This window comes from Rhipicephalus sanguineus, chromosome 6 (assembly GCF_013339695.2).
Source record: "Rhipicephalus sanguineus isolate Rsan-2018 chromosome 6, BIME_Rsan_1.4, whole genome shotgun sequence".
NCBI classification, from domain to species: Eukaryota; Metazoa; Arthropoda; class Arachnida; order Ixodida; family Ixodidae; genus Rhipicephalus; species Rhipicephalus sanguineus.
Genome location: NC_051181.1, coordinates 141,238,166 through 141,526,523, shown reverse-complemented (window position 1 = coordinate 141,526,523; position 288,358 = coordinate 141,238,166). Strand labels below are relative to the sequence as shown.

The 288,358-nt window shown below is 45.5% G+C and overlaps 8 protein-coding genes across 13 annotated transcripts; 5 read left to right on the top strand and 3 right to left on the bottom strand.

Annotated features, from left to right (window-relative positions):
• Nucleotides 1-54,420: 54,420 nt before the first annotated feature.
• On the top strand, nucleotides 54,421-108,213 carry LOC119396581 (protein shisa-9). The gene is made up of 7 exons (XM_037663856.2): nucleotides 54,421-54,722; nucleotides 80,208-80,258; nucleotides 93,218-93,386; nucleotides 96,390-96,514; nucleotides 101,410-101,673; nucleotides 102,552-102,666; nucleotides 106,900-108,213. The coding sequence occupies exons 2-7, from the start codon at nucleotides 80,222-80,224 to the stop codon at nucleotides 107,042-107,044; spliced, it is 855 nt and encodes a 284-aa protein (XP_037519784.1). The 5' UTR covers nucleotides 54,421-54,722; nucleotides 80,208-80,221; the 3' UTR covers nucleotides 107,045-108,213.
• Nucleotides 108,214-108,311: 98 nt separating this feature from the next.
• Nucleotides 108,312-144,586, bottom strand: LOC119396580 (uncharacterized). Its single transcript, XM_049417148.1, is given in 16 exon segments — nucleotides 108,312-111,784; nucleotides 112,402-112,488; nucleotides 115,017-115,539; nucleotides 119,627-119,956; nucleotides 122,958-123,369; nucleotides 129,438-129,711; nucleotides 130,472-130,621; nucleotides 132,292-132,400; nucleotides 133,026-133,161; nucleotides 134,855-134,918; nucleotides 137,318-137,482; nucleotides 138,358-138,452; nucleotides 139,684-139,829; nucleotides 139,831-139,863; nucleotides 143,382-143,463; nucleotides 143,999-144,586. Coding segments are annotated over 16 exon segments (2,808 nt in total). The 5' UTR covers nucleotides 144,144-144,586; the 3' UTR covers nucleotides 108,312-111,727.
• A 418-nt stretch (nucleotides 144,587-145,004) lies between these two features.
• Nucleotides 145,005-173,201, top strand: LOC119396579 (ataxin-7-like protein 1). Of its 2 annotated transcripts, none has more exons than XM_037663854.2 (13): nucleotides 145,005-145,160; nucleotides 145,418-145,486; nucleotides 146,298-146,402; nucleotides 147,709-147,936; nucleotides 148,243-148,638; nucleotides 150,281-150,363; nucleotides 151,424-151,688; nucleotides 152,376-152,529; nucleotides 153,690-153,834; nucleotides 155,026-155,150; nucleotides 161,042-161,921; nucleotides 166,662-166,824; nucleotides 168,211-173,201. In XM_037663854.2, exons 1-13 carry the CDS (start codon nucleotides 145,076-145,078, stop codon nucleotides 168,471-168,473), a joined length of 2,961 nt encoding a protein of 986 aa, XP_037519782.1. In that variant the 5' UTR covers nucleotides 145,005-145,075; the 3' UTR covers nucleotides 168,474-173,201. The 2 variants fall into 2 exon arrangements, with proteins under 2 accessions (XP_037519782.1, XP_037519781.1); XM_037663853.2 differs by having other exon boundaries at nucleotides 145,415-145,486.
• Nucleotides 173,202-178,270: 5,069 nt separating this feature from the next.
• On the bottom strand, nucleotides 178,271-217,919 carry LOC119396578 (regulator of nonsense transcripts 2). 3 transcript variants are annotated; one of them, XM_037663851.2, is made up of 39 exons: nucleotides 217,399-217,919; nucleotides 217,050-217,218; nucleotides 216,843-216,952; nucleotides 216,405-216,437; nucleotides 216,251-216,335; nucleotides 215,347-215,423; nucleotides 215,207-215,287; nucleotides 214,773-214,802; nucleotides 214,236-214,355; nucleotides 213,839-213,886; nucleotides 211,378-211,590; nucleotides 210,696-210,920; nucleotides 209,392-209,431; nucleotides 209,239-209,303; nucleotides 209,067-209,153; nucleotides 208,813-208,897; nucleotides 207,901-208,026; nucleotides 207,174-207,286; nucleotides 206,581-206,666; nucleotides 206,044-206,152; nucleotides 204,261-204,318; nucleotides 204,107-204,162; nucleotides 202,350-202,466; nucleotides 202,102-202,203; nucleotides 201,696-201,779; nucleotides 199,462-199,605; nucleotides 197,297-197,356; nucleotides 196,023-196,161; nucleotides 195,372-195,523; nucleotides 194,237-194,420; nucleotides 193,367-193,456; nucleotides 192,504-192,613; nucleotides 191,539-191,706; nucleotides 190,449-190,533; nucleotides 189,370-189,455; nucleotides 188,773-188,835; nucleotides 186,362-186,440; nucleotides 184,461-184,572; nucleotides 178,271-178,519 (listed from the first exon to the last, which is right to left on the bottom strand). In XM_037663851.2, the coding sequence occupies exons 1-39, from the start codon at nucleotides 217,399-217,401 to the stop codon at nucleotides 178,510-178,512; spliced, it is 3,804 nt and encodes a 1,267-aa protein (XP_037519779.1). In that variant the 5' UTR covers nucleotides 217,402-217,919; the 3' UTR covers nucleotides 178,271-178,509. The 3 variants fall into 3 exon arrangements, with proteins under 3 accessions (XP_037519779.1, XP_049273103.1, XP_049273104.1); XM_049417146.1 differs by having other exon boundaries at nucleotides 217,558-217,919; XM_049417147.1 differs by having other exon boundaries at nucleotides 195,372-195,508; nucleotides 217,558-217,919.
• A 200-nt stretch (nucleotides 217,920-218,119) lies between these two features.
• Nucleotides 218,120-237,930, top strand: LOC119396576 (protein MCM10 homolog). Of its 2 annotated transcripts, none has more exons than XM_037663847.2 (17): nucleotides 218,120-218,242; nucleotides 218,323-218,853; nucleotides 218,921-219,008; nucleotides 219,925-220,087; nucleotides 222,059-222,220; nucleotides 222,531-222,661; nucleotides 223,683-223,763; nucleotides 225,297-225,386; nucleotides 226,918-227,103; nucleotides 227,850-227,929; nucleotides 228,860-229,071; nucleotides 229,950-230,082; nucleotides 230,584-230,717; nucleotides 231,643-231,756; nucleotides 232,606-232,754; nucleotides 235,563-235,605; nucleotides 237,460-237,930. In XM_037663847.2, the coding sequence occupies exons 1-17, from the start codon at nucleotides 218,236-218,238 to the stop codon at nucleotides 237,532-237,534; spliced, it is 2,379 nt and encodes a 792-aa protein (XP_037519775.1). In that variant the 5' UTR covers nucleotides 218,120-218,235; the 3' UTR covers nucleotides 237,535-237,930. The 2 variants fall into 2 exon arrangements, with proteins under 2 accessions (XP_037519775.1, XP_037519774.1); XM_037663846.2 differs by having other exon boundaries at nucleotides 228,857-229,071.
• Nucleotides 237,931-246,601: 8,671 nt separating this feature from the next.
• On the top strand, nucleotides 246,602-252,530 carry LOC119396575 (uncharacterized). The gene is made up of 4 exons (XM_037663844.2): nucleotides 246,602-246,766; nucleotides 249,944-250,069; nucleotides 251,490-251,592; nucleotides 252,299-252,530. The coding sequence occupies exons 1-4, from the start codon at nucleotides 246,661-246,663 to the stop codon at nucleotides 252,528-252,530; spliced, it is 567 nt and encodes a 188-aa protein (XP_037519772.2). The 5' UTR covers nucleotides 246,602-246,660.
• A 1,634-nt stretch (nucleotides 252,531-254,164) lies between these two features.
• Nucleotides 254,165-256,124, bottom strand: LOC125758883 (uncharacterized). Its single transcript, XM_049416611.1, has one exon. The coding sequence runs from the start codon at nucleotides 255,743-255,745 to the stop codon at nucleotides 254,165-254,167; it is 1,581 nt and encodes a 526-aa protein (XP_049272568.1). The 5' UTR covers nucleotides 255,746-256,124.
• An 11,596-nt stretch (nucleotides 256,125-267,720) lies between these two features.
• On the top strand, nucleotides 267,721-285,556 carry LOC119396574 (protein shisa-5). 2 transcript variants are annotated; one of them, XM_037663843.2, is made up of 4 exons: nucleotides 267,721-267,939; nucleotides 270,180-270,327; nucleotides 276,941-277,074; nucleotides 280,293-285,556. In XM_037663843.2, the coding sequence occupies exons 1-4, from the start codon at nucleotides 267,879-267,881 to the stop codon at nucleotides 280,580-280,582; spliced, it is 633 nt and encodes a 210-aa protein (XP_037519771.1). In that variant the 5' UTR covers nucleotides 267,721-267,878; the 3' UTR covers nucleotides 280,583-285,556. The 2 variants fall into 2 exon arrangements, with proteins under 2 accessions (XP_037519771.1, XP_037519770.1); XM_037663842.2 differs by having other exon boundaries at nucleotides 280,290-285,556.
• The last annotated feature ends 2,802 nt before the right edge of the window (nucleotides 285,557-288,358 follow it).

The following is a 288,358-nucleotide window of genomic DNA, read 5'->3' as shown; positions in this document are numbered from 1 at the left end:
GTTTTATTTTATTTTTCAACTCGTTGCACGCTCCACTAAAAAAGGTTTTGAACATTACAGGCGCAGAGGATGGAAGTTGACATGTTTTTGACAAAGCAGTGCCATTTGTTATATTGAGGGATCCAGATCATAAAATGCGAACGCGTGTAGCGAAATTTGAGCAAGGAAAAGGCAACGGTAAGGGAGGAAATTCTGTGTCATTTTTTTTATCTTTAATTGAAACACGCGTGTCACTTTACGTTACATGCAGCACTATTAGAAAAAGTGACCGTTTTACTTTCGTGCCCGAAATTATTCGTGAATTGAGGTCATCAGTTCGCGTAGGCGTTCACGAGAAGCTGTTACGCTAGATTTGTACGTTGCATAAGATCTGTACCAATTTTGATGCCGAACGTATTATAAGCAACGGCAGCTAGCCAAAATGAAAACAAAAGGGGAAATAAAACGCTCATGAATGAATAGCTCACCTGAAGTAAGCAACGTAGTGCGGTGTTTGTCCAGCCCGTCAACCATGCGGGTAAATGATATTTTAGAAGTCTGCCAGGACAAAGGACGAAGAACAAAAGACAGGTGAATAGGCACGTCAATCAAACGATCCTATATAAGACGCAATGGCGTATCCCCCTTTGGCCCCTTGTATATGCTTTAAAGGAGTCACGAACCAGTTTTCCAAGTAATTACCGAATTACCCTAGTATTGGAGTTCACTGCCTCGCGAATCGATTGCCGCAAAAGTTTCTCGAATCTGTCAAGAACGAGCAGAGTTAAAAGTGTTTGTCTATCTCGTCTCTCGTCCCGACGAGCGCGCTGGGAGCTACACAGGGAGGGACGGCACGGGGTATAGTGGTTACGTCAGTAGGCGTCGTGACCTTGAGAGTTCGTGATGAAACGCGATCGCTCTCTCCCGTTGCGATTCCTGCGCGCGAGTGTGGCTCACTGTGTGAATGTTAGCGGACTATATAGAGAGCAGCACCGGCACTCGTGGCGGTACCCCATGGCAAGAAGCACACCTGATCCAAACGCCGCTCTTAATTTACGTCGGCTATTGGCCTTTGGCATGCTATCCGCTGTTCGACGTCAAGCAGCGGCCGCCGGCAGCTCCGAAGCGAGTGAGCACAGGCCTCTGTATGAAAATAGGGCGCCTGATAAAATGGCAACTTCGCGCTCCGCTTCTTAACTTTCCTTGCCGCGCACGACTGCAAGATTTGGCTGAGATGCTCAAAGCTGTGGCTGCTGGCCGCAGGATGCGTTTTTTCACCAAGCCAGAAGGGTGGTTGATGACCTATTTAAGGGTATACTGCCTTTGCTCCTTATGAAATATGACGCAGTATAAAAACTCGGACGCACGCACAATTGTACGAAAGTGGCCTAATAAATGGTCCTGCCGTCAACGTTCTGGAAAGGTGACATCGGTTTGAACTACACTGTCGTGTCATAAGTGCAGACTAAAACCAACCATGAAGTTTATTTCGAATAGCACGAGTGTGCGAGAGAAATCGGCGCCCTTCTTCGCAAGGACGTCGCTAGAATTTTTCATTAAGAGAAAATTTCAACCAATCCCGATGCCAGACATGTCATTAGTAAAGCCAACTGGTTAATGGCAAAAGCGTTAGCGAAAAAAAATAACCTTTCTTGTTCGGTCCCGAAAACGCTGCATGAAGCTGCCATGGACACCATCTTCGTGCAGCGTCATGAATATGGGCACCATCTCTATTATAGCCCCAAGAAAACTGGTATTCACGAAGGTATTTCACGTTAGATTAGTTGGTGATTATATGAGATATCAGTAAAATCAGATATCAAATTGATATTGCAGAATTACGTTCCAGAACTGCGATATGATTATAAGGCACACCGAAGAGTTCGGGAATCCAGATCAATTTTGACTGCTTGAGGTTCTGCTATCGTGCAAATTTACATGGATGCCGGTAAAAAACTTGCGATGTTAATACAGAGAAAAAGAATAATGTTAGTGACGTAAAAGTAATATACAAAAGAGAGGGATGTAAATCAGAGAGCAAATAATAATAATAATAATAATAATAATAATATCTGGGGTCTTACGTCCCAAAACCACGATACGCTGCAGAGGAGGGCTCCGGAAATTTCGACCATCTGTTTTCCTTAAGGTGCACTGACATCGCACAGTACACGGGCCTCTAGCATTTCGCCTCCATCGAAATGCGACCGCCGCGGCCGGGATAGAACCCGCGACCTTCGGGCCAGCAGCCGTGCACCATAACCACTGCTCCAAAGCGGCGAACAGAGAGCAACTGGGGATAGCAGATATTGCAGTTGAAAAAGGAGAGAACTCCACGCAGAATCTCTTTTGCGATTATTTTTGTTGTCGCTGTCGTTGGTCGTCGTTATTCTTGTTCTTGTTGCTTAGGTAAGACATTACTGCCTTTTATAGTTCCCGCGAGGCACTCGCGCATTGCGATTCGCTATTTTGTGCTCACGTTGACAACGTCCGAGATGAGGAACTTCAAGATGGTCTTCCTGTAGCCGTGCACAAAAATGCCCAGCAGGTCGACGCCGGTATTGATGCGGTAGTCACAGGTAATGACGAACACGCCACCGACGCTGAAAAGAGAAAAAAATTCCAAGATAATACTTGCATAGAATTGAACCTCGCGCATCCCCCCCCCCGCTCCATGCGAAAAAGGAAGCAAACGCTCGCCATTATTGAGGAGGGGGAAAAATGCGTGTACTTTTCCCGCTCGACTGTTCGTGATTCATGATTCGTTTTTTTTTTCTCTAAGGCGGTCCAAGACAAAAAACGGGGTCCCGTATGCATTCTCCTAAGACGACTTGAAGGCGAAAGCCATCTTTTCCTTCTTATTCGATGCAGTAGATCTGGAGATTTGTACCTGGCGGAGCAGATCTCAAGCACGAGCTTCTTTCTACATGGCTTCTGAGATCGGCTTCAGCAATGCGTGGGACACCAGAGGCACACGAACGCCGACGTGCGAGTGCAACTACCAGAGGCCTAAGTCAATGATTATGTTCGCTTCCCGAGTATTTTCTCGTCCTTGTATCCCTTCTTCTGTTGTCTTTTCTCCCTGGTTTAACGTATTTTTTCACTCGCAAGGGATTTAACCTAACCAGAAGAGCAACAAGTTTACAAGCCGTGTCGTACATCACGCATCCGCAGATGATCAGCGCCGACGCCGTGTACGTGTGGAAGAGGAGTCGGTAGTTGATGGTCACGTCCTGGCACGTTGAAGCGCCGCAGATGCCGACAGAGCGAAGCCCGAGTATCGAGACCGACACGACTGCCGTGATATTGGTTAGTACCAGGATCACCTGGAACAGCTGGTAGATGTACGGCTGTTGGACGCGAACCTGCGACCAGCAACCAACAGCACTGAACACTTGCCGTTGACACTGTGCGCACGTGACGTCATGACGAATGTTACACAGCGTCATGGCCTTCAGGAACTTCGGCTAGACAATGAATGAATGAATGAATGAATGAATGAATGAATGAATGAATGAATGAATGAATGAATGAATGAATGAATGAATTTAAGCATGGTAGAGGACACTTTGTGCTTTTGTGCGGCAGATGACAGCACAACGAAGTTAATTAAAGGGGCTAGTTGGGTGTGTTGGTGCCATAGGCGTGTGCACAGGTTGGGGGGCGGGTGTCGTCGTTCTTCCTATTCATCTAAAGGGGGCGCCAGTTCTGCCCTATACCTTTGCTCAGTCAAGCCATTTTTTTTGATATGCTAATGGCGACCAAGGACTCTGATGTTGCATTGAAATAACTGTTTCCTTCCTACCTTTACACCGGAAAGCCGGGGACCAATGGCAGGCCTTTGCTAGAAGTACGTCATCGCTTCATTTTCATTTTTGCATTGATTGCGGAGCTTGTTTCCTTTCGGACTCGACCAATGGGTGAAATGAGGCGAGGTGAGGAGGCAGCGGTCAAACTTGACCTCCCCTCCCCCCCTTAATGAAGAACCATGCGCATGCCTATGGTTGGCACATAATTGCGAAAAAACTGCAGCGCAAAAAACAAAAAAAAAAGTACATGGACGTATCAGGAAGACGCTCTTAAGCGCTCGTCCTTGTCGGCTTGTTCCGTTCGTGTGTGACTTTTCCATGCAGCAGCATTTCGCAACAATGTTCCCGAAGGCACTGACTGGATGCTAATTGGCGGGATATGACATTTACGGAAACGAATTGGGATCGTGTATCACAAAGCTCGTAATTTGTTACTTTCCAGTGCGCTTAAATCGTGAAATATCCTTATTTACTGTACTATAAGCTACATTGTACCATTGCGCACTTCTACCCGTGTTTGCAACATCAATTTAAATGGGCGCCGTTAGCGAGAAAGTGGCGGGGAAAAAAATCGAACTCGCAGGGTCCCTGAAGAGGTGAATCCTGTTGTGAACTACGATACTTCTCTATGACAGAGCTGAGAGAAGGCGACAGATAAATGTTTCCTGGAATTAAGTATTCTGTTCCCACGCATGTACAGAGGCTATTTAAAAACCTGCAGTAACCTGGGACCTAATTCCGAAAGCTTTCCGTTAGTAAGTGTTCCATACGATTGTCCGGCCGCCTTCGCTAGTGATATGCCCAGCGTCAAAATTAATAATAATGTAGCGAAGCGTTGGAAGCCTGTAATGGGTCCTACCACCGCATTCGCCAACGGTACTTTTGGCGAGGGATGTACCGCTACGTGCAGAAGTTCGTTCGCTCCTGCATCGATTGTCAGCGCCGCAAAACTTCAACGCACCTGTCGCCGGCAGGTCTGCAACCTCTACCTTGCCCTGACCGGCCGTTTGGGTGCGTTGGCATCGATTTGTATGGACCACTTCCTCTAACGTCGGCTGGTAACCGCTGGGCCATCGTCGCTGTTGACCACCTTACGCGATACACCGAAACTGCCGCCCTTCCAGCGGCTACAGCGCGCGATGTTCCCTCCTTCCTGCTGCACCGATTCATGCTGCGCCACGGTCCACCCCAGGAGCTGCTCAGTGATCGAGGTCGTGTCTTCTTGTCCGAAGTCGTCGAAGCCATTCTCAAAGAGTGCAACGTTGTTCACCGGAAAACTACTGCTTACCACCCGCAGACGAATGGCCTCACCGAACGCTTTAACCGCACGCTCGGCGACATGCTCTCGATGTACGTCGCCGCCGATCACACAAATTGGGATGCCATTCTGCCGTTTGTCACCTACGCCTATAATACCGCCCCGCAGAGCACTACTGGTTTCTCGCCCTTTTTCTTATTGTACGGCAGGCACCCGTCGCACACAATCGACACAATCCTTCCATACAAGCCGGCCCCGTCTGAGTGTGCGCCTGTTTCTGCCACAGCAAGACTTGCTGAGGAGTGTCGGGAGCTTGCCAAGACATTTACTACGAATGACCAAGAGCGGCAGAAGAGCATTCGCGGTGACACCACCACTTCTGCGCCCACGTTCCTCCCTGGAGCACTCGTATGGCTCTCGGTCCCTACCACTGCACCTGGCCTCTCTTCAAAACTACTGCCGAAATACGACGGCCCCTACCGTGTCGTCGAACGCACGTCCCCGGTCAACTACGTGATCGAACCCCTTGAACCATCTTCGGACATGAGCCGTCGAGGGCGCGACATTGTCAACGTGGAGCGCCTGAAACCCTACCATGACCCGCTCATAGTGACAAGCAGTTAGGTCGCCAGGCGGCTCCCTTTTCGTACCCGGGGTAATTGTAGCGAAGCGTTGGAAGCCTGTAATGGGTCGCCCTCTCGAGCGCTTACTAGTGGGTCGTCCTCTTCCGCTCTTCTGGGACAGCACGCTCCTCGCGCTCAGAGTCGGCACCCCGCCTTGACTGTCGCAGTCGTTTATCGTCGCCGAGTGCCCGCTAATAAACGTCTTTATAATAATAATTTTTGGTATTTGTGCCAAAACCACGATATGATTATGATGCACAGCGCCAAGATTGATTGAAAATTCCTTTTACGAAAGATTCGAGCGGGAGAAGGGTTTCAAAATTCGGGCCCTAATATTTTTATTTAACGGGGTCGTACTTAAATCGGCGTCAGCGCGAGCTTATCTCACCTGATTGATCAGGTTTTTGAATGTAGGCTGTGTTCGTTGTTCCAAGAAGTCGTAGAAGAAATCTGTCAAGGGAAAATAAATATAAGATTGAATTTTTCAGAGCTCTCTCTCGGATTTTCGACACGAAGCATTCACTTAATAGAGCGCATTTTGAAATATGGGTGTGAACTTGTTTCTGAACAGACAGCTTTTGTTGCACTTGAGGTAAACGAATCAGCGTCAATGCTTACAGAACACCAGTCATACGTAGCTTTACCTTAGAGCGTTGGTAATATATGAAACCATAAGAACGCAGTATTCCTTCTACTGCCGATAGAAATTAATTGTAAATGCTTTAAAAAATACTCGCCACTTCAACTCCTTTTAATCTCGCAAAGTAACGACATAACTGATATCAGTGTGATGTTATATATTAGCGTTATACGTAAGTTTATATCGGATTCAAGTATGTTAGCCACCCCACATGACTAATCATGATTAAGTAAATGCAACAATAACATCGCGTTTGGTTTTAAGAAGCTCACGTTTCTGACTTATCGAATGTTACGCACACAGATTGAAGCATGTAACTGTTCACTTGAGAACATATAAGCGGAAAGCACGAGGAACGGAAGACAAATGGTAGCAGACGTGCTCTTTAGTCAGACCTATATTCGAAAATTTTTAACGGTGATTAACGATAAATGCGATCGAACTGCGGTATCATTGCGGTTAATTAATTATTTACGTCTTTTTACCTTTAATTAGCTTAATATCTAACATTGGCAAACAACATTCGACATTAACCCGAATTATTTAACAGTAGCAAACAGTTCTGGTAGTGTGCAACGTAGCCAGTTGCGCTGGCAGTATGTGGGTGATCACGGTAAACTGCACACAATGCCATACCATAATGTCCCATTCGAAGCTAAGGCATTAAATGCGGGCGCGGGGTGCTAGATGCACGCAACTTAAATACGTCGGCAACTTGTTCGAAGCTATCATATATATATCGGCCGTTGTTAACATACCCGGCCTAACGGGCTCCTTGGCCATGAGGTAGATGATGTAGCGGGCGATGTAGATCCACGGCCCAATCAGTTCCACCGTGGTGTTCGTGATGGACTGCAGCCGGCCGGCAGCCTCACGCTTGAAGTCGATGGACTGAGCTTCGCATCTCGTCACAGCGAATATCAAGCAGCACAGCGCGCACGCTGTCAACACCAGCCTGCGCGTGACGTCATTCATGTAAGCACTTATAAGCATCAAAGTCTGTAGAGGCCTATGAAGCCCGGCACCAGAGCAACGCCGGAGTGAAAACAATACAAAATCAGTTTCGCCGCAAGGGCGAAGCAATGAATGCGATAGAAACAGATTGGATCTCATACGAAGTAACACTAGCAGCTAACTCTTTTGGATCAGATCTCGCGTAACTCTATAGAGAACGCTGGGGTAAGCGAATACGGCTGCTCCAGGAGGCGAAGCGGCTTTCGTACTGTCTGTCATCTCAACGCGAAATACGCGGTGAGAGCACAGTACGTATAAGGGTATACGAGCCGTCTACTGATGTCTGTGGATATATTCGCGACCGCGCCCTTATGATCAAAGGGTGAAGCAATGAATGCGATAGCAACAGCCTCCCCCCCCCCTTGCCCCACCGGCGCCCCTGCATGCTCTTTCGCCCGAAAAAAGACGGGCGGGGCGTTGCCTCCCTGCTTGAGGAGCCATCGACTGCAGGCCTCGCACGCAGGCCGATGTTATCGCATGCGCCCTCCGTGCGACGGAGATGGCCGGCTCGTTTCAACTCCGCTTCAGCCGCATTCAACCCCAGCGCTGGCGCGCTTTTACTCGCGCGTAGAACACACCATGATCGGGGAAATGTTACCGATTTGGGCCTTATACGGAACAAGACCGCAATGGCGACGCTGATGGCGACGGCAAAAATCCGCCGAGAGTGTCCATTTAATTTCTATAGCAATAAAAATGAAACCCACCTGCCGATCTTCTCCATTCGCCTCGCCTAAAAAGCTGAATCCGTGCGGGCAAAAGAACAAGACAGGCTTATCCGTCGTGGATTCCTGGCACGAACCACACTCATCGGAAGATACAGTCACGATCGACCGAACGCTCCGAGATTATCGCGAAGGTTTCACGTGGTCGCGCGGGTCTTGTGACCTCACGCGCCGAGCATGATGATGACCTTAGAATTAGCGGCGCATACCCGTTTAAGAGTGCAATCATTTGGAACCAGTCACGTAGCATTACGAGTAGAATAAGAAGGAAAATTTTTAAAAATGTATAAAACTAAGGGACGAGCATTTGTTCGTTTGAACGCCAACCTATCAAGCAGTCCACGATGCGCTGAGCGCCTTATTCGTTTAATAGCAGGAAGTTAACTGATGAGAACCAGAGACTTGGACATTTTGTAGACACATGTGAGTTGTCATTTTGCCCCTAGAGAAACGAGATGGAAGGTGAGGCAATAATAAAAAGCCTAATGACTACTTAAAAAATAAAATAGCATAAAACAAGAAAAACATTCTTGAAGTAACATTTAAGAAATGTGTTAAGCTCTTGTATCATCACTCTAAATTGATCGGATAAGGTATTCAATAGAGCTATCTGGTCTGATTGTGCAATTTATCCTTTACATATTTCTTTTCTTTTATTTTTATCATTACGTATACTTCAAAGTAGTATCAAAATGATTACTGCAGATATCCAATTCTAGGTCAGTTCCCCAGACTGGGTAACAGCCATATTGAAGGGACATCATCATCGTTGAGGGGGGTAACAGTACATAGAACCGAGACGGTGCGTAAACACCTGCGACTGATAGGTTGAGAATAACATACACCGCCATTAAAGACTGACATTGCACAGGAATGTACTACTCTGTTCTCATCACACCCTGAATAATTGCTCTGAGTATCATGTTTACTAGCCTTAGAACCGTTACCAGATATACGGTATGCGTACAACAGCACGCCTGGACGCGCACACATGCACTCAAATGGAACTTCCGCTCCTGACTCAATTGAAAAACTTTAGGTTCAGTACAGTTTGAAACTACCGCCATCAGAGCGTGTAATTACACCAGGCGGTAATTTCGGAACGCATCTACGCTCCGCGCTACTAAACTCTTTCGTACGCTGGCTTCGCCATATCTCCTGTTTCGCTCACCAAAATCCTACAGGCATACATGTACAGCGACACACAGCGGTGACGACATTCCACGTGATCTCTGGCACAAGGACTTGCCGTTGTTCCTTAATGTCTGCCATGCCCGCAACCCAATCCCCCAAAACTCGTCCCCGAAACAGTTTACCCGCCGTCTAGACAGCTAGCGGCAAGATGCACCGTCGCGTCGAGCGACCGGTAGCTTCGCGATCTCGCCGTTAGGGAGAGCGCGTCGCGCACTACGCGGCAGCCAGCTCTCTGAACTCCCGCGCTGTACGTACGTACGAGGGTTCATTCGCCGCGGGGCGACCGCGAAAACTGCACTTGACGTAGGAGGAAGAAAATGGGGGGGGGGGGGGGGGCAGGCCGTATTTAACTGCGTATCAGGCCCACCCATCGACGGCGCCGGCGCACTTCAAGGGGGCACAAGTTACGGCTGCCTAAGCGAGAAAGAAGCTCAAGAGGAGGAGAAAGAACGCTGGCAATGCCAGCGCACAAGAGGGCCGGTCTGTCTTTGTAAGGTGCCGCCAAGGTATATGTAAACTGGTAGCGTAACTTCCGTAGAAGCCCACGTGTCAAGCCGGTGGCTAGTTGTTGCAACAGTCGCCATCTATGTGAGGAGGGGACAAACAGAATTAAAAAAAAGAAAAAGGTGACGTCACAACCGGAAGCGGAAATGACGTCACGTTTTAACGCGATGGGCGCGAAATCATGAAATTTTTTTACAGGGCGCCGCTTCTTACTTTTTTTTATAGCTGCATGTTCTTTTTCTTATCACTATGACGGCTCCATAATGGAAGCCTGCAAGATAACGGGAAGACGAATAAGACAGATTTGATAAATAAGGTGTATTTTATTGGCGAAATATTGCAGTTGAACAGGATATTACCCCAAAATATATAACACAGAAATCAGAAGTAGCATAACAATTCAACGTGCACACTGTGATGGTGTAATGTGGGCCCTGGATCCGAAATAATTCAACCGGCAGTCAGGTGATTCTGTACACACAACACAGACTTTAACACAACCGATAACTCTGACGATTCGCACACAACACACTACAGCATTCCTTATTTACATCCTAAACGTCCTACGCGCTTGCACACAAACTGTCCTACTTGCCGTTATGAACTGTTGCCGCTGCGGCGAGGTCGGTCGTCACCGGTACTCCTTGGGCAGTCAACAGTCACGCTGCCTTGACCGTGGCGAGGTGGTAGTGGTGGTGATGATGGCACTGCAGGCCGGTAGATCACCAGGCCACTGCAGCGCAGGTTAGCTGCCCGTCGCCAACATGAGCCGCGGCCACTTCGTGACACCACTCGGGCCCCAGGACCTCAGGCCAGGAACAGACTAGGCTTCGGGTCTCCGTGTCAGCACCGGGCACACAGCGGGAAACAGGCTCACCAGGTCCGCAAGGCTGCCGGACGCCTGGTTAAGCGATGTCGCGACCCGAACCGCCGACCAGCGGCTGCCGTTCCAACCGTGTCGCGCTCCAACTCCTCGAGCCGCACGCCCCGCTCGCGCTTCCTTTTCGTCGTCTTCCCCTTCAACGCGTACCGCAGAGCAGAACTGTCGTTCCCTCTTCGCCCCGTCACGGGCCACACAATCCACATCATCACACACACAAACCTTGCGCACGTGTTGCTCTTGCATCCGTAGACAGCGCAGCGTTTCTTCGCGTAGCGTGGCGGACTCATCGTCCCGAAGGGCGACAACACGCCGGCCGTGCGCTGGCAAAACACAGTCACTGGAACGGTTCCCGATGGCTGCGATGGGCTATATTACCTTCTGCCAAGTACCACGACTACAAAACAACGCTTATGCGAGGAAATCATCTACGGACGACAGGCACAAACCTACAGCGCAAAAACGAGCGAGCCCTTTGCATCTGAAAATGCGCAAAACCGTTGGCCCATGTTACCAGACTGCCTGCATGTGCCCGCTGTTTCTGAAAATAAACGAAAAAAATTGGCCACTCAACCACATACCCAAGACTAAAGTTTGATTAAAGTAATCTACTAATTTAATTCGTGACAAATAATATTAAAACTTATGAAAATAAACGCTTAATTAATTTTTTGTTTTCATTATTTGTCCCCCCCTCACATAGTAGCGCTTTAATCGTCACGCGGGTGTTGATGTTTGTCGCAATAGGTTTCCGACCACTTTTCGTTCCGACTTTCGCGACCTATTTAGATTGACCTTGGTGCCGCCCTGGATAGCGCGGCCCTAAACGCTCCGTTGCCATGGCTCGGAAGCCAGTCGCTCTGCCTTTTGCGCACGAGGCTGCGCGTTCGAACCGCCGGACAAGGCAGTCGAATTATCATAGTGTAAGGGAGGATTGGTTGCAATTTAGAGAGAGAGAAAGAACAGCAGATACAATAGAAAGCGTGAGGAATGTAGCGCGGTGGAACGGGCCGCACGGTATATAAGGAGCAACAGACAGTCAGAATTGAGCCGGAGCCTTGCAAAGCGGCGCGACATTCTTAAGGGCCGGATTTTTTGCCAGGATTGTGGTCCTCAGAGGATGTTATCATCTATCCGTCTATCCCGCAGAACGAGCCAATTCAGAGCTAACTTCCTGCTGGCTTATGAGAAAGAAAAAGAACAGTGAAAAGTGACGGGTTCGTGTGTGTGTTCGTGTATATATGCGAAAACACATGCGAAATTTAAAATCTTCGGGGATGGGGGGGGGGGGGGGTTGAAAGATTTGAAGCCCTCGCCCCCCTTTCCCTCCATGGCTACGCTAATGCTGTGCCCTGCGATGACTATTGAGATTGATATTTCAAGATGGTTTCTGCTGATGTCTTTGGTAAAAGCGAACTGGTGCAATTTCGAGCGATCGTCTCTGTACATTATAGCCAGCTCGGTCACACAGAATGTGCTGGAAAGTCTATTCGAGACCGAAAAAAAAAAGGAGTTAAAAGTATATGTATCCATAGCCTGAACCGAACAAAAATATTTGTAATAATGCAGATACTACAGTTGTTTCAGCTCTCGCCATCACGCACGCATGTTCCAAGTAGGTCAGCCTTCTACATCATCGCAGTAAAGCTTTCCTGAATTAAGCTCCTCCGCTTCTCAAACCTAGACCATATACTTAACTCTGACTGCGTCGTTTAGTTTTCTTTTAACCTTATTGTATTGTTACTTTTTTTTCAATTCAAGGAACCCATGTGACCAGGCTTGGCGATCCATGGGTAAAGCCCGCATGCAAATGCGAGAGATGAGCGGTGGAGCTCCGGGTTAAAATGGAAGTTTAAACCTAGAAAATGGCCGCTTTGCCGGAGAAGGCCATAATTCACGAGCCCCTGCTACGGCACACACATGGCACCAGATATTACATCCTCCTGTGTTGCCGCACAGCTGCTGAAGAACGTGTCATTTTTTTCAGTTAGCCTCCACGAACAGGCTTGCCTGCCTGCCTGGCAGTTCTCGGGAGTCATATATATACGTTGGCACCGAGGTAAAAAATTTAAAGGGAGGTATTATTAAAAATGAAAGTTTATTTATAAATTCAAGCCACTCTCCTCATCAAAATGCGAATACCTGGCAAGCAGAGGCGTTCTTGATGGAATAATAATGACGTTGCTTTCAGGACAAACAGGAATGGATAGCCTAAGAATTTATTTTTTTTTCTTATTTATAAATGTCACATCTGCATCCTTCTACAGGGAATTAAACGGAAAGAAAGATACAGTGCAAAGTAAACAATGAAGAAAAAAAGGAAAATCATATTTTTTCGCTGTTCATACCCTTCTATGTATATTGCGCTGTGCCTCTTAAGAATAAATTCACCGGCCCAGAAACAAGCTAGAGCTATAAGAAATGAACAGACCATTATAATTTTCTTTCAGGACCGTGGCGCAATAGCACGCATGGCTCAATACAGACATTACATTATTCCATGTCTCGAGAGCAAGCTTTATATTTCAGCCTTCAGGGCAGGCAAGCGTTAATGTCCATTGTAAGAAAGAACTCTTAAGAATTATGACGCTGGATTTTAGTTAGTTTACAGACAGACAGACAGACAGACAGACAGACAGACAGACAGACAGACAGACAGACAGACAGACAGACAGACAGACAGACAGACAGACAGACAGACAGACAGACAGATAGATAGATAGATAGATAGATAGATAGATAGATAGATAGATAGATAGATAGATAGATAGATAGATAGATAGATAGATAGATAGATAGATAGATAGATAGATAGATAGATAGATAGATAGATAGATAGATAGATAGATAGATAGATAGATAGATAGATTTCAGTATCGTGCATCTAGCTCCTGGGACTTTGTCTCGCGAGCCAATTGAGACACAAGGATGACCGTCTCAGCTGCGCAACGTTATTTCCGGGTAAGAATCAAAACACAGCTGACTCTTCAACCGGAACCGTGGTCAGGAAATGTCAGCGTGCACATGTAATTCTGCAGCAGGACCACCTCAATGAGCGAAAGCGACACCTGCCACCACTCGTTCCTCCAGTCTCTAAATTAAAGTTTGCCGTCTTATATGCCGTCGCGTTGAACGCTGAGGATGCTCATAAAAATAAGCAACAACAACGTCTTTCTGTTCTTATTCGCAGGGGGGGCAGCAACGAAGCGATCTATTTTTAAGAACTTGTTCCGCGTTCGCGCGGTACAAGCTGCAAGCATAGTCGGGTTGCTCGGTGCCGAAATATCACGCCAACCCGACGCGTCACGCGCATACACACACGCTCGCGTTGTGCGTACAGACGCGCGCATGCCTGCGCTCCCCAGACAACCACGCGAAAGCATCTGCTTCTTTCTACTGGAAGAGGGAACGGGAGGGGGGAAGAGGGGAGTGTCACGTTTATTTTTTGCTCGCGAACCACGAAGAACGAACACATCGATTCCCGCGTGTTTCTTGGGGTCGGCATCCGCAGTGGTAGAAGACCCAATACGCATCGCTCCGAGGCTCGCCGCAAGCAAAAAGAAAAGTCGCACGAAGTTCGAGCTGCTATTACACTTAGCTCTATGCCATGCCATAGTATATATAGGCGGTCTAGGGCTTTTGTTCCACTGAAATGGGAATGGCGACGCGCCGGAACGGAAAACTGTCACCGCTCCCGGCGATGGAAGCGCTCCGTCGTCGTTTTTCCGCAGTCGCGCGCGTGTGTCAACAGTGGGCGAGAAAGAATCGAACGCTCTTCGTTCGGCGTTAGCTTTGGACACACACAAAGAGTGGGAAGAGAAAGCTCCACCCAAAGTGAAAGACAGCGCTGAAGAAACGCCTCCGGCTGGCCTCAATCTGCGCTCGCATTTGTTCTGGCACGGCGAGGCGAAAACTTGCGCTGTCGGCCGCGTCGTCATTCCTACTTGTCTCGTCTTGCGGCGGCTTGTGGTGGCTTTCCTTTTGGCTTGCGATAGTCTTATTCCCTGTGTCGTCTGCTTTGCTACTTCTGTCTTCTTTAGAGTCTTACAGTGGTGCGCCTGCCGATCCGCAAACTTGCGAACTGCGGTGTCTTGTCGTCGCCGTCATATACCATCTTGGTAGCTCCGTCGGAGCCTGATATATATAGTTTGACAAGCTCTGAGCGCTTCTGTTTCGCTGATCAGCAAGCGCCCGTTTACCGATGCAGTCACCATGTGCACGTGCCTCTTTGTTCTACGCATTATTTGGGCGCACAAGTCGTTATGTGAAACGCCGAGCGCTCCTCTTATGTGCCTCAGCAGGTTCGGTTTAAGCGCACTTCGCGTAAACGTTGCCGCCTGCGCTACAGTCATCGTCCTCTTGACGAGCGTAAAAAAAGTCGAAACGAGTTAGTGACAGCGAATTGTGAACTTTGTGATCAGCCGCGTCCTTCGTATTTGGCAAATTAGCGTTCTGAAAAATCCCGAAATGTGGAGGAAAGGCCATGAAAGAGGAGATTGTAATCAGCCCGTTTGTGAAACAAAGCTACGGGGAAATCCGTACGGTTTTACTAGAAAGCAAATGTTCTTCGTTGAATAAAGATTCGTAGGGGTGCGCACGAGGGGGCAAGGGGAGGGGGCACAAAGTCTGCCCCATACTTTTACGGAGTCAGACCTCTCCAGTCATTGTTTAAGAGAAGGGCTATGGACATGCAGGTTTTTAACTCTATTGGCGGCCGAATGCCTCTGATGTTGCATTCCTGGAACTGCATGTTTACTTCCTATATTTACTGCCGGAAGGCCAAGGGCCAAAGGCAGCCCATTGTGAGAGACACATCACCGCTCCATTTTCATTTTTTCATGCAATGTGAAGCGTGTTGTCTTTTGGATTTGACCATCGGGGAGGGGACGGAGGAGGGGGGGGGGGCACGCCTATGTAAAGCTTCACCCTAGTCCGGTATGGTCCACCCCACCCTGAACAACAGGCGATTTATTTTCTTTCTTTGTTGGACAATGTCGACGCGTACCAGCTATAGTGATGCCTAAAGTTGGGTAAATGATTCCGGTACTCGCTAATGCTGGCTAGATGATGGCAACTGTTTGCTACTTCTAGCTAATGTCGGCAAACGCTCTCTGTCCGCTATTTATAACAGCAAGATTATCATTATTCATTCTTACTCCAATGTGTGAGTTGTCCACATTTTCTTTCTTTCTTTTTTTCTTTTTGTCCCTATTGATCGTATCTCTTTCTGAAACCTTTTATTTAGCGCTGTGTGCGTCCCCTTCTGTGTGTCCTGTGGTTTTTCACGTTCTTCCTTGAAACGTTTCTTTTCACCTTTCCCAGTTATTCCAGCACAAAGCAGTCATCCGGCGATTTCATTGGCTAATCTCGCTGTATTTCCTTCTTTTCCTCATCCTCCTCCCCCGAGCACGATACAAACACACTCCATTTTGTTCACTCAGAGCACAGTATAAGGTTGAGGACAATGATCACAATATGGCGCCGGTGCTTGAGCACAATACGGTGCCGGTGCAGCTCTATTGTCCAAGGCACGTGCCGCAGCTGAAGCCATGATAAAGAAGCGCTTACATTTCAGAGCTGACGCTACAGCACACTATAAACGCGTGGGATGCGAGAGCGTATCAGGTGATCGTAGGTCATCCGGTTCATTCCGCACAAGACACAATGTCAACCTCGCAAAGAGTATTTTGTTACGATTCTGACAAGTGAAATGTGCCTCTGCAGGGCGCGGTGAGCCGTATCATTCGTGCATAGTACGAACTACCGTTGAAGAGCATTGAGGAGAAAAAAAGGAGTTACATCTCATAAGCAATACAGAGTAACGAACTATTGAGCAAAAAGAAACAACTACAGGACACTAGAGAGCCATAGACGCAGCGTCGGAACTACATCAGGCGTGCGGATACCCGTGTAATAAAATGAGCTCAGTTTTGCAAAAATGGACAAGAAACGATATGTATGTTTACGCACATGCACAAGGTTCACCATTATGGAGGGGAGCACTGCGACGCGCACCCCCCGCCATTCCGGACGCCCTCCCACTGATGACCTTACAATCACAAAGCAGTGCAAAGACAATCTGGGGTTGGGGGCGCAGCCCCCCCCCCCCCCCCCCCAATGTATGCACGTCTATGTTTACGCACACTCTTAAAAAAGGGGCATGTTTGCAATAATCTTCCCCTGGCTTCCTTGCGGCTCCTGTCTCGAAAACTGTCCCCTCGCTACTTTCCCATCAGACATGCTACGCCACTGTTATGGCGTGTTCATGACCTGGAAGTAGCGGGGGGCGTGCGGTAGACGACGATTATCGCGTGCGTACCTGTGTATGCGTGTGTAACTGCAGTTTGCACACAGTCAGGTACCATCAAAACAGATTGATTGATTGATTGATTGATTGATTGATTGATTGATTGATTGATTGATTGATTGATTGATTGATTGATTGATTGATTGATTGATTGATTGATTGATTGATCTAGGTGGGCAAAGAGACGCGAGAGACACCTGCAAAGGCAGTTTTCACGTAGTACTTCCTTATCATATAGTGGTCTTGATTACAATGATTGCTGTGTCGGCATTAATTAATAGTCATCAGCAATAAATGGCCGGTCATCGGCCATTCTTTCGTGAAAAGTCAGTGCACTACAATACAGGTAGGCTACACTTTCTCCCTCTCTTTCACACACACACACACACACACACGCACGCACACGCACACACACACACACACACACACACACGCGCACGCACGCACGCACGCACGCACACACGCACGCACAGAGAGCGAAAGTGTCAAGCGACTTCGCTCTTCTGGGTACATAACTTCGCCACTCGTCACAAACAAACAAGAAACGCATTGTTTGCGCGGGATGCAGTGCATTCCCGAACCAGCACCAAACCATACAACACGCACGGTGACTGCAAACGCGACGCAGCAAGCTCCGAGTCAAGAAACCGAGGCAAAAACAGCAACAGCGCGCATGTCGTCCGTTAATTTCCACCGATCCACAGTTTTCGCGCGTACTGTAAACCGCTGTCTTCGGTAAACCACACAGACGCTGGTGCAGGCTTCCCGCGTATAAGCAACACAAAGCGCACTTTTTTCCAATCTCCCCGCTTCTACCATTCTCTTTTCTTCAAACGCCACGCTACTCGCGTATACCGCGTATCCAAAGACGATTGCAAACGTCGCGACGTACTACACAGCGCGGCGCGTAAACACAGAAAAAAATTCCAGCGTCACGGCCCGAGAGCACTGCTTGGTCGTCTTCCGTCTACGGCATGCGTCGAGAAGAATTCGCCGAGGCGCATTCTCGTCCGCGGAGAGAAGCACCGCTTGTTGTTCGCTACCTGTCTTCACCGCACAAGTCGCTGCGCGCGCCATTGCTGGCTATGTTTTCTCTTTGTCTCGTCGTTGGGCGGCGGCAACGCAAAGGCACGCGACCGATGTATAATTGCTTCTGGAAGGAGGACCGACGCAAGCCCAAACTTGGTAGTTAGTCACGGTGACAGCGCATCTGTCCGTCTACTAAGGTTCTTTCTTTCTTTCTTTCTTTCTTTCTTTCTTTCTTTCTTTCTTTCTTTCTTTCTTTCTTTCTTTCTTTCTTTCTTTCTTTCTTTCTTTCTTTCTTTCTTTCTTTCTTTCTTTCTTTCTTTCTGCTCAGATGTTCCGAGAGAGTTGAGCGTGTTTTTGACCGTGGGTGGTATGTCGAGCGCGAAGAATGTCGAGAGCTCTCGATGCGTGCGCGGTGAGCTTTGTGCAAGAGCGGCACGATAGCGTGTACACCCACATTCCGGTGTCATTTCGCATTCTTTTCCGTTCGAAGAAAAAGTCGTAGCTCTTTTGAAGCGAGCGTCGCACCGTTATAGATGTACGCACGGTGTTCGTGGTGACGGTTACAAAACTCTCAACAATGTGACGCTCGGAATTCAACGCATGTCACTTTCTGTGTCCCTAATGTCGACTACGTTTTTTATTATTATTATTATTGTCAAGTATGCTATAGATCATAACCCCTTCCACCGTCAGGACACCACGAAGTGTTCAGTCTGTCACAACACTTGCGTTTCGAATGAAACATCTCGTGGAACGTTTCCCTAAAAGAACTTGTTGTTGGGCTAGTTGGTAGATCATTTTCAAAAGTTAATTAGAGCGCAACCACACGACACATTCACACACCCACACACCCACAACCCAGGATTCTCAGGATTCTCTGAGACAAAGATTCTGGGCAGAAGCACAAGAAAAACTGCACGTGAAGTGTTAGAGGCATTTTACATATAAAAAGACAAGGACCGCTGTGTAAGCACCCCGTCGCTATCTCTGTTTCCCAGTGAATTTCACTTCATCAGTTCTAGACTATAAGATGGAAGGAGCAGGAAGGAAATTTATGTCTTGATTGTGTGTGTGCTGGCCTTATCTGATGTTAATGCGCTCATGTGCCACATGTATATATTCAAGCCCGTGCGATCAATAAATCAGTTGGAAGTGAGCGCTGTGCGTGGTTGATGTCTAGGTTGTGGGTGTGTGGGTGTGTGAATGTGTCGTGTGGTTGCGCTCTAATTAACTTTTGAGAACGTTTCCCTTTTTACGACGAAGCTGTATAGGGTGTTTCAGCTAAAAAGCACCAAGTCTTAAAAAATTAAGCATAGGCGCTAGGCGTCTCCAATTAGCGCAATATTGTTCTGAGCCATATAGAGCACGTCAGAATATTTTTTCCAATCCGCCAAGCTTGGCAATTAACAAAGAATGCTTAATGAACTTTTTAAATAGTAACTCTACAGAAAAGTTTTCCATACAAAAGTTGTAGCGCTTGTTCAGAAACATCGAATTTTTCAATCTGTGTTAAGATAACTCCCCTGCCTAAATTTTTTCCGGCCTTTCTTTCAAGCGCGCGAATTTTTAAAAAATACCACGTGACTGCCGCCAACGCGCGGCGCTTTTAGTGCCCTCAAATGTAAGTTGAACGAATTATCAAAGGCTGCTTCGCGCACGAAGATCGATGGAACAGGCTATCGGTGACTGCGATGGACGTTAAGCGACAAAATGAAGATAACGTTTCAACAACAACAAAAAAATTTCTTCAACGACAAAGCGGTAGCCATGCAAATGCTGCATAAGACCGTAGGCAGCATTTGATGCAGCGTAGGCATTTTTTCTTTTCTTTTCGCACCAATGAAGAAACACATTGGAAGGGGCGAGGGCACGGAGCAACAATTCTTGAGGAGGCGAAACTGCGCTCGCTCGGGCGTCCTAATAAAGTCACGAAATCGGGCACAGCGCTCACGCGCCCTCTGTCGAGAGAGTCCGCTAGCGGAGAAGGAAAAATGCGTGCCTCTGACCGCGCTCTCCGACGAAGCTCGTCGGTTCAAGGCCATTCGTCGCCGATTCGACGTTCGCGCTTCCCGCCCGAATGGATGTGTTTTTGTGCGTCCTCGCCGGCTCCATATTTTAACGCGACAGCGTTAAAGAGCCCGTTTCGCAGAAATACCGGTGTCAGTGTCCGTGGGACTATCAATTGAGAAGGCGATGCGCACGGGGCCCGATTACGCTATCGCGTTCTACTCTTAAAGGCGAAGCTCAAACGCACTCCAAGTTTTTTCGGTAAATTAACGAGAAAAATGGCGTCACATACAGGAAAATTACCAGCGTGATATTTTTTGTACAACGTGAAATCTATAATTTTTGATAACGTGAACTCAATGAGTTAGGTATAATTTATTTCAACGAATGATGGGACTCACCCTATATGCCATCAATTCAGATTTAGGTTGTTGCGGCGGCCGCATTTAGGTGGGGGCGAAATGCTAAAGGCCCGTGTGCTTACATTTAGGTGCACGTTACAAAACCCCAGGTGGTTGTAATTTCACATTGTCTTTTTTTTTTTTAGAACAGCAGACAAGTATCTGGGACAGCGCGCGGAAAGATTGAAGGCACGGCATCTCGTAACAACACTGGCCGTTTCGGTTTGTCAAGGAGAACTTCGCCACCAAGTTAGCCATAATAGCGCCGCCTGTCTATGTCACTGTCCGAGAAGTGCTTCTCGCAAACGTAGCCACGAGGCGTCAGCTGTCGGTCTTTTCTTGGTATGGCGCGAGCCCACGCTTCCATGCTCACTGGGGCACTAGGAACTTCGATGGTAATTACCTTCTCCTTGCAGGACGCGTACCCACTGCTGCAGTTCAGCACGACACATTTCCGCCCCATCCTGAAGAAGCACCGGTCGAAATCTGCAAAGCACTCTCCTCGGTCGCGGCGTGAAAAGCGCGCGCAAACATCGAGGAGTCGGCGCCGCCGGCGCAACGCGCGGAAGCCACTGAGAGCGCTAAAGAGAAAGAAACCAGCAAATCGCGAAGGGAACTTTCCGTCCCAAGGCCACCCACGCATGCGCGCGCACAACATGCGAGCGAGGAGCGAGGGGCGCGTGCATGCGGCGGCAGACGTCGTCTGCTCAGGGGCCACTACTAGCAGTTCGTTTCAAGCGCTGTACGGCCTATAATTCTGGCAGTATCGATTAGGAACTGCAGCTAAAATATCTGTCATATATACCGATTGATGTTACAGACAGAAATCTTAGAAATTTTACAATGTACGAGGCGCTATCACGATTTTTATGCGTCGCGTCCATAGAAGAGCATGTAAAAGATGGCAACAGGCCGAAAGCGTCATCTGTCGTGCTTCGGCGTAACCGCATTCCGCCGTGACGCTATCGCGCCGCCCTCGCGCGCTGCCGCGGCCGAGAGATTCTCCTCCTCAAATACTTCTTTCTCCGTGGGCGAGGGTGACAGCGTGATGAAGGATCGAGATAAAAGATGCACTCACATGTGACGGCTGCTCTTTCGTAGATCTTTTTTTTTTTTTAGATGGTACGCCTCTATCATAATTTAGCGTCCATAGCAGTCACCGGTAGCCTGCTCAATCGAACTTCGTGCGCGGAGCAGCCTTTGATAATTCGTTCAACTTACATTTGAGGGCACTAAATGCGCCGCGCTTTTGGCGGCAGTCACGTGGTATTTTTTAAAAATTCGCGCGCTTGAAAGAAATACCGGAAAAAATTTAGGCAGGGGAGTTATCATAACACAGATTGAAAAATTCGATGTTTCTGAACAAGCGCTACAACTTTTGTATGGAAAACTTTTCTGTAGAGTTACTATTTAAAAAGTTCATTAAGCATTCTTTGTTAATTGCCAAGCTTGGCGGATTGGAAAAAATATTCTGACGTGCTCTATATGGCTCAGAACAATATTGCGCTAATTGGAGACGCGTAGCGCCTATGCCTATTTTTTAATACTTGGTGCTTTTTAGCTGAAACACCCTGTATGTCCATGTTCTGGTGCATCACGTCCGCGGATAAACCGGCGCATAGAGCAACAATTTCCGGCATACCTCGCCGCCGCCGATGCCTCTTTCACAATTGTCGCGATACTCGGCGACATCCATTCCCACCAATCGTTGTGCCCCTTTGACTCGTGACGTAGCGATCACGCAGCATCTGGCTTCGCTGGCTTCTGTCTTCATAGTGAAAGGGCTCTGGATTTTCTTTTCGTGTTGAGTAATGTGTGAGAACAACGTCTATGAAAGTGTAAGTACTCGCGCCGGGATACAGCCCCATATCGAAGGTGAGAGCAGTACTCGCGTGTTGTTGAAAGTTTCCGAAAAAAAAAAAAAAATGAGAACGTCTTCGCATGACTTTCAATCGCGCGCCTTGCGTTTTCATCTTCGTTTACTCGCTGTTGTGGGCGTTGACAATAATGTGGTATTTATGCTGTAGCGCGCTAGTACGTGCCACAATAATCCGACCAGGAGAAGACGGCGACGACGCGCCAAGCCCGAGATGGCTGCACCTGCTCTCGTTCGCGCCTTCCTAAATGGCTTCTGTCGAAACATATAATTTGTGCTCTCACAGCATCGACGTCTGTCTGCCTGTGCCCACAACATAGATACAATAATGAGACGTTTAATGAACATTTCACTCTAAGAAAACTTCATTTGCTCTCTTATGACTATGTTTAAGGCAGGTCTGCATTCAAGTTGAATCCCGCGCGCGCGCCTTTCGGCGGTGTTACAGCGCCATATCGCTTGTAGCTGATGTAGACGGCTAACACACGTATGCATACCCAAGATGGTAAACGGGAGAGCAGACACAAAACTAACAGATAATTAGTGCACAGCACGCGTAATACGGAGGTTGTAGGTTCGCCCCCATCTGCGCGTAGGTTGTTATTTTATTATTATCTACTTTCTTTTACTGTAATCTCATAATTACTAACCTTTAGTTACGAACTACAAAAAAACGCCCCCTGCCTCCCATGCTTTTATTGGGTTCATTATCGGTTTGCTTCATGCGGATGTAACAATCGCTACGTAAAACATTCTTCTCTTGAGTACACGAAACGTTCAAGCAACCCTTATGCACCGTCTGCGGCCCAGCTCGACATACACAGCTTCGTGTTCATCCCGTAGACAACTTTGATGAGACACCTTGTAACGTCCTCAAGGAAACATCACTGTTACCCTTAACGATATTTCGATGAACCGCTAGTATACAGTGCCTTCAAACGGTGCGCCCACACTCATGTGCACGCACAAGTGCAGGACGACGTAGGCACACGCGAATGAAAGCGCCCTCGGTCGGGGGACAAGGGAAGATCATTCAGCTTCAGTAAAACGTGGAAGGAACGCTTTACAAAGTGAATATAATTACCGCTGACGAGGGGCTCTGACCGGACGACAATGAGCGCCCGTGTTAACAACGACGTCATTATGCGGAAGCAGCAGGCAGCTATATAAACGGCCTGCCCATATACACCACCCGATAACAACAGCACACGCGCAAAATAACGAATCCAGAAAGACTCCATGGCCGCGAAGGCAAAAGTAAGATGCTCGGTTGCTTGCGGCCGAACGACGCGAGCATTGCCTTAATGGACGTAATGAGTTCAATGAACCATCGACGCGGTTCATTCTCTGCTTGTTCCGCGTTGCCGAGCGTCGCTTCTTGTTGCATAATGAACATCATGCACCACGTGAACCCTGTCGGCTTCTGTGTAGCCTTGTTCGGGCGCGCGTGTAATGTTCGTTATCACGCGATCGCTCACTCCTGTATTTCACGCCTTGTACTCTAGAGGCCTGCGATCCCTATCTTCCGCACGGATCGTTTCAGTGGATTAGGATGCGCTGCGGGAAAACTTGCGTCGCTACTGCGCTAAATTGGGAAGGAGACGGAAATATCCGTCAATGTCGAGAACGGATGAGCGTGGTGTACACACAAGGAACCGGAGGTCTGTTGGGTGATTGAGACTGACACTGAGGGTTGGGGTATAATTCGGCTCTACCCCTCCGCTTCGCATGAAGGGACCATATGCCTAAATATATAGAGTCTGGATGAGAGAGGCGGCGTCCTAGAGAAACGCTACATGCTCGGGAGCGTGTTTATTAAACGCTTCAACTATATAGGGTGTCCAGCTAACGTTAGCCGACGTGTCGTTTGTTTTATCTTTTTATTCTTTTGAACTAACTGATGTTCGAACGTACTACTGTTGGTTAATCTGGAAAGATGACCAACACGGCAAATATATATCTAATAACCATACCATGTACGAGTTTGTAACTCGTCTTGTTTGTTAGCTTGATTAACTTATGCTAATTTTATGTACAGCCTGTGACTTCTGGGCCTGAGTTGCTTTTGCGCCAAAAAACCCGACTTAACTAACTAATGTAGAAGAAAGAAGCCCCATCCTGTCTTTAAACATCAGCGTCATGCAAACGTGAGTTGTCGCTCGGCGCTGCCCGACAGAGAAAACGGCCAGCAGCACTCTGAAGACGTGGGAAGTGTTTAATTTATGCACAAGATACCTTTCGACGCTCCTAGAAAGCAAAAAATCGCCCAGCAGAGCTTTGAAAATGCGGAAAATTTTGTTGCTGTTGTTGTTCTTCGCTAAGAAATGTAGTTCATGCATACCCACGAGATGGATTGGCCACACTGTAGTTAAGAAAGGAAAATGAATGGAAAATATTTAAATGAAACAGTACTAACAATTATTGAACATCAAGAAAAGCAAGGATGAAACCTGATGTAAACGGATCGTATATAGTGAATTCTCATCAACAGAAACAGAAAAGAATAAGAGATTTGAATTGATACAATAATGTTCTGGCCCAATTTTTTTTAATCTGTTCTGGTAATGTTGAGCTTGAACTGAGAGCCTATAGCCCTGTTCACCAGCTATATCTGGTCCTCGGGAATTGGGCTTGTGAGCTGTACCTTCCACTGGTCCTCTGTTGGTGACTGCATTGGTGAGTAGTGTTGTTGGTGATTGGACTGAGGTGGCCGCCCAACGACGGCCGTAAACGGCCTGGTCAAGGAAATAGAGTTTAATTGTATGCACTGCGGGTTAGTTGTGCTTAGAAATTTGGACCCTATGTGCTCAATGTTAGACAGCTCTAGGAGCTAAGCAGTAGCCGGCGCGTTATTTATGCGCCAACATCTCCTTACATCATATCAATAAAAAAAAATTCTTCCTCTCTTTTGGCTATGGTGGTGGTGTTGATGATTAATATTACGTAGCAGTGGCCAGCCCACTTACAACGAGTACACACAATCAGTGTCCTGACCTAGCTTTCGGCGGCAGCGACACTCGACTCCAAAAAGAACGTCCCGCACGCAAGTCATCTACCCCACCCTTATCGTACCCCTACAAAGAAGAAGCGGTGCGGAAGCTGGAAGCCATGTCTGCTGCGTGCTATAGCTTTTACTTCCGAAAACGCGCCGGCGTGCACACCGCGTCGTGTCCCCCACCGGCAGCTGTCCCTGTCCTTCGTGGGTCCCGGGTCGGCTCCGGGAGAGTCTTAAACCTCCCTGAGAAAGTAAAAGACGCGCGGGGCTTTCATTTCCTCGTAGTCGTAGCGAGCACGCGTGCGGGAGACGTTGTGGAGGCCGCAGAGAGCAGCGACGGCGAAGCGCGGCGGCCCGACGCTTCCTGGAATTGGACACGCCGGCGGCATTCGCGAGCTCTCTTCATGGAGGCGCTAAATACCGTCGCCGTTTTCACGGCTATCAGCGGGAAGTCACTCCGTTTCATCTTACTCACTGTCTGAGGATGCGAAGGAGCGGGAGTGGAAGGCGTGCGCGTCTGCGCAGAAGCGGCACGGCCCTTTGTATCTTTGCCGCTACCTTCTTTGTTAGGCCCGACGGCAAGAACAAAACAAAAAGACTCACAGGGTCCCTTTGTGAATTCGCCTAAGAAGACTCGAAGGCGAAAGCCATCTGTTTCTTCTCATTCGATGCATTGATCGTCCTCCGCCCCCCCCCCCCCCTCCGAAAGCTTTCTGAACCTAACGTGGTTTCGCACTGCCTCCAGGATTGGAGCACTTGAAGCTTTCTGCATCTCACCTGGTTTTGCATTGCCTCCGTGATCGGCCCACCTTTGACCAAACGACGATGTCTTATGATGACGTCATAGAGACGTCACACACTTTGGTGACCTGTGACGTCATGACGACGTCATATGGGGATATCATCACTTGTTTTTTTTTTTATCACTCGTGCTGACGCTGCCGGCGATGCTCAATTTTAATTCGCGCTTGATGAAGCATCTAAGGCTCTCACTTTAAAATTATTGTCGGCCATTTTACTGTGAGGGTGTATGACCAGCGAAGCTCTTTAGCGCACGACACACATGTGACACGGCGTAGGCCAGTTTGGTATCGAGGACTAGGTCGTGAACGTGCCCATCAACGTTCAAAGCGCAGTGCGGAGCCTACCGCAACACATCGACGACACCACCATCAATATGCACATTAAGCGACTTCTACTCGTCAAGCGCGTCAAGTGACGGTCGCACTTGGTTATGGCGTTCTCTAAACTGTTGTGAAGGGAGTCCATGAAAAGGCGCCGGCCAAGAAACGATTGACGCAAGCAAATAAATATGCCATAAACTGCGTTTGTTAACTTGCCTATACACTCTTTCGTTTCTTTCTTTGTCTAAATAACTATTTGATTGATTGATTGATTGATTGATTGATTGATTGATTGATTGATTGATTGATTGATTGATTGATTGATTGATTGATTGATTGATTGATTGATTGATTGATTGATTGATTGATTGATTGATTGATTGATTGATTGCACCAAATGTCTTCGGCGCCGGCACGACTAAGGCAGTAACAGATTTTTCTCATTTTTCACGTCAGCGCGAAACCCTGTAAAGAAGCTTCAATGTACAACACACTGCAAGAGGCGCATATATGTATAGATCTGTACGAAGTTCCATTATACGCAGGGGATATGCCACCGTGAAGTTCATACGAAACCGTGGCGCACACGAGGGCGATGATGAAGACAGAACTGTGACTACCCCTTAAGGCCACTCATCTATATTCATATCAGCCACTATATATATATGTAGACACAGATGGATGAATGATACGAGCTCGTGAATCTCGGCATACACTCGAAATGCTAGAGTTATGCTATACCCCAAGTGAATGTATGCCCTCGAGCGGCCGTGGTATGCCAATGCTAAAAAAAAACGAAAAAAAAAACTGTATATGATGGATTCAGGTGTATTGTGCAATATGCTCGCGCAACCAGTATCGCCTGCATTTTCACGTGTTATCTGCTTCTAGTAGGAAGAGAAATCGTTCATATCAGAACCTTAAAGCTCGTTTAGTTGGTTAGTTTTTTTTTTTTTTTTTGTGGATATGAGTTTTGAAAGGAGAGTACCGTCGTCGTAAAGGCACCCGTCAATCGCAAAATTTGAAAAAACAATGATGAAAAATAAGGAAAGAAATACAGAAAACAACACATCTGAGAACATCAGGCGAGGCAAGCTTTATATAAAAAACCCATACGCGCAAAAAAAAAAGAAAAAAGAACGCTAGAAAGAACAAAATATTTAAGTCTAAGAAACATTACTGTGCTAGAAAAGAAGAGAGAAAAAAAGAAAATATGTGTGGAAGAGGAAATTTGTAGGAAGCGCCGGACATGCCTCTTCCATTTACGAGATGCGCTCCACAGCGCGCCCCGAAGTATGGACCGACAAAAAAGACTGGCACCCCGTTCACGCACGGGGCAATATACAGACTCGTCGCGGCGTGCCTCCCCGATAAAAAACAAACTCTGCGAAGTGCGCACGCCACGTGAGTGTTAAAGAAATGTCGCGCACTGCGTCGGATCGAAAGAAGGATAAACAATAAAGCGATAACGAAACAGATTACAAAAAAAACAACAAACGCAAAAAAAGAACACATAAAGGAGAGAGCGAGAAAAGAAGGGATTGAAAGTAGAAGCGTACCATGGACGGAAGCGAATTTCGTCTAGCCCACGTCGGTAAACAACGCCAAATGGATCTTTCCTCGAACTATGTCCGTAGGAGGGAAGCAGGTAGATGTAAAAAAAATTTTAAAAAGTAGATAGACATAAAAGTTACGCCGTTTCGAAAGCGAACAAAGTACCCGATACTTGGAGTGGCGTTTCGTGTATACAGAATTTTGGGAGCTCCCCGAAAACCAGCGAGGCGTGGAAAAATAAACAGCGGCGAAACAATAGAGCGTCAGGTGATTCGTGTAGAAGATGAAACGAGCTGGAAAGAGAGCTCAGAAATACGCGGAATTGAAGGATACCGGCAAAAAATTACAATGTGGAAGAGAGAGTTCTAAATTTATGTTAAAGAACAACAAACACGAGGTTCGTGAGAGGATCGGGAAAAGTTGAAGTGTTGTCGTCAATGCGGACGAATATATTTTTTTCGGCTATGATATGTAATGAAGCGTGTAAACATAACCGGTTGCTGGAGGGGGCATAGGGGGTGGCAAGTTGGGAGAATCTCACGTTCTAAAATCCGGAGCTTAGCCTCTTATAGCCCGCATTTCCTGTTGCCTAAAGAAAGAATAACAATATCTGGGGTTTTACGTCCCAAAACCACGATATGATTATGAGAGACGCCGTAGTGGAGGGCTCCGGAAATTTCGACCATATGGTGTTCTTTAACGTGCACTGACATCGCACAGTACACGGGCCCCTACAGCATCTCGCCTCCGTCGAAATGCGACCGCCGCGGCCGGAATCGAACCTGCGACCTTCGGGTCAGAAGCCGAGCGCCATAACCAATGCTCTGTCGCCCAAAGAAAGATATTCGAATTGCAATTCTGAATACTTGCACGCGCACGAAAAATATCCAAAATCACTCCAGAACCATTTCATCAACCCACTTAAAGGACCCCTGACACCGAATTTGGAAACTCGAGATGCTTGTGTTGTTTGATAGTCCTGCATGCGGGGGCACTTCTGACCGATTATGAGTGACGAGCGTTGCCTTTAAGATATTTTAATTTGGTTTTAAAGTAAGCCTGAGTGCTCATCTGAATTTTGAACTCCTATCAACATAACCACTAGTATGACGTAGACGTAGGCCCCTTGTGACGTTGCAGAGGTAAAGCAAGTGTTCTCGACGTCACAGACAGAAATATGCGCGGTGCATGCACTGTGGTATATTTCGAAGCATGTTTGCTTTCCCACCTTCTCCTTCTTCGGTACGTGTCGGCAGGCAGCGTGAGCTCTCCGTGTGTGTGTTCTCCAACTGGCAGTTCAACAAGCACGTGTGCCCCGAGGCGCGACCGCCGCGGCGCGGCGCTAGTTTCTTATCCTCTTTCGGCGCGCGTTTTGAACCTACACTAAAAATGACCACAATTAACGCTGCTAGGATTATTTAGACATCACGTTGGAGGATTTACGGTGTCATTCCGTGATTACAAGACATAGACCTACTTATTACAACATAAATGTCACAAACAAGAAATCGGCTGTCAGGGGCCCTTTAAGATTTGTAGACTAGGTAAATGAAAAAACCTATAACTGGCACTGGCGTAGCCAGGGGAGGGGGGGGGGGGGGCATGGACGATTCAAACCGCCCCCCCCCCCCTTCTCGGAATTCTTTTAAATGTCGCATGCGCATAGTATATACAGTAATATACCACTTGAACGTACGCCAGTTAAACGAACTGCTCAGTCGTACGAACTTTTTTGAAATCGCCTACCAAAGTGCCATTGGACCGTATGCTAACGCGTTTCAGTTTAAAGAAATTAGTGCAGAGCGCATTTCAGTTGAACGAACATATTTCGTTACACCATCCAATGTGTCTCACATTATAGTGTGCAGAAACTGTCTGAAAGACTGGGTACAGACAGCGCTATGCGTTTTGAGGACTATGTCACCTGTGACTCTCGCGTTGAGACATGCGCCACTCTGTCTACACAAGAGATTGTAGCGAGCGTCCTAACTGAGGAAGAAGAAGAGGAGGAGAAAGAAGTAACCTTCATCATCATCATCACCAAAAATTTCAACTAAAGAAGCCATGAAAAAGTGAAGTCTTTCACTGCCCAGCAGAGTATTGTGCCGGAGAAGGTCTATGAGAGCTTGGACACAGGGAATCAGTTCAGGACCACTGCAGTCATAAGTGCACAAGTGCAGCAAAACATTACTACATTTGTTCAAAACATGCTAAATAAGCAGAAATTCCCATTCACATAAGCAGCATTACAAATAACAGAATTCAAATTTTATTTCGACAGCTGATGTTTTCTTTAGCTCCTGATAACAAGTTGAAACATAGCCATCTCTGAAGCGTTTAGCGCAAATTTATCAAGACGGGACAAGACGAAGGCATAAGACATACACAGACGCTAAACACCTCAGATATGTTGTACCACTACCAACAAGGCCAGAAGTCAGCCCATAGCTATTTCATTTAAGCGAACTTTCACTTTAATGAACTTTTTGCTGGGGTCCCTTGATGTTCGTTCAAGTGAAGTTTAATTTTGCACGCACACATACAAACGTACGCACTAAACCCCGCTCTGCTATAGCCCCCCCTTTGCACGGGCGAGGGAAGGTATTTCGAGGTAAGGATGCGTCCAAGGTGGTAACGTGATAAGACAGAACACTTGAAAACACCAGTGAAAGTTTCGCTTAAATCGATTTGCAGTGCGTCGTGGGTATTGCATTTTCGTTTTATTCTTATTGAAGTGGCTCTAAACGAGGCGAGACGCACTGCAAAATTTGCAGTAAAATAAATAAAAATGCTTCGCTTTAAAAAGTTCATTACGAGAGAACAAGCATGCGCCAGTATCTCCTGAAATAAGTCCTGCGCTAATGCCGTTCTTGTGTAGGCCCTGGCGTAGTTCTAAATCCCGCGCTAAGTCTTGGGCTACATAAACTGAGAACCCAGCGATTCCCTTGGCAATCGCGCGCTTGCCGAGGCGGTGACGCCCTCTCTTGTGCGTCGCCGGTATAAGCCGGGTGTTTCAGAAGCGTTTTTCGCGATTTTTGATAAATTATTGCGATTAATTTCTGGTTATTTCTGCAGTTCATATTATTTTAGGCCCTGTTAGTTAATTTTTCACTTGTTTTGAGCATTGTTAGCCTTGTTTTAGGCCTGTATTGACCACTGTTTGACCATGCCACATGAGACCGTCGATGGACGACAAGCCGAGCCCCTAAAGTGCTACGCACTTAGAAGCAATGCGTATCCGAAAACGCTAGAGTACGCTGTATATACCTTCCGGCGCGGCTGTCTCTCTGAGCGGTTTCGTGACGTGCGTGTTCTTGATGTTACCTCGCGAGCTTGCGCAGACCACTCGAGAAACCCGAGTACACGTGTCAGAGACGCAGGTGTACGTAGCGTCAACACGGGAAAGTGTATCGCCTATCCCGGCTGTGCGGGGCCGTGTTTGAGGACAAACAATTGAAGCCCACGTTATACCGAGATCCGTTTGCCCAGCGCCAGATATCCATCGAGATCGTCTTTCGTTTCGTTTCACTTATAGGCTGAGGTAAAACAAAGAACGACGTCCGATGGAGATTCCGTTTTCTCTTACTGGAGCTCGTTTCTTCTCGCCCACTCGTTCTGTCTGAAAGGGCACTCAAAATGTGTCTTTTTTCTTCTCGGTTTCGAACATAGGCGTGTGCAGCTTTCTCCATTTGGGGGGGTCCAAGGTCTACCGCAATGCCCCCCCCCCCCCCTACCCGTCTTTGGTGTCCGAAAGCCTTGCATTTGTATCCCGGCTTTTCGGGGGTGAAGGTGGGCAGTAAACAGTACTGTGAATGCAACATCAAGAGTCGTCGGCCGCCATTATCGTAAAAAAGAAGAAAGAAAAGGTAGGGCAGCTCCGCAATAGTGGTGTGAAAACTGAGATGGCAGCGGAGCTGATAGCGTTTCCCTCCCTCTCACCCTCACCTCCCTATTTCTTACTCTCTCTCTATTTATGCCGCTTTCTCGGTCTTTATATCTTTCTTTCTCTATCTTCCTTTTCTTTCTCTCTATCTCTGTATTTCTCGCTTCCTTTTTCTATATCTTTCTTTCTTTGATTCTCTCTCTTTCTCTCCATCTCTTTCTTTCAGCCTTTCGTTCTCTGTGTTTCTCTCTTTCTCTTTCTTTGGTATGTTTTACTCTCTCCTCTCCCTCCTTCTCACCCTCACATCTGTCCTCCTCTATCGCAGTTCCTCTTCCCACCCTCTTGCTATACTGTGCTGTACAAGGCTATGCTGAGTTCTGCTAGCGTGCCTGGATAGCCGAACGGTTAAGACGCTCGCCTTCGAATGGTGTGTACGCGGGTTCGAATCTCGCCTCGCGAAGAAATATTTTCCCCCTAGAATTTCTCTTTTTCTCTATCACAATTTCTCTTTCATGCTGTCTTTCTTTCTCTCTCTATCTGTACTCTTCGTCTCGCCTATCAGAGTTATTGCATCACGCGCCGGAGAAATAGGTGCTTGGGTTTTGGGAGCGAAGCAGAAGATGAAGACGATGAAGAAGAGGACGAAGAGAGCGCGCGCCGGTACATGGTGATGTTTTTCTGTTGACACCGCACAAACTACGGTGAGCTACGACAGCTTCGATGTCAATATGTGTTGCCATAACCCTGCACATTAAAAAATGACGTGAGACGTCAGACTGAGTAAAGGTGTGGGGAAGAATTGGTGCTATTTATATTATTAGGAGGGGCGGCTGCCCCCCCCCCCTTCCCCCTGTGCCACACCTATGGTTGCGAATATCTTAAATTGCTCGGAATATCTTAAATATCTTAATATCTTAAATTGCTGAAATATGATGAAGAGGAGCAATAATGTCAACTGCGAACAGCTCATCAAGCTTTTGTCCCTTAAAAAATCACGAAGAGCGCTCACTGCGCGTGTTTGATTGTCAGGGTATGGCCACGGTCCGAGCACTTTGCGAGTGGTCGTCTATGGAGGCTGTTCAACCGATCCCTCAGTTGAACGTGCTGTTATGCGTATTGCCGGCATTCTTTAATGACGTGCTCCAACGGCGCGTCGAGATTATCGCAGTGGTCCCTGAGTGGGGACGTTCTTCTCTTGACGCTCGTGTAGTGCACATATTGAATGCTCGTTGGAGAAACTGACAAGGAGGAGGGAAAGAAAAAAGAGGCTGGGAGGGCAACCACACACGCGCTCGGTCTGCTACCCTACTCTGCGCGAAAGGGATGAAGAGTTCAAGAAGGTGGAACGGTCAGTATTAATTCAGTGTTTCCTGCCCTGGAGCGCCTTTTAAAAGATTATAGGCTGCTCTCTGTGCAAATGCTGCTGGAGCACCGTCCCCATAGCTCGTCAACCCACAAGGCAGTTAAAGCACTTTTGTGCTTTTTAAGGACTACGGGCCTCTGTGAACGCCGTTGATTATTGTATAGTTTCATATTTAGTGCCACATACGCGTCAGCGCATTTATTGATCCTTTCCTTCCTTCCTATCTCTCTATCACAGCTTTCCACTCCCCTTTTCCATTACCCCAGCGTACAAGGTAGCCAACCAGACATGTGTCTGGTTAACCTCCCTGCCCTCTCCAATTTGTTTTCTTTCTTCCTTCCTTCTTTTGGTGCGGCACAAGAAGTGAGGTGTGTATGCGGCATCTATTCGTAGACGATGCAGGAGTTCGGCGAACGTTCGATCGATCTTTTGATTCGGTGTAAATCGTAGAAACGGATCTACTTGCCTCATTTGAAAGCTCTTTCTCGTATTGGCCACCGTTCCTCAGCCACGTTCGGGAACGGGGTACAGTTTGCACACTTCGTGGGCGGTGTGGATGCGTGGGACGTGCCGTTATATAGCTGGCGACGGGAAAACGCAATCGACGTGCCGGCGTGCGCCTTCTGCGGTATTGTAATGACTACCTTGTCGCTGAGTCACCTGACACAGTAAGCGCCGTTGCTATGGCGTCACGCCGCTTAGCACGAGGTCGCGGGTTCGACCCCAGTCAGAATGGAAATACGCTAGAGATGAGAATACATTGCATGGTCGTTGGATAGACTCAGAAGGAGAAAGAAGGGGGAGGGAAGAAAAAATGCAGGGAGGCCATACGCGCGCTCGGTTTGCTACCCTACTCTATTCGAAAGGGATTAAATGTTTATTAACCTCGCACGGTCAATATTAATCCAGAGGTCACTGCCATGGCGCGCCTTTAAAAAGATCATAGTTTTCGCAGGTAAGACACCCGAAACTTAATTTAATTCCTTCTTGTTTTGTCAGGCGTGCATCGTTTTTTTTGTATCCCTGGCATCGTTACGCGCACTACGCTTTTGCTTACAACGCTAAAAAATTGCACACATCCGGTGTCCAATAAATCATGAGGCAGGGTTTTTCTAATTAATCTTATTTCCATACCGCCGTTTTTGCAGCCGCCAATATCTCCCGCCATCATTAATATTTGTCCCTTTCTACTGCAACTGCTGCTGTTGCTGCTTAATTAATGCAAATTTTATTATTCTGTCAGTACGAGCGCTGCGGCATGACATCTCATTAATGCAAAACACATCAAATATGCGATCTAGAGCTGTGAGGGCCTTGACGCGTGCCTAAGACTTCGGCTTTTATGCCTAGGTAATCTTTTCAGCGGCGTCGAAAGTGTTTTGGATCTGAAAATAAAGTATGGCGCTTAGTTACGCTTTTCTCGTCTTCTATTCCAATGTAGTTGCGCTGAGCAAAAGGCATGAAGGACTAAGGACAACAATACATGGCTGATCCCTCTGTCATAGGAATCGGTATAACACGAAAGCGCAACGTGTCTTCACAGACGTAGTTGAGCGTTTGTTGTGCATTCTTTCGCCCCAAGCACGAAGGAGTGAATGCTACAGCTACATATTGTAATGTCACGCGAAGAACGGCAAGCAGCTCGAAACTTTCAACGCGCTCCTCAAGCAGAAAGGACGCACGAACGAACATACACAGGATGAGCGCGCACTAACTGTCACAGTTGTAATTTATTTCTACGTGAGCAGCGCGCTCCTTTCGCAAAAGCGGTCGCTGCAGTGAGCGAAGTGACCTTCGTGCTCTCAAGGCAAACTTACGGTGAGAGCGCAAGACGTACAAACTACCGCGATCACGAGATAAGCGTGCGCATGAGCGACCACGTCCTGTAGAGGCGCGCGCTCCTTCGCGCCATCTCGCTAGTGATAACGAAAACGCGCTGATGTACCACCGATCTCTGAATACCACCACCGGCAAATGGGGTATATAAATAGCTCGCCATTAACATGGCAAGGAACGTGCCGTCTGTGGCCGAGTCGTTTCGCGCAGCGCACTGCAGGGCGAGGGGTCGTAAGTTCGACTCACGGTGACGGAAGCTTTTCTTCTAGTTTTTTTTTCTTTGCCATCTGTTAGTCTTTACATTTTGCAACGTCATATCCGTGACGGAAATACGTCAGTGGAGCCTTGGTGGACCCCGGCATAAAACACTTTCGTGTTAAAAAGAACAGGACAAGATATCCTTAATCCTTCGCGGACTTTTTCTCAGCGCGACTATATTATAATGTCCTATTACCTACCTCAAGTTGAAGATTTCCTGCTCGTTTTCTAGGGCGTCACGCGTGAGTTGCACTTAAAGCAGCGTAACCCCGTTGAAATAGCGCAGCTCCGCAATACTTAAACTGCATAGCGCGAGACGCGCGCGAACTCTGCGACCGGGAAACGTAATGAAAGTTCAGCTTACTCAGCCCACAATACGCTTACAAGTGACTCACACCCAAACAGTGCAGACTCGGCAAAGCGAATCGAAGCTCAGCTTACAGAGTCAGCGAGGAAAGCGGTAACGCGAAGCTTTTTTCGCGGTTTCACGTTACCCGCTTAAAAGAAAAGCCGTACAAATCCAAAGAGGAAAACTAGGGGAAAAAAAAGGGGGGGGAAAGAAAGGTCACATATAGAAAATAAAGTACCATAAACGCGAATCTAGGTAAGGACATCTTCGGGAGGGAAGTGCTTAGGAAAGACGACACCCCCTACAGGAAGTACAAGGCCCTACGGGTCTCCTGCGCGATGGCGTGCCTTGCGGCCGTCACAGCGGCACGCAGAAACCAATACACGAGGTCCTTCAAGAAGGGGGGCAAGAGGGGAGCTAGAGGGGAAGTAAGGCGAGCCCCTTCCCCCCTTCTTATCCCCCGCCTTCCCACTGCACGCTCGGTTGAGTGAAAATGAAGACGCGGGAAAGAAGAACGGCCTCCCGTCACATCCGTCTCTCCATCCCCCTCGTTTTTCCAGCTAGCTCTTCAGTTCCCTTCTTTACCTATTCATTTATTCTCCAGCCAGCGGCGCTAACGGGTTCGCCTGTCGCCATCCTTCCTCAGCCCGTGCTTCAGCTGGCTTCTTTCTATTCTCCATGGCCACCGGTAATTTTGCGCGCGACTCGGTCCATACAAGCCGGAGTACGCCGACCGACGTACCGGCGGGCTTCTCCTGTATACTTCGGTGCTTCGGGGTGAAAGAGGACCGCGCAACCACGCCTCTCGCGAAAGACGGCCCGGGCCGTCGCGTGAAATATTCACTCTGCTGCTGCTATAGGCGGTCTCCGGGCCCGCTGCGGTGTTTTAGCCGCGGCACGCCACTGGAGCTGAAGCAGGTCTCCGCGAGACCTCGTCCTAGATACTGAACGTGAAGTAGTGTAAAATATATATAGGAGCGTGAAACGATAGACGTGTAGCGCTAAGTAGTTTGATGATTTAGCTGTTCTCGTTGAGCAGCGTGAGTGCGGGAGCGCATTGACATTGCCTTCAGGCTTCAAAACAAGGTTAAGCTGTAAGTAAAGTGTCACACGTCAGGCGTAGGTTGATGGGCTACTAAAAACTTGATGATGGCTAGTTGGTTAATATTTAAAACTGGGGACGGAACAGCGCGCCTAGAACAAGGACACTAAGGAACAAACACCACAGGACAAGTGATTGTGCTGCGGTATTTGTGTGGTAATATGGCAGATCATATGCGACTATTTCCTGGCGCACGCTCGTACGAATAACCTCGGCGTAATCATTTCCCGTATTTACAGAAACCCCTTACGCTTGAACTGTTCTCAAAATAAAACTTCAGCCAATATTGATGCCGGATATATCATTACTGAAAGCTATCTACAAATGGCAATGTGTACTTTACAAAATAAGTATTTGTGAATTCAGCCCAATGCTTTTTTTTTGTGTATAAAGGCCCTGTCATTCTCGCAGACCTGGTATGTTTTGAATGTCAAATGTTGGTAAACGTTTCGTGCAATAAATAATCTGTGCTGCGACCACTGTGTATACCACGAACCGTTTTCCTGTCAGATCAAGCACTGTGTTTGCGGCTCGCCAAAGCTTATCACGTCTTGCAATAAAACAAATTTTATCCCTTTGTATTTCTTCCTTGTAGAACGAGGGCATTTTGGTCAGACATTGTCTGTCTCGTTCTCCGCAGGATAAAACCATGTCCAGCAGGAGCTTACGAGCCTTACAAACAAGTCCAGCATCGCGTATGCAGTGTCCATGAAACGTTTCAAAGCCGCTGCTAGATTGAAACGTCTTGCCGTCGCTTCTGCCACAGTGAAACGCAAGTGACTAGCGTGAGTCGCTAGTGCCTTCGGTATCTTCTGCTTCATAACATTACGCGCCTACTTCACAAGAGGTTCTACTGCCGTGGTGGCTTAGGTGTAGCGCTGAAAATTATGAGAACGAGAAGTCAATTCCAGAACATGACTATGTCATTTTGATAAGGGCGGAGTCCCGAAATGCCCTAATACATTGAGATTTAGATGCAAGTTAAATAACCCCCAATGCCCAAAATCATCTCGGAGTGCTCCCACTACGACTTCCATATTGCTGCATCGTGATGTTTCTGTTTCGTAAAAGCTGAGATTTTACGTTAACTAAACTTATTTGTTTCTAAGACCAGTCTGCAATGTTTTTAGTGAACGCGGCCGGTTCAATGGCTAGACGTGTCATGTGGTCCCTGGTCACGTGTTAACAAATATCTTCATGCGCTGAACCTCCTTGAAAGGGAAAACATTGGTCATTCGTGATTTTCGGCATATTGATTACCGAGAGCGCCCTGGCAACGACAGAACACTTACAAAACTGGTCTCTGAAAATGAAGGCACCATGCAGCACATCGCAAGCACTATATGCTAAAGGACAAAGCTGAACAGGCCAACCCAAACAGGACAAAAGCGCGAAGCAGAAACACACAAGGCTTGCAAAACGATGTATCTGTGTCACTCTTGTTCTAGCTGCGTCAGTTACGGGCTATAAGGTCTTGAGTAAGTCGTAACAAGAACCCCTGGCTGTAACCAGAGGCAAGAACTGCGCTATTTGGGCGACTATTTGGTCCCATGGGGTGGCGAAACGGGTAAAGAAACGAAATGTTCGCAGTGAGTCAGTCGGTCGCTTCTGATTGGGCGCGGTTGAGAGTCATTGAGCGCGGCCGACGGCATCACAGAAAGGATGACATGCCGCGGCGAACTTCCGAGCGTAGAACTTCTGTTCTTGTATACTGTACCGCCGCCATTAGCTTCCTGACAACGACGGAAGCGGAACGAATGCGGATTCGGACAACCACCATTCGCGTGTAGTTCTGTGCTCTTTTCCTGCCATGTCATTACGTACCGGCGTGGGGACCGCGTCCGCGAACGGGAAGTCAACGGTGCCAATTACGCAATTGATTCTCACCCCTCTCCCTCCACCATGTTGCCAGCCGACCCTTCATCCCCGCCCTCTGTCTCTGTTCATTACATTGCCCCTTGCGATTACTAAGAGAGCACACAGGCGGGAAATTGGATCAACCATTTCATTTCTGTTCGATGTTTTCCTCTTTTTTTTGCATCGCGACAGTTTCTATGCACGGAAGTCGGGGTTAATAGATTTCCTTCTTGCTCTTCTTATGTCATCCCATCGTCCACGCTAATGCCGGAAATGAGTTCTTGCCAAAGGACATGCGTACATCCAGGCCGGAAGGCAAGGCGCCCGCAACGAGACGGTCGCAAGAATATGAATCGACGTGCGCCTCTAATCTTGCACGTCGGAGAATAAGGTGCGTGAAGAACCGAACGCCACCGGCGGCGGCGCACATTTTGCCGTGGATGACGACATAGGAGCAAAATAATCATCTTGATAACTTGCTACTTATATTGAAGGCAACGAATGCATTGCTCAAATTCTTGAGGGCAGTAATTGCACCGGCGGTTATAGACAAACAGCAATATTGTGACTGAGAGTAGTGCGACTTTGTGTGTGTGCGCCCCCTCACCCTCTTTCTCTCTACCTCTAACTCCTCTATCCCCTTCCCCAGTTTAGCTAGACTGGTTAACATCCCTGCCTTTCCTCCCTCTCCTGTTCCTTCCTTGCTGCTTGTAGGTTTGCTGCACATACTGCGAGAAGAATCAGATAGTGTTCGCACTTGACTGTTTCACCTCTATCCTCTTTGCTTAGGTACAGACGACCGAGGCGCGAAATACATTTCTTGAAAAAGGTAGAAGCAGAAGAGCAGAAGGCAGACAACAAACGGCTAGAGAGCTGCTAAAAGCATTCTATATCAAAAAGAAAGGTTCTGATTGTGTCAGTGACACTTCAATATCTTTATATTCGACAGAAATGCGCTTCCTAGGTACTATGTTGGCTTGACCATGACGCTGTACGTCTGATGTTCACTGTTTACGCATGCGCGGAAATGTTTTCTTTTTACTGTGCCTTTCATAGTCTGTCATTAAACAGTTGGTAGTTGGCGCTTCTCTGTCTTCGCTTCTGCTTCTCCCCTTTTCAAGAAATGTATTTCGCGCCTCGGTCGTCTGTACCTAAGCAATGTATGCACCAACTAGCCCAGAAACAATACCTATTGGCCTATCCTCTTTCTCGCGATCTGCATTTCGCGCTAGAAATAAGTACGTATACGGCAGACTTACCAGCATTAAAACAAACGGCATATAAGTGTTAAGTGTTTTCTCTGCTCGCGAACGCAAATAATTAAGCATTTAACCGAAGCGCAGTTGTGTTGAAATACCCGGGCACGGTCCCCCATGCAAAAATAGTCGTTTTTCAACTCAGTAAAAGCATGGTTGCACGGTGAAACCACAGCTCCTGTCCCTGTATGAAACTGCGTGCGCAGTTTCGTGACCAGAAAAGCATTGAAAGAATCTGGTGAAACGTTTCGCCTAAGCCTCGTAACCCGAAATCCGTGCCCACGTGCAACTCGTACAACAACAGCAGTGTAACGATCAGCTAAAGTACCTAACTGCTATACTGAGTCTATTGATTTAACTCATCTTGTCGCTTCCTTGATTACCTTTCTGGCCAGCGCCTTCATTTATATTAATATTTTTTTGCTTATTTGCTCGTTTATCGATCTTTGTTCAGAGGGGGTATTCTATTTACCATGAGCATGCACTGGTCGATGAGATTACACTATAGAAGCCGCGCAGAATGGCTGCATTTTAAGCGCTCATATCTGCAGCTTGGCGATAACAAGAGCTCCGCGCACGCGTGGCTTCCTGCAGACGTTTCGTGGCGATGTTACTGCTAATATGAAAATGTGTAACCTGTCAGTGGCCTCGGGCATAAACCCGTCCACAAGCCGTACCATATCCGTTCAAAAAGCGCCGTTAGAGGCGCCCGTAAAAAGCTTGTTCTTCAGAACAGCCTTTCCTGTTTTAAACGGCCCTCCCTCAACTCATTTTTGCAAGAACCCCGAGAGAAGGCTCGATGTTTCGTTGAACGGCACGGAAATATTCCAATAGAAACCGCCAAAGAACGAAAAAGAAAAACGAATGAATATACAAAAAGAAAGAAACAGGGTCTGCAGGCTGATGGTGTTTCGGAAGTCCTCGGTTCCAACGTGCGGCGTACTGTTAAATTAAAGGAAACGCGCGCGCTCTTTGGGCCGAGAAGCGCGGGAATCCGTTGAGAAGATTGAAAAGCGCGCGAATATGACCGAGGCCCCGACACGTCCCGTATGCTCGCCGCCGTACGTCGCGAAAATATCCCCAAAATAGCCTCGCTACGTCGTTGCACCGCCGGAGAGAAGAAGGATGTTGGAAGATGGTGCAGGGGGAGCAAGGGGAAGAGGGGAGGGGGGGGTTCCTCTCGTGTGGGACTGTGCGAGGGGGTGGCGGTGGGGGGTGACGTCGGGCTGAGGTTTGTGGAGGTGGCAAGAACTTCAGGGCGACCCCCGAACGAAAGAGAAGTGGGAAGAGAAGAGGGACGACGCCAAACAGCCTTAGCACGTCCTCTGTTGGTCGCCGCCATTGCGGCAGCAACAGCCGGAGGATGGTTTGAACCCCGCGAACTGCATCAGCGTGCGTCGGGGTGTCGACTCCACCTAGCATTCACTCTTGCAGGCGTGGGTGGGGTCCTCTCAACTCTACCTCCTTTTACTGTCCTTCTCTCTGTCATTTTTCCCTTCCTCCTTTCTTTCGTGCTCATTCTTTCATTTTTCATCGCTCTTTCTGTCGCGGTGCGTATGTGTTCAGCTGGAGGTAAAAGCGTGCGGGAAATTTTCGGAGGCGCCGAGATGACTGACGAGGCCGGAAGTCGTTGTTTAATCAGGCGTCGCACGACCGGCGTGTGTCGCCTATAACGACCTCGAAAAAAAGTGAGAACTCCCCGACTCAAATTATGTACTTTTGTATTCCTCTATAGAAAGCCGCTTTTCGTTTTTTGCGAGTAGCCATGTAAGATCGTAAAGCGACTTAGCGAGAGAGTTTACGATGCCGACGGTTTCCCGTCGGACTCGTACATAGTGCTAGCGAGGTGAGACATCTGCGACATTAGTATCGGAGTTATCAGGCCAGCGTTGTCAGACGCGTGGTAGCAGCCGGGGTGATGATATTTGTTCCCTCAGGCGCGCACACACAAAAAAATGGGGGGGGGGGGGCAGACAATTTGGGCGGGGGGGGGTCCCTTAATCATCTAAAGGGGGCCCCACACCTTTACTTAGTCGCACCTTTCAAGTCATTTTCTAATGCGCAGGACAATGGACGCATGTTGTTTCTTTTGCAATAATGGCGTTCAAAAACCTTTGATGTTGGATTAAAAGAACTGTTCACTTCGCACTACAGTACTTCCACATTTACATCCGGAAAGCCGGGGACCAATGGTAGGCCTTCGTGCGAAGCCTGTCATCGCTTCGTTTTCATTTTTGCATCCATTGCGGAGCTCGTTTTCTTTCGTACTCGACCAACTGAAGAGGGGGAGAAGGGAGGGGCTGCGGTGGACCTTGATATGACCCCCCTTTAATAAAGAACCCTGCGCACGCCTGTGTTTGTCCCCAGCAGGGGTTGGCTTGCGTTACTGCGTCGCGCCAACGTACACATCGAATACCGTCAACGACATTCAAGCACAAATTAAAGCCTGTTATTGCAGCATGTGCTTCGCCTTGCATGAAAAACCGACAACTTTCTTTTTGTTGGTAACAAACATACAAATCGAGAGACAATAAAGTCAAACAAAGCACAGGGGAAGACGACTGTTACGTCCAAACAAAACATTGAAAAAATCCGGTTAAGATAAAAATAGCGTAGACGAACAGATAACTCCACGAAAGCGGGGACCGAACCTACGCGTTCTCAGCAATAAGTGTTCGAGGTTTTACAAAACGTATTGAGATGAGCTTGCTTGCGACTTGCGCAAGCCCGTGTTCCTGTTGAATAAAAATATACGAAAGCGGGCGCAGATGAGAAAGAAGGCACCCGGATGTATAATGACAATTTTCCATGCTTAAGAGAGACAGAGAGCTCTTGAATGAATCCTGGGTGAAGCATGTGATGGAATGGCACGCTTCTCGAAATGAGTACGATGAAAAATTATACGACATATGCACTATGCGCGTCACAAATACACAATGTAGACAAAAAACACACACCAACAAGCAACAAATGAAGGCTTCATGAACCTCAAGAGCAGAATATTTAACGATAAATTTCCGTAGATTTAATCCCACGTCGCAGTTGAAGCAAATAAGAAAATTAACGCTCTTGCAACGAAGCGCTGTCGCTCCCGTGGCTCGAAATCGAGTGCCCCAATGAATTGGCAGCACACTAAGGACGAAACCTCCAGAGATTGACCAATCACTTTAAGTGATGCACGTAGCACTACATCGAGTGGCCAACAGACTTGCTCACGAGAAAAATACTCAGTGTGTCGCGTTACAACCAACACCAAAGAAAGGCGTTATTGCACATCCTGTAAAAGAGTGGTTTTACGCATTCGAATATACGAAGACGTCACGTTCCCCGACGAGCTCGTAGTAATTAGGAAGCGAGTTTTACGACCGCTGATGATCAACGAATGAGATGGCACAATTGCCAACTATGTAATTCACGCCCCCCCCCCCCCCGATTGCCGCAACACCACCAACTGCTCAAACCACGTGCTACAGCGTTCGCATCGAAACTACGCGCACGACGTAAGCCTGCGGGCAAGCTAGGCGGGTGAGAAATGAGAAACAAGAGCTCGAGTGAAAATGTTAGGTCTGCGGCCTCGAGGCCTAAGTCGGTGTCGTTCGCATGCACACACAAGCCGAATGACGAATGATTCGAGATCCTCGCAACGACTCGAATGTCGCGTCGCCCGCTTGGCGCGCATCCGTTCCAAGCCCGCGGCGTGCATGCGACGCGGCACAGCGCGAAGCTCTTGTAACACCGACGTCGTCGCTACGCCACGTTCCTCGCAAGGGGCTGCGTGTCACGTGACAAGACGAAAGGCAGCGTACAGCTGTGTCGCACGGCACATTTGCAGGCAACTTGTATAGAGAGGCGCGACGGGAGTCCCATTCGTTGCAATATATGAATCGCACGCCGCGGTCAGATTTCCTTGTTCCGTTTTTCTTATTCTTCCGTGTCGAGCGGTCGTGACTGAAGGGCCTCGTTTTCAGGAATGGCTGGGTTCGTCTCTTTCTTCTTCTTCTCACGATGCACTACGGCGCTGATTGTTATTATTATTACAGCGCAGCTCTTAGGCGCCCGTTCCTTCGTTGAGCGGCGTCGCCGTTGGCGTCGGCGGCGCAACCGATAAAGCGAACGAGGACGAAAGAGAGCGAACGCTGAGTCTCTCGATATTGCGAGCCACTGGCCTCTAACCTCGTTTTCTTCCTCCCTCACGCGCGCTGGCCCCTCGGACGGACCTCGTGCGCATGCAGGGCTGGCACGTGCACTGCGACTGGTAGCTTGTCGTAACGGGGCTGTCGGCGTTTCGCTTGGTTCGCGACGCCTGCTCTGCACAGAGTTGTGTGCGTAGCACTCGAGCGCTGGCAGTTGCTCTGCCAATATGTAACGAATGTTACATTGCTACAGCGCGGATATCCAGAACTTCAAACACAGTTGACGTTGTCCCAACACGAAGCTGCGCCCATAATTCGCGTTAGGCAGTATCGTAATCATCGGTGATTTATTATTATTATTATTATTATTATTATTATTATTATTATTATTATTATTATTATTATTATTATTATTATTATTATTATTATTATTATTATTATTATTATTATTATTATTATTATTATTATATTTGCATACACAAGGACACAGAGGAAAGGAAGATAGCAGGAAGGAAATAGGAAAGAAGATAGGAGCGCTAACAAAACGCTACAATCCACACGCATGGCGGCGGGTATCTTTTCTATCAATGGTAGAAAATATTTTGGGATCCCGACCGTGCGTGCAGAACACTGTCGACAACGAAGTGCCCTGAAAATGCTCCGAATATAGTCGGTCCTAAAAGAGCTTCCCAAGCAGTCTGAAACGTTTTCGAGATCACACGCCATATTCTTATGGTAGGCACAAACCGCAAATTCCTACAAGTGGCTAAAGCCTTAATTTGATGAAAAAAATCTTGAACATGGAGTGTCACTACATTTTCCATCTTAGCCTTGGTCCAAGCTTCCGTCTTCCCCTGAACTTGTGCCTTGCTTGGAAACTTTATTTTACATATATAAAGCATATACCGTATTATGTAATCCTTTGCAATGCATTGTTCATAAAAAAAGCTTTCGCTTGTCTGTGCCCGACCGTACTCCTCGGAAATCTCTTGATAGTAAAAGGATGGCAGAGTGGTGCTTGCTCTGAGAATGTTTACTTAGTTATGTTCCTGTAGCGGGCTAAATCAGCAGCGGTAATATTTTTTGGGGAAAAAAATCACTGTTATCGAAAATTATGTTTCTTCTTAGTCTCTGCTTCATTGAGGTTGCCGATGCTTGTGCACATTTAAAAGTAAATCATCATGATATAACATGTGCCTCACTGAGATCTAAATCTATTATATATTAATCTTATCTAGATTAATAAAGCGTGCCTCCGTGAATACCAATCATTGTTTCCTTTCAGTGCAATTTTTTTGTCGTCTGTTATTTCGAGTCAAACGACAACGATCGCCGGACGACAAGTTTAAGTATTCCAATCTCGCGTCTGCCCCCATCTTTCCACACCTCATTAGATCCGGCACACGTCCCACAAATTCGTCCGACGATGCTCTTTCTTAAGGGGGCCCGAAACGCCATCTTTACGCACGAGTAAACACAACTCCTCCGCCAACATCTTTATCTTATATAACGCGCGAACTCGAGAATAAACAGGAGCCTTCCCCGATTGAAATCTATAAGCTCACCCTTCTCTGTTTGTTTCCCGTTCACTCGTTTGCTTTCTTCTTCTTGCATTCTATTTACACTCCAGGCACTGTTAGATAATCTCGAGGTTCATTTTCTTGTTTCTACAGCCTCATCTTCTCCATCTCTTTCCATCAGCTGACAGCTCAGGCAGCGTCATCTACTGCGTCCCGGGAACGCTTTCCCGCCTCCCTTCTTTGTCTACAGTTCTTCTCTCAATCCTCCTCTCCTGAGCAGCAGTCTGCCGAGCCGGCTGCTTATCGGAGCGTGAGCGATAGTTTGGACAGTGAACTGAGACGTGAACTAATCAAATCGTTGCTGGGGCGCGCTCCGTCGACTGCGTCGCGACCGCGCCTTTGCCTCGCCTGTCTCGCTCTGCGGCTTGCTTCTGTTACTTATCCTTCTGTTGCTGCTGCTATGCGTAACTCTCCGCCTTTCGCTCCCCCTGGCGGGCCTCCGTTGCAGCATTCACCCTCACCCCAACACACCAGACTGTCCCTATACGCGGTCTCAGCCGTTTCAGTGGTGTCGTTTCTTTGATGTCCTTTAGAGGGGCGGCGGTGTGTGCGGGGATTCTTGCTTACCCTTGAAGACCGAGCCTTCAGACGTCGCGTCGATCAGTTCCTCGCTCGGCGACACCGTTTTTCGACTCCCGCCGAAAACGGGACTCGACTGACTGTCCCGCACTCGCGTTTACGAACGAGACTTTCTTTCTTTCTTTCTTTCTTTCTTTCTTTCTTTCTTTCTTTCTTTCTTTCTTTCTTTCTTTCTTTCTTTCTTTCTTTCTTTCTTTCTTTCTTTCTTTCTTTCTTTCTTTCTTTCTTTCTTTCTTTCTTCGCGTCATCGAGTCTGTCTGCGGAAACGGCACGCCACTTTCTCAGTCAGAGAAAGGTTTATTTCCGTGGCGAGCCGATGGAAGAAGAAGGAGAGAACAAAAAAAAAAAAGAAAGAATATGTCATCGTGCTCGGGGATTGAGCGACGAAGTTTGAATGTGGGGCATCGTTGGCAAACCGAGGGAAAAGTCAGAAAAGAGTGAAACCCTGCGTTTCTTGAAGGCGGAAGTTTATATTGTTTTCTTTATTATTTATTAAACCACTGTCGCTGATCCGTACGACGCGGAGAAAAAACGTCACTGATTAGAAAGAAAGAACGTCAGCCATTCCGTCGATCAGCGTTCACTATAAATAGCGCAGTGTGCGTACCATGCATTTATAGGGCGTCTAAAAGAGCTAGGCCTGCCTTTTTTATGCAACGATGACAGCGTAAAAAATGTGGTTACAGGCTGTCCGTCGGTTTAAGTTTAGTGCATGAACGACACGCGTTTGCAATCTCACACGGTTGGGGAAGCTTTTTCAGGATTGAATGCATAGCTGACATTTCTAAAAAAGTGATGACAAAAGAATGTGGGACCCTTCTTTGCTGTTGATCTACGCGTTTTGCCTGTTTATTTGTTGCTACTCGCGTCAAAGTTGTCTTCTGAATGGCATAGCATCAGAAAACGCTAAAATTGAAGATGCATTAATAATTAGCGTTTTGACCGTGCAAAGGCTATGTTACATATCTGATCTTAAAAATGAAGCACCATTTCATTTTTGCCATCTTGATCATAATGCTACCGTGAATCTTTAGAAATCGAAAGTTTTGTATCTATGTTTGTTTATTCTTCTCGCGCTTACTAGTTTGGAACTCGTATCGCGTGACCTATGATACATAGCAATGCTCAATCAACTCATCCGGAAAACACAGGCCTCGATTTCGATTTATAACAAGCTGTCACTAATAGAAGCGAAATGCAACTTTTTGGAGCGAAAGCTCTACTACGCCCATGTGTCCCAAGGTCATTCATCGCGTCGCAATGGCCTTGAGCAGCCGGAGCACTAGTGTGGCAGGCGTGACGCCACGCCACGCCACGGGACCTTCTGCGGAGAGGCGCCGCAGCAGCGCTCGCTCGGAGCCTCGCCGCTGCGTTACCACGTGACCAGGCTAATCAAACTCTGTGTGCGCAGTCTTCGCAAAACCAAGCCAAAGATACATTTCCCTCGTGATAACTAGATTTACAAAAATTAAACCTCAGCCAATTTTTTTCTCAAAATTTTAAAAATTATGCCACAGTGCTTATCACTTTAATGGAGATTGCGTTCATGTTTAATTTTCTCGGGCATGTACTGGCTTTCGATTAGCCGGCTAATGGCAAAAACTTACGATAAAAACTCGCAGAAATGGAGCGCTTACACGAGCGTCCGTCTACATAGCGTTTGCCGTATAGGAAGACAAAACACTGTGTATCTTCGAAGTGATTAAGAGCTTTTGACTGAATAAAGCACAACAAAAGTGCTCAGTAGAGATATGAGACCGAGCAGACAAAAAAAAATAGAAAGGAACAAACGTCACCGGTATCCGGAAGCCGAGAGAAAAATGTACCGATAAATGTAAAAGAAATAGTGGAGAAGTAATCGCATATACTGAAAAGCTCGCTCGCGAGCTGAGCATCCGAGCAGCCGTTATCAGCACGTCTCTCCAACGTACTTTTTTCTTTTCCTTATCTTTTCTTTCTGTTCTACGTTTTCTTTCTTCCTCTCTCCTTCGGTCTCGCTTTGGTGCCGACATGCCGCGGCAAGCGCGGGACACACAGAAGCCGTTAATGACGCTGAACCCGGCACATCTGCAGAGATGGACCGCAGTAAAAAAGACCCGGGAGCCCATAACGTCGTCACGGGGCCCAGACGCCGGAGCAGCGCGAGCTTCTCGGGGCGCGGCTGGCGAAAAAACGACTCGCTTGGGATCGAAAGACGAACGAGGGAACCCGTTGGAAAAAAATATATATATATCCTTTCCTAACACTCACCGTCCTCGACTTGCACTTGTAAGACGCCCATCTAGAGGAAAGAATTACGCACAACTATAGAGCTGGTCTCACGATAGTTTTACTGCTCTCTCGTACCAAGATATACGGTCCAAGGGACCACTTTATAGTGAACCAGAGTGTACCTGTGTAGGGCTAGGTTTCTTTTGCCTCGTTCAAAGTTTCATTGCAAGTAGATTCGCTCTAGTCGCTAATGCAGACAACACGGTTTCCTTGAACACGGCACGATATTTTCTTTTTGTTTAGGTATGAAGAACATGGGGAGGCAGGCAAAGTTAGATCAGGCTACCCCATCATCATGACCTTAATGCTGACGAAGCACACAAGAACAGGAAAAACAAAAAGAATAAAAAAGAGAAACGAGATAACCAGAAGCACTATGTAGACATGCGATCTCTGGCTTATAAAGAATACCTCCAAGGACAGAGTGCAATACATGCAGCGTGGTCACACAGACTACCGAGGTTAGCGTACAGAAAGTTTCTCATGCACTTACATCTAACATGACTATAATATATGTTCATTAACAACACGATATGACGAATAGGAACAATAATGTCAATTATAAACAGCTCGTTAAACTTGTTTATGCTAATCAGCCTGCCAACCAACATATATACATACCAAATGAGCGCAAAACTACTATAGCTGTTGCGACATAGTCTGCGCACGTTAGTGTACGCAAACTACAGTATACAGTGCAGTTTCTATGGGCTTTTAGTCGACGCATGGACGGTAGATAGAGAGTATAAAGACTACTAGACGGGCAATCTTTTGGTGCCCCGTGAATTTGCAGTATCGCCATTTGATATTATAATTTCGCGTCATCGACAACGCCCACTGCAAAGATCGTTTCGTGTCCTGTTATAAGACCGTGACAGGTTTTTCCGTAAAAAAAAGAAAAGAAAAGAAAACGTGACGCACGGCGGCCTTCTGTGTACAGCATGGACTTCACGAAACTCCGACACCTGCTCCTGTTAGCAATATACTGGCAGGAACAAGCATCCTTACCATGCCGGCCTCATGAGCTAAGCTACCAATTTAGCGCCCAAGCGCAAGGATATCGGGTTTTATGTCCTTCGGCGACACAGAACGCAGAGAAGGGGGCATTGCAGCATCTGGAAGGCTTTCGTATAAAAGATCGTCGTTGCCGGGCCTTTTCTCTCGGAAAATATCTCACAGGCGGCGCACACCCAAACTGCAACGACTAGGCCCCAAATATGTTCGCGCTCTTGCGTTTCTCTCGAACACATAAAACGTACACAAGGCGTGTCGCGTGTTCAGAAAGGTCCGGGGGTGTGGCGCCGGCTCTCTTCGAATGGATCCTCTTCGTCTCTCTCTCTCTCTCTCTCTGATTCGTGCGGCTCGTTTCACCCAAGGTCGGGGGTCAAAACGCGAGTCACAAAACTGAAGTCGTCCAGGCGCCGCAGGGCCTCCGGACGGCATCCCCCGTCGGACGGAGCGGAGACTCCTGGACGTGTTCTGAGGCAGTCGCGTTCCGCCTTCTCGGGTCGTCGACTGTGGGCACCGCGTATCGTGTTGCTCGCTACTCGAAGCTTCCTACGTAAGTCATATTGGAATGAGGCCGCAGTTCCTCCCCTCCCCCACCCCCCTTTTCTCCTTCACCCATCTCCTTGCAACAATATTTCACGTCGTTGCAGCCAGCAGTTAAGCAAGCAAGCATGCGGTGAAGCATGCTATCAGGAATACTGTTTAACGCGAGGGACATGAAGCGATTTGATTAGGCTAGTCCAATAGAGCTTGTTATTTACACCTGGCATCGGCGAAACGATGAGCGTAGGTATCGTGGTAAACAACGCGAGATAGTAACCCCCGCCCCCTCCTCAATTTTGCGTTCAAAAAGTGTCTGGGGCTAAACGTTGTGCAGTACGCAAACCTTCACAAAAGAAGGTTATGGATACATAATTAATTACTTACTACATAATTATTTGATTGATTGATTGATTAATTAAATAATTAATAATTGATTGATTGATTGATTGATTGATTGATTCATTGATTGATTGATTGATTGATTGATTGATTGATTGATTGATTGATTGATTGATTGATTGATTGATTGATTGATTGATTGATTCTTTCACCTGCGCGTTTAGAAACAGTATGGAACAACCAATGGGAATCAAAGTAAAGTGAATTGAAGCTATGAATCAAGGTGAAGTTGAAATGAAGCAGGTGAAGTAAGGTGCGAGTGTGCTAGTTGAGTGATGTAGAAACCCCCCTTCGCGTGAAATGCGTACTGTTATGAATAGACTGTTAGAATAGATTCATTCACTCATTCGTTCATTCATTCATTTACTTATTCATTAATTCATTACTTCATTGCTTCTTATTACCTTAAAGATCCCTTGCGAGATAAGCGGTGATTATGCAAAAGGTAATAAAGAATCAATACAAATTTTACGAAAAGTTTACGAGTCGTAGTATTATAACTAAGTTCTCTCAAATCATAACTTTGATAGCTACCTGCCGCGTAAGTCCGATATCAAAGCATCCTTCTCGCCCCAATCTTATCCCTCCACGTGCGTTTCCTTAAGAAAATTTACCCGCCAGTAGGAACAACACCAAAATCGGGGTTATTTCACACACTGAACAGATCACACGAACAGGATTTCGCTAACTAGAAATTTTCTTTACGCGTAAGGTATTCAGAAACACGTTGGAATGGTAAAATAGTGATCGTTCCATTTATTCGGTGAAACTTATTAAAAAAAAGTGTATTTATATGCAATTCTCACTTTCAGCCGGCGACTGTTCTGTGGAATTAAATAGACGGAGCCAACGGAGCCTTAAACTTATCTCTGTTTCATATCCACAGAGCGGCGGGCGAGTTGGAAGAAAACTAGGATAGAGCCTTCAAACTCATCCAAATTGGGAAAACTCGGAGCGGATTACGTGAAATAAGCCGGTGTAAGCTCTGCTACGGCGAGCACTCACTAAATTCCGATACCATCCGTGACCAATAATATTAAAAAATAACAAACGTAAGCTAGGGATGGGATACTGTTATAATTCATATTCTTTTACAGCCGAGATCGTTTCTTTATCTATTTCGTCAGCAGTTGGTTCGAAGAAAAAACACCAACACTACTCCGTGTACCCGGTGTTTCTTATTTGCCCCTCGCATGTCTGCTCTGTAAACGAGATTATATTTCCCAAGAGTTGAAGTACCGCAGCCTCACGCGCATAATTCGGATTAAGAGCGATAAAGAAGATATCTCGTTATTCAAAGTTTTCGCTTCCAACGCTTCGACGTCCGAAGGCGCGCTTTTTTGGATCATTAATATCAGAACCTCGCAGACAAGATTCTGCGCGAAATATAAAATAAACACTAAGCCAATTATATTTCTTTTTTTTTTTAATTTTAAAGTAATCCGCTCGATTCGTCGAAGCTATAGGCACTCGTACATCTGTTCTTGCCTGCCTAATACTCGCGCGAATCTAGTGTTAGAATCGAGTTTGATTTTATTAAACGTCACTGCTATAATTCCTTGAAATCTGCTGCTGAACTTTTCAGAATATCGTCGATGGTGCGCTATGGGAACAGCTAAATTATAATGCTATCTGCAAATTAGCTCCTAATTAATTTTCTTGTATTAATGATCCACATCAGCTTCATTAACTCCCTATTCGATCCACCGACCATGCGCTGCAAAATGTTAAAATCGTGTTCCGCACGTGCGCTCCCAAGAGGTAAGAAGGCAACGAAGCTTTCGAACTATTAATAGTGTGTTGTGGCATTATTTGAATTCCAACCAAGACAAACAGAAAAAGTCATTGCCCATATATATCATCGCAGGGAACTGACCATACCATGAAGGTGAAATTTACAACACGATCCATTTTGAAAGGAAACACGTCAACTTAACATTTGGCTACAGATTTAAACTGAAATGTGGCTTACAAAATACCTTTAATGCATAGATGTGGCTAAAGCGTCATCAGTCAATTCAATTCAATCTATTGTTGTTCCGGTTCTGTCCACGTTCGCACTGCGCTGTAATCTTGTACATAATATCAGCAACGAGTTGTACCTTCTGTATTTTCTTTGTCATTCGCAGATTATTTTTCCATTGCGATAGCAATTATACGGACACTCGAGGGGCATTTTTGCCGTCGCCGTGATGTCCCGTATAAAGTACAAATCGATAACACCGCCCCGCGTGTCGTAGGTTCTATGTGCGAGTGAAAGCTTGAGAAAGCTATGTGAGGGCGCGGCTCAAGCAGAGATCAAACGCGTCGGGCTTATCCGTCGGGCGAAGGAGCATGAGGAGGTGATCCTTCGCCCCGTTGAGTGAAGGAGCACCCTTTCGGGAGGAATTTTCCGGTAAGGGATCTGCTTCGCTCGGGAAGCAACTACGAACTTTGATCAAGCGGGCACGGACGCGCACGCTATCTCGACAGGGATTAATGGACGGCTCCTACCCTTGTACGTGATTTGCAGCCCTCACCGCTCACTTAGCGTTGAAGTGAAAGACAGCGCGAAAACCGCTTCGCTCCCTGGAGCAGCCGTTCTCCCTTAGGCCAGTGTACTCTAGAGTTACGGATGATCGGATCCTAAAGGTGTTAGCTGCTAGCCTTACCTCGGTTAACATTTGAACTTGATGCTGTCGCATTCATTGGTTGGTTGGTTTGTTGTTCCTTAGTAACCTGGCGCAACCCACCGCGAGGGATCGGCTATGAAACGGGCGGTTGGTTGGTTGGTTCCTAGAGGAATGGCTAGAGGAATTCCTCTCTGTTCTACCTTTCAGTCTGATGGTCGGCCGTTTGCGCTGTCCAAATATTTCTGCTGTATGCCCTATTCGCACGCCGACCTTTCACTGCCATTTCATTGTTACGAAACTTTATAACTTTAAGCTTATGTCAGGATCGAAGTACGCACTCCCTTGTATAAATGCCTGTCCGATATGTACGATTTATCTCTGACCACGTGGTTTTCAGTGTTGTGTGTTCCTGTCTTGGCATTTCGTTTACGTCAAACTGTTAGTCAATGTTTTTTTTTTTTTTTTTAGTACGCACTGAAATCAAGATGCCCGAGAGTGTTTACGTTTCTCCCCAAGAGGATAGCGTGGCTGCCGCAAACAGGACTCGAACTCAGGACCTCCGTTCTCAGCAGTAAACTCCATATTCATTGAACCAGCATGTCGTGTCTCCTAACTTTTTTTAAAAGCGAGGCTGTCTTTAAAGAGAAGCGACCCTGTGCCGTCGTCGTCGTCATAGTAGTAGTAGCAGTAGTAGTAGTGGTGGTGGTGGTGGTGGTAGTAGTAGTAGTAGTAGTAGTAGTAGTAGTAGTAGTAGTAGTAGTAGTAGTAGTAGTAGTAGTAGTAGTAGTAGTAGTAGTTAGTAGTAGTTAGTAGTAGTAGTAGTAGTAGTAGTAGTAGTATAATCTGTGGGGTTTAGCGTGCCATACCACGATATCATTTTGATGCACACCGTAGCGGAGGCTCCGGAAATTTAGACCATCTGTTGTTCTTTAACGTGCTCTAACATCGCACGTAGTACAGTACTATAGTAGGCGTCACGCAGGTCACGTGAACAGAGGGGGGAGTGAAGAATGAAATAAATAAAATAAATTATAATAATAATGATGCTAAATAATGATGATGCTCGAGATGGCGATGACGCTGATGCACGTGATCTCGAGCGCTTACGGCTTCTCTGTCAGACTGTTTTCACGGAATGAAGCTGGCTGAATTTTTTCTTTCTTTTTTTTACGCCCCCATCGCTCACGTCCGGTGAAGCAACATACACGAACGAATGAATGCCCGCCGGTGGCAGGTCTCCCGAGCAACAGAACAACCGAAAGTCTTTTTGGACACACGCGCGCCTCCGGCGCGCCGCGCCCGTTTCCTCCGATGTTCTTCTCTCTACATTTTTTTACCCTTTCCTCCTCTTCCTTACCCTCCTTCTCTGCATCAACGCATGAGCCAGAGTCGAATGAGAGAGGAGAAAGCTCCTCTCCCCTTTCTCTCCATCGTACCCCGGCTCCGCAGCCACGGTCTCGCTCGAAGAGCAGTCGGCCCCGGGCGGGACGCCGGAGCGGAAGCCCGACCCCGCGCTTCTCCCAAGCTCGTCGCCTCGCTCTCGACTCCGTACGCATGCCGTAAAAACACACGGTGCGCGATGTCGCGTCACTCCCCTAGAGCTAAAGGTTAGATGCGCGTCAAGTTGTGGACATGGAATAACGACACGAAGAAAATGTTCCGCGACTCCGAATCGTCTCCGGTGTTGTGAATGGATGCCACTGGCGGTGCGACTACCGAAGACGACGACAAGCCCTGTGGCCCTTGAAGAAGAAAGCAACTGCACTCCGCTTAGGTAGGAAGCGTGCCTTCTTCATCTGCTCGTGGGCTATGGAGTAGAACCGTGCTACTTGATCATTATATAATGCAGAAGTTCAGTGAAAGCTTGAAGCCATGAAGAATCCTGAAACACGGGGTGTCGCTAGAGCCAACGTTTCGACAAGAGGTCTTTCCTTCAAGGCAGCAACTTCAACATTACATAATGTATATACATGATTTCAAGTGATTATATGGTTAGCAAAAATAGTCATAGATGGTTAGTGCTCATGTTTATACGTTATATAATGATATCGTGCAGCACCACTCAAATATGTAGGAAACATACATATTACAACGTAAGTATTATATTATTACAATGTTACAGCCTGTGTTATACCATATCTCTTACATTTTGCTGTTGTATAATACCTGGAGGTTTTGAATTTTTGTTTGTTTTCGTGTTCTTTCTAAAAAAAATATTGTCTAATCTCCCTCACTTAATACTCCTACGTGAAGCTTGTGAGATATTTGTAAATAAAATAAACAAAGGGTGAGAGGGGGGGGGGGGGAATGAAGGAAATGCAGGGAGCTACTGTTCAGCTCAGTAAGTAGCACTGACAACTTGGTGAGTTAGTATGAATTCATAATTAAGAAACGGTGTCACTAAATAAGTCAGGATCACTGAGGAACACTCGAAACATAAGCGCCGAACTCTCAAATGAAATTTTGTTCGCATGCGCGAACACAAATATACACCCACACGTGGCTACGCAGAGGACAACAAAGAACATCGGAAGACCCTATTTAAATACAATACTTCTTTGCGCGATAGACGGGAAGCTGAATTTGTATATGCCAAGACATCTGCCCTACGCGTGGGCAGCGGAATTGGGGAGTGAAAAATGAAAAGAATGCCATCTCGGGTATGCGCGAAGATCTTAGCCCTAGGGTGCACTTAGGCGAACCCGGCAAGCTTGACGTCAGCTGAGAAAAAATTAAGAATATCTAAATGAATGAAAACAAACATACAAGTGACGGATAACAAACAAAAACTGCCTAAAGATTAGCCAGAAGAACAATTTCTAGCGATTGAAGATGTGATCGATACACTAGTGCACTGATTACTGTTGATTCACCTAAGTGTCTCAATACACGCAGATCGGACCTTCGGACTGCGCGATAATTTTTAAATGGTTAGACAGCATGTAGAGCGTAATGTATTTGCGATAAACGCCGACGAGCTAGGCAGATATGTAGATAACAACTTTTAATGATAACACCAAAGACATTAGTCTGGTTTATCACCTTGATCGCCACTCCACGTATCGGGTTATCACTATGATATATACAATGATCGCATATACACACAAATAATACGTTCAGTCACACACACACACACACACACACACACACACACACACACACACACACACACACACACACACACACACACACACACACACACACACACACACACACACACACACACACACACACACACACACACACACACACACACACACACACACACAATGTTTCGTTCAGCGCCTGTACGAAAGCGCTGTTGGTGTTTTTTAATGGCCGAGCTAGGTGCTTACTAAGAATGGCGCTGATGAAGATTAAAAAAAAAAGGAAGGACAAAAGGGTAAAGGTTAGTCAGAGGCATACGTTAATAAACGGTTGTGCTTGTGTTACCTGTTCATTAATCAATTCCTGTTGATCCCCCTCAGTGAAGTATAGTGTAGTTACTTCGAAGCAAGCGCTTGCTCTTAACGTTACCCGTTCTGTTTACTAGGGCATGCTTATATTAGTGCTTAAGCAAAGCTGATTTTATGGCGGTGAGGTGTTACCATTTTCGTTTGCCGCGAAAGGACTCCAAGATATCACAAAGATGAAAAGCTGCGAAAGTCAAGCTCCAGGAAATATATATCGTAAAAGAAACCCACTCCGCATTATCGTTGACTTGAGCGCAAAAACAGTCGAACATAGGGCGAGCACCTGTTTTCTTGAAAGAGAGAGTCGGAAAAAAATAAAGGAAAGACAGGGTAGCTAACTAATGAAGATCTCCGGTGTGCTAACGTGTACTTTGGGAAGGGGAAAGGGTGTAAAAGAATGAAAGAGAAGAAGAGGGTGACAACATTACAAAGTCATGACAATATAGCCCCATCCATGTACGACACACCAACATTGTCTGTGCACTGTCACAATATGTCCTTCACTCCGGTTTCTAAAAGAAACCGCAACAACGCCCACAGAGCGGCTCGCTTTGAAGATCGGGTAGGCCAGTGCACTAGCATTTTGTATTTTGTGAGAGGGCTGTTGGTCTTGCTGTCCAGCAGCACCCGAGAGGGCTGCTCTTTCGGAGTTATAAAGCGAGTGCACTCGCAGAGAAGGTGCGCGATTGTTTCGCTGCACCCACGAGTTCACATAACGGTCTATTAGCCATTCCAATAATGAATGAATAAGCATTTGAGAAGGCCACGCCAAGCCGTAGAGGGCCCAGCAGGGTGGAGTCACGTCGTAATAGGTTGTACGGGATACGTATAGTTGGAGGTCAGGGTTATGCATGTGTTACGCATGTCATTCCCCAGACTATGTTGGCAAGTCAACTTATCCGTTAAAAGCCCGCCTTTTAAATGATACTGGAGGAAGTTTCATCTTCACCTAGCCTTAACCTGAACAAAAGCGGACATAGCCGCTCTGGGGCTGAATTCTATAGACACGCAATCTCTCCACGAAGACACCGTCCATTTAGACTGTCGCACGGTAAGCTGCGGCAATACAATAAATGGTTTCGACAGAAGTTAAATATTATAGAAAGATTCGTAGACGGTAACCTCCTATTACTTTACATGAACACCAGTGGTCTAACAAAAGATGTCCCTGTAGCCTACGTTTCAACGAAGAGGAAGACCAGCGAGTATTTATTTCGTCCAATTGACGACACTATAGCGCCGTCGTTTGTTAGAGCACGTGCTGCTCATGCTCCAATTTCGCGCAGTTCTATGTTCTGAGATAAAACCTGCGTTGGGTACACGTAATCATACGCCTTTTTATTTTTTCCCGCGAAAGGACCAGAAACGTTCACGTTGGGTGCACGTAGGGCAACGCTCTTTCTCTTTTTCTTTTCAAGCGAAAGGGTGAGGAACGTACAGCAATTGAAAGATTACCGCGTTATCGCAGTGGTGATATGCGTGTATCCCACAGCTGTATCCCACACTGCATTGTATCCCACAGTGCAGTGTATCCCACATGCAGTGTATCCCACACTGCATTAGCTTTCCAAGAATATAAAAACTTCCAGACCAAACGTAAATTAAGCAGTAGCAGCCTGCTCGCTTGCGTTGATTGGTATAGTAAAGAGCTAGTTCATTCAGCGCGGAAATCACATCGGATGGACGTGTAATGACAAGCACATAGTGCTGACTTCAACATGTGGTTTGTTAGCACACGATGTAACTATATTGCGAAGTTAGGATGCAGAAAATTCGAAAGCAAATTTACAAGTCTGTTTTGTGTGCGTGTGCGTGTGTGTGCGCGGGCGCGCGTGTGTGTGCATGTGTGTCGTGTGCGTGTGTGTGTTTGGGGGGGGGGGCGGAATTTAAACTTAAGTGCAGTTAACTGTCCCCACTGATCAGATGTGTGTGCGTGCTTGTGTGTGTTGGCATAAATGCTTGATCACACAGCGAAACAAAACAGCCCTGCATGTAACCCAAGCGTAACCTTATGACCTTTTTTTATCGCAGTTAATCATCGAAAACGTCAATCGCTCTCTTATAGAGGCGGCCAAGCTTATTTCCTCCAAGTAGTGCTCGGAATTTGGCCGCCTCGACCAAGACTAATCCTCCATATCGCGCATCCATCCATGGTTTTATTTTTCTTCTTTATATATTATCATTATTTCGCTAAAAGCATTAGGTGGTAGTGATTCGGCAAGTCGACGTAATGTAAGGTCACGCTGCTCACCTTCACCTTTGGCCTATTTGTAAAGCCAGCCTTCCCGCTTAACATCCTGCCAACCTGATGGCGACGTAATTGATTTTCTAATCAGTGCGTACATCGTGCACGTTTCATGGTGATGAAAACTATCGACGCGGCTACCGTAACCAAACCACGCGTTAAGCAGCCATATCAGCATGCACAGCGCAGCCAAACCAGCACGCACAGTTTGTGCTCGCCTGTTCGTTTGAATTATAAATCGATGCCGTCATTAGGAGAGCAAATAGGCAATGCGGACTTGATAATATCGGCAAAATAGGTGCCCTATAAAGCTTTACGCAAGTAAGAAAACCGCTGTTTAAATACAGCACTCGGGCTGTAACATCACTCACTCCTAATGATGTTTGGCCAGCTCATTTCGAACAGAGGGCACGTCGGGCAGTGTTTGCCTTCCAACGCAAAAAACCAAAACAAAAAATACAGTCGAACGTCGCTGATCGTGGATCACCGAAACGAATGTGATAAGAGTCTGCTGAGACTAATGGAAGCTCGCGAACATAAATGGAGACCAGAAGCCGAGTTTCTTGCCGGGTTTTTTTTTTTTTTTTTTGCAAGAAATATGTCATTCTGTACACGTGATCATTAGGCTACCGGTTAACCGCCCGAGTTCCATGATATATGCTATCCGCGCGTTCGTCCTTCTTTCCTAGTGTACTGGTATTTCAGCGCAGCTTCTACTGCGCTTCTTTCTGCGCATATTTGTAGCTCGTACCCTCTTCCCAACTGATCGCATTAATGTATTAAGAAGGCCAGTTGGTATTACGTAATGAAAACCTGAATACTTTGACCCACAAGGAGCTAGTCAAGACGCGAAAAACGCCTAAATAAAGTACTCCGCGAAGCGTCATTTTCGTACTTTGCCTGCGTAATCGCCACATAGCGGAACTCAAGTCTTGAAGGACGAGTTTTTTCGGACGAAATATATCCACTCTTATGTCGCGAAATATTGGATAGTGCACTTGGAATTCAGCGCGTCCCGCGTCTTGCAAGCGGTAAGATAACGACAGATAACGAAAACGGGTGTTGGCCGGTATCTTCGACAATTGTCGAAGATAGTGTCCTTCGAAATCCTTATTACATGAAATCGTGTAATACTAAGCAGACGGACCAAGATACAGTAAGCTGAGCAGTACCGAAACAAATAAGCTAATCCAAATAACGTGGTTAAACTCTAGTAATACGCTCACTTTTAGAAATTGCCCGAAGTGAGAATGCTATTAATTATAGAGGTCCGTGTGCTTTACGATGTCAGAGCACGCTAAAAACACCAGATGGTCGAAACTGCCGGAGCCCTCCGCTAAGGTGTGCCTGATAATGATTCGTGGTTTTGACACTTAAAACCCCACAAATTATTGAGATTGACGGATCGCAATGTAAATCGCATGACAAGTAATGAAATTAGTACACAACGGCTCCTAATTTCAAAGTACTAGCAATTACAATAGTGGCAAAACAAAATACGGCCGGATTTGTACGCGCTGAGGCGTCCGCGCATTCCATATCGTAGGGGATACGTGAGAACATAGAAGGTCATAGTCAGAAACAAACACGAGCAGCGAGTGATGCTCTGGTTGTCTTTCCCTCGCTAGTGTAAGCATGGTGTTCGACGCTCCTCTTGAATATTCATGACCCATCCTGAGATAAAAAGAAGTCGTCCCAGAAACGGTGCCCCCTTCTCTTTGTAGTCCGGAGGGACGGGGGGGGGGTATAAAAGAGTGGGCGAAGGGGGCTTCCTTTGTCGTTGACGGCTCGCTTGTTATTCGATGCAAGGGGCCGCGCTAGACCTCGCACGCTCGCGAGGCCTCGTCAACAGATCGATGCACAGCGCCGCCGGGCCACTCCATCAAGAACCGAGACCAGCCAACCCTATACGCACGGGCTCGCAAGTCCGGTGTCGTCGAGCCGCCGTCGCGTGGCGTACGCTTCACCCAAAACCTCCGGGAGGGCTCCACTACAGGATCCCGCTTATTCCCGTGCAATTCTGTGAACTATAGAGCCAAGTAGGGACCACTGCTGGGCCTAATTCGCGCACGGCGCATTGGGTTCGATCAAAGGCCCCAAGGTCTTTGAGAACTCTTGTTCGGTTTTGAGGGCCTGCTTGGTTTGTAGGTCCTCTCGAATAAAGAATGATCTTAAAGAAGAGAGGAATGGGTGCATGCAAAGTCGCACGGCCCCTTATGGGTTTGCCTAAGACGACTCGAATGGGAATAACATCTTTTTTTTCTCACGCGATAGTATTGCTCTCGCCCCCCCGCCCCCTCATACCCCGCCCCAAGTTTGTATTGATCCCCTCAATGTATCCGTACCTATAGTGCCGACTAGAGCTAGAAGAACGGTGAATGACATGTCTTGGCTATGACACAACTGCGGTCACAGTAACGACAAAGGAAAGGGTGGCAGAGGCACAGTACCAACGGCAGCGCAGCTCTTATACGCCACCATGGACATGAGTGATTGCTTGCTGGGCAAGTTGGTTCATTTCAACACATGTAACAACGCGCGCAAAAGTGAAAGGGACGACGATAGAGAAAGCGTGAAGACAGCTCTTTACGATCGGTCTCTGTCGTCGTCCTTCACATATTTGCCCGCTGTTACACGTGTTGACATGGACATGAATGCATTCGAAATGTACGTGCGAGCACTCACTCACTCACTCACTCACTCACTCACTCACTCACTCACTCACTCACTCACTCACTCACTCACTCACTCACTCACTCACTCACTCACTCCGTTGTAACTTGTAATAAATAATTACGCCTATACGGGTGACGCGAGCACAAAATTATGAACTACGTCATAAAATGTCGAAGCAGTACTGCGAGTTGGCCAAGTTGGAATTGGATCTAGACAACATTTGCGCTAGAGCACAGGCACAAAGAAGAACAACGCAAGCACGAGCGCTTTCTAACAAGTGGTTGTTAGAAAGCACTCCAGTAAACAATAAAACTAGCTGTAAATCACTCGTCCTTGTGTTGCTCTTTTTTGTAGCGTTAGCTACACTTGCCTAGTCAGAGCAGGTTTCGCGGGGGTCATCATGAGCTGTGCTGCGCATGCGCGCGCGACTCGCCGCTGCTGCTCTGCGCATTCGAGAGGGGTGACGTCGTAGCCATGGCGGCGCGCAGCTATTAGATGCGAAGTGTCTTAAGGCGGAGCTCAATCCGGTGGTGGTGTGTGGCGTGACCACCCTTACTGTGCATGCGCATACCCTCTCCACACACCTCCTCTCCACTCCCCTCACCATTCCCCCCTGTCATCTACCCTCTCCCGTTTCCCCTCTCCCCTCCCCCTTTCCACTCTTCCTCTGAAACGCGGGCTAGGCATGCCGAAATTCTCTCCTGCGCAACGCCGCGATGAGCTCGAGCGCATGCGCGTCCCCTCCCCTTCTCTCTCCTCTCCTACGCTGCCCCGTCTCGCCCGCCTGTCGACCGCGTTCCCCGCTCGCCCTGTGAGAATTAACGGCCAGGCTAGATGGAAGATACGACGCGCGTAGCGTCGCTCTTCGCGTTCCACGACGCGAGCTCGGTAGCATGCCCAACGAACGCCAACGGAACGCGATCGTGCAAGTGCTCCGGCTTCGCATCTACTCATGGTCCCCTTTAGCGGGAGATGGTGTATTCGCCTTCGTTGTGCAGTCGCCGTCTGACTGTGCGCTGGTGCCGCTTGATAGCGCCTCTGACTGGCGTTTGCAGGTGGGTAACGCCATGGAGAAGGAGAGCGCAAATGCTGCTCAACGGCGCAGAAGAGCCGAGAAGCTTATGTCATCGGATCCCGAAGTAGTTGCCTGGCAATTGGCGCTTCAGCGTAAGAAGAATGAACAGAGGAACGCTAAACGTGCTGCGGAAATCTGGAACCTTTGCTAACGCTACGTATATCCTGGCATAGCTGAGCTAAGCCACTGCAAATTTTTGTCCCTGTGTTTTAGCGCAAATAGCGTCAAGACGTAAACTTCTATTAACTCTACAAGAATTCGCGCAAGTAATATTTCGGGCAAACGAATTACTGTCTGACCACAACAGTGGTGCCCGGAGGTGTAAATCCTTTCTTATGTTGCCTCATAAACGGAGAGAAAGAGCGAGACAGTTACTTCGAAGGGTGGCGGCTTGGGCTAGTTGGTGCGTCATGACAACTGTTATAGAGCGAAATCAGGACAAAGACAAAAGGTACAAAATGTTACAGCGCTCGTCTTCGTGTACCTTTTGTCTTTGTCCTGATTTCGTGCTATAACAATTGTCGAGACAGTCACATATCGAAATGATGGCTTGAGGTTGTGGGGATTGAGGCTTGCCGTCGCCATTGCGCGGGTTTTTCGCCTATTTCTGACATCCTCATGTCCGATCATGTCGCTCCCCTCCTCCGCCGTCCTACGGCGCTGGGCGAGCGGGGGTGACGTTAACCCCCTCACCCCGGCGCCGGATCGCGACGGTGGCGCCACGTTCGAGTCTCGCGTGCTCGCGTCTCGCGAGACGTTGCGCGCGGCGGGGGAGTCAGACTCTCTCTGGACCTCGTAGGGTAAGCACGCATTTTCTTTCCTGTCCGTCGGCTCCTTTGTTTGGGCTCGCTCGGACGGAGTTCGCCAACGGTGCCTTGCGCCTGCGGCGAGCGCTTACTTTACGTTGTCCTTTCCGAACGCTAGGCGGAAGAGCGGTGCGGTGCATTCGCGCGTGGTCTTACTACGCCGAAACCGTATCTATCGAAGCCAACGCGAGCGGAGTTTGCCCTTGCTCGAGCGATCGGGCCCTGTTTTGGTCGCTGATCGTGAGAGCTCGCAGCATAGTCGCGAGGGAACGTTTCTCTCAGCGGCGTGTCCCCGTGAGCCCTTTTGCCCGCGGAGACGTGCTCGCGGCACCCTTTGTGTTGTACTTTCGCCCGTGGCGTGGTTAAGCCTGTTTTGCTTCTCCCGCCGCCTTTGGGAGCGGGCGTTGTACTGCGTTGTGTGGTGTTGCCGCAGGCAATAAAGTGTTGCGGATTTCGGGAGCAGTACTGTGTACTTGCCGCGCTACGCTCGGCGCCTTGTTTGCGCTCGAACGTACGTGTGCAGCGGCGCGCTAGTTCACGCGAGGCGACGGCAGACGCGGCCCTGTGGCTCGCTAAGTCCGAACCCACGCTAGTGGCCGTACTCCTGTGAGGTACGTGCACACTACAAGGTATGTTTGAGGAAATTGGTAACTGGAGGAAAAATTGGGCTAAGCTAGTCTCACTACAAGAAAGCTTAGCGTGTGAAGTTCAAAGCGTCTATTCGATGTTAACATGTGGCCGCACATGCCATCCATACCATCCGCGAGCCATGCTACCTTGACCAATGCCTCTACAATATCAGTTCAATGTCTCTCCGGCCGAGGCAGAGGCAAAGTAGAACATTCGCGTGGACGCATTGTTGGGCACAATTCGTGAAAAAACAACACACATAAGAACAAGTGCTTCTTTCGCGGTTGCATTAAATTCAATGGGCAAAACTAAAATAACGGTATCATAATGTTAGCTATCCTTATTAGACACACGCAAAATGAATGCGTATGGCTGATCACTGCGTGCGACTAACAACATTCGCGAGAAACCAGTGCCTTATCGTTGTCACCGATTAATCTGCGTACAAGGTAGTAATAACAATAAGTGTCGGGGTTTTACGTCCCAAAACCACGATATGATTATGAAGGACGCCGTATAGTGGAGGGCTCCGGAAATTTCGGCCATCTGGCTGGGGTTCTTTAACGTACACCTAAATATAAGCACACGGGCCTCTGGCATTTCACCTCCATCGAAATGCGGCCACCACGGCCGGGATTTGATCCCGCGACCTTCGGGCCTACGATCGAAGCAAGAAATACTCTCTAAGGAAGAAAAAAATAGTTCTTTGACTTTTCTTTGCCACACATATGACTCACATATATAACTTTCTTTCAAGAGGCACGTTAACTCTCATGGTTTGACTGATGCAGTCTTTGCAGGTTTGAGTGATGCAGTTTTCGATTCTGTTACGTTAACTCTCTTCGTAAGAGACGTGGGACGCACGTATCTCCAAAAGGGTTGACGTGTATCTTGAAAGAGTTATATAGGGTAGAGTATATGGCTAAAAAAAAATCAAATAACCCTTTTCTCTTTTCTTTTTTTTTACCTTTTGCGCAAGTGTGACCGTTCGAAAACGCTTTCTCTGGCTCTAAAAACTACGGAATTCTTTCAGTAGGTTTCTTCGGTGTGTTGGATTATGTCTGACGGTAAATGTATTCACCAAAGAGAAAAAAAAAACGGCGAGAGAAAAACAAAAGGAAGGGCTGAGACTAGAATTCGCGCCTTCACGAGAGAGATATCCTACAGCACACTTTCGGGAAGCCTTGAACACTCAGAGGATTTCGAAGTCAGTAGTGTTGTTGCCTCGAATGCGAGGTCTGACGCGCGACCCCTTTAGAAGACCATCAAAGGGGTTCCACTGTCGGCCGCTTCCTGCCCGTCTCAGTTATTGATCGAAACCACTTTTCGCTACACAGTCATTCATCTTCCCGGGATTGTCGCTTCCAGGCGTTCCTCTTTCCTTTTTTTCTTGATAAGTTGCGATCTTCTTCTCTTGCGTTGCGTCTGCGACTTTCGGTTGTTTGGTTTTTTTCTAGACTGTTTTGTTTTGTTATGGACCGTATACATCCAAGTATGCGCATCTCGTTTCTAGCGTTCTTAGCGTCTTCGACGTCACGCCGCAACGCTCGCGATCATCCTTCATCGCCAGTCAGTTAGCGCGGCTCGTGTTAATGGAGCCGCACGTCGTCGGCACCGTTAACCGATTCGTTGGGAGTTAACGGCTCGCGTGAAATCCAGGAAAAGGCTTATAAGTTTACACGGCAAAAACATAAACAGAAACAAAGCCATAGTTCGTTCAATACTGCAACCTAGATGTAGTTAATGAGAAGCCAGAGAGTTCGGCGTAAGTGGTATTAAGATTAAGCGGCATGGAGCTAAAGTTTTCACATTAGGGTGATAAGACTAATACGCAGCGAACAGAGCACTAGTCGGCGATAAAGGAAAGAAAAGTAACGAAAAACTCGGCATTTCTTCTGTAGTCTTCGTTTTTTTTTTTTCGCGAAATGCGAGCGTTCAAGCGTTTTGCGTGGTGGTGGTGGTGGTGGTGGTGGTGGTGGTGGTGGTGGTGGTGGTGGTGGTGGTGGTGATGTTGCAGCAGGCGGGGTTAGCCTGGCCTGCATGGCCGGCAATTGTTCCGCCTGAGCATCTCCTGGATTGTAGGGGTATGTCACCAAGTGTTGAACAGCCCAGTGTCTCGCAGGTAGACCAACAAAATTTGTTGCACGCTTCTCCTCGTTGCCGCTGGTCCTTCAGGAAAAATGACGTGTCTTGCAACGATTAGAGGAATTTGTATTACCAATCCGTAGGGATCAGGGTAGTTCGAATCGTAATATCTTTTTCTTAATATAATCGAAAAGTAACATTCGTGGAAAACAATACCTTCGAGTATGGATGGATTCCACGTTCTGAACAAAGCGAAATATAGAGTTGTGGTGGAGTTGGTACAGCTTTTAAAAAAAGTAATAAGAAAAGAAGAAAAAAGCTCGCGTCACCTGATGGATGGAATGCACCTGATTCACAACGTCACCTAATGGTTCTGACATCTGGATGCCAGATAAATGGAGGAGAGTGTAAAAGAGAGAACTCGAACGTAACAGTATATTGTGCATCGTGATTACAGTAATTAAACAAAACAACACGTCGTGATTACATGCCTAGTAGATCGCCTACTCATAAATAACGTGGTACCTGATAGTACTATATTAATAATATACACGTAATGTGTAACTTATCCTCTAGCTGTAGATACGTCGCAGAGCAAGTAACCCGGCGATTGCCTACATAAAAGGCGTGGCGCGAACAGAGTGAACTTATAGCGTGACAGAAAACGGTCTGTGTAAGCAAACACATGTCTGGTGCTAGACGAAGCACGAAAATAGAAAAAAAAAGAACAAAAAAACACGTGACAGGTGATGTTGCTCATTGACTCGCAGGAAAGTGGAAGAGAGAGTGAAAGAGGAGAGGGGAAAGAGGAAGAGAGTTAGGTTAGAAAGAGTTTTCGTTGCGAAGATGCGGGGGAAACAAGGTGATGCAGCGGCTGTCGCAAATGCTGTACATCGCCTTGGGCCTCAGCGTCGCCAGCACAGATTTCATGATGCAGACGCCCCCCAGAAAATTCGCATGAACGGCAGGAAGGACGTTGCAAGCGTTGTTTCATTTGCATTCAAGCGGAGCGGATCTCCCTCTTCCCGAGGCGTCGCAGTGCTAAAGAAGAATAACAACGCCAGAGGAAATGGCGCGCTGAGTGGGCGCTTCAGTTTAAAGCTCGGTGCAGGAGAGACGGCGGGGGTTAGCAGGAGGGGGCCACTTTGTTATTATTTATTTTTACGTCCGGGGCGGCGGAGTCGCGGCTATAATAATCCCTGCTTCCTCGGGGTCTCGCAGGAAGCCGGGAAACGTGTCGCAGCCTTTCCATACGTCGGCTAGCCAAGCATCGATCCAACGAAAGGAAATGACGCGAAAAAAAAAATTGTACCTGCAGCGTCAGCGGCTCGTGGCTCTTATATGTAGGAGTCCGCAACTTTTTTAATCGGGATCAGCGAAAACGCTGATCCCGCCGAACGATGACTTTCCTTCTCTGGGAACAACAAAAGATGTCGCCTCCACTTTCTTTTTAAATGCGTCAGCATTACACCCGCCGCGTTGATCTTGTGGTTATGGTGCTTGACTGCGGACCTGAAGGTAGCGGGATTGAATCTCGCCCGTGGCGGTCGCATTTCGATGGAGGCAAAATGCTAGAGGCCCGTGTGCTTCGATTCAGGTGCATGTTAAGGAACCTCATGTGGTTCCTTAACCGGCCACTCGGCGTGTCTCATAGCCGTATCGTGGTTGTGGGGCGTAAAACACTAACAATTATTATTAATGCGTCAGCATTACACGCGCAAACGAAATTTTTGTATTGTCTTGCTATTGTCTTTGCTATTTGTTTCAGTCACTGCTCCTGAGCTTATGTATGGGTGGCTGGATCTTAGTCAGACAGATTTTAAGGGGCACTAAGAGAAACAATGAATCGGTTTAGATCGATAAATTGTGCTCTGAGAACTCTAATGTCGTTAATTTCGCCATCATAGGTTTATTAATAGAGGAGAAAATCAAGTTCAAAGTTTCATTTTTAAATTTCGCGCGGAAATCTCCCCGCCTGACGTCACGGATTTCAAAGTGTATTTATCGTATTTTGGCGCCATTGGCTCAACAAAATTAAGCCAAACTTGGTATGTTAAGTCGATGGCCCCCTCAGAGGGCAATGTATTTCATTTTTACTGATTAGGAACTACGTAGTCCCTAGTAGGCGCCGTCAAAACATGTGACCTCACGGTGAATGGTGCGGAAACTTCAAGGTGGCGTCGCCACCCAAATTTTGTTTTTGCTCGTTTTCTCGCTTACTAAGCGTCTTCTCGCAGCAAGCATGATGTTCTTGGTATCGTGAAAGAGCACTTTACTAATATGAGCAAAATCGTTTTGCTCTTTAGTGTCCCTTTAACCTACGTTTTGATCCTTTGAACCTACACAGTGTATTTCTAAAAAAAAACTCAATAAAAAAAACGGTGACGTCTGTCGGTTAAATTGTGTCGCCTTAGAGAGGGGAGGAGAGAGGACGAAGAAGTGTGTGGCACCACAACTATAGTGCATAGAATATACTGACACTATAGGCACTATAGTGCCTATTATTCTATATTCTAGCCACTATATCACAACCGAAGAGATGCAAGAAAGAAGGGAGATGAGGTGAGATGGTGCGTGACGTCACACCTAACAATCCAATGGGAATATAGGCGGAACATCGCGCTTTGGTGCTACTGGCAGCTGGCAGACCGTCAGGGGAGAAGAGGACATTTTATTAGGTATTATTTTTGTAGTTGTCGCTTTCATGAACAGTGCGTTGCCCGCTTAGAATGCTTACAAATGTTCCAAGTTTTACCTATTTTTGTCCAAGTATTCGTCAATTTTTTTCTTCACTTTCCTATCTTCCCTTCTCCTATCTTCCTTTCCCTCCTCCCGAAAGAGTAGGCAGGCGTTGTGCCCCTCTCGCTGGCAGTTGCCAGCTTGCTCTCTCCCTCTTTTCTCTCTGTCCTGTGTCTATATGTATGCAAATCAAATAATAATAATAATAATAACCTTCGGGGGCATCAACACTTTGTAATAGCGACAGGAACGTTGGCGACGCCATGCAGGATTTTATTATAGGATCCAAGTATCGTTTCCTTTTCTTTCAACCAAAGTGCTATATCGTTCCAATGTCTTTGTCTTAATAACTTCATTTATGTAACCTGCCTGTCCATCTCGTCTTCATACTTTCAAATTTTGTTCGGTTTCCATGGAATTTGTTCTTTCTTGACTCAGATTGAGAGAGAGAGAGAGAGAGAGATAAATAAACGTTTACTTGCGAAACAGTGTTCCGAGCGATGCTCGGTATCACCCTAAGGTGGGAGGGCTCCCTAGTACAGGAACCCTATGGCTTCGACTGCCCTCTTGGCCCTAATGACAAGTTGTCGCTGGTCTTCCAGGTCCTCGAGGGCGAGCTTTGCCTCTTACGTTTCGGTTAGGTGGTCGTCGTTCGTGTTTGGTGCTTGATTGACGTCCGTCTCCGGTTGCATATCGCGGTTTACATGACACGGGTATTCCAGGATTTTTATTAATTTAGCGTAGCGCCTACTATGATCTATTTACGTGCACTCGCATGTAAAAACCCATCTCTTTTCTTCCTTATTGATATATAAATGTACATGTCTGCATGTCTCAAACATAACTAGCTGCCGTTATATGGCTCCCAGAAAAGGTTCCCTGTGGGATCCATATGCCGTAACTGTACTTACAAATGTACGCGCAGATTATGCCAACAGCGCCATCTCGCACTACAGGAGGAACACAATGCGGCTAAACATACACCTGAACGCTGGCGGGACTACAGAGGCCTATAGCATTCCACCACACGAATTCATAAAAGAAACTTCATTCATTCATTCATTCATTCATTCATTCATTCATTCATTCATTCATTCATTCATTCATTCATTCATTCATTCATTCATTCTGTCTTTCTTTTAAGCGAAGCTTCTTTGAGTTACAGGTTTCGGTGGCTGCGTCGGCATATTTCACGAAAAACGCACCGCCGGTGAGTGCACAGAAAGCAGGCCCTCGAAAGTGCGTCGGTCACATGCGAACTTGTATGCGCCATTTTCCAATAACTGACGCTCTTTCGATCGTAGACTTGTCGGCGATTAGCCGTTCCTGATAAGGCAATCTAATCTTTCATCGAGGTTAACTACAGGTGACTTGTCATTCCACGTTGCCACGTTTCGTCGTTGCATTGTTTCACGCACGACCGGCGTTGTTGCCTGTTGCAACCATGCGTCGGCAGGGGGCTTTCAAACTATCCTACAATTCCTACTGCCAGTACCGTTGCAAAATGCTCACTACGACATAATTCTTCCTTTTCAGAGTTCGCAAGGTATTCACTAAGCATCCAAAGAAAACATACGCACCTGTGCAGCTTCACACGTTGTTGATGCTGTTGCCGGTAATGATAATTATGCCTGTGTGCTTTGTAACTGTGTAACTGATGGATCTTTAAACCAACCACTCGTTGCTAAATTCACAGGTTTTGACGTCTGGTGCAATTCTACGTTTTTGCCAAGCAATATTACATGCGTTAAAGACGATCCTCGCATTACATAACATTCACATAGTGTTTCTTTTGTTTTTTCGAAGCAGTTTCGAGCACGGGCGTGGTTGTTTGGTGAAACAGCTGCTTGCCACGCAGAAGTCCTGGGTTCGATCCCCACTTAAACCGAAGATTTTTTTATTTCTTTGTTGGCATCTATCTCGAATTTTCGCCCACGCACAACGCTCACTTTTTCGCTCACAACCAATGACACCGACACCGGAAATTCCATGAAAGGAGCTCTTTAACGCTATCGCGTTAGAAATACTAGGTCACGCAGGCACACGCCAAGCTTCCCTTGTCCCCATTTTCCCGATAGGGGAAGGACTCCTAATTTTCTTTCTTCCTTCCTTCCTTTCTTCCTTCCTTCCTTTCTTACGGCTATACTATAGTTATATCCTTCCGCAGGGCATAGCTTCCTGCGCAGGGTACCCGCATTATAAATTCCACTCGCGCGGTTCGACCAAGGTCCTCCCCGCCAACACCCACACGCTGGCCGCAATCACGCAGAGCACCCAGCGCGCGCGTTCGGTTCTGGGAAAGAACTCGCGTTCGTGCTTCGAATGCTACACCGTTGCCATCGACCGTGCGGTTGGCCGCGGCGGCGGCTTCCCCTTCGCGCTTATAAGGGCGTCGGGGCCACTTTGGACTCCCGAGTGGCAACGCATCGGCTAAAACGTTATACCGTACACTCACTATGCGCCGAAGGCGCGGGCGATAGAACGGACGATGCAAAAGAAGGCGGCAACATTTCGATTGGACCAGCGACTCCTTCTCTCTGATTGGATTTGCTCAACTCGCCTCGTTTGGCGCCAAAAAGCTGCCCCCCCCCCCTCCTTCCGCCATTCCCTTTGCCATGGTCTTGCTTGCGTGCACCCTGTGCCATCAATGGTGAGATTGTTGACATCATTTCCATTCGAGTGAGCCTAAATAGCACTACAGCCCCCTTCCCCCGACCTTACATTGCACCTCGGAGCGTTTGCCGTCCTAGCTCTTGTTAAAGGAGAAAGCCATAGATGCCTCATATAAATCGAAAATTGACCATCGGCGGCGTCATCACGAGTGATGCACAAAAGTCATCATCATATATCGTCATCATGACATCACATAGTCAAGCCCGTAGACAGGCGGGGACGGCTAGACGCCCCCCCCCCCCCCCGAAATTTTGGTGGAGTAGGTGTTCTACCAAAAAATAAATAATAAAAACAGGCGTTTTTCTCAAATGGACAATGTTTTCAGCAAGTGCCCCCCCCCCCCCCCCCTCGAAAAACATTCCTGGCTACAGGCCTGCACATAGTACCCAAAGCTGTGACGTCATCGCATGACAAGATCGCTTGGTCAAAGGTGGACCGATCTCGGAGGCAGTGCAAAACCACGTTAGTTGCAGAGAGTTGTCGGAGGAGACGGGGAGGAGCAATACATCGACTGAGCAATATATATATATATATATATATATATATATATATATATATATATATATATATGTATACATATATATATATATATATATATATATATATATATATATATATATATATATATATATATGCGATACGATACAAGATACTCAGGCAAGAAGTATTGGAGATACAGATACAAGATACTACCGCAATAATTGTATCCGATACGATACTTGCCAATTGTATCTTAAGATACTTCGATACATTCGCAAATTTGTTATTATAGACCCCCATGACGTAGTAGCGACCGCCTATACATGAAAAGGTTTGCTTGAAAATGTCTTTAATGTGACCAATTTGGTTTCGTTTTAATGAAATGTCTGTTAGTATCTCAAAAGCTTTGTCCTTCTTGCTCAAAGTGCATCAGTTTACTTCTGACAGAACTTATTGGGGTTTGTTTTGGCTGCTTAACAGGACAGCTCTTCATTGACAGCGGCTCTTGCTTATCATTTTTGTAATTGATGGGGACACGCTGCTCAGCTTGCCGACCAGCTAGCGGGTCGGCATCTAATCACAAGAACTTCAATAAGAAGCCTTCGTACGATGGCGCAAATACCGGTGTAGAGTTTTACCTTGTCTATTAAACACCGTTTACGCAATACGGAATCACCGCGGTGTACAGCAGCAACGACGCTGGTAGCGACATTTTTTGTGACGCATTGTGTATACTGAAAGCTTATAAAACTGCAGGGAATTTTCATATTCTACTTACCTGCTGGCGTAAAGCGTTCGTTATCAATATACTCACTAACGTGCAATCTTTTAACAATTTTTCTTCAACGACAGAACATGTGCACCCCAGAAATGCCTAATACCTATTGTATTGTCACACAGCGGTGACGATGAAGAAGGCGGCAGTCACTCTGTTAGAGACGTGACTGCGCACTGGGCAAGCCTGTGCCCAGAAAACTAACTCATGGCAATAAAAGTCGTGGGCCTTCGGGATTCTGATCATCGGCGGAAAGCGTGGTCTTTTATACATCAGCGATCGAACCTTCCAGCGTTACCGCTGGTGCTTCCGTAAGCTCACCAATGAACTAGAGTGCTCGTGCCCTGCGCATAATTTTAATAATAATTGTTGCGGTTTTGCATCACAAAACCACGATATGATTATGGTGTACGCCGTAGTGGAGGGCTCCGGAAATTTTTACCACCTGGGGTTCTTTAACGTGCACCTAAACCTAAGTACATCGGCCTCTAGCATTTTGCCTCCATCAAAATACGGCCGCCGCGGCTAGGATTCGCGCGTAATCTTAACGGAACAATCTCAAACAATCGCGAAGATTTCGAAACATCGCGGCGCGGCTTGAGCCGAGCGCTGCTAATATTTCTTTTGTGGTTTAAACTCGATCATACCAAAATAAAGAAATAAGAGTGCGTGGCAGTGTACTTGCACAAGTCGTCGCTGGACACCGCTGCTATTCACGCTATTGCCACCTACAGCTCCGATTACCTGGCAATTAGTAATAGTAAAACAAAATTTAGAGAGGCCTCAAAAAGAAAAACAAATACACGTAAATAAAATAGAACAGCCGTTCTGTATCAAACATTCATCGTGAATAAGTATTGAAACACGATACAGGCGGCACCCCTAATAGCTATGACAATTAAGCATGAAGTATCGTCAACTTCCTTCTTAATGTAAGACAATAAAAAGGCTTCGTGCCTTTGCAAAATTCACTGAAACGGCTCGTTGGGAGGCTCACGAGAAACGGATCATTTAGTATAGCAATTTTTCTCAAATCCCCTTCCTAACAACTTTAAGATGGGTCCTAATATTTCGATTATTATAGTGCAAACTTAATTTCGCCGTTTTAATAAGCAGCAAGCAGGTACTGTATACTCAGTGCGCGCCCACATAATTACATATTTATTTTCAAGATTGCCTTGGCAGACAGTAAAGTCAAGTGAAATATAAATGTGTAAAGAGTAGCAGAAATAAAGCAGACAGTTCAAAGTAAGAATAAAGCAGAGAGCTTATTTTGGCAGCACGTTACAAGAAACATTTTGCTGTGACCAGACCGAAAAAAAAAACAGTTCAGAGCCCTAGGTAATGTACGGGATGCAAGCGAAGGACAACTAAGAAAGCACTTGTGCTAACAATCAAATCATTATTTCAAAAAATCTTTCAGGAAAGATAGCAGGAAGATAATAATAATAATTGTTAGGGTTTAACTTTCCAAAACCACGATGCGATTATGAGGGACGCCGTTATGGAGGGCTCCGGAAATTCCGGCCACCTGGGGTTCTTTAACGTGCACCTAAATCGAAGTACATGGGCCTCACGTATTTTCGCCTCAATCGAAAGTGCGACCGCCGTGGCCGGGACTCGATCGAGAGCAGGAAGAAAAAGTTGTGGTGCACGAAGGTATCTTCTGCTAGGTAAACGCTTCATCTATTAGATCTAGCATCGGTACTAGTGGTGCTATAGTTATAGGATCCTATTTGCACATAAGTCAATCGCATGTAAGTCTAACTTACATCCACAAAACCCTTCAAATCGCTGATGTGTAAAAACCACGAGACGCAAAGCAACCCTATGCTTCAGATTTCGTAACGAAGAACCACGCAGGACAGCGGCATCAGAATATGCGCGATAGTCACCGCATGCGCTGTGGTACGCGGCGCTGTACAGTGGATCAGGGTGTCATGACACTGGCACAGGTAAAAAGAAAAAAACAATCGAGAAAAATTCGAGGGCGTGAGCTAGGCATAGACATTCGCGCGCTTGTTCTGTGGAGACTACGCGAGCGCTGTCATGTTACTCTGCTCAACCAAAACGGACGCGCACGCCTCATCGCCTGCCCTCACTGGTGGACTCTGCCAGAAACATAGAATTATGTCACTGCCCTTGGTTTTATTCAGGCGGTTTAGTTGCACCAGTACCAACTTGAGAAGCGCAATTGAGCCAGCGATTATTGTTTCGTACGGTGGTGTTCCTATAGGAGTATCTTGTATCTTAAGATACACGATACATTATTGAATGTATCGGAAATACAGATACAGATACTCATCTTGCGAGACGTATCGCGATACAGACACAAGATACCTATTGTGCATCTAAGATAGTATCTAAGATACATGTATCTTCGATACTGCCCAGCACTGATACACATATATAGTAAAGATCGCGCCCTTGACCAAACTTCGTTGACAAGCCACGGATGACACGCCATCGTAACCTAGCGACAATGGCCCAGCGCTGCTAATCACGAGGGTGCGGGTTCGATTCCAATTTTCCATTTAGGCGGTGGAGAAATGGAAGAATGCCCGAGTACTTAAATTTACGGTGTATATCCTTGCAATTTTTTTTATTAATATGAAAGGCCCAGAACACGGCAGTTTCTAATATGGGTGACAAGCAACGTGATCAGCGATAGAACGATCAACGTCACACCGGCTTTCTGAACACATGATCGCATAGACAAGGCTGATAGCGCGTGTGCATCTCCAAGCAAACGGCGTAGCAGACGGCACTCGCGCATGTGTGTGTTCTCTGTGCTTGCGCATCATGTACGAAATCTCGTTACTTCTCGCCTATATTAGACGCTAACATATCCAGGACCCAACGCTCGCGCGATATTGTTAAAACATTGCAAGGGGATGCAGGGCAGACCCTGTAGGTTAAAGGACTTTAGGCATATGGTTTATCACTGTAAAACATATAGGGAAATCTGGCGCCACCGTCTATGCACATCAGCGTTCTGTCCTGTGTTCCCTTCATTGCCCCGTGTCGCGCTGCTGTAGTCTTATAACGTGCAATACTTGTGGATTCAAAGGCGACATCATTTTTCTTAGTACAACGGCTGCTTTGAGCAACTGCTCGTGATAACCACGTCATGTCGCTGCAAATCTGGCCGCTAAAGGTGGCGTTGTCTCTGATGTAAGTGTTCCTAGTCAAAATTACGCCGATATGACGCAAACCGTAGACGCTGGAAACTAAAGTGCGTGCATTGCTTAGCCCTAAGTTTTCGCGTTTCAATCCGTGGGCTCTGTACCAATCAGCTCTGATGAACACGCTGTTGACCTCTATGCAAGTTTCCCAACGGACGTTGTGCCGTCATGGGAGTGACGGTAGAGCGTGGGAGGCATGTGTTGGCTGGCGTTGCGCGTGGTTTGGCTTAAAGCGCAGATACAGCTGCGCAAATTAAAAGGAAACTTTCACAAACAGATGTAATTCATCCGTACTGCATTTTACAACAAAAGTTTACTCACCTGCACTTTGCAGTGCGTAATGCGGAAGCGAAAAGAAGAAAGAGACGACAAACCGTCGAAGAATGAACGCTAACCTCGAAGAAGAGCGAGGCATTGGGATAGTTGGTGCGACACTTCACAGATGAAGAGCGAAGAATCATCGATAATTAAGTACACCGACGGACGTAACAGCTACTGAGACGAAACACGCTCAACTTGCAATTCAATTTTATTTAGGTGCTAAGAATCCCTTAGACGTCTACTGCGCATGCGCAAGAACCAGCAAGCTCCTGATCAAAATGCGCAAAACAAAAATAAAGAAACATAACTGAACGAAAGAGATTGACCATGACAACAGTACTTTGTTTATAACCTATAATTTTAGCTTATAATAATTAGCCTATAATTTAACTGACAAATGCGGCACAATTAAGACTATTTCACTGCTTATAAGTGTGTGCGACAGTGCACACTTGTAAGTAGTAAATAAAGTATTTACAAGTATGTGTGCCTCAAACACTTCGAAATTAAGACACTGAGGACTCAAAGTATATTAACACTTTGTAAGCACAAGAAATTTGCGGCCACAGACCAAATGAAGGCTAAAAAAGAACACACTGAGACAGACGCGTTGGTCCCACTAAAAGAAACTGTGTGGCTCTCTAAATGTCTGTGAGTATTCTTTAACCTTGACTACTTTGTTCATACGATATAAGGAGATGACCCACAAATAAGGTGCCGGCTACTCATTAAATCTTGAAGGGATCGAGCATACAACATACAGGGTTTACATTCAAGAAAGGCGGGGGGAGGGCTGCGGCGAAACTCGGTACCATCTCCCCCCCCCCCCCTTCCAAATAGAAAACCGTGCGCAGCACGCCTATGACCAAATGCCTCACACTAACACCAGGGACTTCTTGTTCCCGGTTCTTTTCCACATCAGTGGGTCAGTGACCGCAACCACTTCACCATCACGTCACATTATATGAACTTTCACTAAACTGTCTTGACTAATAACCAATCACACCGCTTTCCGTCGTTCGCCGCACGACCGGCGCGGCGTTTTTTTAACGCCGATAAACCTCACTTAATAATTCTGTCAACGGCTGTTTACCGGTGCGTGTCGCGAATCTCGGAGGGTGCTTCCCCACTCTCGCACACGCAACGTACAAGTCCTGCGAAACGCGTGCTTTCTGCGCTAAGAGAGTGTCTTGAACGTGAACGAAAACAGAGAGAGATGATTTAAAGCCCGCGGAGCGTGAACTGTCTGAGGCGGCAGCAAAAACGAGCCGCCGCAGCACTTCGCGGGAACACATGTTCCGCACATGTCATGTTTTTTAAAAAGTGACTGAAGACGTAACAGCTTGCGCGGAAGGCTCTTCACGGTCAGCTGCGCGCCGTCGTGGCTTAACTTGGCTTCGACTTCGTGTTCTTCGTTCCCACAGCCTCGGCAAGGAACAAGGACCAGTGCGGCCGTGTTCCTCTAGAAGCGCGTACTATTTATATATTGTAACTTTTCTTGTCTTGCTCTCAAGAAAAAATCCCCGTCGCTGTCTCTCGGCGCGAGAAGATGAAGAAGTCGAGAAAGAAAAAAGAAAAAAAGGTCTCTTTAGTTTCTCATCACCTGAAGAAAAAATAAAAGAACCGCTACGCCGAGGAAGCTGTCACGAAAGGTGCCGTTATATTCCGAAAGAAGAGACGCAACATCGCTTTAATCGAGCCGTCCGTGACAGCTGTCAGGGTTTATAAAGATGAGAATTTGTTACGACGTTGAAATTGCTGCCACAAGCAGGAGTATGTTCGAGCATGTGGCTTTCAGTGGCGGCTGCACGGAGCGATTCGAGACGCTACACCTGGAAATACGGTGCCCACTAAGGCGCTAGTCATACGTACCATTCTAAAAACTACAGTATTCTGCGCGAAAAAGCAATATGCGCAACTTATTTTTCTGTTTAGTTAAGCGAAGAAGTTTAATTAACTGCTTAGTTCAGCATACTGTCTCAGATTAAAGTTCGGCCCACATATTCGGCGGCGCACTGTTACCCGACAGCGGAAGCCCTTCATTAATGCGATACGCAGTCTTGTGATCACAAGACGTTGCTATCACTTCCCTTCGGTGGGACCAGTATGCTAAATATAATATAGAGAAGTGGGCCACTGTACAAGTTAGCAGTTTTGTAGAGTAGCGCAATAAAACGTAGCACGAGGGAAGAGGTAGCGTTTGTGCGGGTGCTTGCCCTTCTCCCGTGCTGCATATTTCTGCAATACAGCTTCAAATACTAAACGTAGCAAGCGTAAGAGGACAACCATAAGGCAGAGCAATCGGGTAATAAATCAGGTGAAACAAATTAGCTCCCTCAGATCAAAACTGCGGCATAATCAAAGTGATAAAGCAGTGCGTGAAAGCGAAGAAAGAAGGAAGCTGAAGTAAACGAAAACACTGAATCGCAGACTCTGAGGCGTAAAAAAGAAAACTCTTTATCTCGTGATTGTCTTGGTGGGTAATCGAGATACGGGTCCGTGTTTTCAAATCTCGCGAAATGCACGAGGCTGGTCCCACGGATACTGGCCGCCCACACACGAGCTCCTCTCCGTGTGGCCTGGCGCGTGTCATTCTAATGGAAAAATCGATCTCCGGTGCCAGGCAGCTCAGGCCAGTGCAACGAGCTGAGGCCCGGGCGCTCGCTGCGCCTTCGCTGTCTTCTCTTAATCTCGGCCGGTGCCCGCCCTAATTAAACTTCAGCGCCTTCTCTCCCTTCAACTTCTTACACACCCTCATCCTTCACTCTACGTTCATTTCCAGCGGGATGGCAAGCCGACTTCGTCTCTACAGAGTTTACAGTGGAAAGACCGAAAACGAAGAAACGTATGGAGACTAACCAACCTAGTTTCATGCACAGGGCATGTCAAGCACATATCGCAGTGTTAGTTAGTTAGTTAGTTAGTTAGTTAGTTAGTTAGTTAGTTAGTTAGTTAGTTAGTTAGTTAGTTAGTTAGTTAGTTAGTTAGTTAGTTAGTTAGTTAGTTAGTTAGTTAGTTAGTTAGTTAGTTAGTTAGTTAGTTAGTTAGTTAGTTAGTTAGTTAGTTAGTTAGTTAGTTAGTTAGTTAGTTAGTTAGTTAGTTGTATGCACGCGCAGCACAAGCACGCACGCAAAGATAGGTCTCCCACTGCTTTAATGAAAGCCTCCTCGAAACAGGCTTTTCCGCATAAACACAATCATTGCAACAAAGCAATCTTCGATGAGCACAAGGGTTCTTAGGTGGGCTAGTGGTTCTGTGTGTTCACTGTCCCGTTTTGGCACTGTTCTGCCATAATCTTCGAGGAGCATTTCTTTCCTTTTATTCGGATGTTCCAAAGGTGTACACGACACAGCCTTCCTGTCAGTTTCGTCGCACATGAGAGCAATATACAAAATATCGTCTTTAAAGTTCCACGCTTGAGTTAATGTGATGAATTTCACGCAAGGCAAGCATGTCCTTGAAATTAATTATTCGTTTCCAAGACACATCGCTCGAGTCGCAAGAATTAACGGCAGCATAAGCCATTAACTGCGAGCTGAATTTGATTGGATGGGCGCCGGCTTTATTTTCTCCGCGTCTTGGGCCAAAGAATCACGGGTAGCGTGTTTACTTGTTCAGTAAAACTTTCTGCTGGGCGGGTTGGTTCATACTTGCAATAGAAAATGGTTGTGCGCAAGCTAGACAAGGACGAAGAAGACGCGCTCTTCCGCGTCTCTGACAAGGACTAGACTAGACTAGACGAGGACGAAGAAGACGCGCTCGTCTGCGTCTCCGACAAGGACTTGAGACTAAAAAAGGACGAAAAAGACGCGCTCGTCCGCGTCTCCGACAAGGACGAAGAATACTAGACGAGGTCTAGACTAGACTAGACAAGGACGAACAAACTAGACAAGGACGAAGAAGACGCGCTCGACCATGCCATCCTTGTCCTTGTCTAGTTTGCGCGCGACTATTTTCTATTGCAAGTGTTTACTTGCATGCTCGTTTTTCATTTGTTGCTTTGTTTTTGCCTATTTTATGGGAAAGCGCAGAAACGTATAAGGAGAAGCGTGTTATTAGTCTTACAGGAACCCGTAAAACCGCTTGCACTGAGAATAAATGTATTCTGCTCTTTCAGGTGCGGTCGGAGCAATGGAGGTTCCCGTACTTTCTGAAAAAGGACACAAAGGTGAGTTCATCATCTGCCGCCAAGCATTTGTGGATAAACGCGGTCTCACTCGCTTCTATTCCTCGAGCAAGAATATGTTTCGACACAAATTCTCGCGCGCACGCTTGCGGATTGAGTTGCGTTCAGTAAAGTTAAAAAGGTAATGAAATGCGCCGTTGTTAATCGAACTGTTAATAAACACTAAAGCTAAAGACATCGCAACGCTACGGTTGTCGTTATGTTTTCGCAAATTGAGAGCCAGCGGTTTGAACTGCACCTCCAAGCTGTCAAAACGTTACCCAATGCGCACAAACACTGCAACAGAGATATCCAAGGTATGCACTTTATTGAGAAAAACTTCTCGAAATCTTCGATCACTGCTCAGCTTGAGACAAACTAAAGGTTTCTGCTAGCTGTTAAACACGGACAGAGACAAATGTTCACGAATATGCGGAGAGGTCTGTATTAGGCAGGTTTATCTAGTCTGCTGCTTCAGTGCGGGGATAAGAAAAGATTGAATAAGAAGACAATGAGTGCAAAAAGATGTCAACAAGTGCGAAGACATATAACATCAGATAAAACATCAAACACGAAACTGGGACGCATCGAAAGAAATATGAAACGCGAGAAAAAATGCCCGGACCAAAAACATGGAGTGTTGCTGTGTTACGAAAACGTATGTCAGGGCAAGTAAGCAAATAACTAATTGTGTTCACGTGACTTAATCAAGCCATAAGAAACAGCCTGCTAAACATGCTATTCCACAGCCTAGTTGTTTACAATGATGTGGTTGCAAGTAGCATTTACAATACCACGTAACACCTACGCGGTTTACGTGTTTTGTGCACCCTGAAGAACAGAGAGAGCAATGGTGGTCTAAGGCTTTACTGTGCTACGTACGTTACTTTATAGTGTCTACGTTATGACTCTTTGAAAATAGCGCAGCTACTGCCTTGAACAGCCAAGCACCCGAACAAAACAAACGCCTTCGTGATTGAGTTTTATTAGTCTTAGTTCTTTTTTCTAATTAAGCGGCCCCGATACACTTAACATTGCGACAAAGCCAGCGCTTCTCGAAATATCAAGGTTGTTCCGCAAGAAGTCACGTACAGTGTCGACGTCCTGAATGGTATCAGCGGAGGGCCTGCAGACGAAAGCTAGTAAAACCTGATCAGACCAGATTGAACCGTGCCTAACGCGATACAAGTATAGCTAAAGGTTACCAAATCCAGAGGACGGTTTGGCAACACGCAACAGGCTTCTCGCATGATCCCACACGCCCAGCTTTCCAAATTACCGCGAACAAGATTCTTCCATTGTTACGCAGTCCCACGATTACCTAACCAACGGGCATACGTTACAGTCATCGGCACCAGAACTTTGTTGCAACACGCTGCTCAAGTGAGCCAGTGTAGTACATTAAGGAGAACGAAATGCGTTCAACGTGAACGCATGTACCGTACACTTGGTTATAGTCAAACGACAACTGACCATTGGCTTTGTTTCGAGGAACGAAGCTTCTCTTTCTGGAGCTGCACTTCGTCGAATGGAGCTACGCACACAAGAAGACTTTTACAGCCGCTCCAGGAGACATGAATATACTACAGGCACTACTTCACGATATTCCGCTGTAACCAGCAGTGCGAAACGGACCTATACTTGCACTCTATCGTGAGCTGCATTACTGAGTAAAAGATTCCAGGCGGCGTGTTATACACAGCACACGCGTTCCAGCCGCAATCCCCGGGTTCAAAGGCGAACAAGTTTAGTGGCTGTAACCCGCACTCGGAATGGAATGGATAGATAAGAAGTGGGCGAGGAGGCGAGAGGGTCTTTCTATCGCGAGCGGCGGTGGCCGCGCGGCGTCGTTCAAATATTCACGAAGGCGAGCGCACCGCCCCCACCATCTCGGAGCTGGCGCGGCGTATACTTCTCTTTGCGCCGCTCTTCTGGCCGGCGCTTGGGAAGACCGTACACAGAGCATACATAGGAGAGAGCCCGGGTGGACCATCGATCGCGCTCCATCGGACACCCCTCGCTCTTCTCCCGTGGCGCTCATGAATAACTCCTGGGCCTCAGCTCCCGCTGCTCTAGACCAGGCAGGCACACACGCGCACGCACACACACTGTGATTAAACCCTCCCTACCTTCGCTTCGGCAACTCGCTATTCGATGCGCTGGTGGCTCTTTTGTGTCACGCTCGTGTGCCGACGCATTTCGCATGGCGCGAAAGGAAAACGTTTCTTCCGACGCAGCCAGCTCGCGGGAAGGTTTAAATTATTTATGGATCGTTCAACCGGTAGGGAAGACTCCGTCGAGAGCGCACACGTGTAGGAAAGAAAGAAGCCTCGGAGAGAAAAAAGTGAAAGGAAAGAATCTGTCTGATCTGAAAGGAGTGGAGCGCGAGTGTGGCTGCAGGCGAGTGTTCGTCTCGTGGGAAAGCTCCCTTCCTTGGGGGAACAGTTCAATTTGTAGCGAATGCGTCGGTAGCGAATGCTTTCGCTGTGTTTACAAACGATGTTTTCTACGTTGTTGATATAAAAGTGACAGGTTCGTTTCGCGCTGTATTGATGGCGGTGTTCCCTGAATACGACGTGACAAAGCAGGCGCGTGAACTTCAGCGTAAATAGGTGGTTTCCAATCCGTTGTCGTCCTTCGCGACGATAACGACCATCAATCTTTTATGACGATATGACAGTGATAGTAAAGACTATACTGTTGTAACACTCCCATACTGGAAATGTGAACCGACAACGAAAAGTTTCTGACGATGCTTCCTAAGCGAATCGCTCATTAGTACTGCGCAGTGTGTGCATATATTCGGTAATACTGTGCAGTGTGCGCGATAAAAGACAATTACTGAGACAGGTACACAAACACGTACGTGAGTGTGAGTCTGTGTACCTCTGTGTGTCGAGCACCCAGCCCTGTCTTTTAACGCAATGCATAGTACATCACATTGTGGTTATACACATTGTGATATTATTCACATTATGATACGCACTCGCGGTGCGCCTGTAGACCTGTGTTAATTCTAAAAAGACAGGGCGTGCAAACACGGACACAAGAAAGAAGTCAGGACACCACAAACGCCGGGGTCTTGTGTCCGTGTTTGCACGCCCTGTCTTTTTAGAATGAATACTTACCAACTAGCTCAGCTCTCTGTTATTCTAAGACCTGTGTTAGTTGTAAACAGGATTTGTTCCACTGTTTCCAGCTGGTTATGGTACAGCAATACGCTCAGGGCGAAACATCTCAATAGACTACCGGCGAATACCTCACGCCGGGAGTAAAGCGTACCTGTTCAAAAATGCGCCGCAGTCGGCGATCAAACCGACATCCGCGAGTGCCGGGTTTAGAAAGCTTTTAGAACGACGTTCTCTTGCTCGTGGACAATGCGCGGAAGGCTGATACAGCACTTCGCGTCAGCCCGTGGGACTGATGTGGCACCCCAAAGAAATGCGTCACTCCTCGCAAATGGCGCGCGTAATGCCAGCATACAAATACATATAGCGCGTCATGAAGAATTCATGATTTCAATGGTATAGCACGCCACTTCAAAAGCAGCTCCTGCGGCGACTCCCGTACTCCTCTCGGACGAAAATGCGCCGGCCACTGCTTTCGCCAGAATTGCTACAAAAAGCGCTCACCCCTTTTGTTGAGTGCATCAGCGAGTCACCAGCATCTCTGCACCGTGCGAGCGCAGCAGTGAACGAATTGCGAGCGGATAGCGCAGGCCGTGTATGTACTTTCAAAACATTGTTGCTTCTTCTATCTTTAACTCAAGCTTCGTCGCGCGACTCCTGAGCAGTGCTTCTGAATGTTTGTAGTTTCTTTCGCTGTCCGACTTTTATTTATCTTTTTTTTTCTGCATTCTTTAGAGAAACTGACTTAGCTGCATTGCGAAAAAACGACGTATCATTTGCCGTGTAATGGAGAAAGAAACTGTATCAGAATCAAGGGACCGCTTCGTCTTTTTGTCAACTTAGGACTGCATGCACTACCATAACAGTATCAGTTTATTAAATGCGAAGCATTTCTTAGCGAACCTCTGGCACTTTGAGCGTTTCTATCTACGTATCTATCTATCTATCTATCTATCTATCTATCTATCTATCTAGCCGCCTACGTCTGGGTGCTCTCATGATCGCCTCCTTAAGTTGGTGTAGACCAAAATTTGCATGGGAGGGTAAGAGGATTTGACGAATATGATTGCCGGGTCATGACATGAATAACGATAAAATCCTGTAGCGTACGTCGTCAAACCCTTTCCACTAGACACGTGTGGCACATACCCGTTTACCACGGGCCGCGGTGTACGGGTATGCGCCACAGGTGATTGACAGTTTACACCTACCCAGGAACGGCGAGAACAGACGTTGGTAACTTAAATGCTAGAGTGTTAAGGAAAACCAACATCGGCAGCGCTGACTCAGCGAATGGAAATAATAAAAATTAGGATCCCAGCAGGAATCGAACCCAAGCATTTTGCGTGGCAATCAGGTATTCTACCACTGAGCCACGCCAGGTCTATAAACTGGCTTAGAAAAACAGCCTACGCAGGCGTACTATCGGTGCAACGTCAAATGCGGTTGTGGTGCTGGCTATGTAATTTTACAAGACAGCAATAAACACTACATGATACTCCTACGATGTGTACTCCTACGATACAGGCGTCATATCAGATGAACGTCTGTAGTTCCAGTGTTGGCTCCTCTTTTATAGCAGTCTAATAAACATTACATTTGTATTCCTATGATTCAGGAAGCTATATTGGAGCATTGCTCGACCCCGGAGGAATACATTAACGAATGTTACATATGATATCCACATCACAGCACTGTAAAGTGCACTTCGTCCACCAGAACGACTCAGTGTCCTCTTCATTTTTTACGAGGCTGGGCGATGGCCTTATGCTGACCGAGGATGATGCCATATTAATTGACAGCCGCTTTGTAGACTAGGCTACGTAGGCCACATACGCCCAGGTAGTCTACGAATACGACAAACACCGTCCACTGAAGTTGGTCTACGTAGCACTATCCATGCCTACCTGCCTCGACGGCCTATACCTCACCAACACGAAGGGTGGCTTCAGGTTCGGACATGTCGCCGGCTCTGTCGACAGATAATTTGTCGACGAAATGACCGAGGCATCCACGAATTCCAACAGCTCTACTATACCACATACTTCACTACACATGGACCCCTCGTCACCACGATCACGACCGGATCCTATAACAAGTCATGACCAGCTGCTGGTGCTCACTGATCACGGTGATGATGCCCTTGTTCAAGAACTGTCAAGAACTTCTTGCACACATGCACACGGGTTCGTGAAACGTGAGTGCGTTTTCGGGACACGTGTAAGCACTACATATCAGCTTACCGCTACTGATTTTGGTAATACCCACGTTGCCATTGGCTGCGTTACCCAACCGTAAACAACTGGTTATATAACACATATGCGGCTCTTCAACATATATATGTGTGCGTGTAAAATATATACAAATCTTTAGCGTCATTTTGTAACGTGTCGCTCAGTAAAAAAAGTTACGCCACAGTCACCTACCCGCCACATGCTTTGCATAACATCGACTTCCACGGTACGTGGGATCTGCCAATTTTTTATTTATTTATTTATTTATTTATTTATTTATTTATTTATTTGTTTATTTATTTCTACATACTGCAGCCCTCATGGGCTATCGCAGGAGTGGGTGGGAATGGAGAACACTGAACAGCAGAGAAATTATGAATATACATAAGCAAAATGAAATAAATGTTCTTACTATTCAATAGTTCCTTAGAATAAATTTAAAGGAAGAGAACGAGCAGATCCAGGCAATGAATTCCAGTTTCGATTACACAAGAAAAAAAACTGTACTTAAAAGTGTTTGTACATGCAAAATAAGGCGCAATGTCTAGGTGATGGTGGCTTCTAGTGTTAGATGGTAAAGCAGGAGTTAGGTAATGATCTGAACAGAGCCGACTAGAGCAGTTATTTATGCAGCGCAAGGACTTCAGGGATTCGGTTCATCGGCGATCTGAGAGCGGTTGTAAGCCTATAGAGTTGAAAGTGCTGTGGAGGGTGAAAAACCTTCGAAAGGCATACGGTTCCGGCAGAACAACATTCACGAGCTGGGATCCATCGAAGTGTCTCCTCTTGTAGCTTTTGATTCCTCAGTCACCACATTTAGAAGATGCGTGCTTCAAACTTTGTATTTGGTGACGTTAGTTTAAACGACACTAAGATTACCTAAGGGACTTCATGGGCAGCGATTCATGCTGTGACGGGTATCATTCCTAATTATGCTGACAAAACCTGAAGAGAAACTAGTGCAAGCGCGGATGCCTTACGAGGTCGGGTATGCTATAGCATTGCTTGTTCATTATAGTTTCTGCGCACTGACGTGCGGACTCACAGACCTCCACATTTTCCTACCTCCCAGCCATACACGGCGTCGCTGTAATAAATATATATCCCGGAAGTGCAAGAAACGTCAATAGCCTCGTTGTTACTTAGACGCCGTGCCGCAGTTATAGTTTGTTTTGCCCGTCTGTCTTCCATGTTGTCTTAAGCCTATCTCTCGCGAAACACGCGCCTCAACCTCCGTTCCCACCACATATCTTCCGAACTCCAAATTTACCGCTTTCTTCGGTCACCCATCTCGCTTCAAAAGGGTACGTATAAAGCTACGAAAGAAAAGACGAAAACCAAAAAGAAAAGCTAAACAAAGGGAGACGTCCGTGCGCAACAACAACACGACGTGTCACATCCTATAAGAAGCATGCCTCTTTTGAAGCTCTCTCGCGCGAAGTCGAGCCTCGAGTCACAACCCATGCAGCTCGCCAGTTGCAGGCGCTATAACTTGTCCGGCTCGAGCCATTTCGCGGACCAACGACAACCAGGCGGAAGTATATCGGATTATATATAAAAAAGAAACGTGTTTGCACTAAGTGGAAGCGTATATCGTGCTATAAACAGGCGCGCGCGTGCTTTCGTTGTGAGCTAAGCTTTCAGCCATCGCGATTCTCGTCGATGCAGCGCCCCCTATACCGGAGGCTATTCCAAGCTTTCTAAAGTGCTTCTTCCTCAAAGTCAGAATCCCCACTACCACCCTCTCCAGGGTTGTTTCCAAACTGTCGCACTCGCGTCGCCCGAAGCGCAGAGTGTATAAGCGGGCGCGGTCGTCTGTAAATAAGGAGTTTTTTTTTTTTTTTTTTCGCTATCCAAGCGGACCGACGTTGCCTGGGCGCGCGGGGCTGTCCAAATATTTGCGCAAGTCTCAGCAGCGCCGCGGTTTCTCGGCCGCGATCTCGGCCCTCCTACCAAGACGTGGCTTCGTCCTCGGGTCTCGGGTATCTCCTGTATCGGTGTCTCAAAGATTGCGCGGGAGCGGCCGTTACGAATCTGCCTTGATGGCCGCAAAGTGGCGGACGTCCGAGAATACAGAAGCGCGCGTACTGGGGAATGGTCCGGAATACAGGTGTATGTTTCCCGAATGCTCGGGTAAAAGGGTGCGTGGGGGGGGGGGGGGGTGCACGGCAAGTTCGGGAGGTTGGTATTGTTATTAGAAGTTGACTTGACCTGGAGGGGGCCTCCGGCTCCCCTAGATCTCAGTTCCCCAGGACTCAAAGTTCTTGTCATGTCATGCTGTTGGGCTAGTTGGTAATGTGTAATCTTGAAAATTATGTCATTTTGAAGTTAATATTAGTTTGTGGGGTGTAGTCGTGAGTACTTGTGTGTGTGAACGTGCGTGTGAATGAGGGAACACCAAGTTGCGCCGGATTTTCAAGATGACAGGTTGGCAAAGAAGCATGACTTCAAATGAGTAGCGCGTAAAATTCGGATGCAAAAGAAAGAGACGTTATTGAAGTTCAGCGCTTGTTCTGCGTATATACGTCTCTTTCTTTTGCCTGTTTTTTTATGCGCCACTTATTTGAAGTTAAGCCGTACTAATTGTGCATTGAGTGTGAGGAACACAACATATAAATCTGTCATTGTTGTGATTCAATATCGTAAGTTTGTTTGTGCAAGGCTGATTACAGCATCATATTACATGTCTAGAACAAAATGCAGCCTCTAATTGGGGCTGCTAAAGTATGCAGGCGGGAAGTGGGGGGGGGGGGGGGGGGGCGATCGCCCCTCGGACGTTTTTCTAACACTGAAAATGAATGTACGAAAAAAAAAACATGCCACTACGCCATCAAACGCACGGATAATCCTTAAAAGTTCGTCCAATCGTTCAGAACTCCGACTGGTGAAAGAGGACGCCCGCTTATACAGGTCAGATAACGTTTCGTTTCCCACCTTTCGTTTCCCGAAGTGAGTACGCAGACGAAATTATAAGGTTACAAAGCTGTTTCTTCTTTTCTTAGAAGAATACTTCCAGAACTTCTACAGAGTTCTGGCAGAGTTCTTTTAGAGGGGTGACTGTCAGAACTGTTACACAGTTATATACGGCAGTTGTTCCTCCGCCGAGAACTCATCGGGAGTCATTTATGGCACGCATCGAAAGTTGCCCGGCAAGTTCGTCCTCCGAGAAAGAGCCGTCACAGTCCGGCATTGTGGCAACGTTTCTTTCTCACGTATATACAGTATATCGATAGCGGGTGCGCTGAATGGATATTTCGGACCCTCTTCATCGCCAACACGCCCGGCACCAGCCTTTCTTTCATTCGCACACTCCCCCAGGGAAGCGCACCACAAAGTGACCCGCGCACTTCGCGCAATACTGCCGAGAGAAAGTTTCTCAGAACAAACGGTGCCCCGTTTCGTAACTTCTCCTCTTCCCTTTCTCTTTCTTCAGCGCCCTACGTGGCATCACCGTGAAACTAAAGCTGCGCCAGTCTTATTGCGTATGAACCGAATCACCATGGTTTATTTTATTGTGTGTGTTTGTTTGTTTTTCTTTCATCTGTTTATTTAGCGAGACGAAGCGACCGGGCAACCCATTTGAGGGGACAAGGGAGTGGCGACGTCGAATCCAAGCGCCGCACGGCGAAGAGCCATAAGAGAAGGGCCATAAGGACTCATCACCTCCAGATGTCGCCACACGCCCACCCACCAACACACGCACACACTCTGTCGTGCAGACAAACACACACATGAACACTCCACGCAAGCCTTTACTCCGTTCCTTTCTTCCGGGGGGTACACAATGCAGAGATATAAAAGAGGTAGAGAGAGAGAGAGAGAGCAGTAATGACGGAGTGGAAACGAAATTACCGCGCGAGGGAAACGCCAACAGCTGCCAAGCCTTCGCGGCGGCGTAGCCTGAGATGCTTCAACGTAACTCCAGTAGACAGCCTAGAGAGAGGGGGCGGAGAAAGAGAGAGAGAGAGAAGGCGAGGAAGATAGAAATAAAGTCGGGGTTTCTAGAGCCCCGACGGGAGCCCATAAGCGAAGAAGTAGTAAACTCGACGAAAAGAGGGCTCGCGAAAACGCCCTGCTGGACTGCCTGCCGCTCCCCGGCAGTGGCGACAGCCCCAGAAGAGGCTTCGTTTCGAGCGAAGAAAGCATCTATAGGTCGCGCGGGAGGGACAGGGACGAAAGTATGGCCACGGGAGGTAAAAGAAACAAAAGGAATGAAGGGATCGAGGGAGTCCCTGGAAGCTTCGGCGCGCACGAACACACTGACAAGAGCAACGGAAAGCCTCAGGACAGGATAATAACGACGTTAAGGATCCTTCCGCCGGCCACCACACACTGGGAGAAAAACGAAAGACAACGGGCACACAAAACTGACAACGCGCAGCTGGCGCGCGCCCTCTGGTTGGCGGATAAGGGAGAGGCCTGCTCGCGTCTGAAACAAGGAAAGAAACAAATAGGAGAGGGTTGCATTACGAGCTTGGAACAGACATCAAGGTGCGACCGGATTGGCTGCGAGTGTAACGGAGGACGCGGGAGGGCGCCCAGGAATGCGACTGATGCATCTTTATTCGTGGCCTAGGCGATATGGAAAGCCTTCTGCACTGTACCTTCGGTTCTGGTAAATGCGTGCAGTGTTCGCGAAAGTCGGAGTTGTGGGTAGTTGATGTATTAGAGAGGCCCGTTCCACAAAGCCGCAGGTGCACAGCAGCAAAGTAGACTAACAGCTAGAATGCACTGAAGCGAGATTCGCGTGTTGCAGTCTAGTCGTAGTAGCAATATGTTACGCGGTCATAAGGCCTGGAATAGACCAATTCACGTGTAAAGCTAAGAGCCCTTCCCGTATAATGATATACTTAGCTATTTGTACAATGTGTTTAGAAATCTTATCATTTTGACAGCCTCCCTACACATTTTTACTTTCGCCTTGTGTTGAGTTGAGTTCAGACTAACGACAGTATTCTAAAAGCTTGTATACAGTCATTGCTTTTGATTTAACTCTTAGCCGTAGAAGCTGTGGCACGGGTTCATTAACTTAACTATATGACAAGCAGTAATTACGCATATCAACAGAAAAACGAAACAATACAATCGTAGAATTTCAAACATTCGTTAATGGGCACGTCATATCATTTCACAAGCGCGACTATACTAGAAAATTCAAAAATCAAGATTGTTCTTAGTTTCTACATTAGCGCATACACAATGTCACATATTAGCTCAACAAATTCGAGCTATCTTCAGTCGTACATTTTTCTGGCAAAGCAGATGTAATGAAATATTACTTGCCGCTCTAGCGCTATCCGGTCTCGCGGCGTATGTATGAGGATGGGTAGTGGTTCACTGCTCGTATAATTATCCGACGTACCAGATTACCTATGAGCTGTCGTTGCTTTGCTGTCATTGTTGATCTTACGGTTGTTGAGAGAAAAATAATCACAGGGTAAGTCTATAATCGTGACGGTGGTTGCGCCCCCCCCCCCCCCCATTTTTTTGCGTAAAAGCAACAAAAAGTTGGAGGCGACTCCAATCCTTCACTTAGGTGTCTGTAGTGGCATTCGCACCTCGGTGTTCGTGTCCTCTGTTGTATTCCTTGCGTAAACTTTACGTCGCACTGCAGAAGCGGATCTCAAAGGTCACGTGGAAACAAGCACGTGGTTGAGATCTGCTCCGCCAGGTGCCGCAACGATCTCAGTAACTCTAAGCTGCTCAAAAGAAAGCTGTCTGCTAGCTCTTTCAACGAACTCATTCAGTTAATTTTCATTATTCATTAATTATCCTGACAGTTAAATGCCCCTTATCTTAAGTAAACGCATGATCCGATGGCATATGTATCTAATAAACTCTTCATTTGAACCAAACCATACAGGGTGTTTCAGATAAAAAGCACCAAGTAATAAAAAATTAAGCACAGGTGCTACGCGTCTCCAATTAGCGCAGTATTGTTCTGAGCCATATAGAGCACGTCAGAATATATTTTTTTTTTCAATCCGCAAAGCTCGCCAATTAACATAGATTGCTCAGTGAACTTTTCAAACAGTTACTCCAGAAAAAAGTCTTCAATATAAAGGTTCTAGCGCTTGTTCAGAAACATCGAAATTTTCAATATGTGGTAAGAAAGATAACTACTCGCTTAATTCTTTTCCGGCCTTTATTTTTAAAGCGCGCGATTTTTTTTTTTTAAGTAGCACGTGACTGCCGCATAACGTGCAGCACAGTTAGTGCCCTCAAATGTAAGTTGAACGAATTATCAAAGGCTGCTTCGCGCACGGAATCGACTGAACAGGCTATAGGCGACTGCGATGGACGTTAAGGGACAAAAGGAGCATACCGTTTCAACAGCATAAAAAAATTCTTCAAGGAAAAAGCGGCAGGCACGGAGCAAATGCCACATGAGACCGTAGGGAACATTTGATGCAGCGTAGGCATTTTTTTTGTTTTCTTTTCGCACCAATGAGGAAACACATTAGAAGGGGCGAGGGTGACAGCGTGATGAAGGACCGAGATAAAAGATTCGCTCACACGTAGCGGCGGCTCTTTCGTGGATTTTTTTTTTTTTTTTGACGGTACGCTTTTACCATATCATTTAGCGTCCATCGCAGTCACTGATAGCCTGCTCGATCGACCTTCGTGTGCGGAGCAGCCTTTGATAATTTGTTCAACTTGCGTTTGAGGGCACTAAAAGCGCCGCGCGTTAGGCGGCAGTCACGTGGTATTTTTTTTTAACTTCGCGCGCTTTAAAGAAAGGCCGAAAAAAATTAAGCAGGGGAGTTAGCTTACCACAGATTGCAAAATTCGATGTTTCTGAACAAGGGCACGTGCCCGGTGTGCGACCCCTGGCTACACCACTGCGAGCTACCTACCCAGCATGACAGAAGATGAGACTGATCATGGTCCGATACCTGTAGGAACAGATAGAAGTGCATGGTGAAGAAGCTTTCCTCAGAAGGTGGCACACATGACTTCTCGTGGGGCGGAAGGGAAATAATAAATTCCCTAGCTGCCTTTTAAAAAGCATCTGGCATATGAGGGGGGGGGGGATCAGGAGTTAAGTAGTATTTGAGCCAGCCTGATGCGGCGGCACGCGTGTTCACCGCATGTTTGAGTACAAATGTAGCAATACTTGCCAAATGATATTTGTGTATCCGTGCAAACCTAGTCTGTCTTTTTTTTATATCAGTGATCCGTCACTTGTGATAGTGTCTGAGTGTCATAAGTTAGATAATGCCGGTGCCTTACTGTCTGAACTTGCTAGAGCGATTCTTTCTTGTCCGTGCAGTTGTACTCACCTGAACTGTTGTTACCAGTATCCAGTACACATTCCTGCATGTGCGCGGTTTGAGAAACCTTGCGTCTAACTTTTGTATAAGCTATACTCGCGCAAGGTATGCGCCTGTAGCGTTTGCTTGTGTTGGTTGAATTAATTTTACTTTGTGGTCGCCTGGACCGTTGCTACCGGTTCCCAATAAGTTTCCCTGCGTTGATTGATCATCTAAAACGTTTCTTATCTTTCCTGTGCCTTGCACTTGTAGAGGGCAGCTTATACCGCTACGAACTCCGGTAATCGCTGCTTGTGAATGACGGTTGCCCTCCTTTGTGTGCGCAGTGCTGAGCGCCGAGTACTGCTACGGCTACACGGACAAGTTCGGCAAGTGGAACAACGGTTTCCAGTGCCCGGCGCAGAGCAGCGGCGAGCCCGTCTACTGCTGCGGAACATCCACGGAGCCGTACTGCTGCCGCAAGAAGGAGGATGAGCCACCGGCACCGGCTCACGAGTACGTGCGCCGCAGTGCTGCGTTTTTCGGCTTCATATAAAAGCAAACGCACAGCCTGTTTCACATGCGAGCGACTGAGCGGCGGGGCCCGCGGCGATTGAGCGGCGACAGGACGCTCGGATGCGGCTTCGTTTCACATGCACCGCTTTTGCGCGGCGCGCGCCTCTGCGATGCGCAGTGATGGTTGTGGAAAGCGCCCGTTACCCGCGGGTTTCCTTTCTCCGAGTTCGCTTGTTTTGGTGCACTTGGGTTGCGAGTTTCACCAGCCTTCTACTTCGGTGCTCGATTTTCACGCGTCTAAACCTTGAATGACGAAAATGTGCAGTGTATCAGTGCAATTAAACTTCAGTAGTCACGTTTATTTCTGTTCCAGCTTTCTTTTTTTTACCACGCAAGTCTTCTTGCACGCCCATACACTTGGCCATGGAAAAGCAAAAGAAAGAATTGGTTTTTGTGGTTTTAAGCTTTCACAGTGCTTTCGGTGGCTTTTGCTCTCGAATGCCGCAAGGCGTTGGTGCGCCGTCTGGGCCGGCAACCATTGCAAACCCACAATGTCGTCGTCTGGGGGGCTCGCATTTGTCGTCTTCGGGGTACGTGACCATTGAAAAAAAAAATAAGAAAACAGTAAACGATTCGAACGTGCTGGGCCAGAGTAGTAAAAAAAAAAAACTCAAACATGTCCTGCGACCAACAAGTGCGCAGTGCCGTAGGGTCCCCCTGTACGGACCTGTGTTGGTGCCACGATTCGATAAAGATACAAAAGAACAAAATGACACGTGCAAACGATTTGTCTGCTTTGATGGAAGCGCAGTAAAGAACAAAAGGAAAAGAACGGCGTTTCTACACTGCCAGCTCGTTACAGCGAATGTCGTCTGCTAGGAAACCAAGTTCCTCCTGGAGCACGCGCCCGCTCCTCGACTCCGCCCCTGCAATCACGTGCTCCTCACGTCACTGCTCTCCCATTGGGTGACCTTGGGCAGACGCTCTGCCGCGAGCGAATTTTTCCAACTCCCGCGATCTCGATCGCTGGCGTTACGAGCGTCCACTGGTCGCTCTTAAAATCTGTTTTTGGGCTCCCGCGACGGCAGCCGCTCCGCTCTTGGAGCAAAATCGCTCGCATGTGAAACAGGCTTAAAGCGAACGCCAAGTCAAACTTTTTACAAGTGGAGAGGTAGGTTATTGTGCTACTTCGAGAGCGTCTAAAGCAGTGGCTCAAACACGCAGCCCGCACTACAGGGGGTGAGCAAGGTGGGAGGGGGTGCGCTGCAACGAACCTCTTCTCCCCCCCAATAGGGAGTCCAGCGCACGCCTATGTGTCAGGCCCGCCCACGCCAGGCTTTGTTTGCCCGCATTTCCCCGATAGGGAGGAGCGTTCGTGGATTTTTTAAAATAGTTAATATATGTCTCACCTGATTGGCTATACGATACACTGGTGTAGGGGCAAACGCGAAAGAAAAAAGAAAGTGATTACAAATGATCCTCCCGCACGACCCTCCTCCACCACTTATAGCGTTCACCGCGTAATCACTAAGTCACCGCTTTGCGGCGCTGCTTACATACTACTTCCTGCATTACCACGTCATCTCTGTTCAGGCTTCCTTGAATCATCAAAGACAGACAGTTGCGCTCGCGGCAGCATGCGTTCTGAGACCGGATTTACTTGGGGCATCTCGGAGCCGCAGCAAAACTGTCGCGATGGCTAGAGTCAACGCCTCCTTTATAGAGGAGGCGCTGCTAGAGTATACCGCGAACTCGGTGGCAGAATATCTCACTGCGCGTCCCCTCTCTGAACAGCGGGCGCCACCGTCAGAAGGTCCTTGACAAGAATTCCTACAGGGAGATGAAACAATGGAGAAATGTAAATGTACTTGACCGAAGATACTATTTCGCCCCACCCACCGCACTCCTATCTAGGGGGTGTGACAAACATAGGCGCGAGGTACAGAGGGGGAGCGTGACCCCACTTTGGCGCCTCACACCCCCCCCCCCCCCCATTATCTACAGCAGGCGCCAAGTGAACCCCATATCTTTGCTCAGTTGGACCTGTCCCGTCATTTTCTCATCTGCAAGGTTACGGCCATGCATATTTTCAGCGATAACGGCAGCCGAGAAACCCTCATGCTGCATTCCGAGAATGGTTTACGTCCCACCTTGATATGTACTAATGGGCTAGTTGGTGAGCCATGATATTTTATGAAGCAGTGCACAAAGGGACAAAGTCACGCACACATAAAATGACACAAACACAAGCGCTGTTCATTTGTGTCTGCGACATTTTATGTGTGCGTGATTTTGACCTTTTGTGCGCTTCTTCATAAAAGTCCCACCTTGCTTTGGTTTTCAAACGCGTTGCCATTAGCTAACATGAACCAACTAGCCTACCAGAACGTTTTAAGCGTGGTGTCACATACACCGTATTGTTGTCCTTTCCACAGTGTCCAGTGTAACAGGAGTATAGTGAACTATATATAGTTGGGCGCGCATCTAGTTCACTGTTTATTGGCGACAGGCTGATCGAGATAACGCGCTCAGCTTATGCTGGCTGTACGACGTTATGGTGGTCTCGATGACGTGAACGCATACTCCTTACAGGATCGATAGTCTTCGAAGGATAGTGGCTCGGGCTCGTTGGTACTGTATGATCTTTAGCGTTTAGGAAACACGGCACTCTTGCCTTTTTCGTGTTATCTCGCTATTACCGTTAAAGAAGAGAGTCTTTGTTCTGCACAGGCATACTTTCAAACCTTGCGCCTACACTTTGTTCGCTTGGTCGCCAGCGCGAGCTCACTAACTTTACGTGTGCACTTGCAATATTTCTTAACGATGTTTACGATATTTCTTACCATTCTTGTGATAGCAAACCGCTGATAATCACTTTTTTATTATTATTCAGCTTTCATTTTGAGTTTCTACTTTCCCTCCCTAATGCTCCGCCTTGATATCATGATGTCCCAAAGATCCTAAAAGCGCATCAAGCGAGTATACTCTCTCTCTCACTCGCAGCCAGACACTTCTTCTTGGTGTGGCCCTGGGTACGCTGCTGGTGGTGGCGTTACTAGCCCTGGGCGCCTGCCTGCTATGTCGCCGCCGGATGGCGCACAAGAACAGGCACCAGACCATCAACGGAGGTATGTCTACGGTGACATTTTACCAACTATACTCGGGGACAACTTTCTGTGGCAATGAAGGGAAAGCTACGGGGCGGAGAGTCTGCACATGTACTGCTACGCGAAGTAGTCCGGTTTTGCGCGCGTCTCGTAACGCCGTGGAAAGTGATGGCGAGCGTTGAATTTCGACGCAAACGCTGCTTAGCGTCTAAGGTGCGGGTAAAAGGCGACTTTTTCACGCACGCAAAAACGCAATGTGACAACGTATAAATTAAAAGAAATACAAATATCTCGCTTGTGTGCGCTGCGTTCCGTCTCAAAAATCTACATGTAGAAAATGGAGTTTTTTATGTATCTCACGCAGAAAATACGGATGCAATTGTGGGACTACATCCACTAGCGGTAGGATACGTGCATTGTGGCTCTGTAGCTTTCCCTTCATTGCCACAGAAAGTTGTCCCCGAGTATAGTGGGCGTTACGCCACCGATTCTCTTTAGGTCAACCGCCTGAGCAGTCAACTTTTGTGGCTGTACAGCCGCCTTATTCAATCCATCATATCGACGCGTACTTTCCATCATACATAGGAACGCTTTTACTGGCTGCGCATGCGTCTGTCGGTAAATACCCTAAGCAGGTGTCACGGGAAATTTCGGTTTCTGGGAGTTGGGAAGCGTCCAGCGGACGTTTTACCGCCACATTTTTTTTTTAGTTTGGATTATTGTTAGAGAAGGCGTCGCTGTGCGGAAATAAGGTGACCTTCGCTGCCAACGTACGTACTCGTCCTTCTGCCTCGACTAACGTCCACAAGATCCTTCCTTGCTTTCTCCTCCATTCTGTAGTCAAGAGATGGCATCACGTTTACGTCACGATCCTCGCCTTTGTATCTTTTTTTTGCGATAGCAAATATATAGAAATTCTAGTCAAGTGATTGCCGTCGCTGTCGGCGCCGCCGTGATGTTCCGCAGAAAATCCAAATTGATAACATCGCCCCGCACGTCGTATGTCCTATGTGCGAGTCAAAGCGTGCGAGTGCAGCCGTCGATCGCTGCCCGAGCATAGAGAAAACGTCCTCCCCCCCCCCTGTTTTTTATCGTTCGAAAGCCACATGGAGGTAGGAGTCGGAGATGGGGCTGCGCGCCTTTGGAAGAATATGCGCACCTTGACTAACAGGAATTGGTCGTCCGTGGGCGCGCTTATCTCTGGAGGGGATAGCTCATAGCTTTGCACGTGTTGTGCTCGCGTCTCAACGTTTGCGTTCCAGCCATCGACAGCACGAAGGTCACTTCGCTCGCTGCAGCGGCCGCGTTTCCAAAAAGAATGAGCTACCACCATTTATTCGTATAGCATTCCAATTTGCTGCTGTCGCATGCATTGCTTCACCCTCGCCGCAAAACTGTGACTTTTCTTCCTTTCTTTTCTTACTACGCGGTGCACATGTGACGGTTTCGCGTGCGGTCCAGAGCTCGCAGAATAAGTCACCGGCAGCGGAGTTCAAGGTCGTTAATTTACGATAGCCTTCTTTCCAGTAACCTTTTTTTTTTCGGCTGGAAACAAATTAAACACGGGCTCAAAACGCGCGCAATAAAAAAAAAAAACGAAAATTACGAGCTACAGCGCAGCGTTAATTATCCTCCTAACAATAAGTGACCATCTATGTGCCACGTTAAGCTCTCATGCAAGCCTTAAGTGTGTTACAGTCTCACTTATGCAACAGCAAAAAAGTAAAGATAACGAAAATATCGTAACACTAGCCTAAGATGGTGGCTCTAGCCCGCTTTAGAGAGACAAAACCGAAGTAGGAGCAGCTATTCCATATTCCGGGTTTGTTGCCGATTTTAATCCTCCGTATTTGGTCTTGTTTTGTTCTTATTGACGCGGCTCAAGAATCCCGCAGGCTTCTAAGCTGATATTCTGCACCGAATACATCAAAGCCCTCCAACTCGAAGCCGCCCTTCAAGCATTCAAGAGGCCCACCGCCATCAATCGCTAGAGCACTATTTTCGTAACACACACACACACACACACACACACACACACACACACACACACACACACACACACACACACACACACACACACACACAATAGCGCGTTCTCGTGAGCCATGCGGTCCTTGATTACCATAGGCGTAGCCAGAAATTGTTTTCAAAAGGCGGGGGTGTGAGGGGGAACCCCCCATCCGACCCCCGGCTACGCCAATGTTGACTACTTTTAGCCTAGCAATGACGCTGTACTGATACGTACATAATCACAAACTTCTTTGTTTTTATAATGATAGCTTCAAAAAAGACTCGAGCGCGGTTCATTTCGAACGGACGGCTCTTGCCGCAGTCTCAAGGGCAATTTGAGACCTCAGATCCACATCAAAGTGTTATTAAGGTTGTCAAGCCGACGAGGTCCGTGTGCTTTTATTTGAAGTATAGAAACCGCTTTTGACGTAAAAATTTAATAAGGCACGCTCATCCAGGAACACCATTTCCCTTTTTCTTCATTTGAGTATTTTGCTCTTCCATCCTAGTGACCGTGCTTTTCGAGCTATCATTACAACACCATTCACCCCACCCACCCCTCTCTCTCGATGTCTTCACCGCACATTCACTAGCACTGCCGTGAAGTATCCCTGCCGCGCACCGGTCTGAGTGCCTTCAGGAGAGCAGATAATGAGATACGATTGATTTCACAACGCACGCCGATGGTCATAACGAGATCGTCGAGTGCGCTCGAGTTTTCACGAACTTCAATACATGAAGCCTTACTGAGACGAAGGACAAAAAAAAAAATGGAATCCAGCGAAGCTGTGACTATGGTGGGTCTGAGTGAATACTGCTATAGTGAATTTGTATATTACGGTTATTGGCTATAATGAGCGAATAGAGAGAGACGCACTCAAAGATTCAGGTGTTTCTCGCGCACATGACGCATATTAGGCAGTTTTAGTTGGGCGTCCGTAACAGCTCTGAGGAAGAAGGCTGCCATTGGAAATGGCTGGCAGCCTGCGTCCGCATAGCTGCTGCGAACGCCCAACTGTCTAATATCTCATCAACGGTGGTCAACAGCGGTCTCAAAAAAAAAAAAAAACGAAATCCTGTGTAGTGAAGAGCATTGTCCAGTGCTGCAGCCACATCGCCAGCACTGCGCGAAGCACGAGTTTGAGCTGCCTAGCCTGTTGTTGCTGCAACGCTGCCTGCGCCTGTCCAGTTCTTGCTGCTACTACTGACTGTTCGGACGCAACCACCACTGTCAGCCCAGTGTTTGCATTATACCTGTAATACATAAGAAACAATGTTGTTTCTAAAGTACAAAAATGGCATGACGTTCATTTCTTGCTCGAGTGGTCTTGTCTTTGAGGCAAAATTGTTCACGTGGCTCTGCCGTGTCGGCGAAATCGTAGACATTTAATGTTTACTTGTACGCCACCTCCATTTCTTCCGACGCAGAAACGCTGGATTGGTAGAATTAATCGGTCCGCCGAAAATTGTTGTTCTATGCGTTGTTTGTCCGCGGACGCGATTCGCCAGAACTTAGCCATATACAGCGTCGCTGTGAAGGTCCCCCGAACGATTACGTCACGGACCCCTTACTTATCTTCAGCGAGGTCGTTGGCATGGTGAAGAGCCCAGTATAAAGAGACAGTAAAGAGAAAAAATTATTTCCCATGTATTAGCAAGTCATATGCATTAGTGAGCGCAAGTATATATTAGTAAGTCATGTATTAGTATGCCGCATGTATCAGCACAATGTACAAAAAAAGAACGACGCGTGGCGACAACACCTCCTGGTTCCCGCACTAGCTCGCCGTGTCGTCGTGGACAGCGATGGCTACTGCTAAGACATAGTTATTTTTTTTATTATTAAAAATGGAACTACATTGTGTCCTAAAGGAGCCGCGCAGACACACAACGTGACAAGTCGAGGCTTCGACGGCAGCCCGTCTGGTCGGGAAGTAACATGATAGAATAAAAGCAGGACACCGACCATGAAATAAAAGGCGGAAAAAGACGTTTCGGCTCCCCTCACAGGAGCCTTGTTCACAATGAAAGCGAGGACGAGTTTATTTCATGGTCAGTGTCCTGCTTTTATTCTATCACAACGTGACAAGTTTCGAGAACATCTGCTCAACCAACGTTGCACAAGTTCGAAAGGATATATTTTATTTGCAGAGACATCCATGACGTCATACTGACGTGTATTGTCGTGGTCACGGCGCGAAATTAAAAAAAAAAAGGCGAAGCCTTTACTATACCTTTTTTTTATTGAAATGCTAAACTTAAATAGCTTCCAATTGATTTATCACTCTGATTTAATATTTACACTTAATGTCCATTTAAAGTGCACCTTAATCCCAATGGACAACTGATGTAGCGTACTTAACGTTCATAGTGTTCTAAACGATTTAGAACGTTTTAGCAATGCGAATAAAAAAACTGCAATCTTCCCTTTTTCTGGTATCTGCAAAGTTGAACAGCACGAAAGACGCGGACACAAGAAAACAAGCACGCAAAGGGCCAGCGTTGGTCCTTTGTGTGGGCGTGATTTCTTGTGTCCCCGTCTTTCATGCAGTTGAACTTTGTGGATATGTCGCACCAATTTGCCCAAACCAAAGCACTCCTCCCCTTTGTGGTGTTTGTTAATTAATCCTTACCTCATGTCCTGTGGCCAAAAATAACCGCCGATTGACATCGCCTGCTCAAAGACTCTTTTTCGTTTCTTTTTTTTTCTCACCCTCGCTACTTCAAAAGAACGTTCAACTTGAAATACGCAACTTTATTTAGGCTATCGCGAGGTTCGTGACTCTTAGCTTGGTTAGGGATCAATACTCCACAGGATACTTCCACTGTAATGCATCGCTAATTAGCCCAAACGACTACGCTTTTGCTTGCATAAATGGGTTGCAAATTTCATCTGATTGTTTCAGGCCCCATCTACAGGATGCACTGCGGCAGCTCCAGCGCGAACACCTATTCCTTTTCGGGTCATGACAGTGGCGCAACAACCCCTGGCACCGCGCCTTCGGGCGGCGTCGCTGGAGGTGTTGGTGGCCCCGTTGCCCCGGGCAACTGCCATCAGCACGCGGCGTCCGATCGTGGTGCCATCTCGGAGCCGTTCAGCGAAATGGAGCCGCCTCCACCGCCTCCGCGCGATATCTCGAGCTTCAGCGGACTCCTCACACCGTGTCCCGGTAAGTGCAAGGCTTATTAACGCCAAAGCCTTAGATGTATCATGAAACGCGAGAAGTAACCGTCGGCGGCGTAGCGTCAACACGAACAGTCCAAAATGAATCACGTGGTCACAGATGACGTTATAATGACGTCATTTGTGATCCACTATGACGTCAAATAGCATGCCGTCACATGATGACGCCATCACATGATGTCATCACCTGGTAAAAGGCGGGAAACTTATGCATTATGTTTTGACTACGTTTGCACATGGTGGGGAGTGGGGGTTGGCAAAGGGGGGCAGGCCAAAATGTTGCGGAGCTATGTCGCTTCCCCCGCCCCCTTCATTCCCCTGGCGCCGCCACTGGCCTCGACCTATCTGAATACAAATTCTTGTTTTAGTTTAGCTTAAAGATAACGGAACCTCTAACCAAAATTTATTTTAATATTTCCGGAGTTTCAAAACCTTACCGGCTTCTTCAGTGGTGACAAGGCCTCTGCTCGCATTAGGCATTCTCGCCACTGAAGAAGCAGCTGGTCAACAGGGGCGGCGCCTGTGGGGGGTACGGGGGAAGGGGGGGGGGCTGGCGCCCCCCCCCGGACATTTCCGCCTGCCACCCCTTTGCCCCCCGAAGAGCAAACATAGCCAAACACAATGCATATATTCCCAGCCTCCCTGCCCCCCTGAAGGAACTCACTTGTCGTGGGTGCCCCCCCCCCCCCAGTAAAAAAATCCTGGCGCCGCCCCTGCTGGTCAAGCTTAGAAACGTAGGAAATATAAAAATAAATATTTTTTCATTGGAGCTTCGATTCCCTTTAGACTCGCTTGTTCCCAGCTAGGTATATATCTACCGAATGTTTACCGTTGATTCTTATTAATTTTTTTTTCTCACTGTAGCAGGTGGACTTCACTACAATGGCCCGATGCCGCACATGGAGCCACCGCCTCCGTACCAAGTGGAAAGCCCACATTCGACGCTGCTCGTGCGGACCATACCCAGCGACGCATCAAAGTAAGCACGCTGACTTAAAATCTTTTTTAAGCGAAGCTCTTGTAACTTACAGATTTCGGCGGCGGCGGCGTACCTAAAGTCCCTGAAACTTCGTAAAGTAGCGACATACGTGCATGAAAGCGCGCCTCCTCTCTTTTCTCCCTCCTCTGCCCTCTCCGAGGCTGACGCCGCGTCGGCATTGACCAACTGCAGTCACGTGGGACCGCTCGGAGCGTTCGTTTGTTTACAGTCGCTCGCGACTGCCATCTTCGCTCTCGAAGCGCGGGTTCGCTGGTTCTCAGCGCATGTGTTTCATGGATACGCGCTTTCCATTCCGCGTGCGTTGTGCTCCGAGATACCTTGCACACAAGACCGACGTCACGGTTGGTTGCCATGGGCTTCTGCTGCGCTTTCGGATGCCGAAACAAATCAAGTGAAGGCAAAAAGCTGTTTATGATACCGTCCGGGAAGCGCAACGAGTTGCGAAGGAAGGCTTGGTTACACCGAATCGGAAGATAGAACTTTCGGACGACGTTTTCGACGCGACTATGCGATGTAAGTTGCTATCCTCTCACTATAAGTACTCGTCGAGGTTCGCGCAAATTGCTGCGTGCTATAACGCCGCAGACACGTCTCAGTTATTTGGGCAGTACGTCGCTTTTCCTCACACGTTTTATTGCTGCTTCTGCGGGGTCTGTACTAAGTGTTTTGTTTTTTTTTTTCGAAAATGTGATTGCGAAACTTCAGAGATTCGGCCCAGTTCTTTTGAAGAAACACAGTTACCGTGTGAAAGCTCACATTAGGTGTGGTACTCTCTGTTTTTGTTGCGTGCTCGTTTTTTTTTTTTTTTTTTTTTTCCCCGAAGCAAATAGCTTTCTCTGGCTCTTTGACGCCGACAGATCCGCCGGTGGACTTTCGATAGAAGGTGGGTAGGCAAAGCGTGCGTGTCCAACCGAGTCGTAGGGTGCATTCATCGTTTAGGAACCTCACGTACACGTGTTATTTAGCGCGAAGGTTTACGTGCGTTTCGTGTGGAGGTTTATATCCGCGAGTGGCTTTCCGCCGCGGTGGAGCAGAGGTTGCGGTGCTCGGCTACTGACCCGAAGGTCGCGGTCGACCTCGGCGGTCACATTTCGACAGAGGCGAATAGCTTGAGGCCAGTGTGCCGTGCGATGTCAATGCTCGTTAAAGAACATCAGATGGTCAAAATTTCCAGAGCCCTCCACTACGGCGTCTCTCATAATCATAACCTGGTAGTGGGACGTAAAACCCCAAATGATATTAATATCCGCGAGTGGAGCTCTCGCGAAGGAAACGTTTACGGTGGCAGGCTAGTTTATTCGTTCGCTTGCTCGTTCATTGAGCAGCGAGTATAGTTCGTATGTCAAGTACGTCTACGAGGCACACTTGCACACTATGGTTGGTGCGTCTAATCTCTTAACGAATCAACCAACGCTGTCTAAATGTATCGACTGGAAATGATGTACGCCTTCTGGCGCATTCTTCTTTCAATAAAGCTCCGAGCTGCTGCTTGCACTGACAGTCATTTTCTAAATAAATAATAGTCGCCACTCTTAATACAGCCAACACCCATTGCCCATGTGTTTCTTCCACTCTAAAAACTGTCCGCACCTTTTGTGAAGTCTTCTTGCCCCTGACCAATAACCGTCCTCTGGCTAGTTTGCGCTTCCTTTCTTGAAAACTCGGCGCTCGGCACTTTCCTATCAAGGATGCTTTTTTATTAACATGCACGTCATTCGTGACCTGAAAGTACGGCGCGCCCGGCGATAATGCAAGGAAAGGCACGCGAGATTGATAGTTATTGTTTCGGGACAGAATTACGCCCCATAGCACGCCCTTTTTGTGAGGTTGCTAAACAGTTAACAGAAAATAGCGAGCGCAGAGATTTGGTGAAAAAGAAAAAAACGAGTGAGCCAGATGCTGGATATTGTTTTGTAGGAAAGAGACGCCTCAAATACGCCCTTTTGTATTGCAGTGTGCAGTGCTACATGATACAGGCACGTATAGCGGCGTTAACTATATTTACCCAACCGATACTTCGGAACGGCTACCTCTAGTGCGTACTGGCAGCCTCAGTGCGTCATTGGTATGCGCGGCGAATTCGCCTCGCGAGGACGACGTGTATAGGTTTCAGAAGGCTTCATGTAGAGCGGGACGTTAACGTTCTACATCACACATGTCCTTTACAAACGTGTCCTAACATCTCCTAAACGACATAAAATTAAAAAAAAAAAAGGATACAAAGATCTAGACGGCTAGTGCGAATGCTTAAAGCGCGCCGCCTGGCAAGCGCGCGCTCCCTTTGCGAAGCGTCGTCTGCTACGCAAGAGCAAGGTAGGTGGCGCCATGCTCGAAAAGAGAGTGCGAAGGAGAGGAGAACGAGGAGGAACGCGAGCGGAGGAGGAAAGTGTCGCTACTTTACGAAGTTTCAGGGACTTTAGGCGTACCCGAAAAACCCGGCGCCGGCGAGCGCGCAGAAATGCGGCCCTCGAAGGTGCGCTGCAGCGTCACATGCGTATTTTTATGCGCAGCTTGCCAATAATTGAAGCTCTCCAGATCGTTGACTTGTCGGCGATAAGCCGTTTCTGATACGGCAATCTGATCATTTATCGAGCTCACCAGTCATTTCACGTTGACACGTTTAATTGTTGCCTGTGTATGAACGCATGACCGTCGTTGTTGAATGTAGCAACTGAAGTGTAGCGCTGCTAAGCACCTGGACGAAGGTGGAAACAGTTAGGAGGGAGCATTGCGCAATGTTAAAGAAAGAAAGAAAGAAAGAAAGAAGGAAAGAAAGAAAGAAAGAAAGAAAGAAAGAAAGAAAGAAAGAAAGAAAAGTAATACGTCAGGTACGCACACGCGAAGTTTCGTTTGCCCCCATTTTCCCGATTAAGCAAAAGATCCCGAATATTTTTAAGTGAAGAAGGCAGACTACCTAAAAAGCGATTTCTGCAGAAAATGTCAGATTAGTGTATTATTTTTTAAGTCATTGATAATACCAAAGCTCCATTGCACACTTACTTAGCTAAGCTCAGTTGCTGTCGAATTTCGAATAATAAGTTAGATAGCCTTAACTCAAGAAATCGGCGCAAATAAGCAAAACGCAGGTGAATAAAAATAATAAAAAAAGACAGGAACAAGCTATGCGTAGCGCATCACAGTAATTTTTTTTTTGCTTTATGAGTAATTTATTTCGCACTCTTTTCTAGAAAAATGCGCTTTTCATTAAAGTACCACGTCATTAATTAGTAATTAAATATACAACATGAGTCAGGCTATGTACCAGCGCAGGCGCCTGACCGCCCAATAATTAAAAAAAAGGATAATTAACATGGAACGGAAGAATTTCAAAGTGATGAAGAAGAAAGACAACGTAGTGGTAAGCAAAGGGGTGAGAAGGAATTACATTAGAGAAGCATTTAGCAGAGAGGAATCAAAACCGAAAGGTGGCATGCCGTGAGAAGCTGAGTGTGGTCGCCATAATACATTTTTTACTAATAGATAAAATGAAGGTGAAAGTCTTTTTTTGTTGTTGAAATTGGCTCCGAAACCTAAGCACCTCAAGGAATATCAGTGTGACGTCACCAATTTCAACACACAATTTTTTCATATTCTAGACACACTAGCTTAATAAAATTTCCTGAAACCAGCCATGTTATGTCTCTGGCTCCCTTAGAACGCAGTGGTTTCTTTTTGCATTTTTTACCTGTAAACAGCTATGTAATCCCTAGCAGACGCTGCCGAAACCTATGACATCACGGTCAGTTGGTGCAGGAACCTCAAGGCACCGTCGCCACCGTATTTTCTATGCGCGCATTGTATGTATTGCCAAGCATTTTTTCGAGACATAGCGGTGCTTTTGGTAATGGGAAAGGGTAAGTTACTAATACGAATCAATTCGTTTTTATCTTAAGCTGTCCATTAAACGGCTGAATCATTTTGCACCCTCCCCCGTGGTTTTTGCAGCGAAACTGTCTCAGTCTACCCTCTGCCATCTTCGTAGTAGCCGTCACGCAGGCCACGTGACCAGAGGGGGAGTGAGTAAATAAATAAATAAAACGAAATCATGATGATCGAAGTGGTGATGATGATACTTTGCTTATTATAAAACGAAATTATGATGACGATGGCTTTTTTGTACGAAAAGTCATCATCATTAGAGCTTAGCTGGCCGAAGGTCTTCACAACGTAAAAACTGGCTGATTTTTGTTTTGTTTTTTTCCTTTTTCGCAGCTGCAGCCAACAGAGTTTTGGCACGTTGCGCCTGTCGCAGCAAAGGCCGGCACGCCGGTTCCAGCCGTTGCCACGGACGCAGCAGATGCAGCAGCAGCAAGGAGCAGACTACCACGATCCCGCATACTGGTGCACCAAGTTCTGACTCTAACGCGGACTAGAACTTGGTGCGGACCAAAAAGCCGAGAATCGTGGACACCCCCGTCACGCTACGGCGGCAGCAGTTAAAAACCTGCGGCCAGACTATGACGCGGAAGACGGCTGCAAGCTTTGGAAGTGCAAGGCGAATGCAGCACCACATGCCGGGAAATTCCAGAAGCTCGTCAGAGTAGCCACAAATGAGGCTACAACCTGCTTGGGGTAGCCACTCCTGGGGTGCTATCCTGGACGCTGTCAAATTCCACCATATTGTCAAATTTCGTAATGGCGGCAATTTAAGCCATAGCAGCTCTCTGGGCCAATCAGAGTTGACCAACGGCGGGACCTGACAATATGGCGAAATTCGACAATGTCCAGAATAGCACCCCTGGGTCGCGCTGATGGAAAGTGAACACGACCAACGTACCGCCTAGGTGTTATTTCATTCGTTTTTCAGCTGGCTCTGACCAACGACGGAACAATTGGTGCGTCATCTGTTACGTGGACAAACGAAGGAACGTGCCGCGCTGCGCGAGTCGAAAGACTCAGTTTTGACGACGATGACGTCATCTCACGAAGCGGAATGAACTGTGTGCCACTGCCACTTACTTCTGGAGACCTGGGGACGAGAGCCACGCACAGATATAACTGTTACACAAGTGTTTGTAAAGTTTGTTCTAAATGACAGCTTCATTATGCGTTATACCAAGTTGCCAAAAAAAATTTTAATTTTAAATATTTCGCGTTACCCTCGAGGCATGCCAGTGCGCACAAGTTATGAAGTGAGCTTTCTGGCGAGACCGAAACAGCTCATGCTTTGAAGGCTCGCAATAGTTATGATCGTTTTATACAGTGAATTCTCATATGCAGCATATTAGAGAGAAATAATAGACAATATGTTACATTAAAGAGTGTCTGTGTCAATGGACCTTGTTGCCATTTGAAAAGAATGCATCCTAATTACTATAGCAACTGCAAAAAATTTTAAAAAACGAAAGGCGAATAACTGCACAAAATTATTACTTGTGCACATTTACTGAAAATGCAAGACTTGACCATCTAAATGGACTATTCATCATGAGATGATAACGTGCAATGATACAGCTGTTAATCCTGCAAAACAAAGTGTCACCAACATACAGGTTAGCTTTACATGAGCAACAATGCTGTACATTCTGGCAAAGCACAATGATGTGAACTTACAAGGTACTATTCTCAAAAATTTATTAGTGGGTAAACACTCGATTAAACATACTGTTACATTGAAAAATGCACTTAAATAATGATGAGGTTTCTCTAATATGGCCACGTTACAAGACTTCCATAAAACTTCAATACATGACATTTTGATCAACTGGATATGCTACAAAAGCAAACAATAATAAGAGACCACCAGATATCAAATTATGCTTTAAGTAAGCCACTCAGTATTTTATTTTTTGAAAGCAGCACCTATAATAATGTTATGTAAAGCGAATAGCAAATGAATATAAGAGAAGGCTTCAAACATGTGGAATTTTCTTACTTGTGTTTCATTTATAATTAACAGATGCTAAATGTTATCATTAAAGCAATCAAATCATGTAAATCCCACTAACAGACTGTTATGAGCTTCATTTGCACTCGCTCACTATAAGCTGAAGATACGGGGACCATGACATTTGACATTGACTCAATGATGGTTCATCACAGCCAATTCGTTTTTTACCAAAAAGATTTTAATACTTAAGTGACAAGTTATACTCTTTGAAAATGAAACAAAAGGTCAGACCTCATAATGATGCTCACTAGTCCCACATAATGAGCATAGCACAAATCCTGCTTTGATAACTACAGAAAAAAATCACACATACACAGAACACTCTAAGCACAAGGCACGGAGATTCTTCTAATTATGTGAGTGATATATTTGGTTTCAACATTTTTTTTAAATATGCACATTCACCTCATTTCTTCATGATTAAAAGACTTATGTGACTATGAAAATTTCACCTGCCGTTGTATCTTCTTGTACACCTGCTCACGCAGTCATTTTCTGTAAAGACTTTAAGTAAAGGTGGGCATCATGACAATGGATCTTATCCACTTGTGTGTCTCACGCCATGGAGTACCCATTACGTTAATTCTGCAATACTCCTACTACATGTACACTTATAGCAGACACCACTGACCTTTACAGTGGATCAACTTGAATTTTCAAGCATGCACCAGGATTCACAAACGCAAACTTTCTAGAACAAAGCAGAATGCTGTTAGGAATCTTGGTGAAAACTGTCAAGCACAGTCAGCAGAAGTGACTGTATGCACACTAGGCTGTAACTTCTGGCTGAATCTATCCTTTGCAGAGAAGAAGGAGATATCAATTTGTTAGACACTAGCTGAACTTAAGTTACCAAAGCATGGGCACATTACGAGTTAGCAAATGAACAGCCTTCTCTATGGCAAAGAAAAAATACTTGTGCTCCAGATCAAACAGTGCTCTTTTCAATTATCTAACACTCTCATTGAATTCTCTGGGTTTCGCATGCCGAAACTTCGATATTATCACGAGGCATACTGCAGAGTAAGAGTCTCAACTCTCCTCGGCATGCGGGCCGCAGTCACGAAATTTAGTCTCCCGCATGGGCCGAGAAAGTGAAGAAGGTTGGAGTGGGGGTGGGGGGAAAGAGTCTGAACAAAGTTCCAGCTAATCTTGCCATTTGAAAGAAGGCCTTTCACATATGTCATATGTGGGTCATTTCTGTAGGGGATTAGATGTCAGGCTTCAAGAAACATATCGAAACTGACCTCCAAAACGACTGAAATCTTGACGCCGATTCTGAACTATAGTTTTTATCCCACGGTTATATTTTAATACATGCTGACCGCATGGGGTGCCTCACGAGAAACATGCTCGAGACTGGTCACGGCTGTGTAGCTCATGAATATTCTTACTAAGATAAAGAAAATACGGGACGAGGTCAGTTGTCACTAGCAAGAGGTCTAAGGACTGCATGTGGCCCGCAGGTCAAGGGTTTGAGACCCCTGCTGTAGATGGAACATCACAATTAATTTTGAACATTTGGGGTTCCCTAACAAGCACTTATGTCTAAGTACAGTTGTGAGCAATATGAAAGGGAACAATGAAGTTACCTTCAAGAGTCTATTGTTATAAACACCGTTGCCAAGTGCTAAAATGGTCACAACTCGAAATTTTCAAGTGGAAAGGTCTCTTTTGCAAATCAATACACAGAATCGCATCTGCACATCACGATTAACCATTTCTGAAACACGAACTCGGTGATCCCTTTCATATTGCTCATGACTGTACATCGGTGTTTTAGCATTTTACCCTGGTCAAAATGCGGCCACCATGGCAAGAAAACAAAACCCACACCCTCGTGCTTAGCAGCACAACACTAAGCCACAACGGTGGTCACACAGACATTGTCAGCAGGCAGCACAAGTGTCACCAAAAACATACTTAGAAACATGTAATGCTTATTTAGGTAGGAATCTTCACAGGCTGACAGACATTAGTCCATGCTTTTTATTTACAGAATGTTGGCATTCCCAAGCTACCGTATTCCATGCCACAGACCTATTAAACACATCCCACAGAGGTCCACATAAATGTTTATGGTAAGGCGAGGTAGGCATATAAAGCACATACACAAACTGACCAAGACGGACGGCACGCATTCTTTGTCAAAATGTACCGGGAGCAAAATTAATAGTCATGTCAAGCACTGGTCCTGTACTTGACATGACATAACTATTAATTTGCTATTAACTATTACTGACAATCAGGCCATCTCTGTCCTGTGCGAAGTAATACACACAGAACTATAAATCCTGCAGTTAAATGAAAGACTAGTAAGGTAATTATAAGGAGTATATGGTTGCCTTTGGCATAAAAAAAAATATGTTCAGACACAAAGCAATTAGATGTATCACTTCAAGTTATGAAAAACTGTGGTACACAATGTTTTAGGGATGAGAACAAGACATTTTGTGATGGAAGAACACTATTATATATTAGTACGTCACTTCATACTATACAGACCACGAAACTTTAAGCTAAGGATTCACGCTTGCAATCAATGTAAAACCGTGATGTTGAAAGTATACCTGCTGTAGAGATGCATATGTACATGCAGGTAAATGTTTCATGTAAAGAAAAAAACTTTACACGTGAGTAAAGGTCAGTAAATACACAACTTGCACAACAACTAAAAGGTGATAAACAATGACAGCCCCAAGAACACTGAAGTTATACAAAGAGGCCATCTTAGCTAAAACGAGAGTGAAGTAACAACAGACATGTAATGTAACAAGCGTTACATGAAGAGCCATTTTGAAAACACAATGGTACTTCTTGAAAGGTAGTTTTTTACATGATGACAGTAAAGGGATGTTCTTCGACATCAACAACATGGTGACTACATTTCGCTTAGGGTTAATGGGGCAGTCCTATGAGAAAAGTAGTATACTATGTCAGGTAAGGTTAAGGCAGTGGTACCCATTTATGTTAAAAGCACTCTAACATCTACACACACTCACAGAGCAACATTGAAAGTTTGTGCTGGGCTGCAATGCATGCTTGCACCCATGAAAAACAAGACAAAACAAAAAGCATGCTGCTACAATGAATGCACACCTACGACGACACTACTACGAAGATGAAGGCTGGCGAGTGTCCCGAGACCAATCACTGATTCACTTTTACCAAGTGGCTCTCCATCTCCCGTTGCTTGATAAGCAGTCCCTGGAAATGAGAGTAAATAGTGAAGTAGTTAGTATCTCAGACTCACAGTAAACAAAACAGAGTAATTTATCAATATCAGTTCATTCGAATGCAAAGTGTAATCTTAGTTCATTCTAAGTCACATATGCTGAACAATAATGGAACAATGCCGGGGGAAGCGGGTCCCCCCCCACCTGGCTGTGTTCAAGGAGCCACATTCAACAGCCTTCTTCGTGGCACTTAACATTTAGACACAGCAGTTTCTGGTGGCACTGCTTAGTCTACTTGTCCTACAGTTTGTAAATAATGTCTTCAGTAATACAGCCTGCCACTAAACTGCCTGAACGCCAACTGCATTAAGATTAAACGAATGTTGATAGTCACTGTAAGAAAACTTGACGTGTATGCCCTAAACATAAGGAACTAGAGTAAAAGCAGTAGTAAAGTGAGGCAAAATATTTTGCTTTTTGCTCTCGCAAGAAACGTTTAGTAATGCACCGAGTACGAGATACTTTATATTCTCCTTGCTTCTGGTTCAGATCTACTTCCCGGAACGTAAGAATTGGAAAAGGAAACAGTATCAGAATGCAAAATCTCTCCTTCTAGCATAGCTAATGAGAGATCATTACAAAGCTTACCTGTCTGAGTGTAAATAACTGCTGCAAGATCTTGTCCTGCCGGCGGGTCGGGCAGCTGGTCACCAATTCGGGATGAACTAATGGATCCTGTATGGTTGAGGATTGTTAAAGTATGGATTTAAGTTATTATGCATCTTTTGCAGGTATAGCACAGAAGCAAAATGAAAGAAACAGTGGATTACAGACGGCACTGAGTCTACTCTGCATCTGTGGCGCCTTCTTTTTTTTCTAGAAGAGCCAAATCCAGAAATTGAAACTGGGCTAAATTTCATGGGAACGTAAAGCATGCCTAAGTGTCTTTTACATTTAAAACGTTTGTAATCAAGATGGGGAAATTTCTGATTGTAATGCAGACTCAAAAAAGCAGTTTCTAATCGAAAATGAGCCAAATCCTATGTATGAATCAAACTGGGCCAGATTCATTAAACCAGCGCTGCTTCAACAGTCGTGACCAAAACAGCAAACATGGTCGCATCCAATCTGTTTCATTTGTGCTTTGTTATCGTGCTTTCACTCCACAACTGCTTTTTCTTGGGCGAGTTGGTACTTACTGAAGGATGTGATACTACAGGGCAAAACTCGAATGAGAAGAGTCAGATGCCAACTTTCCTACTCCTGTCTGTCTGTCGGTGTTTCTTTTCGAGTTTTGCGCTACAGTTGCGTATCTTTCTTTCACTCTAAGGTGGTATATTTGAAATGTAAAACAACACAGAGTAGGTTATTGGGCACCGATTTATTCCTTGAAGGAAAAGAAGTGATCCTAAACGGCGTGGTATAAAACCAGCTAAGAAGCTGAGAAGAAGAAGAAGATGAAGAGCTTAAGCATTTTTTGGAGGCCTTCAATAGATGCCAGGAACAAGAAAATGCTGCCGACAGTCCAGGGCAAAGCGTCTGTTTCCAGGAAGGACCACTTGTTGTTCAAGACTGGTCATCGCCATTACGCCCACGAAACAAAGGGCGGCGCTGACAAATACACAATTTGGTGTTAATTTTGTTGCAAAATATTGCTATATCATTAATTCGCTGCCATTTACACTACTTTGCATAGCCAAGTCAAGCCCAAAAGAAATGTTTCAATTCAGAAGAGCCAAATCCAATATTTACTCCTGCATACCGCCAATAGTGGGCTGTACAGATTTTAGCCGCAATATAGGTTTGAGGTCTTTTGGTGAAAGGAGCGCACTGGCAAAAAATTGTTGGAGCAGGCCTGACCACATTGTCAATATCAAACAACTGCGTTTTTCTCAGTTTCACTTGAAGTAGACGTGGCTCTTTTAGAAAAAAAAACGCCACATCTTCTCTGTGCATCGTCCTGCTAATTGGTATCACAATTAGCAGGACGTTGAATTATCGTCCTGCTAATAACACAGCCTATGATGCTGTTGAAATGGAAGAGAGTGTTGCTTCGCAAGTCTAGACTTGCTATGCAAACAGTGCACTGCTGAGGCAAACTGTTCAAAATTGTGACACTGACACATCCAGCCTCAGAGATATTCTAGCTCGCACGATTTTAAAAGAATGCTTTGAAAGGTATTGGAAGAACTTTTTCTGTGTATCATTACACAGCTAAATTGCCAATTGATGAAGTAACCGTTCACAATGTTGAGTAAACTTCACAGGCTCAGAACAGCATGCCCCCGATCAACTGCTTTAATAATCTATATTAGGAGCACGAATAAACAATGAATAAGAGCATGTGATGCCTCTCAAGCACAGAGATATGAAGCTGGAAAGTAGTATGTTTTTTTTCCAAGGATTAAATGCAAAGTTGCTTCCTGTTGGACTACATAATCTGACATACTAGACTTTCCACCTAATTCCACCTTTTGAAAACGTTTCCCAGAAATCCTAACTGTTAGCATGAAAAAGAATACTTCTAGAAGCTCATGGTAACTAGCAGTGCTTTTAATGCTTTTACTTTCACGAGTAGCATCAGTGATTTGAGAAATACTGGTTCTGAAACTTTAAGCAAATGTTAATGTAGTCCACAGCGTATTCACACCGTACACCATGAATGTTGCAGAAATTTGAAGTTGCGTAATCAGTTGTGTCCACTCATAAAGAAACAGAGGAAAACACAAAGGGCAAACGAGAAGGTGTCAAGATGGTTGACAAATAGATAAAATTGTGAGCCCTTTTGGTCATCTCATTCTCTCTATTTGAGCCTTACGTTCTTTGGCGTCCTTTGCAAACCGTGACTAACTAAAATTAAAGCCAAATAATCTGATTTAACTAGCGTGCAACTCATAACCCCCAACAACAACTCTCAGGGTAATGGCAACCAATTTTGAAGGCCAGGCTTTTCCTGCACTAAAGGCAGCTCAAATGCCTGGCGACGTGGTAGCAACAATTTTTAAATGCCACTTATTATATTAAATTGATAACTGAAACTTCGCAACATATTCGCAATCTAAAGTCAACTCGAATATTTTGTCATTCACACAAAGTTAACTACACCGCTCAAGTTATTTTTCCCCTGTAAAGGATGCACCACCACACATCAACTTGCACTGCGGTGAAGCCAATTTTGTGTGTTGCGGTCCATTTCAGCAATTCTTTTAAAACCTCCTTGGATTTAGCCATACACTATGTATGGCTGTCATGAAGAGCCTCACCTGAGAAGAAGAGCGCTGTGCTCGCCGGTCTGGCGACGGCGACTGGTTGCGCCGAGCCCCGGTGACGCTCACCGACCTCTGCCGCTCCACGATTCCCTGGAGCTGGAAATCCCGGGCAGGAGTGTTTCCCACTCTGCTGCGGTTCGGCGTCGTACTCAGTTTCGGTGACCGTGTTTCCCCAAATGGCTGCTGCGGCACGTACACCTCTTGTCTCCGCCAGCGCTTCCTCGAGGCTGGAGGGGTCTCCGCAACTTTTCCTGGGGTGGCCGAACCTTTACCGGGGGTGACCGAAACTTCCGAGGAAACGTTCGACGAGTTTGAGACGTTGGTTTTCTCGGAGCGGTGCGGCGACGGCAGCAGAATCTTATCGCGGTGTGCTGGGATGGGAGGACTGTGGGCCGGACGATGCGAGACACTGTCACGGATTGTGCTGTCTTCCTCTTCACTCTGAGTGGTATTCTGCAAGGCTTCTTCTTCGAAATGAAGAGGCACCTGACCTGCAACTCTGACTGGAGCTCTGCCTCTGGTGGAGGAAGTCAACAAAGACACGAATGCATCATTAACCGCAGCAGAGGATAAAATAATACGGCACACTGCTACCCCCCAAGACGATAATAAATAAATCTCCAAGCGTAAGTGTTGGCTTGTCTGTACCAGTGCTATCACCCCCACAAAAAGTAAAATTTTTATTATCATATCCAAGGATAAAAGAGCTTGGAGCAAGACTTCGATTTGGGCGAGTTGGTACCTGCTTAGTTGGGGAAACACAGTGCAAAAATCCAGTGCTAACGTTGCTCTTGTGCAGTGATTGGTGCAGTTCTAAATCCTGCGCTGAATGCAGCTCCACTATTGTGAAACCTGAGGAAGTGCGTAGCAAGGGCAACCCAGTGATTCCTGGTGTCTATGAATGATCTCTTGCAGGAGTTCATAACACCAGCGCCGAAGAAGCATCAGTGGAAGGAGCATTCGGGCACTTGGCGAGCGGTGGCGCCCTCTCTTGCGCAGCGCGGGTGTCAGCTGTGTGTTTCTGAAACGTTTTTAGCGATTTTAAGTTAATTGTTACAATTAGGTCTTGGCTATTTCTGTTAATTGTATTATTTTAGACCTTGTTCACCTATTTTAACCCGGTTTTGAGCATTGCTAGCCTTGTTTTATGCCTGTATTGACCACTTGATTTTGAACGTGATCATGCCACGTGAGATCTACGGAGGGACGACAAGCCGGGCCCCTCAAGTGCTACACACTTAAAGGACGAGGACAACACAGTGCCGTGTTTCCTTCGTCCCCGTGTTTTCTTCGCCCGTGTCTTTTTGCACTGTGTTTCTCCGACCAAAAGAGCTTGTTACTGTCTATTCAAGAACATATATACCAGAACTTTACATATGTATTTCAGAGATCTTTGTTTAAGCTAAAGAAAATAAAAACAGTTTAGTTCTTATTTTATTTTTTTTTTTCAAATTTGATTTCAACAGTGGAAGGTTCATGCAATAAAATTTACCAGAGAACTAAGAGCAATCAGCCCCGGTTGTGTGCCTACTGCACTCCAATACAATTGAGTGGTGAAGTTAAGGTTATAGATCGGCCTAATGCCTACGAATATTTCTCTTATTTCTGAATTTCGACTTATGTTATTTATGTACTTGAATGGTCAATGTTTATCCGCCACTGCCATCACAAGGCATAGGCATGCTTATCCAGTAAGTTTTTTCCTGTATTCTTCGTCAAAGCTCTGTAGCCAGATAATGTTACAAATAATATGTCATTCCATGCAAGATCAGGTTTAAAGCGAACATGCCCTATATTCCTGCATAGTAGTTAATGTCACTGAGTGGCGGTTTTACATTGCTGGACTGCTTTTTAATGCAACTACATTTTTTCTTTGTAATGAATGAAACTGCGATTATGATTAGCGGGATTTGTGGGATGTGTTTTGAATAGGGGTGTGCGAATATTCGAAATTTCGAATATTTTTCGATTACTGTTTGCTATTCGATTCGATTCCCACTGGAATTTTACTATTCGAACTTCCCAAAAACAAATACAGTCAACGTCCGATTGAAAGTGACCCCCTTCAGATTTTCAATATGCTTCACCTCATTCCACTTTCGTATTGCGGCAAAGCTGCCTTTCAATAACGTCGAAGTCTGGGTCAGTTGGTACATGACGCTGAGGCAAAAACCAGTAAAAAAAAGACGCCGGACAAGGGGAAGAAGTGACACACACAAGGACTGGACTAGCAACTGTGCTTTATTAGCTGACAGCACCTCCCAGAAGAACCACGGTGCATGCGCTAATCACGTAAAACCATGACGCCAAAACCCAAAACAAGAAAAAGCAAAAGCAGAAATTGGCTTACATAACGGCCAAGAATCTACCGCCAGAGTGACAGGAACTCGCATTCCTTCTGTAGTAATGAAATAGACGTACTGCTTACACAATCATCGCGGTGCGTGTTTATATGATAAGCCTCAAGGATTTCGTGCTCCTCCTTGCCCCCACCTCTACCTAAAATCTTAACATTCTTCCCCTTGTCCGGCGTCTTTTTTTGACTGGTTTTTGCCTCAACTGCCTTTCAAGCTCCGTTACGGTCGAATTTTGCCAAGACACAATCAACATCCGATTAGAAGTGGTCCCTAGATTTTCAATATGCTTCACCTCATCATACCCTGGTATTGTGGCAAAGCTGCCTTTCAAGCTCTGCTACGGTTGCAAATGTACTAACTCAAGAAAACGCTGGTTCCAACATGGAGATGAAAGATGTGGCATAGGTGGGGGCTAAATTAATGCTGTTTTGGAATTTGGGCAGGAAGTCCGAAAAATCGGAAGCCGGAGCTTTTTAGCATCCAAAATTTCAGATGCTCTTATATGTCGATGTCTGCGCTGCAGATTTGGAACTCCGGACTTGAAGGGAGCACATCCTTGTCCGCCAAATCAGTTGGGCTTCCACAGAAGTTGAAAGAGGAGAAGCTGAGGAAATGGCATCTTTGCCTATCACGTGTAAAGCGTTGTCGGCAACATTTTGGTTGCACCAAATCATGTACATAAATTGAATTCAGCCTCTACATTGCCTCATTCGTGATAAGACAACTATGAAACACCACCCCGCCAGTGCTTCATCAACCTAGCGAAAAGAAACACTTTCATGTTGCTATCTCATAAGAATTCGCTTAGGAATCCTCTCTAACTTTTTTTCTGCAATTTCACTTCGAGGTATTCGAAAAATATTCGAGAAATATTCGAGAAATATTCAAAAAATATTCGATTCGATTTGCACTCACACTTCAATATTCGAATTTGCTTCGCACCCAAAATTTTGCTATTTGCACAGCTCTAGTTTTGAACTATCATACAGTTTTAAACAACACTGAATAAATTGAACAGCAAGCTACACCTTTGAATGTAAGCTAGCTGCATGAGGCCATATTTCATCGCTGTATTACATTTATGAAACACAAACTGACTTTCAACAAAATCAGATGCCTGGAATGCTGGATAACAGCAAAGCAGCAATGGAGGTCTGGCAATGTCACTTTGAAACTGAGCTGACAGTTTTTTGTGCCATCATAAGACAAAAGTAACACACAACAGAGGCTAGTTAATACAATTGTACTGTAAGCTATACATATTCTCTGCCATACAAGTTATAGAGAGCAGCATTCTGGGCAAGGTGGTAATCCATTATTTGAGTATGATTGTGCAACAAAAAAAAGACACGGACTAAAGAGAAGAAGACACACCCAAAACCGCAGCAGCATCATTTAACTCATAACTGTTATTTTTATTCCATGTACATGAATGTGCAGTCCATACTGTTTCAATATATAAACCAGTTCAGTGGCACAATAAATTCAGTTGAAAGTTTGCACTGGGTATGCCTTCTTCTCTTTCATCCACATCTTTTTTTGTTGTGCAATCATACGGTCATAAAAAATTATAGAGGGATTCCTGTCATTCTAAGCACACAGTACAAGAGCTGAAATTTAAAGGGGCCCTGCAACACTTTTCCAAGTAATCATTAAGTGGCTTCATTAAAAGAGTTTATTACCTCACAACTCGACTGCCTCACAAATTTTTAGAATCAATCAAGTACGAGTGGAGTTACAGGAATTTGTCGCACACTTCAAGTGCTTTCTCTCTCCTTTTGTACCAGCAAGCACGCTCAAAGCTACACAGGAGGGTATGACAAGGGGGCAAGAAGCTACGTCAGTTCATCAGCGTGCATCATTATCTTGAGCACTTTCTTTTTTTCGAATGCGTGGCTTACTTTCATTGTGACTGCAAGTGCATGCACAAGCATATGGCGGCTTCCCGTGGTGGCCACGGTAACTATCCAGCTCACAATGCTCAAATCAGCCAATGGCCATAGACTTTGGAATTATGGCGTGGTCATTTGGGTTTATGGCATCATTTGTCGAGAGAAGAGCAGGCAAGTTCAAGCCGCCCTCGAGAATAATTGTAAATTCTAAGCCACATGCTGCACTATAACGTTTGGCTCACATGCTCTCAGGAGCCTCGACTACTGACCTGCAGCATTTTCTGAACAGGCTGAAAAAGTGTTGCAGGGCACCTTTAACGCCTGTGTACACGTTTCGGGAACACTGTTCACTTACCTGTTCCTCTCAGTAATGCCGCCCCTGCCGACGACCTGCGACGAAAACTGGGACGCCGCACGCAGGCGTCGCACTCCGGACTCCTGTTCGGAGTGCTGCCTTCGCAGCTCCTGCAGCTTCTGGGCACTGCTTCGGGCAATAGCAGCGGGAAGCACACTCGATACCCTGTTTTTGTTCACAGCCATGGGAGCTCGCTGCGCGGTAGCCGACTCACGAAGGTTCTCTGATGGCGTATAGGCGGAAGGCTTTTTATGAACTCCCTTCATTGGCAGGCTGTGCTGGAGTCTTCGGACAGCAGTCGTGTAAGGTGGGAACTCCCTGAGACAGCTCCTAGACAGGCAAGTGAAGAAGGAGAGCATGGAACTATGGTGCTTGAATTAGCAGTGAGCTGATGAGTGATGAGCTGGAGACATCATCATTCATCAATTATTGTGTCCGTTAAACCCTGCCACTCCGCAGTGTTGCTACATATGTTGGGTACAACTTCCAAAGAGATTGGGATACTACTACACAAGTCAAGTTCGTTATTACATGAAATTACAAAATGAATAAACAAACTCCAGTACCACAACACAGTTAACTGGTCAGTAATAAAATACGAATAAGCTTATCCAAACAACATAATTTATAAAGATATTAGGCAACCAGAACAGGCAAACTGTGCAATCATTCCACTACATAGGATGAGGATGGTAAGGCAAATACGAACCCTAGTGGAAAAAATATATAAAAATTTAAGAACAACTTCCAGCAGATGCTAGACACAGCTGCCAGTATTGTTTAGCTTTCAACCCAATTCCAGTTTGCAAATGCAACAAACAGTGCCACAGCACAGCAAGGCAGAACAACAGAGGGTGTGGTGCTCAAGGCATGAACAGGAAACAAACGTGATCAGTAGAAAGCACGGTGAACGCATGTCTTCATTGCCACTCTGATTAAGAGAATGCACGTTTGAACCTCTGCAACTTCAAAAGAGGAGTCAGAGAGCTAATTTAGAATCAACAACACTTCATTTGTGTGTACAAAAATCTCCTAGCATATTGCCATACGTGCTGTCAGATCAGCATTTCGTTTGACAACAGTACATATTGTACACAGCCTAATGTAGCCATAAATGACAAGCATAAGCAGTTACCAAAACGCTTTGGACAATTACTGTTTCTTGTGAAGCCTGAAAAAGAGATTTCAACAGGACATTACAACCGCTGGGGCTTCACTTCCTCCTGCAAAAAAGCCTGCACCACACACCTAAAGATAACTGAATCAATAAATTCAAATTTTTAAAAATACGCTTCTCTCTTAAAGTGCCATATTTGCTACTACAAGCACCCACCCACACGGAGTGCACTTGATGCACATGGTGTTTGAATATTACGCTTTTTACGTGCAGCCTATCAAGTGCAGTTGGGCTCGACTATGAAAGTGAAATTTGAGCTGCCATCGTAATGTGGCTATTGCTGCTGAAACTTGAACCAGCAGCCCTTGATCTTAGCGGCAGAATAACTAAGCCATCATAATAGGTCAAACATTGAGTCAAACACTAAATCAGTTTTTTCAGTGGAACGGAAAACTACTTGGATGTGCTCATCTTATTTTTTTTTCGCTAAGTAGCAACATCTTCCTCCTTTCCTGCTCCCTCTCTCCCCACCACCAGTGTTGCCAGTCATGTTCTTTCCAACTCGCATGCACAAAGAGGCCAAGTACACTTCAAGCACACTTCAAGTGTATTTGCCAAGTACACTTTTAGTTATTTATGGTCTCTTGTACCTTATGTTAGGTGATGGGGATCAATAAACGAAAATAAAAGACCCATTAATCGTAAAAGAGACCAGTAGAAGTGTAGCCAGGGCAGCATTCTGCTGTTGAGGCCGAGGACTAATTTGTGCGATAGGGGCAGTTGTTGAAGTGTGCAGTTCATGTCTGATTTTTGCAGAATCATCCTTGGTGATCTGTATTTGAAACATGTTGGTATGACCGCACACTTCGCTATCAACAGAGTTAAACCATGCCAGAAAAAACATGGTGAACTGAAACAACTTCCAGCTGGAAATACAGTGCTGACAAATAGAATGCGTCATCACTTCAAACGTGTTCGCTACTTAATAGCTTTAAGAAAAAGCAAATACAAGGATATTGCAGAAAATTAAGAGCCTTTCCCCTATCGAGAAAATGGGGGCAAGTGAAGCTTGGTGTGTGCATGCTTGACCTACTGTTTTTCTCTCTTTCTATCACACTGTGCAATGTTCCCTTTAAACTTTTTTCCTTCTTCCATGCCAGGAATGGGATCTCCATCGACGTTCTTAGCAGCGCAACACTTCAGTTGCTACAGGCAACAATGACGGTAATGTGTTCATATCCAGGCAACAATGAAAAGTGGCAACGTCTAGGCTTGTGCGAATATTCGAGCACTTCGAATATTCGAACGAATAATACAGTATTCGAATTGACTTCGATTCGAATTTAAATTATTGAAAATTTCGAAGTATTCGAAAGGAACGAATAGGTGTATATTAATCCGCTTGCAATCCCCCTGTAAAGGTGGTTTCACTGCAGTGCAGGGGTGCTATACCGTGAATACACCTTTTCAAAAAAAATCTGCACTGTTCACTTGTAATCTTCTGTAAAAGTGGTTTCACTGCAGTGAAGGGGTGCTATACCATGAATACACCTTTCCAGAGAAAATCCGCACTGCCGCGAAGCCCCACTTTAAGGTTAAATGAACATACTCCCCTCACATCGATTCATCATTTTTTAAGTTTAAAAACTTGTTGTACCAGCTTATATGCTCCAAGTGTAGTAAATTTTAAAACGTAACATACTTTACAGGTTATCACTTGCATTCTACCGAAAGCCAAATCCTGCTACTATTCAAAGTTGCTTGCACTTCTTTTGAACCAAAAAGAATGACATTTGCACGTGCCTTGATACAATTAAAAAAAAAACATTGTGCAGGTTGGTTGGGTCATGACAAATATGCTCGTTTTTCTTTATAATGTGTGATATATACTATTCGAATTCGATTCGAAATTATTCGACCAAAATCACTATTCGCTTCGAACCTAAAATTTACTGTTCGCACAAGCCTAGCAACGTCAAATGACAAGTGACCTCGAAAAAAGATCAGATTGCCGTATCAGAAATGGCTGATTGCTGACAAGCCCACGATGGAGAGAGCACCAATTGGAAAACAGCACGTACAAATGCACATGCGACCAGCACACCTTCGAGGGCCGCATTTATGTACACTCGCTGGCACTGGGTTTTTCGCGTATGCCACCTCCATTGAAATCTGTAACTCGTAACAAGCTTCGCTTGAAAAAGGTGCCCTTACCTTGTCTCGAACTCCTGAGCCAGCTGCGTTGTGTTGTCACAAAGGACACTGTGGTTCCATCCACAGGGCAGCGATATGTCCGTCTGGATGCCGAACTCGCGACAGCGCTGCTGCTGGGATCGCAGGGCGTGCTGAGCGATGCGCACTTTCGTTGGCGTCAGGACCCTGTTCTCGATGTAGGGGCTCAGTTCCACCATTCCCGCAGATGAGAGCAGGGAACAGCGGCTGGAGCAGACGGAGGTGGAGAGGCTGCCGTCCGTCTGGCTGGACATTTCTCGCTGCACTTTGTTGCCGGCTGCGATGCTGTGATCGCCTCGCAGAGGACGCACTGCAGCCGAGGGAGCCATCGTTGCTGGCACCGAAGTTTGCAGCTGAGGCACTGGGAGCATAGCCTGGGAGGACATCTGCGCAGCTGTAAGAGAGATCCTATTAAATGTGGGGGTTTCGCGTCCCAAAACCACGATATGATTATGAGACACACCGTAGTCGAGGGCTCCAGAAATTTCTACAACCTGGGGTTCCTTAACGTGCACCTAAATCTAAGCACACGGGTGTTCTTTTGTATTTCGCTCCCCATCGAAATGTGGCTGCCATGCCCGGGAATCAAACACACACCCTCAAGCTCAGCAGCACGACACCCTACGTGCTAAGCTACCACAGCGGGTGTGTGAGAGAGATTAGCGTAGTACCTTTAGAACTATGCCCACCAAACAGGGGCGTTGAAAAAGAGTGTTGCGAAAATGGAATCATCGTCACCAGCCTGACTACACCCACTGCAGGGCAAAGGCCTCTCCCATATTTCGCCAATCAGCTCAGTCCTGTGCTTGATGTGGCCCCGTTAAAACAACTATCTGCCTCCCCCTCGCACGCTTGCCTTCTCCTGGAATCCAGTCTGTTACTCTTAACGACCAGCGGTTATCCTACCTTCTTGCTACATGCCCTGCCCAAGCCCATTTTTTCGTCTTGATTTCGGCTAATTCGTTCTTAACACCCGTTTGTTCCCTGGCCCACTCTATGAACATGAAATGTGGTGCCTCAACTCTGTGGATCCATTAGCCTGCAAAAGAGAAATATTTTCAGATAGCATTGCAGCAGCAAATGAGCTGAGGATCGATGCTAATTTCCGGAGTACACTAAACCAGATACGAGAAGATAAGGCTTAAAGTTACTGCAGGTGCTAATTCTGAAGGGCCATAGCAGGTGGAAACTGGCGAAGCATCGCTGCTTCTCTCACGGTGAGGCCCGCCGGCATACCATCCTCAGAAAACCTTGACACTCTTGCATGAGATCTGAACCAAAGGTTCTGGAGACAAAGACCCAAATGAATTTTAGTAGGCATGGGTGAATATTCGAGCACTTCAAATATTCGAACTAATATTACAGTATTCAAATTTGCTTTCGACACGCATTTGAAATTTCCGATATTTCGAAGTGTTCGAAATGAACGAATAGACGCTTTTTTTACTGCACGTAATCTCCTTAAAAGGTAGTTTCACTGCAGCAAGTAGCTGCTATGCCGTGAAACTACCTATTCACAACAAGTCTGCACTGACGCGAAGCCACACATCAAGGTTAAGTGTACACATATCAAGGTTAAGTGTACTCGATTACTATTTCTTCCTTTTTAAGTTAAAAATTGTCTTATACGGGTTTATATGCACTTAGTATAGCAAAATTTAAAACGCTATGTATATTACCGCTTATCACTTGCACCCTACTGCTGTTCAAATCCTGCTACTACTCAAGCTTGCTTCCACTTAGATTCAAACCGGTAAAATGACATTTGCACAAGCCTTGTACCAACTGTTAAAAATATTGTGCAAGTCAGTTGGGTCATGACAAAGATGCTCACTTTTCTTTAAACATGGGATATATACTATTTGAACTATTCTACTAATCACTATTCGCTTCAAATTTCATAATAATAATTCTTGGTGTTTTAAGTCCCAAAACGACGATATGATCATGAGAGACGCTGAAGTGGAGGGGTCCGGAAATTTCGGCCACCTGGGGTCCTTCAACGTGCACCTAAATCTAAGCACACGGCTTTCTACCATTCTGCCTGCATTCAAATGTGGCCACTGCGACCGGGATTCAATCCTGCGACCTTTGGGTCAGCAGTCGAGCACCATAACCACTAGGCCACCGTGGCGGCCTTAGGTAATTTACTATTTTCCCATCCCTAAATTTCAGTGATTCCTCAGAGCCTGACAGGTGTACTGTGAGTTTCCAAGAACTGCACGCACAGATTGCATAGTGGCTTTGCATATCATGTGATTTTCCTCACTGTGCTCCAATAAAACACAAAGAAAACACATCACGGCATCCCAATTAATACAGCTGCACAGTCTACAAGCACATTCTCACATTCCTTTGGCAAGGCAAAAAATGTCAGGCCCAAGTCATCTTTCTTGAGACAGAGTTTCATAATACAGTAGAACCCCGCTGTTACGTTCCTCACTGCTGCGTTTTCCCGGCTGTTATGTCGTTTTCCGCCGGTCCCGGCATAGCTCCCATAGGATACAATGTATTGGGAACCCCGCTGTTACGTCGTAACTGTCGGACCGTTCCCGTATGATACGTCGCGAAGTGCGCCCGGAGCCGACCGAGTGACTACCAAAGAGAGCGGCCATGGTGCATTTTCACGCAGCTTGGCCTCGTTTGACCGTAATATTAGCCGCATGAGAGGTGCAAGCAACAGAATCTTTCAATTGATGCAAACAAAAGCATGGCCTTCGAGATTCAAATTGCAAAGATGGCGTCTATGACGTAACTGCTCGCGAAAGCAAGGCCTTCGAGATTGGCATTTACTATTGACAAAAGCATAGCCTCTGAGATTTGCATTGCACAAACATGGCGTGTATGACGTAATTGCTTGCGAAAGCAAGGCCTTCGAGATTGGCATTCACTTCTGCCATCGTGTTGGCGTAGACTCATCATCATCGTTATTTGTCGGAGAACGGGAGTTCGAGCTGGTTGGAGCTCGCATGGTCGTGCGTGCGGTTCGCGGTCGGACTCGCCGCGCCGGTCGTGATTGCGTGTGCTTAGTTCTTTCATACCTACAGCTGTTGGTGTTAAAAAAATCACATACGTTGATTACATTTCTGTGTATAAGGCCGTCCTAAGCTCCGCGTTTCTATCCATCGACCAGATCGCGGCTGAGCGCGCCAATTTTCGTGCTGCTCGTAAGAATTGAAATAAAATTTTGTACCACTAAATATTTTGCCGTTTTTCCTGTTTTTCGGCTCTTACGTTTCCCGTCTCTTATGTTTATTTCCTACGGTCCCTTCAAAAACGTATCAGCGGGGTTCTACTGTAGTAAACTAGAGGGAAATCTGGCACTAGTATCTATGGGAGATTTTCATCCGCTTTTTTCTTCACATTTATATCATAATTACTACAAGTAACGTCCCCTACACTTTCCTTGGCTTGGTTGTCTTTTGGTTCTCATTAAAGGTTGCATTTATAAGAGCTGCAACAAATGGTGCTTTGCCAGCTTGGAAATGTTTGGTAGTAGCCTCAGCTTCATTCTTTTGGCTCCATGTGGCTCCGCGTGGCCTGCAGCCGCTTTGTCGCAAGACGAAGTTCAGCAAAAGTTGAGCAGACCCCCTTCAGCCCCTTGACCCTTTTAAGGGGAGACGCGGGTCTTGGAACGGTCAAAAATGGTCAAAAAATCGATTTTTCGCAAAGCTTATTTTCGAGGCGTTTGTACTTCTGAGCACCTACTCTCAAATTGCTAACGCTAAATTCGGTCGGGAAACGCGATAAAATCGGCTTTCAAAGCACCCCGGCAGCACTAAAATGTCCCCAAAAGGACGAAATTTGTTCGAACTTCCCGCGCGCGCCATGAGCGTTGCAGCGGGCCGAGCGCCGCCATCTTGGGCTAGATTTGAAGCTGTTTTCTTTGTGCACATTTTGCGCCATCTCAAAATGGCGTCGCTCAAGCAGAACGGCCGCCGTCGCGGGTTTTCTGAAGGTCGTTTCCAGGCCACTGATTGGCTCTCACGCGGCGCGCTTTTCAAGCGCGCCTTTCCGAGTCTCCCATTGGCTGGCGCGACCGACACGTCATTTTTTTTTTCTTTGTGTTTGGTTCTCCGCCGTGGCTGTCCGTTTGTGTGCGCCTGCTTTTGCGATCGTGCGTGTTTCTCGACGGACCGTGTCTCTACTTTGTGCCGGTAGTTTTTCCACGCGATCGAGATGCCTGGAGACTCTCGTCTGAAACCATCGACGCAACGAGCTTTTGGAAGCCGTAAAAAACGGGCTTGGAACAAGAAGGCGCCGGCTACAAGTGCACCGTCGGCAGCGGAGTTGGAGTCGCGGCCGGACCCTTTGGACCTGCCGGGAACTTCAACTGACGACACCGTGGGACCAAGTTCGACTAGCGAAACACTTCGGGTTGATGCCGCGTACTACTCAACGGCGGAGCAGGCGCAGCGAGTTGAGAGATCGGCGCAAACGAAGACCGTTCTGTCTGGAAAGTCGGCTACCCAGCGCAAGTTCGACCTTCTTGGAGTAAGCGCGGAGTGCCAGACCGGTGACGCCGGGACCGATTTTTTGCTCGTCGATATGAAAGTTTTGAATAACTTTTTTGCACAAGCGAAGTGCGACAAATGCGACGCAAAAAGTCTCAGCGTGAGGAAGGCAACGGACAAGGAGTACGGCCTTGCGGTAAAGCTTATTTTTTCTTGCAGCAGTTGTGATTTCGAGAAGAAGCAATTTTCTTCTCCTAGAGTGAGCGGAACTGCCACCATCACTCCCTTCGAAGTCAACATGAGGGCCATGAAGGGGATACAGATGATAGGCAAAGGTGTTACTGCCCTTTCGGACTTTTGTGCGTGTATGAACCTTTCGCACCGAGGCTTGCACCACAAGACGTTTCAGGGACACCTAAAAAGTTTAGTGAAAGCCTGCGAAAACACAGCGACTGAAAGTGAAGCTGCTAGTGTGGCAGTAATAAAAGAGCTGTATACAGACTTCCTGAACCCCATAGGGAACATCGATGTTGTGTTCGACGGCTCATGGATGATGCGAGGTCGGAGCTCACACATAGGTGTGGGCTGCATCATTGAGCTCTACACTGGCCTTGTAATTGACCATGTTGTTTACTCAAACTTTTGTCTCGGCTGTGCCCTGGGACCACAGCCTAGAAAAAGACTCTCTGCGTTTACGCAAGGCAAATGCAACTCATCTGAAGAGCACCAACACAAAAAAGACTCTTGCAAGGAGACACAAAACGGGTGCAACTGAAGATTACAGTCCTGGACTACTTTGAAGGTATTCTCTCAAGCATAGCAACCTATTACCCAGGGTAACATGCTGCCTAACATCTAGAAGGTTCTTCCTAAAGACTGAAAAGACATGAGCAGCCAGTCGCTTGAGCCTCATACCCCATGGCTTTTCCAGAACCCCCCAGCCGCTTGTCATGGTGGGGTTTTGATCATGCTTTGCACATTGGAAAATTTTTTTAGATATGATTCCTTGGGTGGAACAAGACACTTTCTGTTTTGTTTTGAAGGGAAACAGATGGGGAACATGTGAATAAAATTTATGGTTAAAGGTTCCTTTTAGAAATTTATACAGTGCGTGTCAATCTTCAAACGCGATTTTCTCAGCTTCACATTTTTTGCCAACTTGACCAGCCTTACGGATCTTTTCATTATGTTTTTGTAAGGTAATTTTGATAAATTTTATACCGTTGAATTCGTAAGAAATAGGACTGTGGAGCTATGCTATTTTTTTGTGGCTAAGATGAACATATGAAATTTTGTGAACAATAATGTGAGCTAATTGCATTTCAAGATTACACAATGTCAATACAATTGAAAGTTCTTATATGATGATATATCTCAGTGACAATATAAATAGCATAGCTCCACATGGCAGGTCTTTGGCTACAGCTGCATCTTAAACAGAACCTAAAAATACTGAGGGAAAGTGTCTTAATGACCCGTAAGAAATTACCTAATTAGATTTCACTTATGCTCTCACAATTTGATAACTAATTGAAGTACATGAAAACTAATTATATTTTTGAAAACAGGAGGAAGAAATACATATACACACCCAATTTCATTACAATATCTCCAATAATAAAACTTTTCGTTTCGAGACCAGTGTCTCCCCTTAAGGTGATTCAAATCAGCTATCAAGGTTCACAACAAGCCGTTTTTTTACCCAAAAGAAAACAAGAAACAAAGTCACAAGTCCGCTTGAAGCCGCAAGCACAAAGACTAGGCAAATCCATCTACTAGCCATCATTCCCATGGTGGCTGAAAGATCACAGCAACACAGTTTCCTCTAGTGAATATTGTAGGACACTATGCTTTTCAAGGCCAATATATCCATACCCTCTCTATCGGTTAAGTCCCTCTCTCACACTTCCCTACCGATACAATTAACTTGTCTACACACATGTACTAAATGTGTAAGTACACACACGCAAATGAAAAACGTGAACATGAACTCAGTCAGTGAACTTACAGGAGAGGTTCTGCTGCGTTGATAGATCGGTCTGTTCTTCACTGGCGATGTTTGATATCCCAGCCATGGATGATGATATCCTTTCCAGGGACGTGGAAAAGTCGGCGTCGACCGAGCCCGTGGAGTCAAAGTTGCCGAGCTGCTGTGCCCCTTGATCTGGCTGAGACAAGTGGTGAAACCTCTGGCTTCGCCTGGCTTTTCGTAGAGCTTCTGCCTCCTCCGTAGCCTGTTGCATTTTGGTTATCAGCAGAAGGCGTGCCTTCTCTTCACGTTCCTGTAAAGGCGAAAAAAATGATTAATGATATCATCCGGAAGCGCAACTACCGAAGGCTGGACGAAACTATCTGACTGATTGAGTAAATCTGAAGTCACATTTGGGCGGTAATTGACACGTTGATATAAATAATGAATACTGGATACACAGTAGAACTACATGGTATTGCATTCTTTAGATGACCACAAAAAATAATGCGCAATCCATAAAAATGTAACACCTAGAAACAATTTCCTTACCTAGAGAAATATTCTTACTGTGCGAAAATGTGAAACAAATAGAACATGAGAACAGGAGTGCTATCACAACCAGATGACAGATGTGAAAGGCAGATGGTCCATAGTTCTTTAGGGAAGCCTACATGCACATGTATGTGGGTTCTTCAGTGCAAATTACCTGTGAAAGTGCCGGCAAGACATGACAGGCAATGTTGCTGTTGCTTGTAAAGAGCACGGCATGTGACAGGTGCTGTGATCATTACCAGTGGCAACATGTAGCAGCCAACGCAGGCACAGTCCATTTTTTAAAACAGCCAGTAAGTGAAATGCAAGAAATGGGAAGCTGATACACAAATCTATCGGAATTGGGCAGACTAGCACTTCAGAGCGCAATAAAAGCGGGAAAATGCAACGAAAAGGAATGTATGGCTGAGATCTCACTGTAACAAAGGTAATTTAGTGCCACATGTCACTCTGTTTAGACAAGCTTTGGTCAAGACGCTGTTTTTGATGTCATATTGGTTCAAAGTGTCAAGGCCCACCTTTTTCTCCCTCAGTTTGCGTTGCTCTTCCTGGTATTCGAGTTCCAGCTTGCGCCGTTCTTCCTCCAGGCGGCGCTCCTGCTCCCGCTCCTCCCGAATCCTCGCCTCTCGCTCGGCACGCAACCGCTCCTGCTTCTCTTGCATTTGGGCCTGCCAGAGAGAAGCAACAATAAAGGCACTCATAAACAAAATCTGCTCAAATGCAGGATGCCTCAGTAATAAAATCTAGGAACTAAAACGATAACACAGCTACAAAGAAGAACCGTTTACTAGGGGTGTGCGAATATTTGAAGTTTCGAATATTTTTCGTATAGTGTTTGCTATTCGATTCGATTCACACTGGAATTTTACTATTCGAACTTCCCAAAAACAAATACAGTCAACGTCCAAATAAAAATGACCCCTTCAGATTTTCAATATGCTTCACCTCATTACACTCTCGTATTGCGGCAAAGCTGCCTTTGACGTTCTGTTACGGTCGAACTTAGCCAAGAGACAGTTAACGTCGAATTGAAAGTGGTCCCTAGATTTTCAATATGCTTCACCTCATCACACCCTCGTATTGCGGCAAAGCTGCCTTTCAAGCTCCGCTACGGTCGCAAATGAAAACGCTGGTTCCAACATGGAGATGAAAGATGTGGCAGAGTTGGGGGCTCAATTAATGCTGTTTTGGACCTGAAATTTGGGCAGGAAGTCCGAAAAATCGGACGCCGAAGCTTTTCAGCATCCAAAATTTCAGATGTTCTTATATACCAACGTCTACGAGGCAGATTTGGAACTCCAGACTTGAAGGGAGCACACCCTTGTCCACCACATCAGTTAGGCTTCCACAGAAGTTGAAAGAGGAGGCGAGGCTGAGAAAATGGCATCTTTGCCTATCACGTGTAAAGTGTTGTCAGCAACACTTTGGTTGCACCAAATCATGTACATAAATACAATTTGGCCTTTACATTGCCTCATTCTTGATAAAACAACTATGAAACACCACTCCACCAGCGCTTCATCAACCTAGCGAAAAGAAACACTTTCATGTTGCTATCTCATAAGAGTATGCTTAGGAGTCCTCTCCAACTTTTGTTTTCTGCAATTTTACTTCGAAGTATTCGAGAAATATTCGAGAAATATTAGGAAAATATTCTATTCGATTCGCGCTCACACTTCAATATTCGAATTGCTTCGCACCCGAAATTTTGCTATTCGCACAGCTCTACTGTTTACTCATCTCATACCTTCACATTACTCGTGCAACGCAGAAGCACCAAACTCAAGTGCATTTCATGTCGTCGTTACTACTATTTGCACCCTACACATGAACTTCAAAGGTGTGGATTGCTCACGAGGATGGCTTGGTGGGCTAGTTGGTAATGCATCTTGAAAGCTACAGTGCACAAAGACGGGGACAACAGAAGAAAGCACTCAGCGCTTCATCTTGTGCTTTCTTCTGTTGTCCCTGTCTTTGTGCGCTGTAGCCTTCAAGTGTGGATTGCGTCCACTCGCATTTTGCAACATTTCTTTTTTTTGTCAACATGAATGCTAGAAGTCCTCGCAAAGAAAAGAAAAGGACATATGGGCCAAGTGAGAAGTTTGTTTCAAAATGACATGGTAGGTTACATCTTACAAGGTAGGCAAACGTGAGAATTTTTAAAATTCAATTTAACTCTCAGGACAGACAAACTAAAGAACATTATGGTCTACATAGGTGTGATGGTTAGGTTACAAAAGCTAATAGCAATAGGTAATTCAATAGGTAATAGGTTATCACAACAGGTAAAAGCATTTTGTACGCTCTGCTGAGAAAAAATACAGAATCATCGAGGCACCTGAATAGCTCGCTGGTATTCCAGCGCCCTTATCCTCTTTTCATCATTCGTCGACATCTTGGCATCAGTACCGGGCCGGTAACCTTGGCCTCGTGTAACGGACCACACACTGTACGAAAAAGAAAACACACAAGTGCGTTGAAACAAAAGATTAAATAAAACAAGCGTGCAAATTAGTGCCAGCATTTCGAGCAGTGCGCTTCGCAAAAAACATCCTCTGATCGACACTGCCTTCTAGTTTATTAGAAAATGAGAAAAGAAATAACTGTACCTGAACATTAACCTCAACAGCTGTTTTTCTTTGTGTTAAAGGAAACATTTAGAATACCAACACCAATTACTACTCAAACTAGATGTAATTCGCAACTGATATTTTATGAAATGCTTACCCCTCAACACATTACTACAGATTTTGAAAGAGTCCTGGATTGAGCAAGTTTGTAGTAAGTATAACTAAAGGTTATTTGCTCACAACTTAAAAAATAGAGGACTAGGAAATAAGTCAGAGAAAACCGCAATATGTCACATTTCGTTTCTAGACCTTCGTCTTTTCCAGCTTGTGCACAAGTAACTTTTTATTCCAGATTGCTATGCTTGCCACCAATTTTCTTAAGAGATGCAAAGAGTACTTTCTATAGTTATGGAAGAGTTAATACACAATACATGTTCTTGTTAACACTGTGCCGTGCTGTAAAACCAGTAGACATCAAAGAACATTGAGAGTCCATCCTCACCTCTCTGAGCAATCCTCCCCCGGTCTGACCAACTTCTCGGACCCCAGAGACTCGCTGTCGGCCCAGCAGGAGCCATTGCTCAGGGATGCGTGACGGTTCTCCACGCCACGTCGGTGGTTCTCTTCACGCTGGTGCTCTGATGTGACAGGACAAACAGAATCACTGAAGCTTCAGTAAGCATTTACAAGAAGGAAAGAAATCACATTAATGTTCTGCAGAAGGATTTTTTCTTGGGCTAGTTGGCGCTTACTAAGCGCCTCTGGTTTGTGGTTCTGTGTGTCCGTTTTGTCTTTTCGTGCTACATGATGATTATTATTAAATCACATTAAGAATTGCACGTATATATTTGTGTTTACAAAGTCACACACACAAAGAATGGAATGGTTTCTCCAGATATGTGCAGTAAACTCTCAGTAAAGGGAAGTCTCTTAAACGAAATTGCTGCTTAAATGGAACACCTGCCTCTAATATGATTGGTTTTGTACTTGAATTTTGAACCCCTGTCATCTCTCAGTAAATGGAACTCCTGTTAAATGGAACATGCTTCCCTGGTACCTTCAGGTTCTATTTAATGAGAGTCTACTGCATTTGAATGTGTCAATGTGTGTGAGCGTGTGCATGAGGGAGAGAGAGAGAAAGAAGCCAGTCACTGTAACTAGTATTTAAAATACTTAAAAGTGGCAAGTGACATGTTGCCTATGGCAGCATGTTGTAGCTAAAACCACCGTCATCCCCCTTAGTATCCAGCATCAAGAGAAAAATACATCATGTCAGTTGATTCCAAGTGAAAGCAACGTGAGTCGCTATTTTCTTCAGCTGTGCAGAAGGGCGATCGTGCGACAGCAGCAAAAGGGAAATTCGGGAATAGGAAAACCCAGAAATGGAATTTCCAGAAGCAATGGCCAGTGTGAGCAGTGAATTATAGAATTGCTGTACACACGAAAGGTTGGCACAACTTGGCAAAAGCGAGTGTGGCGTGTACGTGGAGGGGCTGTAGTCGCGGCAAACCACGAAAAATGATCTGCTCTGCAGAAGCATGGGATGCAAACTAAATAAAAGGATTACTTATGTTGTCGCTACTAGGAAAGAAATCAGTGTTCCAACAAGGGGGCTTGCTATGGCACAAACATGTACATTTATCACAGCACTGGCTCCAACGATATGCCCCGTTCAACCATTATTCACAGAAAAGAGGGCAGGTTTAACCCCAAATCTAGCGCAATTTTTCGTAAATACACTCAAACCTCATTATAACAAAGTCACATCTGCTACGAAAATAACTTCGTTATATCCGAAAATTCGTTATAAACGTTTATCTGTAACACTGTAGCTATGACAAGACTATTCTTCATGTACTTCGTTATAACCGATAATTCGTTATATCCGTGTTCGTTATATCGAGGTTCGAGTGTAGTTAGTGTTCCAGTGTGCAACACTGTTAAACCTACTACCATTACAAACTCGCCTTCTTGCATGCTTTTATCAAAGTGCACAGTTTTGATAGTTCGAAGCAAGCATCAAAGAGGTAAGTCAACTGCACTTTGCAAGCGCTTATACCAATTCTTCCCAAGCATTTCTGAAGCCATTGCATCGGGCCGACAGTGAATGTGGGACACAAGGCAACATAGGTTTTGCACACATCGACAACCAAGAAATTGAGCACTTTCTCAGAATATTTGGTATCCAGTTTTGATTTTACAACTTCTCACTTGCACTTTATTTACATGGCAGCGCTACACCAAAGGTGCTAAGACAGCTAGCTAGTGCTCAAATGTCAAAAAAAGAATCAAACAATCAGCCTAAGTACAACACTGAACTTCATCACTAACCAAGCTCTTGAATCCAACGCCTCTTCGCTTCATCCTTCTCGTCCTCCTGAACATCGTAAGCGGGCTGGAAAGAAACAAATCAGGAATTAAGCTGTCATACAAAAATAGTTCATTACATGTAATTATCACATATAACAGCTTTCAATCCCATGATAGCAGCTTTCAATCCCATTCCCTCCTTTTGATAAACAGCAAACTAATCTAGGCTTTAGCACTCTCTGAAGACTCCGTGCACATGTTGGTTCAGTGGACATTTCATACTACTACATAAAAACTGGTTTTCCACAGCAGATTTCTTTTGAATCAGAATCCATCGACATTTGTATCCCTTCCAATGTCAAAGTGTAGACAGTGTTGCCACAGGGGCTTAAAGAAAGGTCCCTGCAACCCTTTTTCAACACGGTCAGAAAACACTGCAGATCAGTAGTATAGGTTCCCCAGAACACGTGAGCCAAACATTATAGCGCAGCACGCGACCTGGAATTTACAATTAATTCACAAAGTCAGCTAGAAATCATTCCCTCCTCTCTCGACAAATGATGCCATATACCAAAATAACCACGCCATATACCCAATTTCACGGCCATTGGTTGATTTGAGACTCGTGCGCTGAATAATTTCTGCAGCCTCTGCGGGAGGCCGCCACGTGCCCGCGCTTGGGATTACACTGAAAGTAAGCTGCGCGTTCGAAGAAAAAAATTAAAAGTGCTCAAGTTCATGACGCGTGCTGAGGGAGGAACGCATCTTCTTGCCGCCTTGTCATCCCCCTCTTTGCACAGCTTTCAGCGCACTCGCTGGTACGCTGGCAGATGGATTCTAAAAATTTTTGCGGCAGTCGATTCGTGAGGCAATAAGCTTCTTTTAATGAAACAATTAGACGATTACATGGAAAAGTGTTGCAGCGCCCCTTTAAGTAGTTTCCTATTATTACGTGCATCCTAAAAAACTTGACACGAAAAACTGGAAATTCACAGCCGTTAGCTGATTTGAACATCGTGAGCTGCAGAGTTACTGAGGCCACCGTGGGAGGCCACCGCGTGCCCACGCACGTGATCACACTGTAGGTAAGCCGTGCGTTTGAAGAAAAAAAAAAGAAAAAGTGCGCTAGGTCATGACGCGCATGTCGTGTAACTTCTATCTACCATGCGATCCCTCCCTGCTTAGCTTCCAGCACGCTCATCGGGATGAGAAAAGAGAGAAAGCAATTAGAGCGTGCGACAAATTTCTGTAACTCCACTCCTACCTGATGGGTTTTAAACATTTTTGCGGTGGTCGATTCGTGAAGCAATATAAACTCCTTTAATAAAGCCATTCGATGGTTACTTGGAAAAGTGTTGCAGGGCCCCTTTAACAAGGTCGTCCGGGCCGATACAGAGCCTTGAAACATTTGCTCCACCTACGTTTATTGTACACAAGTATTTGCTCCAGTCCCGCAGTACCGTATTTACTCGATTCTACCGCGCCCTCGATTGTAACGCGCACCCGTTTTCCGCGACCAAAAAAAAAAAAAAGTAATACATCGATTGTAACGCGCACCCATTTTTGTGAGAGAAAAGAACAAAAAAAAGTCCGTAGGAGTCAAACTTCGCACATTCGGAAGAACAAGTATTTGGGTTTTAAAGAACTAAAGTTTCAAAAAAGTAAAACACAGTCAAAAAGCGGGCCTTGCCGCTAAAACTGTCACCACTACGGCGGCGATACGAGTCGCGTAATGGATCAGTCCTCGTCGCTGTCGGACAACTCCTTGTCGCTGTCAACGCTCCTCGATTTCGGGAAACCGGCCCTGCTTTGGTCCACTGAAACCTTTTCGTGAAGCTTTGCTGTAAAAAATCTGCTTCTGTTTGCGCCAGTCTCGCACGCACGTTTCGGGAACTTCGAACTATATCCGAACGACCGCGATGCGGTCCGATTTCCGTCCGTCTCCCTGCACATGTAATAGCTATTCTTTTAAATGCGGCATCGTGGTACACTCGTCGAGTACTTGGAGTCGGCACTTCCATGCCGTCGATGCGAACACAGAACGGGATGACAATCTCCTCAGCACAGTGCACACGTACGAACTGAAAAAATGGCAGAAATCGTAGGAGGCGGCCATTTTGAAATGTCGATGGCAATACGATAACCGAATTTTTTTTTTTCGGTACTCGATTCTAACGCGCATGCGATTTTTGGACTCGTTTTTCCGGAAAAAAGGTGCGCGTTAGATTCGAGTAAATACGGTAATTATTGTATGCAAATAGAGGAAGTCCAAGCTGCCGTTCATAACCTTCAGACATCCCTGTGCATTAATTATTCACGTATTTCTGACGACTACTGTGCACCCACAACAGAGATGCCTGCTAACTTGTTCAGAAAAATGAGAGCTGCCAAGTATCATAACATATGGAATTGCGCAGCGTCGAATACAGGACGAAACACACACGAACAATGCTGAATCAAGACCAACTAGCCACGCACACCTACCCCAAATGGCAGTTGACTCCGAAGGTAAGGGGGTACCCTGCGAACAAACGTAGGGCTCACCCCTCCTCCGTTTGGCGGCAGGTGCGGCAGAGTTGGCGGAGAAGGTGCGCGTGAAGGGTAGGCCCCGGTGGAAGACGCTGCTGTGGTCGCTTGCACTCGCAGAACCTGCAAACGAGTGGTCACAAAAGCTGCCTTTCTTTTCTTCTTTTTCCTTGCTAACACTGATCTATAATAAAGTTGTTAAATTAACATTAACCTTTTATTTCAGCCTAATTTTCCACTGCTACATACTTGAAGTTAGGTATCCCCATTCGGGCAATAACACTGATTGTGATGACTAGATCTGGCCAAGTCGGGCTGCATCTGAATCCCACTTCTGCCGGCAGGCAAAATGGTTTACATTTAAACCTCGATATGATGAACGCAGGATATAACGAATTATCGGTTATAACGAAGTAAATGAAAAATAGTCCTGTCATTAGATACAGTGTTGTGAATGCATGTTTATGACGAATTTTTGGACATAACGAAGTTATTTTCGTGTCAGATGTGACTTTGTTATAATGAGGTAATGTATATACTGACATGTGGAGCACTGATAACTCCCACTGATAACGTTAATTGAATTCCTACAGGTCTTCTACTAAATCCACAGCGACTTCTCACGTGTCCGATAGAGCTGAATTTTTCTTCTGAACGCATAACAGGGAGCACGTGAATGCTCAACAACACTGCCTAATGTCACGTAACACTGCTCCGTTCAGTCATAAGCCCTGAACATTATGACAGTAATCGATTACATTACTGTACTTCTTTATACCCCTACTAGAATGTATTTCCCCACAGATTGCTCTTTCAAATGGTTACTATAGGTGCGGATATTTTTTTCATTTGCTATACAGTGAACAAACAGAATGTCAACTACACAAAATGCATGCAGCAATCAAAGGATTTTAATCACAATGTGACATTTAAATTTCACCGAGCTAGCAATTAAAAAAGTAAAATTTACAAAGCTTTGTGCACCGTTTATCGCTTACCTGGGCATCAGTGCGCGGTGGCACAGCCGCCACGGGTTGGCAGCGGGGTGCGCCTCCACCAGGACGCCCCCAAGGATGCCACTCCTGCATTTCAGCTAAACAAAAGTGAAAGTAGTACTTGTGGTTCGTTATTTGAGTATGTTATCATTTTTACTGCATCTGAAGATATTAATGTTACGTGTACACTATGGCAGAATACCAAGGTCAGCTATAGCAACAAATTAAGCATCTGAAATACATTAACACGATGAGAGGCTTGGCAAGGAAGAAAAGGCCAAATCAGAAGACGAGTAGAAACACTGGCAGTATTTTCCCACACCGGCTCACTGCCACATCATAAATTTTGAGAGTTTGAACTCATGAATAGTCAAATGTTCATCAGGAATGAAGCACTGTATTAGAAAAAAAAAAAAAAGCAAACGAACTCCCCCAGACACACTTTGACAATCTTTCCTGAGCCAAAGCGGCCCAAACAGTCAGGGACATCCCCAGAAATTTTTTTTGGGGGGGGGGTGGTTCTGAACGTATGTTTGCATGCGTGCGCGTATATATAGACATACAGAATGTAAAGAAATAAAAATCTTGAGGGAGGGGTGTTGTTTGAACACCCCAAACCAGCACCCTGGCTTTGCCACTGCAAAGCAGTGTAAAATGCCCTGAAATTCGTGATGCCCCACTGATGTATTATAGCATAACTTTCAGCTGGAAATTTAAGGAAGGGAAGTTTGTGCTTTATTTTCTCTACTAGTAGTCATGTCTTTACTATCAAATTTATAAGTTTTTAAAAACTGTTTAACTAGTTTAAGTTGATTTATAATTGTTCTGTGTCAATTTAAAGGGTGCCTGAAAGAGTTTCGTAGATAATCTCTCAACCCATAATTAAGCGAAGCACTATGTATCAAGGGAGCCACTGGCAATTAAAGGTAGCCCTTCTTTGAGGACACGCTTATTCTCTTCGATTTCTTTGCCGCGCTTTGCCTTTTGCAATCCTCTGTTAGCATGCCACCAGGTGCGCCACAAACTCGGCCTCTACAAATGATACAAATGCTAAAGAGTCAATCTGATCAGTCACACAAGCGATGTTCTAAAGTAGTGCCGTCTCCTATGACTGGGGTGGCCGAAAACACTGGGTGGCAGCGTGCTACGATCTGTCGTGATGTGCATTAAACAACTTTACTCAGACTTCTTCAATCTGTCTGCTAATAATACAAAGGACCTACACTACAGGCTAAATGGGTTTGCCAAAAATCGTCAAAACCATTTCAGGGTGCCTTTCAAAAAGCAAGTTTTGACTTCTGAGTCCAGAAATGAAAATGCTTGAACAACCTCTCTCCTTCTCCCACTGTCGCTGCTTCTGAGCCAGCTTGGAGAAAGGACGGCTCGATGCTGTCCCGAGCTCCGGATGCGAGTTTGAAAGCCTGCTGAGAAAAGCCAGCGAGAGATGACTCATTGGAGTGCTGAGTGCCGCGGGGTGCTCCACTGTTGCGTTTTACCCAGTTTGGCAAGCTGCAAGCAATGACGGTAATTGAGAACCACGGCAGGGCTTCTTTTGCAAACGGGAAAGTGCCCAAGCATGCTAGGCACCCAGAGTCACTGGAAGTACCTAACCCTTTGAGTCACGGTGTGTACAATTGTACACATCAACTTCGGAGTGGCATCACGCACGTGTTTCTTCAAACGGCCTGAAACCTAGTGTGCACATTTGCGCAGGCTTCCTGAGTGGACAACTAGCGGTTATTTAACTTCATTATGCTGCTTAATGCTGCAAATGATCACTTTGCTAGAGACACTACCATGTTCGACGATCGTTCGACATGCGACATTCCAGAACCGACGTCAAGAGTATTTTTTTTCTTCGCTCGAAAAGCATACAACTAAAAAACAAACTGTGCATGCATTTTGGGCCTAATAGTTGATTCCTTTTATGCAAGGACTGAAGCTTACTGATTGCAGAATTTTAGATATTTAATTACATGCTAATTAACATTAATTACTGTAACTCACACAAAACAACACATTCCTTCATTTTATTTATTGGAATGTAATACTGAGTGCCTTGAAATGATGCCATGCAAATTTGATGCATTTGCAGACAGTGCATCATAATTCGTGACTGAAAGGGCTAAAGAAAACCTCAGATGACCATCTTAAAAGGAGTTTTCTTTTTTCTTAATTCTAGGGTTTCGCATGCTGTCCCACTTGATTATGAGCAATGCCATAGTTGGGGGACTCCTGATTTTGACCACCTGGTGTTAAAAATTTAAGTGCAGTCAACCACAAAAGTTTGCGGACCACGCAAGCGCGTGCCAAGCTGACTGACCATGCCATCTATCATCGACCGCAGCGCTGGGCCAGAAACAGGTCTTCTTGTGATTCTGCACAGAACATTGTTAGTTCATTGTTTTCACGCAAAGCACTTATCTGCAGTATGAGCGTCACACTTCTTTGATAGCAGAATCAAAGCTACACCATGGCATGCTTCAAAGGGTGCCGTTGGGTAGATATCACTTTGTGACAAAGATTGCGACTTATAACTAGAGACCAGATTTTAGGCAAATGCCTATTTTGTTCCTTGCATTCATAACACCCCATTTTGATATATGAGCATGAATTAGAGGTTAAGAAGGGCTTTTATAGTGTTTTTATAGTGCCTATAAATGCCTATTTTTGGCATTTGCGCCTAAATGCCTATTTTCAAAATCAGCACCTATAAGAACACTATTTAACCTCACATTTCGCTTTTGAGTGTAGTTTGAGACAGTTATTCATGTTACCGGGCAACACTGACTGTTCGGAACCCTATGGGTTTCAACCTAGTCCTCTAATTGAACCAACTTCTGGAAAACAACCGCTAGCAGCAGTGTAATGGGACGCTCCAGTCACCATACGCCGTCGCACTGACATGAAGCAAGCGGTTGCCAAATGCAAAACCATGGAGAGCCATTAGGAGACAGGAGAGTGAAGAGCAAAGGAAAGAAAAATGTGATGTGCGCTCGGCTTTTGTTTTGTTTGTATTTTACTTCTTAAAGGGGTCATGAACCACTTTTCCAAGTAATGATCTAATGACCTCAGTATCGGAGTGTACTGCCTCCCGAATCGATTGTCGCAAAAATTTCTCGAATCTGTCAAGAATCAGCGGAGTTACGGGGGTTTGGCGCACGCTCCCAGCACTTTCTCTCTTTTCTCGTGCCAACGAGCGCACTGGAAGCTAGACAGGGAGGGACGGCAGGGGGAAAGAAGTTACGTCAGTGCGCGTCATGAAACGCGATCGCTCTCCCGCTGTGATTCGCTTGCGCGAGTGCGGCTACCGTGTACTGAGGAGTGCGGCGCCAGCAAGTGGCGGCACCCCGCGGCAAGAAGCGCATCTGATCCGAACGCCGCTCTCGATTTACGTCGGCTATCGGCCAATAAGCATGCTATGTCTCTTGCGACGTACAGCGGACAGGCGCCCCGCCCACCGACGAGAGTGAGAACCGGCCTCTGTTTGAAAAGAGGGTGCCTGGGGAAACGGCAACTTCGCACTCCGCTTGTGGCCATTACGCGGCGCGCACGACTGTAATATTTGGCAGAGCAGTTCGTAGCCGTGTCAGCTTTCCGCAGGATGTGTTTTTTCAACCAGCCCAAGGGGTGCTTCATGACCCCTTTAAGGTGTTTATCAACAGGGGAGAAATTGACACTACGCGATTAGGCCCGGCCAATACAAGGCATCCCTCCGTTCTGGTCTTTTAGCGGTCTGGCTATCTGCTCCTGTGCTGCCATTCTCAGCCATGCCGAAAAGAAAGAGACCCAGGAGTGTGTTGATTCGACAGTGGACACTTGACTCACCATGCTACAGAATAAAAGGAGAGCCTGTATTCTGCGAACCGTGCGGGAAAAAGTCAGCGCAGCTTGCACAAAGTCACGCAAGGCTGGGTCACAGCAGAGCTGGTGGACTAGAAGCAGAAGAGGAAGATGAAGAAGATAATGAAGAGAGTGCGTGTACTACGCTCTACAAGGCTATGCTCTGCTCTACCAACGTGCCAGGATAGCCAAGTCGTTAGGACGCTCAGATTCTGATCGTGGGTACGCAAGTTCGAATCGCGCCTCGGCAAAAAAATTTTTTGCGCCAAAACATTCTCTCTTTCTCTCGCTCTGTACTCGTTCTCTCGCCAATCAAGTTATTGCATCCCTTGCCGAACAAATCAGCGCCAGTCTTATGGTAGAGAAGCAGAAGAGGAAGGTGCTGAAGAAGAGGCCGAGGATGGAGCGTGCCTCTAACCTTCACAGCTCTGCTGTAAAAGGACAATTGCATGGCTATGTTTAACTGTTGGCACATTTGTGCCATCATAATACCATTTCTTTTCTTTCCTGTGGCAGATACAGGTCGTGCACGTCTTTGTTTTCACATTATTTGCATTTATGTAAAAATTTATTGAGGCCTAAACGTGTTTTGCCTGCCTATTTAAGGCACCTAAAACAGGCATTTTTAATGCCTAAAAATCCGGCCTCTACTTATAACAGTTATGCTGACAGACTGCTCTCTTAGACAGAAGCACATACCACTGCTGCCCAAGAGTGTGTCATGTTATTTGTGCCCATTTGGAAAACAGCAAGGCCATCGACTGAGGGAGGGATGCGTCATTTCCACTCCTAAGCAGCGCTGTCGACCGGAGTAGAAATAGAGAGGAAATGCCGCGAAGAGGCACTTGGTCACACACTCGTGTGGTCCATAAACTTTTGTGGTTGACTGCACACAGGTGGTCTGCATTTCAACTCCATCAAGATATGGCCACCAAGATCCGAGAATTGAACCTACGTCCTCAAGCTTAGCAGCAGAACACCTTAGCTGCTAAACTTTCATGGTGAATAAGTGGTTCATCAAAACACCATTTCATGAAGGTAATTCAAAGGAAGAATGCGATCTTATTCGAAAGGTTGCTAGTAACCATGCTACAGTAAAAAGTGCAGTCATGATAGAAAGAATTATTTCATGCTGAAAGGAAATACATGTATGTATGCAATGATGGGAAGAACTGAGACCTCACCAGTCATCTCCTGAGATGGGCAGTTTACTAAGGCCATTGGTGATGGTTGGCACTGAGGCAGTTGCTATTGTATCAGAGGGCTCTGAAACAAACACAGACATGCCTATGGCGATTAGATTTAAAAATACACTTTATATATATATATATATATATATATATATATATATATATATATATATATATAAACGTGAGCATTAATAAGTCAATGCGAACAGTGGACTAAATGAAAGATGAACGAAACTTAGGCGGTACCTCAGTGAAAGCAAATGCGAAAGAAGGTGCGTTTCTCCAGTATTTTTTTTTTTCTGCGCTTTAAAGTTATTTCGCGATTGCACCGACAGCACAGATAGTTAAGCTTCATAAATGCGCTTCCAGCGTTCTTTTTTATCAACGCCGCTCGTCTGTCGAAACAATAATTTTCCTCTTTAGAAAAAGTACATATCAACTTTCAAGGAAGACAGATAAAAAATAACAAAAACGAAGGAGAAAATCACGCAATTGGACACCGAATAAAATTGAAGCTGATCCGCGCCTGTGCAATTGACAGTTCGCGGCGCTAAACTAAACGAAGGAGCAACCATGTTACAGAAGAAAGTGATATATATAAAGGTTCTCACCTTGAGCTTCCAGTGCTCTAAGCAGCTTTTGTAACTGAGCTTTGGTGAGCGTGATTACATCTTCCGAGCCCGTGGGCGCCTTGGAAACCCAGTGCGTCGGCTCCGATGACTGGAACTGGTTGCGAGCATCATTTCCCGGAATCATGCTCTCCCCGAACGCAAACTCGTTAACTCACGACGAGAAGGCGTCGCTTCGGGCTCGAAACCTCGCAAAGGAACTGCACGAGAACATCGCAGAGGCATTCGGGCAAGCGAAACAGGCAAAGCAAACGATTCGCGATAGCAGCGGAGCAGCGCAACGATGCGCAAGCTGTCAAAAAAGTTTGAACAGGGTCAACACCATGACAACGGTTCCACTGGCCGACTAAACAATCCCACCCGCGATGTCCTTTCGCAAGCGCACGGTGCGTGGCGAGGAAATAAAAACACGTATGTACGCACAATCAAGGACGAGCCAGAGAGAACACGGCGTTCCTTCGCGCGCTGTTCCGCTTGTAACGCGAAACATCGCGTTTAAAATGAAGCCGACGACGAAGCACCAACACAAACAACAAATTCATTAAACATATGTAGTGCTCGCGCGCCTAGGAAATTGAAATGATGCGTGAGACTCCGCAGCAAGGCGCTAGTGGCGCTAGTTTCGTTTGCGGCTCAACGACGCGTTCGTGCAAAAGTGAGTGTGCGAAGTACCAAAAATAATAAATGTAACTAATTGCTAAATCTACAGAAAGGTAAGTATTTTTTTATTTTTTTATTAAGGTATAAATAAAAATATAACGTGCGCAAAAGAACCGAAACCGAAACTATCATGTTAAAGGGTATTGCACTGATGTTTTGAGTACTTAATAAAAATTATTTATGCGAGTTTCTTCAAGTTAGTTTACGAAATTTTATCAGACTTTAGATTTAACAGTCGTAAAACGCAACAGAGCTCGAGCTTTACCAAATCAACGAGAGGTGGCGATACGTAATCACCAATAAACGGCTCGCTGAGCTGTGACGTCAGCGTACTACGTTTTCATCTGTTTTCATCAACGGCAAGAAAAAACGAGCAAAAAAATACCAGATCTTCTCAAAATGGCGGCACCTAATAGTGTGTCGGCTACTGAAGGACAGTCATGGAATTCTTGGGCCGAAACTATCGGCTTCAGGAGTCCAGAAAGTGAGTAGGACGGCTCTTTCTTGCTCCCGCTGCCTTTGGTGACGTGTGTGACAAGCGATGGCGGAGCGCCTTTGGCTGCGTACCGCGGCAGAGAGGCTCCCCTGACACAAGCTAAGACTAAACGAATAATAACAAGCACCGCTGACACAGTTACATACGTACTTCTTATTTTAGCGTGTCTCATCTCCTCTTTGGAGATCGCTTTCTAACGTGACGCCCTGAGACGAGCACTTACGGGATATCCTGCTTTTCAGCAGACGAAGAAGCCGATACAGAGGCAGAGACAGCGAAAAGAGAGAGCGATGCCATGAAATTAAGAAAAGAGGGTAAGGAAACCTCGTCCACGTATTCTTGTTCCTTTCCAACTTTTTCTCCGTCTTTACTCTGACATGTGTGGTCGGTGGGCATGACTGTCGAAGCGTTCGGTGCACTTTCGAACGCTGTAAGCGCGCGCGAACCGAACGCTTACTGGCCGGGCGCAGCGCTCGTGTTTTGGTGCGCCGTTTCGTGTCTCTCGTGGTTGATGAAAACAAGCCCTCCCCCGTTACTCGCTTTCCATTCGGATCGTACTGCCTGCCGGCTGACGATTCGAACCGATTGCACGTTTCGAGAAAAACTGTTGTCTTGCGCCGCATTGTGCACGATTTCGGGGCCTGGCCCCCCCCCTCCCGACAAACTGTGACCTTCAAGGAGCCAACAAGCTGTGCTGCTCCGAAGCGACTGCTGCGTGCTGCGAGAGCTTCGTGTCGCGCTTCGCCTCCGTTCAGGAAGCGCAAAATTGGGGAGGGCGGCGGAATAACGGATACATTTTTTGCCTCCGTTGGTCCCGGAGAACTCGCGGATTCCTTGTGTCTCTGTCGCCACTCATTTGCACGAAGTCGCGTTACAAGAAAAAGTTCATCGCCGATGTGCCGCGCTCGTGGTTATGGTGCACCCTTGGATATCGCGATGCAGTCATGTGGCGCTTGCATCTGTCTTTTTACTCCGTTTAAACTTTTCTGCATGCGTTCCGAAACCAGTGTAACGTTTCGTGTTTGGATGTGCTTGGCTTGTATTGTTTTTATTTCTATTTTGCTTTTACCCGAACGGTGACGTGACGAGCGAAAAAATGGGCGTTTGCGGTGCATTCTGTTTCAGATATGGAACTTTTTGGATTTTGTCCGGCGTGGGATGATTTCTATTTAGTTGTGTGTGAGATATGTAACCAAGTCACAAAACCACAGGCTCTGCGAAATCACTTGGGTATGTTCGCTCCTTCTTTTTTTCTTTAAAAAAAACTCACTATGCATGGAATGTAACACGTGATCATATTCAGCCGTGAATGTTTGAAAAAGAAGTTTTATTTTTATAGTTTATATATTTTTGCTTTTGTGCGAATTTTTATTTGATCTTAGTAGTCTTTTTTTTTTTTTTAATAGTACGAAACTCTTAGATAACCACTCGTACACTACATTTCTTTTGATTGATATGCTGCTTGTGAAACGAAACCATAATAGAGTCTCAGGAAATGACAGCCAAAATCGTTGCCACTATGAGTCCATAACTAGCAGAACCTGGTGGTTGTTTTGTGACGCTTTTGTACATTTTGTTGCCTAATGTCAAATATTGCTCACGACATTTCCTTGCCAGAAAACAGATGAAACAATGTTCCAATGTCACTTATTCTAAATTTTTAGCGCTTAGTTCGTGATTCGGAATCGTAAGATTCTCTCCACGCTGCTAATGAGGCATTTTTGAACACGCATGTATTTCACGCGGTTATTGGTATAATGTCACCTGTTGAGGAATATAGTTTTCAGGCGTTTAGTAGTGCAGTGTCACCTGTTATGCAGCTGCTTTCATGACGTTGCACAATGCTTGCATACCAGCTGGGCCGGATGTGCACAACGTGCGTTAAATTTCCGCAACGCCAAAGATGCGAAAGGCATGCGAGTAGCTTTGTGTAAGTTATTTTCGTGCTCTCGCTTACATTAAATTTCTTAATCATCTTGCTCTTTCATCATTTGCACAGGTTTATTTACTTGAGCAAGAATCCATTAAATTCTTATCGATTAACTTGTGCATATTTCTTCTAGTGAGCTAATGAATAAGGTGCTTATTCAAAGAAAACACCATGGATTCTATGCTGCTTAGCAAGCGTTTAGTTTTTTCTGTAACGCTAAATTGTGGTTATAAGTGTACATAGGAGATTGAGAGTACACGATTTCCGTATAAACTAAAAGCACTCAACGACCTTAGAAGGTTATCTCCAGTAGCTTTGATGCAGTTGCCTGTGTTTAGTTGCATTGCGTGGAATTATAAAGCTTATGTTTCCCAAGTCCACAATGCTCATCCATAAGAAGTCATTCCTTTGACATTAGGTGCTCTTATATTCACAACATAGGAGTTGAACTCAATTGTGCTAGAAACTCGACGTGCTTCGCAGGCAGCAGTGGCTGCATGTATTTGAAGTTTCATTTCCAAGTTGCACGAGTTATGTTACGTTCCTTATTTGTCAAACATCGAGAGCTATGTGTGACATCGCCTTGTGCCCTTTGCGGTCCTTCAGAGCAGCGGCATGGGAGCATTGGCAACTTTGGTCGGGGCGACCACACTGCGGACCCATCCGTGCTCCACCCTTCGGGCGGTGGAAAGTCGTCGGGGCACAGCTCCTCGTCTTCATCGTCGTCATCATCTTCATCTTCGACGTCGTCGTCTTCCGCGCCGCGACACTCGGGTGGGCAAGCCGGGCGCCCATCGTCGACGGCAAAGGCTCCGGCTGGATCCTCACTGTCAGGTATACGGGATTTTAACCAATTTTTGGGCTGCATCAAGTGAAGGTTTTTAAAAAAAGTGATACTGGAAAGCTTTCCCATTGTTAATGGCAGCGTTTCGTTAAGTTCCAAGTTAACGCTAATAGTGGTGGCATTGTAGTTAAGACAAAAGAAGAAGTCGGCGATTGATGGAGCAGTTGCAGATAAATCTTATATTCCTTCATGTGCTACTGGTGCATAAAAATTCCAAGAAATATGTCGCAGTCTTCCCTTCAACATTAATCTCTGTGTGCTCTTCATTGGTGATCACACTTGCAAAACCTATGCAGGGAGGCACAGCGGCGCTGCGGAACGGCTAAAACGTAATAACCACACAATGGCACCTGTCGTCCGGGTGGAGCGTATGCCGCTTCCACGGCAGCCCGACGGAACAGCCGCTCGCAACTGCTCGCCTGGACGCGAGAAGGAGTTGCCTTCTCCTCAGCAGCCGCCACCTCTAACCCCAGGAGGGCTGGGACTACTATCCGGGCCTGGCCCAGGGCAGGCCAATCACTTGATGCCGGACGCGAGCGCCGGCAGCGCTTCGGCAGTGGCAGTTGCGACGACTCCCGCTGTGGCACCCGCCCCTGTCAGGAAGGTGCCCTCTGGTGGAGCCTCCGCGGCCGGCACCGGTTCTTCTCACGGGAAGAAAATTCAACGGGAGAGGAAGCTGCTCCCTTGTAAAGGTGCGGGTCGAAGCTGGTGGAGGGTGATGTCAGCGGATGTTGCAAACTCTTTTGAATGTTGTTGCTTACTAGATTGAACTTCATTTTTTCTGAAATTAAAGTGCAGCTTGTTAGCCACAAAGTACATTTTTACATATCTGTGCTCCATTTAATACATAAGGTGCAACATCTGCCTCGGTGGTGCAGTGGTTACAGTGCTCGGCTGATGACCCGAAGGTCGCCAGTTCGATCCTGGCCGCCACGGTCGCATTTCGATGGAGGCCAAATACTAGAGGCCTGTGTACTGTGTCATGTCAGTGCACTTTAAAGGGGCCCTGCAACATTTTTCCAAGAAACCGTTCAATGGCTTCATTAAAAGAGCTTATTGCCTCACGAATTGACTGCCGCAAAAATTTTTAGAATCCGTCAAGTACGAGCAGAGTTACAGGGATTACAAGTTACAAGGTTTCTATGGCATTCACTGTTCATATTTACTTATTTATTTAGTCAGATTCATATACACAAATGGCCACATTGTATTGAGCTGCTGTGGTAAATTGGAATAAAAAAAGAAACACTTGTAAATAGGGGTGTGCGAATATTCGAAAGTTTCGAATATTCGTCGAATATTACATTCGAAATATTCGTATTCGATTCGAAAATCGTGTATTCGAAAAGTTTCGAATATTCGATAACTTCGAATATTTGAAAAATCGGATGTGCGATTCGATTATCATGCATAAAATAACTCGTCTTCCACATTCCTGCTGCGTTCATATCGCTAAAAACGTTGCCGAGAGGAGCGATAAACATCGTAAGTATACACGGAGGCACGATATCTGCCTGCGACGAGCGCCCCAATACGTATGATTTATTGCTGGTGCATCTCCGGCGTGCAGCGCTGTTGGCGATCATGTAACCGTACATTTTCAATACTATGTGGCCGTAACGTGCCGCACTACCACTAGTTCACTATGCGGGACCACTTCTGACGAAAGACAGTGACCCACGTGACCGGTGGCGGACTGTAGGCACCTTCAGATACCCCAGTCTGGCAAAGCTTTGCTCCATGTACCTCCCTATACCAGCCACTTCTGTTCCAAGCGAGCGTGCCTTTTCAGTGGCAGGGGGGGGGGTGTCTCTGTTGCCTGATCATGTGGAGCAACTTATATTTCTTCATGATAACATCTAGTCATTACTTTCATTGAGCTAGCCGGGACATTGTGTTCTGGAGATAGCAGTGTATGTTGTGTTGCCAGTCCGGCTGTTAATGTTTTTTTTTTTCAAATAGTTACATGTTAAATAAAATATTGTTACTGTGGAGGCGTTTTTCCTTTGATATTCGATATTCGATTCGATATTCGAAGGTGGATATTCGTATTCGATTCGTATTCGAAAAATTTGATATTCGCACACCCCTACTTGTAAACAGAACCCTCCGATAAACTCCATAGTTTGGAAACCTTCGTTTAGCTCAGCGTACATTCGGCACATTTCTGCTAATACATATGATGAGGTAATCAGATTTTATAAATTCCTGCGTGTTTGTCTGAAGCGTAGTTTACTAAACACAGTCGTACAAAATGTTTTGATTGTTTATGTCAAGTATGAAGACAGTCATTCAATGGGCCTGTCTTCAGTGTTTGTGTTTTTTAATCTTCAGATCGGGAGTACGACCCAAACAAGCATTGCGGTGTCCTTATTGGAGACAGCGGGAAGCCATGCACCCGCTCCCTCACTTGCAAAGTAAGTGCTCATCCAAGCCATGGCTTAAGGTATGTCGCCACCTTTGAAAACGCATTTTTTTCCAAAAAACAGATTTTTTAATTTTTAGATTCCAAGAATCCCCAAACATTCAAAAATATTTTGCCGAAAGGATTATGTTTCTATCTTATTTAGGGGGTTCCGAAATTATAGCCAATTCTTGAACATGTTGTGAGTGGTTGTGAAACCGAAACTAGTGTTGGTGTGGTTACAGAAACTGATAAGTTAGCGAGCATCAGCGGCAGATGTAATTCTGATTTTTTTCACTATTTTCTGCATATGAACATCATTTAAGACGATCCTTTATAAGCCCATTTTAAAATAAAATTGTAAAGCTCAATATTAAAAAAAAGTTTACAGAAAGGTGGTGACATACCTTAAAGGGCCCCTAAACCATACTGGAGGTTGAAATTTAGTTGTGGTGTCGCAGATGTGCACAAGTCTACAATGAACTCATAGCCGTGAGAATTTTTCAAAATGGTGCCGTAATGGCAGAGTTACATGCGTTTGATGATCGAAATTCGGTCCTCGCTCATTTTGCTCTTTCCTTTGCTACACTCCGTTTGATGGTCCGTCTTTTTTCCTCGCAGAGTGCTCCTCGCCGTGTGAGGAGGATGAGCAGGAGGCAGTCTTATATCTACTGCCGACAAATGGGTTCTTGTTGGTGCTGACGTGACGAGATGCAGGTGGTGACATTACGGCCAACGCTAGGGAAACGGAAAAGTCCGGAGAGGAGCACAGAATTGCTTTTCTATTTCATGGCGCTCCTGCGGTTCATAGTACTGCCACGTTTGGCATTGTTGGTCATGACGGCATTCTGAACTCCATGCGAATGTTTACTTGAAATGGTAAAAAATATACCGAAGGTGGTTTAGAGGCCCTTTAAGTTTCTGTGTGTGTGTGTGCGGTCCCTCTTTAATTTGTCACCGAGCCAGATACATAAAGCTTAGCCCGTTTGCAATTGTCAAACCACATAGGCCTTGCTCCTTTTGTCTTACGCGACAAGACAGCACAACGTTGTTGTTCGGCCATTTGCTTACAGACCCACTCCTTGACGCTGCGCCGAGCAGTTGCTGGACGTCGCAAGAACTTCGACGAGCTCTTGTCTGAGCACCGAGCCACAAAGGAAGCGGCCCTCAATGCCAGCAAATCAGCGCATCCAGCATCGTCGTCGGCCAGTTCAGTAACGGACGGTGTTACTGCGTCACCCGCACCATCACCATTGTCATCATCTCATCACACTGGCGGGCCATCATCTACTAACGTGGCAGCGTCATCTGCCGGGAAACACGGGTGCCCCGGTGAAGGTGAGTTTTCAAACACTTCCCAAGTATACCAGCTGCAGCAGTGCAAACAACTCCAGTTTTCTCACCAACGCGTGTTTCTGGTGCGAGGATTTCCGAGCTTGATTGCCTCGAAGAACATTAGCTCAGAAAGAGTAGGCAAACCCTGTACAACTCAAAGCAGGAGGTAGGCCAATTTTGTATGCTCAAATGAGACCAGTTCGTAGCATCCATCAAGTTCTATCACACCACATTTCAATGAATGCAAGATGCTAGATGCCCGTGTACTTCAATTTGGGTGCACGGTAAAGGACCCCAGGTGGTCGAAACTTCCGGAGCCCTCCAGTACGGCGTCCCTCGTAATGATATCGTTTGGGACGTAAAACCCCCACAATTACTAAGTTCTATCACTCGTATGCTAATGTAAGAGCCCCGTTCAGTTATTGTGCTGTCCTGTCCTATAAGGAGAAATGGAGGGGCAGTGGAGAGTTTCATAACTTGATTTTCTCACCGGATGGCACGCATACTATTCTGAGAAAAACGTGCTAATGTTACACTTTCAAGGTGCACCTGGGAACTTCGCCTTTTTGCAAAGTGTCAGCATTCTTCTGGCACGTCCACGTAAGCATTGATGAAATCGCGATACAGAAATTTAAGTCTCAATTCACTACGGCTGCTAAAGTTTGAACGAATTTCCATTCCCGCCCGCAGCTCTTCCAGGCAATAGGACGTCCGGGGGATCGGGGCATGTGCTCGTACGAGCCTCGGGCGGTGGTGGTTCTAAGCAGAGTGTGTTGTCCAAAGGCTCCAGTACGGCTGCTTCCTCGTCTGGAGCCCCTGCCAAGCAGGACCAGCACGCGAAAAGGTGCGTACACTTTTGGGCCCAGGAGCCAAACCTTAGACACTAAAGTGAAACAACGAATCGCTTTAGATTGATAAATTGTGCTCTGAAAACTCAATTTCACCATCATATATTAGTAAAGGAGAAGTCATTGTCAAAGTTTCATGCATTTCAAAGTGTATGTTTCATGTTTGGGCGACATTTGCTCGACGAACCTTCCTGAAACTTGGTATGTCTAGTCTGGCCCCTTCAGAGGACAATGCGCATTATTTTTAGCGATTAGGAACTACATAGGACTTAGTAGACATGGCCAAATTTACGGTGTCATGGTATTTGGCGTGGGAAATTCACTGTGACGTCGCCACTCGCATTTTCTTTTTGCGCATTTTTCGGCTTACCAAGTGTCTTCTCATGGCAAGCGTGGTGATTTTGGAATTGTAACAGTCATTTACTAATATGAGAAACCTTGTTTCTCTTTTTAGTGTCCCTTTAACCCTGCGCTTTACTAATCAAAGCGCTTCTCTTCGCAAAGCTGGCCTCTCCAAATTGCATGCACTGCTTTCTCCAAATATGGCAGATCAGTGCTGCACGACATAGCAATGTGGAGTGAGGTTTGAGAGACGGAAAGTTGTCGACCACCCATTTTGCAGCGTGAATCTACAAAGTAAATCTCTGCCGATTTGTTGGAAAGAAAGCTTTTTGGTTGACGACACATTCAATAGAACTAATTTGCCATGTACAGTGTTCCCATGCTTCAAGTTGTCAGTCAACTCTCCCTCGCACTGTAATCAGTTGGCTGCTTGTTCAGGTCACCTGCTCTGCAAAGACGTTAGTCGCGCATTCGTATTTCAGACTAGGACAAATTTATGATCACCTAAGCTTAAGAAGACTGCATGGTGTTTGAGGTTCAGATTCAAGGTATGATGATTATTTAGAACTAAAGCCACAACTGTGGCAGACCTTGTGCATCTCATATCAAGTTGTCTGTTTGCACAGGTTCCACTCACGAGCCTACGAGGGCCATTATTTTATTCTGTTCAAGTGGTCTGATCTGTATTCCTTGACAAACTGTCAAGATCTGTAATTGTGATCTGTATTCATGTATTCAAGGCAGATATGTCAGCCGCTCTCCGACTACCATCAACAACTCGTCCATTTCGTGGCGTTTTTTCTTTTTGCCTCAGCACCCCAATGGACACAACACCTGCTGCACAGGCAAGTAGCCAGCCACCAGCCGGTAGCAGCTCTGCGAGCTCAGGAAGCACTGCGCGCCAAAGGCCTGACCACAGCAATGATCCATACGTCTCGCACCACCCAAGGCCGGCGGCTGTAAGTCGCACTCAGTCCACCACTGCTTGCGTTGCTGTTGCTTGCGTGTAGTTTTGCACACAGTAAAGCAGTGTTAGGAAAAGGTAGAAAGACTTGTGCCTGAGAGTATCCCAGATTCATCTGTAATTCCAAGCAAGCCATACTGTTCACCACATGGCTTTACAGTGAAATGTTGATGTATCAAACGTGGATATATATTGAATTATTGTCTATATAACTCCTTTCACTTCACCCCAAAAATCGCGTGCAATGTTGATTTTCTTTACATATATGTTAAACTATGCCCCCCGACCACATGCACTAAGTTGACAGGCGGCAGGTTTTCCCACAGTGCACTTAAAGCTAGAGGTGGCACTATGGGCACAGTGTCGGACTTCTGTGGCCATAGGTGACCGAATGCATCCAGCTCTTGGCTCGTGAAACTTTTTGAAAGAGAAAGCATCCCTGTAAGAGATTCTCGCCTTGAACACTGCCTCCGGTGACTAGCATGCGAACACGACGACAGTCTAGTCAGCAAGTGACAAAGGTCAGTGCGGGATCAATATGACTCGTACTGACCGACTTGGCTAGAGGCGGGACTTGTTGTATGGCCACAAATGTTGCCAGTTGCAACTTAGACTTGGTGGGGTTCTTAAGGGGGGACGTGGCAATGGTAATGGTAAATTTGGTCAAAATATCCTATTTTTCATTTTTTTTTTTTCAAATTTTTTTTTCAAGGCCTTTGATGATATTAAACTATTGCTAGCCATGCAGCTTTGTCAAGATTACTTCATTAGCTTAGGTAGTAATAACTTGCAGCCAATTTGGCTGTTGCAAATTTCTTCGCAGTATGCAGCATTTTGCTCGGCAGGACTTCACGCTTGCACTATTGCAAAGCTATGGCACTTTTGTTGGCCAACCTCTGTATTTTCAGGTTCCTTGAACCAAACGAGATGGGTGGCTGTGATGTGCTAATGTGCTAAGCACACTACAAAAACCAGTTCCAAACACCATCATGCAGGAGTTTGGAATTCAGACCAGTGTGCGAAATTGATTGCCTCGGCATCTGCGATTTCCAAGGCTACTGGTTCTCTTACTGGACCAGTGACCATTTCACCCCGCAGACAGCTTTGCAGGACTGTGTAACTTGCTTACATTTAGCCATCTTACATTATCCGACATCTTGAAATTGAAAATTTGCTACCTTTACAGGTGTGTACCTTTGGCCTGAGGCAAATGGGCAACGGCCTGTTTCTATTGGATCGGCGGTGGGACGCAACGCGTTCAGCTCTGGCATCGGCACTGGGCACCGATGGCACACAACCACCACCCCTGAAGTATGGGATGCCATTGTTGTGTGGATAGTAGAGTAGAGCCTGGCCGATACGTTCTCGTTTCGTACAATTTCCGGGCACCAATGTTTGGTACATTGCCTAACTACAACCGCACGGTGCGCTTTCCGGCCGCTGGATATCGCATGAACGAGAGAGATTGTGTGTTTGAGAGAGAGACATGCGTTTGAGAGTGTGGCAGCAGCCATAGGTCGGCAAACTCACACATGAGCCTACTCACTCAGACTCAGATCTTGCCATGAGTCTGAGTCTGAGCGAGTCCGGTTGAGGAAAATTTTGATGAGTCTGAGTCCGAGTGAGCCCTTAGAGCAAACTATATTTCTTGAGTGAGTCTGAGTGAGCTCCACATATTTTGCCAACCTGTGGTCCTCTCTACTCAACTTGAGCATTACTATCAGCCTTATGTCGCCTCACGTCTACTCACGCATACTTCAGAGCACGAGCGTCCATACGCCAGCTTAATATTTATTGAACAAATGCATGAGTTACGAAGGAAGGGGGAGGGTTCTCTATCAAGGGACGTTCTTCATAAAAATATCTCATGTGAGTCATCTCTTTGAATAAAAATGTCCTTACTGGATTGGAACAACTGGTAACTCGTATATAGAGGTACGACATAGAAAGGTGCCAAGGAGAGCACCGATTATGCGAGATGTTGCTGTTAAAGAGCATTGACATCGGGGTCGAAAAGCCAATAATATGCTAACGGACTCATGAGTTGACTCATTCACTCACCCAGACTCAGACCGAGCCGGTGAGTATGAGTTAGTCTGGCTGAGTAATGTTTTAGCGACTCTGAGTCCGAGTGAGTCCGGTTGAGGAAAATTTTGGTGAGTCTGAGTCCGAGTGAGCCCAAAGAGCAAAATATATTTCATGACTGAGTCTGAGGGAGCTCAAAATTTTTTGCCAACCTATGGTAGCAGCCCATCAATCACCTAGCCACATACAGTCGACGACCGATAATTCGGACTCCACGGGGAACGTAAATAAGTCCGAATTATCGAATGTCCGAAAAAACGAATGCGCCAGAAAAAAAATACTTTTGTTGAAACTTCAAGGTCCCGGTGGCCGAAAAAAGTTGTCAATGCCTTGCTGCCCGCACTTCCGCTTACGTGCAACCAAGTCCACCTGTATCTCCGCCAGTGTGATGTGATCGCTGTACGATGACGAGCTGGTTTCGTTCGTGAAGGCAACGCGTCTGTGCGGGGCACTTAGCGGTCGCACAAAGAGGCAGCATGAATGGCGGCGCGGCGCGTTTGGGTTCTCGCCTATTAAATGCGTGCACTACGCATGCAACTGCACCAGGCCACATGCACTATCGAGCAGTTGACTGAAGATGCTTATCGCAAGGCTTGTCAGCGATTGAGCCGTACTGGCGCGTTTGCCACCTGCCGCCATCACGCCTCCGTGCATTTCCACTGCTTATCCGTAAAGACATCGCCTCACGGCGCCGTGATAGCGGCCCCTTTGAATTGCCGGTCCACTTCACCCCATAGCACTTCAACATCGCGACAAAGCTGATTTTCGGACTCTGCTACTGTCGCAAACAGGTAGACTCGCGAAAGCGCTGGTTCGAACCTACGAGATGATAGACGCGGCAGAGGTGGGGGCTTCAGTTATTGCCTTTCGAACCTGCAATTTGGGCAGAAAGTCCGAAAAATCGGACGCCGAAGAGTTTTAGCGTCCGAAATTTCCGACGTTCTTGACCACTGACGTCTATGGGGCTCGTGACGGTGCCGCGAAAGCGTCCGAAGTTTCGAGCATGTCCGGAAAATCGGGCGTCCGAAAAATCGGCAGTTGAATGTATCTGCCGCCTTTCATTATCGTCGGCGCGGCCTTCGGCGCTGGCTGTGAGGGCACCGTTGGCACCATTTAACTCAGATCTTTTGAGACAGCGAGCGTAAAATGAAGCAAGTCTCAAGATAAAAATGAACGCGCGCGCAGAACGCTTTACCGCAGACGCATTCGACAAAATGGCGGCGATAGCAGCGCGGGGATACAGGAACCGGAATGTAGGACGTTCGTGATGTCGATACGATTTCCCATAGTTGACCAGTGCCTCCAAGATCAGCATTTCCAATCACAAATCTGAGGCATAAAGTAGCGATCGAAATAGAGCCTCATAGATCCCCAATTAGCTTTCGTTTTGATCTCTGAGGCCATACTTTGTTTGGTACGGGTGCCGGAGGAGATAATGGCTGGCGATTCGGCGTGCGCAACAGTCTCGGACAGGGTACGGATTATCGAATGTAGATCTCGCAGCTGTCCGAAATATCGGTCGTCTTTACACATTACTTCTATGGGATCATCGGCGGTGCCGCGCGACTATCCGAATTACAGAGCATGTCCGAATTATCGGTGTCCGCTTTATCGGTCGGCGACTGTAGTCTGTAGCCAGGCACAAAACAAGCATTAAGACAGCTTACTCAGTCATTGTGCTTCCAAATGTTTGCTTTGGCTTGCTTGACAGCTGTGGCGATAGCTTCAGGAAGGCACACAAAGAAATTGTTGCCGAGCTCGGACGGCCAAGAGCAACAATTGGCATGCACAGATGTGATGTTCGGCCAGCAATCTTGGCTCTGCTTGTGCAACAAGCTTGTGGTCATGTGACCTGTGGCCATCATGTGCGTTTGATGTAAGAGCCTGTTAGAGATCCTGCACGTGTTTGGCAAGGCGAGAAAATGTCAGCTTCAATGCACGTCTAGGGCTAGATGCCATGCAATCTTTGTTATAGTATTGAGGTTTCCAACACATGGTGTTCCATGGATATGAAGTTATAAAAAGTTAAATACATTGCTATATCGAGAATTTCATTAAGGTATGACTGTATTTGCAGTCAAATATTTTCTGTTTCTTACGTTTTAGTTTTCCCTGTCTTGTGTACCTAAGGTGTCATGACTGCTTCCTTTTTGTGCCCATTTCATGCACATTTTGTTTCTAGACTTGGAGTGATCTGTCTCAGTTGAGTCAGTATTTTCATGTCTCCTGAACCAAAAGAAGTGGGTGGCTGTGTTGTGCTAAGCACACTACAAAAACCAGTTCCAAACACCATCATGCAGGAGTTTGGAATTCAGACCAGTGTGCAAAATTGAATGCCTCGGCATCTGCGATTTCCAAGGCTACTGGTTTCCTTACTTGACCAGTGTCCATTTCACCCCGCAAACAGTTTTGCAGAGCTCTGTAACTTGCACCTATCCATCTTATACCATCCGATGTCTTAAAATTGAAAATTTCAAATGGCAGTACATGAAATGAGTGGGAGCAGTAGGCACAAAGAGCTAACTTTTATTTATCTACTGTGAGCGCTGTACGGTGGAGAGGATTACTCTCTGAAGGGTTTGCACCAAGATAAAGGCTTGGTGCAATGATGGCTGGACATGTGTGGTATAGCTTGCAGTGTGCTAGGAATTACAATACAGTAGAACCCCGCTGATACGTTTTTGAAGGGACCGTAGGAAATAAACGTAAGAGACGGGAAACGTAACAGCCGAAAAACAGGAAAGTAAAGTAAAAAGTTGGGCGAGTTGGTATTTGTTCATGATGACTGAGGGGCGCGAAAAAACGGTACACAAAGAAAAGAAGTACACGGGACGACGCGCTACTAGCAACTGGAATATTTTTATTCAGGAAAGACATATTTATAACGCAGTGAAAACAAATTTAACCCAACGAGTCGACCAAAAAAACCATATGCTCAGCATGCCTGCGTGAAGTAACGTTGTAGATAGGCTATCTCCCCTTCCTGCAGACTGATAGAGGGGTGACTGATGCAATCCGGCCCTTCTCTCTGTTTTCACCTTCTCACCGTTTTTTCGCGCCCCTCAGTCATCATGAATAACAGGAAAAACGGCAAAATATTTAGTGGTACAGAATTTTATTTCAATTCTTACGAGCAGCACGAAAATTGGCGCGCTCAGCCGCGATCTAGTCGATGGATAGAAACGCGGAGCTTAGGACGGCCTCATCTACAGAAATGTAATCAACGTATGTGATTTTTTTTAACACCAACAGCTGTAGGCATGAAAGAACTAAGCACACGCAATCACGACCGGCGCGGCGAGTCCGACCGCGAACCGCACTTACGACCATGCGAGCTCCAACCAGCTCGAACTCCTCCCGCTCTCCGACAAATAAAGATGATGATGAGTCTACGCCAACGCGATGGCAGAAGTGAATGCCAATCTCGAAGGCCTTGCTTTCGCCAGCAATTACGTCATACACGCCATGTTTGTGCAATACAAATCTCAAGGGCTATGCTTTTGTCAATAGTAAATGCCAATCTCGAAGGCCTTGCTTTCGCGAGCAGTTACGTCAGAGACGCCATCTTTGCAATTTGAATCTCGAAGGCCATGCTTTTGTTTGCATCAATTGAAAGATTCTGTTGCTTGCGCCTCTCATGCGGCTAATATTACGGTCAAACGAGGCCAAGCTGCGTGAAAATGCACCATGGCGGCTCTCTTTGGTAGTCACTCGGTCGGCTCCGAGCGCACTTCGCGACGTATCATACGGGAACGGGCCGACAGTTACGACGTAACAGCAGGGTTCCCAATACATTGTATCCTATGGGAGCTATGCCGGGACCGGCGGAAAACGACGTAACAGCCGGGAAAACGCAGCAGTGAGGAACGTAACAGCGGGGTTCTACTGTACTAATAGGAAGGAGGTGGGAAATGGTCGAACAGAAAACTCTGGATCTAATGTTTCAACAAGAGGACTTGTCTGCGTCGGGGCTGCAAATAGCTTTCTTAACAGCATGTTTATGTATGCTCACTCTCCCTCAAACTCAAAAGTGGAGTGGGAGAAGAGTAAGCTTGTGCACCAAGAAGGGAAAAGAAAAAGTATAGGTTACACCTACTGAAACATGTCGTTAGGTCAGCATATAAGGATATTTTATCAGGGAATGAAAAAGTAAGAAAACAGAAGGATAAAGATAGTTGCATTTATCACAGAAAAGAAATTACCTCTCTTTACATGAATCTAAATTTAAGAAAGAAAAAAAAGGCTTTGTGGATAGCTAAGTTGCGAATGTTGTTTGCTTGGCGTAATGTTTTGTCTCTAGTTTCCTCCCTCCATGTAGCCAGATTAGAGCCCGAGCTCTATTTAAAGGGACTGACAACTGAGCAGAACGCGTATTGGATCCTGGTAGAAATGAAAAGACCGGGAAATATAGGAACAGATTCCAGCATCTTTTTCGTGTTGTTAGTAGGATTTATATTTTCAAATCGTGCTTAAAAGTAACAAAAACCGGTAGATTGCGCAGCCTAGCGGAAGAGCCTTGAAGCTGGATTATGAAGTCGGTCACTTTGCTGTACGTAATCACATAGTCTGATGCTGTCATAAGCACCATAATTGGTCCTCAAAGTTAGAGCATGTATATTATCTCTCCCCGCTCTGTTCTGTGCTGCCTACAAGGTAAAAGGAGTTACATGGTGAGAAGCGGCGCTGCCTTCTCGGGTGCCAGTGGCTCATGTCAAGCCGCAGCACATGCTCAGTAAACCGCCGCACTCGGACACGAACCGCTCTTGAGCTCATTGTTTGCAGCATGCGTTGTGAAGTGTGCACAAGACTTCGTATTCGCCGCAGATAGAAAAATTCTGATTTAAAATGTTTTACGGTGTTTTCCACGTTACCATTCCACGGCTAGACACTTGACCAGTTACCTTTCCGTTGAGCTAAAAAACATAGGTGCCCTAAAAATTGGTTGTCAGTCCCTTTAAATGCGTTGCTGCAAGAAAGCCATACGACATGCTTTGTAATACCTGCTTTCTGTTAGATCATGCGAGAAATGTGGTAGCCTGGAATACTAAACGGCAAAACGGATACTGTTCACAAACCTAGCTGCAGCAATCATGACTTGGCTCGTCTGCATTTTGCAGGAGGCTGTGCGTGGTTGGCTCGCGGCTTCCAAATGCCGCTGGCTCTGGGTACACCAGTTCAAAAGACGAACACCAGCGCTCCGCCGATCTGTACAGCCTCGGCAGTGTGGCAGTGGTGGAAACTCCAGTCGCAGTGGCCACATCACAGACTTCAGTGCCGCATACTCTGGCCACTGCTGTTCGAAGCAGTCCACATCCAACTGGCACGAGTGGGGGCACTGTGAGCACTCAGGCAGTGCCGACGGCCAACGCCGCTGCCCACCCAGTGTCAAAAGCCACGCACCCATCGAAGCAAGCCGCTCCGTCCAGGAGTGCGGCGAGCAACTGTGGTGGCAGTAGTAGTGGCAACGTGCTTCTATCCAGTGGTCCTCGCAAAAAGAAGCCAGTCTCCTCCACCATCACGGCCGTGGTGACCTCCTCGACTTCCTCGCTGGTCTCATCATTGGCCGCGGTCTCGTCGATGGCAACCGGCACGCCGGCGTCGTCCGTGGCTTCTGCCGTGCAAGTGCCATTGTCGGGCACGTCGGTGACCTTTCCATTTAGGACCCATTTGGGTGCACTGTCGAGACTTCAAGTGTCGGGACAGGGTGTGGTGCCCAAGGACGGAGGAACGGCCATGCTGGTGACCACGGCGGATGTGCTCAATGGGCAGGTCAACAGCAGTGGCTTGCTTCACTCGGTGAAAATTAGCAAACCGGCGGTGGCCACGACATTGCTACAGTGTCGCCCCGTCGATGAGAAGGCTGCGAAGCCGGCTGCTGGGCCTACCCTGCTGAAGGCACGCAAACCGAACCCTCCTGCCTCTGGGCGCACCTCATCAACAGCACCTGGGATGAGGAACCACCACCAGCCTCCCATTTCCCAAGGCTTGGCCCTGCCGGTAAGTGCATGCTTACATGTGCAATGTGTGCATATGTGTTCTTTTAAAGGGACACTAAAGGCAAATATTAAAGGGGTCATGAGCCACTATTCCAAGTAATGATCTAATGACCTCAGTATGGGATTTTACTGCCTCCCGAATCGATTGCCGCAAAAGTTTCTAGAATCCGTCAAGAATGAGCGGAGTTACGGTGGTTTGGCGCATGCTCTCAGCACTTTCTCTCTTCTCGTGCCGACGAGCGCACTGGAAGCTACATAGGGAGGGATGACACGGGGGAAAGAAGTTACGTCAGCGCGCGTCATGAAACGCGATCGCTCCCCCGCTGTGATTCGCGTGCGCGAGTGCGGCTACCATGTACTGAGGAGTGCGGCGCCGGCAAGTGGCGGCACCCCGTGGCAAGAAGCGCATCTGATCCGAACGCCGCTCTCGATTTACGTCGGCTATCGGCCAATAAGCATGCTATGTCTCTTGCGAAGTAAACTGGCAGATCCGCGACGTCAACGTGCAGACGCCACGCCGACCGACGTGAGTGAGAACCGGCCTCTGTTTGAAAAGAGGGTGCCTGGGGAAACGGCAAATTCGCGCTCCGCTTGTGGCCTTTACGCGGCGCGCACGACTGTAATACAGTAAAAGCTTGTTAATTCGGATTTCTAGGGACCGGAAAATATGTCCGAATTAACCGATTGTCCGAATTATCGAATGGTCAAAATAAACACAATAAATGCAAGTTTTTTCAACATACCTTTACTTTACAAGGTAATCGCGGATGCGTCTCTGTTTTCGAGCATAAATTCGCGCGGACACAATTTTTCTGAGCTCTTCAAGGTGCTCAGCAGCTCGCATGCTGTCTGCGGTGCCAAAACAAAATTCTTTGAGGACAACGAGGGCCTCCGCGGCTTCCTTCACAGTACGAGGGGGCCTGTGTGGCTCATAGTGTGGCTGCTCCTCTTCACGCTCTTCGTTCTCGGATTCGTCGCCATGCATCACTTCCTTGACGATTTGCTCATCAGTCAGAGAGCCGGCAGTGGCAACGCCATCAATGCCGATATAATCGTCGAGTGTCACTGCATCAGGCATAACACTTCCGAAATCCTGCCCGTCGTCGGCACCGTCGTTCGGCGACACTTCGGCCACTGCGGCATCGCTGGAGTCGGGTACAACAAAGCCACTGTGCCTGAAACAGTTGGCAATGGCGTGCACAGGCGTGCTCTGCCACACATACGCGAAGAATGCTAACTGCGCTCAGGAGACTCACGTCGTATTGTTTGCCGACGTCATTTCAGGGCACGCAAAATTTCTACTTTGGTGGTGAAGTCTTGGCCTCGTACTTGGGCCGCTTCGCCGGCGTTGCCATCGGCGGAGAGTCCGTTCACACGAGAAGTCAGCACAAAAGCAGCAGCAACGATCAAGCTAAAGGAGCCGTACTGAATCGTTCCTCGATAAAACGGCGTTCAACGATGCAGCACACCAACGGAAACAAAGCAACAAAAATGACACCGCGCCATACCCACACGCTATCACACGCGAAGAAAACGCGTTCAACCAGTCTCAAGTCAAGCCAAGCCGATAATTGATGTCCATGGCGATGCAGCGTTTGAGCTTCACTTTTGTTCCGAATGGTTCTTTTTTCGTTTTCGAGCCTCGCCAGCGGCCCTAAAGTCGCCGAATTATCTGATTTGCAGTCAAATCTGTCCGAAATAACGAGCGCCCGGTCTCATAGAGTGATGCATATATTTACAGGGACCAGATGACGTGTCCGAATTAACCGATTTTCCGAATTAACGAGAGTCGAATTAACGAGCTTTTACTGTATTTGGCAGAGCAGTTCATAGCCATGTCAGCTTTCCACAGAATGTGTTTTCCACAGAAAGGGGTCATGAAGCCCAAGGCGTGCTTCAACAAAATACCGCATGCATGTGATGTTGCCGGATGCCCGAATGGTGCACGCCGCCAGTGCACACCGCCGCGCAGTAAAGGCGGGCAACGTTGGGCACGGCAACAATGATGTGCGAAATAATGGTTTCAGGCAGGTGATTTGAAGTGCGCTAACGCGATGCGGACCACTAAAACGTGATTTTATTTCAAAATAAGCACTTTCTTGGCATAAAAGTAGCACTACGAGGTTTCTGGACCGCTATTTCAACAATCAACATCGACTTAAAGGGGTCATGAAGCCCAAGGGGTGCTTCATGACCCCTTTAAGTCGATGTTGCCCAGACTCTTTCCCAGACATCATATTTTTTACCGCAAACAGGAAGAAAAAAAACGAACTGGCTGAGAAGGGAGAGGCAGAGAAGAGTTGTCGTTGAAAAATTGTGATAATGCGCATTTACCGGTCCATTGCTCAGCCTGCACGTGCGCTCCGCGGCTAAGCGAGATAAAGATTCTGGGTAGGGGTGGTGATACCTTGGGAAGGGAGCTGCTGGAAGCTTTCTATGTTAAGAGCAAGGGCACAGAGTGTATTAGTGACACGTCCGTACATTTGTACGGCAACGAGTTCAGACTATTCAGGTCGATGATTGATTAGCTATGCTACGGCTGCGTGCATGCGCTTTAGATGATCTGTCTTTTCCGTGGTTTTTTTCTCCTAAATAAAGCCAGTTGATGTTTAGCGCTTGCCTTGTACACTGTCTTCTTCTCTGCCTCTCCCTTCTCAGCCAGTTCGTTCTTTTTCTTCCTGTTTGCGCTAAAAAATATGACGTCTGGGATACAACACAAACTAGCCCGAGAAGAATTTTTATTGGAGAATATCTTTGCAGCTAACTGCAACATCAATTTCTGGATCCTCATTAAGTGGTGCTGGTTAACTCTTTTAGGCAGGGGTGGCAAGTTGTTGCAAGAAGCTTGCCTTTCATATATTCATACCCATAGACTGCATCGAAAATCGGGCACAAAATCATTCGCACAAGCTATACGAATGGCCTTGCACATGATGCAGAATTTGGGCTAGCCAGCAACTGTCGTACCTGTCTGCTAAGCTTAATTAACAAAGGTGTGCTTACTGCTTACAAGCTCGCACAAGAACATAACGCTCCAAACTGAATTTACTGGCAATATCATGGCATCAAGGTCTTACATGCAGTATCCTGCAAAATACTTGCACAACTACCTACTCTGGAAATGCATCAGGCCGCACAATGGACGAACAGGAGCACACCGATAGCCTCAACCATCACTAAATTTCATAAATTAGACATGAGAGAAAATTCTCTTGTGTTGTAAAGCACAATAAAATTTATTTTATCAGCGAAATTCTTGGCTGCCGAATAATACAATTTTGCTGCCTTGTTTATGTCGGCAAATTTGGTGACTGGTAGTATATTTGTTGGGTTAAATGCAAACATTTGAATGTGTGTTTGCGCAATGATTGATACTTTACCGTAATTGATGCTGAGAATTGGCAGAATGATTGCTTATGATTGCTTGCATTGTTCGCTGGGGGGTCTCTAGTGCTCAAGAAATGGACACAGTACACCTTAATGCATCACTTACAAAACAAACATATGTATATATTATTATACTACCACATGTAACACGGTCTCGTGCTTTCATATTGGAGAAGTGTATTTATTGCATGAAAAGCATTGAAGTTCTTAACTTACCGCCAAATGAGCACAGTGGCATGTTTCTGCAACCAGTAGACACAGTGATCACTTGCATTTGCAACCAGAACATGGTATTTCACATACTGGAGTCAGAAAATTGCAGAAATAGAAGGCTTTGACGTAATGTTATGCGCACAAGCTGTAATACTTGAAGTAATAATTGTCCCTTGGAAAGCATCGCTAATGAAAAACAACAGCACTACAAAACACACTTAGCACTTAGCTCCTGCAGTGTTATCTGCCAGGAAACAGTGTATAAGTAGACAGGTTTTATATAGCATAGAATGCTTGCATTAGGTTTAGCATGTTCCTTATGCTAAGTAAGCAGAACGCTTTTTGAAAGAGCTTTAGTGTAGCATCCGTAAGCGTGGATGTGCTGTAAAAACGCAAAGCTTCACTGCGCCAATCGAGAGTCGATATCAGAAGCAATGCTGAGTTATCGTTGGTAGTCTGTTAGGAAGAAAGATGACCCAGAGCGATAATGAGTGACATCATTTACTACCGATGAGCACATTGTACAAGCTAGCAGAGCAAGATGGTAGGTGCTATGCGGGCTGCCATCACTTCGAGGGTACCACCATCGGTGGCACCATCTGGTATATAGAAGCCAAAGCACTCTCGTGACCACGGCGGTGGATCCCCAAACTGACTGCAATCTTCGCGTGTGCTCACTCCTTGACTCCTTAAGAAATAGGACTAGGCGAAAGTTGTCGCCATTTATGCTTTACTGTCACAACGAATAATAAGCCAGAAGTCCGATATCGGATCTTAGCGGGTGGCCTTAATGCTGCCATGTTGCTACGCTATCCCCGCTACCCCACAACACTAAATTTAAAAGTTAGCGTAACCTGCAAAGCTATTCATAGCATTGTACGCTTGCACAGTTCGGATGTAGTATTTTGTAGCGTACGCTTGGGCATTGCACTGCTGTGCTAGAACTGTCTAGTCTTATAGACGCTATGGTGCGAAAGAGGGGCCACCACACAGAAAAGTATGAAAACATGTCACAGAACACCTGTGATTCTTTCTTATGGCATAGTTATGTCTCTGAACAAGATGTTTTTCTGCATATAGTCTGTTTCTGTCACATCCAGTTGCCTCTCGTCTCATGGTGCACTATGTTCTCTTGTGGCAGGAACTATTGGCTGCACCACAAGTGCCTGTGCCCACAGCAAGCCAGCTGCCCAATGGTATGCCCACGGTACTTGGGCAGAGCAAGCTGTTCTCTGTGCCCAATCATTCGGTGCAGGGAGTGCTGGACGGCACCACTTATCACCAGGCTCAATTGGTTGCAAAAGGTAAGCTGCTAGTCTGTTGCGTTGGTGAAGGGCATGTTGTGATCGGAGCCTTTGAGAGCTTCTTAACAGTAAATTGAGCACAAAAGACAAAAGTGATTTCAGCTCTGTTAGTAAATAACTGTTAAGTACTGCTGAGTTGCTGACTACTACTGGTGACACCGCGAGCATGAGCACCTAGTGAGATCTGTTTCATGCTACACAAGACCAATACTTTAAGGGACACTGCTCTTGAAATTTTTTTTTAATTCCTTAATTGACCTTGACGAAAGTTGCTGAGTTTATGTATATTTGTGCACAGATCTCAAATATGCTATATTTCTAGCACAATATGCAGTTTTAAAGTATCGAACATTTCATGTGCCTTGTTGGGAGCAAGATTTTTGAAAGAGCTTTAGTAGAGCATTCGTAAATGTGGGTGTGCCGTAAAAACAGAGAGAGCTTCAAAGTAAATCAACATATCACAATAATCTTGAATGAGTACTGTATGCAATAAAAGAAGAATGGGTGTTCTAAACTCACTTGGACAAAAGTCGTGTTTTTATTTGGGACATCACATGTTCCTAAACAAAGTGTGATTCCTTACAAAACGCATGTTGATTTGAGGGGATAATTTAAAGGGATATTAAAAAAAGCTTTTCTCCGAGAATCAAATATAAATGCATGGCTAGCATTTTATGCAGTCTTACGATAATCTGATCTTTCTATCATTGTGAGTGGTTGAGTACTAGTGATAGAATTACACAGAGGACATGCTAGGTTATTGGGCTAGTATACTAGGATACCCACTGGTGTCACATTCCATGTCCTGCATTTACTTTAGTATGTGAATGATTAAGGCAGTGTTGTCAACAATAACGAAGGTTTAGGCATTCTTAAAGTATTAAGGGGAGACCCTACTTCGAAACATGTTGTTTGTTTTCGGGTAGATTTTTATGGAACTTTCACAGCCTATGTATTTTTATGTGCTGATTTCAAACGTGCAATTATTGTTCTAATACAATATGTAGTTTTTAAAATGTGGAACAGTTTTTGTATTTTTAGGAGCAAGATTTATTTCTGAACTGTGAGAGTTAATAAGGAAAGCAGCATATCGCAATAACTTGGAATGTATACTGTATGCAGTAAAGCAAGAATGGATGTTCTAAACACACTTGAACAAAAGTCTGGTACGTTGAACATTTGGAAGTGAGTCAATGTGAAGCTGGGATTTCGCTCATGAAAGTTCAACGTACCATAACTGTCGTTCAATTATGCTGTCATAATTTTTGTGAAGGGCCAGTTTTCGTGCCTCATTGGTACCACTCCTTTGTTTTTCCATAACGAGGTCTTTTGCGTGAACAGTTGGGCTGCGATAGAGGTGACTTAAGCCGCTTTGCACGGCCACAGGGGCACGGAATGGTTCGAGGTCGCACCCCGGTCGTGCAGTGCTGCCCGACACAGCGTCCAGCGTCATGACCGGTTCGACAGCCACGTCACTGCCAGCCTCCATGGCGAAACAGCAGCTTTACCAGCAGGTTCTAGCTGGGCAGGTGCAAGCTCAGCTGGTGCCAACTACCCTGAAGCTTCCCTTGTTGCTCCCAAACGACGAGCGGCGTCACAGGCCACAGCAGCCACATCTAAAGGTGCCTGGTGGATCACTGCCCACGTGAAATATTGCCCGACTGCATCGTCAGTGCATTCACTTCTCTCGTGTGCCTGTGTAAATAGGTGGACAACACGGCTCAACTTGAGAGTGCGCGCGATCCGGAACAAGCTTGCGGACGACGTCACACTTCCCGCGACGGCGGGTCACGGCGAATGCCCGCCATAAAGTGCCGAACAGTAACACCCGGTACTGTGCATCTGGTGGGCCTCCGGATCCGCATCCGACGCCATGCAGCAATTGACAACCTCCGTTCAGTTGGCACCGTACCCCCCAGCCCTTCATCACGCGGTATTCCAAGGGGGAAAAAAAAATGCCGCGAATGAACTGCATCACGTGGTGAAAAAAAAGGGGGTGCCAGGGTGCATTGCCTCCGTTCGGCAACAACGGTGTGTGTTGTGGTGTTCACATCTTCGTTTGCCTTGCCATGACCAAATTGAGAGAAATATGCTAAATTGTGTGTTTGGGAAAATTAAATTGGATTCTGCGGAGTGATTTTTTTTGAAGTGACGCTGTAAGCCCACATTGCAGCAGGTAGAAACGCTCCACTTGCCGGTGAGTTATGTGCATCTTACTGTTTTTGTTGCAACCATCTTGTGGAATATCCCCTGTTTGCAAATGTGCGAGGCTTGTTCCAAAGCTTCCCCCCTTGCCATCCACATTTTTTCAGCTATGCCTTTCTCGCCCATTTATTTAATTTGTGTAATTTAACAACGTAAATCAAGAGGTGACACTTTAATGTGAGTGCACTGTGGCTGTGCTGTGAATCTTCTTTCCTTTGCAAACTTTTTGATGTATTTAACTGCAGGCCACAGTTGGTAAATTATAAGGCTCCTTGTTTAGCTTGAGCAAATCTTGCTTGCATTGCTTAAATTATTTTTTTTATTCTCTTTTGTGGAGCCTCTCTCCTAGTTGGTTCATGTTAAAGTGTGCATTCTTAAATTATTGTTTCATGCATGTAATGCAATTTGCTACTGTTACAGTATGTCTCAGTGGAAATTGTGGTTTGCATTTAAGAACAAAATCAAATTCAAGTGAAAGGAATGAATCATAAGGATCAGTCAATCGAAAACACTATCAAGGAGCCTAAATTTGAAAATATAATTACGAGGGTCTTCGTACTTGTGCCTTGAATGTAATTCTGGGATGTGCTTTCTGGAATGTGTGGCAATTACCATAGAAGTTTTGCTTTTCTGAGATTGTGCTTTATAGAAGAGACCAGCTGCGTTCACCACCACCATTCTGTCGTACCTGACTTGGAACAAACAAGTATTCTTAGTAAAAGTTGTATGCCTGCTGCTAGAAGGTTGCGTGCTTTAACAAATGTAGATTTTTGATCTGATTTTAGAGCACTGCAGCGGCTTGCTCTTCGACGCACTCATACTGGATTCATGCATCTATGAACAGCTCTTTTTAGCACTTGTATTGGAAACCCTAAGAAATGGAGCAGTGATGGTGAATTTTGCTTACTTTATTCAAGTGCACTTGTAAACATTTAATATCATTTTCTTCACATCGTAGATAGGTACCTTTCTGCGCTGTATACAGTAAATAACTCTGGTTCAAGGAAGGGGGGTCAGTGTTAACGCTTATAAGTAGTCTGTACGCTGGTGTTTCTGTTTATGCAGAATCTGTCATCCTTATTTAATAACGGGACTTCCATCATGCCTACTGGTAATGGTGAGCCAAAATCGCGCCAATGACACTTCGTCAACTCATGGCCTGGCATCGTGCCCATCTCACCACGAATACCAATTTGCAGCATCCACAGCTAATGATCAAAGCCCGCTGTTTGCAACCAACTCGGCGGCATGCACTTAATTCAACCTACATCACGTGTACATTTTCAAAAATGAGGGGGAGGGAGAGCAAAGCTAGCATAACTACGCTTCGAGAGACCACTTGTTGATTGTATATATGTACATAGAACCTAGCTCAATGGCCCAAGACGTATAATTGGCTAGTCTGTTTTTGTGCAGGAAATCAACAGCGCTCTGAAAGTGCTGTCAACAACCGTTTGCTCATTTTGTTAGTTTTCGAACCTTTTCTGCCACACTCCTAACGTTAAAATATTTTCTGCCATACGCACTGCTTGGAGTACATATGTCTAAGGTCAGTCATTCATGCTTCCGTTGTAGATTGCAGCCCCTCTACGTCTCCACAACACGTTGAGGAATCATTGGCTCCAAGCACATTTACGTATTTCTACCTCTTGTAAAGATTACCGTACAATTTTTGAAATGTATAGATGTTTACATACATTGCGTATTACAAATACTGCCTTACAGACTAACAAGCAGTGCTATTGCATGTCCCAAAAGGCAGATCACTACAGCTTCTTTCCCTAGGATTCTCAAAGAAACATTGCTGCTGGGAGTGTGTGTGTTGACAGTTTTTGAACTTGCAAGGTTGTTGGTGAAAGTTTGTTGTTGTTTGACTGATCATGTCGCCAAAGGCCCACGTACAAGGTTTCTTTTGTTACCTTGCTTGCTTTGCAGGTGCAAACAACATGCAAAAATAGAAAGCTTTACCGTGTTCTGCATAACCTGTTACAAAGCTGTAAGGTGCTTTCAACATGTCTTTTTTTTTTTTTCCATAAAGCATGAAGGAGTCTATGAATTGGCATAATAGGTCGTATTGAGGGATTTATTGCTGTAATTTTTCATGTTGCTGTCTCTAGATTTGTAATCAACATTGGCAGTTGCTACCGTGCACAAATCTGACTGTGCAGAAGCGTTTGGTGGCCTCGTGAAACACATTTTCAAATTAGTTTCAGTGTGGTCTTGCGTACTGTCTGCCGTGTCTTACAGTTGCATTTTAGTCCTAGCCATAATATTTTGCATGGTTGCAGATCAGAGTGGGCACCCACCACGAAATGCATTTTTTTGGCTATGGTAACAGTGGTGTTATCGTGCCACATGAAATTGGCATGCTGACATTCGGCAGATAGTGCGTCGAAAGGGTGTTGCAAATGTGTTTCATGTAGGTACCCCCCCCCAAAAAAAGTGAGCAATCGGGCATTGTAATATGCATGAGGGTCGTGTTACACGTCCATGTTGTTGACATTTCTTCATCCTCTCCAATTTGTGGAGCAGGAACTTGAGATCTTCCACACCTGCCCCAGGGAAGCCTCTCTAATAAGCTTGCATACTCATGACAGAGGTAATTACTTGTGCCATCCCAGTGCAGTTTATCTGGCCTCATGTGCCTCCACACTTTGCCCAAGTTGAGGATTCGAAAACAAATTGCCTGAAGAAACACTGTAATGAGAACAAATTGAGTAACTGAAGAAACAAAAGTTGCAAATGTCGTATTCCAGTGGATGCAGATTAAAACTTACCAATTGACATAAATTTGGACAAATTTGCAAGAAGAATGGCAGAGCTGCACAGTATCTGCATGGGGAAATGCACAGACAAATACCTCTCCACTCTTATGCCATTGCAAGTACATCACTTCACACATTATGCATCGTCTTGCCAGTGGAACTTGGCTCACAAATGTTTTTGTTTGAGATGTTAACATTCCAAAGTTTTTTCTCATTGTGAAGAGGAGAGAGAGCAGTTTGTTAAAGAACGCCAAATGTGTGTTACCTTGTTAGGATCAACAAGGGCCAGCTGTCAAATGTATTGTTTTTTTTTTTTTCTTTTTCTATCATTCTGCGTGGTAGCTTTCATAGACGTTGGGAACATAGGTTGGCTTGGCTTTGGCTGTCATTGAAGTTGTGAGCTGCTTGTGAAGGTTGAGATTGGGTAAAGGAGAAAGCCTCCTTTCTCTGTGTGTGTCTTAATGTGCAGCAGGCATCTGCTATGAACGTGCCGGTGTGCATTTTTTGTGCCCATGCTGTGATTGCGTGTGACTGGAGAAGAGGTCTTGTTTTTTTGTTGTTTTTTACTGTGATACATGTGTGCTGAACAAGGGAAAGAGCGTGTATTAGCGGAAAGGGGGACGCACGTCTCCGAGGTGAGGGAAAGACGAAAGCTTTCCCGGAATATTTCTGAACGATGCATAATTTTGTACCACAGAGGAGGAACGGCTCTGCTTTTGATACAAAGCTTGTGAAAAAAATATATATATAACTGTATTTATTAGGGCTGCTCGACGTTTTTATGCAAGTTTTAAGAAGGGTCGTGATACACAGACCGCCGTGCGCACGCAGCAGGTGAAGATTTGCCTTTTTTTTTTTTCTCTACCCCTCTCACGCCGTCTATGATGATGCAGCGTTTTTCTAGTCATCATATTAAAAACAGTAGTCTCTGGAAGTGTTTGTCTAAGTTCTGCGAGGGTGTTACCTTCCCAAACGAACTGAAAAGATTGTTTTTGCTGCTTTTGACGGGAGGCGGCATCATAGTGGGTCTACGAGAGAAAGTTGACGATGTGTGTGCATGTGTGTGTGTGTTGTACATGTGTAAAAAATTGTCCTGTTGCATTTAGAGCAAGACAAGCCGCAGCTGTCAGCCTTCCCCGGCTGTGTTTCGGAAAAAAGAAAGTCCTCCCCATCAATTATCGCAGTGTACTTTTTTGTCATTTATTTCAAACAACGAACATCGATCAACTTCTCTGTCATGTCTAAAAAAGAGGTTTCTGGGTATTTCTCATTTGCTGTTCCTGCCATGAGCATTGTTTGAAGTTTGGTGTGTAACATACAACACTTTGGTAACACTGACACACAAGGCCTTTTGTATATGCTGTACATATAAATAAAAAGCTATTTATCTATATATATGCCCTACAAGTAACGTCTTCTGTTCATATTGTTCATGGACTTTCTCACTGACATCTTGTTTGGATTGGCACACTGCACAGAGAAGCACACGAAGTATGCTGCATACTTCTAACCTGAATAAAAAAGTCGCCCGCATCTTCCCACGGGGGAAACTCGAGTAAATGCGTCGCAGAGTGGTGGGGGTATCGCGTGAATGTTGCGTAATTGGGTATGGTTTGGAAATGATTAATTGCTACACGATGTGCACACCAAGTAAGACTTGAACGGCTCCAGCGTGCACGAAGTTCCGGGTCCGCAGCTCGCTTCAAACGCTTGCGTTCAGTGTCGTATGCTCGTCTCTTCGCAGCCTTGTCTTCTGCGTTGCTTGCTGTTGTTGACGTCGACGACGGTGAGGGTGGGGTAACATTGCCTTCGAGTGGTGGGACACTGATTGAAAGTACTGTTGCTTCCATCGCATCTACTCGAGTCAAGGAAAGCGTCAAGTCAAGCGAAAGCCTAGTAAAGACGCCCTTGACTGAATTGCGAACGCGCGCTCCGCCGCTTATTTTCACGCCGCCCGCGTTTGAGGGAGAAGAGGGAGGGAGGAAGAGGAGAGGCTTGCTGCCGGCACGAGACGAGCCGAGCATGCACAGTGGGGGTGTGGACGGCGCCACCGACGCCGCAGGTGCAACTAAGAAAGGCTCCGCATTTAAAATTTTCCCGAATATTCAGCCTCGGACGGAAATGCGGTTAGAGGTGAACATTCGGACAAATTTGAATATTCAAACAAGTAACGACTTAAGAGTGTTACGCATTCTTACTAAATGCAGAGCATTTCTTTGTGAACCAAAGGCACTTGGACCATTTCTATCTATCTAGTCGCCTATGTCTAGGTGCTGTCATGGTCATCTCCTTAACTTTGGTATGTAACAAAATTGGCATAGGAGGACATGATTTTATGAGTCATATGACTGACAGGTCACGACATATGTGACATGCCTGTTCCTTGTGTCATGAAACCCTTTCTCCTGTCATGTGATGCATACCCGCGTACAACGGCCCGTGGTGTGTGGGTATACAGCACAAGTGATTCGCAGTCTTATCAACCCAGGTGCAGTGAACATAGTAAATGGAAAACTTATTGATTATAAGGTTTCCGGGCAAGTGGGTTGGGTCCTCTGTCTAGGGCTCCACTGCCATTGAAAAGCGAGTTGGGTCACACATTGCATGGGTTAAAAAAGAGAAAGACATACTATCTGTTATAGTTGGAGATTTTAAAAGGGCCCTGCAACACTTGTCCAGGTAACCATTGAATGGCTTCATTAAAGGAGATTATTGCCTCACGAATCAACTGCTGCAAAAATTTTAAGAATCCGTCAAGTACAAGCGGAGTTGGAGATTTGTCACACGCTGTAATTGTTTTCTCTCCTCTCTCCTCCCTACGAGCTTGCTGGAAGCTAAGCAGGGAGGGATGACACGGGTAAAGAAGTTATGTCACGCGCGTGTCATGGCCTTGAGCACTTTTTCTTTTTTCTTCGAATGCGCGGCTTAATTCCAGTGTGATTGCACGCACGTGGCGACCTCTCGCGTCAGCCGCAGTAACTATGAAGCTCACGACGCTCAAATCAGCCAATGGCCATAAATTTGGGTATGTGGCATAATTTGTAGAAAGAAGAGGGAACGATTTCTAGCTGACTTTACGAATTGTAAATTCCAGGCCGCATGCTGCGCTATAACGTCTGCTGGCTCGCATGTTCTCAGGAGCCTAGACTACCGATCGGCAGCTTTATCTGACCATGCTGACGAAGTGTTGTAGGGCCCCTTTAACAGATGTGCTGCAACGACCCTGGGCCAACAACCACGCGGTACAGATCGTAAATAAATGTACAGTGGAATCTTGTTGATATGATTCTGCATAAGACGTTTTTTGGCTTAATACATTGTTTTTTTTATTCCCAGCCAACATCCCTTGGAAATAATCCATTTTCATGCATTTAATAAGATCACATTCTTGCCCAAAATTGGACAATACGACCTCAAAGGTGGATCTTGGCCGATATGGCTAGAAATCCTGCGTTTGTTCTTCAGTATACTAGCTCAAACCACATTCCAACAAGCCGCAATGTGCACGTTGCAGAGCCGCTGAGGCCGCAGCAGCGTCGGTTTTGCGACGAAAGGATCCCTGCCAGGCGTAGCTGCTGCGTCTAATGATGACGATGCGGCAAGCGAAGAATTTCAGAAGAATTCAGAATCGTACTTTTCAAAAGATTTTACTCCTAGACGTTGAAAAGAAAAAAGTGCAGCGCAAATTGACCAGATACTTCAATATGGCTTAATAAAAGTGGGTTGCTGACGGTGTGTGCATGCTTTCTTTGTTTAACCTCTTTAATTAATACGATTTTTGCATAATATGTTTATTTTCCGGTTCCTGTGAGAAACGTATAGAGATTATGGTGGCTGCTGCCCAACATAAGTTGTGGTGTTGGTGCTTTTCAAACGCGTCACATTGTGGTTGCAGTGTTGGCTATCCGCTTTATAACAATGTAATAAACATTATGTATGTACTCCTACTACTCAACAAGCTACAGTGCGGCATTGCTCATCCCCGCATGAATATACGAATTGTGCTTGCACTTTGTTTCGATAAAAGTGATGTCTGTGCTGCAACGCAAGTGCTGACATTAGATCGGACCATAAGCTACCCTGGCGCCAGTACAGTAGACATGCCTGGCAAGCCCACGATTTGCGCACACTACTCAATACGTCAATTCACCTTGTAACATTTGGCTCCAGTCCAAACAATTCGGCTTAGGCAGCTACTTGCTGACTGCTTCATATGAAACCGGTTCCTACATTGTCCAAGATCTGCTGGAATATTGTTTCCTTAAAGAAGTGGAAACTTGGGAAGTTGCATGAGAGGGCAAACAACTTGTCTGCAAGATTTGCATGGTTTCCTGTTGCATGCAGTGAAATACGTACCATTTTGTATGCATGCTTGCAGTAGCATTTTCTGCAGATTAGCAAAGGTGGCTGCTAGATGGAGCAGTGTATCCAAAGGGAAGCACGAGAGAGGAGCTTAGCTGCAGTACACACCACGTGTGAAACTTTTCAGTGGTGTGCCCTTCCATTACCACTTGGCAATTGGTCGAAATATTCACTGGAAAACTATCCCATTCTGTTTCTGTTCCGCATCTGCCAATACCACATGGTAATTCGTTGAAATATTCTGGGGCAATGCCCACTGCGCTCGTTGATCATGGCATGCAATAAAAGCCATAAAAACATGCGATCACATTAATGTGCCAAACAAAGCGCAGTGAATTACGGGGACTTTCACGAATAGTTTTGCATATTTCCTTTTGTTGCATGCTCACGTCCTCACTTTTGGGAGCCAGAGTTTCTTGCTTGCTTGATCCTCTTCTACTGGCTCTTACCCACAAAGGGGGATTGGCCATGAAACCGGCGGTAAACATTACATGGAAATTTAGAATTTAGACAAAAGTAATTGAATTAATCGGGCTACAAGCGAGTATTGAAAATAAAATAAGAATCTTTGGGTTATGTGCCAATAGAATGAGGAAAGAACCTTAATATCGAAAATAATCAATTAGAGAAAAGAATTATAAAATACCAAATTGCAATAAGAAATGACTTAATAAGGAACTCTTCTTGTGTCTCGAAGAAATTCGCAGACAGCTATGCAAACGTTCCTGTTGCTGTGGCCCAGAGAAGACGCCCCAAGGGAAAGAATATTTGCAGAATCTAGAGGAATGTTCAAATTTCTCAATAAATATTCGAAATGTTTTTTCCTGTGACTGGAGAAACGACGGCAATGTATTAAAAAGTCATCAATGTTTTCAGGCTCTTGACATAAAAAGCAAAGAGGGGACGGAACCAGACCAGCCCTGTGTAAATAAAAATTTAGAGGAGGAATATGGCATCGAAGTTTAGTAAGGGCCACCTCCAATTTACGAGAGGGACACCATTTCTTGTTCCAAGGAAAAGAAAGGTGACCATATTCTTGCTGTGGTAATCTTGCTTTCATGGAATCCTGATGTAATGCGTATTCAGTTCAGATTATAATAAGTGGATTTTGGCTTTTTTTTCACCAAGTCGCTTGTGTAACTTTCCACTCGCTTGTCATGTTTTATGGCCCATTCACTTTTTTCCTACAAATATGGTTATTTGAGTGCTCATCACATTCACTCACGTTGCTCATGTGCTGGCAAGCACATTTACATTGAACTGAAAGACACTACCCTGGAGACTATGTTAAAAAAATGTGAGAAGCTCAATCCTCAGCTCATCGTGCTGCAGCATGGGAATCACAACACCGGCGGCATTTGGATCCAGCATGCTTGGCCAAAGAAGCGGCAGCCAAGATACGTTGACAGGCAGATCCGGAATGCGCGCAAAGCTTGCCCCTCTGAATGTGTTGAAATCCCTGTCCCTGAGCCCACCATCCTTCACTCCCTCTCTTAGCTCTGGGCGTCCGCGGTTATGCGAGGCTGCTAGGCAATGCTAGGCATGATGAAACGAGGCTCTGTGCATGCGTGGCCTGCATCAGACCAGCTGCGGCGCGGCAGAACTCTGTTGCACGCGGTGTCTGCGTTGGTAGGCGTGGCTTGGCTCTGCCCATGCGCGGTTATGCCAGGTGTTGCCCAGCTGCAGCACGGCTGGTTGCTAGGCAACGTGAGGCGAGGTTTTTGGGTGACGACAGACATTTTACGCCGAGCTAGAACGGCTTCACTGTTAAACTTAAATATGTGCTTTCACTTATAGTTACACACGTTTTCGCTGTACAAAATGAGGTTATTCTTTTACCTTCCCTTCATATTCGTGTGACATTTATTATTTAAACATATTAATCTTATGCATCTTATGGGCTTCCTCGCAAAAATTGCGCCACTTTATGGGGGGTTTTGGGATTATAATAGTTAGCTCAGCAGTACCTGACACCTCTGCGGGAACTGTTGTCATGCACTGACTGGCCCGGCAAACCAGACTGCCTTTCCAGGGAAACTTGCAAAGAAGACACGTTCACACCTGCACACTTACTTCACAGTGCCTTGTGAGAGAGGCTTTTATTGAAAGAGAGAGAGAGAGAGTGGGTGGAAGGAACTATGTACACTGGCAACATAGTACGTGCCGGTGGCACCCCCGCTGTGCAGACGGCATTCCCTTCAGCACGATGATGGCCGCCGCCTCTCGGCATCAGCTTGATGTCGGCTGTTCATTCAGCAGCTCAGAATGGCAGGAAGGCGTGGCAATGCATTTGTGCTCCGTTGCCTCCATGGCCTTGGACGAGGGGGAACAGTGGTCGTCTCTCGGTGTTCACTCAGCGCTTCCTGTGGCACGATGCGTCGAAGACAAAAGGAAAAAGAGGCTCTGTAGTTGGGTAAAACTTCAGAAGTCAAATGCTCACAAGCCTGCATCAGTGAGCGCACGCTATAGACCAGCGGACCTTTCGATAGTGGCCCAGTCCGCACAAGACTGTCTTCGCTCCATATTTTATTTTCTTAATAAGTGTGTTCACAAGCTACAGAGACTTGACTGGTGTCAAACATTCTTTTCACGAGGCACCCCATGCGGCTGCCATGTGTTGAAGCATGACTGCGGAACTCTACATTTCAGAAGCAGCGTCCAGATGTTAGTCATTCAGGCTATCAGTATCGATATGTTTCTCGAAACCTAGCTTCAACCCCTTTCAGAAATGACCCATATATAAGATATGGGAAAGGCATTCTTTCAAATGGCAATGTTAGCTGACATTTAGTTCTTCCCCATCTGGGCACGGGCTCTCCTACCTTCTTAAGGGGGGACATGGCACTTAAAAAAAAAGTTTTTTATTTCTTAATCGATTTTGATGAAACTTTCTGAGTTTATGTATATTTGAGCACTAATTTCAAATATGCAATTATTTTTCTAGTATGATGTGTAGTTTTTAAAATACAAGATATTTCATGTGCCTTTTGGGGAGCAAGATTTTTTCTAAACTGAGTTAGTTACAAAGTAAATCAGCATATCACAATAATCTGCAATCGGAACTGTGTGCAGTGCAACAAAAATTGGTGTTCTAAACCCATTAGAACAAAAGTTATGGTATGTTGAACATTCACTAATGAAATTCTAGCTTGAAATCGACTCACTCGCGAATGTTCAACATACCATAACTTTCATTCAAATGGGTTTAGAGCATCCATTTTTGCTGCACTGCACACAGTTCCGATTGCAGATTATCGTGACATGCTGATTTACTTTGTAACGCAGTCAGTTTAGAAATAATCTTGCTCCCCAAAAGGTACATGAAATATTTTGTATTTTAAAAACTACACAATATACTAGAAAAGTAATTGCATATTTGAAATCAGCACATAAATATACATAAACTCAGAAAGTTTCATCAAGATCGATCAAGAAATAAAAACTTTTTTTAAGAGCAGTGTCCCCCCTTAAGCTCATATCCGACTATGGCTCGAAAGCGTCAAAATTATGTAAGCATAATATATGAAAAAAAGGGAGAATTGATTGAGAGGCTTATTTCATTAAACACAACTGCATAAAGCCAAGCGATAATGAACATCCCCAGAGTCACGCATACATAAATAGCCAAGAAAGTGGACGGCGGAATGACTGCCACCCCAGCACAGTTGGCAGTGCATCAGTAGCGTAATGCAAAAGCAGTGGGTTCGTACCCCATTACATACCTGCCAAGTCTCCCGGATTACCCAGGAGACTCCCGGATTTTGAACGTTTCTCCCGGTTGTACGGGTCATAGGAAAATCTTCCGGAAATCTAGTTTTGCCCCGCGCGTCCAGTGCATTGCGCGCCCCGTGCGTCACGGTGACGCGAGGTGGGACGTTTCGCGTACAGATGCGCTACACGCAATTTAGAAATTGATCCTAAATGTGTTATAGGTTATATCAGCCGTTAATATTTCGTAGATGATGCGTTTGTGTACACAAAAATCTATCCCACAAGTTATCTCGCCTTCAAAATTTTGTGTCACTACTGCTTTAAGTGGAGAGCCCAGCACTTAAAAGGGTAGCCGTTACCGATGTCTGTCGAGATAGCGTGTTCGCCAGCGCTCGCGACCGTCCCCGTCTCAACGGCGCCCCTTATGGTCCCTTGCCCGACGAAATAACTGGTAAGCAAGCGACGACAGGCCTCGCACGCGGAGCGATGTTATCGCATGCGCCCTTCGCGCGACGGTGACGGCCGGGTCGTTTCATCTCTGCTTCAACCGCGTTCGTCCCTAGCGCTAGCGCGCATTTACTCGCACGTGAAACAGACGATGCGTAAGCGATGTTATCGGTTTGGACTCTGTACAGGTCAGCGGCGAGCGCAAAATCCCACTGACAGTGTCCATATAATTGCTATCGCAGTACCCCCACCCCCCCGCGGTCGGCATACTTCATACCCCCCTCGTTGAGTAGATCTCCCGGATTCCGTATCTCCAAACTTGGCAGGTATGCCATTAGTGGCAAACTGCTTCCTTCCGTCCACTTTTATTTTGCTTTATCCCATAATTATTAGGCTACAAAGTGAATTATTAAGCTACCAAGCTAAAAATGATGCCCCCTATGCTTTCCTTGGCTTCGTTATCTGTTAAAGGGGTACTGACACCATTTTTCGAAGCTGAGTTTACTCTGTCATACAAATCTCCTGTATGCGGAGACGGCTCTGAGCAAGTGCGAAGCTCAGGCAATGCTGATAAGATATTTTATTTTGATGATAAAGTCAATTTTTCCTTGGTGCGCCTACTGACATCGACACTAGCTTGACGTCAGGCTACAGTACTAATTCTGGTGACTTCACGCAGCAGTCTGGCTAGTTGTGATGACGTAAGGTGCCAAAACTTCCAATATGGCCAGTCGTGCGCCACCAAAAGATTCAAAACGGCCGCTTGTGAATCACCAACGGAGCCACAGTGCGGAGCGGCTGTGGAAACGTCACGATATCTTGCACGAGCACGTGACATGAAGCTCATACAGTGTTGTGACACCAGGGTACAGTAGGAACCGAAACTAGCTTTTAAAAACATACTGTAATTACTTTTTCAGGGTGCACTCACACTTAGCAGTACACTTTCTAGGCTCTTGAGGGCTTGGCCTTTCATCTGACGAAAGAAACCGGCAACTGAAAATTTTCATGTCAGTACTCCTTTAACTTTCGCATCTCGCATCTTTTTTTTTACTCTTTAACTGCTTTCTGCCATCATGCAATTTATTGATACTGACAAATGACTAATAGGAGGTCCCCCTGACAGTTTTGTAACTCTGGGACCTCTTTCTGTACTAATGGTGAATAAAGAATTGAAAAAAAAAAAAAAAAGAACTTTATATGGCTGCACATAAGCGTAATGACTACTAAGTTCTGGGAATACAGGACGGGGTCCAATGCCGGAAAACACTGATTAAAACACTCGAAATATTTGCAGAGTAAAGCTAAAAAGAAGGAGCGTCACTGTAAGCAGAAGTATTCCAGGCACTCTAAAAATAAATCTTACTTTTTTCCTTTTTGCATGCTACTAACTTAAAAGTTGGTAAGCAGTAAAGACAATGTGCCACATCTGCGCAATGGGTTACGGGGAACTGCACAGTGCAGATCTCCAGATTAACTTTAACCATCCCAAATCCTCTAAAGTGCACTTGAAGCACAGTACACAAGCATTTTTGCGTCTTGCCCACACTAGAATACAACCCACCACGTGCAAAAATTGAAACCCATGACCTCACATTTGGCAGCAGAATACTGTAGCCAATGATCATCGTGGTTACGATAGCTAAAACTTGCCAGTACGAGCGTGCTTCTCTTCCACAACACAATACAACATGTACAGTCGCGCTCAGTATGACTTGCAACGCAGGAGCGCGCGGCCTCACGAGCTCAAAGACTGCGCATGGTTTCAACTTGCCCTTATTTTATGAAATAAACGCCGTTCTCGTGATTGGAGATGATCCCCATTACAGAAAATATCATATGGTTTTGTAAATAGGTGGCCTTGAAGCCATGCGCAATCTTTGATCTCGTGAGGCCACGTGCTCCTGTGTTGCAAGTCATATTGAGCACGACTGTACATATCACAGCAACAAATTACAGTAGAACCCCGCTGATACGTTTTTGAAGGGACCGCAGGAAATAAACGTAAGAGACGGGAAACGTAAGAGACGAAAAACAGGAAAAACGGCAAAATATTTAGTGGTATGAATTTTATTTCAATTCTTACGAGCAGCACGAAAATTGGCGCGCTCAGCCGCGATCTAGTCGATGGATAGAAACGCGGAGCTTAGGACGGCCTCATCCACAGAAATGTAATCAACGTATGTGACTTTTTTAACACCAACAGCTGTAGGCATGAAAGAACTAAGCACACGCAATCACGACCGGCGCGGTGAGTCCGACCGCGAACCGCACGCACGACCATGCGAGCTCCAACCAGCTCGAACTCCTCCCGTTCTCCGACAAATAACGATGATGATGAGTCTACGCCAACGCGATGGCAGAAGTGAATGCCAATCTCGAAGGCCTTGCTTTAGCAAGCAGTTACATCATACACGCCATGTTTGTGAAATACAAATCTCAAAGGCAATGCTTTTGTCAATAGTAAATGCCAATCTCGAAGGCCTTGCTTTCGCGAGCAGTTACGTCGTAGACGCCATCTTTGCAATTTGAATCTCGAAGGCCATGCTTTTGTTTGCATCACTTGAAAGATTCTGTTGCTTGCGACTCTCATGCGGCTAATATTACGGTCAAACGAGGCCAAGCTGCGTGAAAATGCACCATGGCCGCTCTTTTTGGTAGTCACTCGGTCGGCTCCGAGCGCACTTCGCGACGTATCATACGGGAACGTCCGACAGTTACGACGTAACAGCGGGGTTCCCAATACATTGTATCCTATGGGAGCTATGCCGGGACCGGCGGAAAACGACGTAACAGCCGGGAAAACGCAGCAGTGAGGAACGTAACAGCGGGGTTCTACTGTATAAATATCAATAATGCTGCCAAACTATGAGCGCTACAATGCACGTGTCAGTTCCTTCAAACACCAATTACCTGTTCAAGTACAAGCCACAAAAGTATGGCTGTTTTTGCACGAGGAAATGACTTAGACAACTCTGCTTTAAGTGTAAACTCCCTTGTAAGCCGGATCGTTGACTCAACCTGTCGAGCAAGGCTCATCGCCTTCTTTCTGCGGAAAGGCCATGTTCCGGAAGAAGTGAGTGCCCTTTTCGGGGATGTCGCACCTTCATTTGGTCATGTTAAACGAGTATGTAAAACTTTAAGATCGGAACTGTGGCAGCAGGTGCGCTTATTTTGCGCTCCCCTGGACCCCTTCCCTCGTTATTTGTCCAGCATGCCCAGCAACGTGTACTTCTAGACCAATTACATGTTTACACGCAACCCTACAACCTTCACTATCAGCTCAACGTAAAATGGAGCATAGAAATGCATTCTCCAACAAGAGTGCGTAGCTATGTCTGTCAAAAGGCGACAATGGTTATCTCCAGTTAAAGCTTTCGGCCTTTGACGGACCTTAAGTAGTAGTAGTAACAAAGAGCTCAGAAAAATAAAATGTGCCTTACGTCTATCGGAAGCGTGCGGAGACCTGCAAATGAATATGTCCAAAGGGCAGCATATGCAATAGGTTGCCGCTGCTAAGCACGTTATGACATTGTTTACTATAAATTTATTTCACTGAACAAAAGTAACGACTGCATTAAAGTTCCATTTATATGCAATAAAACCTCTTTAATTCGAAGTCACTGGGGTCGTGAAACATCTTTGAATTAAGAGGGTTTTTTTAAACAACAGAACATAACAAACATAAGGTAAAACGGGATCCAGGGAACTTTTCAATACTGAAAGCAATCGTAGATAGTGGTTTGCAGTGTCTGGTCAACATCGCTATGTGGTATTGCCTTGTGGCTCCATAGGATTGTTGTGTCCTCAGGTCTGCAGAAAAATCGGGATCAGGAATTGCCACACAGCAACCAAGACCTTTGAATTAACCAGGCTGACACAGGCCACCGCTTGAAATTATCCAGTAAAATTTGCATTAAAATATGCAGGACCACAAAAATTCTTCGAATTAGATGAAATTTCAAAACAGTCACGTTTAAATTATTGAGGTTTTACTGTATATGGACAAGCACATAGTATAAGAACTTTCATCAATCACGTAAAATTTTGATAAACAGTGGCACAGCACTGAACAATGCAGGGCTAGTAACGGACAAGGAGACGTTGCAAGGAATTTAAATTTGTAAGTTTAGGAGTGCAGCATACTTGTTTCCGAAGATGAGGTCCGCATCGGGAGCTCCTTTGGGGTGTTGATACTTGTGCCTTCGGTCGCGATTTAGGTTTAACACCACGGGTCTCTGCTGCGCTGCAAGCATTTCTGAACAAAAGGAAAACATAGAAAGAAACGAAGCCTCACTGTGTAAAATGCACAACACTTCTGCAGAAACAGTCTCAACCAACAAGATAAAAGCTCACTTTTGATGCCAAGAAAAGCAGCTTGGTCTTGTTCGTACATAGTGTAAGTGATACAGTAGAACCCCGCTGATACGTTTTTGAAGGGACCGTAGGAAATAAACGTAAGAGACGGGAAACGTAAGAGCCGAAAAACAGGAAAAACGGCAAAATATTTAGTGGTACAGAATTTTATTTCAATTCTTAGGAGCAGCACGAAAATTGGCGCGCTCAGCCGCGATCTAGTCGATGGATAGAAACGCGGAGCTTAGGACGGCCTTATCCACAGAAATGTAATCAACGTATGTGATTTTTTTAACACCAACAGCTGTAGGCATGAAAAAACTAAGCACACGCAATCACGACCGGCGCGGCGAGTCCGACCGCGAACCGCACGCATGACCATGCGAGCTCCAACCAGCTCGAACTCCTCCCGTTCTCCGACAAATAACGATGATGATGAGTCTACGCCAACGCGATGGCAGAAGTGAATGCCAATCTCGAAGGCCTTGCTTTCGCAAGCAATTACGTCATACACGCCATGTTTGTGCAATGCAAATCTCAGAGGCTATGCTTTTGTCAATAGTAAATGCCAATCTCGAAGGCCTTGCTTTCGCGAGCAGTTACGTCATAGACACCATCTTTGCAATTTGAATCTCGAAGGCCATGCTTTTGTTTGCATCAATTGAAAGATTCTGTTGCTTGCGCCTCTCATGCGGCTAATATTACGGTCAAACGAGACCAAGCTGCGTGAAAATGCGCCATGGCCGCTCTCTTTGGTAGTCACTCGGTCGGCTCCGGGCGCACTTCGCGACGTATCATACGGGAACGGTCCGACAGTTACGACGTAACAGCGGGGTTCCCAATACATTGTATCCTATGGGAGCTATGCCGGGACCGGCGGAAAACGACGTAACAGCCGGGAAAACGCAGCAGTGAGGAACGTAACAGCGGGGTTCTACTGTATAGGGCACACTTAGAGATGTAGTAAGAAGGATGACACAAGCGCGAACTATCAACAAATGTTTGTCAATAGTTAGCATTTGTTGATATGGCTTGAAACATCCTTCTTACTACGTCCCTGTCTAAGTGTGCACTACTCCACTCACTTTTGACGTCACCAAGGCACGTGTTGTCGCTATAACTAAGTGATATAACTAAGGCCATGCAGTGAACATGAACATCAAGCACAAAATTAAAGTGTCCCTTTTTCATGCGGGCCAGTACATCGTGCAACTGGATCTGTCTCAATTCTGAATTAATTAGAAATGATGTCACTGAAAAGCTTTGTGATAAATTGTTTGTTGCGAATGCGATGAAGCATGGTTAGAGTATCCACCAAGGTGACATTTTTAATAGGTACAGCCGACTTTTGTTAATTTGACTCATAGTTTAAAGTCAAAGCACTAAGGTATTCCAACAAGAAATCGTTTGACACTATTAACAAAAAATTGCTTGGTTTGAACGCAGAAGTGTGTCACTTCAATTCATTCGAGCCCGCTGGTGTTCCTTATACCTGCAGCAGAGATATAAAAGGCCTACAAAGTCTGAATTAATGAGAGTTCACTGTAGTTTGTAACCATGACAGGTGCACAGGCCATGCAGTGAACAGTAACACCAGCCACTTACACCCACTGGCCTTAAGATTTAAGAACAACTATTGCAGAAGCCACAGTTCTTGCAGCATGATTACCGCGCTTTCTTCTCTCCCTCACCTTGGTAATCTTCTTCCTCTTGCCTTTCGTTGATGTTTAATGTGAGCATCTTCACTTGTTCCTTCTCTGCTCTCTCAGCCTAAGAGAAATAGAGCCAAGGAATGTGAAAATGGCTTTAGAAACAATACGAGACGCAAGAAGACGCAGCATTTAGGTCCACAATTAGTGGAGCTAGCCTGTGGCAAAGAGCTCAGTAAATTTTTGCAAAACACTTCAAAAACTCAAGGAATATTATAATAATAATTAGAGCTGTGCGAATAGCAAAATGTTGGGTGCGAAGCGAATTCGAATAATAAAGATTGAGTGCGAATCGAATCGAATAATTTCGAATAATTCGAAGTGAAATTACAGAAAAAGTTGCAGAGAATCCCTAAGTATGTTCTTGTGAGATAGCAACATGAAAGTGTTTCTTTTCGCTAGGTTGATGAAGCGCTGGTGGGGTCATATTTCATAGTTGTCTTTCTTATCAAGAATGAGGCATTGTAGAGGCCGAATTGTATTTATGTACATGATTTGGTGCAACCAAAGTGTTGCCGACGACACTTTACACGTGATAGGCAGAGATGCCATTTCCTCAGCCTCTCCTTCTCTTTCAACTTCTGTGGAAGGCCAACTGAAGTGGCAGACAAGGGTGTGCTCTCTTCAAGTCTGGAGTTCCAAATCTGCCTCGTAGACGTCGATATATAAGAACATCTGAAATTTTGGATGCTAAAAAGCTTCGGCGTCCGATTTTTTGGATTTCCTGCCTAAATTTCAGGTCCAAAACAGCATTAATTGAGCCCCCAACTCTGCCACATCTTTCGTCTCCATATTGGAACCAGCGTTTCCTTGAGTTAAAGGAGTACTGACATGAATTTTAAAAATTTTCGGGTTATTGCTCTGAATGAAAGCACGGGTGTCGAGAACCCTAAAAAGAGTGTCGTGGTGCCTGGGGATGCATTGCATATATTTTTAATACCGCTTCTTTCAACCAGCAGTTTCGGTTTCGGTTTCGAGAGGGCGGCTTCATAGTGACGTGTCAAGTCTGCTCGTGACGTCACGGGCAGACTGCAACCCACGAAATATGCACCTGCTGTCCTTTGCTGTCAGTCGAACGTGGTTCATGATGAGTGAACTGTCGTCCAGTGCCTCCGACAGCAATTTCTGTGATTTAGGCTGCATGCAGAACCCAGATTTCGCAAACCAAGTGAGCCGACTTGAAACGTCATAGGGCTCTCCATGCGGTGAAGCTGCCTTGCAGATGCTGGGAGATGAAAACTTTAAAATCAAACTTAAATATTTATACGTGTTTCCCGGATGCGGTGTGAGGAGAGCGTTAACACTACATGCCAAGGAAAACAAAAACGTCCGTTTTGCTGCACTTCAAAATCGTGTCAGTACTCCTTTAATACATTTGCGACCGTAGCGGAGCTTGAAAAGCAGCTTTGCCGCAATACGGGGGTGTGATGAGGTGAAGCATATTGAAAATCTAAGGACCACTTCCAATCAGACGTTGACAGTCTCTTGGCTAAGTTCGACCGTAACGGACCTTGAAAGGCAGCTTTGCCGCAATACGGGGGTGTGAGGAGGTGAAGCATATTGAAAATCTAGGGACCACTTCCAATCAGACGTTGACTGTTTCTTGCCCAAGTTCGACCGTAACGGAGCTTGAAAGGCAGCTTTGCCGCAATACGGGGGTGTGATGAGGTGAAGCATATTGAAAATCTAGGGACCACTTTCAACCGGACTTTGTCTCTTGGCTAAGTTCGACCGTAACGGTGCTTGAAAGGCAGCTTTGCCGCAATACGAGAGTGTAATGAGGTGAAGCATATTGAAATATCTGAAGGGGTCACTTTCAACCGGACGTTGACTGCATTTGTCTTTGGCAAGTTCGAATAGTTCGAATAGTAAAATTTCAGTGCGAATCGAATCGAATAGCAAACACTATTAAAAAAATATTCGAAATTTCGAATATTCGCACACCCCTAATAATAATTGTTGGGGTTTAACATCCCAAAACCACGATATGATGATGAGAGACGTCGTAGTGGAGGACTCCGGCAATTTCGATCACCTGGGGTTCTTTAACGTGCACCTAAATCAAAGTACACAAGCCTTGAGAATTTTCGCCTCCAACAAAAATGCGGCCACCACGGCCGGGATTCGATCCCGCAACCTGCGGGTCAGAGTCGAGCTCCATAACCACTAGACCACAGTGGCAGGTCAAAAACTCAAAGAACCAGTTATACTAAAAAGAGTGTGTACAAGTTCGCAGGTCACTATCCCAAGTATTCCTATGGCAGCACAATCTGTGAACTTTTGACTACCCCTGTACTCAGTACTAGACACTGTGGCAGAAGATGGAAGGTCTAAGACTGTAACAATATCGAAATGCTTTGATTGTAGCGAGCTTGCTCGGTAAGGTCGCTCACCTCCTCCCTGTCCTTCAGGTTCTGTGCAAGCTCTGAAGACACCGGAACCTCCAGGCTCTTGAACTGCAGACACACACGTGCATGGCCTTAATATCATACACCTTAATTTACGCAAGCAACGATTAATGCCTGTTAATTTCAGTGAACTTTTAATTGTTTTGTTTGACACCAGGTGTACATTATGCACTTGGCTAATGTGCAGACACCAAGTTAAACTTTTAAATACGATTACAACCTTCTTTGCTGACTAAGGCAGGCTAATATCCATAGAAATGACATGCCTTAAATTTCTTTGTGTTGCACTGAAAAGTCAAATCAGCATTTAAAACAACTGACGTTTTACAGGCAGTTTCTGACAAGTCACACGGCAACCAAAGAAGCATTCAGGACAGAACAATAAATATTTAAGCCTTTTTTTCACAACTCTGATAATTTTGTAAGACAAATGAAGCAAGAACCAATTACCAAGCACTGACCTCCAACGACACAACTCATTCCTCATTGCATTACAGACAATGGTGAGACCAAAGACAATAGCATAGTGAGGGCTAACAGCTTCAGCCAGATAAACGAGAACCAAGATGTTTTATCTCAAACCTGGGGCTTGTTTCCTTTGCGGGTCATCAGGATAAAGTTCATGGTGTTCTTGTCTTCCTCTCCTTTCTTCTCCAGAAGGTTGCTATCTGCAATGACCAGATTTTTAAAAGTTACGTTGGAAAGTTCGACATTACGAGTACTAAGCAACAACTTCTAACATACCAGGTGTCCTAGGTAACATACTGTGTTTTTAATTAAAAAAAAGAGAAGCAAAGCCTTTTGCATAGACAAGACAAACTGTGTTAGTAAACTCCTGAAGAAACCCTCAGTACTTCTGCATTGCTATTAATAGAGTAATTAGTAGATCGTGACATCAAATAAACTTCTTAGTTTATTAAGTTTATGGCTGCAATGACAATGCAGAATTGGTAGAGAAGATTTCAAAATATATCTAGTGGTTCGTATAGCTGTTCTTTTTCCAGCCCGAAGACGGGCAGGAACCTTACCAAACAGTCACCAAACTTAAAATTTTGGTAACTGTTCTTTACTGATTACTAGTACTAGTATGTATATCAATAAAAACAAAAAGTGCTGATATTTCTCCTAGGAGGTTGCTAACAACACACTGTTGGTTTCATTTGAAGGGAGGTTTCCAAATTGTTTTTCTTTAAACGAGGTCCACATTAACTGTGTGTCACTTTAACTGTGTCACTTTAGAGATGCAATGAAATGCAATTAAGAACATTGCGACAACAATTGAATGTAAAGTATATGTACACTGTAAATACCATAGTGCGCATTATCACTATCAGGCACAAACGATTTCTACACCTCCAGCATTGTTGAAAAAGCCAGCACTGCATAAGTAGAAAACGTTATTATTCTGGTCCATTTAATAGCCCCTGCGATTTTGAACTTCACACCTCAGCATCTCTTTCAGCCATAGTGCAAGGATTGAATGTCACGTTAGCAGCATGCCACCGGAGTTTAGGAGTTAACATACTAAAAATCATTACTGTTCAAAAACAAAAACAAGAAAACTGAGAACTTGTTATATAGTCACGTGCTAGCATCACACGAAGCAACGCAGGAGTGCGTCTTTAAAATTTAAACAGACTGAGGCAAACGAATGGACTTACATGTTTTTTTCTGTTGGCCTGTGCCCTTTAGGCTCATGGGTATGACGATATCTCCCTGTGGTTTCACCGAGTCCTGGCTACGATGCTGGAATATAGGTAAAGTGCGTTCAGAGCTTTCAAAGAAGTTTGTTTGCGTATGACAAGTAAAAAGAAAGTTCAAAACATCTGTACAATAAGAAGTTAAAAAACCTCATGTTCGTTTACAACACATGAAACACACAATACAGCTATGCATAATCTACCTTTACACATAGCCTGCGCCTCCAATTTTCAAACCTTGAATAAAGGGTGGAAAAAAAATACCTACATACGTACTATTACAAAACCTGCGAGACTGAGCCAGCCCCACACAATGATGTTCAAATCTTCATAAAAGCAACCAAGCACACTTGTCAGTGCGTGAACATTTCCACATAAATAATCTTCTTCTGCATGCATCACTGAAATGTACCGAAGTGAAACATTGCTCATAAATGGCACGCCACAAAACTGTCGTAGCCCCTGTGGCAGAACAGCCAGAATCACACCATTTCAAAGCCTTCAGTCCCGAAGGAAGCCTTAAATTTAATAACCTGTAGCAGCCTTGACAGAGTGTGAGAGAGTTATAAAACAAACCCAAAAAATTACACAGTAAAGCCCCAATATAATTAATATAGACATAACGAAGTGTCAGATATAGCAAAATATATCTAGAATGCTCCTTAAGCAAATGAGGTTGTAACAAATACACGCTGGTAATAAAATGTTAGGTATTTGCGTCAGATGTGGTCAGCCAGCATTGACCAGTTCAAAATTAAAGATAGGACTAAAGCTTAGCACTCAGGAATGCCTGGCCTACTTTTAACAAGAGACTGTCGAGAGTTCAACAACAACGACCATCTTCCGCGAGTTTTTTGAGATGCAATGTGATTCTGCAGGCTAACACACACACAAGCTGTACATCGATAAGAATTTGTCATTCTCTTTCCAAGAGAACAGGGTGCAGCGACTGCTTTTTCTGACATCCTTGGGAGCACACGAACAGTGTACAATTGCTCTGAAGGTTTCAAGACTTGCGAAAAAAAGAACAAAGCATTGGCACGAGACTCACGAGTATGCTTTCCGACAGCATCTTGTCAAATGCCGCCATAAAGTCGTCATCCTCGGGACAGGGGGCGCGCCGGGGCCTTTGACCGACCAATGTGACGTCTTGCTGAGAGCTCCCAGGGTCCTCGTCCAAGTTGCCGGCTTCATCCTCAGTGCTTGACCCAACCTCATCCTTAAACAGCAGATATGACATCAGTGATCGGCCTTCACTGAGCATTCTTAGTGAAAATCTAGGATACTCACAGCCGGGATTCGTAGCCATGAGTCATAAAAATAAAACCAAATCATTCTAATAATATCTGGGGTGTTGCATGCCAAAACCACGATATGATTACGTGGAGGGCTTTAGAAATTTCTACCAAGTGGTGTTCTTTAACATGCACTGACATCACACAGTACACAGGACTGCAGCATTTCACCTCCATTGAAATGCGACCGCTGCGGCCAGGATCAAAACCGCAACCTTCAGGTCAGCAGCCGAGCACCGTAACTACTGTACCACAGCGGCAGACAAACCAAATCGTGCTAGAATGCACTAAAACATGTCATGGTCAGCAAGGTGCGTTACTAAAGTCACACAGAAGCGTAATTCTTGGCATACGAAGATAATTTTCACAAAACAGCTGAAAAATAAGAACACTGAATTGACTGTTCTAAAGCGCAGGCAATCGAAAAACTGTGAAAGAAAATAGGAATGGTAAACATGGAGAATGCAATGCATCATAGACATGCCCTGCTAACTCTAGTAACGATAAAGCAACAAGTTGATGACTTATACAGCACTCTCAGAACATCGAGACCATAGAGAAAATGGGACTTGACAGAAAGTACTTTCATGACACTTGCAAACCTTGACAAACTTTTGATATCAACTAGAGAACTTAACCATTACATAAATTCACTAAGCAGTTAGTAATATAGTCAAGAGGCTAACAGGTTAACCAGAACACAGCTATGGACCAAACGTACTTCAAGCGGCTGGCTCTGGCTTCCACTGTAGACATCCGTGTCACCGTCGCCCTCCACGTCTCCGTCCTGGTCACTGCATTCACCACTGTGGTTTTCTTCATCAGGTTCCTCTGAAGAAAGAAAGATAGTTGTGTGCAGCAAACATAGCACATTAGCATACCTCTCAACAGCAGCTCCAAGTAGTTGCTATGTGCCCTTGGTAGGCTTGTGCCAATATTCGAGCTCTTCGAATATTCGAACGAATATTACAGTATTCGAATTCGCTTCGATTCGAATTTAAATTATTGGAGATTTCGAAGTATTCGAAATGAATGAATAGGTGTATATTAATCCGCATGTAACCGCCCTGTAAAGGTGGTTTCACTGCAGTAGAGGAGTGCTATGCCGTGAATGCACCGTTCCAGGAAGAATCCGCACTGCCGTGAAGCCCCCTTTCGAGGTTAAATGAACAGATTACCCTCACATCGATTCATCATTTTTTAAGTTTAAAAGCTTGTTATACCAGCTTATATGCTCCAGGTATAGTAAATTTTAAAACGTCACATATTTTACAGGTTATCACCTGCATTCTACCGAAAGCCAAATCCTGCTACTATTCAAGGTCGCTTCCACTTGCTTTGAACCAAAAAGAATGACATTTGAACATGCCTTGTTACAATTTTAAAACATTGTGCCGGTTGGTTGGGTCATGACAAATACGGTCATTTTTCTTTATAATATGTGACATATACCATTCGAATTCGATTCGAAATTATTCGACCAAAATCACTATTCGCTTCGAATTCGCTTCGAACCTAAAATTTGCTATTCGCACAAGCCTAGCCCTTGGGCACATAATAGAGAGCACAAGATGCACAACCAACCTTCAACTTCTTGAATCGGGCTGAGGTTTTCCAACTCTTTGGCTTTGTCCCCATCTTCACCGCCAGCTGCAGGTGGAGATAGGTATTCGGCTGCAAAGGCAAGAAAATAAAGAACAAGGCCGTTCAGTTGTACCAAATATAGTAACCCTTCACCTTCCGTAGACAAGAGTGGCACGTCCGTGCACAGTGCACACCCACTACCGCGGACTGGAAGATGTTGTATATAGCAAAATGTCCCAATCTTTCTCAGCAAAGGCAGTCTTAGCAAGTCCACATGTTTCGTTCCCCTTTTTATACAGAGATGGTACTGCAGTAATTTAATATCATTTTTTACTACCACAACTCAAGAAAAAGTGACTGCAAGCCACGTAGGAAAGCCAAGTCCCTTCCGTACTTAATGTTTTTCTAAAAGAACGAAAGGTATTGTTTTGGATGCATTTCTTGAGCCAATTTCAGCATGCTGAAACCACAGAGGGACAAAAAAAAGGACAATTTGGCATTGTCTCTTTTTTCAAAAGTGTCTCTGGATGCAAAGGGTTAAGCACACTAAGCCTCAGTCTTACAGTGGCTACGTATTTAACTTGCCATTTCGTCATGAAAAGCGTAGCCATGCCTGACACATTGCACACATCAACATGACTCACGACAACCGCTGCTCGTAGTGTATAAGTAAAGTAGGGTGCCGGCAGCATCCGAATAAACGTGGTAGGCCAAAACACTGCAGTTCACGGATCGCAGGGGAGTACGTCAAGGCATAATCTTGCATATAATGACAAAGACAGGTCAATTACAGACACAAGGGAGAAAACGGGCAACACAAGCTCCACATTCTGACAAGCGAATACATTACATTTTCTCTTCTACACTCACACAGCTTGGGTTTGAGCTCGGACATGAGATCCTCAACGGCAGCCGTAGCCTCCTCGGCACTCTCACACAGTTTTATCTTCGGTCGTAGTGGAAGCAGTGTGTCCTTGACAAGGTAGTCCACCGTGATGGGGAAGAGGTTTTCCTCCCCGTACGTGTCGGACGACTTCTTCTGCCAGTAATATTGCTGCGAAATGGCCAGACAAACGAGAACCAGATAAACGCCCTTGCGTAATGTCTACATGACATCCCTATGCACATACACTCAAACCTCATTACAACAAAGTCGCATCTGCCACGAAAATAACTTCGTTATATCCGAAAATTCGTTATAAACGTTTATTTGTAACACTGTAGCTATGACAAGGCTATTCTTCATTTACTTCGTTATAACCGATAATTCGTTATATCTGTGTTCGTTATAACGAGGTTTGAGTGTAGTTCATCAGCTCTCTGCTTCAAAGGAGCGTCCAACGCTGTATTTGAACCATGCTCCATGACTACGGCGAAATTTACTTTTCTAAATGCCTCAGGTTCAGCCACCATGTGCAGGAAAAGCGTAATAAGAATAAGCCTCATTCTGATGTTGCATCGTTTGACAGCATCAATAAATGGCAAGAAAACGAATCAACAACATAGCATCACTCATCTTGCCAACACACGTATCTATGCCTTCTGCTTTCTTAAGTCCTACAGTGGTTTTACACGCCATTAGGTCCCGTTCAAATAATAAACAAGATATTTCCCGAGGTCTCGCAAAGTAAATGGCTATAAAATACTGCCAAACCTCACTAACAACATTCCTCGCGATCACCAGATCTGAACATTGTGTTCAGCACGTTCATGCAATGTTTTTGAGACTGCAACGTATATGTTGTTTCTGCTTTCCAGAAGTAACATATTAAAAGGATTTTCTAGAACTTACACTTGCATCATAATGAAGCAAATTCGGCAAATCCATTTGTTACAGCTGCACAGCTTGCTTGCACACATCACGACATTAATGCACATGTTCTCTTGGTATCACACGAGCTTCCGCAAAGTGTGCAATGACTGGATTAGCAGTCCGACACACATAAATTTTCTAGCCCTGCCCATCCATCGCTTAACACTCGGGTCTCAAGGAAGGACCATTTACCTGGAAGAAGACCAGGAAGCAATCGAGTTTCTTCTTGGAAGACCCTGTGTTGAAGTACTGTCCGCAAGTCTCAAGCAAGATGCAGACCAGTCGTATGCGGAACAGGCTGTCCGGTGGATCCAAGGCACTTGGAGACCCTGAAGAAGACGTCACTTTTCAATGACAGCAAAAGGTGACAAATTAGACTATGCAATAACATGTCGCAACAAGCCATTACAGCCAGCGGAAGACTGGTCAACCAGTAACTACTTAGCACACTAATTATGCAATGATTCCTTTACTTCAGTTCGATTTCGCTCTGCCATTTACTCAAATGAATGGCCATCTTGGCGATAGCAAAGGTCATACAAGCAATCAAAGCCAAACTAAAAATGAGCAAAAAGTTTAGCACAGCAGGGCTTCAGAAAATTTCTGGCCACCAGCTCTCCCAGAGTGTTGAAATTGCAATGAAAGTTTCAAACCTGTGAGAAACTAAGTTTCAGATAGTGTAACATATTTTGAAGAATGCTCCAGTGCAAGATTTTAAGTTTAAAATGCGAATAGATGGGTCACGAAGAGCTAGAAGAGATGAACATTTATGACACCTAAGTTGAAGAAATGCCACCACAACCATGCAAGCTTCAGGAACTGCTGCAACGTGCGTGTGCTCACCGTTGAGGTTGACACCAAAAGTGATGAAAGAGTAAAGAACTTTGAAGATGACAGATGACTCGACCATGCGGTAGTTGTAAAGCTCGCCGAGGTAGTGCACCACGCTCACTCTCCGCTGATTGTACTTTGGGTGATTAACCTGGTAAGAAACAGACAGCATAAATGGCACACTATAGAAACCAGTAAATTCTGCTTTGTACTTTACCTAACCAACATTGTGAAAGGAAGTCAGAGTAAAGATAAATTAATCATGGAGGAACCATTGGTACACAGAAGGGCAAGCCCTTTTCTACAACACACATTTGCAGCCAGTTATCCTTACTGATTGGCCAAAAACAATTCGCACCTTTCATTGCACTGCTGCACAGAATTAGTGGGACTGAATTAGAGTACTGTATACTTAAAGTTGTCAAAAGCACGCAGCACAGTCAAGGCTGACCTGGCTGCTGTATCAACAGATAGCAAGCTGTTCCAAAGGTAACACAAGCAGAACGACTAAGTCAATTTGACCAACTCTTCGAGTAGACACCAAAGATGAACCGCAGCACAGTCAGTCAGGCATCAGTAATGGACGAGGGTCCTTACATTAATGGTTGGCAACATTCATGGGAGATGTTCTTTACATGTTGTGGCGGGAAGTGTGCCCAAACATAGCATCAACAGACTGCTGGCAATTAAGGACAACGAACATGCGAGGACACGCCCCGAAGACTTGTAACCAGCGACGTTTTCAAAACAAGCAAAGGAAAATTATCTCGTCAACGAATCACATTTCTCAAAGCAGTGATAATCAAACCTTTCATGCACAGTGAGCATTGCACAATGCCCATGGTACAGCACAACATAACATTTTTATGTATTATGCATCCTAAATTCTGCATTATAACTAGACGTACAACATTAGGGCACTGGAATCGAAGCAAGCCAGTACAAGCAGCCGACGGTTATAATGCGGGGAACTCATTCTAGAACTGCCCAGAAACGACATATTGCTGTAATAAAGAAAAATAAAAAGAAGCAGAAAACAATGGCACACATCCGCTTCAAAGATCAAGCCAGATGATGACACTACCACTCATAGGACTACTTCAACAATTTTTAAGAGGTCAATGTAGCACCAATGCAAAAGAAACGACAGCAGAAACCTCACATCAACTTCTGCAGTAAATAAAAGCTTACTCGCGAGATGTAGTGGCTGTGGCTGTTCTACATCACATCAAACACATTGGGTCACATCCGAGTTCCACTACATCCTGTTCCCTCTTTTTACTCACCTCCATTCCAAGCCTAATGTCTTCCAGAACACCGTCCACAACCTGAGGGCCGACCGTTTCCTGTAAAAAGAAGCATTGAGCTAGCTGCATATTTGTTAATTAGGCCATTACTATTTGCCATCTTACAGTTGTCGACTTTACTACAATTATGTTGCATTGGAAATACTGTTGTAGACCTTACTGCACTTCACGGACTTCGCAGACATCTTACTGAATGTTCTCGTTGAATACAAAGGATAAACCACGGAATTATGTTTTTGAATGGGAACAATGAATGCAATAAATTGGCTATGGAGAAGAATTACAGAAATTTCATACACCTAAATAGTCTTTTTTTAAAACATGGCCTATTTCAAATTCTACATCTAAGACTGTCCAATAAGCCGCAAGATTTTTTTATGGGCATCTCCATGCAGAAATAATTGTGAAAAAGAACAATACACTCAAACCTCAATATAACGAACATGGATATAACGAATTATCGGTTATAACGAAGTAAATGAATAGTCTTGCAATAGACACAGTGTTACAAATAAACGGTTATAAAGAATTTTCGAATATAACGAAGTTATTTTTGTGGCAGATGAGACTTCGTTATAATGAGGTTTGAGTGTATTCTGACATAAGGAAAAAAAGAAGAAAAACCTTGAGTGAAGCTTGTCATAAAGCGGAGAAAAAGGTGGACCTGGGTGGGTTGCGCACTAATTAGTATATGACGAATAATCGATACTGAAGAGTGAAGGAATAGTTACCAAGGGATGGGAAACGCAGCAGAAATTGGCAGAGTAAGTGATGTGATAAGTTACAGGGGCTGTGCGACACTTTTCCGAGTAACCAGGAAATGACCTCATTATCGGAGCTTATTGCCTACTAATTGACTGCCACGAAAATTCTTAGAATCAGTCAAGTACAAGCGGGGTTACAGGGCTTTCGTCTCAGCAAGTGCACTGAAAGTTAGATGAAAGGGAGCGCTTTCTCTTCTTGTCTTCTTTGAATGCGTACGGCCAACGTATAAACTAGGCTTGTGCGAATATTTGAGCAGTTCGAATATTCGAACGAATATTACAGTATTCGAATTCGCTTCGATTCAAATTTAAATTCTTGGAAATTTCGAAGTCGGAATGAAATAATAGGTGTATATTAGTACGCATGTAACCCCCCTGTAGAGATGGTTTCACTGCAGTGAAGGGGTGCTATGCCGTGAATACACCTTTCCAGGAAAAATCCACATTGCCGCGAAGCCCCACTTTAAGGTTAAATGCAACATATTACCCTCACATCAATTCATCATTATTTAAGTTTAAAACCTTGTTATACTGGCTTATATGCTCTAAGTATAGTAAATTTTAAAACGTAACATATTTTACAGGTTATCACTTGCATTCTACCGACAGTCAAATCCTGTTAGTACTATTCAAAGTTGCTTCCACTTCCTTTGAACCAAAAAGAATGACATTTGCACATGCCTTGTTTAAATTGTGGAGGTTAGTTGGGTCATGACAAACGTGCTCATTTTTCTTTACAATATGTGATATATACAATTCGAATTCGATTCGAAATTATTCAACCAAATCGCTATGCACTTCGAACCTAAAATTTGTGTTCTTTATTGTCCGCGTCTTCTTCGCGCTGTTTTTAACCATGGATTCTTACCAACTGGCTCGCATTCACTCGCTTTTAAGCTACAATTTACTATTCGCACAAGCCTTATAAACATTGCACGTGACTCAGTTGACCATGATGCAACATGCCACAGTAACTTTGCAACTCGTGATGTTGAAATCAGCCAATGGCCGTGTCTTTTGGGCATGTGATGCAGTTTATTTTGGTATAGGCATCATTTGTTGAGAGAAGAGCGAGCGATTTCTAGCTTACTTTGAACTTTAATTGTAGATTTCCTGCCACGTGCTGCGCTATAATGTTTGGATCGCGTGTTCTCGGGAGCCTTGACTACCAATTGGCAGCATTTTCTGACCATGTTCAAAAAGTGTTGCAGGGCCTCTTTAAGAAATCTGCAGGCATTAAATGGAATTAGCTTGCATATGACAGGGCAAATGGCAGATCACTGGGAGAGACCTTTGTCCTGTCGTGCAATGTAATAGGCTGAGGAAGATGAAGATGATATGAAACCTTGCATGGGCAATGATATGAAAGATGAACATTACGTGATATGCAACCAGGCCTGCCAGCAGATTGGCCATACACCGAATGTTGTAGTACTTGACATTCCAGATGGCGACCAGACACTTGGTGGCATAGGCGCACACTTCGGGATCTTCCCAGTCCAGCTTGCGCATCTGACGGAGGATCTGCGTTAACAGAGCGGAACAACTCTCGCGACAAAACAGGAGAGAACAACGACTTGCACACATAAGCCACTAATGCAAGCTATGGCAGCGAAGCTTAACCACTAGCATGTTCTTGAAGCTTAAAGGGACCGACAACTGATTTTTCTCAACCCAGTTTTTTACGGCGCGACAGGAAGCTCACCCTTCGTAGCGTTTGCAGCTGCAGCGGTTTATCCGAAAAGCACGTAGTTATTTTAAAAGCAGTATTTTTCGATCTGAAAGGCTCCAAACACGCATGGAGGCTTGCTCCAGCAACGCTGAGAATTGATAGTGATGCCGCTAGCCCTTGTGAAAGCTGTCGTTGTTCTGCTTTCGCAGGAGTTACTGTAACTATGCTTAACAACCTTTATTTTAAGCTTTCCAACCAGTTTTGAAAATAGCAAGCTGTTACAATTAGATGTGTGGCTTTATACACCTTCCCGGTATTTGTACAGCGTTGTGTGCGCCTGCGCCCAAGGTTGCCTGCGCCTGTGTCATGGATGGCTTGTCCCAGCGTCGTTACTCTCTCGATACACGAGCCAAGCCAAGTAATCGAAAACGTAACTGTGCATACGCACGGCTGCACCGAGTAGCAGCGCACATCATTTCTGAGACGAAGTGTAGGTAGCAAAACTATGTCGCTCCAAAATCTTAGCGACCTGTAAACTGCGGGCACGGTTGCATGAGCACGCTGAAAAGTTGCTCAAGACGCGCTGACGAGCATGGGATCATTACGTCACGCGAAGGCAGCGCCACTTTAATGCATACTACTAACGCAGGCCTATATGCACATTATTATGGAGTAGTACCTTTTAATATAAAGAAACGTACAATATTTCAATACTAACAATAAAATCGTCGACCGCTTACAGCAATCAACGGTCACGTGGCCGTCTTCATCGGATCATGCATGTTTTTGCCGCCAGAGGCGCCACAGGTCATTCTTCGCGACTTTCAATTAAGAAATAAAAATATAAGTACAACTCTCACGAAAAAAACAGGGTTGGTTTGAGTCAGTGCAACGGACAATCTTTACATCAGTGGAGTCAACTCATTTCGTATTCTGGGTAGTTGTCGGTCCCTTTAAACGACGAAATTTAACATGCTCAAAAAGCACCTCTTATTTAATGGGACACTAAAGTGAAACAATGAACTGGTTTCGATTGATAAATTGTACTCTCAGAGCTGTAATGAAGTTAATGTCACCATCACCGTTGTATTAATAGAGGAGAAAATCAAGGTCAAAGTTTCATTCTTAAATTTTGCGCCGAAATCTCTGCGCGTGACGTCACACACGTGTACTTTTAGTACTTTGGCGACACTGGCTCAATGAAATTTTCTGAAACTTGATTTGTTAGGTCCCTGGCACCCTCAGAGAACAATGTACTTCATTTTTACTGACTAGGAACTACGTAGGCCCTTGTGTACGGCGGCAAAAGCTATGAAGTCACGATAATTGGTGCGGGAATGGCAATGTGACGTCGCCACCAGCATTTTCTTTTCGCGGGTTTCCTCGCTTACCAAGCATCTTATCAAGCAAGCGTGATGATTTTGGTATAGTGAAAGAGTACTTTACTAACAGAAGAATCGTTTTTCTCTTTAGTGTCCCTTAGCAGTCTGCCAGCAACTGATAGCAGTGCCACAAGGACACTTTTGATCGTGATCAGGGTGGATTCAGATCAGGTGCTCCTAAATGGTCATTTCTGATCGCGATCAGGCACGATCAGGATCAAGACGATCACCATCTGTGCCAAACTCTATGTGGTTTAATTTGGACCATGTAACAGTGACCGCTGTTGTTCGCGATCAAGAAATGCAAACCAGATCGGCCCTGATCGCGATTGAAAGTGCCTGAGTGACAGCGTTTTTACATGAAGTCCAATTTCTCTCTAAGGTAATATACTAACAGGCTTTATATTTGAATACTATTCATTGATGATTATGTTACTGAACGTTTTACAAATCTTTTTGCTACAAACCCAAACAGTAATGACACAAAATGTGATCATCACCAACAGATCATGACATCTAGTTTGTACACATGGGCCCACTTGACAAATGAATAGCCACACCTTTTCGGTGTTGCTCTTTGTGAGGTCCTTATAGAGAAGCTTGCGAATATACTCGTGAAGTGGTGGTCGCACAGCACGAACAGACTGCAAGGAAAGCAGAAGAATGAAAGCGGAAACAGACATCAGAGAACGTTGCTTTTCGATCCATTTAAAGATTGACAGGTTATGTTGAACATCAAAGCCAGCTGCATTATCAGGAACAATAGCATGTCAACACTGATGTTAACCCTAGGTACCTCCTCTTCTAGTCTGTTGCAATGTCGCAAAAATATAATCCAGGCTATCCCGAACAACGCTTGCCATTTCACCAGATCAATATCGTATTACAAACAACCAGGTAATGCAAGATAAATAACATGACTCAAACGGCTGTCTAAAACGCCTAGTCAGGAAAATGTGTGCTTACCATGGGTGCTTCAGGGGGATTGCAGTAGTAGAAGGCATTCTCGATCATGGTGATGTACCGGCTATCCAACGCCTGAACAGCCTTCTTCCGCATCATTTGTTCCTGGAAGAAAAACACAAAGAGCACACATTGCTCGCCGGGAGAATCTTTGACTTCTGGTCACTCTTGAAAATGGTGCATAGCATTCACTTCCGTTTGGTTTAGGGAAACAAGGAGGCTTACAAAAACATAAGCGGAGGGGCACTTACCAAGTAAACCTTCGTCCTCTGATGCGATTCAGGCGACCGGAACAGAAAACGGCCACAGGTCTCAAGGAGGTTACAAGCCATTTCTATGTAATGATGGCTGAAGTCCAGCAGGAGATTCTGAATTGATAAAAACATGTTATTTGATCATTTTAGATATTCAGCCAATGTAGTACTGTGCCCAATATGGCTGCCATGTCTAACGATGCTGTATTTTGCACAAATATTTAAGTATTTCATCTAACTGTGCGTCCTGATAAACATCCTTTGTCCTTTGTTTTTACAGTGGAACCTCGTTAATGCGTACCTGCCGGGAACGCCGCATAACTACGCACTAAACGGTAGTACGCATTAACCACCAAGTAAAAATTTGCATCTCTTCGCGTATGCCATCGCCGCCAGCAAAGAAATATATACAGTGCCACAGCAAATATTGCCTAAACTACCCACTGCAAAGCCTTTTCTTTGTTTTTGCCAAAGTGGAAATATTATGGCACTCTCGCACGACCGTCCGGTAGTGCCGATAGCGCGCGGTAGCGACGCCAAGGAGCATTTCGGAACTATTACAGGGTCCGGTATACGCAGTTACCGACATAGCGACGGAACGGACAGTGTCAGCTATATGTGTGTGCGTCTGTACCGCGATCTGCTACTAAACGAAAACTGACACAGTTTCAGAGAAACGCGGTACGGCTGCGTGGAGCCGATCGTCTCCTGGCTAGTTGCGTGCAGCGCGTGGCCTTCTCGGCTCACGCCGTCACTGCCGGGCCGCTTGCTGCACTGCACGCGCGCATTTGTCGCGGGAGGGTTCTTCGTACCCACTTCGCTCCAAACCGTGCACAGATGCGGCGAGTAGCTGCTTCAGTTAACGCGGCGGCGGCGATGACGAACTTCCTGCAAGCGATGCGCACTCTGCGACGCTCTAGCGGTGCTGGCAGCGGACGAAAGCGCGTTCGGGTGGTCGCCCAATAAAAGCGTGCAGTATGGTTACAACAGCGCTACGCTTGCTGCCATACGCGTGCGTTTAGCGTGATAGCGTCTATGCAGAGAGGTTTCTCGTCGCCCACGACCAGCAACGCTCAACTCCGCAACAGCGAGCTGTTTCGTTTCTACAAAGCGGCGCGCGCTTGAACACGGCCCTGCACAACGAGGCGGCAGCGATCGGCGGCCCAGCGCGTTGAGGTTGTCGCCTATTGAGGTATGTCGCCGTTGAGGTTGTCACCTATAAAAGCGTGCAGTAGGCTTAAAGTAGTACTGCGCCGCACGCATGCCCGAGCAGATATCTTGTGATAAGGTTGTTGGCGATAAGTCACGCTGGCGCGTTCGTCGGTGGCCGTCGCCTCACCTTCGTTCTTTCCCGATGCTTACCCACAAAGGCGTCGCCGCAATCGCGCGGAAGTCGGAATCGGTGATCGACCGATCTACGCACTTCTCGAAAAGACTGAAAACCTTTGGCGGCACATTGTGGCGTCGGGAAGTTCAGCGGCGCAGTAAAATTTTATGGCACAAAACGTTATCGCGGTACGCCGGGTACGCACTAACCGGTAGGCGTAGGGTGAAGCACTACGGCTCAAACGGTCAGCGAATGCATTAGGCTCTATGAGACTCGGTCGGGGATTCGTCGCAACTACGTTTTAACCGTTAGTACACTTAAAGCGGGTACGTATTAACGAGGTTCGACTGTACAAGGCAAACAACAGGCAAAAATTAATTCTGAAAACCACTTTTTTCTTTCATGATTTCTGTTTCGCACAACTTACCTTTAAACAGTAGAGGGCATCCGACTTGGGGAAAATGTTGAACTTCACGAGTTCTCCTACAAAAATGAAAAAAAAATTAACACCATAAACTTTCTTGAAAGTATGACAAGAGCATATAACAGAATGCCTAGAGTGAACTCCAGAACTTTCTTACCAATAAATCTCATGGTCTTCACTTTAGACTCAATGTTGATTTGGTCTTTCTTTTTAAGCTGAAATACAAGAATGCACATAGCAAGAAAAATATCGATTAGGTCTTTAACGATTAGTGTCATGAAACTAAGTACACCCGATCATACAGCAAGAGCTCACTGTGAAAATATATAAAAAATAACTCAACCACATCAGTAAGCACTATCTAACGACGTTCACTTATGAAATACCCATGCTGGTGCGTCCATTCCATCCATTTGGTTCCCTGCACCTGCATCCATATAATTCAGGCACAGCTAAGCTATTTCCCATAGTTTTTCTTTAGATTCATGCGTTCAATGTATCAAATTTAAATTCCACTACACAAAAAGTAAAGTAGCAGTTGCAGTAGAAACAGGATCTTCATCTCTTTCTTGCATACATATTAGAGCACTGCACGGGTCGGATTTTACGGCCCGGGCCCGGCCCGGGCCCGCTTTATGAAGCCTGAGCCCAGCCCAGACCAGTGGTTCCAAGCGCGGGCCCGGCCCGGGCCCGGGCGTACATGACCGAACCCAGCCCGAGCCCGGCCCGTGGTTCCAAGCCCGGGCCCACGCGTACTTGACCGTACCCAGCCCGAGCCCGGCCCGGGCCCAGGCGTTCATTACTAAACTAATCCCGGGCGCGCTTGTTCATGACCAGACCCGACCCGGGCCCGCTAAAGGGTATTAGTTGTCGATGATGATTATTAATGATGCCGTGCGCTTTGTAGCGGGCGATCGGACGGAAAATCCGGTGTGTACATGCATCGAAATGTTGCTTTGCCTGCGGTGGTAGATCAGCGGTTAATCTGTTTCGCTGTTAGTCCTAGGACGCGGGTGCGATTCCCGCGGCCACGGCGGCCGCAATTTGATGGGGGCGAAATGCAAGAACACCCGTCTATATACTTATCTTTAGGTACACGTTAGAGAACTCAAGGTGGTTGAAATTAATCCGGTGCCACTACGGCGTGCCTCGTAATCATATCGTGGTTTTGGCACGTAATACCAAGGAATATAAATTAAATGTACCGTATGTGTCAACCTAGAATAAATGAGCGAAATCTTTATTCCTCCCATGGGAACAACCGTGATCTGGCCCATTGTTAGTGCTGTTAATATATATATATACGTGATCTGGCGTGTTTATAAGGAAACCCACCACGATGTACTTGTTACTTTGACAAAGTCTGGTCCAGCAGAAGAAACGTTAGTGAAAATATACAGTGCCAATCTATATCTATACTGGTGAAAAAAAAAAATAGCGCTTCAACCGTATTTCTATTTTTATTGCTGAGCTTTACTAAGAGCCAGCTCTTTGCACGTGTCACTTCAGCTTGGCACAGTATTATACCTTAGACCATGCAATGCATAACGTTCGCGTGTGCTCGAAGGCCCGACTTACCGAGTCCGGCCCGGCCCGCAGCCTCAAGCCCGGGCCCGGCCCGCGGCTTCAAGCCCGGGCCCGGCCTGGGCCCGCACTTTCACGCCCGAGCCCAGCCCGGGCACGCCGGAAAACGCTTCGGATGGCCCGGCCCGGGCCCGTGCAGGGCTCTAATACATATACAAAGAAATGGATAGAAGCAAAAGGCACTTTATACACCTGACAAGGGATTCTTTTTGCCAGTGCGATTCCTAACAGATGCACATGACTTACTCGAAAAACATGTGATGCATTATAGAACAACAAGGGTGATAACGAAACTATATTTCACACTTACAAAAGCAGCTAACGATAGAAACATGTTCATGCAATATAGTACTCACATGGAACTTGAAGTCCTGTTTGAGCATGCTGACGAGGTCAGTGGCCACATCTGGCATGCATGGGGCAAGGGTGGCCACAAATCGAGCATAGAAGGGCAACAGATCCAGCCTGTATTATAGCCAGAAAGCAGAAAAGGTTAATTTCAGTAGTGACCTACTGCTTCATTACCATTTTGTACTTCGAAATGAAAAAGTCACAAACGACTTGTCACAATTGTAACAGATGAAACAAACAGTTTTTCACTCGCACTGTTTACAACAGATGGAAGCACGCCACAAACCTATGCTTGGTTTTTGCATCACGTGCTGTTAACCAAACAATGACGCTATGTCCACCGCATTGTGAACAAGGAACCCGTATAGTTTTTGAAACGTCAACGAATTTTTTTTACTTTGATATGAAACACGCTACCAGACCAGAACAGCTTTTGTCGAATTTTCGACCATTATGCAAGCATGGGTGCAGAAAGGTGTTCAACGATACATGCAAGGCAAGCGAACGATCAAAAGAAAAAGTAAACGCAACCTCAAGCATACCTTGTCCTAGGAACAAGGAAGAGGGCCTTGATCAGCTTGTTACGATTGGGTTTGGTGTTGAGGCTCATGCAGAATTGCTCTGCAGCCTGAAAAATAAACAGAGACATTAGGTTACAGGACGAGTGCTGTCTTGTACCAACTAGCCCAACTTTCTATCTTGTTGCATTATAGTATAGCTTGACAACATGATGCGCCCATATAGGAGCTCACAAACTTCAGTTGAAGTGGCAACTAAGAGCACCGAGAATGCTGACTATATGTACAACAGCATGAGATAGTACCAGCTTAGAAAAGCACTTCACTGCGCTGCCTGTGTAGAGCGTTGCGATTGCATTAGTACATACAAGATGACAATTGTTTCGTTAGAGAAAAATTATGCAATTCGCGAAATAAGCTATGTGCTCATTTTTCAATTTTTTGAAGGGCACCAAAGGCAGCGAGGTTCGGGGGAGGGGCACTTTCAGGCTATGGTGACCCCCCCCAATGTCCCTTCACTAACGTGGGACCTTGCTCACACCCACGCTCATCACCACATTACAATAGGTATGTATGCATGCAGCTAACATTTGACAGATGCGAGCAATAACACTCACCTGATCAACCATTTCCCGGCTGACACAGTGCAGTAACGAGTTTAGGAAACCATCTAAGAGAAGCTTGTTGGCAGTGCCCGGCCCAGTACCAGGTGTGGGCTCTTCGTCAGGCGCTGCACAGATTGATTGATTCATTGAATGATTCATTGACTGATTGATTTAAACTTTACTGACTGCACAGATGGCAGTCCATAACTCACAGCCCTGCTTGCACATAAAGGGCTTGTGTTTCAAACATAAAATTTTGCAGGGTAGCTCCCTTATAGAGTTGAAACCTTTTATGAGAGACAAGCACCAGGGAGCAATTCTTGTCCCTTATAGTATGAAGTGCCTCTTATAAGTAGGGTACCATGTTCTCATTTTCCGAGCAACCCCTATTTCTATGTACGCACACTGGTGTCTCTTATACCCAGTTGTCTGTTACATCAGTGTCTCTTATAAAGAGGTTCAACTAAATTTACATTATCAGAACCTCCGCTTTTTGTGCAGCCTAAATTTTTATGTTAATGACCTTTAATGACACAAGCAATAGTTCCACACTTAAACGGATAAAAGAGAGACAGTAAAAGGCATTCGTGCAGTTTAAAAGCGAATTCCTCTCGGCGTAACTCTGCTAAAGTTACCGCCACGAGAAAAATTCTGCCCCAAATGTTTCATTCTAAGGCAGGGTTTTACCGAATCATTCCAGCACAGACTGTACTCAGCAACATTTTCTAGCTAAACCAACCTTCAATTTCCTGCAGCAACGTCTCAGTCAAGTCCTTCTCTTCTATTTTACAACCATTATCCAGGCGGGCATTCTCCTTTTCTTCTTCAATCTCAAGGGCACACTCCATTTCTAACTTCTGCAAATCTGAAGAAAAAGAAAGAAATGAAGAATAAAGGACCCATACATGTCTGAATGCTCTTCACTGTATATACATATTATGTTGTCTCTGTATAAGCTTTCTGCATTGACTTACACGAACACAATTTTTCCCAATACATGAGACTTGTGCGCAGTGTTTTACGGTCTCGAAGCTTGTCTGCATGTAGTGTAACCTGCAGTCAGGCTGACACTACTTCCGAACAACAAGGAGCACTGTGCTTTATAGAGAGTAAGAAAACACTCCTAAACACTTTTCTAAATGTCTGAAACTTTCAAGCAGTAGAAATTAATACAGGGTCCATAGTGTAAGGTGCTATTTCAGGTTCAGTAACGCAACCACAGCTGGTTCAAAACTCTTAACTAGCATGGTACTTGCGGTCATAAACTGGCTGGTCATTCTTGTCTATGTATGCACTTGAACAAAACTGCTGAAGCCACTGCAGCATGAATACGACATACACAAGGAACACACACTACAGCTGTCTTACGTTCTTGTGCCTGCTGTGTTTTCTCTATGGTGCACTCACTGAGTATCAGCGAAGTAGCCAAAGAACAGTAATTTCTTTCCAACATTGTAAGACGACACGACTACACCCCGCAGTTATCACAAACATCACACAATGCAAAGGTACATGGGGAGCTTCAATAACAATGTTGAGGAAGGTAGGACATCAAGATATACTCTCTCATATTTTCTGCGTTCAAAACATCTGGTACGCTCATGTTCCAGCTCAATCTGCAATAAACTCAGTTATAAATACATTCTCTTACCTTCTTCCAAAGAGAGATCAGCAGGCTCCTCCACAGTCGTAACCGTGCTAGTGGTGGTAGCCTGTGCACTGTCCTTGAACAAGATCTGAAGCGAATAAAAGAAAAATTACATGAATTTAGCCTCATCAAAATACGTGAGAACATCTATAAAGCAAGTAAGTGGGATGTAGAGACATTTCTAATTCGCACAATGCACTGTACTATTTACATCATTGTTACGAAACATGAAGCTGCGGTAGAAGAACAATGCGTACCCCAGGTATGAACGCCTTGAGATCCGGGAGATTCTCGTAAAAGCTGCGCGACTCCTCGTCTTCCCACAACGAGCTGCTTCCGTCCAGCTGCAAAACAACAGAGGCTTACTGCACAGTACTACCACAATCTGTAGCATTCAGATGCGAAAACGCCACTAGCACCAGGCCTCACCTCTCCGCCCTTGAACCTATTGTGGATGTCAAGAGTAGCAGCGTCAGTCTCCAATGAGGCAATTTCTGCGGAATAACGAACCAAGTTAATAAACAAAGCCAGAGTCAACTTTCGTTTTTTTTTTCACTGCTCAGAAAACACGTGAAGGCTTACCTTCGAGTGGCAAGTCGGGAACATCTTCATCTAAAACATCCTGAAAGAGGAAATCATTTTTTGTGTCATGTAAAGCAAATGCATACCAAACATTTTGTACATGAAAACTAGAAGAAGGGCCCTAGAATCGGGATAAATACTGTATGTGCACACTGTATAATTAAGATGTGAGCTAGTACAAAAACACTTTCAAATAGGGAAGCATTTTAGCATGAAAGCGCACATGTAAGCCACAATATCAAATGATGCATTACCTCGCTCCCCCCATCAAAATAAAGATACTATGTATATACATTTCGAAGTTTCTTTCGAAAAAAGCAGCACAATTCTGGTGTAAGAATGCACATTTTAACTAAATGTCAGCTCTATTGCAGAAACTATCATCCTAACCATGTCTGTCTTAATTCCACAAGCAGAATGCAGAAATATCCACCTCTGCATCGAAACTGGTGATCTGCACCATAATAAAATGCCATAAAGCTAAAAAAAAATCAGAACTATGTTTCAAAAAGAAACGTGGCAATGCCCCAGAAGATGCAAACACGTGCTTTATTCATGAGTTAAATAGGCCTGACACTGCATCCTAAACCTGTTTACTATAAACAACACGAAGCAGAAATAAAAATTCAGGGGCCCTTGCCCCATCAGAAAAATGGGGGCAAGCAAAGCTTGGTGTGTGCATGCCTGATGCAACACTTTTCTTTCTTTTTCTCTTTTTTACTTGCACATTGTGCAATGCTCCCTCCGAACTTTTTCCTTCCTCCATGCCAGGAATTGGACTTCCATTTACATTCTCAGCAGAGCAATACTTCAGTTGCTACGAGCAACGACGATCATGTGTTCATATCCAGGCAACAATGAAATGCAGCAACGTGAAATGACACGTCACCTCGATAAAAGATCAGATTGCCGTATCGGGCACAACTGACCACTGACAAGCCCACGATAGAGAGAAGATCAATTACCGGAAAACGTCCCATACAAATACGCATGTGACCTGTACACCTTCGAGTGCCACACTACTGTACACCCGCGTGCACCAAGTTTTTCGCGTACAATGCCGCCTCCGAAGTCTGTGAGTCCTAGCTTCTCTTGAAGAAAAATATCTCTGTGATATCCGAGTGCTCATATGGCAGTGGCTTAGCCAGAGTAGGCACTTCATCTGACATTTTTGAAATTTATTTAGACATACACAGCTTGGGTTGAAAGGTTAACTAAGGACAGAATGGTTGTGCCAGACTCGCTTATGCAACATCTGCTAGAAGCGCACACAACGAGAATGAGTAAAGAGGGCGTTGACGCACTGCGAACTGCTGGGTTCCGGTGAGCAGCTTTTGGAAGGCCAGGTGAGCAGCTTCGCACTTTTCCTTCTGCTCACCACTGAGCTCGCCTTTGGTCTGGAGGACGCGGCGATTGTGCGCCTCGATGCCCCGAAGGTTCTGGTGGTCACGCAGCAGGTGTCGGCAGAGTGAACGGTAGTACTCGCGCAAGATGCTCTGCAGGCTTTTCTGCTTGTCCGGGGTCAAAAGCTGCAATCGCAAGCAATCCATGTTACAGCACATGCATCTGATACCACACACTGATATCAAATGCAAATTATATCATAGAATTATGTCATCAGTGTTATACTGTGAAGCCAAGGAAAGTGTAATAAAAATTAACTGTGTATTTTCAATAATAAAGATAGGAAAATTAGCGTTTAATGAAAGACAAGGTGCAACAGATGGGAGCTGCACCTACAACCATCTAAACTACCCTTTTTTACAATATGGCAGTAAGTATATTGCTCGTACCATCCTAGAAAGCAGCGTTGGTACACATTCCAGTTACTGAGTATACCGTGCTGCACAGTAGGTGCAAAACGGTTAGTTGAATTGTCATATGTTGCAAGTAAAATGGTAGCAATTAATCACACCGCAGAGGCTCCAGAGGTTCTGTCAGGAACATAACTTTATGGAATAACCAAGAAAGATGTTATGCACTTACTTCGCTTATTGGGACATCCCGAATGTACTTCTGAGCGAGGATGCGAATCTTGCGAGGGACCAATCCTGCAAAGTCCTCGCCGCAGTGCTTGCAGAAGCTGATCAGGATGTTTAGGTTGTTGTGCTCTTCACGGTCACTACTTGTTAGAAATGTCAGCAAGTTTCTTAGCACTGGCAGGCCTTCCTTTTGAGTAAACACTCCACAGGCAAGCAGCTGCAAGTGAAGAAAAAAAAATCACGTAAACACGGTTATTTTTTCAGTAACAACCAATGCAGATTATGTGTTTTCAAAGCTAACGGTTAAGAAGAAACAAACATACTATAACAGGCAATATACTGTCCGTGCTACGTGGTTTATATGGACAGTCTGCGAGGTTGTATGAACTACTTTTATGAACAAGTACACGCATCTGCATAAACCATCTATATAAACCACATAAAGGAATCCATAACCATTAACACTGATCATCAGTTCTAACATGAAAAAGACTTGAGGTACACGAGATTCATCCACACAAAACCTAAATCCCATTCAACTGATGACATCCGGGCATAATACAGGAGAGTACAAGAAGTTTATAGGTATCTTGTTGTGCCAAAGAAATGTTATAGTTATAGTGACACAACACCACTACTAGGAGTGCAATCAAGGGAAAAAAGTCATAGAATAGCATGAATGTGAAAAACAACCGGAACAAGCAGGCAAAAACTGTGCATTACTTTAGTCCAGAGACAAGACTGTATCTATATTGGTGCAATCCAGATATCTTTCGCTTATATTGCTGTCCCATGGGGACTTTTGACCACAGCTGAGCCCAATGAGGATCGAGTTCCTCTGTTACAATTGGCCCTTCCAAGCAGGCTGCAGATGACAGTCAACCACGATCAAGAAATTCAATAAAGATGGAGTTCGACCATGATCGGAAGTGCACAGGTGACCAGGCGTATGGATCAAGAAGATCAAACCGAGATATGAATTTAAAATTTAATCATTTTCACCATTTTATGCACGAGTAATGTTTCAGCTAATTGTTTACTTCACAAAATACAGTTTACACAGTTGATGGTTGGTTTATGGGGTTTAACATCCTAAAGCAACTAAGGCTATGAGCAATGCCATAGTGGGAGGGCTCCAGGAAATTTCGACCTCCTGGGATTCTAATAATGTGTAATGAAGTTTGCACAGTATGTGGGCCTCTAGCATTTCACCTCCATTGAAATGGAACCAGTGCGGCCGGCATCAAATCTGTGTCTTTCGTATCACCTGATAAGCACAGTAACCACTAGGCCACCGCGGCGGCCCATAATGTTGACGCAGTCTAGTGCATGCATGGCAATGAAAACTAGGGGTGTGCGAATATTCGAAATTTCGAATATTTTTCGAATAGTGTTTGCTATTCGATTCGATTCGCACTGAAATTTTACTATTCGAACTATTCGAACTTCCCAAAGACAAATGCAGTCAACGTCCGATTGAAAGTGACCCCTTCAGATTTTCAATATGCTTCACCTCATTACACTCTCGTATTGCGGCAAAGCTGCCTTTCAAGCTCCGTTACGGTCGAACTTAGCCAAGAGACAAAGTCCGGTTGGAAATGGTCCCTAGATTTTTCAATATGCTTCACCTCATCACACCCCCGTATTGCGGCAAAGCTGCCTTTCAAGGTCCGTTACGGTCGAACTTAGCCAAGAGACAGTCAACGTCCGTTTGGAAGTGGTCCCTAGATTTTCAATATGCTTCACCTCATCACAACCCCGTATTGCGGCAAAGCTGCCTTTCAAGCTCCGCTACGGTCGCAAATGTATTAACTCAAGAAAACGGTGGTTCCAACATGGAGATGAAAGATGTGGCAGAGTTGGGGGCTCAATTAATGCTGTTTTGGACCTGAAATTTGGGCAGGAAGTCCGAAAAATTGGACGCCGAAGCTTTTTAGCATCCAAAATTTCAGATGTTCTTATATATCGACATCTACTTGGCAGATTTGGAACTCGGGACTTGAAGGGAGCACACCCTTGTCCGCCACATTAGTTGGCCTTCCACAGCAGTTGAAAGACGAGGAGAGGCTGAGGAAATGGCATCTCTGCCTATCACGTGTAAAGTGTTGTCGGCAATACTTTGGTTGCACCAAATCATGTACATAAATACAATTCGGCCTCTACATTGCCTCACTCTTGATAAGAAAGACAACTATGAAATATGACCCCACCAGCGCTTCATCAACCTAGCGAAAAGAAACACTTTCATGTTGCGATCTCACAAGAACATACTTAGGGATTCTCTGCAACTTTTTCTGTAATTTCACTTCGGATTATTCGAAAAATGTTTGAGAAATATTCGAAAATTATTCGAAATTATTCGATTCGATTCGCACTCAATATTTATTATTCGAATTCGCTTCGCACCCAAAATTTTGCTATTCGCACAGCTCTAATGAAAACCGTAAAAAAAGAGGAAAACTGACCTCGGCAAAGAATCTCAAGTCCACTCTGATCTTACTCAGGTTAGTAGCCTGAAAGAGACAACATATGGTGAGTATGCATACAGTATAACGCTGCATAGCTACAGAAGAGCCTAAGGGAACACTGCGTCCCAAATAGCAACAGCTTCGACTGAACTAGCCTAAATGCAGTTACGCTTTGCACCCACTTGCCATAGTATCTTAGCATTTATGGCACTGCAATGGTACGACAGTGTCAGAGAAGCAAGTCACCACCGGTAAGTACTTATTTAGAATACACTAGTCTAGTTATAGTACACAGACTAGAGAAAGATTTATAAGGTAACAAGTTACAGGCATGTTTGTTAAAAATACAACTTAGGCAGGGTACAAGCTTGGTACAGGCCCATCTAGCACAAACCTTGTCGTCCTTTTTTAGAGGGAGTGCCTTGAGCCAGTTCTCGAGCAGCTGTGTCGAAAACTCTGCATATCGCTGGTGCAAAGATGAACACACAATTACAGCTGTCTGTATGTCAGACATCTGAAAGAAGAAAAGAAAAGAAGAGGGTCACATAACAACAGTGAAAATTTTTCCAATGTTGCATGGGAGCCTACAAACTGTACCGCATAAAAGTTCTGCAGAAAATTCAGAAGTAACAACGAATAAGCTTAACATAAAAAAAGGCTAAGGTTCAGAAAACGTAGTTTCCTGTGAGCAATTATGCTTTTGTAAGGTATAATCATAGAAAACTTTCGATTTACTTTAAATATAATAACTATTACTGCATCCAAATGTGGTTTGAATTAAAGGGGAACCACTGCAAAATTCCACCACTGTGCAAAATTTCAGAGCGAACAACCAAAACTGTAAACATAAGTGTCACGCCATACTTTGTGCCGATTACTTAGGCGACATTCAGCAAACAGTAACACAAATGCCACTCGGCTTCAAACTTACCTTGAGTTTGGCCTCCACTATGGCAGCCGCCTGAAAGAAACATACAATAAGTGATGCATTTCTTCTCACTGCCATGTCAGTTGCTCAACTACTCTAAAAAAATAGTTAAACCCTTTAGGGAGTACTTTCTGTCATGCATCCTTTAAGGAGTATTCTGTCATACACCCTTCGGGGAGTGTTTTCGTCACACACCAATTAGCCTTGCTTGTGTTTCCTTTCTTGAAAACTTTGTGCCTGCTGCTTTTCTGTAAAAAAAATGCTGAGTCATGCTGATAGCATGCATACCAATTATGACCAAAATGTAACATGAGCACGATGTGATAGCGAGGAAAGGCCTACAGGATAGATGGCGATTGTTACGGTGTGATCAAGATATGCCCCAAAGGGTGTAAACTGGTTTCAGAGTGTATGAAATGACCGTTGGTGTGCCGTACCACTTCGCTGATGTACTTGGTCAGGTTCAGGCCAGCCATGTCCTTTAGGAGAGAGTCCCTCTGGGCTTCCGAGATTGTTTTCTGCATAACAGATACCTCGTAAGTGCCAGTTTCGAGCAAGTCAGTGCGACGGTGCTCACCAGTTTCTTTACAAAAGCAGTGTTTTTCCGAAGATTCGAGTCTAGCCTACTGAAGAATGCCTCTTCTGGACGATTGCCTGTAATTTCAAGAGACCAATTCTGAGCCATAAAGCCTAAGCTAAATACTTATTTCATTCGCAAGATTCTTTAACATGATTCTAAAAGATGGCACATGAGCACTTTTGCATTATACTCCTCCTTCTGACCCCCCACCACAGTCACCACAGGCAGTGTCAACTTCAGGCTAAGCAACACTACACCACAGCAGCTGAACTGCCACACAAGGTGAAACTTCACAGTATGAAAAATGGACAATTCATTTACCAATTACAAGAGTGATGAAGAAGAGCAATTTGTCTATAGAAGAATACAATATTTTGGTTATGTTGGAAAGTATTTCAGAATGACAAATATTGAGTACCTGCATGACGATACATTTATCACGTAGGATTTGCATCTGCCCGTTATTTAAAAATTCACAGCAATCAGTGCATAAGAGTAATGATGGGAAGTAGAAAGTATGCAACAGGACTGAAAAAAAAACGCTGTCAAAATTCACTAACTGTTTTGGAAAATGCATCACAACGCACACGACGACAAACACAGTAAACGTGTATGGCCTCACAAGCATAATATAACATGCCACAACTGACAAGGACAACAAAATTCTTTCCTTGACAGTGTGATTTCCACCATACTGACACAGATATCACCATATTTAATGAAAATGGCTTCATCTAACCAATGTGTATATCGCACCTTTATACTTTTATACTTCATGTCAAAGAAGGACTAGCCATACTTTCTGTATAAACTATTGTATCTGCTCCAAATTTCCAGTCCCACCTAAAATTTTTGTGGTACTAAACAACCACGGGCTTCAGTTGAAGACAGTCACTCTTACCCGAAGCTGCCAAATTCTTGCTCCGCAGTTCCGATTTGAAGTTGAGTCTCTCTTGAATTTCCGTCACATACGCATCAAGGATTGCCTTGAAGTAAAATGTGAGAACGAGTTCTCAGAAGTTGCTCAAAGATTACGTCAGATTCACTTCACTCACCTTTTCACTTTCTTCCACGGCGGCAGCGTTGTCCTGCAATTTATAAAACAATAATGAAGTTGAAAGCAGAGAGAAGTGATGTAAAAAGCTTAATGTATTTTCTGCACTATCAAAATGCCTCTAATGTCAGCCAGTAACAACACCTGCCCTTTGACAGTGCCTTGCTACTGATGGCAGGAAGCCACACAGACAACCTCTCATACAGCACTGCACGGTTACATATGATATATAGGTAATAAAGGTCAAAACAGTATTTTCTTGTGAAGAGCACTGTTACAGTAACACAATGCAAGATAAACACATACACTAACAAATATGCAACCATTTGGACGCCTATTTATGGGATCACAAGAAAAAAAAAATAACAGTTTAAAGGTGCACATACTGACTGTTTATTCGGTCTCACGTAGTGTACACTATAACAAACAATATCCTTACTTCCACTGTACTGAGTGCCACTTCTTCCGGCGGTTCCTCTGGGGGCAAACTGTCAGCCCGTTTTGACACCTTCTCAGCGGAGTTGTCATTGGCAGAGACGACGTCAGTTTCTGGGAGCAGAGACAAAACAAACGTTAGGCCGTGTTTGCTGCTAGCAAGAGCAACGCGGCAAAAGCGCCGGCAAGCCAGCGATGCTGTCGACACTACCTCGTTTAGAATCGCCGCCGGCACCGGGCGGAATGTTATTGCTGCACGGAACCGCACATTTCTGGTCATTCTTCTCGGATTGCAAAGTCCTGGCTTGCAGTCGCCGACCTCTCTCCTCCCGTTCTCTGCGCCAGCTCTTGCCTTTGACTTCCGTTTTCTTCTCAGAGTCCTGTAAACCAGCGTAGGAAGAAAAAAGAGGTAAGGCGTGCTCAGGTACAAAAGGAGTGTTTCTTTATCGTCTTCGCGGCGGCCAGCGTGGTAGGCCGCCATAAAAAAAAAAAAAAAACTGCATCGTCTTCTTCGTGGAAGCAAGGAAACGTTGATGGAACTGCGGATACATTAAACTCACCATTAGCGGGTGTTGGTTTATCCGTTAGTGGCACCGAATATGCGCAACAATCAGTAATCGCGCACAGCCACGAGGTCACACCGATCGCACTGTTTACAACAAGACTCCGCGCTCTCAGCCACACGATGCTAACACGATCCTACAAGATGTGGTGCTCACGCGATTGATGCGGCTGCTGTGCGCTGCTCTCGGTTTGCTGCAGTAGACCATGCCGAAGGTGAAAAAATGCCGCGACGTGGGTTGCTGTTACCACTTGTCGAGCAAAAACTCCTACGTGGAGGATAATGTCCACGCACAAAATTAAACGATGCGCGCCGCGTCTCACTAAACCCTGCGAAAACCGTGCGTTTCAAAGTCTACACGACGTGTCGACGGTGAGATCACATTCCGAAGTGTTTTGTACGAGAGCTTCCGCGGACGTTTCAAGTCGCATTTGGCCACAGTTTACGGGGGAAAACTTTATCGCATTCTGAAACGATCATGCTCGCACATCAACACACAACCATGTTTTCGAAACCAAGCCACCTGGCGTGTGTTCTGAAGATCTAATAATCAAGAAAACTCTTTCGCAATAATGCACAGGTGTAATTTGTTATAAGCTGCACAGCCGTCAGTCTAGTGTAAACGATGTTGTACTATAATGTTTAAATTCAGCGACATGCTTTAGTGTCTTTTACCTACAGCCAACTTTCGTTTTCTCACAGAGGGCTCTCGCGACGATCCGCGAAAAGCGCGCGCAAAGACGGAGGTGTGTTTAGTAGTTGCTTTGAGAACGCGGTTAAAGTAGATGATAAGTTTTTTTCTCTTGACCTCAGTACGTTACTAGCTCTCTGCGCAATGGACGGTGAGTGAATTCTGCAGCATTCGTGCGAGTTTGCCAGCGTTTTCGTGACTCTCTGATTAACCCTGTCTCCAATTCAACAGATGCCGAGTTGGACATCGACGCTCTTGATGAACTACTTGGTCAAGAGCTCATGGAAGCGGGTGAAGATCAAGCCAATCAAGCTCCCTCAAAGACGATAAGCGAACAGGATACTACCGCTCGAAAGAGCGAAGATGAACCGTCCTCCACTGCAGCCATCGAAAAGCAGCTACGCGAAATGCAAGAAAAGATGGAGATGCTTCGTAGGCAGCTCGAATCCCAGAAATCGTCCCAACCGAAAGACGATTCCGCAAGCAAGCCCAGCGGTAGCGGAAGCAGCTCAGTACCCACGCGAAAGCGCTTGAAACTCGTGGATGAAGATATATTCGGCGACGCTAAAGACGACGGTATGAATAAGGAGCCGGTAACTTCGATGGAGAAAAGTGTCGTGCATTCAGGTGACACGGACTCGTCGGATGACGAGAAACGTTATCCGACCGAGGCGGGTTTGAACAAAATGGGCAAGAGCATTAAGAGAAGTCTCGAAGAACGAAAATCGTCCGGCTTTTCGTCGCGACCACCTGTTGACACGTGTAAGATATCGGTGCTTTTTCTCTGTTAAGCTGTAATGTACATCTCGCGTCGTTCTTGTATTTCTAGGGAAAGACACTAAGCGCAAAGGCACGCTGCCGCTTGATGGCCTTGATGGAAACGGAGTGAGGGATCCTTACTCTGGCATACGAATCATGTGAGTGCATATTTAAACAGACATCTTCACGAAATCCCGATGTTTAAGAAAGGCTACAGAGTGACTGATAACTAACACCAGTGGATGTTAAGTGATGCCATGGTCTTTGTGAACTGTCAGGTCATGGTTACACTGCATGGTTTAGTTAATGTCTCGAATTTATTTCTTCAGAACTGAGCTTACAAATGTTTTCGGCAAAACTTTTATTTTCAATTTCAGTTTTTGATGCAGATACATAAATACATAAAACTTGTATGCAGACGATGGTCCCGACAGTATAAATACTGAGAATGAGACCCCTGTTAGAAATTATGCCAAAATCGAATTGCTTCAAAATTGGCACAAGAGTATGGGTTGCTAACAGGCAAAAGAGGGTTGAAATATTAAATAGGAATACAATGCAAAATGCAGTGCAATACAGTAATAACATACATAAGAAATATGGGAACAATGACCAAAAAAAAAGCTCAGCATAGCATATCGTGCATTGTGTAGAACCTGTATATGGATAGAATCTAATTTATTTCTAGTGCAATACAAAAAGACAAAATGGGTTAGTGTTGTCTTGTGCCTTCGTGAATTGCATTCAACCTGAGCTTGAAATGCAATTGTACCTGTGCACCAAAATACTCTGATCTGTTAAATTACTCTCCCTTACACAACATTTTCCATATGATAGCTGAAGTTTTAGGACAACATACAAAGCCAATTAGTGAACTGAAATTTTATTGCAATAATGCCTCTGTGAATGCCACATGACGTTAAATGTTTTTTGCTGGTGTATGCGACCCTACAGCTCTCTTTGATAATGCGTCACAATAGCTGAATATTATCCAGCAACTTAGTTGTATTGTCTAGCCTGAAGGAAGTCTCATTTGCTGAGGTATGCATTCTGAAACTGTGCTTGCACTTTCAGACGACCTCTGGTGGAATCAACAGTCATGGAAGCTCGGATGACTGGAAGAAAAATGGTCAAGATGTCCATGGTGCCAAGTTTTGTTCAGCAGAAAAAGATCGACATTGACTGGGTTACAGTCGGTGTGCTAGTCAACAAATCACCACCGAAGACGTCCAAAAACGTCAGTGTAACCCTCTATCACCTTTTCACATTTATTGCTGCTGCTAGTTCGCTTTCGTTTTACTTGCCAATGTGCCACTGTGAATTCACAGGCAAGTTACAGAGCATAACATCAGAAAGATATGATGCAAGTGAGGCTTACAAATAAAAAATGAGCTCTAGTGTTACGAGCTTTCCAGCAAGGCAAGGTGTATTAATAAACATGGCTGAGGAAATTTTGGTACTGAATTGGCACAAAAACAGTGAAAGGACCACACTGGAGCAAGTTTACAAATACAAAACACCGTGCATGGCGTACTCTGTTATTGCGCACAAATTTCAGAAACGTGGCCGAATTTCCAAACGGTATTCTGCAAAGATTACTGTTCAGTGCTGGGAACAACATAGTGTCATCTGCTCTTTTAGACGCTGCTACATGTTATCATGCCTAGGAGAGTAATCCTTTGGGTGAGTTGATGATACACATGAAATCATAACGATGACTTGAAAGCACGAACAAGAGACTCAAGGAAGATGAAGCGTCTGTCATCTTTTTAGTCACTCGTACGTGTTTTTCATACTGTTGTTAAAATATAGCAGTGATCATGGCCCTTATTTGTCAACATTTAGCTCGTCTGTCACTTCCTTGGCTTTATAGAAAACTCATCATCCTGAACGTGTTATATTGAGGCGCTAGTTTTGATGCAACCATTCCATTTGCGTTCTGTGATGCTTCAGTGACTCTGGTCTCGCTTGAATACTCGTCTTCAGATGAGAACACATTTATGATACCAGCCCTCGCTGAACATCTAGGCAACGTACCATAGTATTTTGGGACAGTTCTCTTGTTGCTTTCTTAGCTACAATGTGCTGTGGCTTTGTATCCATCACCTGCATGGTCCTTAAATTTGTTCAATGTGTGTTCTAAGCCACTGTATTAAAGGGCTAGTAAACAACCTCGCGGTCCAAAATTTCTGATGGAGAAATAACTGCGCAGTTGTATGACATGAACATGCTGCTGCAAGAGCTTTGCAAATAAGTGCTGTAATAAGGAAGTTGCAGGGTATAGAACAACCCATTTCGGTTTCTCGCTCGGCCTTCCCATCCTTCTCAGCAGCGGGGTGGGGTAGGTGTAGCCCCTTGTCGTGACTACGCCCACTTCGGCAACATAACACGACGTCAGTGATTATGTCATCGGCATGCAGCCAACAATCGAGCAAGGCTTTCCCCACGTGTCGCTCGTGTGATAGCGCGGTGCGAAGGGTACAAGGCACTGGCGAGGTACGCACCCTTCCCCTCGTGCAAAAGTCGCGAGACACCTCTTCATCTCGGAGGCTTTTGTTCTGACAATACCACTTGTCCTGATAGCCTCGGGGCTCTACCAGAACAGCAGAGGGCAGCAGAGGAAAATGAAAATGTGGACTGCGTAGTCAAAACAGCCAAAACTGCATCACCGCAGGGCCAAGGCGCCGTTTCGTAGTGCAGAGGACCAATCGACAAAGCCGGTGCTGTGTAATGTTGCCCATTGGCAAGATTACGTCACTTCGCGTACTAGGAGGATTGGACAGGCGCTGGAGAGGGGTGCGGGAATTGTTTTTCAAAATGGAGCGGCGCGCAGCGCTATGATATTCGCAAAATGTGATCGCCGTGGCCTTCTGCACGAATCAGTGAGCTTATTTGGGACGTATAACAAAAAAAGTCTGAGCCTGTTTACTGGCCCTTAACATGAAACTAATCACTGAGTAAATATAAGCAAAACTATCCCTCTCAATAGACCTATTTTGGAGAAAAGAGGTCTGCATTATTCAGTTAAGAGAGGAGGAAGTAATGAAGAGATTCAGATACGGGCGTCCACATAATACTAGTGCAGATAGTTAAAATTTAAATTATGGCATGTCTAATGCGAGTTGCCTACAGGATAACACTATTTTCTTTCACATGTTAAATAATTCTGGTCTTGCCTGTTTGTGACAAAAATGCTTTCTTCTTGCAGGGAAAGCCGTTCTCGATATGGAAGTTGACAGATCTGCAAGACTGTGAAAACCTTGTCTGCGTTTTCCTCTTTGGCGATGTACATGAGAAACACTGGAAGACATCGGTCGGCTCTGTAGTTGGTTTTCTGAACCCATCAGTCATGCCAAACAAAGATAGTTTCGTAAGTAGCTGTGCCCAATTTTCTTAATGCAATTGCACGAAACATTCGAACGATACAAAAGAAGAAATCTAGCTTTTCTCCACTTCTGTACGATTATGAAATTCACTGCATGTTACTTGCACCTTGTGCATACGAAGCGTATGAACTGAATTAATAAGGTCGGGATGTTTGTGGTTGTAGATTCCTTTGGATTACTAAACATTAATAATCAAGGTGCTGCTGTACACTTATACACAGCAGCCTGCTTGATTGTTACCTGCGCATTCATCCCTTTGCATTGGAAAAATGTATCCTCATATCCATTTCACAGAGCAGTCGAAAAGAAGTGTGCCTCAGTATAGACCACCCTGGCAAAGTGATGCTGATGGGAACATCCAAGGATTTCGGAACGTGCAAAGGCAAAACCAGAGATAATCAACCCTGCACAAATGTAGTCAACCTGTATGTAATAATTTTCTGTTGGTATAATAGTAAATTATTGTAGTGGAGGAGGGGGTGGGAGTGTTGTTGAGGAGTTGTGGTTGTACATCACTGAAGGATTTGTATACAATGAAGTACTAGCCACCATAACAGCATTGCAACTAAAATGTCACACTGCTAAGCTCAGGGACGCGGTTTCGTTTCCCGGCCACAATGGCTGCATTTTGATGGGGGTGAAGCGCAAAATGCCCATGTAGTTATGTTTAAGTGCACATTAAAGGACCCCAGGTTGTCACACTTAATCTAATCTGGAGTACCCCACTATAATTCTTTTTATGCGCATTGAAGTGTTGTAAACAAATATAACCGTTATAAGGAATAACAATAGGCAATAAGCCTCAGTTATAAATCTCTATAAGGGATTGTCCAGTAATTCTAAATATGAAGCAATGTGACCTTGTATGGAAGCTTACTTTAGTAAATATAGGTTGATCACATAGGTGTAAATAATGAGTGGCCCTCAGTTACTTGATATACCTTGTCATACACCAAATTTTCCTTGTGTTTTTGTGTTTCTTGAAACCATTGGCATACTATACTTGCTATGTAAGAGTCTTTTCGAGCAGTCGCCCACTACCTAAAAGGTATTGTCATACAAGTGATGTTGTGTGAAGTTTCTGGCCCCCAAAAAAGCTTCCTATGAAATATTTAGTAGTCACTTGATACCTTAACGATATGTATCAGTTGTATGATGTGCTTGGGTATGCAATGCAGTTTAAATCTCGAAATAATTGCATTAAATGCTAAGCCAAAAATAGAAGCATATGTTTGCATCTGCTCCTGCAGCACTTTAAATGGAAAGCATAGACTAGTAGACTAGTGTCATGAAAGTGTCTGTGTTTTGCTTCTTTCTAACAAGAAATTTTTTATTTATGTGCAGTTTCTGCCTGGATGCTAATTGCATGCGGCTTTGTATCTGAATCTAGTTTTCTGTCAATCTTTATATAGTGACCTTATCATGACCAAAATTTTTTTTCACCAGGTCAACTTGCCCATACTGCGTGTACCACGTCAAAGCAGAGTACCGTAAGATGAGTTCCAAGCGGACTGACCTTCAGGCATCGTAAGATTTTTCAACCTTTTCTTTGTATGCTCATTTTCTATTTTCTCTTGTAATCTTGTTTTCACAAGACTACTAGATGAAAACTGGTCCAGTTTGATTGCTAGAGGTTAACCCTCATGGTCAACACATGCAATCTCACAAAATATTTTGGAAACTTACCTAGCGTTTTAGAAGTGTACCTTGAGATACTATTGTAAAGCATAATTTTTGTTTCTGATCAAAGCTCAAAAGTCCCTCAGTATTAATACAGTCTGTGTCATAATCATCAGCCTAATTTACCTGCACTGCAAGACAGAGGCATTTCCCAGAGGTCTCCAATACCCTGTTTTGCTACAGACAGTTTCATCTTCTGAATGCAAATTTTCCTGAGCTTGCTTTAGTGCCCATTTCTCTACTGTCCTAAACCATGTTTTCCTTTCCTTGACAGCTGCACTGTTACTTTAACAGACCAGTAATAGACCGTCTGTTTTATGCTTTACATGACCTGTCCAGCCCTACGTCTTCCCTGTAATGTGAGCTATGGTGTACACCACACCAGTCTGCTCTCATCCGTACAGCCTTTCCATCTCCTAACATCGCACATACATTTTTTGTTTATGGTTCCTTCAGAGCAGGCTCAGAAAATCTATAGCTGTGTTACATAACAGGCATGGTCCAAAAAGTTGGGTTTTGTGACATCTGTTCAATACATTCAAATGCATGAATCGGTGCTGCTATTAGGCTAATGTCATAGTATAATGACCATAGGGTGTCTTAGTACAGGATGCACGTTGCATTGATGTTAGATTACATTCTATACATGAGTGTCGGCAGGATTTTGTCTGGGGGGGGGGGGTGCAAACCTCTGTTGCGTCGTGGCTGGGGGAGTGGGGAACGATAATGTAGCTTAGGTGGGGGGCGAGCGCTGGTGTGGCTTGATGGGGGCAAGTGTGCCTTTTGACCCCCCCCCCCCCCTTTGCCGACGTCCATGATTCTATAGGATGCAGCACAGCCTTTGTGTAGTTTACAAAAAAAGCAGCCATTTGGCTATTTCCACTGAAACTTGCGTAAGGGGTTTGTTTGGCTGCTGAATATTGAACTGAGACTCAAAATTGATTTGAACTGGGATTACAAGTAATCTCAGATGAGATTATCGAACTGAGATTACAGGTAATCTGTCCATAGGCCTCTGTTACGTACACTTGTTAAATTTATTTAGGCATACTGAAATGTATGTCCCTCAGGAGGATTGTTCAAGGCTTTGTGCTCTAGAGGAATTGGTTGTAGCGCAAAGTCGACGCAAGGACAAAAGAAAGGTGACAACACACAGTGCTGTCCTTGTGTCGAGTTCGCGCGGCAACCAATTCCTTTAATGCCCTACCAACAAGCCCACTATGCAACTCTCTTTGTGCTCTGGTTGAGTTATCTTTAATAGTAACCCACTGACCCAGCTCATATCAGACGTAACTGTTAACTTATTTCTCTAAACCATTTGCCATGTTCATGCATGCACCCTGTAATGGGTACTGCTACTATGTCCAATGTGTCCTTTAGGTATTCTGGTGTTGCACCGAGTGGACTGAAGCAGAAAGTCCTCAAGAACAGCCAAGTCATCTACGGGGGCCAAATGTTCATGAATCCCACGTGAGTTGGTCAACGCAAACTCACAGATGTCCAGCCATTTTTGTTATTGTGGAACTCAGTCCTGCATGCGTGTGGCAGAGACTCATTAGCCGCACTCTCCTGGTCCCATCACAACAAATAGGGGCATTTTCAATACGTGCTATGTCAGCAGAAACTATAAAGCTGTCTACTTGTGTAATTGTGAACTTGGATTTTTATTTAACTATTTGCTTAAGGAATCAGCCTCCCTTGTATTCGTGTCGTAGACACAAACGGCATGTTGCAATATGCATGCCATATAATTCTTTAGAATGTTAGCTTTTCTTCTCATGACCTGTCACCTAAGAAATTTGTTTTCGCCCTTTGTTTGAAACTTCAGCAGGACCCCAATACATCGGGCTTGAACCCAGTGCATTAGCAGAACTAAAAATATTCCCGTTATCATTGTGTAGCCTGTATAAGCTGAATGCCTGACGCAGCAGAATATTTCTGAGGCAAATGTGGCTTTGTGATGAAGTTTTACACTCTTATCTGTTTGCATGGGTGGGCTTGGCTGATGTACTGTCTGGCATATCGATCATTAAGAGTTATCAGCAAATGTTCTGTTGCATAAGGTACAAGTACAAGGCACTTGTTTACTAACAACCAACTTTTTAAAAAGCCAGATTTTTCAAATATGCAAACAACTGGAATTAATACAAAACACCTAGGGATCAAACGCTTCAGTTGTGACTATTTCAAGTTAAGCACAAATATTGATGGAAACAGGATTATGACATACAAACAGGCAGGCACAAGAAAATATCTTTATGCAGTGGCTCACCACTGCTTCAGTGATGCCACAACATATGGGAAACTTACTTTTTAACATTACCACCCTGATTAGCATAATATAGCTTTGTATTCAATGTGACTACTAATTTATGACAAATTTCTTTCATGTGATTACAAAAAAATGTTTAAATTAAAAAAAAAATCTTTTGTGAAGTGTATTAGACAGCAACGCTCGAAGTGTGCTTTTAATGTAAATGAGTTGAATTTTTGTGGGGAATATTTAGGAGAAAAGCTTGAGATTGTCTTGAACTTTTTTTCGTGCAAGCCACGTAACTAATCATTCTTGAATTAAGTTGGCTGGTTGCCTGGTTACCCTGCTTTTCACAATCATTTCACTTCTCCACTTTGGTCATTTGGAAGCTTTCAAATTGCATGTCTCACGTTCATTAATTGGAACTAACGGACAAGAAAGCCAAGAAAAGAATAGGAGATGTTATTTGTAGCAATTACGAAGAAAGTAAAGTGGACTAAAAGATAACTTGCCACTGGCAAGGACTGAACCTGCGACCTTCAAATACGCCTCTGATGCTCTATCACTGAGCTATGGCAGCGGTCATCCTCCCATCCACTTTATGGGGTATATATGTGCATTTAAACCTAGGAGTGTTAGTCAGCGCCGCTAGTAGCCACTTCTTTCATTCCCCTTCTTTATGTTTCATGTTCGTGCAACATAATTTCTTGGGCTGCTGTACAACACGTGTCTTGTTGCGCCTTGCAGACGAGAGGCAACAAAAACACTTCGTACAAAAGACAAACTCATCCTAAGCAATCTCAAGGTTGCCAGACAAGCGGAGGAGCTCGAGAAGTCGTCACGGCATGCCGCGGCAGAAGCCATCAAGTTGAGGCACCTCTCTTCATCAGAGAACCAGGCCATCAACACAGTTGCGTCCAAGTCGGACTTTCTGTAAGTCTGCCGGCTTAATTATCATTGGTTTTCTACATGCTTACATCTCTGTGTTCATGTTGGCTTTATCATTACTAGTGAGAGAAAACATAATTGTTTGTGCACAAGAATGTTTGATGGTATTCTTCAGGCCACAGGAAAACTCCTTGATTATCTTGGAGAACTTGCTTTCAATACAAGTTTCTTGGCAGGAGTCAACGGTGAATCTACTGGACTTAAGACATTATATATGATGCCAGTATCTCTCAGAGATCCTTTATGATGCTTGCTTGACCATGCAGATGGCATTCTGTTTCGTCTGATAAGGTCCTAAGGATAATGCATGGTTTTACTGGTGCACACGTAAAGCAGATGTATACAATGTACAGTCGCGCCCGATATCAGTTACAACATGCTACCCTTGATCAAAGCGGTGCCAATGCTGCACGGTGGTGCCGACATAGAAAACAATCAGTGACGTAAGCATTGTTTCACCTAGTGGTATTTGCAAGACCTGATTTCACGTTTGCTGGTGTTGCAGTGTGGGCTTGGGGCACCTTCAACCATGGCCACCGTGTTGCAACTCACATTGAGTGTCACTGTACATACAGAGTTAAAGCTTACTGGTATGGCCCTGGCATACCAGAGTAAAATGAAAAATGCCTTTCCTGCACCTAACATATTCTCTGTGGTAGATTTCTTATCGTGCAGAAGCAATTTAATTCCATGTGCGGCTGCATAGGATCAACTCTTTGATCTTATTTCAGAGGCAAGGCACTTTGCAATCCCGGTGCTGGCTCTCGTAACTTCCTTCGCCATGTGGTGCACGAGGCAGACTCAACATCTGGTGATTTCCTTATTTTTTAATTTCTTGTATCGCTACATCTAGTACTGCACATCATGATAGCCTATATATTTTCCATTTTAGTGCGTGAGCATAGCGAGGATAAAAATTTGGAAATTTTTTTTACTGAGCTCTGTATATATTGGTATGAAAGTTCATCTGCGTGTAGGTTACGTATTTTCTGTTCAAACTGCACTGCTGCTGCTTTAGGCCGATGAACATTGTCGAATCAGGCCATTGATTCTAATTTTGCTCTTTGTTGCACTCGCTGTACATTTGTGTCTGTTTGCTGTCAATCTGCTAATCATTGTTGATCACTTTTGTTGACCCACAAACACACACATCTTTCAGTCACACTACTGACAGTGTTATAGGTGTATCTACACCGTATCCGAAAAGAGGCATTTTCCTGCACTGTACAGTGGAACCTCATTTATACGGACCTCGCTGCACGCAGAGCACAACAGAACCTCATTTATATGTTGTTGTTTTTTAAGAACGCAGGGAAAAAAATGTATTATCTGCGAAAACACACTATCCAAATTCATTAAAACATTGCACAGTTTCGCTTGATAACAATATCGCGAACATTGGCACCGGGAAATCATACAATATGGGAACGTATCAATGATGTTCTATCGTATATGAAACTGATCGTCGTGGTATATATAGCTTGCCATAATTACTTGCCATCATTGCCTTGTGTTCCAATTGTCGAGCAAAAAAGCAATTCCTGCGATCCCACACGTTCAGCCCAATTTCAAGCTTTCTTTTAAGCCTTGCTCTGTCTGCTCTTTAACAGCTTTTATGTGGCATGCTTTCAGTACTGTCAATGCCGTAAGTACAATGGTAGTATTCTAAGAGCAAGTAGGGTAGGTTTAACGCGAAGCCTCTCCACTGACCCTCTCCTATCATTTGTGTGACGTGCAGCAGCATCCTCAAAAAAGGAAATGATATCTATCACTGCGAAGGACCTCCTCAAGATGCACAACGGCAGCATGAAGTCACCTGCAGGTGCATCTCTAGACTCCAAGAGGACCGCCTCAACGTTGCAAGCGAAGAGTTTGAGTGCTGTCAGCCCTATAAGCTCTGTTTCAGCACCGTTGCCGAGACTAACTGCGTTGACTCCCTCTGAGATTGCGAAGGTGAGTTCCTGTAAACTTACATGGAAATGGCAGTTCCACTCCTTGTGTTGTATACCATACCCCACCCCCTTCATATGCTGATTATAATTTAGGCTTTAAATTAATGTTTACCATAGTTATTGCATCTTTAATGCCAGTTGAAACAAATGAAGACAGAACAGAGCAAATGTTTTCTTTCTTACCTTTGTGTATAAATTTTGTCAAGCCAGAGAGATGGGCAGGAATTTTTTTATTTACCTGGAGATGTTAACCCCGCGTTATCGCCTGGCTTGCTAGCTATTCCAGGTGTCGGGCAATGACGATGGTACATGGAGTGATCACGTGTACACGCGAATGGTTTGTGCAGTCACACACAGGAGTATTTCGTGTTGTTTCATTAAGACCTGTTGCAGAGAACTACTAGTGGCAATAACTGCATGCCATCAATTTGCACTCGAGTGTCTGCAGAATGCGTCTGCTGTGTTAATAAAAATTCTTTTTGCCTAACATAAGCAAGTTACAAGAAAATGTAGGTTTGGGAAACTTTTCACTGAAGGATTCTTGTGATTGCTGAAAAAAATATTGGACTATTGTACTGCTACAGATGTCTGGAACAATCATTTGCCATAGCTTGTCTTTATACTTTACAAAAAGAAAAATTTATAGAGCTAAACCATCTGAAATTTTTCAATTTTGCATGTATATATTTAAACGCACCTATGCAAACACATGCATGCACATACATAAAGCTTGGTTGAACCCCCCTTTCCACTTCCCCCCAAAAAATGTCTGGCTATGCCACTAAACTGTATACTATTTGATAAATTTTTAAAACGGTTCAAACACTAGATGCATTTCCTTAAACCACAGGCCTTGTCTTTTTTTCGTTGTTTTTACAGCTGAGAGCTGCAAAAAAGTTGAGTGCGAAGGCTCCTCTTGTGCGACAAGACCCCAACGCTGTGAAAAAAGACACAACGTCCTCTGAAGTACAAGCTAAGATTCAGAGGAAGCTTGAGGAACCTGCCGCGTCAAGTGAGTATAGCTTTCACTTTGCAGATAGAATGAGATCAATCATTTCTACTTCAACTCTACAGTCATTTATAGCATGAACATTTTATAGCTGTTACAGCAAAACTGTTACAGCCAAGTCATGCCTTGCTCCGCGCCTATGTAGGTAATTCACATCCCATAAAGAGGTTGTTGCTGCTGTTGCATGAGTTGCATTATGGTATTTCTAACTTAGTAGCCTTGCATTGGGCAGGAATGTGATTGTCTTATTTCGTACGGATTGAATTCGTGCTCATTTTTACTTTTAAGAATGTGTACCAGCTTGCCCAAGAATGCACTTTGCTAGTAAGCAAGCCATTGTGGACTTGACAGAGACAGAGGTGAACATTTTGCTGTGTGTGAAACAGTGATAAGTCTCTCAGCACTCGGCCAAGCCAATCACAGAAATGTATAGCGTATCTTCACAGGCAGCCTTTTTTTTTTTCCTTCCCACCTGATGGCACATCTGTTCTAACTCCTTTTCAGGCAAGGTGGCCCGAGATGACGAATTTGCAGAAATGCCAGCAGCTAAAAGAAGCCGTCTGGGGCCAGAATTGACTAAGGAGGAAGTGGAGAAGCTGCTTCGTCAGAAGTCATCTCACGCTCACCAAGTGGACGATGTGGGGCTCAATTTTATGCTGATCTTACTGCTGTCTGCTAAAGTGTGTCTAATTTGGATGAGTAGCAGCTTATAGACACTTAGCATTAAAATTTCCAGCTTTTTTTGTATGATGTTTGCTGATTTCAACAGGACATGGGACGATGACTTCGATAATGCTTGTCTTCCTTGTGTCTTCATTCTATTTGGTGCTTTTCAGATCGGAATGAAATTGACACAGAAGGAAGTTGCTGTTTCCTGCTGCAGCTACTTATTGAATGCAAACATCACGCACTAGCATCAGTAGAACATTTGGCTAGTCATACCCATACATATATTCCTGGAAAAGGGATTACAGTCAGATACAGCTTTAGAAGTTTGCGGCATTTTGTCCTTAATTAAAAGCGTATGCTTTTAATTAAGGACAAGCCTGCACCAATGGGCACGCACTCCAGATTGACGTCATGAGCTGGACGGCCGGTGACCCCACCTTTGGAAAACGTTGCTGAGTGCATGAGTGGGACTATTTCTTTAGTCGCAGAGGCAATCTGCTGTCGTGCTTCGGTCATCTGGGCGGGGCCTCTTCTGCCTTCTTAAGTTGTATCCGAGAGGGAGAGACAACATTTATTGAGAAAAAGAAAGTGGTTCATTGCGAGTGGGGCCCTTCTTCCAAGGCCACTATAGTGGGATTTGACGTCTCATTGGCGTATTCTTTGCAAAAGCAGTCATGTGGACATGAAAATAGGACAAAAAGTTCTCAGCACTGTGTACAAAATTCTATGTATGCTCAGCACGGGCACTGCTGTTTTTTTGGGCCTATCGCAGTTTCATTACCATATGCAAGCTTCTCGTGTCTGACTGTAGAGGACTCTCTAGGAACTGTTAGGAAATCCACTGTGTGATTCACCTAAGGCTAACATTTCTTTGTTCCCGCGATATGTTTGCAGATTGAGCAAGAACAGGAGGAGCAGTACTTTAGTGTACTGGAGAAGAAGGAGCAGCTGGAAGAAAAGATGCTGTCTGTCACGGAAATACAGTGCGATGTGGTGTCCTGTAGAAAGGTACGTCTCCGTGCACTTCTCTAATCTCTGTTTTACTCGGCAAACCACTAATGTCATAAGGGACTGAGTTTAAATGTAAGGGTGTTTACGTAAAACTTGTTGAACGAGCATTACGCTGTGGTCTTTGTCATGGGTTGGGATTCTGTTGTTCTCACGTCTGTCATGCCATCATAGACAGGTCACTGTGTTGGTCGCATTTTTCATTGTTCTATCATTAGTATACTGTAATCGTCATCTTTGACAGTGCTGCATCACCGCTGCCATCGTGCTATCGGCTCAATCATTGACATTGCCGTGCTGTTCTTTCTAAACTGCAGTTGTCCTTGTAGGGCCTTTTATCGGAAATGAGTGTACATGTACATTGAATCTGTGAAATGAAGATGTGTTCCTTCTTCAAAAAAATAAGCAAAAACGGGTGGTGTTAAGTAACTGTGCTCCGCAAAATTATTTATGCAGTTTTTAATAAAATATCTGGGGCGCAACTGAGACATTCAAGAAAAAAACAAGAGAAGACAGGATAGGGCGGCAGACTTTCAGTTGATAATCTGGCGCGCTATCCCTTCTTTTCTTGTTTTTTTCTTGCATGTCTCTGTTGCGCACAAATATTTTATTTTAAGCTATGCACCAACTCGCCCAACGTCGCACTCTGCTAAAGCATATTTATTATTTATGTAATCATGACACAATTTTTTTGCGACCAGGACATTATGTATTTGCTTTTGGACTGTGGCTCAGTCAGGGTTGGAAGAAAGATAGCGTATACATATTTGTTTTTAGTGAAACGTTATTTTAATACATTTGTTCCTACTATTGCATATACTAAATGCTTTTCTCTTTGCCGACCGGCAGTGCAACTACACAGCTCAGCAGGCGTCCGACTTGTGCAAGAAGGAAAACCACGCCCTAAAACACCACAAGGCCATGAAGCGTTTCTTCCGTTGCAAGGACTGCAGTCATCGCACAGTCACCTTTGCGAGGGTTCCAGCTCACAGCTGCCGGTGAGCACTCTCACGTTCGCATCATGTGTGAGGACTCCGCACACCGACGAAATGTTTACACGAGGATAAAGACTTGGAAGTGATCACTTGTAGCAAAATGTAGGAATGTGTCTGGGAGGGAACGTGTCTGAATCAGGGCAGCATAAACATGTCTTCTTGTGGAAACATTGGTTGCGGAGGCACGTCTTGTTTGACTTTTTGTAATGCCTCTTTTTGTGCGGTTCACGTCAACAGCAAATGGCACTGCACTGTTGTCTACATTCTATGCGAAGCACACGTTCCTTTAGCCAATTAATTGCTAATTCCCAATCAGTTCATCGAGTGATTTAATATACTGATATTTCGATTATTCTCTCAAGTGCATCAAATTCTGTGCACAGGAGTGCTGTTGCATTTCTCTACTGGTAAAATGTGAAAGATACAACCTCATAGCTGTCTCAAATGAATAAAAGTATATATTGTCACGGGGTCGTGACGTCGATGAAGACGGCAGTCGACGTGTTCAAGATGAAACTCTTTATTTGGCCGAACTTGTGGCCAGGAAATTAAAACTCAAACTACAGCAATACACGCTGTACACTGATAGTGGCAAACAGGGCGTCGGTCGTCGATAAAACTGACAAGTGGTGAAGCGTGTCGGCATTTATACATGTACCGTCGAATATTCCAGCTGGCTGTCGCGCAAGCTCTAGAATAAGCTCGAGTGTTCGCGTCTTGCACGCAATCTTAACAAAACGATCTACAATAATCGCGGAGCTTTTCGAACAATGAGGCGCGGTTTGCGCTGAGCGTTGCTGACAGTCTTTGTGGGTAAAAACCGAATACAGTCGAACCCACTTATAACGATCCCACATATAACGATCTATCGGTTATAACGACCATATTTGGGTGCACTTACGATTTTCCTATGGTAACCATTGAAGCTGCGTCCAGATATAGCGAACATTTTTCAAAGCCTCTTACTTTTAAAACGAACACTTCAGACACGCTCGCGGTAAAAATATGGCGCATGCGAAGCGAAAAAAAAGTTAAAACATGCCTTCTAAAGTGTGACAGGGGCGCGCGCTCGCGCGTGCCCCGCTTGAGTTTACTTGCGACTAAGATACCCAGATCGGCGAGCACCGCACGCAGATTTCGGACGCTGCGAGCGAGGTCACTCACTTTCCAGGCGTTTCATCAGTGGTAGAATGGCAGTGAGGGGGAAAAAAATAGTAGGCAGCATGAAGCCTTGCGGTCAGCTTTCGCACGGTAACCTTTCCTGACGCCGTTCTCTGCAGCTACGATCGCCTGCGATGAACCAAACAATGCCTTGGAACGCAAGAAGGCATAACCGCGATAACTTTCCATCGCAAAAAGGTTCACTGCGTCCCTAAACTCGTCAACGCCACAATGTGCCGCTAAAAGTTGTCCGTCTTTTCGGTAACGGCAGAGACCGGTCGATCGGTGATTACGACTTCCGCGCGATTGCGGCGATGCCTTCGCGGATGAGCATCAGAAAAAAGCGAAGGTGAGGTGGCGGCCGTCGATGAACGTGCCATCACAGTCATCTGTAGATATCCGCTCGGCTGCGCGTGTGGCGTACGCCGTACACTGCGGATTGACGGCGGTAGCCACGCTGCCGTTCGCAAGTTCGCCGCCGCCGCCGCATCGTGCGAGACCGCTTTAAAGTGCGCGTCGCTTTGTAGAAACGAAAGTAGCTCGCTGTTGTTGAGCGGCGCGGGCACCGAGAAAGGTCGATGCACTGACAGCGAGCGTATACTGCGTGTTTGACTAGGTGAGAACTCAAGTGCGCCGCGCATCGTCGTGCAGGGCCGCGAGAGCATCGCGGAGACGTAGAGTGCGCGTTGCTTGGAAAATGCTTGTTTTCGCCGCGTTGAACGAAGAGGCTAGTCGCCGCACCCGTGCACGGTCCGTGGTGAAGCAAGCACGAAGAACGTACAAACGCGCGCATACGGCATACGGCAAGCGGCCCGGCAGTGACTCCGCGACCCGAGTAGGCGACACGCTGCACGCAACTAGCCAGGGATGATCGGCTCCACGTCGCGGTACCGCGCTTCGGTGTAACGGTGTCAGCGGGCGTCGCTTCACGACGCGAAAAGGCTTATCTTGTCACCAAAGGGGTTGTTAAGACTTTAATAAAAGTGCACAAAGAAAAAAAAACGGCTTGGCCGCTAAGTGCACGTTTTTAAGGGCGAGTCCATATACAACGAACTACTGATATAGCGACCACTTTTCGCGACACTTTCGAGTTCGTTATAAACGGGTTCGACTGTACAGCAAAAGTGATAATAAGAAACGCACGTGGCAATATACTGGAATACTGTATAAGCTGATGGCGTAACTGCGGACTGTGCTTATGCTTGAGGTGCGCATATTGCGTATAAACAAAGAAGCTTGCTGCCAACCCTGATTATGAGCCTTTTTTGGGTTTTCACAGTGGATTTTCTAGAGAAATCTTGATATTAGCTCTGGTTTTTATCACAATGAACATTTTGTAACGCCCATACTAAGACAAGTCATCTTGTCAAAACATTAGCTCCGCTGATGTTCCCTGGTCAGCGACTTCTCATTAGGAACATAAAGGTGTTTTTCGTTTGCCTTCAGCATGATCATGTAGCACTTAAAATATTTTAATGAACAAGATGTTAGAACTTGGTTACTAGGACTTTATTTCGTGAAAGTCCGAACATAGAGAATTTTAGTACATATAGACTATGTACGCATTCAAATATACTCGCCTGTATTGAGGGCAATGTACTCGTTACACTTCGTTAACCTCACTGTTGTTTCTGTTTTCCTTTCTTCTAGGAAGTGCAATGGCTCCAATTACGAAAGAACATCCATGGGAAAGGTATGGTTTCATGTTTGTTTCTTGTTGTTATGGCATGCCCTTGCTTGAACATTTTAATGTTCAATTTGCACAAACTATGTGCTCATATAAAATCTGCACATGGTCTTCCAGTATGTATTCAAAAGCATTCCTTGCTTATTGGACTTTTCCTGTTGATCGCTCCTGCATTTCAAAAAGACCTAGACCATGCATTTCGGGCATAACAGTTTGTTGCCATTATTTTATGGTTATGCAATGCAATGTTGTGCACTGTTTTTGCTAGGGCACATCTACAGTCAAACCTCGTTAATACGTACCCGCTTTAAACGTACTAACGGTTAAAACGTTGTTGCGACGAATCCCCGACCGAGTCCCATAGAGCCCAATGCATTCGCTGACCGCTTAAGCCGTAGTGGTTCGCCCTATGCCTACCGGTTAGTGCGTACCCTGCGTACCGCGGTAACTTTTTGTGCCATAAAATTTTACTGCGCCGCTCAACTTCCCGACGCCAGAATGTGCCGCCAAAGGTCTTCCGCAGATCAGTCGATCCCCGATTCCGACTTCCGCGCGATTGCGGCGACGCTTTTGCGGGTAAGCATCGGGAAAGAACGAAGGCGAGGTGGCGGCCACCGACGAACGCGCCGACATGACTTATCGCCGACAACCATATCACAATAAGTATCTTCAGCTATCTGCTCGGGCACGCGTGCGGCGCAGCACTACTTTTTAAGCCTACTGCACGCTTTTATTGGGCGACAACCTGAACGCGCTGGGCCGCCGATCGCTGCCGCTTCTTTGTGCGCGGCCGTCTTCAAGGCTGAAGTTGAATTATTGGCACAAATGCTCGGGCAGGGACGAAGAACTTCAGCCATGTACCAACTAGCCCGACAGTAAACGCTACTAAGCCGTCATCAGGCGCGCACCGCTTTGTAGAAGCGAAAGCAGATCGCTGTTGCGTAGTTAGCATTGCGGGTCGCGGGCGCCGAGAAACCTCGCTGCATTGACGATACCACACTAAACGCACGTGTACAATACAGCAAGCGTAGCGCGGTTGTAACCATACTGCACGCTTTTATTAGGCGACCACCCAACGCGCCTCCGTCCGCTGCCAGGACCGCTAGAGCATCGCGGAGTGCGCATCGCTTGCATGAAGCTCGTCATTGCTGCGTTAACCGAACAAGCTACTTGCCGCATCTGTGCACGATCTGGAACGAAGTGGGTACGAACAACATTCCCACGATAAATGCGCGCGTGCGGCACAACAAGCGGCCCGGTAGTGACGGCGTGAGCCGAGTAGGCGACGCGCTGCACGCAACTAGCCGGGAGACGATCGGCTCCACGCGGCCGTACCGCGTTTCACTGGAACTGTGTCAGTTTTCGTTTAGTAGCAGATCGCGGTTAGACGCCCGCACATATACCGCGGAAAGCAGACACTGCCCGTTCTGTCGCTATGTCGGTCACTGCGTTGACCGCGTATCCCGGACCCTGCAATAGTTTCGAAATGCTCTTCGGCGTCGCCACTACGCGCTATCGGGCGGTCGTGCGAGTGGGCCAGGATCTTTTCTCCACTTTGGCAAAAAGAAAGAAAAGGCTGTGCGGTGGGTACTTTAGGCAATATTTGCTGTGGCACTCTATTTATTTGCTGGCGGCGATGGCGTACGCTAGGAGACGCAAATTTTTACTTGGTGTTTAATGCGTACTACCGTTTAGTGCGTAGTTATGCCGCGTTCCCGGCAGGTACGTATTAACGAGGTTTCACTGTATTTGGTTCAATTTCTTAGCTTGTAATTTCTATGCGAGTTTGACACGTTACTGGTGTTTGTGATATGTTAGTAGTTGTTTAGTTGTGTGCAACTCATTTTCTTCCTTTTTCAGCCAAAGCCTGGCCCCATGCTTGACAGCGAAAAATTATTGATTCGTGGCGAGGAGATCAAGTTCCTGAACAAGTGATCATGTTGACTTCTCTTATTATAAGTTTGCAATCTGTCATCTGCGCTGCAGTCTCATACACATCATCGCGCCCTATTTCACTTCCGCGACAATTGTATCATGTCCGTTACAACGTCCATCAAACATTGTCCCATAGGATGTAGACACAACGTCGTATGATGTACTGCTCATCATGAAATCTTTTGCACTACTTCAGGCATTGACGACAGGCTGCTGATGATAATTGTGTTGTCAACTGATAAGTCACATAAGTGTGGCTTGTAAAGCCATTTTTAGGTGTTATAACTTTTTCACAAGTTTTACCAAAGTGGTTTTATCCATTTACCTTGTACAACTTGTACAACATAAACGGATTAATAAACAATGTACATGCATAGATGTGACTTATGTACAATTGCAAATTAACAGATGACATAAGCCTTCTGTTAAAATTGTGTACCATATATTTTCATCTGAGAACTGCACTTTTTCAAGGGACACTAAAGTGAAACAATGAACCAATTTAGATTGATAAATCGTACTCTGATAATGCTAATGTCATTAATTTCGCCATCATAAGTTTATTAATGAGGAAAAAATCGAGGTCAAAGTTTCATTTTTAAACTTTGTGCTGAAACCTCCACACAGCACGTCACGGGTTTCAAAGTGTATTTTTCGTATTTTGCCGTCATTTGCTCGACGAAACTTCCTGAAACTTGGCATGTTAAGTCTATGGCATCCTCAGAGGACAATGTACTTCATTTTTCCGATTAGGAGCTAGGTAGGACCTAGCAGACGCCATCAAAATCTATGACGTCACGGTGTTTGGTGTGGAAATTTCAAGGTGGTGTCACCACCCACATTTTCTTTTTTGTGTGTTTTCTCTCTAACCAAGCGTCCTCTCATGGCAAGCGCAGTGATTTTGGTTAGTGAGAGAGTAATTTACTAATATGAGGAAAATTCTTTTTTCTTTTTAGTGACCCTTAGTTCAACAAATTCACAAGGTCAAGTGAGTTGAACGTGGCTCATGCGGGAGTAAATAGATTTGCATTTCTTTGAAAAATAGACGTCCCTAAATCACGTGGCGACCTCGGCGCGCCTTTGGTTATTTTAGCCTCGTTTCCTGCGTCATTCGTCATCGCTGGTACAGGGGTAGTCAAAAGTTCCCAGGCCGCAACGCCCGGCTGAGGAGCAGCAGCTCGCTGCTATCGGGGCGCTCTCATCGCAATCACGCCTTGGCGCACGCTGGCGTCGAGAGTGTGCGTGAAGGGGGAAGGGCACCCCTCTCCATTTCTTGCTCTCTTTGATAAGAAAGCAACGTATAAACTTGGTGCGTCATGTTCCCTCACTGTCCGCTCGTCGATGTTTTACTACTGTGCAGTGTGTAGCGAGGTGGCAGTCTTCCGGAAAACTGACTCATCATGATTGCGGCCACATTTAGCTAGGCACCATATACATTGCCGTGGTTTTCGGCTTCCTGGAAAACAATATTGTGCGTTTAACTTTCCATTGGCTTTGCGGTGGTTCTATCAGCCGTCTTCGCAGGTCATTTCGCTGCATAGAAGCTTGGTCGGAGCCCGAAAGGTATTCAGAAGAGCTTGTGTTGGGGCTAGTTGGAACATCTTAGTGGAATAAGCAGCGCTGCACAGTAGTAGTTTATACCTAGGTTCCTTATGAAGGAGAGCAGCAAAGAGAGAGAGGGATACACCACCACCTCTCCTTCCATGCACACGCTGGACACCAGCGTGCGCCAAGGCTTGATTGCGATGGCAGCGCCCCGATAGTAGCGAGCCGCTGCTCCGCGGCCGGGCGTTGCGGCCTGGGAACTTTTGACCACCCCTGTACATTACCACTTAGCTGGAACAGCAGAAGTCTGCTTCAATGTAAGCAGGTTGTTACATACAAGACGAAGCAGTCCTGAGATGCAAATTCTGACTTCGCATCGCACGTATGGTTGTGCGATGAAAAAATTAGCAAAGTTCTGAGCACGAAATGTGAATGCAACGTTTCGGTTGAAAATGCTCACGCACATTTCAGGCGGTATGGGAGCAATGAATAACGCTCGCTGCACAAATGTATATGGCAAACTTGCAGTTTGCTTGCTGCGTGGAAGCCTTTGGAATTTTTTTAATATAATATCATGCTAGTGTTGACCCCTGGACATTGTAGGGCCTTATACCGTATTTACTCGAATGTAATGCAAGTTTTTTTTCCTGATTTTTGCTACCTATAGTTGACCCTCGCATCACAATCGAATACCGATATACTATTTGTTCTTCCTGGACACAATGAAACGTCACCCCTCGCGTTACAATCTAGTAAATACGTTATAGGCGAGAAGTAACGAGATTTCCTGCATGACGCGCACGTGCAGAGAGCACACCCGTGTGCAAGCACCGTTTGCTGCGCTGTTTTGCATACACGCTTTTAGCATTATCTATGTGATCTTGTGTTCAGAAAGCCGGTGTGACAATTATCGTCATATTGCTGATCTCGTTGCTTCTCGCCAATATCAGAAACTACCATATCCTGGGTACGACACTCGCATAATATAATTCAAAAATTGCAGGAGTGTACAAACCTTAGTGCCCTTGCATGATGAACGCATGTGCAGGGCACAACCCTGCAACTTTTCTCTAATCATCGACAGTATAAAGAAGGGCACTTTAAACTATGCAGGATATCTAGAGTTATGTAATTCCTTGTAAAGAGCTTATGTAATGTATCTTATGTGTCTTGTAAAGGGCCCTCTATGTGGGGCATTCTATAAGAGGTGTACAAGCAATAACAAAAGGGACAGAAGTCATGGGACTGATCTAATGACTAGCAGAGCAGCAATTGTCCAGACAAATAAGTATGGTTGCTGTGTGACTGAAACTTGGCCAAGTTGGCAACTATCCGTGATGAAAATGAAGCGTGCACCTAGGACATGCATACTGTAATTTGCCTGCTTCCTTGTTCTTTTGGTGCGCTGCAATTTCTTCATGGACTGAAATACAAAGAGGGGGTACAAAGACAGAGTACGAGGAAATACAAAAACAGAGTACGAAATTTCTCTAATCAGAATTGTGCGTAGTGACAGCAATAGTTGGAAAATCAAACAAACAATCATTACATAAGGAAAAAGGAGCAAAAAAACGTATGAAACGAGTGCTGCTCAACAGTAACTAACAATAATAGTTAACACAACAAACTTAAGCAGAAACTCTGCTGGGTAGTGGCCAAACAGTGTATGTGCAATCGTTATTTGGAGCTTCATTACTTAAAGGGCCCCTGTGACACTTTTCCAAATCGTTTAATGGCCTCATTAAAAGAGCTTATTGCCTTACGAATCGACTGCCGCAAAAATTTTGAGAATCCGTCGAGTACGAGTGGAGTTAACAGGGATTTGCCGCACGCTTTAAGCGCTTTCTCTCTCCTTTCTTCCCAGCGAGCGCGCTGGAAGCTACGCAGGGAGGAGGGTGACAAGGGGCAAAGAAGATGCGTCCCTTCGTCAGCGTGTGTCGTGACCTTGAGCACTTTTCATTTTTTCTTCGAACGCGCACCTTACTATGAGTGTGATCGCGGACACGTGACGGCACCCCGCGGCGGCCACGGTAACTACGCAGCTCGCGATGCTCAAATCAGCCAACGGCCGTGGACTTCGGGTGTATGGTGCAGTAATTTGTGTATATTGCATCATTTGTAGGGAGAAGAGGGAGCGATTGCTAGTTGACTGAGAATTAATTGTGAATTCCAGGCCACGTGCTGCGCTATAATGTTTGGCTTGCGTGTTCCCAGGAGCCTCGATCGTCTACTGACCATGCTGAAAAAGTGTTGCAGGGTCCTTCTACCCAACTTATGACCTTAATGAAAACCAACAACGAGACCAAGGAAGATATAGGGGACGTCTAATTGTACTGTTTAATGGTATCGTAGTAATTACAGTATAAATGGGAAGAAAGTAAAGTGGACGAAAAGACAACTTGCAGCTGGCAGGGACCGAACCTGCAACCTTCGGATGGCGCGTACGATGCTCCACCAATCAGCCTTTTTTCACGACGCCCCGGTGCATGTTAGGCGCATGTGCCAGTGCCCTCCCCTAGCGGAAAAGTCGTGAAACGTCTCCCCTTCTCGGAGGCTTTGCTTCTGGCAATTCCAGTTCTCCCGGCCCCTATCAAAACGGCAGAGGGCAGCACAGGAAAATGAAAGAGGCGGATTGAGCTACGGCGGCGGTCGTCCTCTCGTCCATTTTATCGTGTATTTGTGTGCACGCAAACCTCAGCGCTGCTCGTAGCCATGACGGCGAGTGTGGAACACTCTTATTTTTGCCAGCTGGTGTATCGTAGAATGTGATCTTTCAACGAACGGACAGCTGACCAATAAGTCTTCGCATGCTACCTGAAGGCGTCCAGTCTTCCAGAACGACACCCTCAGGTAGTATGTGAGGGCTTATTGGTCGTATGCCCGCTTGTTGAAATATCACTTGATGCGTGGCGCCAGCTAGCAAAAATAAGTGTTCCAAACTCGCCGCCATGCATGGCTACGAGCGGCGCTGAGGTTTGCGTGCACATAAATACACGATAAAGTGTACTAGAGGACAACCGCCGCCGCGGCTTATCCGAAGGTTGCAGGTTCGGTCCCTGCTGGCGGCAAGTTGTTTATCGTGGCCACCCCCCCCCCCCCCCCCACCACCACCACCCTAGTTGTCTAAGGGGGCTCCAAGTCTTACTCATCGCACCTGTCCCGCTATTGTTTAAAGTGCAGGGCTATATATGGCCATGCAGGTGTTAATTGACGATGATGGCGGCCGACGACCAAGCAGCGCCGTGTTGTCCGTTTTCCTTCTCTTGTCCTCGTGTGTGTTGCGCTGTAACCGAGTGAAAAAATGAATCCCAACCAACTGGCCCAACTTGCCGTTTTGCCGACCAAATGACATTGCATCCCTGGATTATTTTACTCCCGCAAAGCTTGGGACCTAAGGCAGGCCGTTGTGAGTGAGGAACGCGTCATCGCTTCATTTTTGTGTTGTTTTCATTCGGACTCGACCAATTGGGGGGGAAGGGGGGCATGCGACCAACCCCCCCCCCCCCCCATTTCCCCAAAATTATAGAACTCTGCGCACGTCTTGAACGAAGTAAATAGCGCAAAAAAAAGCAGGACGTGCGCTGTCGTACAATGTTCGTCCTCGTTTCTCGCGCTGTTTATTTGGTTCAAGATTGAGACATACCAACTCGCCCAACTAACCGTTCTGATGTCTGTTCACGTCTGTATAGGTTCGTGACCGTAGTGTCGCGCATCCGTTGCGAATCCGTACCAACACGCCTGAGTTTCAGTACTTTAGCCCAAGAATGCTTAATTTAGACCGCGAATACGAGAGTGAGATCGCGGAGAACACAAATTCGGCAGATTCCACGCCTTGTGGGAATCGGTTTCATGCGAAGCAATGAGCGAGTAGTTGCCTATATGCTGCATTTTTTGGCTTTGAGCCAAGCGTTACGAGGTGGATTGACGTGTTTTTGTAAGCGTACGTAGTAGTGTGCACATCGTGGCTTTACCAGACACGTCGAACTGGCGTTTAAAGGGTAACTGATGGTCTGATGTAACGTCAGCATTATATCGAAACGAAGTGCACTTTGCGGCGGGTGGGTGGGTGGGTAGGTAGGTAGGTAGGTAGAAACGCTCAAAGTGCCTGGGGTTCGCTAAGAAATGCTTCGCATTTAATACTATTTCAAAACTCTCCTGTCCGTGTTCAGCCGCATCGTTCTAGTTGTCTTCGGCCAACTAGTGCTACGTGGTCAAGTCGAGCTATACATGGTCAGCTCGGTCATGACTCTTGCCCGAGCCCGATAGGCCGCGGATAAGGATCTCAACACTCCGCACCGCGATAGCGCTCTGTTCAAAGTACGGGACGCCTTCAATCGCGCGTCGTGCGATCCGTTTATGAGCACGATTGCGCAGTCGAACAATATTAGTTTCGCATGAACGAAACGTTGAGAAACGTAAAGTGTGTCAAAATGACATTTTGACACACTTTACGCGCAGTTATCACGAAGCTCAAAAAAAAAAAAAAAAGAGAAAGAAGCGTTGGTTTGTAAAGCGGCAGTACCGTTTTTTCGAACCATAGTTGGCGCCGGTTGTATTGTGTGCTGGCGCACGGCCTAACTTAGTGTAAATTGTTTAGCTTGTCCGACCACGAATAAACTGCAGCAAGCAAGAATTTTATTGGCGATCAGTTAACCATGGGTCCTTTACGTATCCCCTGTATCCGCTTACGCGCGGATACAGGGGATACGTCCGGATGTCTTGAACGCCCCCCCCCCCCCCCTTCTGTGCACAGTGTGATACAGCGATAAACAAACGCGAAGACCTTCCCATGTTGCGCGCGATCATTGGGACGCAATTACCGTGATTAACATTTTTTAAATTTCTTTACTATATTACTTTATCATGAGTATCCGCGCAGTCATAGGCATCCCCCCCCCCCCCCCCCCCGGTCGCTTATCTTGAAGAAATATTGTAATCCTCGCCTGAAAACGTACTCAAAAGTTAAACGTGTCGGTCTTAAAAATTTTTCCGGTCACTGTCAGTGTCACCTTCGGAGTCATGATTCTTCTTCTTTCATTATTATTATTATATTATTATTATTATTATTATTATTATTATTATTATTATTATTATTATTATTAGTTGTTGTTGTTGTTGTTGTTGTTGTCCCGCACACTCAACTTCAAATCCAAGCTCTCAGCAGGCACTCGTCGCGAGCAGCAGTCGCTTATTGCTTGTGCACAGCGACGACCATTACTGAACAGAGTTAGCTGTGCGATCGCTAAAAAATGGAGATGCATTCTCGCCTCGTTTCCCTGAAGCGCGCCTTCGATCCACAGATATTATCCGACCCCGCGAAGTTTTGACATTTAAACTTGCGCGTACCTTCCGAGGTATAGCATAGTGGATAGGGTGTTACTCTGCTAAGCACAAGGGCGTACGTGCCTTCGATTCCGGTCCGCGGCGGCCTGAAAAAAAAAAAAATAATTGAGAGAGAAACCGCGCCTGTGTACTTATATGTAGGTGCACGTTATAAAGAACTCCTGATGGTAAAATTAAACTGGTGTCCCTTAAACTGGGGGTAAAAATTAAACAGTGGCGTAAATCCGGAAAAATCACAATTTAGGGGCGACACAGCATTTTGTCACGGCGGTCATCTTGCTTTTATAGATAGGGGCTTCATTATTAGTAGTATAAAAACTAAAATCATGCTTTGAAATAACATTTAAGAGCGAGCGTGACTTCCCAGCTCGCGTGATTGCATTAATTGGGTTGTTGAGTCTTTTTGGAAATTGCTCTAACGGCGGTTACATGTCTTACAAGGCTATAGCTGGGTATTCAACGCAGTTACACACCACATCGTTAACAGGCATTAAAAAAAAGTGGAATGGGCTATACTTAACTGTCAAGCAATTCAATTATGATGTTTGCAGTATAAATGTCAAAGGGGACACTTGCGAAGCGTGCCCCCACCCCTCCCCCCGTCCAACTTGAACCCAAGGGGGTCTGGACTAACCCCCCCTCCCCTCCTTTGGTTTACGCCCGTGTCATGTCCTTTTGGCAGGTAAATTGATAATCCCATAATTTTCAAAACTTGCATATAGTTTGGGGGCTATAGATGAGAAAATACGGTGGTTATCACAAAAGACAGCAGGGTGAGAATAACAACGGCAAGAGTATACCGCGGCACTCGGCTGGGAAAACGAATTTCGTCACGACGCGCTGGTTATAAGTCGATGAACTTGGTGCCTGAGACTATATACTGCTATCCAGTGTGTATACAAGTGAAGTGGTGGCCCGATACGCTTGTGTATTCCGCGTCGATACAACGCGGAGATAGCGCGCAGCTACTATTTGAAGGGCCAGTCCCTTGGCAACAAGGGTATATGACCCAATATAATGGCGTGACTCTTACACGAAAATGTGCTTACCTGTTGGCGCTTGCGATATCTTGCAACGTATACTGACCACTTCTGTGCTCTAATCGATAACGCTTTTTTGCTGTACAAGCCGGGTTCACTGCGAAGGCAGTGAGGCTACCAGATAAACGCTTTTTTGCTGCACAAGCTATGAAGGCAGCGAGGTCAGATAAAATGGGTCAGCAGTATAACTTACGGGGCGTTTTTTTTTTTTTTAAGTTTCGCAGTAACAGAAAGGTCCCGAAGAGTCCGTTCTCAGTCAATAGATTATGTATGTATACCTGAGAAAAAATTCGCTTTGAAGACAGCGCCCATGAAGTTGAAAGCGTTGCCAGAGTACGACGCATATAAGCACACTACACCTGCGGTGGTCTTGAAGCTTGTGCTGTGCCGGATTTGACGACGAAACTTTTTGGGGGAACGGCGTGCTGGAGCCGTAAGTTAAAGAAAGTGAGGTCTAGTAAATACGCCTATGACCAACTCGCTGGTAAACTGTCTCCTGGAAGAGAGGCATAACATTCGTATTGTCATTCATTGTGTGTCGGGAATACATGTATATAGTCTCAGAAAACGCGTCCGACTCCTACAAATAGGCAAATAAAACATGTCTGGATAGTCTGTAGCTGCGTCTAGCCACACAGCTTTATGGCACGCGTGGTCACGTGCGCCACGCGCAGTTCAGCGGAAGGGTCGCAATATAAAGACGAGTGTACCGCAGTTTCCCTATCGCATGAAGCTGCTTCTGCTTGCGCGTCCGAGATACCGTTGCATCCACGCGTGTATGTACAAGAAAACCCGCGCGTTATGCGCGGGTATTTACGGCACTCACGTTCGGCCCCACGTAACGTGCCGTAAATACGCGCAATATAATCTACTTCCGCTCCGGGGCCTCCTCGTAATTGCAGCGGTTCGCAAATAACGGCAGGCGAGCGCGCTCACGTGCAGCGGGACCGCGTCCTTCGGTGCGATGATATTGTGCCTCTGCAGACGCCCAAGCTGCAGCGGTCAACAGCTCATCTATAAACCAGGCGTTGATGCTATCTCTGCAAGACAACGCACTGATTATTGGGCCGCAATAAAGTACACTCGCACACTGCGATAGCGGCGCTGTACAGCGGAGGGAGGGGGAAACGCCCTTCCTGTTTTCATCACTGCCTTGCACTTGATCCCACCGGACTGCCCGAGTGACGAAAGGATAACTATGCGCGGGACCGTCTTGCGGATCGCCGCCTGTTCGAACGTGCTCCTCCTGAAGATGACCGCGATCGCCGACGCGCTCACGATGGACGACGCACTCTCTCACAAAGGTACGTATACGGTGAAAGCTTGAATATACTGCTTATAGGCACATGAATACAAATAAATCTCCACGCAGGCTGCATTTTTGGTCACTGAGCTCTGTGTCGCGTCTTGTCGAGATTAGCTTGCACTGAACGGCGCACGCAGCCGCTTGTGGATGTGAACTGATCAAGCAAAGACATGCAGTCCAACCTGCATATATTGAACTCGCAAGAAAATTTGGATTGGTTCGATGTATCGGATAATTCGATATACAGCTTTTAATGAAATCATTGCATTTTCGGGCGAATGTCGGTGAGCAAGTTGGCTTCACGGCCCTGATTCACGACATTGTAAGAAACACGCCTTCACGACAATACGCGGGATTTTATTTTATTTATTTATTTTTCGCACTTTTCCGTGGTTTGTAGTTGGGGATGCGGGGTAATATGCAGGGGCGGGTTATGCGCGAGAAAATACGGTACAGATGTATGTAGCGCCTCATACCCAGCTTTTCGTACTCGTCGGGCGCCGAGCGTGTATCCTGCATTTTCAATATCGTACTCACTGTTCAGTGTGATTCTTAGGATAACGTACGCTGCGGCGACGTTAGACTTCTGTTCTTCAGTGAGTTCGACTGCACTGATTATCGCCAGCTTCGTGGAGAACAGCAGGTTCTTCAGTTTTACGGCGTCCGTCGCGTTCATAAAACGAGCGGAGAAGCGAACGGCGACCCAGCGCGACGGACCGGGGACGCGACGTCGAGGAATCGTGGGGGAAATAACGTGATGACAAGCGGTAGTTTATATTCGCTCCGTGCGGAGCCCTCCTAATACCGCCGCTCGCTCTCCAAAATTAATGCGGGAAAGTCTTCTTCTGTGAGGAAAAGCCAAAAATTTGTGAGGGAAAGCCAACTCCTTGGGGCGTTTTGCGTTGCCCAATGTTCGATATATCAAGTGTTCCGGCTATTTTTGTTCGATGTAGCCGTAGATTTTCCTATGCATTGACGTTAAAGCATTGTTGTGTTTGAAAATAGTTCAATATAGTCGGGTTCGACTGTATGTGTTATTTGTTCATTTATCCCACATGCGACCACTTTTTCTCCCACTTTAATTTCTTAATGCTGATGGGAAACACTAAATCAGTTTGGACTGATAAATTATTAGCTGAGGTCTCTGTTGTTAATTTTCTTCATCGTCGGCACACTATAAAAGCTAAATTCAATGTCAAAGTGTCTCATTTTTTAAATCTCGCGCCGAAACCTAAGCGCCTGAGCGTCATTGTGACGTCACAGATTTCAAATTTCTTTCTCCTTTTTTTCGTATTTGGCCGCATTGGCTCAGTGAAACTTCTGAAAGTTGCGGTGTTCAAGTATCCGGCTCCCTTTAGAACATTTCTTTTATCCACGAATAAACAATAAGTCCTAGCAGTCAAAATTTATGACGTCATGGCGAGATGGCGCGGGAACCTCAAGGCGGAGTCGCCACCTGTACTTTCTCCTTTATTTTTCTTTCTTTTTTATTTCAACTAAGTAAAATTGAGTAGCTTCCCTAATGCCATCCTTGGGTCTCATCGTCACATATTTAAGTCGGGCGAACCGGCCTTTGTGAAGAATGATTTTACAGAAGCAATAAATGACAATTAACTGGTGTATTGCACACTTACGTAATAGTTTGAAAAGGTGTTGTAAATATAATTTACCAAAAACTATGAGGCATGACACAAAACAAGAATGTATACAATACGACAACACTTCTTCATGAGTCAAGAAATTGATAACAGACAAAAGAAAATGTCATTTCCGGGAAACGTGATTACATGCTCACGGGATAAATCCCGAAAAAGTGACGTGTAATATCACATGTGTACAGGTTTTAAGGAGTAGCCACGGTCTTTTAGGAATATGTAAAATATTATGGCACCATATAGCATGCTTTTGCGCAGGTAAAATAAATAAGACAATGACGATTATATCGAAAATGGCGCATTACAGCTTCAGTTATACACTCAGTGATAGTTTTCCTGATAGTCGTATTACCTTTCTTTTTCCTAGCCACGTTTACAAACGATGCAGTAGTATGTTGTTACAGAGAGGAACTGATTGCAAGGAATATGCAAACGTCGTCTGTAGGATAGTGGTGACGATCTGTGCAACTTCTTTGTAACCAGTTTATTAACAGCGATGATGTTCTAGCTCTGCGTAAAGTGTGTGGTCGTGCCCGAAAACTATCATCGTCATGAACGGGTATGTGCCATAGATTTTGGGCAAATCCCATTGCTTACCACTACGGCGTGGCCTCTAATAATCCTGACGAGTGAAAGAGCGAGTAGAGATAAAGAAAGAAATAGAGAGACAGAAAGAAAGAGAAAAATTCTTGCGGAAAAAAAATTCTTCACGAGTTGGGATTTGAATCCGCGTACCCTCGATCCAACGGCGAGCGTCGGCTATCCTCGGCTATCCAGGCACGCCAGCAGAGCATAGCCTTGTATAGAATAGTGTGACAAGGAGGCGGGAAAGAGAAGTGAGCGTGAGGAGGGGAGATGTGATGGTGAGGAGGAAGGGAGAGAGTAAAGCTTAGCACAGAAAAAATGAGAGAGAAATAGAGTGAAAGAATTGCAGAAAGAAAAGGAAAGAGAGAGAAAAAAAGATAGAAAGAAGCAAGCGTCGCGTCGTCTGTCGGCCAGATAGCGCACCACCTGGCCAAGCCGCGCATGCGCAGCAGCTAAGCCACGCCCACCGACGGAGACATCGCGCGCAACCTCTATAGTGCTTATCCTCCGCTCTGTAGTAAACGTAGAAAAAACAGAGAGAAGAAGAAAAATAGAGGAGGAAAGAAAGAGAAAATTTGCAAAACTTATCAAAACAGCATTAGCCAGGATAGGTGCCCATCTTTTCTTTTTCTTGTCTACTTGAGCAAAGTAGAGGCAATGTTACAAATCTAGTAAACTATCACTTGCGTTAATGTGACATTTGGCAATTCACACGATTTTATGTAGTTCAGATGGCACGCACTGCGTTCCAAGAGCTAGATGTGCTTGGAAATCTCGCTGTAGGTTTTTCGTGGTTAGTTCGTAAGTTGTTCGTCTTCATAAGCTTGTATAATATTTGAATGTGCTGTCTACGCTGCGTTCACTTAACTAGCGCAAATATGATTGTGATGTAAAGCTATTCGGTGCTTCGGCTTCCCCTCCTCTTGATATAACAGGTGAATCTCAACTCGGCCAGTGGTGCCTTACCGACTCCAACTGCTTGACGGAGAACTCAGGCTGTCTGGCCGAGATATGCGCCTGCAAGATCGGCTTTGCTCTTTACGGGGACCGATGCATTCCAGGTGGGAGAGAGTGAGATTTATCAAATGATGCAAAAAAGATACGCGAGCTAGAAAGTTCGCTTCATACACACACAGAGCAAAAATGACGTCGCCCATTGATAATGCGGTAAAGCTAGAGAGGGGATTCGACGAGGTTTTCAATTCTAAGTGTGTATATGAAACGAAAACTGCAAGAAATATTGCTAACTTGACATGAGATTTAGGAGCACACAGCGTCATCTGTACCTGCGCCTGTATTCACCGACGAGCTTCATGCTACGCCTCCGCTGCCGCAAGGCATGATGGTTGTGTGGTAGTCCTCGAGAAGCTCAAGAGCAGCTATGGTTTAAGCATATTGTGTTTACACGACGCACCTGCTTAGACCTTGAAATCAAAAAAGGTCCAGAGGTGAGAAGAAAAAAATTAAATAAAGACAGCAGCAGTGGGGTTGACGAGACACACCTACGGACGTACATCAGTGACAAAATCTATGATGTCACTCTCCTCGCGATCTTCATCGCCCTCAACGTTCTCTTAAACTCAAGTAATGCTTGAAAGTGGCGAGAACTAACAGTTGTAAGCATGGCGCAGGCGGGGGCATGACGGGGGCATGACGGGGGCATAGCCAGAACTTTTTTTCGGAGATTAGGGGGGGGGGGGGTCTGGCCCACTTTTATGTGTTCGTTCGTGTGCTTGTATGTGTGCTCGTATATATACACATACGAAATATAAACATTTCGGGGGGTTTGAACGCCATAAACCACCCCGCTGTCTACGTCACTGGCGCATGCGCTCTGGACATGGCAAAACCCGTCTGCCAGAAATATCTATACATTCTCTTTCCTTCCGCTTGCCAAAGATAACCACTACTAAAACACCGGATAGGGTGTAGATTGCGTATGTTTGTCCTTCAGCTTGCTCCTTTATTACGTATCCGTTGTGCGTCTAAACGAAAGAACTTATTTCCTTCTCCATGACAGCTTCTCCTGGGAAACATTTCATGTTTCACTGCCGTACATAGGAGCTTGAGGTGAAGGAAACGTCCAGACGAGGGGCGTCGTAAGAAATGTCGAGTGGTTAACGTTCATAACTGGAGCCGAGGAGAAAGGAAGAAAACTGGGGAAGGGTAAAGCAACAAAGAAAAACTAAGGTCAGAGGATGGCACAAACAACGCGAGACGCTGACTTGATTATCCTAATCAGTTGTAAAAGGTGCGCCCGGTGCGCCCTTGCGCGCGTCGGCACATTGGTTCACTAGGGTGCGTAGCGAGAGGAACAAAAAAAAGAGAAACAAATGTTGAGCCCTCGTTATCTTTATTTTCGATTTACGCATCCCTCTACGCTTGTCAGAATAACAGTCAGCATTAATTAATGCTTGCTTGTCAACGGACGTCCGTTTCGTTTAATTCCTCGTTGCTAAAATCGACGCCTGCTACTCGCAGAACCTCGCCACAGGAGCTTTCCCAAGATGTACCTCATGAGCATCGGCTGCCTGCTGTCCATACTCATCTTCTCCATGTCTCTGTGCTTCCTTTACTGGAAACGGTGGGTTTACCTCTATATACGAGGAGCACGCTATACTTCCACATCAGTTGTATATTGGGCGCAGTATATTGTGGCGAAAGTTGAGCAAGAACAGTGTTGCGGCGAGTGCGCGAAATAATTGGCGTAAAATTTTAAGCGAAATATGCGGGTCCCTTACCCATGCGCCGATCAACCCTCCATGCACGCACCTATTTATTCATATGCAGTAACTCCTTCAACCACCCACTTCTCTTCGATTGCTTGTTCACACTGGCTTCGCGTATCACCAATTAGCTCAGAGCCACTTACCTGCCCCGGCCCCCACTTCAGACCAAGGAGGTGCCCCCCCCACCCGAAAAAAAATTTCTGCCTACGCCCCTGGTCACGAGGCGCGCGCGCCCGCCGGCTCGCGGCTTTCGCCGACCGACAGAGAAGGGGTGCGCAGGAGAAGGGAACAAAACAACACTGCGCATGTCTGTTGCTATGGGCACGCACGTGCGAGGAGAAAGCGGAGGAAATTTACGTTGGCTGCGCTTCAAGGTCAAATGCGCCCACAAGATCGCTTTCTGTGTTTGTATAGCGGAAGTAGTAAAGCTGTCGACCTAGAAGGCGAGGTTTCGATCGTGCGTTCACACATGCCGCCGCTTGCCGCTCGGCGATTCGGCGCACTTATCCGCCAGAGCGAACTGGTCCTGATGTTCGCTTTTGTGCGTCTCTGTGCGCGCAGGAAGCTCGACGACCGGCGAAACCGAGAAGTGGAGGACCATAGCTCGGCATCTAGCATCGCCCCGCCTTTATGGTCGGACACGTACTCGAGTGACAAGCCACCTGCCTACGAAGTGGCTGTCAACAGTTCCTGTTTCCGCTCCAAGCTGGAAGCCCCGGCGCCCAGTTCGTGGCATGCGGTGCCCTTGTCTGACAATCAGGCACGTATTGCACACGTTGCGTCAGCGGGATGACGTAATAATAATATCTGGGGTTTTACGTGGCAAAACCACGATACAATTACAGTGGCGTAGCCAGGGAGTGCCACACGGGGCACGTGACCCCGCTCCCCCTTTGAAACATGTTTCTGCCTGCAATAGCGAGCAAAACTGGGCTATAAGGTTGATCTTCATGGCAAAAGCAGCGCAACATCACGGCAACACGAGACGGCAACTATCCTGTTTCGTTCTATTTCTCGTGTTGCCGTCTTTTTGCGCTTCTTTTGCCATGAAATTTCTGCCTACGCCGCTGTACACTTATGAGGCACGTCGTAGTAGAGGGCTCCGGAAATTTTGACCATCTGGGGTTCTTTACTGTGCACTGACATCGCACTGTACACGGGCCTCTAGCATTTCGCCTCCGTTGAATTGCGAAGGCCGCAATCGGGATAGAATCCGCGACTTTCGGGTCAGCAGCCGAGCACTGTACCGTCGTGGCGGACAGCGATGCTGTAATGTCCATTGTACATCGTGCCGGTTAACACCGCTCTCGTGACCATTTGAGTCCAGCTGTTGACCACTATTTGGCTGGTGTACAAGCGAAACTTCTCAACACGAGTTAAAACCAACGTAAAACGACCCGACCTCTTTATAATATGTGCGTGTGTATTTGTATTGTGCGTGTGAATATACACGCGCAAGCTGAAAAACCACCGGGAAGGTGGTCTGAATGCCCCCACTCCCCCCGCTACGCCTATGACACTACATTTGACGAAACCGGACAAGAATTAATTGTGTAGCAGCAATAAAATAAGCAATGAAAGACAAAATGAAAATAAGATGTAACATGACTGTAAGTGATTGCGAATGATACACGTGTTAAAGAGTATAGATCCGGCCTCTACGAGAGATAGAGAGGGAAGAAAAGATACGAGAAACGCTTTTTCACAATTGCATGTGCGCGTGCCATTTCTCAAGTGGGACGGACTCTGGTTGCTAAAACGGGCATCACGAAATAGAAAAAAAGAAGACAACGAATTTGTCGGGTATGCATTTTCGTCGTTTCTTTCTGTCTTTGTACAGGAAATTTTATTATCCAACTTATTCTTGTTTGCATTTTGTTGCATTTATTTATCAAGCAGCACGTTCTGCGGTCCGTTACGAACAAGTTTCACGCGAGGCACATTCACGTTAACTTGAGCATGCGCGTGGCACGTGTTCGCCGATCGTCTCGTCCCGCATTCTTCGTTAACGCCTTGTGCAACAACACTTCGGAACGAATAATTTTCATGTTATCACTTGCCGGTAGTACGTGTAGCGACTGTGGATCAGTAATGATTGAATAAACGGTTTAACATGAATTGGTGTATATTTCTTGCGCAGGTTGCAGTCACCTTGCCGCCATCTTACGAAGAAGTGACGCAATATCAGAAACGTTTTTATCCGCGGAATGCTGCCAGCCGAGCTTCTAGTTTAAGCCTACCGAAGACTACGGCGGCGTCCCGTCGCGGAGGCGAAATAATCTCGGTGGCGCGATTCGTCGGAGCGCAACGGTCGGCATGCGACTGCGTGCGACCAACGACTCGCGCAGGAAATGAAAGAGACTATAGCCATATGTGGTGAAGTGCAAGCGTTTTGTTTTTATTTGCTGCACTAAAGTGAACGCCGGCTCAGCGGTGGCGGACGAGGAGAGCGGCCAGGGTGAGAGCCACGGCGAGGACAGCAGGCGAGGCCAGGCCTCCAGCCGAGCTACGGACAGGCACGCCCAGGGCGGGCGCCATGGTGGACTCTTTCTTGTCTCCAGCCTCGTTGAACATGGCCGCGGCCACGGTGATGCGGGTGTCGTTGTGAACGGTCTTGATGCCGTCGTCAGCAGCCAAGAAGTTCGGTCCCTGGACTCCAGCCTGCATCTTGAGGTGCTCCTCGGGCAGGCACATGCCTCCGCGCTCGACGGTGTTGTTGGCGCACGCACAGACGTCCTTGAGGCAAGCGGCTCCGGCAACGTGGCATTCGCTAGTGGACTTGCAGGGCTGTCCGATCACGTTTCCGCCGGTGGTCAGCTTGTCGCATGTCTTACCGTCCAGGGAGCGGACGAACCCGAGGGCGCAGTCGCAGACAAGGCGGTCGGTGCAAACGGCGTTCGGCTGGGCGAAGACGCACTGCTCGGAGTAGTCGCAGGGCCAGCCCAGGCCGGCGGCGGCGCGGCAGGTCAGGTGCTTGGACTTCAGGCTGACGGGCTGGGAAGGCTTGCAGAGGCAGCGGCCCTCGCTGCATGAGGCCCCGCGTGGCTCGCACTGGGCGTTGCTTGTGCAGGTGTCCTCGATGATTGAACCCAGGGCAATGGTGGCCTTGGTGACCTGCGCGTCGACTAGGGCCGTGCACTCGAAAACGAACTTGCCATTGTCGGAGGGAAGCCTCTCCAGCTGGGTGATGGTGATCTTAGAGACCTTGACCGGAACGTCGTTCTTCACGGTGGACATGGTAGAGCGGTCGATGAAGTTCTCAAGGGGACGGCCGTTGACGGTCCAGGTGATGCTGGCGTACTCCTTGTAGCCGACCGTGCAGAGAAGTTCCATGGGGCCAGAGTCGGCTTCGGGCTCTTCGGCCGCGATGTAAGCCCGCGCGTACTCGACCTTCAGACCGGCCAGGGCTTCGAGCCTGCTCGCGGAGGGAGCCTGATCGGGCCTCTGCTGGGCGTAGGCCTCCTGAGCAACTCCGGCGGGGCCCATCTCGTCCTCGACAAGCTTGCGGACCTTGTGCGCTCCAGCCTTGAAGCCCTTGTGGCGGCGCATGCGGAACCTACGGCGCTGCAGCTTACCGATGTCTTGCTCCAGCAGCTGCTTCGAGGCCTCATCAGAGTCGGGCTGCTCCAGGCCAAAGACCGGGTTCACGGGGCTGCGTTCGAAAAAAGATTTGTGAGCCAAAGGCGCACCTGCGGCTGCGCTGCCATTGGGAGCGGGAACTCCAGCGGCCACCGGGGCGTTGGGAGCCGCGGCAGGGTTCTGCGGGGCGGGGGCCTTGGCAGCATCGAACGCGGCTCCGGATCCGTTGGTAGGACTGGCGAGGCTTAACTGCTGAACGGGCGCCCGGTGAAACTGACCCTCGAGCAGGGCCCGCTGCCGATCAGCGTCGTAAGGGGCCGCTGGCCGTAGGCCGCCGGTGTCCCCGAGCCGAAAGTGGTCCTCATGAAAGTCGGCCCGAACCACCAAGGCCAGGGTCAGGCCAGCCAGCACTAGGCGCAGCAGGGCCATGGTCCAGGAATGAGAGGAGCTGACGTGTCACCGCTCGGCTAGACTGGCGAGATCTGATGGGACCGGCACCGAATCTCGCCCTGGCCCGTGTCACGCGCTGGCTCGCTCTGTGCTGGCACGCTGCGCGGGCGGCTCGTGCTCGCCTACTGGTCCCGGCGTTCCAGAACGTTCGAAACTCGCGCATCGGCCCGAAAAAGACGACGATCCGATGAGTTTATTATCGCGCGAGACTTTTGAGTTTATATACGACGACGACGAAGTTTCCGAACAGTTCGCGCGCCTTTACATCGCGGTAGACTCCAACAGGGCGCGCGCTCTGTTTTCTCGCTGTAAGTTTTCCTCGCTTAATTTGTGACGAAGATGACGACGATGAAAATCTGTAGAATTACTGACACAAAGCTGGACTCAGTGCGTCTCCGTTATATCAGTTTTGCGGTGAAATAGAGACAATAGAGCATTTCTTTTTATTCTGTCACCGGTATTCTAATCAGCGAAAAAGATGCCTCGTCGCTCCCCTTCAAAAGTTAGGATTACAAATCATTGTTCCGCAAATTTTATCATTTGGTGGCATTACGTTAGGTTAAGGCCACAGGGAGGTCCACTCTGCAGTGTTTGATTACATACAGGAAACCAAAAGATTACCATGCTAGTTTATATTGGCTTATTTTAGGTACTAATTCCAACCGTTGTTACATCCGTCAAACATCACACCTGATAGACTGACTGGGTGTTCTGCAGAATTTTCAAGTATTAGCTATGTTTTTTTATCTCTTTTAGTAAAAAATTACAACGTTTATCTTTAGCCTCATAAGTATTTACCTCAAAATCCTGCCGCCCGGTTCTTGGCCCATCCCCCTTTGTGGGTAAGCGCCACTAGTAAGAGGTCATCATCATCATCATCAACTACGCCTGTCCAGGACTTGGCGCAATCCCCACAACCTTTCACGTCACCGTAGAGTGCACCGCTGCCTACTTCCCTCCCCTCCCACCAATCTTTCTGTCCACCCGGACCCCAGAGCATTGGGAAGGCACCCTCTGCGACGGCGTCCCCGAGGTCTGTCGGGCGCTTGTCCGGTGGGCCCGGGCTATCGCAGAGGTTGTCATAGGAGTTCCGGAATAGGGGCCCTCCCCGTTTTCTTTGCACTTTAATAAAGAAATGTTTCATCATCATCATCATCGAAACTGGGCTAGTTGGATATGGTTCGTCGTTAAGGGTACAAAAAGAGCGCAAACACAGGGACAAAAGAAGAGAAACGAACGACCCGAGCGCTTTATTTTCTCCTTGTTGTTTACCTCTAATTAAGAAAGTGAGGGAGGTAATGGAGGAAAGACAGGGAGGCTAACTAGTCTTTGGCCGGTTTGCTACCTTACACAAGGAAGGGGGTTGGAATAAAAGAATTCGCTTCCTTACTTAGAATGTTCCAGCGCTACATTTGACAAGGACAGGGCAGAGAGCTGCATGATAGGACGGGTATTGATTGTCCGGTCCTCGTCATAAGTAGCGATGGAATATTTTAAGCACGGATGTATCACCAACTATAGCCCTGCAACACGTTCGAATAAATAAGGTCGCTTTTGCTCATTACAAAGACGCATACCGCAAGGGGCACTTAGATAAATTAAGATGCCACATGAGAAAAAGAAGAAGAAGAAGGGAAGCCTGAAATCAATAGAGCATTATTTTTTATCGTGTCGCCCCTATTTATTACAAAGAAAAAGACTTCTTGAAACTCCATTTGCTAAGCTGGGGATAATCTTGACAATAGACGATATACTCACCTTCGGTGCTTCGCATTTGGGCGTCAGCCACAGGAATGTTTTTGGATGCTGTCAGTGCTTTCCTTCATGAAACAAAACGAATGCGTTTTTAAATTCCTAATTGCAAACGTGTTCCGATAGTAGCAATGAATCAATAAGAAAAAATCAATAAAAAAGAGTAAGACGTTCGGTAACACATTAATTTCATTATTCTAATTTCTAGTTGAGAAGTCTGGGCTGAATGTACAAATAATTATTGTACTCGTTCTTTTTTATGTTTGCTTGTCTTTTGTGTTAACTCATTAGTTATAACTTTAGAACTTCATATCAACAATTCTTGGCCAATCCCCCAGTGTGGGTATGAACCATGTGTAGAGGCACATCATGATCATCATCAGCTTCACTTTCATTGCAGTCAACATTCAATACTGAAAATACTTTAAAAATTTTCATAAGATGAATTCTTGGCCAATCCCCCTGAGTGGGTATGAGCCATGCGGTAGAGGATACTACTACTACTACTACTGCTTTCATACTGTGACATTTACGATCTTCATTAACTATATACGTTGTGGTCAATCCCCGTCGTGAGTATGAGCCAGTTATTGGGGCCACTGACGACTCGACGAATTCTCCATAGGCAAAATGGCTAACAACCAGAACTTCGCGAAGGCGTTTCGGTCGGGAAGTCCCAATGACCGTACGCGTTCCGAGCTCGGTGACGGTAGCGGCAGACCCACCGCCGTGGCCGCGGTTCAGCAGCCAGCTACAGCTTTTTGCAACGGTACGTCGCCATTCAACGCTCCGTCGCCCCTCGCGCTCAAGAACAGGCCGCAAGAGCAGGAACGACGCACACGACGCGTCATCATTGGTTCCGCGCTCTGGCTCAGCTGCATCGGCCTTGTCCTTGTGGCGTTCATCGTGTGGGCTCTCACCTCCGACTGGGACATCAGCCCAGAAGCAGCGCGTGCGTACAGCAAGCTCAGACCTGACCGTCGCCGAACGGAAAGCCCGAACGACTCGCTCCTGGCAAATGAGTGACGCGTATACGTGTCACAGCGACGACAATAAATGGATGAACGAATGCCACGTGTTCAACTTGCTGAAACGTTTCCGAGAAACCGTTTTTATCAAAAGGTTTCATATTCTAACAGTACGAACATTCATAGAAATTTATGAGTTTCCACAGAGGAGGTCACAGTATGTTTTTATTAATCAACCAGCCTCATTTTTTAAGGATTACGTTGCCCCCAAGTCATTTTTACACAATCCTTTGGACCCATTAAAAGTTCACCTCTATGAAGTACTTATACTCAGCACTGTAGAAACAAATATGATTGAATTTGACGATATATATCCTACGAATGCTAAACAGTTACCATATATATCGATATCTAAATGGCATTTTGGAAGATCATTTGGCCAATCTAGAAACAAACATTGTGATAGCGACTGATGCTTCCGTTTGCGAAGAGAAGGCAAGTGTGGGAATTGCATCATTCTCTCTAGATTGGACTTTCTCAATTCGGTTACCGGACTTTACGTTTATATTCCAGGCTGAATTGCTGGCTATAGTCCTAGCGTTACGTAAATTGCCTCAGTGTCTGTCGGAAGGCGTTATTCTAACAGACTGCCTCTCTGACTGTTCTTCCTTAAGCGCACCTAATTTATCAAGTACCTTAGAGATATTCTATTCGCTAATTCCAAGACAGTTACGGTTTATTCGTTTAGTGTGGGTATGCGGATGCACTTGCAGTATCATCCCACGATGGTCCTTTTATGTCTATATTGCCGACGTCGTCATATGTCACTGCAGCGAGATTTGAAAAGCTTACAACGTGCAATAACTTCGACAAATCTCCTTTGTTTTAGTCAGACTTCCCACAACTGAAGTTTCCTTGGAAGAGCAGATCGTGTTCCTCTAGAAAGGAAGAAATATCGGTGACAAGGCTATGATGTCGAGTCGCCCCACTGAACTCTTACCTTCACAGGTCTGGTCTGGCTCAGTCACCGTTATGCCTTCACTGCAATGAGAGGGAATCTCTGGATCACTTCTTTTTGTCGTGCCGCAGGTTTAAAGTTCAAAGGAAAAGACTATACTAGAACAACCCCTTAGAAAGATGGGCTTAAATTTGTCACTTTCGGTGGTTCTTTCATTTGGTGCTGCCGTGCTTGGATAGCCACAGGAGTGTTTTCAACGCTGTATGCAATTTCCTACGCGAGACTAAAAGAATTGAATGTTAAGTGTAACTTAATTCAGTTTCTTTTTCGAACGGTTTTTTTCCTTATTCAGAGCTATATATACAGGTATTTTTGACCGTTTTTCTTTCGGGTTTTTTTTTTCTCTTTAAGCTTTAAGAAGTTTTACCGTTTATGTGTAACGCATAAACTATTCCTTTTTAAAACTCTTTCCTTCAGAAAGTGAATTCTTTAAGAGAGGCACCGTCCGATTCATGGCCGTTTCGATCGCGCATAGCATAGACTTGTATAGTATAGCAAGAGGTGGGAAAGGGAAGTGGGGGCGAGGAGGAGTAACGTGAGAGTAAGAAGGATGGGAAAGGATAAAGCATAGCTATGTATAGTATAATATAGTAAGGGGAGGGAAAAGGAAGTGAGGAGGAGGGGAAGGCCACCAACGTAGCTGTTTTCTTATTCTTAGCACCACTATAGTGCATAGCTGCCCCAAAATGTTTTCCAAAAATTTCGGCCGGTGGACCAGCCTCTGACGTCCATAAGCCGAAACGTTGGGAAATGTACTGTACAAAACCAACATACGTCTTACTCTTTTTATTTCGGCGCTCGACTGCTGACCCGATGGTCGAGGGATCGAATCCCGGCCGCATTTTCGATGGAGGCGAAAATGCTTGGGGCCCGTATACTTAGATTGAGGTGCACGTTAAAGAACCCCAGGTGGTCGAAATTTCCGATGCGCGCGCCACTACGGCGTCCCTCATAATAATATCGTGGTTTTGGGACGTTAAACCCTGGCAATTATTATTACTCTTTTTCTTTTCTCCTTATACTGCCGGGGACATAGTGATTTCTTTAACTTTGTTCATTTCTTTGCAACGCAATGTTTTTGCAAAACCATGCAGTTGAAAAAGCTTGGAATGTCGCCATGCAAATATGCAACGTCGTCACCGCAGATCTCGCCTTCTTGCATGGAGCGCCTTGTTTTATGGAAACCCGCGTGTAGTTCATTTGGTGACAAAACTTCTGTACAAATTGCGACAAAAGTTTCTGAAACGTGGTTCCCCCCCTCCCCCCCCTTCACCCTGTCTACGCCAACGAAAGTAACACGCTGAAAGCGTGTAGATGAGCTCGACAATTTGTTAGATTTATTGTAAAGACAACACGGGTGATGCTTCGCTTTGCAATAACTGCCACGACAGTTTTTACACATGTTGTACAGGAACTGTCAACGTGCATGAAGTCAGGGCGCAGCGGGAACACACATATATGGAACACTTGTTCGCCTATTGTCTGCTGAACATAGGTGAGTTGTTCTGGAAGCGAACATTTACACAAACAGTTCACAGCCGCTAGCGGTTGGTCATCGGGATGACGGCAGAACGCGTGATGCGGTATCGTTGGACTGATACAATGCGTCACTCGAGACCCGGCCAACCTGATGTGGTATCGTTCGCCTTGGTCGCGTTCGCGACGTCGCCGGCTCCGCGGTGCGTCTTCGTCGTCGTCGTCGTCACATCGACGGTGTCGCCGGTGTCTGCTTCGGGCGGCGCTCGATTCACGAGGTCGGCGAGCGCCGTCTGCTGACGGTGGTGACGGGGCTTCGCCGTCGACGAAGAGGGTTGCCCGGGCGGCCGCGACTTCGCGTCTTCGAGGACCATTCGCGTGAGCGCGACGGCGACCACCGAGCCGACCGTGAGCAGGACGAGCAGGAAGCAGATGAGCGCCCTGAGGTCCTTCTGCGCGCGGTTCCGCTGCAGAGTCTGCAACACCTGCGAGATGCTGGTGCCGGCCGGCTGACGCACGTGAGTCGTCCAGGGGGCCTGGTACGGAGGGGGTGGCGACCAGGCCTCCATGCTGCTTCTTCTTTCACTTTCTTCACTCGCACGTACGTAGAGGGTTTAGCGGCGGAGCTCCAGCTGTTCCACGTTATCAAAGAGGAAGAAATGAATTAGCTAGGCGAGAAGTTACATGTAGTATAGCACATTTTTTTTTTCATTACAGGGAGAGATTCAAATGTCTGTTATTATATATATATATATATATATATATATATATATATATATATATATATATATATATATATATATATATATATAATATATCTGTTTTTGTGCCTGTTGCTTTCTATTTATTTCTTTCTATTTTTCTCCCCCCTCTTTATTTTTTTCTCTCTCTCGCTCTCCCTATCTTTATTTCTCTTTCTTCCCTTTATTTCTCTCTATTTTCTCTTTCTTCGTATCTTTCTTTCTCTCTCTCTCTTTCGTGTGTTTCACGTGCTCGACTTCGCCGAGCAGAGTTTTCGTTCAAACGCTCGCACCTGCTGTACTCGGTATAGTGGGGCTCGCCCAATTCCTGTGGCGCATACCCACCCGTGGTTTTCTGTGGACACCAATATTTTTAGGGCCGGCTTAAACAGCTTCACTGTTAAAAAAAAAAAAAAAGCCAGGCCTGCGCGGAACACGCAGCACAGTCACAGCGAAAGCTGGAAGAGCGGCCTTTCTAGAGCTCGTTGTAAACGCTCTTGGGGCCACTAATACAAGTACACTTGCAAGGTACCCACTACGCTATAAATTATCACAATTTTTGTGAAGTAGGGAAGCACCCGCTACGTCATTATTCGTCATTCTGCTGAGAAGCGATGTACCCGCTACACATCTGTAAGACATTACGTGCACTTTGTTGATGCTGTGGCTGATGACGATGAAGAGTTATGGATGAGACCTTGGTTGATTGGTTGGTTCTTCAGTAACTTGATGCAACCCACTCCGGGGGATAGGCCATAAGTTGGAAGCTTCAAAGGACCCGCTCGTTCACCTTTTTTCTCTCATGCCGCCATTTTGCCTCACTCCGCCGTAGGTTTATTGAAATGCCGACTGGTAGGCTGGGTTTAACATTCACTCCTAACTTGTCGTTTGGAGCAGATCTGTCTGGTGCAAGCCTAGGTGTTATTCTGACTGCGCTACACAAATTCATTCAAGCATTCGCTGTTGTTGTTGATGTTGTTGTTGTTGTTGTTGTTGTTGTTGTTGTTGTTGTTGTTGTTGTTGTTGTTGTTGTGGTGCTCTGTACATGGCACATACTCAATGCAGGGGATTGGCCGAGTAGTGGGTGAATTCTTCCAATATTTCCTGTATTATATAATTCCTAGATGCGCTATGGTTATTTCATAAATAATTTGAAGTACCATTTATCAGTAATTAAATATTCAATGCCTGCAGAATTTAGCAAGAGATTCTTTTAGTCGCAATGATATATTCCTGAACGGCAAAGAAAACATCCCTGTGACTGTATCCCGAAGTAGTGGCCCCAAAAGAGAGAAAAACGGGTTCTGATAATTCCAGGCCCTGCTTTCGAAGAGGCGGTACTAGTATTCTTTTCCTGGATGTATTGAACCGGCGACAAGACATCAATAAATGACCAATCGTTTCCTGCTGATTACAGAAAAGGCACATAGGGGAGTTCACTAAACTTGATCTATATATACAAGTAAAAAACTGAGGTAGGTAACGCGGCAACGAAATTTTGTGATGGCAACTTCCATCGTCCTTGAATTAAATAAATCGCTGCGCCAGGGCAATGAAAGGTGGTTGTACTCCGGAGAAGTAGTCAATGCTGAGTCTGATAAACTTTTCCTGAACTTATAAGTGCTCGAAATCGCACAGTCGTGGCGTGTGCTGTTAGTGGGAAAACAGGAACGACCGGCGCGGAAAGCGACGTCTTTGCAAGAGAATCAGCCATTTCACTGAAAAACAAACCTTTGTGGCCAGGTACCCAGATTAAATTAATACATTGAAGATGGGCGGTAACTAATTATTCAAAGAGCTTCAGTATATATGCGTGTAACCGGATGCGGAAAGAGAAGAGCACACAGATAAGGAGTCACTTATAATTGCCGTTATACTGTAATTGAAGTACTTAACTTGCGTAAAGCTAATATTATTGCCATATATTCAGCAAGAAAGACAGGAAGAAAATCAGGCAACCGTAATGAAAAATACCAGTCGAGTTCAGGGCATAATATTCCGGTGCCACATCTTTCCTCAGACTGCGATGCGTCCGTTGCAAATAACAGCATTCGTTGGTAGAGTATTTAGATGATCTTGCGACAACCCATTTAAATGCCGTAAGGTAATGATTTCGCGTGATTCGGAAAAATAGCGTGATACACAATTTCTGGAGAGTTATATATTGCGTAGTTATAGAAAGCACAACACAAATTTGTGCATTTAACGGACCAAGTAATGAGTGAACAAATATAAATTGCGGTTTGTGAAATCTGGGCCATTGCGCGGAGAAAAATAAGGCAGGATCGTAGATTAAAATGATTTGATCGCGGCTAGAAAGCTTATAGAACCTTAAGAATGTCTGCACCGTAGGAAGGTTAAACCGGCATAAAAGGGGTGGCGTTAGCGCTTCTAGTTATAACACTGCATTTGCAGCATATTTCGGAAGGCCTATGCACAGCCATAGAGCCTCTCTTTCTAATAGAAGCGGCCGAAGCTTGTAGGCTGGCGCACAGGAAAAAAGAACGCAGCCGAATTCTAACACCGCTACCGACCACTGGAAACTGTTGCTTGTTTGTTTTTCTTTTTTCAGTCTTTTACTTATGGCCTTTTCAATTCTTTTACATCTCTCACTTTTTATTTACATCGAGTTCTGTCCTTCTCTTTCTTTTTAGAGTAGCATGACGTTTAGTGTAGCTTTATTCAATGTTTTTCAGTCATTTCCTTTTATAATTGACAGTGTGACCAATCCCCCTCGTGGGTATGATGCCAGTTCCCATGGGCGTCCGGAGGGGGGGGGGGGGGGGGGGGGGGCAGCTGCCCCTCCCTGGAATTTCGGATAATATTTTTCTGTGTGGTAGTAATGTGTTACACAGCCTGATTAGCATACTCAGGTCCCGGCCTACTGATTAATCTTGCAGGTCATGTCACGGCACTGAAAGCTGTCAGTGCTGGATCCCCCCCCCCCCCCTGCACCCCCCTGCAATAAGTTCTGCGGACGCCCTTGCCAGTTCCCCCTAGGCGACAAAACAAAACACAAATTATACACAAACGAAAATTATAAGAAATTATTAAATCATCATCATTTTAGTGTGTCATGAAAGCACTTCATGCTTGTATTTAGTTAAATAATGGTGTACTTTACGTGCCAATAATTAAAGCCGTTTGAATTGTGAATGCCGTTTTTGCAAAAACCAAAACACGGACGAATACTCTCTGAGCACCAGATTCAAGATGAAGTTATTTCACACACTGACCTCATGAATAACGCTAACGAAAACTCTGAGGAATGCTTTTTTTCCTCTATGGCGCTTATATGTACGGCTGGGTTAGTATATAACACGCATATGAGGAGAAATCAAAATCATTTAAAAGAAAACCCAATAAAAACTGAAGTCCAGGGTTAAGACGGATGCTTGAGCACATAGGCGTGTGCGTGGTTCTTCATTAGATGGAGCTAAGGTACAGTGTACTCGCTAAGGTACTACTAGGGAGGGGGTGGGGGGTCGCCCCCCTCCCCCCTCGCGCACGCCTATGCTTGAACAGGTTAGAAGACGTCGAGTAAGGAATATCGACCAATTATAAGTAAACTAGACGACTAGGGGTCTTGTGTAGGCAAGTCCCCTGGTGGAAAATTTGGTTTAATTCAGCGACATTCCTTGTTAAGCGACATCTCGTCACGTTACAGAAAAGAAAGACTGATTAGATAATGATGTGAAAAGCGCGTGAAACACACAAGGACGATTAACCAACGAGGTTTTTGTGGTTTTTGCTTATTAATTCTTTGTGTCTCTCGGTTCCCTCTCCATGTCTGCCGTCATGAGCAATTGAATGAGCGGTGATCACGTGAGCCATCTTGTTCTCGTTTTTCCATGTTTGTGTTAATAAATTTCAGTTGGAAGTCAGCGCGAGTCCTCGTCGGTTCTTCGTCCTTGTGTGTTTCACGCGCTGTTCACGTCGCTACGGAATACCAACTAGCCCGGTCACACGCCTTGATTAGATAAAGATGGCGGGATGACTGACTTTACGGATCTTTAGTGGCGCGCGAATATTTAGAAAATTAGAATACGAACAAAAAAGTCTGCTAATGGTCCGTTCACTATTAGAAATTTCCGAATATTCGTTTTCGCACGAATAGACGAGACAACACTTAAACAATTATCGAGCGAGGGGCTGCAATAATTCACACGGAACAATTTACACGGTCCCATATGCATTCGCCTAAGATGACTCGATGGTGCCATCCTCTTCACCTTCTTTTTTTTTTCTCAGACAATTTTATTGATTGCCCCCAGATACCTTTCTGCACGCCACGTGGTTTTGCGCTGCCTCCGTGATCGTCCCACCTTTGACCAAGCGACGATGTCTGATGTCACCTTATGTGACGTCATCACATGATTTTTTTCCCATCACTTCGAGTTCACGCCGACGACGGCCACTTTTCCCGTTTGATGAGGCATCTAAGGTTTTCGCTTTAATAATAGGAGACTAATTCAGTAGCAGGAGTTAGAGCTGCAGTTGAATAGCACAAAGGAACGCGATCCTGTGGGAACGCACGGGGCAGATCGACTTCTTTTTGCTAATTTTATTCTCTCACTAATGAAGTCTCGCGTTTGCACAGCCTATATATACGCCAATTTGTTTCGATTTAGGCGAGGCAGTCTATTATTTGGCCAGTCTTATCGTCTTTTAATTCGCTTATTCAACGAACACAAAGTGTGTCTACAGCAGGGGGGTGGCCAGAGATTTTTTTCAGGGGGGGGGGGGGGGGGGGGTCAATAATACTTATATATATATATATATATATATATATATATATATATATATATATATATATATATATATATATATATATATATATATATGCAAGCAAATTTCAAAATATTCGAAAAAGGGTTCCCTATGTTCCCTCTCGCGCTGATCATGCTCGACATATGGATTACTGTAGCCCTGTTAACACTTTCCATATATCATTACATTATGGCATTGTATTGTATTAGTAATGAAGATTATAAATTAGCATGACTATTTCTCTGGAGAGGGTGAAAACAACGAGCCGTCTTTTTTATAAACGCTTATCTACTCTATCTCTATCATTTTTCTTTCTTTATTTTGACAAGACTGTCTAATAAATGCGCAACCTTCTGTATTCGAACGTAGTTATTGCTGAGGGTCTTCCCCGGGTGCTTAGCCAGAATTTTATCTAAAAAAAGAGGGGCAGGGTTGGGGTGGGGGGGGTAGTGACGTGCTTCCAACGTTTAATATGTAATATGTATGGTTGTAGCTGTGTTTGTGCGGGTGCGTCTATGTATCCACATGCAAACCGCAAAAATCCCCCTCCAGGATGACTTATTGAGTGAGTTGGTGTTTGCTTAACATATATTGCAGTAGCGCGAAGTTCGCAAAGTTCTCCTTCTTCTATTTCCTTTCCTTTACGAACTTTGCACTACTTTCATATGTTTACCCTCCCTCCTTTTCGGCTACGCTAGTGTTTTCTGACCCGATAATCAGAGCACAGCTTTGGAAGACAATGAGACGACATATGCTTCGGAAGCAACGATATGATGTGCACACAAGCAGCACTTGCTGTCGCTCATATCGCGCAGTCGAAAGTACTTCTAGCATCGTAGATTGCTTTGTGAAGAAACAATGCACAGGCAATATTCTATGATATTCTGTTAACGGGTATGGACAACGCTTGCCTATCTTAGTTTGCTCGTCGCTTCGCTTCACTGTTACAAGCCGACTCAGCGGGGGAAAAAAAAAATAGAGAAACGACGCGCACACGGGCGAACTGGGCTTAAGAACTTAATAAGATACGCACTGTCACGGGTACGTGTGCCTGTAACTGTACTACGACCGAGAATCGCGCAAGACGCAGAACACCTCAACGAATTTCCGCTACCCGCGGCAAACAGGCCCGCAAGCGCGCGGCGCGCGCTTCCCATGACGGAACGTGACGTCAGCAATCACTTGCCCTTTCATTTGTAAGCAACACTGGCAACGCGAAAGATCCGAGAGTCCGAGAATCAGCCACAGCAGGCTGCGAAGTTCGGTGTCGGTGTTGCCTGATTTCTCGTGTGCATTTACGCGCGCTTTCGTTGCTGCCTGTTTGCTTACGAGGAGAGTAATCATCCACCTCAAAGCCTGTGCCTGCCTGCACGAACACCAGCAGGGCAATGAACGCCTACGTTCTTCTGAGCTTGGCCATTGTTTTCTTGACAACATTCGTCGAGTACGGTACGTAGACCTTTTCCCCCATTGTCTTGAAAGCGTGTTTCCGACGTCTTGACATTGTGCGTGGCTCATTAAGGTTCCTATTACAGACCAACAATCGCGTGTGAATCCGCTCGCGCGCATTGAGCGTATGCGCCGGTTGGAGCGCACACGCCAGTAATTTTTCGAGGAGAGTCAATGTTCATTGATCCATGTAACCTTTGTCGCCCGAATTTGCTTCCTAGTGGCACAGAGAAAAGCTGTAATGTGCGGGAGATCTTCGACGTTGAATCCGCCTTCAAGATGCCTCGCTCGTAATCGGAGCTGGCTAGAATCGGCGTTAGGCCTTGCAACGTTACGGAATTATCCGGAGAGTTCTGTCAACGTGTGAAATATCCGAGCATTTCGTTCATGCTAGTCAAGTTAATCAATCGCTGTACGTGTGCTTGTCTGCGTGAAACTCGATACTAACCCTTTCAGCCCTGGATTTTTTATTTTGGCCAGGGACATTTTTTGTGTTTGCTTTCCTAATAGTTATGACCTCAGAAGACCACAAACGAAAAATTGAGCCAGTGGTGCAATTATTAATGGATTTACAGACATGACATCAAATTAGGTCATCAGGGCTCAGCGGTTGTGAAATGAGAAAAATGGCATATTTTTTCCCGCTATTCACTAGAGTACACAAAATGTGAACCACGTCTCATTTTTCAATGTGATACTCATTGAAACAGCTTCGGTACGTCGACCCGAAAATTGAGCTTAGCCGCCTCAGCTGAGCCGCCTCGGCGTCACCCATGACTTCGGTCACGCTTCTTCTTCACTACGGCTCCCAGCTGCGCAAGCATGTCACCATTTTGGTGTCAAACGCAGTGGGGATCATTGAAGAAGTATTCCCCCAAGGATGGCCAGTTTTGGTTTCATTTCCGAGGTGCTAGGGAAAATGTTGTGTCATGGTGTCAATTGACACCGTCAGGGCCGAAAGGGCTAAGAAGGAATGAATCACGTAGACTCTTTCCGGCTGTCGCAACGTCAGTAGGGGGTTTGTTTACGTGGTCGTCGCTATGCACGCCCTCCAAATCCGTTCAGCCGGGAGCTTGTCTCCGTTTACGCGACATTGAACTCTACAGGGCGCCAACGATTTCTGTGCCGCATGATTATGTGCGTTATTTGTCGCAGAGTTTTCCAGCTGTCAACGTCACTCGTGTTTGGTTTGTCATGTAAAAAAGTCGTAGTAAACCTGAACTCCCAATGTCTTGCTCCCCAGGAACACCCGTTGTAGATCTTCGTAGCCTTTTGCAACGAGTAACTGTCGTATATTTGTTGATTAATTTGGGAAATTTAACTGGATCGTTACAATATTCACGTTAGATTGTACCCGGAGGCATGCGTACACGGCAGGAGGCAGCTGCTGTAATGTTAATCACGTAAAGAGTCATGTAAGTGCTCTGCACTGGAGCGTCGTTGTAGAACGAGCGGAATTCAATATGTCATGTTTCTACAACTACTTGTCATTGCCGTTACAGGTTAAGTAAAATGTGGTGTCCACCAAGGTATTGTTTCACAGATAACATTGCTCTCTATTCTGAACCTGGATAGCACCCAATTATCATAAAACTGTTAAGAATCTAGTAGGATGACAGACTGGGTGAGTTGGTGGAAATGCATGGTACTTGAACAACAGCACAAAAAATGGGAGAAGACACGAAAGATCTTGCCTTTTAAGCCAGATAACAAGCATATGCACATTCTCATTGTCAAGAAGCAACACTGGTAAGAATGTAAAGAGCATAAAGTCTTGTCTCATACACGCATATGCGGTTAAAGCCAACGTTAGGTCTGATTGAGCGGGCCTAAGGCTGGCTAACACAATTGATTCCTTTTTTTTTTTTTTTTTGAAATGTGAAAGGCTTCCGCCACTTCTCAAGCACAGGTATCATTATGCACAAATACAATAACAGAAACACAAAATCTAGCCCGTATCGCTGCTTGGAAGTTCCCAATCAGCTGAACAGCTAAAGTGCTTACTCGGTTCGCGCTATCTCTAAATATTGCAAGTGTTACTTCGGACGGGCTGTGTTTCTTTTAAAAAATGCTGTGTTGTTTAGTGAAGGTATTTCGGAGATGATACACTAGCATCAGGACGTAGGTTTTTTGTTAACCTCGATTTTTTGGCATTCAGATGCCATCAGAGCAATAGTTACCAGGGGGAGTAGGGTACTTTGACATGCTCACACATGCATTTACCTTCCCATTGGTTCTAGCTCTTGCAACAACATGTACCAGAGAAACATTCGGCATGACCCAGTACTTCACTTGCCCGGGCCCTGTGGACCTACCAACCGAGCGATATTGTTGTGGCACCAAGAAGTTCCGATACTGCTGTGATCTGAGCAACTACTCGGATGCCATGTAAGTGTCCTCATAGCCATGACCAACATGCCCTCTTCGTTTTTGAACTCGACAACACCATTGTTGCTAGATGCCATCAAATGAAGTCAAGGAAAGCATAGATAACGTTTATGGTTTTACAAAACTTAACTGTAGTAACTGGAAAAGAAAATGGGTGAAAAAACAATTTGCCATGTGTGGTAACTGAATCTACAACTGTTGCTTATGTGTGCGGTGCACTGCCGTTGTGTTGTGGCTGTTTGCCTATTTAATTCCTTGGATATTTACGTCTGCGTAAAGCTTGGAGTGTTTGCCAGCATCACTCATAGCTGTGGCAGCAAGTGTGGAACATTATTTTTGCTCGATGGTGTTGCATAGTACGTGAACTCATTACAAACAGGCAAAACTGATCAGTGAACCCTCGCGTGCTACTAAAGGCGCCAAACCTCATGGAGTGTGCAAGCCCAATTCTCACTGGCGACAAGTCTCCTTTATCTTGTAACTACTACACTTTATTAAAAGCTACAAATAACATCCACCAAGCTTTAGTTAGGTTAGGTTAGTGTGGGTCAAATGTGGCACATGCGCGAGTGTTGTATGAACAACTGATTTTACGGAATAGGGTGCCATGAAGAGGTTATGGCTGAGGCAACCAAGAACTGTGTTGGTAGAATTTGATTATATGGGTTACATAATTCGACTAACACAAGTCTCTGGAGGGGTGTAAGCCCATACATTTGTAGGCAGGGGGGTATAGGTAGGCCGACGGAACAAAATATGTACAGTCGCACTATTGTTCAGGGGTGCAAGCCAAATAGAACACCAGTCTTGAAGATGAAAGATAACCCTGCATGGAAGAGGCATCACCGAAGTTATCTAAAAGGCAGTAAAAGACATGATCATAAAAGATTACTACTTTTTTTCGTGACTACTGAATGGAATACTACTCGTCCGGCTTGCTGTAAAAGAAACTTTTTAGCATATTTTAAAAAAGTGTGCCCTCATTTACCAACCCTTATGAATGCCTCAATGTAGTCAGAAGTGTGCTTTTGTGCGACAAGCATGTGTCACGTGGTACGCAAAACTATTGTTTAAACAGCCTAACCATGTGGTTGTTTGCAATAGTATGGCAGCTTAGGCATAACTCCCACTTGCCTGCCGTATGCACCTACAAATTCTGTGTACCCTCACATTTACATGCATAAATACATATCATTGGTCAAAACTCGTGCAGTAGCCTCTGCCAAGCCACACTGTCAGTTTCTAGTCACTTGTCGTGGACTTTATTTGCCTCCTTTACACATTTTTTCCTGAATGCGCTCTTTGTCTGAATGTGAAGTCTTGCTTGGCAAAAGCACCAGTTTCTGTCTTTTATTACTCTTTACTTTTACCATGTATTCTCTCTGGTATCATTGTGCTAATGTGCTCCAGTAGGTGTAAACCGTGTTACCTTAATATATTGTCTCTCTTTATTGTTTTTACTGTTCTTGAATTTCATTGTCCTCTTTAGAAACTTGGCGTACCCTTGTTTTCTCTATTCCTTCTTTCTCATTGCGATGCACTCCGGGGCTCAAGTTACAAGGAAGGCTACAAAAACAAACACCGAAACAAGTTATTTAATGCTGTTCATTCACCCAAACGGATTATCAGGTGATAATCACCATCCGTTTTGTTGTGCTCATTGGTGCTTTCTTACCGTGTGGCTTGTGACTTGCTAGCCGCAGCTGTACGAAAGCTTTTATGTTGTGTTTGTTCTTGCTGCCATAGCTTGTTGCTATGTGCGTGTGCATTCCCTTGGTGTGCCCCCATCTGCTCTTATAATTTCCTGAGATGACAATGAACATCAGTGCAACCTCGTAGCCAAGAGTTTTCACATTTATGTTCGCATATGTGAAAGCATATTTAAGTTTGTGATGCTAGTTAAAGAAACAAATTGATAAAGTAGTCTTTTAATTATCTGTACTTGTTTGCATTGTACAAAGGGGTTGATTAATAGCAGAATAACTGAAAGCCAGACTTTTCCTGTTCTACCTTTACGATCAGTGCTGGTTAGTCAGTGTGACATTATGCATTTCAATATAGTACGTTGTAATGCACAATTCGGTGTTAAGTAGGACTGACAATTGGATCAATTGATACGGATTCATTTTTATGAAACGGCGCTGTGAAATAAGATGAGAACACTGAATAACACAGCTCAGCGAAGTCGTGCGTGGGCTGTTGTGATAGAGAAAAAAATTCTCAGAATGTGCCAACTTAGTCTTTGGCTTCTTCCATTAGGTTGCACTGCACTCCATATTTGCCAGTATATAACTAATTAACTAGGTTTTAGTAGACTGCAAAACTCATTACATCATAGTGAATCTAGAGCTTTAAAATCGCATTGCCAGCTGTCTTCTGTTATTCTTTTTGTTGCATGTTTTTGGCTCATTGCACCTTCTTTTACTGACTGAGTGGCTTTCTTTTCTCTGTCCTTTTTTGTAAAAGTGTAATTTACTGATACAGTATAGCCTGCTTTTCTCTTTAATGTCATTAAACTGCTGGTCACTGGTCACATGACCAGAGTTCAATGACACTGTTTTGACTCTGATACCTTAATGTCATGGCAGAACTAAAGCACGTGTTCGAATGCAACTCTTCCAGTATTTTTCCCCCGTCACATGCTGTTTTACTTTTCCCTAGTCATAACATGGCTTAGCGAAATTTGGCGTAAGCAGGAAAACAGCAGCAGCAAGTAAGAAAACAGAGCAGGGAAATTTAACTGTAGATTTGGTTTACCACACAGTGCATGTTCCTAAATGTTTGTTCCCTTTTCTAACCTTGTCCTACCTTCCCACAGTTCTCCTATCTGCTTTTAGAATCTGGACATCTTTAAATATGCAGCATGTGTTCATCTTGTAATTTTGCAATGGGTGCAAAATGCTGTATTATTTTTATATCCCCTTCAGCATCGGTGGGTACAGTTCTACACATAAACTGTAAAGGCTTGTCATGCATCGTGTGTTACTTCAACCGACTTGAAACGCGGTGTGCACATCTATACACGCTTCCCGAATGGACAAGTAGGGCTCGTTTGACTGCACTATGTTGTGAACTGCTATTAAGGGTCACTGCTGAATACACTACCATGTTTGATGAGCCGTTTCAAGTGCCCCGTTCTCGGAGGCGCATGAAAATTATAATTTTTTTGTTTGCTCGGAATACATTTAAGCTATAACGAATTGTCCATGTATTATAGCCTGAGAGTTGATTTTTTTTATACAAAAGTAAAACATGACCGACTTCACAATATATATATATATATATATATATATATATATATATATATATATATTCGATTACGGACTAATTAAGATTAATTACCGAAAAATGCACAAATCCACATATCACCACCTTCTCTTTCTTGCAATAGAATATCAACTGCCTAAGATTGAAGGTGTGTGAATTTGACACCTTTACCAACAGCCCATGATAATTTGTGCCTGAAGGGGATATACACATTGAGTTGAGCATCATTGGCTCATCCTTAGTTCCACCTCCCCCTCCTTCCTTTTCCTGCAGTTATACACATTTCTGCTTTTGCTAATGGTAAATGCTGCCTTTCTTGCTCTTCTTTGTGCATGCCCCCACTGTGCTGAATTAACTGTCTAGTGTTCTTTTCTTATTAGCTTTTGCTATCTTAAAGAGAGAGAGAAAGCGTAGGAGGGCAGGGAGGTCCATTTGGCTATCCTGTACTGAGGGAGTGAGTGCAGGAACGAATAAAAACAGAATGATAGTGGAAGAGGAGACCAACCTCTCTGCAAAACAGTGTTATATACGAGCACATATTGTACTAATAGCTAACAAAAATACATTATTTTGATACAGAAACCTGTTTTAATGCTGAATTTGTGGCTCACTAGAAATAATGCAGGACCTGCTACATTGTGAACTATTAGGTTCATTCAGTTTGCCTGCACCAACTGATCCAGTTCACAATGTGCTGCACACCACTGTTCATTTTAGTGATGCAATAATGGTGTGTTTTGAACCTTGCCATTTGATTCAGTACATAAAAAAAAAGGTGCAGGACTGGTTCACAATTTTCTCGCACCCTCTATGCTGATGGTGCCGGCTTGGCATGAGTGTGTGGCGATGAAACAGCATGTGATTAGGGAAGGAGAGGGAGTTGAACACTTGTAGACTTCTTTAGGGCTTCGCACGCACACACACACACGCACACACACACACACACACACACACACACACACACACACACACACACACCTATATATATATGCGTTGGCATTCTATGCTGTTACATTTGTCTGCAGTAAGCTTTGCCAAGGCATTATAGACCAGAACACAGCGAATTCCATGCGCATCGCCATATTTGCATCGCGCGTCGCGCCATCTATCGCACACGCAACGAAACAACATGCGCGGGCTGCCACCGCAGCAGACGCTACACAGAGCAAACGTGAAACTCCCGAAACTCAGCCCGTCGGAGAGCGTGTTTCGCGTCTTTTCTAGCCTGGACATTTTCGCTGATTTTATTGGAACATCAAGAACAACTTGCTCATGCAAGTCCACAATGTATACAATAAGTGCTGAGTGGGCTGCGGAAGCAACCTCGCCAGATACGTACGCTGTTACATTTGTAAAAAAACGTTCTCGCTGTAGTACGCGTGAATCGTAATTGCAGTGCAGCTCGCGAAAGAGTGAAACGATGTTTCGTTGCCCCATATTACAAGCTGTGCACAAAGTTTTGTGAAAGCTCATTATTTCAGCATGCATCGCGTAATAATTAGAGTACGCTTTACGGGTAGTTTCGCGGAACGTAATTTTTGTTTCATGAGTGCTCTTACAATAATGCGTCTTGCTCACAAAAGCAAGCTATCTGAGAGTATACCCTGCAGTATCGTTCAGCGATCCCTTTTGGAAGCTACCTGCGTGATTTTATTCTTGTAACGATGCTGCTTTACAAGCGAAACCGTGCTACTCTTAGTTGAGCCGGTTAGCTACGCCTGCGACGTAAAGGACACTGGCGCGAGTACTGCTTACTTACGTGCCAATATATGTATTATGTTCAGCTGAATGCCTCGTGTCCAGATAAATTTGGGGACATGAAACACTGAAATGAAAGCACGAAATTCTGGCCAGCTGTTGAGGAGCACCGTGCCATTTATTACTTTTTGAAGACGAAATCTCGAAGGCGTGGATGCCATCAAAAGCACTAAAGTTTAATACTACGTTGAAAATGGCAAAGCATGCTGATTGCTTGTGCATGAAAGTGCTACCTTGCACTAGATTTTCGTCAAAGGAAACGCTCAAAGGTATGAGGTGCACCCCCACACAAAGCTCGCGGCTGCCTTCAACCCAGCTGCGTGTCACGCAAATTAGGTTCGCAAAATGAAATAGGTGGGCATCACACTGCTGAATACACGCAGTTAGTGTACTTACTCGCGCATTTTCACTCGGCTCCTAGGTTTTTTTTTTTTTGCTTGAATCGCAGTAATCCACTCGTGGCGAAGCTGAAAACACCGCACCGGCACTATTTCCGTGGCACGTCGTAATCGTCGCAGACAACGTTAATATCCTCTTGTTGCGCTGCTTGTTTTGGCATCCAAAGACGACACAGTAGTGCCCAGACGAGCTCTTATACGCTGAAGCGGCGTGAACGGGTACTTTTTCGCACTTTAAAGCCTCAGAACTGCAGCTTGCCCTGTTTACTTGGTGCAGCCCGCGCGCGCCTTGGCAGCCCCGTCAGCCTGGCGTCTGGGTGCGAGAGTATCCGCTCGGCTCGCCAGCAGCCTGGGTGCGAGATAGGCGTGCTCTGGTGTATATAGTGTCTATGTTAGCTTTAAGCTGGTATTGCTTGATACAAGGACTCCCGCTATTGCATGACTTGATGCTGTTATTGCTGTACGAGCTGTTTTGCATCAACACCTTTCTGGGTGATGAATAGGAGACTTCTGCAACAATGCAGTGCTTAAAGTTGTCCGTGAGCCGAGTTATTCATTCAAAGTGAAGGATCCTGGTGGGTCTTGAAGTGGCCACGTTTTAAAGGCCTCTTTTTATAGCATTCAGAATGTTGTGAGCAAGTGCTGCAATGATAATAGCCAGGAATTGTGTTCATCTACACATACAAAAGTGTCATATTTTTGCGAGCCCCTCTCACACCAAAGGTCACGAATAATAAATCGTGAGGCATGAGTGCAACTTACTGTAGAATTTTGTCTTTATGCGCATCTTCATAACACTTTAGATCACAATACTGCCAAGCAATCGCAAATTCAAGCAATATTGAACGCGCTAGTTGCTTGCAGGCGTGAATGAGTGGGAATTCTTTTGGTGCCAATTGAATTATACAATAGATTAAAAGTGCTCATCTGCCCCCTTTTGGCATAATGGGCACTCACATGAATTAAAACATGAGACTATTGTTGCATGCTTTGTCCACATTTGTATTTGTATCTGTGTGGCTTTGGTCACTGTGTATTTCTGCAATACACTCCTCTCAACATTGTTGCATGTAGCTGCTTCCTGCTGTGTATGTGTGAGCCTATGTGCTGCATAGGCTCAGCCCGTTTGGTGAGCATTACCTGCTGACGTGCTAATCACGCTCTTTCCTCTTTCTTTTTTTTTTTTGCAGCAAGTCTGTGGGAGTGATCATCGGTGTGATCATAGTGATCATTATAGCCTTAGTGGTGGTTGTCATTGTTTCCTGCTTCTGCTGTAGCTGTTGTCTCCTGGCCAGGCGAAGACAGCAAAGGGGCCAAGTCCTTGGTAAGTTCTTCAACCATCTTTAAAGGAGTACCGACACGTATTTTAAAGGGGCCCGGCAACAATTTTCTAAGTAATCATAGAATGGCTTCGTTAAAGGAGTTTGTTGCCTCACGAATCAACTTCCGCAAAAATTCGTAGAAACCTCCGAGTATGAAGTCACGGGGATTTGTCGCACGCTTTAAGCGCTTTCTCTTTCCTTTCATACCAGCGACCACGCTGAAAGCTACTCAGGGAAGGGGGGTGGGGGTGAAAAGGGTACAAGAACTAAATCCATTCGTCAGCGCGTGTCATGACCTTGAGCACTTTTTTTTTTCGTTGAACACGTGGCTTACTTTCAATGTGATCACGAGCGAGTGCACGGGCATGTCGCGGCGGACGCAGTAACTGTGCAGCTTGCAATGCTCAAATCAGCCAATGGCCGGGGACTTTGTGTTTATGGCGGTGCCATTTGGGTTTATGGCATCATTTATCAAGAGTAAAGCAAGCGATTTCTAGCTGACTGAGAATCAATTGTAAATTCCAGGCCGCATGCTGCGCTATAATGTTTGGTTCACATGTTCTCCGGAGCCTCAACCAATGATCGGCAGCATTTTCAGACCACGCTGAAAAAGTTTTGCAGGGCCCCTTTAATGTTACACCATGTGTATTTCACCTGCCAACTCAGTTTTTCTTTAGTTTATGAATCTGGGATAGTTTTAAGGTTTTCCGGTTGCTTTGTCAATTCCTGTGGTAAATAAGTTCTGTCCATGAAAACATTTCACTCGTTCTTCATCAACCATGCTTTTGGAATTCTACCGATTTACTTTGGTAAGCGTTGAAGCTTGGCACAAAGGAGGGATAAAGAGTGGACGACGCGAGCAGTGATTGACAACTAAAAGTTAATTGCATTCAGAGTCATAGTATACAATTAAGTTATATGGTGCATGCCAGATAGACAAGAGAGCTGGGGAATTGAGCCAATCAAAAATTCTCTTTGTTTTTGATGCGTCGAGACAGATGTCTTTCCGACGCACGAGGCAGAAACTACATGCGTGTGATATGCCTAGACTATCTCTCAGCTTGTTTGTTTTCTATTTTTGAATGTTCCTGTGGTTTTGTGAAACGAGTTCGCATTGGCAGCGTCTGAGGTGTGCAGCCAAGTTTGATCTAGTGGGATTCTTCGTTTGTGCTGCGCTGCACGTTTAACCAATTATGTTTTTGTATCAACTGGCCCAACTCGTTCTGTTGCATCAGAGCCGTTAGTTAGGCAAGTTGGTTTGGATCCATCTTAAACATAAAAACTGTGTGAAAGAAGACTGTTTGTCTGTGTTTCTTGTTCTTTACTCATTTTTTTGGTTGTTTTTACGTTAAGTTGTGTTAATGTTGTGTTAGTCTGCTAATTGTTAAAGAACACCAGAGGGGTACCTTCACAGAGTGCGTTTGCTTTGACAATTCACTGAAGAAGGCAAACTTGGCAGTAGTAAAGTTGCCGAAGAAGTCTACCTGTTATTGATTTTCCCGGGTACACGACACATCAGTGAGCTCTTACTCGGGGGTCTGGCAGTGACCAGGATGAGGACTTTAAAAGGGGAGCGTAGAATACTGTATTTACAGAAGATTACTGGACTTCCTGTCCACTACGGGGCTGTATTCCTATTTATAAGTTCTATTGCTATGCCGTAAGGCAGTCCTCCTCAGAAAAAAAAGGGGGGGAAATATGTAACCGTGATCTAAAAACAGTGTTACTTGTCTGTCTGTGCTGTTCCAAGTGTTCTGCCACTGCTTCTATGCTCTATCCAGAGGCAAATCATTGTTAATAAATGTGCAAGTATCCCACATAAGGTGTGTCAGGCCTATGAAACAAATCTTACTTTTCCACCTACTCTTATATCTGTTGTATGTGGGATTTTTGCGAATGTTAGAGTTCGCAGCTTTTCAGGTATGCACATGTAACAGCATCATGCTTAGGAATTATGAAATGCTTGTAATGGACGTGATTGGTGCACTTGATGCAGCAGCATTTTTTGAGTTGCAATTCCTACGGGTGATGACTTGCCAGTAAGTCGCTTGTCATACTCCACCGGTACATTGTGAACCACCGATGGTTGACCAGAGTGTTTTAGTCATTGGATACTTCCTCGAGGAGAAGAGTGGCATGACATGTTAAAATCAGAAGTAGCAACAATTCTTTCATCTCCGTGGATAGTTATCAGAGGCATCACTTTAGGACTGCTGGAAGCCCCTGCAGAGCCGCGCAGGGCCAAGTCCTGCCATGACCGATTCATGACCATCCTGTGACTCTGTGCACTCTTTAACACAGCGGGCGTTCAAGAGAGCGTACAAGGACATGTGTGCTCTTCTTTGTTAACAGAGAGCCCTGCAAAACGGGATGCACAGCTCGTACATAATGATTGCTGAATGGGAGATGGCAAGGAAGAGGTTATCAGCATAAGGAGTTTCCAAAGGTAGCGGCAGTAGTACCACTTGGTGCACCATAGTTCAATTAACAGTTTGACAATTAGTATGCCATGTGATGGTCAGTCTAGGTCACTTGCAGCGGTCGTGGGATTCCTTCCTGACATTCCTTTTTCGAAGCTTTTTGTCCCATTGTCGGGTTCCGACGAGCATGTCCAATAACCACCACTTGCCAAAGGTGCACTGCTTTGCAGACAAATTTCATATTGACAGAACGAGCTGGCAGCTTGAGTAGGGGAATTTTTCAAATGCCTAGTCCAGTGGTTCTCAAAAGGGGTTCTGTCGAGCCGTCTTAGTGGTTCCGCGATGCCATCGCCCGCGAAAGAAAAATGTTTTTGGAGGCGAGTTTTGACCTATTCTCATTATCTTGTCCTGCTTCAGGAACTGCAGCAACATTTTGAACAAGATCACCTCGGCTGCCCCATCGCCTCAATTAAAAACTAAGCCTGCTACATCAGCCGCAGTAGTGCTGCATTTCCTTTGCCTATTCTGTCTTCCTTTTAATACGGTAGATAGTGCTCCACCTCCCCCCCGTTCGTTACACCAAGAGGTCTGCCATCACTTTGACTTGGTCACAAAGGTTCCTCGACACATCGACGGCTGTGGACCACTGGCCTAGTCGCTCTGGCGCCTTCGGTACCACTTGTCTTTGATCACTCATTCAGACACTGGCATACAATTGAAACACAGGCTTAAGAAGGCAAAGTGGATGTGGCTTTTGTGAGTTTTTCTGGACATTTTTCTCTATTGTTTCTGTCTAGCAGGCGGAGGCCAGACTGGAGGTGCGGCAGCCACAGCAGCGCAGCCTATGGTGCCTCCTACAGTGACCCCGTACGTTCAACAGCCATACCCTCAGCAGCCATATCCTCAACAGCCACCTGCCGGCTACCCGGTGCAGCCAGCACCTGTGGGACCCACCATGCCCGCTCCGAATTTCGGCTACTACCCGTCGCCGTACGGAAATCCACCACCGTACACAGACAATGTGATGCCCGTGCAGCAGCCACCACCAATGCAGCAACCCCCGTACAACCCTAGCTACCCGGCAAAGTGAGTGTCTGAGAGTGGATGCACAGTGCGGCGTGACGTGCGACACCCCGAACCACGGACTGGTGTCGAAAGGTGGTTCCGGGGCAAGTGGCCAGCGTTAGGAGTGACGACAGTTCGGGCTATGTTTTGACATTGTTGTATATTTGTCACGTGGTCTTGGTTTACAAAGGAACATGCAGGCAGATGGTTTCTTCTTCGTTACGATGTTTGCCGAGTATCGGTCGTTTGATTGTATCTGACAAGTAGTGGCGGGAGCTATGCGAAAGTTGTCACACTTTGTAACTGGGTCCTGATGCACGTGGAGATGCAGGAAGAGAACTATGGCAAGGATTGTAGAAGCAGCTTTTGCACTTTATAATGTGTATCTGTGGGGCCTCGGGTAAACTTAATCATTTGTTCATTCTGTGAATGTGCATGCGTCGGCTATTAGATGTTCGGGGAAACAATACCCAGGGAGCCTCTTGTCACGCAATAGGGGCATTGAAAGCACAGTACTTCCTACAGGATTATCTTGTACAACCGTTCGTGTATAATGGTGCCAGATACCACTGATGGTGATACTGTGGACAAGTGTCTACATACTGCACAGAAAATGCACGCCGAGATGTGCAAGAGTTCCGTGCTGGCATAGTTATCCTGCAGTTGTTGTGTTCAGTGTGGCACTCCTTAATTTCATTTTAGTCTAGCCATTGGAAATGTACACACGTAGAAACCGTTGAGACTTTCGTGCCGGTCATGAGTGTCAAGCCTCAGTCATCTTTTTATTATTCAGGCATTTTGTGATGTTTTTAATGAACACTATTTGAACTGTGACTGAATAGTGTGCTTTTCTTGAACCTAGTGGCATTATGGAGCTCGCTTTGCTGTTGCTATGTACAGTGCAGCGAAATTCTCTCAGAGAATTCTGTGAGCTTGGTGAGTACGTTAGCTGTCAGGCACAACACAGCAATCTAAGCTTTTTCCTAATTATGCTTTGTAACAGTCAAGTAAGTCATTATTGCTTTTAAGGCTTCTTCAGTGCCTAGCTTTGAATACAGCGGTGAGCAGTGAAGCAATGCAAGAAGGTGAAACAACAATTTACTGTTGCGAACTTCAAAGCAATAGATGGGGATTTGTGAAAACAGTGGTGAAGTGGGTTTGGAGTTGCAGCATGGTGCCACTGTTTTGATAAGCAGGCGGTGTTTCTATGAGGACTCTATTAGATGAAGACGGCTTGACTTTACAAAGCATTGTTTCAGGGCAGAGTTCACGGTCATACTCATCAAGATACGCACCTGTGGTCCGACAAAGTCGGTCTATCAAACTTAAGGTACTTAAAAGTATTCAAGATGACACTAGTATTCTTGCTCAGAGGAAGCTCCCTTTTCATTCCAGATGTCTGCTGCCAAAATTTCATCACAGTACTCTAGGAAGCCTCTCTCCTTAGTTGCGGGCGTTTAAATCTCTTGTACTTAGGTTTGGAAGAAGATATGACTGTAAAAACGGGAAAAGACTGCATCGTGAGACGTGGATGGCAACAATTTTTATTGCAAAGTGCGTTCCGGCTGCGCGTGCATGTGTACAACAAATTAGAATTGCGAGAGAACATACAGCCTAAAAATGGGGACAAGCAGGTTGCAGTGCGATCTTGCAACAGAGACCCAGGATTGTGCGCAGTTCAGGAAGTGTCTTGGCACTACGTAGGGCTGACAAGTGCCTGTGCTCCCCTAACTCCCACAGGCTTTTAGCTAAACTTACCTCATTGTCAAACAGAATAGTGAGTGAATAGTGCTGTAAGTGCTGCCATGTGTTCTTTTTTTTTGTATTCACGTTTAACACCTAAACACATAAAAATAAGTATTTTGTTCTCCTTGTGTTCTCTTCTCTACATAAGTGCAGGGCAATAGGCATTCTTTTACCTAATGAATGGGTCTACTTTAGGGCCGTTAAGAACAATTCACCTCTTGTTACAGCCATTCGTAACTCGGAGTACTGTCTGGACATCTGTGTGTGCCATTGAGGAGTGCCGTAAATTTCTATGAGACTTCATTCTAGACCTTTTTTTCATCGTTATACTCTGTCATTGTCTCGTTAATGGCCTACTGCGACATTACAAGAGGGATCTTGAGCACGCACAGACTAAGCACTTAAGTCTCCCACCTGCACCTACTGCATCTTTTTATAGTCTCTTTCATGTCTCTAAGTCACAATGACCTCCTACAACGAAATGCTGCACTGAAGATCATTGCGAGCTGTGCACTTTACGTGCAGTGCAGACCATGCAGTCTTTGTGAGAATTGTGCACTGTGCTGCTCCATGTTTGTGGCTGCGCTTGCTAAATTTGTTTTTGTGCCAGAGCACTGTAAAATACTCTTTAGGAACTCTGTTGATGGCCGCGAGGATGCACCCACTGCGGCGTGCCCATTTTGTAATAGCGACATCATGCATTGAGCCAGGATGGAGATGGAATACTGTTCTTATGTTAGACTTGCTGGTGATCCTTTGTTGCTACTTATTCAAATGCTTTCTGAGAGTTCCTGTTTGTGCTCCTGAAGCCTGTGTAAAGTGTGTGTTGGCTATATCTAAATCTTAAGCATTAGTGAAGTTTTTATTTGTGATGTAAATGCAGAGACTGAGTATACCATATAAACAAAAGCAGAGTGAGGACTGTGACTCAGATTGCATGTCATTGTTTGTAGCTTTCACATAAAAACAAATTGCCTTGAAGAACTTGATCAGAGCAAACATTTGGGTGATTTGACATAGCACATACATAGCAGAAAGAACTGTACGACTTCTTTTTCATGGACAGAGAAAGCACAGACAGGCAAGCCATGAACTCGTGACTTAACTTTTTATGAAGCCGTAGCAACATATCTCTTGGATATCGTGAGTCAACAGCGAGCAAGCAAACTCAACAAGTAGGGTAATCTTCAACGAAAGTTTAGCTGTGAGTTATGTACACTTGTGTGTCTTTTTATGTAAGGAAATGGGCTGTTTCTTTGCCACCATGAAGAAATTCCATGTCTTTCAGCAGTAACTTGCAAACATACAGCCATGCTGTAGACATCTGATCTGTTCGCACATTTGCAACCTCTAAAATGTGCACCTACCATGTTTCTTTGCAGATGCCTGAACACTGTAGTAAACCTTTGTAGTTCGCCCATTTTCCTACTTTTATGTTCTGACAAGCCCAGGTGGCTATTGTTAAGTTTATATCATGATGGTGCTCTTATCTTTCTTTTACCATGTCCAATGTTTCTGCGTGTGCTATACTATTTATGTTAACTTTGTGTGATACTTAGCTCTTTTTTTTTTCATGAAAGTAATAACAGCACCTGTGTTGAGGATAACGACCACATGTGCCAAATTAGTTGCAGCAATATAAAAATTTCTGGTTCTGAAGTGCGATTTCCTAGAAAGGTATTGATCTACCTTTCACGGTTCGATATCTCTGATGTAATCCTAATTTGCTGTTATTCAATGCTTGTACTTGCTTGAATTGTGTGTTGGGACTCTCTGTGTTGTCGAATCATGCAGTAGCTTGGGCTATATTCCATCGCGAGCTTATTGGCAAAGAAGTGCATACTCATTGTGGCTTTTAGAATCAGATACTCCTCAGTCCAAGGTAATTCAGAAACTGAAGCTAAAATATGTGCCAACATCCAGTGGTTGCATATCTGGCTTGTCTTATTGTGTTGCCAAATGCACAGCAATAACTTGCCTGCTCGGTGAACCATGGATTTCCATGCAATTACACCAACTGGCATTTTTTTTTTAGTTTAGTCTCAAGGAAACATTTTAGTCTCAAGGAAACACGCGTTGAGGTAATGTTGGCCTTAGAGTTGTACTGTTTAATTTTTGCTCTAATACTGGTACTATATGTTATATCAGCACACAAGTATGGGATCTGTTCATTAGGGTGCCCATGTGTAGAGCTAAAAATGTGAGAAATTTTGGGTACTTGATAAGAACATGTGCTGCTTCCTTTGTTTTTTACTTGTTTGCTCACATAAAAGGCTAGGCTGTATTTTTCCACAAGCCATTTAAGATACTCCGAGGCTAGGTCACCAAAAAATGATAAACTTTTATTTTGTGCAACAACATGTTTACCTTTTGTGCTGCATGTTAGCTGTTTACAAGGTGAACTGTGCTTGTAAAGAGAAGTGAACTTTCTTTACTTGCTGTGATTGGTTACTAAATTTTGAGACATTTGCTTTTAAAGGCAAGATCGTCGCACATTACGAGTGCGCAATGTTTCGGTTCTAGCATTTGGTCACTTGCTTTTTGTGTTGGCCAACTGGTTGGCCAAATGCAAAATTTCCTCACTGCGAGAAATTTTTCGCGCTTTAGGAATTGTCTTGCCCCATAATGTCAGTTGATGTCTATACTGCGCGCAATTAGTGTTGAGTGACTGGTGAGAGTTTCTGGACAGCATTGAATGATGGATGTGCACGCAAAAGTGGTGACTTATTATGAGGCAAAATAAGCCTTAGAGTGTGGAGAACTCTTTCTCGAAGCTAGCAGTTTATCTATTTTAAATACTTTTGCACGTAATAGGTCACACTGCCCCCTACTCATTTCCTCCCAAGGTCTTCAATGCCTTTTGCTAGTCATTCAGTTCTGACAATTGCAGGAAACTGTTTTCACTTCTTAAACCTGCTTCCTTATCTGAATATAATTCGTAATCTCGTTATGTGAACATTTTTTTCTTTTTGTGGTGTTTAAATGCTGCAGCTCACTCATCTGGTTTCAGTTTTCTCGTACGGGTTGCAGAAGCAGGAGAGTTAAAAAGCTAACAGGAACAAATAACACGTGTGCCATTTAATTATACACGAACTACTAGAGGAGGTTTAGAATTTCTGTCAGCCATGTTCACACCTACCTTTGTCAGTTTAATGACTGCATGGTACGTTCCACTTTTTCAAAAAAAAAAAATTGTGTTCAAAATGCCAATTTGTCACATTGTTGATGGTTTTTTGCTCCAATAAAATGTATACAACCAATTTCCTTTCTTCTTCTACGTTTGGGCTCTTATGCTATCATACGCAGGTGCAGCATGAAACTTGGTCCACTGCTGTGGTACAGTGGTTACAGCGCTAGGCTGCTGACCCGAAAGTCGCGGGTTTGATCCCAGCTGCAGTGGTTACACTTCAATTAAGGCGAAAGGCTAGAGCATCGTGTACTGTGCGATATCGGTGTATGTTAAAGAACACCAGATTGTCGAAATTTCCCTAGCCCTCCACTGCAGTATGCCTTATATTGTTTTGGCATGTAAAACACCAGATATTATTATAGATTAGCATGAAACTTGCGCAATCTAATGTTGCACAGTATGTAAAGATGTATGAAGTGCATTACGCAGATGGGTGCAAATGAGAACTTCAGGGGCCATAAAAATTAATACAGTAAACTCTCGTTACAACAAATTTGTTGGGGACAGGACGTGAGCCTTATTATAAGTGATATCTATTGCTTAAAATTGAGTGACACAAGAGTAGTGGGAAGCATGAACCAGCAGTTTAAACATGCCTTCCGGCCAATCACTTGGTGTGTGTGTGTGGTAAACAAATAACTCGTGCATGACATATCCCAGAAGGTGCTACTCTGGTACTACTAGCCTGCTACCGTTAATTTCTTCTTTGTTTTACACCCGACAAAGAATGCGTATTTTCTGAAGTTTGAACGTAGGTTCGATGCCGGCCACAATGATCATCATATCGCGTACTGGTTATCTCTATAGCCAAAGTAAGTCGGAGGTTCTGATACATGTTTAATTTCCGTGAATGCATTTCTTCGACTACATTTCCTTTTGCTTGGATAAAACTTCCGTACAGAAAGCTCCGTTCACCAGTGATTCGCACCTTTTCAGTGAGTGCGCTTCAGATGTTTTGGTGCCTTTTAAAGCGAAGCTTTACATCCTTTACTGAGCTGGACGCACATTCTTAATTTCCTGACTATTCACTGCTAAACACTAGGCGATTACCCCGCTTGCTGTTCTGCTGTGACACAATCAAGGTGAGTACACGCACTATGCTTTGGTCAGCTTTCTTTTTCTTTCTTTTTTTTTTTCCTTTTTGCTGGCGGCACTGTCAAAGGAAGACTCCCTGACACCCGAAACTAATGCGTGATGCCCTGTCCTGTATAGAGCTTGGGCATCCGATACTTGTGCGACAGGACTGTGATAGCAGGCCTATGTTCTCTGCTTTATCGCATCACGTTACTTGGACCGAAATTTCCGTTGCCTCGCTATCGCCAACGTTTTTCCTTTCGAATTTATCGTGTTTATTACACCAAATTATAGCGATTACCGAGGCGAAGTTAGCACGCGAGCGAGAGCTTGCGCGGACGTATCGGCGATGCCTTCTACCATTCCAATGTTGCCAATGTTCCATTTATTCCGCTCAGCGGTTCATTCAGGCGCCATCTTGCCATGTATTGACGCCGGCTTCTTCGCTCAATGAGCCACTTGAAGCGTTCGCTTCGATAACATTTGAAAATAAACATTATGGTTGCATTAATTGAGCGGCACTGACGTAGCGTAGAGAAAATCATGTCTGTACCTTCGGTATTTAGCCGCATGTTTTGTTCGCGTATTTTTGCCCTACCTTGATTGTTCTGTGCGCTTCGTTTTTACAGTTTATCAACGTTCTAATTGGGCTCCCTATGCGATTCTTTTGCGATTGTTAAATTTTGTTTATTAAATAATTTCCTTACCACCATTACTTCCCTTTTTCTAGCTTCAACACTTCAGCCACACACCATTAGGAGAGACAAGACGTCCGAGTCCTTTCTAATGCTATAGTGTGCTAGTACACTATACGAACTATATATTCTATAGTACACTATACTAACTATATTCTAGTACACTAAACTAATACATCGATTCTTACATTTTGTCGCTTCTGCTAAGGTACTTTCCTGCATGCCTAGTCCAAGCTCTTCGCTCAGACATTAATGAGAGTCGATAGCAGAGGCTTTGATAGCCGGCAGAGACTTCATACCCAATGGTTACTGCGCGGTCCATGAGGGAACACCTCCAAGTATCTCTTCACGTGATCGGGCTGCGGGAATTTCTTTCGCTGCTATATGTTCTGCCTGATCCTACAAAGAAAAAAAAAAAAAAAAGAGAACACGGTAGTATACCTTCATTTATGAAAACGATCCACATTCGACTCATATTGACACCAAGCTATTGACGGGCTCCAGTAATGAACTGCTGGCGCGTTATATTTGCGCTTCTATCTGTCTAACAATCAAACATTTATGAGATCTCAGTCATTGCCGCGACGCTATAGAAACTTATTTTGTTAGTCCCAGGCGCACTTGAACGCGCCTGTTTATAACGGCCGCCGAATGAAACAACCCACCAAACCCGGAATAAATCTCGATGTTTCGCGATAACGCAGTCATTAGCCTTGCGGTGGCAATTTGAATTTGACGGAGCACTGTTGCGACGACGATTAGGATATCTTCCGGCGACGCTGCGCGCGAGATTTCACCATCTCCAGAAACAAGAAAGTAATAATAACTCATATATTCTAGCCTCGCACTCCGTCGACAAAGCCCCAAATGCTGTCAACGATGTCATACGGTGAGCTGATGCGTGTACCCTCACATCCTCTCCCTCTTTGCCACCTCTTTCTCTCTATATTGCTCTGGTGCAAACGCCTGGGTTTTCTTGTTATGCTATCTCGCGGAGAGAGCTGTAGCAGTTAGCGAGCCACCTACGGGCAGAATACTCTATGCTGCCTCTTCCAGGTGCAGTAAAAATTCTCGAAGCGTAAGAGAGACTGTAGAA

Bases quoted from the DNA above. Each gene is read 5' to 3' on its own strand.
- LOC119396581 (XM_037663856.2), top strand. From the start codon at position 80,222: ATGGAGGTTCCCGTACTTTCTGAAAAAGGACACAAAG. The intron at 80,259-93,217 runs GTGAGTTCATCA...TTGTGTGCGCAG, and splicing joins TTCTGAAAAAGGACACAAAG to TGCTGAGCGCCGAGTACTGC. The intron at 96,515-101,409 runs GTATGTCTACGG...TGATTGTTTCAG, and splicing joins GCACCAGACCATCAACGGAG to GCCCCATCTACAGGATGCAC.
- LOC119396579 (XM_037663853.2), top strand. From the start codon at position 145,076: ATGGCGGCACCTAATAGTGTGTCGGCTACTGAAGGACAGTCATGGAAT. The intron at 147,937-148,242 runs GTATACGGGATT...AAACCTATGCAG, and splicing joins GGCTGGATCCTCACTGTCAG to GGAGGCACAGCGGCGCTGCG. The intron at 166,825-168,210 runs GTAAGCTGCTAG...GCACGGCCACAG, and splicing joins GGCTCAATTGGTTGCAAAAG to GGGCACGGAATGGTTCGAGG.
- LOC119396578 (XM_049417146.1), bottom strand. From the start codon at position 217,608: ATGGTCTACTGCAGCAAACCGAGAGCAGCGCACAGCAGCCGCATCAAT. The intron at 204,163-204,260 runs GTAAGAAAGTTC...TCATTTTTGTAG, and splicing joins GAAGACCATGAGATTTATTG to GAGAACTCGTGAAGTTCAAC. The intron at 194,421-195,371 runs GTAAATGGTCCT...GCCATTTCGCAG, and splicing joins GCTTCCTGGTCTTCTTCCAG to CAATATTACTGGCAGAAGAA.
- LOC119396576 (XM_037663846.2), top strand. The intron at 222,662-223,682 runs GTATGTAATAAT...TTTTTTCACCAG, and splicing joins TGCACAAATGTAGTCAACCT to GTCAACTTGCCCATACTGCG. The intron at 231,757-232,605 runs GTACGTCTCCGT...GCCGACCGGCAG, and splicing joins ATGTGGTGTCCTGTAGAAAG to TGCAACTACACAGCTCAGCA.
- LOC119396575 (XM_037663844.2), top strand. From the start codon at position 246,661: ATGCGCGGGACCGTCTTGCGGATCGCCGCCTGTTCGAACGTGCTCCTC. The intron at 246,767-249,943 runs GTACGTATACGG...TTGATATAACAG, and splicing joins CGACGCACTCTCTCACAAAG to GTGAATCTCAACTCGGCCAG. The intron at 251,593-252,298 runs GTGGGTTTACCT...CTGTGCGCGCAG, and splicing joins TGCTTCCTTTACTGGAAACG to GAAGCTCGACGACCGGCGAA.
- LOC125758883 (XM_049416611.1), bottom strand. From the start codon at position 255,745: ATGGCCCTGCTGCGCCTAGTGCTGGCTGGCCTGACCCTGGCCTTGGTG.
- LOC119396574 (XM_037663842.2), top strand. From the start codon at position 267,879: ATGAACGCCTACGTTCTTCTGAGCTTGGCCATTGTTTTCTTGACAACA. The intron at 270,328-276,940 runs GTAAGTGTCCTC...TTTTTTTTGCAG, and splicing joins AGCAACTACTCGGATGCCAT to CAAGTCTGTGGGAGTGATCA. The intron at 277,075-280,289 runs GTAAGTTCTTCA...GTTTCTGTCTAG, and splicing joins GCAAAGGGGCCAAGTCCTTG to CAGGCGGAGGCCAGACTGGA.